This window comes from Eleutherodactylus coqui, chromosome 1 (genome assembly GCF_035609145.1).
Source record: "Eleutherodactylus coqui strain aEleCoq1 chromosome 1, aEleCoq1.hap1, whole genome shotgun sequence".
NCBI classification, from domain to species: Eukaryota; Metazoa; Chordata; class Amphibia; order Anura; family Eleutherodactylidae; genus Eleutherodactylus; species Eleutherodactylus coqui.
In genome coordinates this window covers 477,985,844-478,254,996 of record NC_089837.1, presented here as the reverse complement: position 1 = coordinate 478,254,996, position 269,153 = coordinate 477,985,844, and the positions used below count along the sequence as shown (strand labels likewise).

At 44.9% G+C, this 269,153-nt stretch overlaps 4 protein-coding genes across 7 annotated transcripts; 2 read left to right on the top strand and 2 right to left on the bottom strand.

Moving 5' to 3' along the window:
• Window positions 1–48,736: 48,736 nt before the first annotated feature.
• On the bottom strand, window positions 48,737–119,616 carry SARNP (SAP domain containing ribonucleoprotein). Of its 2 annotated transcripts, XM_066584916.1 has the most exons (12): window positions 119,335–119,616; window positions 104,774–104,873; window positions 100,988–101,034; window positions 98,132–98,199; window positions 88,305–88,397; window positions 86,338–86,392; window positions 83,086–83,159; window positions 82,940–82,968; window positions 82,761–82,786; window positions 81,990–82,058; window positions 51,449–51,532; window positions 48,737–48,875 (listed from the first exon to the last, which is right to left on the bottom strand). In XM_066584916.1, the coding sequence occupies exons 1-12, from the start codon at window positions 119,365–119,367 to the stop codon at window positions 48,834–48,836; spliced, it is 720 nt and encodes a 239-aa protein (XP_066441013.1). In that variant the 5' UTR covers window positions 119,368–119,616; the 3' UTR covers window positions 48,737–48,833. The 2 variants fall into 2 exon arrangements, with proteins under 2 accessions (XP_066441013.1, XP_066441022.1); XM_066584925.1 differs by lacking the exon at window positions 88,305–88,397 and having other exon boundaries at window positions 119,335–119,612.
• Window positions 119,617–119,702: 86 nt separating this feature from the next.
• On the top strand, window positions 119,703–130,935 carry ORMDL2 (ORMDL sphingolipid biosynthesis regulator 2). The gene is made up of 4 exons (XM_066584937.1): window positions 119,703–119,848; window positions 125,647–125,821; window positions 127,289–127,440; window positions 130,308–130,935. Exons 2-4 carry the CDS (start codon window positions 125,648–125,650, stop codon window positions 130,441–130,443), a joined length of 462 nt encoding a protein of 153 aa, XP_066441034.1. The 5' UTR covers window positions 119,703–119,848; window position 125,647; the 3' UTR covers window positions 130,444–130,935.
• Window positions 130,936–137,745: 6,810 nt separating this feature from the next.
• DNAJC14 (DnaJ heat shock protein family (Hsp40) member C14) lies at window positions 137,746–170,505 on the bottom strand. Its single transcript, XM_066584903.1, has 7 exons — window positions 170,344–170,505; window positions 160,050–161,526; window positions 150,448–150,554; window positions 147,830–147,949; window positions 146,640–146,800; window positions 146,375–146,477; window positions 137,746–142,808 (listed from the first exon to the last, which is right to left on the bottom strand). The coding sequence occupies exons 2-7, from the start codon at window positions 161,457–161,459 to the stop codon at window positions 142,577–142,579; spliced, it is 2,133 nt and encodes a 710-aa protein (XP_066441000.1). The 5' UTR covers window positions 161,460–161,526; window positions 170,344–170,505; the 3' UTR covers window positions 137,746–142,576.
• Window positions 170,506–224,735: 54,230 nt separating this feature from the next.
• Window positions 224,736–256,789, top strand: LOC136586700 (transmembrane protein 198). Of its 3 annotated transcripts, none has more exons than XM_066584875.1 (5): window positions 224,736–224,855; window positions 245,585–245,824; window positions 248,218–248,793; window positions 252,345–252,493; window positions 254,222–256,789. In XM_066584875.1, exons 2-5 carry the CDS (start codon window positions 245,635–245,637, stop codon window positions 254,369–254,371), a joined length of 1,065 nt encoding a protein of 354 aa, XP_066440972.1. In that variant the 5' UTR covers window positions 224,736–224,855; window positions 245,585–245,634; the 3' UTR covers window positions 254,372–256,789. The 3 variants fall into 3 exon arrangements, with proteins under 3 accessions (XP_066440972.1, XP_066440978.1, XP_066440987.1); XM_066584881.1 differs by having other exon boundaries at window positions 224,850–224,985; XM_066584890.1 differs by lacking the exon at window positions 224,736–224,855 and adding an exon at window positions 237,982–238,060.
• The last annotated feature ends 12,364 nt before the right edge of the window (window positions 256,790–269,153 follow it).

Below are 269,153 nucleotides of genomic sequence, written 5' to 3'. Positions count from 1 at the left end.
ACGTTGGATGATATTGCTGTGTTTTGTGAGTGCAGTGATGACAAATAAAGGCTGGCAGGAGCCAGATAAAGAAATCCACATCTCCTGAGCAGTTTCTACACGTGTGGTGTGCCATTTTCATGTGCAAGAGGTCGGCGATCCATAGGCAAGTGTACCCCAACTTGCTGCAACTACTATATGGGCATTTCTTTTCTATATATGGAAGCATAATGGGATTTGAGAGAATAGGTTTTGATATACCAAGATTGATATAAGGATGTTGAATTGTCTAATGTCTGTGTGGTATAGCAGAACTACTCTGAAATATCTGTAGTGGCTGTATGACATCCATGGAGATGATGAGCTAGAGGCTTCCCTGATGATGTTGCTAGGTGACAACCGATACATATATAATAATATATATATAATGTGTGAACTCCCAGTGTCCTGCACATGCGCGGATTGGAGTGCGGGACTAATATCTGACACGCATGGCCTCTAGGGTTACATCATAAGTGGCTGCTATATATTTGTGTGGCGGTCCCCGATGACGTTGCTAGGTGACACCCAATACATATATGTGAACTCCCGATGCTCTGCGCATGCGCAGACGGGAATCTGGGACGGGAATCTGGGACTGATATCTGACGCACACTGTTTCCGCGGTAATGTCATGAGAGGCTGATTGATTGCTGTGCGGCGATCCGTATATCTCTGCGCTTGCACAATAGATATAATGGGAGGTACATGTTACAGCTAGCCTGTCCACTTCCGGACATGCGCAGACGAGTCTATTGGACGCTGACACACAGAGAGGCATATAACGATATCTGGCAATCCGCATCGGAGGAAGAATGAGAGACCCATACAGCTGTTTTATGTTTTGTACCAATGTTTTTTGTGTAATTTGATTGGTGCATTTTATTATATAATGGTGTCTGTGTTAAATGTCTATTAAGCTCGACAAAGACTGCGGTGAAGCAGTCAAAACGTCGCCTTCTTATCCGATTGTGAGGAAATAAAGACACATCCCTGGGATGTTTTGAGCTTCTTTCACCATAATCCTGCTGTACTGCACCTTTTTTCTCGTACAATGTTGTGGGGGCTTTCTGTGACCTCCTTGTGTCTGCGGCCGAGCATTATCCTGCTGCCTCTTGGAAGCCGCCATGAGGGGAACACATGTGGCTGTAGGATGTCCTGAACATATGCTGAGCTGTCATTGTCCCTCCTACCACTACTAGGGGTGACTGACTGTTGTATGTGATGGCCCCCAGACCATCACACCAGCAGGGGGCAGTGTGCTGCTCTACCGCAAAGGCAGGATTGGGGCGATCACCCCGAGGTCTCCAAACATTAACACAGCTATCATCATTGCCCAAACTAACCAGTATTTGTTGCTGAAAACAACTTGGTTTCACTCTGTAGCGTCCAGTTTGGTCATTTACGACACCATTGCAAACAGAGGCAACAGTGGGTGGGTGTCAAAGACAGTACATGTAATGGGCGCCGTGAGACCAAATGTCCTTCAGCCAAGCGTCTGTAAATGGTTCCGACAGACATAGGCCTGTAACGATGGCGCCACCTGTCTCGGACAACAAAACTGTTAAAGCTGCTCCTGCTTGTGATATGGTCAAAAAATCCTCTCTACTAATGGTCTGTCAGGGGCATCCTGAGCCCGGTCACCTTTTGTACCCTCATGCATCCACTGGCTCAAACACCAGGCAGTACCTGTAATGGGCACTGTGAGACCAAATGTCTTACAGCCAAGCCGGAAATGGTTCGACAGACACAGGGTCCTTTAACGATGGTGCCACCTGTCTCTGGATGGTGGACAATGAAACAGTTGGAGCTGCTTGTGCTTGTCGGACAATCTTCTCAACTGGTGGTCTGTTGAGGATATCCTCAGCCCGTTGGCCTTGTGTGTGTGTCCTCACGCATCCACTCTTGGTTGCAGTCTGTGGTAACTCCTGTGTTAGGCTTTCTTCCCACAAGCATATATCGGCCCGCCGTTTTCATGGTCGGCAGATATACACTGTATTCTGATGTATTGGATTCCAATGCATCAGATCACATGGCCGTATTCCCGCGACATAAAAGCGCCCGGCCGGCCAATATAGCGCCGAGTGTTTTTACGTCAGGCCCAAAAGATAGTCCTGGAACTATCTTTTGGGCCAGAATACGTCGGCCGCACATGGGCTCCTATGGGAAGGGAGGTGGGAGGGAGTTTAGCAACGTGACTGCTAAACCTCCTCCCTCTTCTCACCTCCCCTCTGGCTGTTTGCAATGGGTGTGGGCGGATCTAAGCTCCCGCCTCCTCCCTGCCCCTTGTCCATAGCCAGTAATGGGAGGCAGCGGAATGGGGGGGGCGGTGCTTAGCTCCGCCCTCCCATTGCAACCAGACGGAGGGGAGGAGAGAGCAGGTGAGTCAGCGAGGAGCGCACAAACGTTAGATTTGTGCGCCTGTTCACGAGGTTTTACAGCACGCATCGTAGCATATATTGTCCGGCCATGAAACCGGCTCATGGGAACAAAGCCGCAGACTGTAAATATCTGTTCTCTGGCTTGTCCCGGTATACAGCTATAGAGTTTGTCACCTGTGGTTGAACAGACCAGTCTTAGAGTTCTTCTATATGGAGTGAGAAATCATTGGGATGATGACAGTGTCATTTGTTTTAAAGTGGCTTCAGTTTACACATGCAGATAATCATTTACATTTTTCGCCATTCACTGAATTATTGGTCTTTCAGGGGATTGTGCCAGTCAATGGGAACAATTGATCAATCACTTTTTACATGTAATGACTTGCAACTGACTAAACAAAGATTTTTAGGGCTGTAAAAAATGAAAGACGAATGAAACGTGAATGAATTATGGCCCGTCATTCAATTGTTGACAGTGTTTACACTCAAAGATGATCGTTCAGTTTTGCAGGATCGAACAATTTTTTGAACAAATCCTTCTATGTATAACATGGCACTAGTGCAATAAAATCTTGCATACATTGATATTTTAAGTAACTGTGAAGATGTAGATAGCATCTACAGGAAATTACCGTCATCATCTGGTTCAGTGCTGTTGCTGATGGGGTTTATGCTAGGTAAGCAATTTATCTACAGTAATGTTCTGTCAAGATTATTTGCAGCCATGCCACATACAGTAAATTGAGCATAGAATTTATGGATCCCTCGGGGGTGAGGGCACTGATATTTACAGTTCAGCCCTACACTAAAATGTCAGCTGTTGTGACCTGGAAAAGTGACAAAGGTATTTCTTACTCCAGTAGGTTGTACATTAGCTCGAAATATTTCTTAAGTCTCGTGCAGTGAAAATCGCAGCATGGCCTATTTCAATGTGGTTTCCGTGCGGGCGGTTTCCATTGACGTCAATGGGAGCCATTTAGAGATGAGCGAGCATACTCGCTCGGAAGAAAAGGTTCGGCTGCTGGCGCGGGGGAGCGGTGAGTTGCGGCAGTGAGAAGGGGGGAGCGGGGGGGAGAGGGAGAGAGAGATTTCCCCTCCGTTCCTCCCCGCTCTCCCCTGCCGCTCCCCGCCCACCGCCGGCAGCCGAACCTTTTCTTCCGAGCGGGCAGGTACTCGCTAAGGGCAATGCTCGATCAAGCAATTGCCCTTAGTGAGTATGCTCGCTCATCTCTAAAGCCATTCTGATCCTTGACCCTTCCACAATGACATTGCGGAAGGGTCACGGATTCTACGCCATCGCCTAGAGACAGCATGGCATCTTCTGTACTGCGCATGTGCGCCGGCTGGCACATCCGCTATGCAGAAGAGTCGACTACGGACAGGTACGCAGGGGGCGCCGCCGGGCACAGGGTCGGATTCCGCTGCGGGATCTCCCATGCAGAATCTGACCTGCTCGTATACATTCGGCCTAAATGATGTTTAATCAGGACGCAATAGTATAGTTGTAGGTACAAAGTCAAATTAAGAAAAAGGTGCAAATACTAAAAGTACATGTTATTGAGAAGTGTCGTGTGATTCCATCATTCTGTAATAGATGAGAAATAGGAGCTTGACCTTTATAAGGTGGCGATCCTTTATCCATCAGGCTGGAGTATTCATACAGTACACGTTTATTTTTCACTAAATACATAAAATAAAGAATTATTCTAAACACCTAAAGATTTAAGTTAATTTGCTTCTGTACAGCGGTAAAGAAAACTAATTACAGGACTGGGTAGGTTAATACAAATGATGGCTTAATGCAAAGATCTATAACAGTACAAGGCGGTGAGATGATCATCAGCAGATTTAGAAATCACTGAGGAGACATAATAGAGGAGATGAGATCTTCTTGGCACAGAAGGAGTTACTTAGGCTCTTTAGAACCTGAACGCTGTAGCAGAACTCTACAGTGCGGCCTCTGCCATCCTCCCTTTGTCTTCTCGGCGTTCACGCTTACAGTAGAGCAGGACGTGTATTTCTTCTGAAAGACACTGTATGAAATTAAAATTACATTGTGAAATCCAATGAAAAGAAATAAAAGGGTCTCAGCAACCGCCCTCCATTCCAAGTGATAAAGTACCAACCGGGGGAGAGGGAGAAACAGAGAAGGAAGGAGAGCGAGAGAAATAAGTGGAGAAGAGGGGTGGGAGGGGGGGGCTGTAATTTTGCTGAACATGTGTGGGTATTTCTTTGTCACACAAGGGCGCACACTCCCCCTTCTCTCACATTGTGTCACTGGCTATTCTCTGTGATTCTTGTCTTGTTCTCTCTCTCTCCCAGCTCTCTGACCCTATGCCGGCCCTTTGCAATGCGTCCCCAAGAAGTCAAGTCATGCCAAATTTGTGCTCTCGGCAGTGGAACCAACTCTCACACACCGCAGGGCACAGCTTGCCTTTTCTCCCTGGCCCTTTCCCACACTTTCCTATGCTCTTTGTCAGCCCTTAGATTTTTTTTCTGCTTCTATTCAGTCCAAATTAGTCACGAATGGCCCCAGCCTAGAGACAAAAATAAATTAGGTGGAGTTTTTTTTTTCTTTTCTCTAAATCCCGTTTACCCTTGTTACCATTACGTACCCTTCCTTCACCTCCCCCTTTGCCCCCATAGTGAAGGATAGCTGTGGTTAACTCCTGATAGGGGACTATATTTGTGATATAGACACTGTAAAGAAAAAAAAAAAATAGATGACCTCATTTGACCTAAGGAAATATTCCTGCATTTTCATGTCATAGTAACAAAATTGATTGCAGTCATAGCTGAAGTAGTTGACCGATATAGATTTAAGATTAGGATTTTTTTGCAATTATGGCATAAAAAAAAATTGGATTTTTACAATGTAGTAATGCTATGTATACATCTTAAAGGCCTTTGTTTCCTATTATTATTATTATTGGGATGATAGTAACACTGTTCATAGCTAGTAGATAATCACTCTCACAAATCTGTAATACTGATTCGTAGAGGCAAGAAGGATAATTTGCCATGAGATGTGCAAATATTGCCCAATGTCACTACAAATATTCTCCAGAATAAGGTCAATAGTGATAATGACGTGGTCACAGAGTAAATGACTGCCGGTTTTTAAAATAGAAAACCTAATTTTTATTATTATACCCTTAAAACAGCACTCATAAAAATCATCATCATACACCTATTAAACACTATACTGAAATATGGAGCACCAGTTCCGAAAGGGGCGACCCTTTGTGGGAACCTGGCCTTGGTGTGCCCCGTTACACCCTCAAGACTGATACGAGGTTAGTAACAAATCTTCGTTAGTCAAGAAAGATTTGATGAACAAGTCTTAAGATAGTCTACATATCCAGTAGATCGAATTTTCAGCAATTATGAGGCATTGTTATTAATACAGCCTAAAATTTAGACACTGCAAACTTAGACTAGACAGTCTTAAAATGCTCCAGATTTATCATAGTGGCTCTGCTGAATGATAAATGTGTCAATTTTCAAGACTGCTTAGTTTAAGTTTAGACTGCCTATTAGTTTAAGCCAAAAATTGCACCAAAAATGTTAAGCATTTCACAGCAATTTGGCAGTTTAGGCCCCGCCCCCTTTTTAAAAAAAAAGTAGGAAAAACATCCAAAAGTGTCTTTAAAAAAACATGGCAAATGTAGTGCATAGCATGTAAGACAATTTTCTGGCATAATGTGGGCCAGCAAATGGCATTATTTGATTAGTAAATAAGCTCCTATCTCCTGCAGAAGGACTTCAACACCTAGTGGAATCAATGCCATGACAAATTGCTGTAGTTCTGAAGTCCAAAAGGAGGCCCAGAGAGCTACAGGTGGGTGTCTTTAATAAAGTGGCCTTTCAGCATATATGCTCCCTTTAGATGCTACTGTCAATTAAATGGGGCACCCTTTCTCTCCTGAATGGTCAATCTGCAATGTGATCACAGGGTGCCGTTTGGGTGTCATAGCAGCCTTAGGCCTTGTAAAGAGCTCCCAGGGCTGCCATGTATTTCTGCCTATTAAGACATGCCTGTGGCGCGTCTTAATAACATGCTTGCAGATATACAATATACTGCAATACTGAAGTATTGCAGTATATTCTATATACGATCAAAAAAAAGTTGAAAAAAATAAAAAGTGAAAAAGTTTTATTATGCAGAATAATGTTAAGATTTTTTTACACCCTTTCTTAAAATAAAAAACAAAGATATATGGTATTGCCATATCTGGAAAAGTTTGATTTATTGAGCAAATTATTCACATTATTTATCCTGCACGGATAAATAAATAAATAGAAAGTTATCGAAAAGTCACATTTACCTCAAATTGGGATGAATGTCGGGCAAATGATGCCCGACACTTGTCCCTGTGTTTCCTCGCTCCCATGCTCCTGCGTGGGAGCTAGCAGAGCTGTCTCGCTCATGGAGCAGCCAGCGGGGGGAGGGGGGGCAGTGCAGATTTCTCTCTTCTCGCTCCCCCGCCCCCCTCTATTCAGATAACACAGCAGCCGTTCACTACTGAACTGCCGCTGTTTAAACTGAACAATGAGCTTATCGCTGATCGAGTTATGGCAGTCAGGAAATGACAACTTAAAAGAAAAAAAAAGTTGCTGCGCATTATCATTGGCTGGGCACAGCAGGTTTATGGGAGGTCATAGCTGCCTGTAAACAGACAGCGGAGACCGGAGTCAGCAGCAGAGGATGAACGGGGGAGTGTGGAGAGGTGATAAACTGCTGATTTGTTTTTTTTCATATCATGGTGGACCCAGTGACAGGGTTTTTCCCTAACTTAGACAACCCCTTTAAGGGAATACAAATTCATTGAAGACAGTCACATGACATGCTATGACTAAGAGTTCAAGCAGCCTGAAACATATATAAATGTGACTGTCTGCTGCAGATTTGTATTCTATCTGGATTCCTAATATAGCCTTTAACCCTTTCTAATCTACTGTCTGACGTCTTAAGATATTATGATTTAAGGCTGTACAGCTCAGATGTTGAAAAACATCAGTCGGGGTTCTCTTACTGTATATTGCCAGCCTCTCTGCTGTCGGAGCCTATCCAACGTGTCACCTCATGTAGTACTGGCTTTAGCCAGTATATAGCATCATTGTATAACAGCAGAAAAAGAGTAAGACCCGCCAGGAAAACCAGGATACAAATTGGTTTGGAAAGGGTTAATCGTATGGATGCTGGATCCTTCTGTTGCTTTCCTCATTACCGTGTTCCCTACACATCAGTGCATCCTCATTACTAGGTTAGCGGATTTCAGTGTTTTTACAATAGAGCAATGTGGATATCATTGGCTGACGCATGTACATGGCTTCAATACTAAATTACCTCGATACTACGAAATCCAATAGCAAGAAAGTCTTTTTTCTGCAAAGTGCATGGCACCTGCTCTGGATCAACAACCTTTTCTTGTCTCTAATGCATTGATTTCCATAGTGGTAGATGCGAGGATAAGGTGGGTTGTAATATTAGATCATCCACTGTATATCTCAAAAATCGTCTATTACAATAAAGAGAAAGTTCCATATACTGTACATGGATAAATTATATATATATACACACACTCATACAATACATGGCATGGGGAAAGTCGGGGGGGGGGGGGGAGCAGACACATATTTTCTGTTTTTACCATGTGGATTGACTGCTGTGAGATAGCAAACAAGATGTGATAGCCCTTGGTAAACCTTGAGTGTTCAGGCTTCTGCACACTGTGCTTGGTGGAGTAGGCACAGCTCTATTCACTGCACTGAATTGGGCGGAAGTAGCTCTGTTAGGGCGGAAGTGGTAAGCACAGCAAGGAGACTTGGGAGATGACCTTCAAGCAGGAGGGGCTGAAGATGTGAACAAAGCATGGAGGCGAAAATTGGAGCCTAGGTAAGTACTACCGTACTTCTGAAAAAAACATTTTGTATATGTTGTTGACAACAGCCTATGCCGGCAGGGCAGATTTATCTTAGTTTGGCAGCAGTTTAGCTTAAATTGGGGAATGCAACAAGGATGTCTACTATCATCACTACTATCTAATTTCCCCACTGAACAACTTATGATATTGTTCACGGTTTACATATATGAAAAGGTATAGAAAAAGGTGGGAAGGAAATACAACTTTTTGCAGATGACTTGGTATTTTTTGTTCATGATGTATGGGGATCAACATTTTTGAAACCAATAGGAGATTTTGAGAAAAGTGTTATTTATTTTATATCCCACTAAGGGTTTTTCTTATATGGGAGAACTGTCAGGCGCTTAAGTACCCGACAATCGTGCCAGTGAATGGAGATGGAGCGAGCCAGTGATTTCTTCTGCCCACCCACCTCCATTCACCGTTAACAGGTTGTCATTCACAGATCAATGACTACCTGTTCACACAGGCCGACTGTCGTTTGAGTTTTATGCCTGCACAAAAGACAAACGATAAGCATAGGAAAGGGGTGTGTGACAGGTGCGGCCTGGGTGCTATCAATGAAGAGGGTGACAGGGTGTTAGCAGGGAAGCCCATTTTGTGCCGTCTTGTATCGCCCTCACGCCGCTCCGTAGCAGGCACAGAGTGAAGATTCCTCGGGGTAGGGCCTGTGCTGGTGTGGAAGATGGAGGGAGGGGAGGCTGTGACTGGGGGGAATCCTAGGAAGCTGTTAGAGGGCTGCTGTGTGACAACAAGGAGCAAGGACAGATCCCAGTCGGACCCCCCAGTGCCTTCAGCTATGGGAGCTTCTGTGTAGTCCCTTATATACTGGCTGACTAGTGTGCTGGTAATTAGTCACTGGCTGCTAATTACTGCTGTGTGGTAACGTGGCGCCTGTACGGTTGGGACATATGTGCTTGTTGACTTGCCTTGGCTATCTGGTCACCGTCCACCTCTCATCCCATCGCCAGTTGTCCCAGCAGACCGCCTGGTACTTCTGGTGATCCAAGGCTGGTAAAACAGCAGTGGTTACACAATGTGCTCGCATTTTGGCCATTTTCAGGTATCTTGGGACCCCGGGTCAAACTAACAGGACCCCCAAGTGGACATGGCTTGTAGTTCATTACAATACAAAGTTGTCCCATCAAGGCAGATCCTATATCACCCAGCGCTCACCGGAATGCCTTGTCTTGTCCTCCAGTGCTGGTTACCGCAGCATGCAGTGATGACACATCCCATGGCCACGTCACTAGTGGTGAAGGCTCATTAACATATGCATTAGGGCTTTCCATCCGTCTGGTCTGTTTTTGGAACAGAAAAATGGAATTAAGGGTGGATTCACATTTTGTGCTGGGGGTACTGCTTTCCTTCTCTGGGGAGCAGAAAAGGGGAAGCTCTGCAGCCAAATGGTTCAGTCTTTAAAAGAAGTCGAACAGTGCTGGTCAACTTCCATTCAATGTAGTGGGGTCCCCACAGCTGCCTAGTTTTTGGAAAGAAAAAAAAGCCCTGCCTATAGCACTTTTTCGTCCGGTATTTTGAGCCGGAGCTGCAGCAGAACCTCAGACCAGCAGTTCCAACGCAGATGTGACATCATCCTTAATGTTTGTTTTTCAGCATTGATTTTAATGGTTTAAAAAAAAAAAAACAGCTGTCAGTGTGGTTCAGTTCTATTATGTTTCAGTTTTTTAACGGAATAAGTAGCATTTTAGACTGCGCTATTCTGTAAAAAAAAAAAAAACACATGGGAAAACCCTATGAAGTCAATGGGGAAATAAATGAAAAAGGAATTAAAAAACCTAATGCAGATGGAAACAAGACACTCTTCATTAGAGATGAGCGAACGTACTCGGCCACGCCCCTTTTTCACCTGAATACCGCAATTTTTCGAGTACTTCCGTACTCGGGCGAAAAAATTTGGGGGGCGCCGTGGGTGAGTGGGGGGTTGCAGCGGGGAGTGGGGGGGGGGGGGAGAGGGAGAGAGAGAGGGCTCCCCCCCGTTTCCCGCTGCTACCCCCCGCGCCACCACACCTTCCCCCGGCCTCTGGCGCCCCCCGAATCTTTTCACCCGAGTAGTGAAGTACTCGAAAATCGCGGTGCTCGATCGGGTAATTACTCGAAACGAGTACGTTCGCTCATCTCTACTCTTCATGCTGCATGAACCTGGGACAAATCCGCCCATTTAGCTCATGTATGTTTTGGTCTGTAACACTGCTGTGTTTCAGAAAAAAACATACTTAGAAGTCTGACTTGGAACTGAGCTCTAGTATCACAAAAGGTATAGAACTTGCAAGACACCACAAACCTACTGAACAAACTATTAACCATAGGCCCCCTCCCCGATAGCATTATCCTGGCCTCTATGGATGTGGAATCCATATATTCTAACATCCCACACAAAGATGGACTGACCGCCTGCCTGGCACACCTTGAGGTCAATGGGGTTGCCTCTGAATCCGTGTTACAACTCACAAGATTCATCCTCGCACACAATTATTTTTCCTTTGGCAAAGAGATTTTCCTGGAACTACCATGGGCAGTAAAATGGCACCACAATATGCCAACCTCTTCATTGCAAAACTTGAGTGACTTTCTGGCCTCCTGCTCCAGAAAACCATTGGCCTATTTCCACTACATTGATGACATCATAATCATCTGGACAAACACCGAACAAGAACTAATAAAATTCCATAAGAGATTCAAAGTATTCCACCCCACCATAAACCTGACATTAAGCTACTCGTATACTGAAATCAACTTTTTGGACACCACCATAAAAATTTCAGACATCCTTATACCAAAAAATTATTGCTGGGCCCACATACCTCAGATAGGACTGTTCCCATCCTAAACTCTTTAAAAATCCCATCATCTACAGCCAGGCCATCAGATACAACCAGATCTGCTCCAACCCAACAGAGAAGAACATTTATACCATCTTAAAAGGACATTTTTAAATCAGGGCTACCATCCCACCTCAATTGATGACCAAATCACCAGTGCCACCAGGATACCCAGGAATCAACTACTCCAATACGCAGAGAAGGAAAGAAACAATCGTGTAGCTCTAGTAGTGACCTACAATCCGCAACTAGAGGTACTAGGGAAAACCGCAAAAAAACTCCATCATGCCCTACACAATATTCCCGGACCCTCCACTTCTGTGTTACAGGCAACCTCCAAATTTGAGAAACTTTATAATGAGGAGTGCATTGCCCTCTGACACACAAAAAGGAACTTATCCCTGTAATGTAAGGAGCTGTAAGACCTGCTCACATGTACTGACTGCGGACAGGATACAGATCCCCAACACACAGCAGGACTATAAGATCCCGGGGACATTCACATGTTCAATGTCTGATTTTGTGTACCTGATCATGTGTAGCAAATGTCCTGTTGGGGGCCTTTATGTTGGAGAAACAGGGTAAAAACTGAAAGCGAGGATTAGATCTCACCGCCATACAATTAAACAGAGGAAGACAGAATTACCTGTGGCCGAGCACTTCTCTAACCATGGACATGACATATGGGATAGGAGAGTTTTGATATTAAAGGATGGTTTCAAGTCACAAAACCACAGAAGAATTTGGAAATATAAATTTATAACAACTTTTGACATGATGAATAGTAGGTTAAATTATTCACGAGGATTTATGGGTGAATGGGAGGTATGAGACATCTATAACACAGATATGACTGCTGGCCAGGTTAAAAAACCCCACCAACAGTAATTCAGGGACCATAAACTTTCACTCTCTTATTAGTGTCTAGTTAAAAAGGTTTATATCCCTGTTGCAGAATTCCTTTTAAGTGCAAACCAATCACATCCATATCTGTGCCTCGTCGTAAGTATGTATGTCATAAGTGTGTATAAACATTCATGCCTCTTCGGATCCATTCCATTTTAGCCTGAAAAAGAACCTGAGTGGTTCGCAAGCTCGCTATTACATCATGTATTTTTGTTAGCCATTAAAAAGGTATCATATCTACAAGATTACTTGGTTTCTCTTTCTGGGAACAGTCACATTTGTCCCTATACACAAGCATGGAGAGGGCGATCACTCTTATTGCTGCCTGTTCAACCCCCGAGAGCTGAGCTCCAAATCAAGCTACTAAATATGAAATGCAGCAGCATTTCAGAATAAAACCTACATATGCCAAATAGGCATATCTGTCCCGGGTTCATGCCGCCCATGGTTCAGGCAGCGGACACCTGGTGACAGGGTCCCGTCAAGAGGTTATGTTGCATTTTGGGGAAGCTTTAGCATATTTTCCATTTGATTGGGAAGCCTCCTTAAAGATCAGAAACATTAGTGAATTCTGTGTCTCACATATAGGATTGGGGAAATCTCTAGACTTGACAAGATGTGGTTGAAGGCCGGTGCAGAATCCCCTCGGTGACTTGTTTCAGAATAAGTGGAAGGTTTCTTGGATAGGCTTGATGGCTCGAATAAGGCTAAGTGATGCTTCTTATGTAGCTAAGAAATCTAGATTGAGAGTTGGGGAGGAAGTTATTATTAGACTAAACTTTAGGACCAAAACAGCAGGGAATTCTGTAGTGCCATGTCCAAGCCCCTCAACATGGTTTCAGGTTCCACATGCACTACTTTTGGTATTTTTGGTTGTTTCTGTCAATTTGGCAAAGGTGGACTACTGTGTGCCATTTTAGATCCCTCCCGCTTTGGGATCTCGGGTGTATATATGATGCAGAATAGAATTGCACCACAAGCGGTCATTTGATGCAAGTAAAGGCTTGTTACATTTTATTTCATAAGCGTTTCACAAATAATTTCACTGTAGCAAGTAAGGAACCCTTCACAAATTTGTGTATGTCTAAGGCTGGTTTCATATTTGTGTTGGAACTTTTGATCGGAGGTTCCATCACAGATCCAGTACAAATTACCGGGGGAAAAGAGTGCTGCATATGTCACTGATGACGTTGGCGGTCCCAGGACCACAAGATTGACCCCACCGTGAATGCAAACACAGGCACCTCTGTTGAATTTTGTGGAGGTGCCTGCATGTTTGAGCTAATTTATATGCAAACAGACAACATACGGACGTGTAAAATCGCCCTTAGGGCTCTTTCACTCAAGGGTTGTTTCATTGCGTTTAATGCTCATTTGAATCACAGCATTAAGCCCCCATGTATTTCAATGAGGCCTCTCACACTAGCGTTTTTTCAGAATCTCTTATGTGCGCAAAATCGAATGCTGCGCGTCCTATTTTCTGCATTTTGCATTTGTTTTTCATGCAAAAATCACTATAGGAATGAATGTGGTGCATAAAAAAACTGCAGTAAAATGCAATTCTGTACCAAATCTAACTTTAGCCTTAAGATTCTTGTTAGCGTTATATGCTTCAGTAGCATCGTGTGAGAGGAGTTTTTCAAAACTAAAATTCATCAAATGTGATCTTAGGTCCACTGAGTCAGGCTCGGCTCTCTGGCTTAGCCAACTGGTCATCTGAAAACAAAGAATTGATTTTGATGATAAGATTTCAAAATTTGCATAGAAGAAAGTTAGGAGACAAAGGTTTTAAGTATTTATGCTCACAATTTTTTTTTAAGTAAATAAACCAAAAAAATTACACTTGCAACTGTAAGTATTCTTGTTTTTCCTTTTTTAAATAATTTCGAAATTGGGGAGGCAGAGGGAAAAGTGACAATTGATCCATTATACTAATTGATTGACTATTATTTATAACTCTCAATGCCATTTGTTACTGGATAAGCATCGAGTCCTTTATTAAAGGCTGACATATCTGCTATTCCTACCTCTTAAGGGTCATTTACACAGGATGATTGACTGGTAAACAGCATTGTTGTTACAAAGAATGTGAATGGTGTTCTTAGCCAAGTCATGAGTGCGGAATCCGAAAGTGAAATCAGTTTTTGCCCATCGGGCTCAGTTTTCTTGTGACATGCTACTCTTTTTATAGATATGCTTGAAAAAGCTGCATTTTGGCATTCTGCTGGGGCTTAACCCCTTGAGTGGCACGGCCGGAAATTTTCCGGGATGAGCTCCACTGCCCATAGCGATATAGCCCGGAAGATTTCCGGGCTATGTATCACTGTGGGAGCTGCAGAGCACAATGCCACAAGCTGTGACAGTGTGCTCTGCCTGCACAGACCCACAGAGAACAAAGCAAGGGCTTTGAAAAACCAGCAGAAGATATTGCCGATCTGCCAGCAATCTCCTGCTTCTAAGTCCTGCTTTGTTTATAGGTTGCCATAGAGACCGTCGGCTTGTCAGAAGCAAGCCGATGGTCTCTGTGGCAGGGAGAGCTAGTGCTTGGCGGTCAGAGGACAGCTAGGTACTAGCTCTTACAGCAGTGATCAGAGAAAACCTCCGATCTCTGCTGTGTTAACCCGTTACATGCTGCAGTCTATCTGACTGCAGCATGTAAAGGGCTGTCACCATCGGACCCCCGGAATGTGATCAGGGGGTCCTGATGGGTCCCTGTGGAAGTCCCCTAAAGGGACAAAAAAAAAAAAGTAAAAAAATTATTTAAAAAAATTATAAAAACACTTGTCTCCCTTTACTTGGTAAAAAATCAAAAATAAAATAACACATGTGGTATCCGTGTGCGTCGTAATGACCCAGAGAAGGAAGTTAATACATTATTTAACCCCTTAATGACATGGCCTCTTTTTTTCTTTTTTCCCCATTTCTTTTTTTCTTCCCCCCTGTTTAAAAAATCACAACTTGTCCCGCAAAAAACAAGCCCTTATATGGCCATGTCAATGGAAAAATGAAAAAGTTATGGCTCTTGAGACGCAACTGCAAAATTAGTTGAAATTCGATGATTAGACCATTTTAAAAAAACCTGCCCTGGTGGGCACGACAGGGTGGTAGGAAACCCGCCACTCAAGGGGTTAATTTAATTCAACAGTTGTAATTGTTGAAAAACAAAACATACTAGGAATTACAATACAAAACCCTTAGTTTAGAAAGCCACCACCAGGAAATAAGGGAGGTTTGGCAACATTGCGCATTAGTCATGCTCGAACATGTACAAACATGTTCAGTTGCGTTAGTTGCCACCTGTATCTCAGCATTGAGAGTTCAGTCAACAATTGCTGTTGGAAGTGACCGCTTGTAGTTCTAGGTTTGTCTTTTGTGTCAATTCAGAAGAAATGCCTCGTACCTGAGCAAATAGCCCAAATTCTTTTTGTTATATCTGTGAAGAGTTTACTCTGAAATCACAAAAGCGAAAACTTAATCCTCTTGTAAAAAAGTACTACTAACTATATTTCGGGTGTAAGGTTGGTGAACAGGACCGCACATGGGCTCCCCACATTTGCTGTTTGATATGTGTTACACTCCCGACAGGCTGGTTATAAGGAACACGTCACATGCCCTTTGCTGTTCCCATGATTTGGAGGAAACCATGCTGGTAGTCTGGTGCAGGTTTTGCAGGTGGTTATCTATCTTCTGGCCCTGGTGGATGTGGTATTAGGTGATTTATCATTTGCCTGCTGCATCTCAAAGCTAAGTTAGTGTTTCTAATGTTATTTCCCAGGCCCATGTTATTCCCCGGGCCATGATTTTTCCCTTTCCCAACCTAAGGGTAGCTCCACCTACCCAGTCTTTCCTTTTCAGTGAAGTTTTCTTGTTTTTTGGTGGGACAAAAGGAATTATTTTAAAAAACACCTTTTCTTCAAGAAGGGACTTCTTTTCATCAGAGGCCTTTTATAAAATTGTTGTCTAGTGGTTGTCCAAAGACATAACTTCTTTCAAGTGGGGTTGAAAAGATGCTGCATTTAGCCTATGTCCTGACCACATCTTCAACCACAGTCATTCTAGCTGTATTTAAAATCGCAGATATACCGTAGCTGCTACTTGCACAGCTTCAGCAGTAAGCATCCGCCACAAATCATTTTCAGAAGTGGAACCAATGATATTTGAACTCAAAGACTTCTCCTTTATATGGCCTTTTAGCTGGTCAATACAGGCACTTGGATCTAGACCAACAGGTTGCTGATATGTTGGTTCTTAACCAGGCTTAAAAGGTTTCTTATGCCTTTTGAGAAGATTTTCAGATTTCCCATGTATGGAATTCTTAAATTGAAACGAATCCTTAAACAAATGAGTACCTTTTAGAGATGAGCGAACGTACTCGGTAAGGCCGATTTCGCAATCGAGCACCACGATTTTCGAGTACTTCACTACTCGGGTGAAAAGATTCGGGGGTCGCCGGGGGGCGGGGCGTAGCAGCGCGGAACAGGTGGGAGCTCTCTCTCTCTCGCTCTCCCCCCACTCCCCTCTGCAACCCCCCGCTCACCCACGGCGCCCCCCGAATCTTTTCACCCGAGTAGTGAAGTGCTCGAAAATCGCGGTGCTCGATTGTGAAATCGGCCTTACCGAGTACGTTTGCTCATCTCTAGTACCTTTCCTTGCAACATTCACAATCAGTGTATCAATTTTTGAATATCTTCCTAGATCCTGAGCTCATCCTCATTACACTTAAAACACTCACTAATTTCGACAAAAATTAAGTCTCCTCTTTGAATATTTCTACTCATCTATTAGAAGCTCTTGAATGGTTTCATATATAGAGAATACCAAATTCTTTCTTGTTCTAAGTCCTTCAAATAAATATCTCATCTTGAAGAGTATTCTGCTTCTTCGGTCTCCTCAATATTCACGGTATTTAGCAGTCTCCCTAGGACATCCGCATAACCTTCTATTGTTATATTACCATTGTTTAGAAGGTTAGAATATGGACAAATTTAGCAGTTAATTTTTTTGGGTGCCAATTTCAGATCTGACTTTAGAAACAGTTTTGATACTGGGCATTAAATCTATCTACTGTCTTTAAAAATTAGGAACATCTCACGATCATAAAGGAAGGTGTGTAGTTACAAATTCATTTGAGGTTAGCTTCAACGCTGTCGTCCTGTGCAACCGAAACTAAAAGCCTTCCTTTCCAGAAGCACAAACTGTAAGAATGAAGGACACGTACGTAAGAATGAAACAAATTCCAGCTGCAATGCAATATGCCCACCTTAAAGTGATACAACTCTTAAATTGGGCTTAAAAGCGTCTTCACCAAATTTTTGGGTTTTATTTGTATGTGGGATAGTAAGGTTACAGAAAAGCACTATAAAAGGAAAGATTAGCTTTAAAAAGATATTTTCATTCTTGGAAAGAGTAACATTCATCACAAGCTTCTAGTTAATCCCTCTGATGTTGTGCTTCTAACTAGAGATGAGCGAACGTACTCGGGGGGTGCATGGGGTGAGAGGGGGGTTGCAGAGGGGAGTGGGGGAGAGAGGGAGAGAGAGAGAGCTCCCTCCTGTTCCCCACTGCTACCCCCCGCTCCACCACGCCGCCCCCCGAATCTTTTCATCCGAGTAGTCAGGTACTCAAAAATAGCGATGCTCGATTGCGAAATCGCCCTTAACGAGTACGTTCGCTCATCTCTACTTCTAACACTTCATATCAAACTGAGGCTTATGAAAAATGTTGTAAAGGTTATGGACAAATCTAGTCCAGGTATCTTGAACTTAGAGGAAAAAAATCAAAAAATAAGTGAATATAAGGAATCTTTGTTGGTCTTGAGATAAGGAAACTACTGGCGATTCTTTTTTTTTTTTTACAGAAAAGCTAAAACAGCAGGGAGCTTGCCACATGGAAATGATTCACATCTGTGGTCAAAGGATTTCTGGCGAACCACAAAGAGGAAAACTACCAACAGCTCATTCAAGGCCTTCTCAAGACCTATAAAGACCTCGGGAGCCAAATGTCCTTAAAAATACATTTTCTAGAGTCTCATCTGGATTTCTTTCCTGACAACCTAGGAGTAGTCCGTGGTTAACAAGGAGAAAGGTTCCACCAAAATCTCAGAGCTATAGAAGAGAGGTACTACTACTTTTTTGCAGGATGACAACAGAACACATAAGAGAAAAAGTGCACAACCTTTTTTTTTTTCTTTGCTGTCTTATAAGCAGTAATATATGAATATGGTATTTATAATGTAAACCCGGATTCTTAAGGCTAACAGGATTAATAAATGCTGCAATAAATTACAATTTGAGGCTCACTTCCAAGATGTTTAAATATTGCATTGTGTATATGTATATTAAAATAAAGCAACTGTTAATGCACAAAAATCTGAAAAAGGAGTTAATTTTAAAACCAATCATATTTGAATTCAGTGCTCCAAAGAAAAAAAAACCAAAAACTTTTCACCCATGTTATGAAAGTTTAAACTTGTTGACTAGTGTTATCATTTGTATTCGTTACACCTACAGTAGACACTTATTTTTCTTTTTTTAAAACCGAAGTAGCAGGTGATAAATGCAGTAAAAGAGGTTTGGATCTCTTCCTGAATCACACTTAAATCTTCCACAAGTAATCGCTGTTCCCCCAAGCAGTTGCAGTGCACCCATAGTATAATGGCCACTTACATTGTTGTGGAAGATAATTTCTTGGAGCAAAGAGCACACTTCAGATCCCTGAATTTTAGCTTTTTGGGAAGGTACCATGTCTCCCTAGCAATAAAACAGAAGCAAGTATAACATAGAAATACAAATCTACCTTCACATAGTATCACATACCAGAGAGATACACTGGGCTGGACGTAGCGGCAACGACAGGCTTTATACATACTAATTAGACGGACTATTTTGACAACTTTACACGCGAATAGCAAACAAAAAAGAAAAAAAGGAAGGGGGGGGGGCGGTACCATATCATCTGCAAGAACAAGTATCCGGACATCCCCGAATGAATGTAGTGATGGTCCTGTTAATGGGATTGTCAGTGATAGAGTGCTTGAACTCCCGTTATCTTTGGCGCTCCTACTGAAATAAAAAAAGTGGTGGTCGTGCGTAAGTGTGACTATCGCTCCACTCATTTGTGTACACTCAGAACCCTAGTTCAATAGTTAAGATTCCCAATGATCAGTAAGTTATCCCCTATCCTGTGTAATTTAGTGGACAAACATTTTAGGGTGAACCCGTCACCAGCAGCTTCAAGCCGTCTAAAACATGAACAGCATGAATCATAGAATCGTTCTGTTGGAAGGAACCTCCAGAGCCATCTAGTCCCGTACTAATTTTTCCAGATCTTTTTGAATCTTCTCTCTTTTTCTGTGTTAGCCATCTCTTCTAGCTTTGTGTCATCGCCAAACTTGATGTCACGTCCACCCAGGATGTGCTGGAACCATAACCCGCAGATCTTGCATAAAAACACAGAAACTGCATCCAAAAAAATAATCAACCAAAAGACGGGAACTCTTTCCCTATCTAAATAACCTCAGGGACAGAGACGTGCCTAAACACAGGCAATTCGCCCAAACAAGGACGTAACTGACCTTGTACCTTGGTCCTTAGTAAACCCTACACGGGACTGGGGAATAACATTAGAAACACAAAAGAAAAGAAACACCAACAGCAATCCCAGAACCACCGCAACAGTAACTCCCATTTTAGAAGGGGCCCCAGGACCCTTAGGACCAGGTTGATTCAGATTCAGTCTGTTAAAATTTTTCACAAGCCGATCCGCATGGACATCAGCAGCTGGTAACCATGTCATCTCCTCAGGACAAGAACCACGCCAATGTACTAAATACTGTAGGGATCTCCTAACTGGAGGAGAGTCCACTATGCAACTTATCCGAAATTGAATACCTCCATCCACCAGAACCGAGGCTGGTAGAGATGAATAGAGATGAGCAAGCATGCTCTTCCGAGCTTGATACTCATTAGAGTAGTAGCATACTCAATGGTGCTCGTTACTTGAGCAAGTACCATGTAGTGTTTGACCCCACCCCGTTTTGAACCCTCCCTGCATTACCATTTCCTGCTGTGACGTGTCTGCGTGCCCATGTCCTCAGCAGTATGTGGTGTGGCTGGGAGAGGGAGAGGGGGAGAGAGAGAGAAGGAGAGAAAGAGGAAAAAAATAAAGCTCGGCACCCAGTGGGTTCAATGCAAAAATGCTCGGGTCTCCCATTCACTTCAATGGGGTTCGTTACTTGTATAGAGCTCTCGAATATTATGAAAAGCTCGACTCGAATAACGAGCACCTGAGCATTTTGGTGCTCGCTCATCTTTAGAGATAAACCATTTCCTGAATCAACAAACCTCTTTAAAGAGAGATCTGTGAAACACATTAGTTATTCTCATAGAACTTAGAATCTCCAAACAAAACGATACAGGATTAATTTTTTCAATGATTTTTAAAGGGCTGATAAATTGTGGGCCCTACTTGAAGGACTATTTGAGTTTTAAGTTCTTAGTTGACAGCCACACCAAGTCTCCCACCAAGAAATTAGTCTCCTCAGAACGCCTATTATCCGTTACCCGCTTGAAATTTTGAACTGTCCTCTCTAGGTTCTTCTAAATAACCTTTCACACCACCTTAATATTAGAGGAAATCTCATTCTCATCTGGTACGTCTGACACATTCTTGGAAAAGCGATCAAAACATGGATGAAACCCATAATTAAAAAAAGAAAGGTGATGTCCCCCTAAGATTCCAATTATCTATTGTTAAGTGCAAATTCAACCAACGCCAAAAACCCCCGACCAATCTCCCTGCTTCTCTGAGACATACCACCGCAAGTACTGTTCCAGACTCTAGTTATATCTCTCAGTTTGTCTATTAGTCTCTGAGTGATTTGCCAAGGAAAAAGAGAGCTGAATTCCCAACAGAGCAAACAAAACGCCAGAACCTGAAACAAACTGGACCCCATGATCAGAGATGATATTTGCTGGTAACCCGTGCAATTGATCAATATGAGTAATGAACAATCTAGACAAGGTTTTAGCATGGGGAAGAACGGGTAGAGCCACAAAATGACACCTCTTGGTAAAATGATCTACCACAACCCAGATGACAGTATTACCTTCAGAAAGCAGCAAATCTGTAATAAAGTCCATAGACAAATCAGTCCAAAGTCTCACTGGTATTGGCAAAGGCATCAACCTCCTGACAGGGGCATTACAAGGCAATTTTGTTCTGGCATAAATCTCACAAGAGAAGAAACCTGCTCTCCCAAATCTTGTGAAACTGCTGACAGTACAACCCCCTCAAAACGAATGGGTGCAGGGGGTTCCTCAGAAACTATCGGGACAAAGCTCCTGGAAAGTGCATTGACCTTAACATTTTTACTGCCAGGACGATATGTAACCATAAAGTCAAAACACGGAAAAAACAGTGACCAATGCGCCTTTCTTGGGTTAAGTCTTTTGGCTGACTCCAAGTAGATCAGTTTCCTGGGGTCCGTAAAAACAGTCACCCTATGCTGAGTCCCCTCGAGATGACGCCACTCCTCAAAAGCCCACTTAATTGCCAACAGCTCTCTGTCACCAGTATCGTAATTTTGCTCAGCAGTAAAAAAATTTACTTTAGAAAAATGCACAAGGACAAGATCTTGCAACATACCAGTTCCCCGAGACAGCACAGCCCCAACCCCAACTTATGAGGCATCAACCTTAATCACGAAAGGTCTGGAGGAGTCTGGTTGCACTAGAACCGGAGCAGTTGCAAAACATCTCTTCAAGGAATGAAAAGATTGTAATGCTCTTGAGGACCATTTAGAAGGGAAGCTACCTTTCTTAGTCATATTAGTCAAAGGTTTGGCTACCATCGAAAATCCCGTAATAAACATCCGATAATTGGCAAACCCCTGAAACCTCTGAAGCGCCTTCACATTCCTTGGTAGCACCCAGTCTCGTACCGCCCGGACCTTCTCTGGATCAATCTTGAACCTTCTTGGGGTAATAATTAGAGATGAGCGAGCACCAAAATACTCGGGTGCTCGTTACTCGGGACGAAATTTTCGCGATGCTCGAGGGTTCGTTTCGAGTAACGAACCCCATTGAAGTCAATGGGCGACCCGAGCATTTTTGTATTTCGCCGATGCTCGCTAAGGTTTCCTTGTGTGAAAATCTGGGCAATTCAAGAAAGTGATGGGAACGACACAGCAACGGATAGGGCAGGCGAGGGGCTACATGTTGGGCTGCATCTCAAGTTCACAGGTCCCACTATTAAGCCACAATAGCGGCAAGAGTGGGCCCCCCCCCTCCCAAAAACTTTTACTTCTGAAAAGCCCTCATTAGCATGGCATACCTTAGCTAAGCACCACACTACCTCCAACAAAGCACAATCACTGCCTGCATGACACTCCACTGCCACTTCTCCTGGGTTACATGCTGCCCAACCCCCCCCTCCCCCCCACAGCGCACACCAAAGTGTCCCTGCGCAGCCTTCAGCTGCCCTCATGCCACACCACCCTCATGTCTATTTAGAAGTGCGTCTGCCATGACGAGGAACCGCAGGCACAAACTGCAGAGGGTTGGCACGGCTAGGCAGCGACCCTCTTTAAAAGGGGCAGGGCGATAGCCCACAATGCTGTACAGAACAATGAGAAATAGAATCCTGTGCCACCGCCATCAGGAGCTGCACACGTGGGCATAGCAATGGGGAACCTATGTGCCACACACTATTCATTCTGTCAAGGTGTCTGCATGCCCCAGTCAGACCGCGGTTTTTAATTCATAGACACAGGCAGGTACAACTCCCTATTGTGAAGTCCCTGTGGACCCACAGCATGGGTGGCTCCCTGGAACCCACCGGCGGTACATAAAAATATCCCATTGCATTGCCCAACACAGCTGAGGTAGTAATGTCGTGCTTAATGCAGGTGGGCTTCGGCCCACACTGCATGCCCCAGTCAGACTGGGGTTCTTTACAAGTGGAAACAGATGCATTTATAATTCCCTGTGGACCCACAGCATGGGTGGGTGCCAGGAAGCCACCGGCGGTACATAGAAATATCCCATTGCATTGCCCAACACAGCTGAGGTAGTAATGTCGTGCTTAATGCAGGTGGGCTTCGGCCCACACTGCATGCCCCACTCAGACTGGGGTTCTTTACAAGTGGACACATGTAGGTTAAACTCTGTGTGCACCTACAGCATGGGTGGCTCCCTGGAACCCACCGGCGATACACAAAAATATCCCATTGCATTGCCCAACACAGCGGATGTAACGTCAGCTGTAATGCAGGTGGGCTAAAAATTCATTTGATTACACTGTAGGCGAGGGCCCACAAAAATTGCTGTATCAACAGTACTAATGTACATCCAAAAAATTGGCCATGCCCAACCAAGATGGCAGGTGAAACCCATTAATCGCTTTGGTTAATGTGGCTTAAGTGGTAACTAGGCCTGGAGGCAGCCCAGTTTAACGAAAAATTGGTTCAAGTTAAAGTTTCAACGCTTTTAAGAGCATTGAAACATATAAAAATTGTTTAGAAAAATTATGAGTGAGCCTTGTGGCCCTAAGAAAAATTGCCCGTTCAGCGTGATTACGTCAGGTTTCAGGAGGAGGAGCAGGAGGAGGAGGAGGAATATTAGACACAGGTTGATGAAGCAGAAATGTCCCCGTTTTGGATGGTGAGAGAGAACGTAGCTTCCATCCGCGGGTGCAGCCTACGTATTGCTTAGGTATCGCTGCTGTCCGCTGGTGGAGAAGAGAAGTCTGGGGAAATCCAGGCTTTGTTCATCTTGATGAGTGTAAGCCTGTCGGCACTGTCGGTTGACAGGTGGGTACGCTTATCCGTGATGATTCCCCCAGCCACACTAAACACACTCTCTGACAAGACGCTAGCCGCAGGACAAGCAAGCACCTCCAGGGCATACAGCGCGAGTTCAGGCCACGTGTCCAGCTTCGACACCCAGTAGTTGTAGGGGGCAGAGGCGTCACGGAGGACGGTCGTGCGATCGGCTACGTACTCCCTCACCATCCTTTTACAGTGCTCCCGCCGACTCAGCCTTGACTGGGGAGCGGTGACACAGTCTTGCTGGGGAGCCATAAAGCTGGCAAAGGCCTTGGAGAATGTTCCCCTGCCTGCGCTGTACATGCTGCCTGATCTCTGCGCCTCCCCTGCTACCTGGCCCTCGGAACTGCGCCTTCTGCCACTAGCGCTGTCGGATGGGAAGTTTACCATCAGTTTGTCCACCAGCGCCCTGTGGTATAGCAACACTCTCGAACCCCTTTCCTCTTCGGGAATGAGAGTGGGAAGGTTCTCCTTATAGCGTGGGTCGAGCAGTGTGTACACCCAGTAATCCGTAGTGGCCAGAATGCGTGTAACGCGAGGGTCACGAGAAAGGCATCCTAACATGAAGTCAGCCATGTGTGCCAGGGTACCTGTACGCAACACATGGCTGTCTTCACTAGGAAGATCACTTTCAGGATCCTCCTCCTCCTCCTCTTCCTCCTCCTCAGGCCATACACGCTGAAATGATGACAGCCCAGCAGCATGTGTACCCTCACCAGTGGGCCAAGCTGTCTCTTCCCCCTCCTCCTCATCCTCCTCATGCTCCTCCTCCTCCTCCTCAACGCGCTGAGATATAGACAGGCGGGTGCTCTGACTATCCAGCGACATACTGTCTTCCCCCGGCTCTGTTTCCGAGCGCAAAGCGTCTGCCTTTATGCTTTGCAGGGAACTTCTCAAGATGCATAGCAGAGGAATGGTGACGCTAATGATTGCAGCATCGCCGCTCACCACCTGGGTAGACTCCTCAAATTTTCCAAGGACCTGGCAGATGGCTGCCAACCAGGGCCACTCTTCTGTAAATAATTGAGGAGGCTGACTCCCACTGCGCCGCGCAAGTTGGAGTTGGTATTCCACTATAGCTCTACGCTGCTCATAGAGTCTGGCCAACATGTGGAGCGTAGCGTTCCACTGTGTGGGCACGTCGCACAGCAGTCGGTGCACTGGCAGATTAAACCTATGTTGCAGTGTCCGCAGGGTGGCAGCGTGCGTGTGGGATTTGCGGAAATGTGCGCAGAGCTGGCGCACCTTTCCGAGCAGGTATGACAAGTGGGGGTAGCTTTTCAGAAAGCGCTGAACCACCAAATTAAAGACATGGGCCAGGCATGGCACGTGCGTGAGGCTGCCGAGCTGCAGAGCCGCCACCAGCTTACGGCCGTTGTCACACACGACCATGCCCGGGTTGGAGGCTCAGCGGCGCAAGCCAGTGGTCGGTCTGCTCTGTCAGACCCTGCAGCAGTTCGTGGGCCGTGTGCCTCTTCTCTCCTAAGCTGAGTAGTTTCAGCACGGCCTGCTGACGCTTGCCCACCGCTGTGCTGCCACGCCGCATGACACCGACTGCTGGCGACGTGCTGCTGACACATCTTGATTGCGAGACAGAGGTTGCGTTGGAGGAGGAGGAGGAGGAAGGTGCTTTAGTGGAGGAAGCATACACCGCCGCAGATACCACCACCGAGCTGTGGCCCGCAATTCTGGGGGTCGGTAGGACGTGAGCGGTCCCAGGCTCTGACTCTGTCCCAGCCTCCACTAAATTCACCCAATGTGCCGTCAGGGAGATATAGTGGCCCTGCCCGCCTGTGCTTGTCCACGTGTCCGTTGTTAAGTGGACCTTGGCAGTAACCGCGTTGGTGAGGGCGCGTACAATGTTGCGGGAGACGTGGTCGTGCAGGGCTGGGACGGCACATCGGGAAAAGTAGTGGCGACTGGGAACCGAGTAGCGCGGGGCAGCCGCCGCCATCATGCTTTTGAAAGCCTCCGTTTCCACAAGCCTATACGGCAGCATCTCTAGGCTGATCAATTTTGCAATGTGCACGTTTAACGCTTGAGCGTGCGGGTGCGTGGCGTCGTAGTTGCGCTTGCGCTCAAACTGTGGCACTAGCGACGTCTGGACGCTGCGCTGAGAGACATTGCTGGATGGGGCCGAGGACAGCGGAGGTGAGGGTGTGGGTGCAGGCCAGGAGACGGTAGTGCCTGTGTCCTCAGAGGGGGGTTGGATCTCAGTGGCAGGTTGGGGCACAGGGGGAGAGGCAGTGGTGCAAACCGGAGGTGGTGAACGGGCATCGTCCCACCTTGTGGGGTGCTTGGCCATCATATGCCTGCGCATGCTGTTGGTGGTGCCTCCCCAGCTGATCTTGGCGCGACAAAGGTTGCACACCACTGTTCGTCGGTCGTCAGGCGTCTCTGTGAAAAACTGCCACACCGTAGAGCACCTTGACCTGTGCAGGGTGGCATGGCGCGAGGGGGCGCTTTGGGAAACAGTTGGTGGATTATTCGGTCTGGCCCTGCCTCTACCCCTGGCCACCGCACTGGCTCGGCCTGTGCCCACACCCTCACTTGGCCCTCCGCGTCCTCGGCCGCGTCCACATCCTCTAGGCCTACCCTTACCCCTCAGCATGCTGTATTACCAGTGATTTGATTTCCCAGGCAGGAAAGAAATTGGCGCAAGCCTGCAGTAAACCGTAGCTGGTTGCGTCTGATTTTTGTACGTTGTCCACGCAGCACACACGTACACGGAGACCTTAGGACTGACACAGGCAGGCCAAATATAATTTCTTTTCCTTTTTTGCAAAGGGAAGCACCCACTGCGTATATTCAATGAACAAGAAGTTTAATATCTGTGGTGTGGCCCTTAAAAAGTGTCACACAACTATAGTGTAGCAGAGTTATTAACTCTAGCAGAGCAGGTATTTGCCAGTCAGGAAAGACAATGGCGCAAGCCTGCAGTAAACCGTAGCTGGTTGCGTCTGATTTTTGTACGTTGTCCACGCAGCACACACGTACACGGAGACCTCAGGACTGACACAGGCTGGCCAAATATAATTTTTTGTCCTTTTTAGCAAAGGGAAGGACCCACTGCGTATATTCAATGAACAATAACTTTTAGAACTGTAGTGTGGCCCTGAAAAAGTGACACACAACTTTAGTGTAGCAGAGTTATTAACTCTAGCAGAGCAGGTATTTGCCAGTCAGGAAAGACAATGGCGCAAGCCTGCAGTAAACCGTAGCTGGTTGCGTCTGATTTTTGTACGTTCTCCACGCAGCACACACGTACACGGAGACCTTAGGACTGACACAGGCTGGCCAAATATAATTTTTTGTCCTTTTTAGCAAAGGGAAGGACCCACTGCGTATATTCAATGAACAATAACTGTGTTGTGGCCCTGCCTACACAATTCTGTCCCTGTAGTATCAATGGAGGGTGCAATGCTCTGCACAGACGATTTTTAGAAAAAAAAAAATGCAACACTGCTAACAGCAGCCAGCACAGTACTGCACACGCTTAAATTTGGCCCTAGAAAGGACCGTTGAGGTTCTTGAAGGCTACACTCACTCCTAACACTCTCCCTGCCTATACACCACTTCTGTCCCTAATGCCGGGTGCAATGCTCTGCACTGCCGATTTTGAGAAAAAAAACAAACAAAAAACACTGCTAGCAGCAGCCTGCACACAGGTAGATGTGGCCCTGAGAAGGACCGTTGGGGTTCTTGAAGCCTACACTGACTCCTAACGCTCTCCCTACAGCAGCACCAGCACGATAGTACTTTCCCTCAGCTAACTCACAAGGCATGTGTGGCGAGCCGTGGGAGGGGCCGACTTTTATACTCGGGTGACATCTGATCGCCCCAGCCACTCACAGCAGGGGGGTGGTATAGGGCTTGAACGTCACAGGGGGAAGTTGTAATGCCTTCCCTGTCTTTCAATTGGCCAGAAAAGCGCGCTAACGTCTCAGAGAGGAAACTGAAAGTAACCAGAACACCGCGTGGTACTCGTTAAGAGTAACGAGCATCCCGAACACCCTAATATTCGCACGAATATCAAGCTCGGACGAGTACGTTCGCTCATCTCTAGTAATAATGTGTCCCAGAAATGTGATCTCTTGTACGGAAAAAAACCCACACTTTTCCTTTTGTGCAAACAAATTATCGCGCAATACATAGGAGGTCCTGACGAACATGAGAAATATGTGAAATCAAAATCCGACAAAAATGTAAGAATATCATTGAGGTATATCAGAACAAAGTAGACAATAAATTTATAGAGGACCTCATTGATAAAGGACTGGTAAACTGCAGGAGTGTTTGTTAAACCAAACAGCATCACCAAGTTCTCGTAATGCACTTCAGGGGTGTTAAAAGCTTCCTCCTCAATATGAATAAAATTATATGCACACGTAAATCCAACTTTGAAAAACACTTAGCGCCATTCAACTGTGAAAACAGATTGGGAATGAGAGGCAATGGGACTTCTGTTCTCCAGGAATTTTCAAAGATCACGGCAAGTGGTTCAGCAATTACATCTGCTGCTTCCTTCAGTATCCTAGGATGCAATTCATCTGGACCTTGAGACTTGAATTCATTTAAGTTACCTAAGTGTTCTTTCATCATCTCTCTGCTTACAGATAGCCTGCTTTTTTTATTCCTTCAATAGCATAGGGAAGATCAGTTGATGTTACATTTACTTTCCGAGAGAAACCAGATACAAAATAACTTTTAACAAATTCACCAGGATATTTTCACACATTGAAGGCCTACATGTTTCAGAAAAACATTTTCGAGCAGAATGAACCTGATGACTGGTTCCCTTTTAGGCAGGAGACTTCAGAGCAGGGCAATTATGCTTGTGCCGAGAAGTGTGCATTTACTCATGCCAACATGTTTGCATGCAGGACACAGCTCATATTCCCCAGGTACCATGGCCCAAGGACTGCACCAAATTTGGATCTGGAAGTAGTGGCCAGTGGTGGAAGGTAGACTGAAGTTGACCGAATGGGGAAAGCCTACTGCAGATATCAAGATCCCCTATGTCTCTTGCTAGTAGTTGCAGGAAAACAAAAGGTGAAGTCAGCATGAGGAGGAGCTTATAACCCCACTTGTTTCCTGGTGCCATCAGATCCAATAGGCAATTTCATTCTGTGGTGCAATCATAGAGAATATGTTGGCTTTGGGGGGGAATAAGCGTAGTAATCATGATGTACCCCAATATGTAGACATGAGAATACATATTTGTATTATTACATTATTGATCCATTTAATTAAGATATCTTGAAAGTTCTAAGAAAATAGTCAGGGCGGGACCACGGCCGAAAGGACCCCATGACCAAAGGTCAGGCCCTCGTCCGTCTGAATGTTCACCCTATAGTGTTTAACAAACGTATGGGGTCTCTTCCATATTTGCTCCACCGATGCCCAAGCGTGTTCGGCCCAGGAAGTGGATACTGCTCTTGTGGAATGCGCTTTGAGCCTAGTAGGGGGCTCCTTATCAATTGCCGTACATTCCTACAGGCGAATCCACCTGGCTATAGACCTTATTGTTGCTTTTTTGCCTCTGTTGGGCCCAAAAAACTGAATAAATAAAATTCTCATCCAGCCTCCACTGGCTCATGGTGTTGATGTATTGCAGGACTGCTCGCCTAATGTCCAAGCAACTAAACTCCCTTTCTTGGCTATTTTTAGGTTTGTCAAAAAACGAGGGAATTATTATTATGTCCTGTGCCCTATGGAATGGTGACACTACCTTGGGCATGAAGGGTGGGTCAAGTTGGATTATTATTTTAGTTCCTATATCCTGGAAGAAGGGCCGGCGTATAGATAAGGCCTGTAGCTCACTAATCCACCTGGCTGAGGTAATCGCCACTAGCAAGATTGTTTTTAAAAGTCAGGACTCTAATACAGAGAGACTCTATTGGCTCAAATGGTTCTCAAGACAGTGCCTTAAGGACCCAATTCAGGTTCCAATTCGGGACTAGATTTGTGATTTTTGGTTTTAGTCTGTCTACTGCCTTAAAAAATCTATTCACTCAGAGTCTGATGTCAAAGCAGGTACTGAGGGCCGATATCTGGACCCTCAGTGTATTCGGAGAGAGGCCTTTATCAAGGCCCTCCTGCAGGAACTCAATAATTGTCGGGATGTCCGGGGAGGAGACCGAAAGCCCTTTCCCCTGGCTCCATGAGTGATATTTTTTCCATATCTTTAGATAAATTGTGTTGGTGATTACTTTCCTACTCGCTAGCAAGGTTTGTGCTACCTTCTCGGAAAAGCATCTTCCTAGCAGCATGGATTTTTCAGTATCCATGCTGTAAGTCGACGGCCCGCTATGTCTGGATGTCTCAAGGCACCCTGTGTCAGAAGGTCTGGCTGATTGGGCAGGAGGATTGGGTCTTGTAGGCTTAGGTTTTTTATAATCCTGAACCAATTCCTTCTTGGCCAGTATGAAGCTACCAGGATGAGAGCTTACTCTTGGGAGTGGAATTTCTGGAGGACTCTGGGGATTAGTGGATTGGGGGGAATGCATAGCCTTTCGCCCCAGTCCTGGCCAGAGCATCTACCACTACTGGGTGGTCCCCTGGTCTGAGGGAGAAAAATTTCTCCACCTTGTGATTTCCCCTCGATGCGATGAGGTTTAACTGTGGAATTCCAAATTTGTTGGTTAGGAATTTGAAGGCTTCCTGGAAAAGTGATCACTCTCCCGGATTTATGTGATTTCAGCTGATAGTCCGCTTTGTGATTTAGGGTGCCCTTCAGGTGGGTTGCTGATAACGATAGGGCCCGCTCCTCCTCCCAGTAGAAAATCTTTTGGGAGAGGTCCTGCGAGGATGGGAATTTTGTTCCCCTTGGTGTCGGATGTAGGCAACTGCCATGATATTGTCTGAAAGGATTCTCAGATGTTGACCCTGCAAAGAGTTCCCTAATTGATAAAGGGTTTCCCAGATCGCTCAGAGCTCCTTGTAATTTGAGGACCGGTTTCGGAACTGTGGAGCCCAGGTCCTCTGAAGAAACGAGTTCCGATATGGGCCCCAAGCCGTGGGCACTTGCGTCTGTTGTGATGTATATGGTTGGGTCCTGAATCCAATAGACTCCTCTTGATAGATTTGGGATTGACAGCCACCAACGCAGGGAATCGCCGCTGAGAGGCCAAATCCTCATCTACCCGCATGTCTACCCTGTAATGCTTAATGAAAGTATGCGGCCTTTTCCATACTGCAGCCTTACAAATTTGTTCTACGGACGCTGAACTATGCTCAGCCCAAGAAGCGGCTACTGCCCTTGTGGAGTGGACTTTAAAGGGGTTGTCCCGCGCCGAAACGTTTTTTTTTTTTTTTTTTTTCAACCCCCCCTCCCCCGTTCGGCGCGAGACAACCCCGATGCAGGGGTTAAAAAAGAACACCGGAGAGTGCTTACCTGAACCCCCGCGCTCCGGTGACTTCTTACTTACCTGCTGAAGATGGCCGCCGGGATCTTCTTCCTCGGTGGACCGCAGAGCTTCTGTGCGGTCCATTGCCGATTCCAGCCTCCTGATTGGCTGGAATCGGCACGTGACGGGGCGGAGCCGGCATCCAGCACGAGCGGCCCCATTGAGGAAAGAAGAAGACCCGGACTGCGCAAGCGCGTCTAATTTGGCCATTAGACGCCGAAAATTAGACGGGCTCCATGGAAACGAGGACGCTAGCAACGGAGCAGGTAAGTGAAAAACTTCTTATAACTTCTGTATGGCTCATAATTAATGCACAATGTACATTACAAAGTGCATTAATATGGCCATACAGAAGTGTATAGACCCACTTGCTGCCGCGGGACAACCCCTTTAAGTTCCGAGGGGACCTCTTATCTAATACTTTATAAGCTTCTGTAATAGCCAGGCGGATCCATCTGGCTATGGAGCTCTTTGCTGCTTTTCTACCCTTATTTGGGCCAAAAAATTGGCTGAACAAATTGTCGTCCTGTCTCCACTAACTCGTGGCATCGGTATATTGCAGGACTGCTCTTCTAACATCCAGACAGTTAAATTCTCTTTCCTGAGTGTCTCTAGGTTTATCAAAAAACGAGGGAATCACTACGTCCTGTGTCCTATGAAAAGGTGACACTACCTTGGGCAGAGAAGCTGGATCTGATTAAACACTATTTTAGTATTGGTGATTTTAAGAAAGGGATGGTGGATAGATAGAGCCTGTATGTAGTTCACTAACCTGCCTGGCCGAAGTAATAGCCACTAAGACGACTTTTTGTTGTTAGTATTCTTATTGGGAGCGATTCTATTGGCTCAAATGGGTCTGAAGACAGAGACCTGAGGACCCAATTTAGGTTCCAGTCAGGAAATAGATTTGTGGTTCTTGGCTTCAAGCGGTCTGCCGCTGTCCAGAACCTACTGACCCACATGACTTCTGATAATTTGGTGTCGAACAGGACACTAAGGGCCGCTATCTGGACCCTCAATGTGCTTGGGGAGAGGCCCATATCCAGGCCTTTCTGCAGAAATTCCAAAATTGTGGGGATGTCCGGAGAAGAAACCTGTAATTTCCTCTACCGACCCCAAAGAATATACTTCTTCCAGACCTTCTGGTAGATACTGTTAATTGTTGCTTTCGTGCTAGACAGTAGGGATTCTTGGAGAATCCCTTTCCTAACCGTATGGATTCTTTGAAATTCATGCTGCCAAGCGGACCCGGTCTATGTTTGGGTGGTTTAGAGGGTCCTGTGTTGTTAGGTCCGCTTGGGTAGGAAGGAAAACTGGATCCTGTAAGCTTACGTTTTTTAGGGGGCCGAACCAGCTCCTCCTCGGCCAGAAGAGAGCCACTAAAATTAGTGAACATCTCTGGGAACGGAAGTGCTAGAGTACTCTCAGGATTAGAGGGATTGGCGGAAATGCATAGACCAATCCCCTGCCCCAGTTCCAATTTAGGGCATCTACTGCTGTCGGTTGATCCCCTGGCTTGAGGGAGAAGTTCTTTACTATGCGGTTTTCTTTTGCCGCGAACAGGTCGATCTGTGGGGACCCCTATCTGCCCGTCAGAATCTTGAAGGCTTCCTTTAATAGGGACCACTCTCCAAGGTCTATACGAGTTCTGCCCTCTGGTTCAATGCACCCTTTAGGTGTGTTTCTGAAATTGACAGTACTCGAGCTTCAGCCCAGTGGAAGATTTTCTGTGAGACCTCCTGTAAGGCTGGAAACGTTGTTCCTCCTGGATGCCAAATATGGGCTACTGTCATGGTATTGTCTGATAAGATTTTTAGATGCAGGTTGTGTATGGTTTCTCCTAGAAGCTGAAGGGTCTCCGAAATCGCCCGGAGTTCCCTGTAATTTGATGATTGGTCCTTCACCCCTGAGGGCCATGACCTCTACAGAAACTGGTCTCCTATATGAGCACCCCCAGCCCCAGGCACTTGCATCCGTTGTGACACAAATAGCCAGATTCTGAATCCAGTGAACTCCCTCAACACGTTCGCAGATGACATCCACCAGCGCAGGGACACCTTCACCGAATTCCCTAAGCTCATCCTGGTCCCTAGAGAGGGCTGCCTCCTGTCCCAGGCTGAAAGTATTGCGTTTTCAAGAGATCTGGTGTGTGCCTGAGCCCAGGCTTCCCCTGGAATGCAAGAGGTCAGGCTCCTCAAAAGGGACATGGCTTCTTGGATTGTACATGTTTTTTTTCCTAAAAATTTCCTGACCAGTAGCTTCAGTCCCTGGACCTTTGACTCCGGAAGGATAGAGCATTGGCTCTCTGAATTGAGCATGATGCCTAGGAACAATTTTTCTCTGCTGGGATTCAGGCTGGATTTCTCCCAATTTTTTATCTAACCCAAGAATTGGAGCAGGGTCGTTGCCAGATGTTCCGCTAGGAGTTCCTTGGATTCTGCTATGACCAGGATGTCGTCTAGGTAGAGCACGATCGAGATCGATTTCTGTCTCAAGTAGGCCGCTAGCTCTGTTATAATCTTCGTGAAGACTCGGGGGGCTGATGAAATCCCGAAGGGAAGGCATCTGAATTGAAAGTGTTGTGTTCCTCTTCCCATGTTTAGTGCGAATCTGAGGAATCTTTGGGAATCTGCATGGATTGGTACATGGAAAAACTCAAAAATTTTGAATCTCCGATACTTGATGTATGTGTTCAAGGGTTTTAGGTTGATAATCATGCACGACTTACTGCAAGGTTTCTTTATCAGAAAAAGCCTGGAGTAATGGACCTCTAGATTCCCCTTTTTGTGGTACTGAAGATAATTTTAAATGTAGCAGGTCTCGAACCCCTTGCTGAAGTAAGCGCAATTGAGATGTTGAGCCCCCCATAGTTAGAAATTTTCTCTTGTGATGGGATACCAGCTCTATTCGGTATCTGTGTTGTAGAATTTCGGGGATCCAAGAGCTCTTGCAGATTGGGTCCCATCGATCTGCGAAGCTCCCCAGTCTCGCCCCGACTGGGATGGTGTCAGGGTTTTTGCTTGGCTGGGTTCCCCTGGTGAGGGTTAGAGAGGAAGTTTCTCCCTTTACCCTCTTTAGTAAGTAACTCCATATGCCCATCTTGCCCTTTCCCTTGTAGGGCTCAGAGTGTTGCACTGGGGTCCAAAAAAAGGTTTGCCTCTATCGCTGCTTTTCCTCTGGAAACCCTTTTTTCCTATCCACCACTTTTTGTAGGATTTTGTTCAAATCTGAACTGAAAAAAAAATTGCCCATGGAAAGAGAGAGAGAGCATAGTTTGCTTTTAGAAGCTAGGTCACCTGACCACGATTTTAACCACAGCACCATTCTGGTGGAGTTGGATAGTGCCGTTATTCATGATGAGAGCTTCACCGTTTCTACTGATGCGTCTACCAAAACGTTTGTAGCCATCTTTAGGATTGGCAGTGAATCCAGGATTTCTTCGCTTGGCGGTTTTTTTTGGACAAATAAAGAGCTCCAATTGCTCCAACCATACGCCTAGGCTTCTAGCCACACAAGTGGCCGCTACCCCAGGCCTGAGCAGACTAGCGGCTGCTTCCCAGGTCCTCCGTTTTGCAGGCCATAGGGTCCCTCAATTGTGTGGCATCCTCGAACGGGAGTGTTATGCGCTTCGCCACTTTGGCTACGGGGACATCCACCCTGGGTATTTCCTCCCAGTTTGCACACACCTCCTCCTCGAACGGACAGCGCTTTTTGATGACCCAAGTGGAAAAGGACCCTACGTCGGGTTTGTTCCATTCCTTCTGGATTAGCTTTGATATATTTCCATAGACTGTATATCTAATAATATTCTGCCTATGCTGGCACTAGTCTGCAGGAGCCCGCGCCCCGAACAGAGGAGGAAGCCATGGCCCCCACTTTGAACCCTCTATGGGCCGCCGTGGGAGGAATCTGGCCTGGGGAGACTACCCTATGCGGCGTCCCAGGAGTCGATCCTCAGGAAGGGGGGACGACAGGCTGACAACCACTGGCCCCCGATCCATTGTAGGTCTTCTTTCTTTTTTTTTTTGCTGGTGTCTCCACCAGCACCTCTTTCTGATCCTACCTCCTGGTAGGACAGGATTAACACTGAGGAAAGTGGGAGAGGGTGGAGCTTTAAACTTCTCAGTGTGTTCCTGTCCTAGCAGGAGGAGGCTATCTTAGGTGGTGCTGTCGTGTAGATGACTGGGAAACATAATTTATTTTTGGAGGCTAAATCGCCTGACCAAGATTTCAACCAATGCACCCTTCTAGTGGTATTTAACTTAACCGTTTCGGCTGATGCGTCGGCCAAGAAATTTCTGGCTATTTTTAAGACCGGGAGGGAATCCAGAATTTGCTCTCTGGGGTTTTATTAGATATGTAGATTTCCCACTGTTCCAACCACACACTTAGGTTTCGGGCCACACAGGTGGCTGCTACACCAGGTTTGAGTAGACTGGCTGCTGCCGCCCAAGTTTTTCTCAATAGACCCTCTGCCTGGATGTTCTCATGGACTGTAAAGATGTGTCTATGCATTTCCCCCAGCCCCCCGAAAACCTAATCCGGGATGGTACGGGGTTGTTTGGGTTCTTCCAATTTAAGGGTAACTCTGACTGCCTTAATAAGCTCCAAGAAATCTTCTTGATTGAGGCTGCTCCTCTAGGTCCGAGAACGTGATAATCCTTTCGGAGTTCGAGTACTCAGCTGAGCTACAGGGCTTCCTTAAGCGCCTTGATGCGGATAGTGTAGCTGACTGCATGGATTGGGATACCAGGGCAGAGCACACCTCTTCCCTGATTAACTGCCTTATATTCTCCATAAATCCACTTGATTCCTCCTTAATTACTTTGGCTATACAAAGTTTGTGTAGCGCTTTGCTGTATGCAGAGGGCAAGCTCTTGCGCACTGAGCACACTTTTTTGGTCTAGCTTTTGGTGGGTCTATTTTCTTCTCCCCTAACGAACAACATGAGAAATGCAAGCAACGTATAAATAATATGCTAGACATAACATACAATTTCAGAGTGCTTTTCACCCAACAGGCTACTTACGCCACCCATAGTAGTAGCCGGTTCGGGAATGCCCAGTGCGCATATTAGCCATTTACTCCACACTTCTACACGAGCCAACCTAAACAACCAATCACTGTGAATCAGCCAACTCAAATAACCAATCACCGGGAATGAGTAAATCCAAACAACCAATCAGGTTGCGAATGGTGTGGATTTGGGAAGTAATATAGATATATGCGTCCAGTGCTGGAGTACATTTTACTGCAGTACTGCAGCCAAATATGGACGGGAAGCGTGTTTTGCAGCCGCCTTAGTATTCACGGTCTATCTTCTCTCAGATTCCTTTTTAAAAAATTTTTGCGCCCTCCGTGCCTAACCCCGCCCCAGACGCGTCAAAATGCCAGTCACATGATGCCACAGGCTCCACCCCCTGAGGGGAGCTCAGGAGTGCCACGCCCGCTACTATGCGGGCCCGCGGGATCCACGTGGACCAGCCGCGCCGGTAGACTGAGAGGAGGACATGGTCACCTTGTTAAATCCCTGATAGCCCGCGGTGGGAGGAACCCGGCCTGGGTTTACCACCCGATGCAGTGTCCCAGGAGACGATCTTTGGGAAGGGAGGACCAACTTCCTGGCCTCTGATCCCAGTAAGTATCCTGCTAGAAAAATCCCAGCACCTCTCTGCGATCCTGCCTCCTCGCAGGACAGGAAAACACTGAGGAAGGTGGGAGAGGGAGGAGCTTTTAAACCTCTCTGTGTTCCTGTACTACCAGGAAGAGGCGATCTCTCAGCTGGTGCTGATGGAGATGACTGGGGAAAAAACCCCGCCGTGTGTTCAGTAAGGCCTAGGTCACACGAGTGTAGTTTCATTGCGTATTACGCACACAAAATATGCGCGTATAACACGTGCTGAATGGAGTCAATGACAGTACATTGATTTTCATTGATCCATTCACACTTGCAGCATGTTCTATTTTACTGCGTATTACTCATGATAGAGCCTTATTGTTCTCTAAGAGTGCGTAATAAACATTGCACATATGCAATTGTATTGTGTAGTGCTGTGGAATATGTTGGTGCTATACAAATAAAGATTATTATTATAAGCTGCATTCATACACAATGTTGCTAAGCGACATGATGGGAAATTAAAAACAAACAGTGGAACAAGGAAGACTGCCAATGACAGCATGCGATTCGCTGGCTCACGCGTTTTACCACACGCTTGTGTGAGCCTGGCATTATGCAACCATCAGCAAGGTTATAGATTATATCTAAATAAATACACTTTATTTGTCCCTTGCTCTGTGCGTCAGAAAAGCTTTTTCCAGTCATTTGCAGCCATGAGAATTTTGGCTTTTAAGCAGGGCTTCTAAGCGACTTCATGACTCCACCTTAGCTTGCCTAACATTTCTCATTCACTGTAGCCCCACCCAAATCATATCTAAAAGGGTACATATTAGGGATGCCCATTTTAAGCTTATCCCCATTTGCTTAAGCCATGGACAACTTCCTGAGGCCATCTAATCTCATGCCGATACACTGGGTATTTTTGTGGTAGGTAAAATATATCCATCTACTGCAGTCTAATATGTTACAATATTGATCCAGGAGGCAAAAACCCCTGATGAGAAAGAAGCCATTTTTCCTCATCCCAGCAAAAATTATTTTCCAAATGTGCCAGTCACAATAAATAATCACTGGATGAACAACTCTTCTGAAGTGATTTCATGACTATAATTTCTAATAATGTTCTCCTCAAGTAAGGCATCCCGGACCCTTTTGAACGCTTTCAAATAAGTTCAACAAAGTAAAAACATTTTTCAATGGAACTTTCAAATGTTAAAAATCGCATCGCACAAAAATCACAAGTTTGTGCAATGCGATTTTAACATTAGAAAGTCCCATTGATATTTGCATTAAAAAAAACGCTAGTGGGTAAGAGCCTTAATTCTAGCACAGCCTTCACCTTACTGCTGTGTACACACTGTATGAGACTCCTTCTCTGGGACACCGTGGGTACCGGTTGAACTCAGAAGGCGTGCAGTGGGCTTCACTTGAGACCTGTGCTTGACCTTCCAACAACAAGTGTTGCAGTAAATCCCATACACCTCAAAATGATACCAAGGAAAACTACATTTTGCCACACAAAAACAAGCCCTAACATGGCCATGTGGATGGAGGAAAAAAAAAAAAGAAAAAATTATGGCCGCCTGCAGACGGGCAGGTCGGATCCGGCGGTGAGGATTCTCACCATGGGACCCGACCCAAGCACCTGCAGGGACCAGCGCGTACTCACCCGCGCCTTCGGCTGTTTGATGTGCCGGCTTGCCGGCGCATGCGCAGACCGAAGCCGGCGGCGGGTAGGCGATGTTTCTGTGCGGGGCTCTGTATAGGATTGCGTTTGAATTTCCACTCGTGTGCAGGCGCCCTATGGCTCTCTGAATGCGACAACCCACAAGATGTACCATTATTGTTCAAAAGTGGTAAAACATAAAAACACATACAGATAGTCCCCGACTTGCGAACATTCGAGTTACGAATTTCGCTAGATACGAACTATCTGTACAGCACAGTATGATGTAATGCTATGGCATTACATCATGCTGTGCAGGGACCGGACAAGCTTCTCTCAAGCCTGATAGAAGCCTGTCCGATCACATCGCGGTTGCTGGGCAGCCGGGGGCCTCTGAAAGTCCCTAGCGCTGTCTATGCAGAGCGCCTATCAAGCCGTGCGCTTGATAGGCACTCTGCATAGGCAGCCCTGGGGCCTTTCAGGAGGTCCCCGGCTGCCTAGCAACCACACAGCGTCCCGCGATCTCATCATGGGACGCTGTACAGGCCCCCTGAACGTCGGGTGCAGGCTGTTTCTTACAGCGGGCACCCGGCGGCAGCAGTTCCGACGAGCCGCGCCGCTCGTCAGAACTGTTAACACTTTAAATGCCGCTGTCAGAGCGGTATTTAAAGTGTTAACAGTTCCGACAAGCGGGCGGCTCGTCGGAACTGCTGCCGCCGGGTGCCCGCTGTAAGAACAGCCGGCACCCGACGTTGTATGGAGCAGGATCCACCCGCGATCCCGCTCCATACTACCATTTGTTCGACTTGCGAACAAAACGGACTTGCGAACGGGCTCCCGGAACGGAACCTGTTCGCAAGTCGGGGAGCACCTGTATTTGGTACTGCTGTAATTCTACTGACCCATAGAATTAAAGTATGATGATAGTCTTATGCTCTTCACCCAAGCAGCATGACTAAAAGGTACAAAAAAGAATGGCAGAATTGATTTTATCTTTCTGTTTACTTCACCAAAACTACTAGGAAAAGTTAAACAATGCTTCTACTAATGGTTTTGCAAAAGACACAACGGTGCATGGGCAGACAACTAAAGTTATAACTTTCTGAATGAAGACAAAAAACCCCAAAAACTTAGTTGTTCCATGACATAAAACTTGTTTCTTCTGCTATGAGTTGTATTTTTTTTTAATAGCATCACTTTGATGGATTGCGATATCGCTGCGTTTTTTGCTTTTTTTTTTAAAAAAAACGTAAATGGCAATAGTACTTCCTAATGTTATAAATGCATCGCACAAAAATCGCAGGTTTGTGCTAGGCGATTTTTGTGAGATGCGTTTTTAACATTAGAAAGTCCTATTGACATTGATATCACAATAACTAGTGTGCAGGAGCCCCAAGTATCAAGATACTTAATTTACCAGTTTCTTTTGTGAGGAGTTTACAATTTCTTAAGGATGTGGCCCTTCTCCCCCGCCCCATTTTCATTTTTTTCTTCACACTTTCCAAAAAATTACAACCCTTACTTATCCATCAACCTAGCTGTCAGAGAGCTTGTTTTTTGCAGGACGAGTTGTATTTTTTAATGCCACTATATAATGTACCATAAAATGTACTGAAAAATTCACACCACATTTCTTCTGGTCCAAATGCCACAGAACGAGATAACCTAACACACATGCAGCAGAATACAGTCCTAAGCTCTCACTCACAACCGGAAGGTTGCGGTTTCAATCTCCGCTTGGTTCAGATAGCTGACTCAAGGTTCACTCCGCCTCCCGCATGTGTCTTGTCACTAATGGCACCTATATCGAACATCTGTAAGATGCATTAAATACCTGAAGGATTCTCGTGGCTCTTCAGGTCATTCTGATTATTGTATGTCAATTCACGTATGACTAAAACCGCTTTATTTTTGCACCATACTTTTTGAATCACCCTGTATACTGTGTACTACTTAGTTAACTAAGGACAGCAGCCTATTATACCCCGAGGAACAGTCCAATAAGGTGGCTTATATGGCAGATATAGATGTTTTTGACAGGTCTTCAGCTGTCACAGGACCCCCATTGGCAACCACAATTGCATCGTCGGGTGCCGACTGGGTGAGAAGAGGAACTTTCTTCCCAAGGCAACTGCTTACATGCTGTGGTCAGTGGATAGCAAAGTCTCAACTCTTCCTGACACAGGACACTCATGCCCTAAACCTGCAACCTTGTTAAAAAAAAAGGGGTGTATGTGCAAATTAAGTCTTTTTTAATCATAGTAACATAGTATGTAAGGCCGAATGAAGACATTGTCCATCTAGTCCAGCCTGTCTATCCTACTGTGTTGATCCAGAGGAAGGCACAAAAAAAAACCCCAAGGCCAGAAGCCAATTAGCCCTTTTGGGGGAAAAATTCCTTCCCGACTCCCTAATGGCAAATCAGACTGTTCCCTGGATCAACCCCTAATAGTTCCTACCTGCCTATATACCAGGATTGGCACTTAACCTAATATTTATATCCTGTAATATCCTTCTCCAGAAAGACATCAAGTTCCCTTCTAAACTCCTCTCTGGATTTTGCCATCACCACTTCCTCCGGTAGAGAGTTCCACAGTCTAACTGCTCTTACAGTAAAGAACCCCTTTCTGTGTTGGTGATGAAACCTACTTTCCTCTAATCGTAGCGGATGTCCTCTTGTTACCTTCGTGGTCCTGGGTGTAAACAGATCGCGGGAGAGATCCATGTGTTGTCCCCTCATGTACTTATACATGGTTATTTGGTCGCCTCTTAACCTTCTTTTTTCTAGAGTAAATAGTCCCAATATTGATAACCTCTCTGGGTATTCCAATCCCTTCATTCCATGTATTAGTTTAGTCGCTCTTCTTTGAACCCCCTCAAGCACTGTGACATCTTTCCTGAGCACCGGTGTCCAGAATTGTACGCAGTATTCCATGTGAGGTCTGACAAGTGCCTTATATAATGGAAGGATAATGTTCTCGTCCTTCGCCCCTATACCTCTTTTGGTGCACCCCAAGACTTTATTTGCCTTTGCAGCGGCTGCCTGGCATTGGTTACTCCAGTTTAGTCTATTATCCACTAATACCCCCAGATCCTTTTCCATATCACTTTTCCCTAGTGGTACCCCATTAAGTGAGTATTTGTGACATCCGTTCCTCCTGCCCGTGTGCATAGTCTTACATTTCTCAACATTGAACTTCATTTGCCATTTTTCTGCCCAAGCCCCCAGCTTATCCAGGTCTGTTTGTAGCCGCACATTGTCTTCCGTTGCATTAATTATATTGTATAATTTTGTGTCATCTGCAAATATTGATATTTTGCTGTGCAGCCCCTCTATCAGGTCATTAATAAATATGTTGAACAGAGTGGGGCCTAATACTGAACCCTGTGGCACCCCGCTAGCGACTGTGGTCCAATCAGAGTACGAACCATTTATTACCACCCTCTGCTTTCTATCGTTGAGCCAATTTTTTACCCACTTACACACGTTTTCGCCCAGTCCGAGCTGCCTCATTTTGTATATTAGCCTATTATGTGGCACGGTGTCAAAGGCTTTAGAGAAGTCCAGATATACAAGATCAATAGATTCTCCCTGGTCCAGCTTAGAGCTTACTTCATCGTAGAAACTGATCAGATTTGTCTGACATGAGCGACCCTTCATGAATCCATGCTGGTGAGGAGTTATTCCCTTAATCTCCTTGAGGTACTCATCGATGGCGTCTCTCAGAATCCCCTCGAAAATTTTTCCCGCTACTGAAGTGAGACTTACTGGCCTGTAGTTACCAGGCTCACTTTTGCTCCCTTTTTTGTAAATTGGAACCACGTTGGCAATGCGCCAGTCCAATGGTACTACTCCGGTCTTGATAGTGTCTAGAAATATTAGGTATAGCGGCCTAGCTATCTCGTCACTTAGTTCCTTTAGTATCCTTGGGTGTAATCCATCTGGGCCCGGTGATTTATCAATTTTAGTTTTCTTTAGACGCTTCCGCACCTCCTCCTGCGTTAGGTATGAGATATTTTGTGAGGGGTTTGTTTTATTCCCCTGCATCTCGTGTGGCATTTCCTTTTCTTTGGTGAACACACTTGAGAAGAAACTGTTTAGTAGATTTGCTTTCCCTTCGTCATCATCAATGATTTCTCCTGCATTGTTTTTTAAAGGGCCAGCGCTCTCCCTGCAAATCCTTTTGCTGTTTATGTAGTTGAAAAATAGCTTCGGGTTGTTTCTGCTCTCTTTTGCGATCCGTCTTTCTGCTTCCTCCTTGGCAGTTTTGATCGTATCTTTGCATATTTTGTTTTTTTCCCTGTATGATTTTAGCGCTTCTTCGCTGCCTTGTTGCTTTAGTAGTTTGAACGCTTTCTTCTTTTCGTTTATTGCCCCTCGTACCGTCTTGTCGAGCCACATTGGTTTCCTTTTAGCTGAGTTTCTTTTATTTTTAAAGGGAATGAACTGCTCACATGAGGCGATTAGGATCCTTTTGAACTTTTCCCATTTTTCCTCCGTACTGATATTTTTGAGGATGTTGTCCCAATTAATGTTACCGATAGTAGTTCTAAGCTCATCAAATTTTGCTTTACTAAAGTTTAGTTTCTTTGTCTCTCCCTGATAAGGCTTCCTATTGATTGACAGCTGGAAGTTGATTATATTGTGGTCGCTGTTCCCCAAGTGCCCCTCAACCTGCACCCCCCTTATACGTTCCGGTTTGTTAGTTAGTACTAGGTCCAGAATGGCTCTCCCTCTTGTTGGTTCCTGCACAAGTTGGTTCAGGTAATTGTCTTTAATTACTCTCAAGAACTTATCACCCCTGTGAGATTTGCAGGTTTCGTTCTCCCATGTTATATCTGGGTAATTAAAGTCCCCCATGATAATTACTTCGTTTCGTTTTGACACCTCCTCTATCTGCCTTAGTAGTTAGTCTTCAGTTTCTTCTGTTGCTTTTGGTGGTCGATAGAAGACCCCTATCAGGATTTTGTTATTTTTCCCTCCCTGTATTTCTACCCACAGAGATTCCATCTGTTCGTCTCCTACCCCTATATCCTCCCGTAGCCTCGGCTTCAAGTTCGATTTGACGTACAGACATACCCCTCCCCCTTTCTGGTTCCTTCGGTCTCTTCTGAAGAGATTGTACCCCTGCAAATTCACCGCCCAATCGCACTTATCATCAAGCCATGTTTCAGTAATTCCGACTATATCATAACTTTCATCAGTCATTCTCGCTTCAAGCTCACCCACTTTACCGATCAGACTTCGTGCATTCGTGATCATACAATTTATATCATTTTTTTTGTTTTTTAAATTTGTTTTGTTGCTATTCGTACTTATGGCTGATCTATCAGTTCTAACTGTACTAACCCCACCCCCTGCTCGTCCCCCATTCCCTTTGCTTGGACCCAGATCGCTAATTACACTGGCTACCCCACTATTTCTCATTTTGCCCTCCCCCCCAGTCCCTAGTTTAAACACTCCTCCAGCCTTCTAGCCATCTTTTCCCCCAGCACAGCTGCACCCTCCCCATTTAGATGCAGCCCGTCCCTACGGTAGAGCCTGTAGCCGACCGCAAAGTCAGCCCAGTTCTCCAGGAACCCAAATCCTTCCTTCTTACACCAACTCCGGAGCCACTTGTTTACCTCCCTAAGGTCCTGCTGCCTTTCTAGTGTGGCTTTAGGTACAGGTGGTATTTCCGAGAAAACTACCCTGGAGGTCCTCGCCCTGAGCTTGGACCCTAAGTCCCTGAAATCATTTTTGAGGGCCCTCCATTGACCTCTAACTTGTTCATTGGTGCCAACGTGCACCATGACTGCTGGATCCTCACCAGCCCCTCCCAGTAATCTGTCAATCCGATCCGCGATGTGTCGAACTCGAGCGCCAGGAAGACAACACACTGTTCGACGATCCCGGTCTTTATGGCAGATTGCCCTCTCTGTCCCCCTAATAATTGAGTCCCCCACCACTAGAACCTGTCTAGCCTGCCCTGCGCTCCCCGTCCCCGTCTCACTGGAGCAGTCATCCCCCTGGCGTTCAGAGGGCGTGTCGTGCTGCAGCGGTGCTGGCTCTGTAATGGCATCCCCCTCATCTGCCAATCTTGCAAATTTGTTGGGTTGTGCCAGTTCAGGACTAGCCTCCCTGGTTCTCTTCCCTCTATCCCTCCTTCTTTCTGTCACCCAGCTGACTGCCTGCTCCCCCTGCTCTTCCGTACTACCATCCGCCCCCGCCTCTACCCCAGCGAGTGCCTGCTCAGTGAGCACCAAACTCCTTTCCATGATGTCAATGGCTCTCAGTGTTGCCAGTTGCCCATTTAGATCCAGAATTTGGGCTTCTAAATGTGTGACGTGCATGCATCTTGCACAACAGTATGCACCCTCGATCGGCTGATCAAGGACCGCATACATTGCACAAGTAGCACACTGGATGACATTGCCAGGCATGGAGCTCATCCTAATGGGGATCTACAATTTACTTGTTGAAGTAGTGAAGATAGACTTGCTCACACTCCACTCACACGCTGCCGCAACCGCTGACCCGCTGCCGCTGTCCCGCTGCCGCAACCGCTGTGCCGCTGCCCCTCTCGCGCAACCTCTTACTCGCTGACACTTATGCGCAACCAGTCAAAAAATTTTTTTTTTAATTTTTTTTATTCCCCCCTTAAACACTTAGACCCCCAGACACACACACACACACACACACACACACACACACACACACACACACAGAAGACACAACTAACCAGATACACAGAAGACACACAGCTCACAAACACACACAGAGGTAGATACTTGTCACCAGGAGGAGCGGAGGAGTGGAGGAGCTGATGTCACCCGCTGTCCCGGCGGCCGCTCACTCTGCCCTCCTGTCTCAGCTGCTCCGCTGAACTCCTGGTGGCCTCTTGGCGCCGGCTGCTGCGCTCCGGTCACACTGGTCACTCCTGCCCCCGCACCTGCTTCGGCTGCCGCTGCCCCCGCACCTGCTTCGGCTGCTGAGCTGCTCCGCTGTCCCCTTCAGCTCCCCGCTCGTGCCTCCGTCTCGTGCCGCTGCTCCTGGCGTCAGTGCCGCTGCTCCTGGCGCACAAGTTTTCTTTTACGTAGCTATATAGCTGCGTTTTCACGCCATCCAAAAATTGCGACCATCTGAGGCATTGGATTCCAATACATTTGTTCACATGGGCGATCTTGTGGTGCGTAAAAAAAAGTCTTGCTAGGGGGTGGGGGTGGGGGGTGGGGTTTGGGGAAGCACATATGCGACCGGCCGCGTGAATAGATGAAAAAAACGCAAATTAATAGAGATGAGCGAGCACACTCGGTTAAGGCAGATACTCGAGCGAGCATCGCTCTTCTCGAGTAACTGCATACTCGTCTGAGCAAATGTGGTGGTGGTGGTGGTGGGGGGAGGGGGCGAGAGATCTCTCACTCTACCCCCCCGCATTTGCTCGGATGAGAATGCAGTTACTTGAGAAGAGCGATGCTCGCTCATCTCTACTAATTAACCTTGGGACTTGATTGCGTCTTTTCTTAATTTGCATAATTTAACAGCGCGTGCAGGCGACCGTCAAAATGCATACTATGGCGTGAAGGACCCCTAAAGCCCATAAGCAACTGTTGCAAAAAGGCATGCTGGTGGTTACTAAGTTACTAATGAGTGAATATGGCTGAATAAGTTTAGAAAAAAAAGGATGGCTGCTACCAACTATATAGCAGCTCAGTCCCATGCATGTGAATGAACAAGACCAGCACCGTTTCATCACACAATCCTAAGAATCTAATGGTATTAGTCCAACATTATAAAGTAATAGTAGAATCAGAGGTCATATGTACTTCTATGCAGAGACTTGCCACTATAAACATAACGGGATTCATTAATCTAGAAAGATGTAGGTTTGTGTAACCAGTTTACGGGTTCAGTTCGTCCAATAATGTTGTGCTGCAAAAACAGACCAGCTTTACAGGTTTCATTTAATGAATTCAATTTAAATGAAAAAGACAATATTGAATGAGCAGAATGAAAGAATTTATAGGGAAAAAAATCCCCAAACAGGTAGGGGGCCTAACAGCAAGTGGCATGAGATGGAATGGAAGAATACGTATTGGTTTTAGCAAGGCATACAAGTATTGAAAAGACGACACTGAGCATTACCATTCCAGCACTCCGTCTTGATTAATGTGTGTCGCTGACCCTTTAATGGCATCTTGGTGCGCTGTCATTTGTCTTTTATGCTTTCATATGTTAAACGGATATAACTAACACCATGCAAAGATGTCTTACAACTGTCAACAGTCCTCAATCTAAAGGGAAATTACACAAAGTCAATTCCTAAAACAGAAGCCAACAATTTGAGCTAAGTATCAGACATTACCAGCCCCATCGGGATCTAATGGGAATGTCACAAGTATGCATAATGGAGCGCAGGTTTGTAGAGGATTCCATAGTAGGTATAATGTTCACATTTATGTCCTAGTATAGTCAACCAAAACACAAAACTAATGCAAATACTATAAATATAAATTGAAAGCAAATAATTTCACTGATTAAATGGTTAACCCCTTAAAGGCCAAGCACGGTGAATAAGTGGCACTTGGCTTTAATCTTGGCCGATAGAAATACGGCGCTGCTGTCGCCGGCACCAGTGAAAACAATGGGTGATCTTGCAGGAAGATAGGATCGTGCTGCGATAGGTTTCCCCAATTAGCATCGTGGTGCCATACAGGGAAAACATCGCTAATGTACCCCATCAAAAGAAAGGGTTTCATATTTGTGCGGCCTGCAACTCACAGATCTCGTGCGATTTTCATGTCAGTGTGAAGGAGCCCTTAAAGAGTTAAACTAAACTAGCTATGAACATTTTGAAATTTTCTACCAACGTTTATCTGTAATCTACCTGCAATACAGATTGGATATTAGACAATTTTCATCTAATGGATACGACGACCTTAAATGTGGCCTATACACTGCTTCTGTTGCCTGAAGGAACTAACAGAGTATAGATCATACATACTGTAGATAATTTTATATATATATATATATATATATATATATATATATATATATATATATATATATATATATATATATATATATATACACACACATATATATATATATATATATATATACACATACATACATACATACATACACACACAGACATTATATGACACAAATAAGTATAAACGCATGTAGGCACTTTTTTTCTATAAAAGGTGAAAAAAAAAAGTCTTAAAAACTTTCTGATTATATTGTACAATCTGTACCCATAGACTCCAGCCCTATTCTCATTTAACAAGGAAGCATGTGCTTTATTTGAATATTCATCTTTTCTTTCCCATAAGTCGTAAAGTTAGCCTTGCAAGTTTTTTTTCTAGGCTGGGAGATATCGATATTGTAATGCATTAGCAATAAATATCTCCCATTTTTGGTAACAGAATAGCCTATCCCATGTTATCTGAAATCCACAGTAGCACACTTCACATGTAGGGAGGAAGGGGGGCAGAAAGAAAAGAAAATAATGCAGTACTTTCTAGAACCACTGCAAAAAAATGCAGCAGAAAAGACCTACTGGCGAGTCCCATATTTCTATGTGAAGATCTATCCCTAGATGGGCTGAGATCATAATCCAATTTATGGGCTGCATTATATTTACGAAGAAAAATGTGAAAGACCTTGAGGAGAAAGAACCCCGTAGTTGTGACAAACTGGAGTTAAAGCAATAAAGCATTCCGCATTAAGCCTAGGGGTGTGTGTGGATGAAGGGGAAGAATGTGGGATAAAAAGCTTGAATGAGGTCAGTGTTGTAAAGTAATGAATTCCCAGATGTATAAAAAGTCCATTTGTAATTAGTGCCAGCCTACTTTCAACACTGAAATAGGAAAGCATTGTTAACATCCTCCCATTGAATTCCATCATATACTCAAAAGACGGAATAGCAACAAAGTGCCTGACCCACTCCGTACAGAGATAGTCATTGAATGGACAAAACATACAAGTTTAGGCTTAATTTAATAGTGATCGAGAGAACTTGTTCTGGCCAAAAAGACTGACCCATATCAATAAACACTAACGTATAATACCTGCAAACCGTCGCTCAAAGAAATACGCCACATTTTAGAACCGGCTTGTATTTTGTTTATTAAATTCTCCATCCCCCCCCCCCCCCCCATCCTAAAAAGTTTAAAAAAAAAAAAAAGCAAATGAAAGCGATTCCTTATAACACTTTCTAACAGAGACAAACACATCTGTGGACGTACGAGGTTGGGCTAGACAATGCCGAACCGTTCTGATCTCTTCCTCTTCTTTGCCTGGAATGAAAAGCAAAAAGGAGAAAATGAGAAATAGGGGCAAAAAATCCCAGGAAGTACAACTGCTGCCTGTCCACCTTGCTTTTAACTTGGACCTCTAGAGCTTGCAGAATAAGTGCCGTTATCTGTGTTCTCCTCTTCATTAACGCACCCCACAGACCATTTGAAAGCAGCAGTAAAGTAGTTGAAGGAGGTAATACACAGCTGGCATACAGCGCTTTATGGACACTGCTTCCTGTTCTCACATCCCCCACCTTTAGCAGCTCCTACTACGGTGCCCTTTGACCCACGATAATGGCTAATTGGCCAGCTTTTCCCCCACCTGAGGCTGTTAGGAGGCACATGGTCTATGTGGCACAGAGTTCACACTTCTGACAGAAGCCCTCGCATTTTTGTGCAAGGTAACCGGGAGCCATCCAATGTGCATATTTGACCCCACATTCCAAAAAGTTTTACAAGCCAATGCGTGAGTTACATTGCCAACACATACTCTACTTCCAGCTGTGTTGTGTTGCAAATGAAAAAGCTACAAATCGAAGAGGTAAATACATAATAGATTTCTAATCGTGCTGAGAGCCCAGTAAGTATTTACACAAGGACTTGCTAAAGGTTCATACAACACATATATTACCTTTGCTTACATCAATTACACTGTAACAATTAAACTTAAAGGTTTGCCTAAAACTAGAAGCAAACTTTATTTGCAACGTTAGAAGAAAAAAAAAAAAGTTAGAATAAGTTAAAGGATGTATTTTAATCCCATTTTCTTGGGGGGAAAAAATGATCTTCATTCTCATTTTTATAATAATGAAAAGCATTAAAAAAATTCTGCTTTGTCATAATGTTGGTCAAGTATTCCAAGGCCTGTAATTCTTAAATGGACCTTGGTGGTCACTGTAAGATAACTATACTCCTCATTTCCATGAGCCACATGGTGGCAGGCTCATCAGCCCCTCCAACTCATAAACGGGGGTCCCAAATGCCATGAGACTGACTGGGGTGGTGTGAAGGCAGCACTCGACACTACAGGCAATACTGAATTTTCTGTTTTGGCCTTAGTAACTCCAGCTTTCTAGTAACAAGGACGCCAGTTGCAAATAATGAGATGTACACCCTTGGATTACTTCTAGAATAATCTGAGAATAATCAGCTGGTCACGATTCGCTCTACGGAGTGCAGAGTGCTCATGCTCCATCAGATGTAATGGTGAACAAATTGAGCACCAGGAGCCAGATGACACATCATGTGACCAGAAGTGTGAAGCAGATGGAAGTAACCTAGTTATTGTGAACATTAATGACCGCTTGTAAAGTTAAGAAATCTGCCGCGAAACAACAAAATACTTAAACTTCTCCATTAGAGATGAGCGAGCATACTCGCTAGGGACAATTACTCGATTGAGCATTGTCCGCGCCGGCAGCCGAACCTTTTCTTCCGAGCGGGCAGGTACTCACTAAGGACAATGCTCGATCGAGTAATTGTCCTTAGCGAGTGTGCTCGCTCATCTCTATTCTCCATGCTTCTATCATCAGTCTATACATGCTTCAAGGTCATCATCAGACAGATAAATGGCTTCTGACTATACACGATCGAAACAGTATACCTTTGGTATCCACGACAGTTTTTGGAAAAATCCCTGGCAGTAAGAGGGTTAATGCAATTAGTTTTTTTTCTTGCTCAAACAGTTAACGAGGACAGAAGTTTTGTCCTCACTGTGGAACCTACAATAGATTTTATAAGCTGCAGGTCAGTAAATCAGGTACGGTACTCGTTGGACGCTGGTATTTTCAGGCTTATGAAAACCAGGGCCATCATTTTAGCTAGGGAAAGAAGAAAAGAAAAAAAAAAAAAAAAGACAGAAAGGAATTGCACTGCACTATTCTCCCCATCAAATCCATTAGGCACCTCTACAACACATTTCATTAAAAATTGCAGAATTATGCCACATGCTGCGCTATCTTTTCCTGTAAAATAGCAGACATGACAAAAAGCCAAAAAAGCCAATTATAATGGGGTACGTTGAGTGCTGTTAGACCCCATTTACACTGACAGATGATTGCTCAAAAGTCGCTCAAACGACAGTTTGAATGACAGTTTTGAGCGATCATCTTTGCGTAGTCTATAGTAGCTACTTAAGAGCTATGCAGGTGGAGCAGGACACCGCCGCTATCGCTCGGCGAACAATACAGCTGTTTTGCATAAGCAAACCGCTGTATTCTCCGCAATTACAGCTCGCGTCCCGCTGTAAACTACCAGTGGGACATGAGCTGAAAGAATCTTATCAGTGCTGCCTACTGCAATTACAGCCTGAACCACTAATAAGAGTTCAAGAAAATGACAAATGAGCGAGGAACAACTCGTGCACGAAACCAGCATGATGTCCGTGCATTTAGATGTAACGGTTATCGCTCAAAAAGACGGCTTTGAGCGAATTTTGAGTGCGAAAAGTTTGGTCTAAATGGGGCTTTAGTATTTGTTGGTGTCAGGGATCCATAATAAAAATGCACATGTGAACAAGGCCTAATGTAGTCCGAAGACATACAAAATGGTTGAAATCCGTATAGCAAGCATACCTCAAGATCATCAGTTAGAGAAGCGGAGCTGGTAACTATGCCAAAACGCTCTTTTCTCTTCTTAAGTTTCTCATCATCTTCAGTCTGTTGGACAGAAAAATGACAACATGGATTACAATACTAAAGGCAAGTAATTGTGTAATACGAGAGTGGATGACATAACCGTTGTAAACAAAAATGTATCAGTAGTACCATGAGGGTGCCATTAATATACCTTGTGTCACCAAGATACGGCTATGCTGGCCTAAATCTAATATACCATGTCGGAGAGCATTCACAGTCACCTTTTCCACAGAAGTTCAAGTTCTTTAAACAGACATAGAAATTGCTCCAAGTATGGAATTAATTCAATGATGCGAAAAATTAGTTGTATCCAAAAGGTAAAAACAGCACATCCCTAAAAGGACTGTAACTCTGAGATCAGTCAAGAAAGCATCTAGATGTTAGTCTATAACAAAATGAGTGAAAAGGCTACATACATAATGTTTTAGTTTGTGGTATTTTTTGTATTAGTATATACCTTTAAAACACAACATTGCTTTATACAAAACTTTTAACTTGACAACTTTCCCAAAAACCCACCAACATACTTTTTTCCTCTTAAATAGCAAAAAAAAAATTCATTCCCTTTCTTACAAGTGTTTAAAAAACACAAAGTGTGTGTGAATTAGCCCCAGAGTCCGTCAGTTTGGCACACGAGAAATCAGCGGGGTTTTAATTTTTGTTTCCAGAGGGAGTATATGTGGAATACTGAATTACACTAATTAAAGGGGTTATCCAGGCATTAAAAATTGATGACCTATGCTTCTCAGGATAGGTCATCAATATCAGAGTGGTGGGGGTCCGCCGCTCAGGACCCCTGACAATTAGCTGATTGAAGGGGCGACAGCACTTGTACGAGCAATGAAGCTTCTTGAATGTTCACATCAGAGCACAAATCTATCAGTTCTCAGAACACTGTATTATCCTGTATCTATAATGACCATTCTGAGTACTATAGGCTTATAACCATTGGGAACTTAAGTTGCTTTCATCACTTCTACAATGTACTACACTACTGCAGTTTTTATGTTGGCCCATTAAGTACATTACAGCCCTCCACAAGGCCTAGGGCTGCTAAGGCAAGCATCAGAACCCCGCAATCACATTTGGGACGGGGAATTCGATGGAGAGCCAGAAGGCGACATTCCCATACCTCTCCCCCCCCCCCCCCCTCCCACGGTCAGCACTGACTATGCACATAAGTGGTTAAACAGCTACAACTGCAGCTGGGTCCAATCGTGGCCGTTTGGGGCGGGTATCAGCCCGCTTCATACCCAACCTGCACTTTTGCGACAGACAGGTAGACATCACAGAGGACAAACTGGTTAAGAAAATGGTCACAACACGACCTCTTAGGGTTCCTTGAGGACTGAAGTTAGGAATCACCGCGTGAAATAGGAGTACTGAACATAAAGTTACTTTGTATTACAAATGGATGCAATTAAAAAAACGAGACGAACTTAGCCCAGTCAGTAAGAGTACAGAGCTAGCAGCGACAAGGTCGTGGGTTTGATCCCCATACTTGCCAGTTAGATATAAAAAAAATAACAGTCAAACTAAAGTTTCTTTTTTTTTTTTTTTTTTTTTTACATGGAGCAATTTGCTCCAGTAGACAAGCACTAATAGGATCAGAACTCGTCTACTGGGCCTATACAATGGCCAATTGAGGCTCTATTAGGGAACGAACAATCATTCGCCCCCGTAGAGCCATCCCTGATCAACTGCACATCTTCCCGTTTACATGGCGAAATGTACATCTGGCTAGCAAGCATGTTGATTTTTAAGCGGATCAGCTGACGATTGAGAGTTTGTGCTTTTAAACGGCCCGATGACTAGGCAAGAGAACGCTTTGGCAAATGTTCCTGCCTAATCGGGACGTGTAAAAGGCTCTATATACCCAGAGTTAGAGCCCTAACATTTTCTATGCGGCAGCAGAATGCACAGAGCCCAGCGGTATGCTTTTATTTTATCGTTTTTTCAGAACATACAAATCTACGGGCAGCATGTAGCACACATCAGAGCCTTCCGCTAGAAGTGTACTTCCGGGGAAAAAAACTAAATTTTTTTGTGCTTAACAAGTGTCTAGAAGAACCCATAAACAGCCTTGCAATATTGAGGGTAATCAAGTTAAACTGGTATTACAAAGAATACTACAAAAAAGGAAAAAACAAAAAAAAAACAAAAAAACACAGAACTCCTTTACAATCTTTAAAGACAGAATTCTTCACTAATGAAGGGGTTAACAGAAGAGGACACACACACACACACACACACACACACACACTACATCTATATGCTGTATTTTTGATGAGTATGAACACGCCTCTTCTAAGGCTTCCCTCCACCTTCCAGCATGCACTCCACTAAATCAACTATTCTGAACTATCAAGCCACTTGACCTCTAGGCCAGCTGGGGTCACAGAAAGGCACACTTACAATGCTCCTCACTCCATCTTTAGCCTTATACTGACAGCTTTTGATTCATGGGCTGCTGGAGCCCATCTGAGCCAAATTACGCCTAACCAAAAGCCAGCAGGCCGTGCATTTATCAAATCTCTCCCCCCCATACTCCTCCCTATTCTTGCTTCTGCCCCAGGCCATGCTCAAGTGCACCCATGGGCACCATGCAGCTGCTGAGAACAGTGACCTCCTCCAAAGAAGTGTCATATGGCCTTTTCTTTTTAGTGCCTTCACCGTTTTCTATTCCTCTGGCCGGTAGCATCCATTTTCATGTGAACACTGCTCCCTTTTCCTGTAGGGTACATATTTGCTCACCAAAACCTTTTGTTTTGAAAAGTAATCTAGCAAGTATATATGAATCAACGGCTCAGTCCTGGCCATGGAAAACCTTTATTGCAGAGGGAGGTAGAAGGGAAATCAGTACTGCAATACCTTGGTAGAGGAGCGTCAAAAAAATAAAATTAAAAACCCACTTGGTTTTAGGGTGAATAGCAGCTCCCATAGACAATAGTAGTTATGTGTAAAAGGTTGTATATAATAATAAGAAAGCCCAACTCATAGGAGTGGCATTGTTCTCTATCTGTTCATCACATGGGAAAAACAAAAATAACGCTGCAATGTTCAGTTGCCAAAACTCTACATCAGTGACCGGGGTTTGTTCAACAAAAAAAAAATTACCAAACCAGAGGGACCGTTTCTATTGTTCAAGTCATGTCATGACGGTTCTCAAAAGGTGGGGGAAAAGAAAGAAGATACTTACGACGTGGATCTTTATGATATTTAGATGACAACCGCCAAGATAGAATCCAACATGTATGAGAAGAGGATGGCATTCTTACAAATCTAAACGATTGTTTTCAAGATTCATTTATCATACAATATAAAGAAGGCCAAACTATCAACAAACTTTTAAAAAAAGGGCCACTGGGGTGAATAAAAAAAAAATTAAAAAAAATTATGGAACTGATCCTCCATTATATAGAAGTCGACTAGTATTACTTTGTTTAGTTATTCCTTTCTATTTGAAACTCCCGGAGTGCCTCTCCTCATGTGGGTCATATAAACTCAACTAGCTCAGATTTACTTGGGTTTGTTTGTTCTCAAATTAGTCATTTTTTTAGTCAGTAGTGGACACTATCACACAAACTCCTATCACAGTTACTGCTGCTGATTAGACGCTCCTGTCACATAGTTCAGCTGCCTGACTGCATTCTTATGGTCTGTAGCTTATTTAGGTCAATGCAGATAGTAAAGGCACTGTCCTCTATGCAGGCAGAGATGGTACAGTCTCTAGCTGGTCATGCGACGCTGTGCTGGTAAATCATGGAAACGATAGCACACAATAGCAAGACAAAGCAAGGAGAAATCGCAGCATCAAATGCGATCCATTACCTGTATAATTCCATTGAAAACCAAACTGAAATCTTTTTGGGTAAACAAAAAAAAACAAAACAAATAAATATGCACACCCTAAAACTAATACTTTGTTGATGTACCCTTTGACTTGATGTCAGCAATCAGTCTTTTTGAGTAGGTGTCTATCAGCATGGCACATCTTGACTTGGCCATCTTTGCCCACTCTTCCTTGCAAAAGTGCTCTCAATCTGTCAGATTGCGAGGGAATCTCGTGTATAGCGCCTTCTTCTGGTCAACCAACAGATTTTCAATAGGATTCAAGTCTGGGCCATTCCAAAACTCTGATGTTCTTCTGGCAAAGCCATTTTTTGTTGATTCGGATGTGTTATGCTTTAGGCGATTATCGTGATGAAAGGTGAAATTCCTCTTATTGTTCAGCTATTTAGCAGAGGCCTGAAAGTTTTGTGCCAAAATAGACTGATATTTGGAACGGTTCACAATCATCTTCCACCTTGACTTAAGCCCAGTAGCAGAAAAACAGCCCTGAAGCATAATGCTGCCTCCTCCATCATCACTGTGGGTATAGGGTTCTTTTGATGCTGCACAGTGTTGGCTTTGCACCAAATATACCTTTTGGAATTATGGCCAAAAAGTTCAACCTTGGTCTCATCAGACCAGAACACGTTCTCCCACATACCTTTGGCAGAACGGATGTAGATTTTTGGCAAAACACAGCTGGGCTTGGATGTGTTCCTTAGTTGGAAAAGGCTTTTGTCTGCCCACCCTACCCCACAGCCCAGACATATGAAGAATATGGGAGAATTATTGTCACATACACTACACAACCAGTAGTTACCAGAAACTCCTGCAGCTCCTTTAGTGTTGCTGTAGACCTCTCAGCAGTCCCCTGGGCCAATTTTCTATTGGACTTTCATTAATTTTTGAGGGACGTCCAGTTCTTGGTAATGTCACTGTTGTGCCAAATTTAATCCACTTCTTGTTGGCCGTCTTCACCCTGTTTCATGTTGACCGTTCTCACTGTGTTCCTTAGTATATGTGATACCTTGGAAATGGTTTGGTCTCCTCCTGACTGATACCTTCCAACAATCAGATCCCTTTGATGTGCTGTAAGGTTTTTATGGACCAACTAAGAAAATGTCAGGATAATCCTTCTAGAAGAGCTGAACTTTACATGGGATGAATCAAAATCGCTGCCATTATTTACAGCGGAGTACTGACTACTATTTAACATGAGTTTAAATGTAATTAGCCGATTCTGAACACAACCACATCCCCAAATATAAGAGGGTGTTCACACTTATACAACCACATTATGTCAGGTTTGGTATTTTTATTTTTTTACCCTAAAAGATTTCAGTTTTTTTTTCAGTGGAATTATACAGATAACGGGTCACACTGAGGGGGAAATAAATCCGAAATGATTCATCTTGGCCCATTTTTTAACATAATACAAACATTTCATTTTAACGGGGGTGTGTAGACTTGTTATATCTACTGTAAATAAGAGTCATCCAGAGTGCAACAGATCAGGTGAGGGGTGCACAGTTACAATGCCTCCTAATATTGCGTTGGTTCGAATTCATGTGTTACTTTGCATAAAACAAGATGTTGGCATCACATTCCAAAATTTTTCAGTCTCTTAGGACTCTTGTAATTTTTTGCAAATTCCTAGCAAAATAGCCCTAAAAATGGTTTCACACACATCCGCAGTCATGTGCAGTACTTCCTGGCACCATTGCGGAGGCCAGTTATTGTCATGTTTTGCTATAACGTCACTTTTCAGTGTGCAAACCGAGACAGGCGAAAGATGACTAGAGAGTCAGTATTGGGGATTTAAGTGGCGGGTACTTTTAAACTTCATTAAAAAAAAAGTCTCAGACATCTGCTTCAGCGCTCGGTCAGACGAGCATTTTTTTTTGCGCACTAAATCGCAGAAAGGTTAGCCACTTGCGTGTGTAGAAAGCGCATGAACAGACAATGTTTCATACACAAAAGACCTGAGCTTCACGTGCATGAAAATCGCCCATTTACTGGAGAGAGAAGCCCCCCCACAGGGCTTCGGGATTTCCCCATAGCAGGGAGAGACAGCGGAGCTATGGTAGATTAACCCATAGCAGGGAGAGACGGAGCAGGGCTATGGGTTAATCCCCCATAGCTCCGCTCTTTCTTTCTGCTATTTGGAAATACCCCATGGCTCCGCTCCCTCTCCCTGCTATGGGGGATTAATCCATAATCCTGTTCTCTCTCTCTCTCTCCCTGCTCTGGGGACCACCGAGGGATATCCCCATAGCGCAGAGAGTTGGCGGGGCTATAGGGCTTCTCAAAGAGATTCGCCATTGCAAATAGTGGAGGCGGGGCTAGAGAGTAGATCACTCTAGCCCCGCCCCCTCCTCACACACCTTTAGGAAAAGGCCTTGGGGAAAGTCCATAACCCTGCTCCCCTCTTTCACCCCGCTTTAGGGAAATGCCTCAGCAAGGGGGTTGGAGGAATACCCCGCTGTCTACAGCAGTGAATCTTTTTTTCCTTCACAGGAGTTTCCATAACCTCCTGCTCCCATGGCAGTCAATGGAAACTCCTGCACATCGTGCACCAAAGATAGGACAGGTCCTATCTTTGGTGTGCACCATGGAGCTACATGTGACCCACAGCATGTCCTTTTTGCTAGGTGCGCGCCGTTTCACAGCCTAACATTCTCTCATGTGAGCGCTTCTATTGGAACCTATTGGTTTCCAATTAAAAGCACGTTCTGTGCGCTGCTGGCAGCGCAAAAAAAACAAATAAAACGCTCGTCTGACCGGAGGCCTTAAAGTGCATTGTAGAATATAGCAACATTTCCTCGAAAACAACAAAGCAGCATACTAGTGTACATTTATTTAGATTTGTCTATCACTGAGGGGTATGCCAATCTTAAGTGGGGGTCAGGAAATGCTATCATTTCTCCTTAGGGAGTGCACCTAGACTATGAGTGAGGAGACTCAAAAGGCCATTCATGCTCCTCTGGGTAATATGCAAATAAGGGAGCTGGAATAATACCTCCACAGTGCCACCTATTAAAAGGCAGCATTCCTTCAAGCCAAAGTTAGACTCTTTACACGAGCCTTGTAACAATGACCAGGAATTAAAAGCAAAGCCAGACTCCATGCACAGACAGCTGTTTCAGGGTATTTGCCCTTCATCAGTGTGCAGTAGGAGTCTGGCTTTGCTAGTGAGAGGCCTGGGATGGTCATTGTTACAAGGGTTGTATAAAGAGTTTAACTTTGGCTTGAAGGAATGCTACCTTCCAGTAGATGGCACTGTGGAGGTATTATTCCATCTCCCTTATTTGCCACCCTTAAGTATCATGCACTGTACTCCCAACCACTGCCAAAGTAGTAGTATAGTATAGTAAATCAGTTACACTCTGTGCAGTTGGGAAGCCATACCCACATTTCCAAACACAAACCACATTGTTGCTTTGGAAAAGTAGCATAAAGACATCAATAAATCTTTCGAGTTTTTCTTTGGATTCTGTAAGACGGCATAAAAAGAACGACACTACCCCGACACTAAATAAATGCATACTGCTCGGATTTTGTAATGTACACTGCTGCAGAGAGCAGATCTGTGGCGTTGTGTACATTTATTTACACATATTTCATGTACAGCCCCTGCAGAAGAAAAATACGCTTACATAGAACCAAGTTGCAAAAAAAGTTTTGGGAGTTTCATAGAAGCACAAGTGTATATTGATCTCGATCACAATCTACATTACAGGTATAAATAAAGCAAATACCTCAATAATTAAAAGTATAACGGATTTCATTTTGCATGACTTCATAGGGGTTAAATGCTGGATAAAGAGGGTTTTTTTTAAATCACCATCGATAAATCATGTGCCAAAAGCATGCTTATCATAAGGTCCAGTGGGAACAAGGACATCTACACAGTACCCTGGGAGTAATTAGAAAACAATTATGTCTATTAAGAGCCGAACACTGGTCATATGGCATACTGCGGTATTGCAGAACAGCTCATCAGTTACAGGCAGGACTTCACAGACAGCTGAACCATCTTTTTGACCTACTCAACAGGGAGCAGCAACATCTTGGCCCAAGGCGTATGTAGGATGGCAGAGATTCAAATCCCCATTGCTTTCCTTCCTCTGACGAGGTGTATACCAAGTCAGTAACTCTGCACCACCAACCATGAGCCTTGTCGAATTAAGGAAGTCTCACTGTGGTCGGATTAGACTCATTCGGATTGCTTTGTTTACACTTCTACACAAAGGCCCCCCCATGCTTCTCAGTATTAAAAAAAAAAAAAAAAAAGTTTTGTTACTCCTTAACCACTTTTTGCCCCCATAAATCAATAGCATAAGCAAAAAAGAAACTTTGTAATATATCCTATTGTCCAAAAAAAAATAAATACTTTCTCCACTTATCAGACTCTGGTCCTGCAAAAATCACTTTAGGTTTACTGGTCAAATCCACGAAAGAACTCTGTACATAGAAAAATCAGATCACAGGCGAACAATTATCGTTCAAACCGTTGGATCGTTTGGATGATCGCCGTTCAAGCGTAAACACAACCAATGACGCGCGATCGTACGTTCGGTAATTGTTAATGTCATGCAAGTATGAAAATCATTGTTGAATCGTTCGCTAATCGCTTGGTTTAAATACCGATCGTTCAGTCGTTCTCATTCACTGCTGCACTGAATGTAAATGACTGAGCAAGCAAACGACATACCTGTCTGTATAAACAGACTGCACGAGCCAACTCTCTGATCAGTCGCTCGTGCGAATGATAAATCGGTTGTGTAAAAGCACCTATTTTAAGCGTGTAAAAACATAATGTACGGCGATACGATGCGTTTTTCCTCACGAAACGCATTGCAAAAAAAATAAAAATGAAAAAATTTACAATCGCTGAAAAATTGCATGTGTTGCTAGGAGATATCAGCCCGGTTTTCGTGAACTAATTCCACTTGCCCGTATAAATACAGCCTTATATGGAGCTTTAACGTCCAGCAAATTACCCGTCCGGGAAAATGAAAAACTTCATTTTATTTCGATAAAGTGTTTTTAGCGCAATATTTTGCATTTTCGCAATGAATTTAATAGCAAAAGCACTCCGCAATACGTTCACCATTTCTCATGAGTACAGCAATACCCCATTTGTGGCTATAAAGTGCTGTTTGGACATACGGCGGGGCTTAGAAGCAAAGGAGTGCCTTTTGGTGAGCAGTAGGGATGAGCGAGCACCCAAATGCTCGGGTCCATGTTATTCGAGTCTAGCTTTTCGTAAAATTCGAGAGCTCTACTCGAGTAACGAACCCCATTGACTACAATGGGAGACGAGCACCATCGAGTACTCGAACGAGCATCAAGCTCGGCAGAGTATGTTCGCTCAACTCTAGTGAGCAGATTTTGGGGTGAATGGTTGCATTTGTAGAGCAATGAGGTACCGGTCTAGTTGAAACCTCCTAGAAGTGACCCAATTTTCGAAAACTGCACCAAAGTGTTTAGGGAACATTAGAAGCCACAGGGTTTTTTCAGAAGGAGGTAGAGTGTGAAAATTCAGATTTTTCCTCAGATATGCCATTTCAGTGCCCAGCTCATGCCACCAAAGACAGACCCCACAAAATATGTCACATTGCTTTTCCCAGGTTTGACAATCCTCTATAGGTGGTGACAAGTGTATAACCTCCTCTAGCCATAGGGCAGCTCTGCTCACGTTTGCTGAACAGAAGGAGTTGGGCAGAATGGCTTCTGATACTCTGAAGTGGCGCAAAGTTCTTTGATGGGCAAGCCAGTTGAGCGTGACAAATCACATCACCGCCGATAGGGGATTGTGGCCATTGGTGGTTGGCAGTGATTAGTGCAGCACCAACCACCACCGTGTCACTGTGTCCTGCAACATAGCGATCGGTATAACCACGGACGAGTTTTTAAGTGCTCACTCAGTAACCGTTGCTATAAGAAGGCCACAACCAAGAGTACTGATGGCCCGGCGGTGAGGATGGATATCACGGTCAGTGGTCACATGGCCTGACAGCAGCACAGCATGGCCTGACACAGCATCAAGCTGCAATACCGGGCAAGGCTGCTAGGATAGGTCATCAATAGTTTAGTGATGGAACATTTTTATGGTCGTAAGTCATACATGACTGTTACCATCGATAATGCAAATCGCATGTGACTGCAACTTATGACATGAAGGCCACTTTGAAGATTAATAGCAAATTTGCAACTCTAAAATATTTGTGTGACAGGAAGTTACAGACAAATTGCATACTTTATTTGGTCACATGACTAGCTCTCGTCTAGGAGTGTGCTCCCACTGGGGGTAAGTGCTGCAGATTTTCAGCATTTACAATAACAGTATAATAGTAGCATAATGGATAAGATTCAACCTCTTCATGCCCCATGATGTACATTTATGTCATTGGGGGAGGGGGTTAACGGGGGGATGGTAGATACTTTCTGCATACATGAATGGCATGTAGATGGCGCAGGCTCAGGCTAGTGCAATGATCACAGAGAGCAGATCCCTGCCATTAGTCCCTTACATGCCACGATCGATAAATGCAGCTTGTATAGAATTAACAGAGTGTCTATGACATCACTGGCCCTCAGCTATCAAATTGCAGAGGGTCGATGGTTTGCATGACAACTAAGCACCAGATTATGGCCTATGGGGGGGGGGGGGGGGTGTCATGGCTCATTATAGGCAAGCCTACAGATAATAAACTACAGTACAGTTCCTAGGGTCGCAGAATCACCACATCCGCAATGAAAATCTATGGGGAAGGGGGAGGGTGATCTTTTTTCTTTTTATTTAGAAGTCGGATCAAAAAATAATGTTAATAAAAACTACAGCTCATCACAAAAAAAAATAAAAAAATGAAATACAAGCGCTTAAACAGCTCTGTCTCCATCCATGCAAAAATAAAGTTATCAGTCTTTGAATGCAGTGATGCCCAAAAGAAAAAAATAAAGTTTTGCGCAAAAAAATCTAAAAAAAAAAAAAGATCTGCCTATGGGTACGTACGCCAACTGTCCGCAACAATCCGCTACACTAAAAGTACATTACAATTAAATGCTACGGACATTGGTCTGCAAGGAAATATCAGCAGAGTATTTTCACATAAAAATCATATTTGCGGTTGGCTATTAAAAAATGTAACGTCTAATTTCCATGTTTCAATCTGCTCCAATACACTGCATTGTTAGAGGACCGAGAGCCTTATGGGAAGACTGAAACTAATGACTGGGGGTTTACAGCGTTGCCATGTTATAACAGGTGAAGGGGGACAGCAGTGTTACAGCAGAGGGGAGGAAGGATGTGTAGTGACACACATGAGCTACATTACTTACTCTACATTACCTGCTAGCGCTCGTTTCTTGACAATAACTAGGCTGAACTGCAAGGCAAGTGCAACTCAGCAAATAGCGCTATTACACGAGCTTTAAAGGGGTTGTCCCGCGCCGAAACGGGTTTTTTTTTTTTCAACCCCCCCCCCCCCCCCCGGTTCGGCGCGAGACAACCCCGATGCAGGGACGTTAAAAAAAAAAAACGCTCAGCGCTTACCTTAATCCCCGCGCTCCGGTGACTTCTATACTTACCGGCTGAAGATGGCCGCCGGGATCCTCTTCCTCCGTGGACCGCAGCTCTTCTGTGCGGTCCATTGCCGATTCCAGCCTCCTGATTGGCTGGAATCGGCACGTGACGGGGCGGAGCTACACGGAGCCCCATTGAAGAAAGCAGAAGACCCGGACTGCGCAAGCGCATCTAATTTGGCCATTCGACCATTTTAGACGGCGAAAATTAGGCGGGCTCCATGGAGACGAGGACGCCAGCAGCGGAGCAGGTAAGTGAAAAACTTTTTATAACTTCTGTATGGCTCATAATTAATGCACAATGTACATTACAAAGTGCATTATTATGGCCATACAGAAGTGTATAGACCCACTTGCTGCCGCGGGACAACCCCTTTAACTGTGCCCATGTAATAGCAGCCTACCCAATTATAAGTGGCAGCTGCTCATTTTCGTTTTTTCCTCCCCCTTTTTAAAAAATCGTAACTCTTATTTATCCATCGACGTCGCTGTATGAGGGCTTGTTTTTTGCGGGACGAGTTGTATTTTTCAATGGTGCTATTTAATATACCATATAATGTACTGAAAAACATTTTGAAAATTCCAAGTGGAGTAAAATGGAAAAATGAAATCGCACCATCTTTCGTTGCGTCTGGTTTCTACGGCGCACAAACGCCAACAAAAATGACCTGATAACTTTATTCTCTGGGTCAGTACGAATACTACAATACCAAATTTATAGTTTTTTTTTTTTCTTTTACTGTACTACTGTGTATTTTTTTTACAAAGATAATTTAATTTTTTTTAATTATCTTTTCGGCGCAATAGTTTTTTTTATTTTTCCGGTGACCTAGTTGTGTGAGGGCTCATTTTTTGCAGGACGTCCTGTAGTTTCCGTTGGTACCTTTTTGGATTACAAACGACTTTGCGATTGTTTTTATTGCATTTTTTTCTTGGAGACACTGACGAAAAATGCGCATTTTTGGAGTTCTTTATTTTTTTTTGGGACGGCATTCACCGTGCGGGGTAAATAATGTGTTACTTTGATAACTCAGACTTTTACAGGCGCAGCGATACCAAATATGTATTTTTCTTTTGTTAAAAAAAAAAGTGCATCACCGGGCATGTAGGGGTTAAATAGAGGAAGTGGTTCGTAACTTGAAAGGGAGACGTGCTACCTGCTTTTCAAATTTGACCAGTGTAATTAGCAGATTTTAATTTTACAGAAATCAATTACTTTGTTATGAATATAAAATAAAAATTGTTGCAATGGAATCGTTCAGTCTGAATGCAAGCCAACAACTTAACGACGAACGATAATCGTTTGCTTTTCGTTAATTTTATGTAGGCATAAAATCCATTGCTGGCCCTTTCACTTAAAACAGCGCTCGTTCAGTCCTTCTCACTTATACAGCGAATGTGAGAGACAGAATGATCCTTGTTTGAAGGAGCCAACGATCTGCCTGTCTTAATAGGCTGCACGAACGACCAATGAGGTCATTCGATAATCGGCTGGTCTAAAAAGGCCCCTTAGCCCTGAACGGTCCGTTGAATCATCATTAGTCTATTATATAACGCATGGAGGAGCTGGTGAGGGTTAAGCACCGGCCTTCCCGTGAGGCAATCTTCTCAGCACAAGATTTACAGAAATGAAGTGGCTCAACAGGAGGAATCCGCATTTTTCTCAGAAACAAATTACTTGGCCATAAGGATCTTGCAGAGAAACATGTTTTGCTGAGGATGTTTATGAAAAAATAAATGAAGGAAACTCATCCGTTTCCCCATCACAAAAACTAACAACAAATATCAATGGGGGTCATATTTATAAGTTTCAGTCACATTCCTTTTTAATGAATGGAGATACTGGCACAGAAAAAGCACTAAGCTCGACAAAAAGTAAGCTGGTACCCAAACTACCGTCCACGGCATTAACCTATTCAACATGGAGGTCTGCGAGTCCTGGGCAGAAGACAGCTGAAAGTCTCAGTGCCGAGGTATATTCTTGTGGTTTGTAAAGGAGAGGTACGATATTAAAGACAATTAATTGTATAGCATGGTTTTGACAATACTAGTAGGTGCTCCCACAATGACACTAATATAAGGGAAAGGGGTTGTCCAGGGTTTGAAAACCAAGTCTGCTTTCTTCCCAACACATTGCCACCCTTGTTCGTGGGTTATGTCTGGTATTGCAGCTTAGCTCCCATTCACTTCAATTGAGCGGCGCTTCAATACCACACAAAGCCAATGGAAAAGGGTGGCGCTGTGATTAGAAGAAAGCAGTCATGGTTTTTCAACCCCTTTAAACATAAAGCTGATACAATTTAAATGAGCATGGGACTACGCATGTTCCAAATTAAAGTCAGCTTGTCAGGGGGAGTTTAATGCTGAGCGAGAAGCCCGGGATCCAGCGGTGAAATCTGTCAGTGCAAAGGCTCTGCATGAGCGCCAAGTTCCTTGGCGGTGACGTCAGTGCTCGAGCAGTCGTTTAGACCAGTGGTTCTCAACGTTGGCGTTATTGCCCCCTGGTGAGCAGTTTTTACTTTGCAAGAGAGCGGTGAAATGAAAAGGGGTGGCAGGGGGCGTTCTGTGTTTGCTTTGTTGATTTTTTTTTTTTTGTCTAGTAACTACATTTTTCTAAAAATTAGCAGTGATACCTCGGTTTTCGTCGATAAAGCGTCCGAAAACAAAATCTGTGAAATCCAAAACCGATGAAAACCGAGGCAATTATTTCCATATGAATCTCTTACATGTAATGGGAGTTGTGCAGCCTGCACGCCTCTATAATATAATGTATGACTTTTATAACTCCATGACTCCGCTACAGATCAATCACACTTCATAACACTGGATATCCTACAGCACAACCTAACCTGCTGTATTCCACAAGGCCACTGATTGGCTGGAACTGCTTCAAACTTTCACTTGTGTGGGTCTCTGGGAGTTGTAGTGTCTTTCCAGAACTCTGATATAAACTACAACTCCCAGAGACCCACACAAATGAAAGTTCCAGCCAATCAGCGGCATTATGGAATACAGCAGGTTAGGTTGTTCTTTAGGTTATCCAGTGTGACTGTCCTGTAGCAGAGTCATGGAGTTATAAAAGTCATACATCAATATATGATAGAGCAACATAAGCAGTGCATTCTTGAAGCATACTTTAAAAAATGGCTGAGAAGAAATGCCGACAATATTCAAATGAATACTTGAAATACGGATTCATCCCTTCTCCTACAACTGGACAGCTTCCCTTGTGCCTCATTTGTGAAAAGGCATTTTCAAATGAAGCTATTTAGCCTTTGAGACTGAGTGATCACCTTGCAAAAAGGCATTCAGACAAAGTGAGTAAGCTTATTTCATTTTTCCAGGGTTTAAAGTCAAAGTTTGAGAACCGCAGCACTGTAGGCAAGCTATTTGGAAAATCTGCTCTCAATGCTGGCAAAGGCCTCCTTGCTTCCTATAAAGTCTCTTTGTTAATAGTACAATGTGGCAAATCACATACTATTGGGGAAACACTTGTGTTACCTGCAGTTAAAGAGATTGTCAGTACTATGCTGGGGCCTGACACGTGTGCCATGGTGAAATCGATCCCTTTGAGTAATGACACAGTTTCAAGCAGAATTGACGAGATGGCCAAAAAACCCAAAAAAACCACAGAATTTGTAATGCAAATTGACGAATCAACGGCCAGAGGCAATGAAGTATCGCTGTTAGCTTACGTTCGTTTCATTAATCGGAATGAAGGAGTAGTGGAGGATCAGTTGTTTACCAGAAATTTAACCACCGACACGAAAGGCTCCTCTATATACATAAGAGTGGAACAATTTTTCCAAGAAAAAAAAACTTCCCTTTAACAAATGTACTTGCTTGTGCACCCGACGGAGCTGCGTCCATGATTGGCCGATATCGCAGATTTATAGCCCATTTAAAGTCTGCTATACCTGGCATAATGGCAGTCCACTGTATGATCCATCGGCAGCACCATGTTGCTAAACATTTGTGAGAGATTGCAGTTAACAAGATAAAAGCGCACTCTTTCAACAAATGTCTTTTCCGCAAGCTCTGTCAAGACCATGACAAAGAATTTGAATGTCTTCTACACATCAAAGTGAGGTGGCCATCAAAAGAAAAGTGCTTACGACGCTTCTACGAACTTTTTGACACATTAGTCGAGTTTCTTCGGCTGATTGACCTAAGTCTTTATGATGCAATCGAACTACGATGTCTTGACATTGCCTATCTCGCAGACATATTTGACAAACTCATCCAGGTCAACACAAAGCTACAAGGAGACAAAATGAATTTCATTAAGTCTAAAGGTATAATCTCTTCCTTCATTGCCAAACTGGACCTTCATACCAATACCCTGAGTCGACGCAAGCTCTTTCAGTTTCCGAGTCTTCAAGAAATTGCACGCGAAAACGGAGGCAAACTTTAAGATGCATGCTCACACCTCAAGCAAGCCAAAGAAGACATGCAAAGTAGGTTTCATGATCTATGTACCCTTAAAATACCAATGTGGGTCCTCAATCCATTTTCAGCAGGTGCAGGAGAATTTTATCCCAGATTACAAGAGCAGTTGATCGACTTGAAACACGATAGCGAAGCCCAAGCACTTTTCCAACAAATGTGGCTAAGAATGTTTTTGGATGAAAGTGAAGAATTCCTATGCTATCCTGTGGCAGGAAGTTAAGTTGCTCGTGTTAGCTTTTCCCATCTATGTACTTCGTGGAGAGGGGCTTTAGTGAGAAACAAACTTCAGATATGTGTAAGGGGTGACTTGAGACTGCGGTTGATGAAGATAGAACCAGATATCGTGAAATTTGCATCCGCTCATCAGGCCCAAGGCAGCCATTAATGACACAGATTGATTATGGGAAACCTTATTATTCTTAGTCGAGCTTCATTGTTCTTGCATTTTAATTAGCCTTCTGACCATTAAGGATTAAGGTGTATCTTGCATTTTCTTTATATGTTGTACGTTTCTATTGAATGATAATTAAAGATGGTATTATTGCTCGCTTCTCCTGCAATAAATCCTATTTATTATTGTATCCACAATTAACCTGTTTTTAAATATTTAGCACCTACATTTTAGCAGCTACATTTAGCTGACAAAGACTTCTTTGGTAACTTTTAGAGACCCGTTTTCACAATTTATGCTAATCTGTTAAACACCATCAAGCTTTGAAGAAAAAAAAAAGTATTCTGCATTTTAATTTGCACTTTTAACTTTGTAAAAAAAAGGTTAACTTTGACTGGGTTTAAACTAGTAAGGCTTGGAGGGCGCTGACCAGCATCCCAAGACCTATAGGGGGCGCTGGGCTGAAAAAGGTTGAGAACCACTGGTTTAGACGACTTTCGTCCTGTCTAAATAGGACATCAGAATGCTGTCTGATGATGCAACCACTACTGTAAAGATTTGGCTACAGAACACAAGGATGCAAAGGGAATCAGACAGCACATCCAAGTGCAATCATACTATTGTTATGAATGCGAAAGTAACTCTGGCTCTTGCCTTTTCACGGCTAAACCACTGAAGCGCTTTTGATGGAATTTGGGCGGGGAGCTAGCTTGCGTCTTGAGGAAGGACACAGGCTACGTTTTATCCCAAAAATGTATAGAGTTCTCAAGGGAGCGCGACAAGAGATTCATTTGGTGATGAGCAGGCGAACCTCCGCACATCATAAGCTAGGCCTATACGAACAGGCAGACACGTGAAGGCAGACGTTGCTGCCGCACGTATATGGTTATTAAGCTAGCAGGGATACCCGGCGTTGCTTGGGATTAAAACTTGAACCAAACACACACTGACATGGATCGAGAGAAGAAAATTTGTGTTGCCCATAGCAACCAATCACAGCGCAGCTTTTATCTTACCTCAGCTGTGTAAGAAATGGTTTCCTTTGATAATCTTATTTCCTAACCATTTTTTGGTCTTTTAATATGCCGTGCCAGTCAGATCTTTCACGATTCCAACTTTTTACATTTCAATAAAAACAGCTAAACAGATTAAATTAAAAAAAATATACAAATTCCACGCAGATGAAGTCACAGGTAACAAGCTAGTTTATATACACATATATAATCTTTTTAATGTATAGGTTTTTATTTTATTCTGTAATTTTTTTTACCATCTATGTTCCCCATGACGTCATATAAGACCACTGTGGGAAAGTCACATGTTTTTTTTTTATTACACACTTTTCCAATATAGCTGGGGCATCCATAGGAGCCCCTGTTATAGGGGAAAATATCCCCCTGCAGTGACAATAGTCACTGATCGAGTTGTAAGAAGAGATCCCGGCGGTCATGTGACCGCCAGCTCGCGTAGTGGAACAAACACTTCCACTTCTTAGTACATAGTGCTCATTGAGCACTATGCACCATGGAAAGGAGAAGGCAGAAGTGGTTAAAAACCGCTCCTCCCTTCTTCTCCGGGTTCTCAGCTGTGACTAAGATTGCATAAGCAGGCGTTTTAAAACTGCGCCATATTTCTGCGATCAGGCTGGATTGATGCCCACGACCAAGCGCCGTACGTTTAGAGCGCTTGGTCCTTATGAGGTTATTTGACTGACAGCAAATAGAAAGCCTATATAAAGAGTAACAGCACGCTAAAAGCACCACGGAATATGCAGACATAGAATACACGAATTTCAACTTCAATATTGCTAAATGTAGTACGTATATTATTGAGCTTCTTGCCACACATTTTTATCCAATCGTAAGAGCCCACCTGCCATTACACACGACCCTAACACTTAGGCTCACCTCTCTTTGGGCCTACGGTCTCCAAGTTTACTAGGGCATACAGTATATACAGGCTAGTTTATACGCCTTGGATAGATGGGGCAGAGCGCACATCCAATAAAGGGAGCAGCCACAAACAGCAAACGTTCAATGCATAGGAACGCAGGCAGAACATCCAAAATGGGGAAAAAAAAGTTATTTTTTTATTATACATCTTGGGCTGATGTGGTGTGGTTTGTTATTAAAACAACTCTGCCCTCATGTGTACGTATTATGTAACTACACTCTATGCCTCACACTCCCTCATTACCACAACAATTACAAGGTGGGCCACATCCAAGTAGCCCGAGACCCCACTTTTATGAAAGCAGTCCGAGAGAAAATCTGTCTGACACCTATACTAACCAATCACAGTTTCCATTCCTTATACTGCTGCACTGTGATTGGTTGTGATGGGCAACCAAAATTCTCTTAAGGCCAGCTTCACACAGACATGCCTTAGAGTAACAGTTTTCCTTGTATCAGTATTTTTGTGCCCGCAGGGCATGTATTTTTGCGCACGGGACTCAAAGACGCTCTTATTGAAATGGCCAATTCATCTGCGGAGTTCCACACGTCTTGTTTTTCCACTATTCACTGTGAATTGCAGGCGCCAATAAGTCTGTGTGAAGCTGGCCTAAGAGTGCGGTGCTGGGCTAACTTTCCACAACAAACTTCATTTGCATGTGGTTTACTGGGAAATATTTTAATTATATGAGCCAATTGGGCAACACATAAAAAGACCTCCATGTTGGTTTGCTTTACGTATTTTGCGCATTTGAAATAGTGGTTAGGATGCAAAGACTTCAGCTATTTCCAATTCCACTGAATTTCCTGAGCCTGGAGATTACATGTATGCTGTCCTGGGGCAGGCTTTATATTAGTCTATATATAGGGGTCAGCTTTCATTATCTGGTGATGAGACAACTACTGAGAAGTTCTGTGGCTACAGGAGAGTCATACTAATGAGAGAAAAGAAAATCCCCAAACAGGTTTACCATAAATACCTTTAATTTATAGAATAGATTAAACTGAATGTGCCATGAGAAAACAATGTGAAGATGACAACGCAGTGACTGTATTTTCTTTATGCCCCAGACAAGCAGCCTTTCTGGATTACACTTCTGCATGTAGGAGCATCTCTGATGTTAAACACCCCTGAATAAAGAAGACACGGTTATTATAGAGGTGAAACCAGAAACGTAATATGTGCAAGCCTTCGGAGCACTAAGGTCCTTCATCAGGCAGGCTGACAAATGAACTCTGCTCAGAAAACTTGCAGATAGAATAATGTCTCTGGTTAGCCAATAAAAGGTTTCACCTCTACAATACTTTTTTTGTCGTTATCTACAAGAGATTCTTCAGGCCAACGCGGTGCCACGCTACTTTTGCTGTACAGCATGTAGGAGAAAAGAGGCAACGGAGCGTGGACTGAGAGCCATTTGAAAGCCACATTAGACCCTGCGATTAGAGCAGCAGAGATGCCTAGTCGACCGAAAGATATCTGCCTTTGTTGGTAGGGTGGGCAGAAAATTTGCATTTATATAAATTACTTTCACCCTGGCAAGGGCATCCCCCCCCCCCAAATCAGAATTATGACAACCAATGACACAGATAGGACTACTACAGGTACTTTAGCTTTGACCAAACCGGCTCTTTAAACATAGTGGATTCATTAGTAACCGTAAAAACCACACATTAGCGATGCTTAACACAATATGTTGGCAGACAACAGAAACTAAATGAAGATTTAGCAGGAACGTCTGTGTAATTAGTGTAGCAAAGCTGTATGTGTCAATTAGGTCAACTTATTGTGAGCACTGCAGGTATACATACTGAATTACCCCAAACATAAGCAACGTTAAAAAACAGCTAAAATGCCAAATTAAGCGAAAAGTAACAATTATGACGGAATAGGACTAGTTAAACTAAAAGAAATTCACAGTTTTCTGAAATTCCCGTGAATACCCTTTTTGATTTATACCTACAGAAAACAGTATTGCAGAAACAACCTGTAATGGTATCAGGGTGTTGATAGGATTTACCCACGGACGGCAGAGGTGTCCCAATTCACCTTAGTTGCTCTTCCCATTTGATATGCGTCATGCATGACTGCTCCTGCGCGGCATTGTTCTACGCACGGCACGGCATATGCTGGACACATGTCACTAGATGACAGTAATGACTGATCTTAAGGGGAGTAAGCTTTAAAGGAAGCAAGCTCTGGATTGTTTCCATGGTGGTGGTATAAAAGAGCTTGGAAGAACATAGCTAGCACATGTAATGCTGAGCACCTCTGCGGTTTATTTACACCACTATGCACTGACGAGCAGGGATGGTGGCTGGAGAATAGGCTGAATGGCTCATCAAAACGCTCAATGAACCAGAATAGAGGGGGGAGGTTGATGAGATAAGATGTATGTGTGCCAGCCACAAAGGCAAGTTTTGTCTCACAGCAGGGATAGATAAAGAACCAGGTGACCTTTTAGAATGAGGTCAGTCTCCCCACGCCAAGATTTTGGGGTAAATGATTAAATAAAAATCTAAATCAAATTTGTTTAACCCTCAAAAAAAAATTTTTTTTTCTAAATTATATTATATATCCTATCAAATTAACCATGTGCACAAATTCATTTAAAAGTTGGAAATGCAGAAAAGAAGTTAAAATAAAACACAAGTAATGTAGATGTAAGCTGCCGCACCCGCAGAAGATTCCACTGAGGTGAGGACCCTAGTACGATAACCTATTTAGTTATACTAGTGGGTACAGTTATACACACTAAGCAACCCCCCCACAAAATGTCAAATGGGAGTCCTAATTGCACCATGTGACCCCCCTTTAGCTGAGCGGCTGGGAGGAAATCATGTGATACATTGCGGAATCAACAAAGTGCTTGCAGTTCGGAGCAAATTCACACATTGGTACACATCCTCTTCATGATCCAACATAAAATACTGAGGGGGGTTTCAACCGTTTGCTGCTCATCGCAACCAATCGCTAAATTACCTTTCCGTTTCAATTGATTCCAGTTCAGTGCACCATCAACAAGGCAAAGAGCCAGTCAATCCAGTGCTGTGGTATTAACTTAAGAGTCACCATGTTTTTTTCCACGGGTAGTTCTACATAAAAGTGTACTCAAGAGTAGGCTGCCCAAATCATTCATCCGTGCCCCAGGTGAAATGACACCTTTTATGTGCAGCAGGCTTATATACAGTCAATATGGGGTTCTTTTGATAATGCGCAGTGTTGGCTTTGCATCTAAGATACCTTTTGGAATTATGGCCGAAACATTCCCCCTTGGTCTTATCAGACCAGAACACGTTCTGCCACAAACTTTTGACACAGTTGATATAGGTTTTGCCCAACATAGCCGGGCTTGATATTTTTCTTTGTTACAAAAGGCTTCCATCTTACCCCCCCTACCCCACAGGTCCGACATATGAAGAATACTAGAGATTGTGTAGTGCATGTGACAACAACCAGTAGCTACCCGAAATTCCTGCAGCTCCTTTAGTGTTGCTGTAGGCCTCCTAGAAGCCACCGGGACCAATTTTCTTCTGATCTTTTCATCAATTTTTGAGGGATGTCCAGTTCTTGGTAAGGGCACTGTTGTGCCAAATTTAATCTACTTCTTGATCATCGCCTTCACTGCGTTCCATGGAATTTTTTTGTACCCTTCTCCTAGCTGATACTTATTTACAGATCATTGCTTGGCTGAAAAATGCAACTAAGAAAATGTGCGGAAAATCCTACTAGAAGAGCTGAACTTTATATGGGGGGGGGGGGGGGGTAAATAATGGCAGTGGAGTGCTGACTGCTACTTAAAATAGGAGTTTAAATGTGATTGGCTGATTCTGAACACAACCACACCCCAAATATAAGAGGGGGTTCACACTTATCCAACAACATTTCAGTTGTGTTTTTATTTTTCTACCCTAAAAGATTTCAGTTTGTTTCTCAGTGGAATTATACAGATAACGGGTCACACTGAGGGGGAAATAAATCTGAAATGACTCATCTTTGCTGGATTTTATAGTATGACAAAAACATGGTATTTTAACAGGGGTGTGTAGATTTTTATATCCACTGTATATAAGCCAGTTACATATAAGAGGTGTCATAAATTTAGCACAATCTCTGTATTAACCCCGCAGCGAGTTGCTGTAATGGACAAGATTTTTCCAACATCACATTCCAAGAATCATGAAACTACTTTTGCACAGACGTTGCCAAGGGCTTCATTTCTCAGGGATGAGTTGCATTTGCTAATGGTACCTTTTGGGGGTACATATAACATTAAACTTGTATTAATTCTTTCTGATGGGAAAAAAAATAGCAATTGTGGGATTGTATTTTTACATTTCAATTTTTTTGCCATCCAACGTGTGGCATAAATAATATACACTGTCAAAAAAAAAAAATCAAGCACCTAGGAGGAGCTGTCAGAACGGAATGAGACTTTCTATGTGATTGTAACGTTGATATAAGTGATTACAGTATCAGAGCACAGGATATATTATTGCAGGCTCTAGTACCCTGTTGTACCGCCTCCAGCTTGGATACAAGATGCGATACAGGCGGGCATGGCGGCTCTAGTACCCTGTTGTACCGCCTCCAGCTTGGATACAAGATGCGATACAGGCGGGCATGGCGGCTCTAGTACCCTGTTGTACAACCCTAGCTTGGATACAAGATGTGATACATGCGGGCATGGAGGCTCTAGCAATCTGTTGTACCACCCTAGCTTGGATACAAGATTTGACAGAGGCGGGCATGGAGGCTCTAGCAATCTGTTGTACCGCCTCTAGCTTGTATACAAGATGTGATACAGCTGGGCATGGAGGTTCTAGTACCCTGTTGTACCGCCCTAGCTTGGATACAAGATGTGATACTGGCAGGCATGGAGGCTATAGTACCCTGTTGTACCACCTCTAGCTTGGATACAAGATGTGATATGGGCAGGCATGGATGCTCTAGTACACTGTTGTACCACCCTAGCTTGGATACAAGATGTGATACAGGCAGGCATGGAGGCTCTAGTACCCTGTTGTACAGCCTGTAGCTTGGATAGAAGATGTGATATGTGCATTCATGGAGGCTCTAGTACCCTGTTGTACCACGTCTAGCTTGGATAGAAGATGTGATATGTGCATTCATGGAGGCTCTAGTACCCTGTTGTATCACTCTAGCTTGGATACAAGATGTGATCCGTGCGTGCATGGAGGCATACTCGTTCTGTATGGTATCCTGCAGCACATCGGTCCATATTTGCTGTAACAGCCTTAAGGTCGTACAAACTCGTAGGCTGTGGAGGTTGGCATCCCAGATGGTCCCATACATGTACTATTGGCAATAAATATTGCTGAGCTGTCATTGTCCCTTGTACCACTACTAGTGGTGACCAACTGTCAAATGCGGTGGCCCTTCAGACGCTTCATCGCATATTGGCACAATTTTGAAAGCATCCTTTTGTTCATTTTATATTTAAGAAAGCGTCTAATTATAGCAGCAAGTTTTCTAATTTTGATGAAATTACAAAAATATATTTTTAAAAAAAGGGACCAATTCAGTTTTGAAGTGACTTTGTAAGGTTTAAAAAATAAAAAAAAAACAAAATCACCCTATTTGTTTTCTTTTTAGAAGTGCACCCCTCAAAGTTTTCAAAATTGCATTTACAAATGGTTAACTCTTTAGGCGTTTCATGGGAACTAAAGCAAAATTTTAATTTTTCTGCAGATTTTCTCTGTAACACAACAGAAATTAGCTGATAAACATAACTCCATATTACCCTGAATCAGTATCCAATTTTTCGTTGTCCTATCCAGAGAATCATACCTTTATTATTTTTCCAACTGTGACGCTGTGTGAGGCCTTGTTTTTTTTTGCAAGATACGCTTACATTTTTAATGGAGCAATTTTTGCGTGCAGACCAAATTTTAGATCGCTTTTTATTGCGTTTTAGGGAGACAACATGTAAAAAAGAAGAAAAAAAAAAGTAATTCTGACTTTTTTATGCTTTTTTTTGCATGGGATTGAAAGTGTGGTATAAATGATTATATATCAATCTGTCCATCTATCAATATTTAGTAACTTATGTGGGTAAAACTGTCCAGCTTGACTATTACACAGTTCTCAGTATCAATGAGCCGTCTTTGTAAAGTCAGGAATGACCAAAGGCCCACTATCATTAAGTTTCTGCAATGCGTCATACATGTACGACTCATGCTGAGCATTTGTGTATGAAGCAAGTTTGGAAACCAAACCCACTCCATACATGGCGGGTGTCAGCCATATGACAACCAACACCCACCCGCAAGAGCCTCAGAGATAAATGGTTAACAGCCATTATCACAAGTTCAAATCCCCTATGGGGACCAAAAAGAAAACCAAAAGAGTAAATGCTTTTTAATTACTAGAACATCTAAAAGAATTTAACCTCTCCCCTTTTTTTTAGTCATTCCAGCTAAATAAAAAAATTGGTATGGCCACAACTATTAAAGCCCAACCTATTAAAAGATCAAATTTTTAACCCTTTCCAATCCAATTTGTATCCCGGTTTTCCTAGCGGGCTTACTCTTATACAATGACGCTACATGCTGGCTAAAGCTAGTACTGCATGCGGTGACACATTGGATAGAGTCCGACAGCAGAGAGGCTGGCAATATACAGTAAGAGAACCCCGACGGACGTCTTCCAACATCGGAGCTGTACAGCCTTAAAAGGGGTTGTCTCACGAAAGCAAGTGGGGTTCAGCACTTCTGTATGGCCATATTAATGCACTTTGTAATATATATCGTGCATTAAATATGAGCCATACAGAAGTTATTGACTTACCTGCTCCGTTGCTGGCGTCCCCGTCTCCATGGCTCCGTCTAATTTCAGCGTCTAATCGCCCGATTAGACGCGCTTGTACTGTGCGGTCTTCTCCCTTCTGCTCGGTCCGGGCACGAGCGGCGTTCTGGCTCCGCCCCCTTCTACGCGTCATCGCGTAGCTCCGCCCCGTCACGTGTGCCGATTCCAGCCAATCAGGAGGCTGGAATCGGCAATGGAACGCACAGAGCCTATGGTGCACCATGGGAGAAGACCTGCGGTGCACCATGGGAGAAAACCGCAGTGCATCCCTGGGAAAGGACCGGCGGCCATCTTGGGAGAAGAATTTTATAAGTTCATCTTTCATCACATCGGTGAGTAGCAAGCGGTTTAAAAACTGCTTTAAAATGCTATTTTATGCCGGGGGGGGGGGGGGGGGGGGGGGGGGGAGGGGGTGACAGGGGGAATGGGCTAATGTAAAATTTTGATGTTTGCCTCGGGACAACCCCTTTAAATCATAATGTCTTCAGAGGTCAGACAGTGGATTGGAAAGCGTTAAAACAGGTACAGTGAATGCAGTCAAAATAAAAAGCAATGCTAGAATTGTGCTTTTTTGGTCACACAAACTGTAAAAAAAACGGAATAAAAAGCGATTAAAAAAAGTTAAACAGGATTTTGCCTCAAGGCAGACTTAGCGGTGAATTTAGAGTGTTTGAAAAGTTTAAATTGTGAAAGCAAGCCCTGTAAGTGGATTTTTCCCCCTCTGATGAGATATATTACAAAGTTTCTTATATTTTCCTGTACCATTAGAATACAAGGTCTAGGGTTTTTTTTTTAGATGCACGTTTGGCTAGCTTTTGTGCTGCATTTTTTTTCTGCTACGGTATAGATGGCAAACACCAGAATAACACACTAGCACACTAACACACCCTATTACCAAGGAGCAATGTATTGTGCAGACAGGTATTTAGAACTGTCACATGAATGCCCGCGGAGTGTGTACTAACCACATACAGATTTCATTCAGCACAGGTGAAGTAAAGGAAAGACGTTACTGAATGGTTTCTGTAGAGAATTTGGACATGTTCAGAAGGAGTTAGTCTTCAATATTTCGTTTTCCATCAGACGACATACATGGATTGATGCTTATACCGTATTAACATCCTTACCTCTGCCGAATCATAGCCGACTACTGTCAGAAGCTTTCCCAATTTATAGCCTTTACATATACTTACACACATTGTAGATATAATCACCAAGCCATTAAGAATAAAATAAAGAATTGTTTTTCCTTATGCATTTGGGACAAAATATTACAGTTGCTACTAAAGGCTAATGGAAATATTACAAAAGTGCATTATATGCCTACAACACCTGGTTCTAAGAATTATTATCTAACTGGAATGGCGTAACACACTAGCAGATCGAAAATCTTAATTTCCTAGTGCTGCAGAAATGAAGCAGGTAAAAAAATAATCATAAAAATGAGAATTAAGCACGTATGTGAACCTGAAACAATCATACCCATTCTTCTCTATCCCCCACCCGCTTCTGTAGATATTTTGTACACACACATTATCCCCGCAGGACTGCTGACCTCTGCCTCTCGCCTGCCACAAAAAAACGTCATCAAATATTTTGCCTGCCAGCTTGGAGCAGCTAATCTTCCGCAATGAGTGACCACAATTCCGCAGGGACCACACTTAAAATATGCCCTCATTAAGAAGAATTAAAAAGGGGGAGAGATTGAGGAGTGATGAGATTGGAGCCTTTCAGGTTAGAAAGGGCTACGCCAAACCAGATTTCTAGGTATGCAGCAGGGCACTGCACTGATAACGAAAAAGCACGATCTTATACTGTGGTGGGTACCGTTGGCGTTCATGGGCTTAAATAAGGCTTTGCGTTATCTCCAAAGCACAGCCTGTTAATACACTGGTTTGATGTTCGATATATAAAGGCCTGCTAAAACACCAATTATGCTTTAAAATAAGCTGCTAAGCAACAGAATTACCACAAACATTTATGACATTTAAAATGTATACACAATAAATGTCTTATTGGTGAGATCCCCACCAATCTCAAGAAGAACTCCAAGTCTTTGTACTTTTCTACTCTATCAATATCTATGGGAGAGATACTAAAGTGGCCGGGTAGTCGTAATTCACCCGGACGAGAAAATCGTGCGAGATTTGTGCGTTGTAAGATGCATTTATTTGAATGGGGTCGTACACATGAGCGATTTTTACCTGCCTGGCACCGCGAACAAATTGTGGCATGTTCTATCTGACTGCCTGATCTCACATCGTAGCCCTGGTAACAGCTGCAGCCCCGTTGAAAACAATGGGAGACCGCCACGATCCTCTGCCGCGACAGCCTCGCCGGAGGACCCTTGCATCCCTGAAGTGATGAGGCATTTTCAGATGAAACCGCCCTGCATCCCCGGGGCTTTCACATGGAGGGCAGGGACGATATCTGGCCGTGTGAAGTTAGCCAGAGGCATGGGTGAGATAGTTAGTAACAGGTACAACCTACCACTGTTCAGCTGTGTGCGCCAAGTCTTCTGTCAGGAGTGTGACTTAGACGAAGTGCAGGTATGTGAGACTTATGAAATCTCATGATTATATTTGATAACGGACACTTGACACCTACATTTGGGGGGGGGGGGGGGGGGAGCGATTGCTTAGTATTATACTTGCACATAGGGCATACAAAAGGTACCAGTTCCCATTTAAACATGTAGTGCACCATGAAGTTTTACAACCTATTGATGAAGCTACATACGATTCAGCTCAGTGGGTTGCCCTGCACTTCAAAGTGACCCACACTTCAGACACCAATACCTCAGACTATACCCATTAATGGGACCTGGCACCATTTGTATGCATTAAAGGGGTTGTCTCGAGGAAGCAGTGAAATTTTTTTTTTGCCCAGTCCCCCTAATTAAGCATACATTACTAAGCCCCCCTGTGAATGACTTTTTTAGCTGGTTTGTACTTCCAGTTCCAGCGTTTCAGCAACTTATAAAAAGTTTCCCCAAGATGGCCGCCGGCTCTTTTCTCATCGCTTGCTGTAGCCCGACGTGCGCTCCCGAGACGCTACCAGCTGTGTCTCCCTGACAACCAGACGCCCCGCAGCCGCCGACCGGACCCCGGGATTGAAACGCGGCCGACCAGTAACCCACCGCCAGGCAGCAGGTAACCGGCGCTAGGCCCCGGGGCCCCAGCGCTAGGCCCCGGGGCCCCAGCGCTAGGCCCCGGCTCCCCAGCGCTAGGCCCCGGGGCCCCGGCGGCAGGCCCCGGGGCCCCAGCGGCAGGCCCCGGGGCCCCAGCGGCAGTCAGTCACGCGTCACCCCCGTCAGTCCGTCACCCATCACTTACCTGGGCGGCTGGGCGGCTCGGCTGGGCTGCTGGGCTGGGCGGCTCCAGTTTCTGCACCTTCCTCTAACAGAGGATGGTAGCAGAATGGCCGCTCCAGCGCGCTCCCGAGAAGATACAGCTCGTCTGCGCATGCGCAGAAGAGCTGTAGCGGCGAGCACACTGAAGCGGCTCGTGCTCAGAGCAGAAGACCAGACTGCGCAAGCGCGTCTAAAAAAGCAAGCCGCCAGCGAATTTAGACGGAACCATGGAGACAAGGACGCTAGCAACGGAGCAGGTAAGTGAATAACTTCTGTATGGCTCATATTTAATGCACGATGTACATTACAAAGTGCATTAATATGGCCATACAGAAGTGTATACCCCCACTTGGTTTTGCGAGACAACCCCCTTAACTATGTGAAAGTATAATACTAAGCAGCCACACTCCTCAATATGCAACAGCCGTGCGAGTTGTTCACTAGTATCTTGCACTTATGCAATGCTCCTCCATATAGCAATCTGCCCTTCAGCAATGTGCTGGGAAGGGGAGTTATTACCTGCGCTTGTGGATCTTCGTATTAGTATATTTATAAGTATTCAGCTTGCAAACAAGCCAGAGAAATTCTCTCTCTGAAGTATGTATGGTGCATAGGGTGTACTTACTTACAATACTAACCATACCCATTATCTTTCTATTAATATATCCGGGAAACTAAAGGGGTACACTGAGATTCGCATTACATGTCACATGAAAAAGTGATGTAATAATTTGCTAAAGCACCCATTTTTTTGTCAAAAAAGGTCAGCTGATTGAAGATTGTGCATATAGTAAAATCTCTACAGGACATTCTGAAAAAGGACTGCTCAAAATACGTAGATTTAGTTTGGAAGTAAATAGAAGGCTGAAAAAAAAGCCGCAATTAAAAGGGGGGAGGGCTTCCCTACATTTATTAAAAAGCAGCAATAACCTTTCCAACAGGGAGGTGTGAATATACCATACACACTGCAGGACAAAAGCAGTTAAAGACCCTCATAAATACTGCTTATTGCAGGCTAGCACTTCGGTGCGAAGTTTACTTTGCTTGAGGTGGAATTGTTTGTGCTGGCGATCAGATGAATGCATGACAGATGAGCGCGCACCTGGGAGGGCCAGATATATATACCTCAGTGATTGCTCAAAGCGGAGGACTGTTTGATTAAATAAAAAAAGAAGAAGCCCTTCACTAAAGAAACCAAGTAAACATCATATTTACATGACGTTATTTTATGCTACATGAAATGGGAGTACCGTGGTGCTATTAAGTTGTAAATGCCCTGAGGCAGTGTTCCCCTTCCGTCCATGTAACAATATGGTTTACCACGGTAAGGAAGAGGGGCAAACAGTGTATCAATAGACTCTATAGGTCACAAATCATCTTTTTCTGTATTGCTAGTAAAGGCAGGAATAATAAAAGTCAATACGAAAATTGTTCAACAGCAATCACCAATAGTCATGTACACCGTTGGCAAGCAGAATCTTCTATCCTAGTGTGATTCATTATCTAATCTTCCCACTGTGGAGACTAATGTATGGCAAATATTTGCAAGATGTATCTGTTTTGTATCATTTTCCTTCATGTATACCAGAACATTACAGCCTGTAAAGAGGGGAACGCAATGCTGAATAAGGGGTCGTTCATATGGGTGTATGCATACAACGGGTCTCCTGCAGCGTTGTACACATTACACCGCATACAATCTGCCGGTAGAAAGCCAGCAGAGACTGCGTATGGAGTTGTGCATGACCGCGGATGACGCAATCATAAACATGAGCAGTGTAATTTTTTTTTTTTATGCATATGGAGAAGTATCCTGCATCGCCTATACTAGGGCTGCATATAATACGCAGAGAAATAAAGCATGCTGTGATTTATTTCTCCTTCATATTGATACGCAGTGCCCGCACACAGATGTGCGTGGCTCAGTGAAAGTCCACTGACTTTCTTTGACTCCATTTACTGCGTGTTACACATAGGGAATACGTGTGTGTGATACAGGATGACAATACTCTTGTGTGAATGAGCCCTTTTAGTAACCAAACAAACCGTTTATAGGTCCAGATGCTTTTCAACAAGTGCAAAGGACTTACCTTTTTTGTGACAGGAGACACACTGAGGCCAAATCTTTGAGCTCTCTCTTTCAGCTTATCCAAGTTCACCTAGATGAAAATATCCATATTAAGCATTAAGGATACAATTCTGTGGATTTTTTCAGATGGAACATTATAGTAAAAAAAAAAGCAATGTAATAAATGTCTTCTGCTTGGAAATCTCCCACCAAATACTTAAATGTGCACATTATTGTGACTGTAGGTCCACAAATTGTGCGACTTATCAATTTAATTTTAATTATTTCTTCTTCTTCCAGACTCCTGACAGAAGTCTGAAGTGATAGCAGGCATGAATGGCAATACTACCACCTTCGATCACTACAAACTTTGGCGGGAGACATAAAGATTAATTATTGATCAATTGGTTTTCCAGGGACATTGTGTCATTTCAAAAGTTAGTCAGCTTGCAGTATCAACAGAAAAGATATACTCAGCTTCCAAGTCCCAGTCTCTGCTGGTCTTCACCTTGGGGTGGAGGGCGATGACGTCACGACATTAACACACGTAACTACTGCAGCTAATCACCGAGGGACATGAGCTGGTGATTGGCTGCAGTGGTCACATAACCCTGGTGTTGTGAGGTCACCACTAGCTCCCTGAGAATGAGGCGTGGGAAGAACAGGGGCAGCGGGGAAGCAGGGTATGTCTTCTTTAATATGTTATGGCCTCCGATAACCCCTTTAACCATGTTACCAATATTTTATTCTAGAAGTAAAGCTTTGAAAAAGAAAAGAAGAAGCAAAAACTTACTGTGGTTTTCACTGCTGTGATCTGGCCTAAAAAATACCATGGATACAGTTAGTGTTTATTTAATATTTATTCCAATTCTCTAAGGATCAACAATGAAAAAGACTTCACTAGTTAAGTATTACTGCATCTACAAGTTTCATCACGGTCATGGTACTATAAGCTTACTGAGTATCACTTACCTTTCTCCTCTGTATCTGGGAGTCCAAACCTTAAAACAGAAGACGAGGAAAGTGTTAACATGAAAGTAGTGCAATACTGAATCTTCATTCACCTGAAAATCCCTTCACCTATGGGAGACGAGGAAACAAATCAAAGTATTATTTACCGTATGGCACGTGCTGCTCTCTTACTGTCTACACTAGCGGGAACACTGAACCTCTCAGCTCTTTTCTGAAGTCTCTGTAACAGAAATAACACAATATCATCAGCCGATAAATTAGAAACTGCTGAAAAATAACTTCTACTGCTGTTCAGCTCTGATATTTAAAAGGGTCCTTCCAGCTCTAAAATTAAGAAATACAATTAAAAAAATCAAAAAAAAAAAAAATCTATTGCATATCCACTTTTCCCCAGCCACTATCATGGTTTACACAGCAGAAAGTAGATAGTGCCGTACATTGTGTAGAGGTCTGGCATGGTACTGCAGGCACGGCGTCCACTTGAAAGGAATGGAAGCTGTGCTTGTAGTACCATGCCAGGCCACTGCAAAATCTACTTCTTGCTCCAATCAATATTACAGCTGCCTGGTGAATAGCTAATCAGCAGTGATCCAGAGCAGAGGAACCCTGCCAATGGGCTATGGAGAACTTATACTAAAGGATGGGTCATCAATTGTCTAGGGCTGGAAACCACCTTTCAGCTTTTTCATTTAGGGTTATTGGAAATATATAATTCTTTAATGAACCAGGGAAGCTACCAAACCACTGTCATCAATAAATTGGGATTCTAAACACCCTGCAAGTCAATAAAACTTCCAAGAAAAAAAAAAAAAAAGGTGCTCTGTGTAGCTGGTCATCTTGGCCATGAGGACAACGATTTCTTGGGGATTTTCATTTGCACATTTCAAAAGCCATAACCTTTTTTTTATTTTCCCGCAAACATGACCGTATGAGGGCTTGTGGTTTGCGTGGCGAACTGTAGTTTTTATTGATACCATTTTTTTTGGGGGGGGGGGGGGGGGGGGGGGGGGGTATTGTAAATCTTATTTATTTACTTTTTAGAGCAGGGAGGGAAAACACATCAAGTCCACCACTGTTTTTCTTCTTTACAGCATTAACCATGCAGCATAAATGACATGATACATTTTTTCTGCGGGTTGGTGCAATTATGAGAATGCCAATAAACCCCCCCCCCCCCCCCCCCCCCCCCGCCTTTTTTTTTTTTAAATTCTCATTATTTTTGCATCACCTCATTGAAAGTTCCATAATTTTTATTTTTTCATGGACAGAGCTCTGTGAGGGCTTCAGATTTGCAGTTTTCATTTGTACTGCTTTTTTGATCACTTTATTGCTTTTTTCGAAGGCGAAATGAACAAAAAAGGCAGTTTTTAATGTTTTTTTGCCGTGCAGGATAAATAGTGTGTTCAATTTATTGTACAGGTCTTTACTGATACGACGATACCAAATATGTGGGATTTTTTTGCATTTTCCCTTATTTGTATTTAAAAAAAAGCAATTTTTAACGCTATTTTTTTTCTATTTAACCTTTTATATACCTGTAAAAGGACTTGTACCATAGCAGCTATGATCATGCACTGCAGGACTTCTGTTCTGCAATGCTTTATCGCTCACAATAGCGATTAGAGATGAGCGAACGTACTCGTAATGAGTACTTACGCACCCGAAGTACCGCCATTTTCGAGTACTTCAGTACTCGCGCGTAAAGATTCGGGGGGGGGGGGGGGTATTGTAAATCTTATTTATTTACTTTTTAGAGCAGGGAGGGAAAACACATCAAGTCCACCACTGTTTTTCTTCTTTACAGCATTAACCATGCAGCATAAATGACATGATACATTTTTTCTGCGGGTTGGTGCAATTATGAGAATGCCAATAAACCCCCCCCCCCCCCCGCCTTTTTTTTTTTTTAAATTCTCATTATTTTTGCATCACCTCATTCGAAAGTTCCATAATTTTTATTTTTTCATGGACAGAGCTCTGTGAGGGCTTCAGATTTGCAGTTTTCATTTGTACTGCTTTTTTGATCACTTTTATTGCTTTTTTCGAAGGCGAAATGAACAAAAAAGGCAGTTTTTAATGTTTTTTTGCCGTGCAGGATAAATAGTGTGTTCAATTTATTGTACAGGTCTTTACTGATACGACGATACCAAATATGTGGGATTTTTTTGCATTTTCCCTTATTTGTATTTAAAAAAAGCAATTTTTAACGCTATTTTTTTTCTATTTAACCTTTTATATACCTGTAAAAGGACTTGTACCATAGCAGCTATGATCATGCACTGCAGGACTTCTGTTCTGCAATGCTTTATCGCTCACAATAGCGATAGAGATGAGCGAACGTACTCGTAATGAGTAACTTACGCACACCGAAGTACCGCCATTTTCGAGTACTTCAGTACTCGCGCGTAAAGATTCGGGGGGGGGGGGGGGTAGCAGCGGGGAACAGGGGGGAGCCCTCTCTCTCTCCCTCTCCCCCCCACTCCCCGCCGCAACCCCCCGCGCCGCCCCCGAATTTTTTCGCCCGAGTACGGAAGTACTCGAAAATCGCGGTACTCGGGCGAAAAAGGGGCGGGGCCGAGCACGTTCGCTCATCTCTAATAGCGATCATGGGCAATGGCAATCTGGGATGCCAGTATCTGCAGTCCTATTGCCATGGCAACCCATCGCCACTCTGCGACTACATCGCAGGGGTCCGATGATGTCACAGAGGGAGCGCGCTTCCTCTGTAAACCCTTTACATGCCGCAATCTACATAGATCTTGGCATGTAGGGATTAACAGCGAGGATCGCTGTTCCATCTGTAAGAGTCATCTCCTGCGGCAGGATGGGGCGGGTTCTGATCTTGCGTCATCCACATCACACATGTTTACGTCCTGTTGCGTTAATTACCCCGCAACCAGGACATAAACTTATGTCCTGTGGCATTAAGGGTTAAAGGGTATTCCCATCTCAGATCTATTGAACAGTCATAGTCTAATAGATGCAGGTCCCAACTCTAAAACCCACACAAATCTGTGCACCGCAGCCCCTAGCACGATTGTATACAGCAGATGGGAATATGAAAAACAGGTGATCAGGCAGACTTAAAGTTTCCATATTTTCCATTCACTTCTATGGAAGTTAAAGAAACAGCGTAACGTGGGTACTTCCAACTTTGCCATGACTGCCGGAGATGGGAATACACCTTTATTCAATTAAAAACACACACACAATTATATTTTTATATAATATATATATATATATATATATATATATATTACACACACACACACATTATATATATATATATATATATACACACACACACACACACACACACATATATACATACACACACAATTATATATACACACAATTACGAAACCATAAACAGCTTACAAATGACATAAAAATCTTACATCAGCCTGAGAAACCGGAGCAGTAATTTTCACCAATTTCTTCTCTGTTTCACTTCTGTGGAAAAAAAGCACAACAATTATAATATGTGCAGTGATTTACAGATCTAAATATCACTTTTATAACGATCAGTAAAAATATATGAATATGGACAAACATGAGCAAAAGAGGTGCAGTAGTTACTAAGGTAGCCATTGATACAAGACACGCACGTGACTTTCCGATTAAAGCGGACTATAGACTGCACATATAAAGCCATCATCTTAATGGTTGCAATATTTACTTTTATGTATTGAAGAAGAATGAAGCATTACTTGTTGAGACTCTGTTCACATCAGCATTTTGCTTTCCATTCTTCTGTTCCATCATAAGAATACAAAGTTCGATTCGACCTACGGTGGAACCAAGCAGCCTCCACTACTATGGGGGTCCTCCCATTTTCTGTCATGCCCTCTAGCATGACAGAAGCGCGTGTTTTGTGCACTGCGAGATGCACAAGTTTTGCACGAATATGAACCCATGAACCCGTTCTACATGTGAGCGATTCTTCACCGCAATGTGATGCGTGTTAGGTGCATGTGAGTGCGATGTTTCCCACTGAAAACAATGGGAAACACTCTGCGATCCACCACTGCGGTGGAAGATCACTACTTTCCAGAGTGTTGGTGAGCGCATTATCAGGCCGAGTTTCACGCCCCGATATCGCACTTGATCGTTAATCTAATGCTAGCAAGAAGAAAAACTACTTAATCTGATGCGCCCCATGTTACCAATACACAGAGGCTACACATATACATCTGAAGATTTCAGTCGCTGACCTACCATTACTTTTCAGCCATCATCCATGTTAGTGAGCGTATTTAATAAAGATGATTCTGTTTGTGAATACAGACATTAGCCATCTTCAATTGGGCCCATTTTAGAAGATTGGTGTGGAGAGGGGAGGGGGGGGGGGGGGGGGTTGTACCCAGCAATCACATTTCACCTGTCACTTAGAAATTGAAAGCCACGATCTGTTCTGTTAGTAATGGACAATTCCGCTTCCTTTTCATAAATAAACGGCATTGTGTTTCCCAGAGGAAACATGTTTAATCTGCAATAACTATTTATAGAAAGGCGATGAAAGCGTCACACTTGTCCCGATGGCCGTGGCACGAAAACATTTTTTTCCTTCTAGGAAGTTCCCAGGCTTGAAAGGGAAAAGAAAGTCAAGTGGTGTCAGCCCCTTAAAAAGCTTTCTCCCATAAAGTGTGGATCTTAAGAGCCCCATAAAGACAGAGGTGCTCGCTCAGGGGGAACGCTGCAATGCTTTTGTTCCCAAATCCTGGAAAAGGTTTTCCCATGGGGCAGTAAAAGGTTTAACAACTTTCACAGGAAGCACAGTGGGGTCAGAGGACAGGACGTGCCATTCCACACACCCCAGAGAAGTCAATACTTGCTATATGTTTTAGGGCTCATCAAAAGGCGTAAACATGCAGGTTTTCTTTATATCCCTAGTTTAGTCAATGTAACATGAGGTCACTGAATAATATGCCCGCTCCAAACAATTCTACAATGAGACCACCATGCATGTCCTTTTAAAGACCTGCTAATTTAGAAAGACGCGTTGTCCATGACCTTCTCAGCTCATCACCTGCAGAAAGCCTGGATTCAAGTAGCATTGCCTGCACAGTGAGAAGTGCATAGGATGAAAGCAGTTTGTTAAGACCATAGCAGCCCCCCTCATTTCCCCCAAATACGCTTAGAATTTGTAAAAACTAGCCTTTAAAATTACCCAAAATGTGTTTTTCTTTCAGCATTAGTTTCCCACAACGCAGCAGCAACAGGCCATTGATTACTAGGTGGCATTAGTTAGTGGACAGGAACACAAGGCAGCTCTGTTATGGTAGATTACCTTTAAAGACAAGCTTGTACACGATAAGTCTCAAAACACTAAGCTTACCCCCATAGAGCAGCAACAATATTTTACCTTTCCATAGAAGCAAATGGTACAAGAGACTGTTGGGACAGAGATTCTTCACCTCTGCCCCTGGAAGGAGAGTTACACATTTGTTGATGAGACCTAAAGGACAGTTTTGAAAAGCAGCAATTTATAAAGAACGTTTGAAAGGAAGAAGGCATTTAAATGAGAATAGTTTATTCGGTAGATTTGCAAAACGCAGGCGACCGACTGCTGGCAAGGCTCTGACAAACCGACAAGACTTACCAGCGATATTGTAGAAATGGAACTTAATACAGAAAAGTGTGCAACTATATAAAATGTAGTTCTTCTTCTAGAATTACAAATCTAGTGAAGGTACTCTGTCTGGTCTACCGGATTACAAAAAAAAAAAGCAAAAAAAACAAAAAACACAATTTTTAGATCATTCGCAGAGATAAATATAATTACCATCATTATCTGCACACAGCGGCCCAAAAGTTCCTGCTTACCTAGCACATGAAAGGTTGAAAAGACGAATGTGCAGAAAAGCAGCATATCTGTAAGTGGCATTCATCAATTAAAAGAGTGAGTGTATACTGCCATCTGCTGGAGGTAAGAAAGAACCTAGGGCACACAAAGCCTGGAACCGTACAGAGCTATTTCAGAAAAAAAATAGGGGAGATTGCCAATTTTTAATTGCCCCAAGGGTGGTTTCACACATAGCTCAGGATTAAAAACTGCAATTTTCATATTTTGTAATATATATAAAACTTTTTGGGGGCATTTTCTCTCCTTTTGCTGCACTTTTTTCTTCAGGTGTTTTTCCCTAAACTTTTTCTATAGGATGGAAAACAAAAACACATGTGCTTGGAAATACAAAAAAAACAAAAAGCCAGATGGAAATTTTAGGATAAAACATGAGTAGAGATGAGCAAGCATACTCGTTAAGGACAAATACTCGTGCGAGTATCGTCCTTTTCGAGTACCTGCCTGCTCATCAGAAAAGATTTGGATGCCGGGAGCAGGCTGCAAATGGGAGTATCAGGGGCTCAAAAAAAATGAAGGCACGAATCCTGCAGCCTAAATCTCAGTCCAACTTTTGTTTTTAATGAAAAGTAACCTCGAACATGCAAACATCATCCCCCCCCCCCACGTCAAAAGCGTCCTAAAGTTTCTCACATGTTTGGGGCATGACTTATTTGCCTAGTGACATCTATGCTAGTAAAGGCTGCTAGACAATTGCCAGCCTAATGTAAAACCCTCAGTATGGCTTCCTACATTCAGACCCATTTATATGTATTGTAAATGTGTAGGTTTTACAGTTTGCAACAAGTCTGCTGCATTGGCTTTACTATAGTATTCCTCAATGACGTCAGCAGTCCCCAGGGACGGATCAGTGACGTCATCCATGACATCTATAAAATCCCACAGAACCTTTGAGAAAATTTACAAATCTACATCCATCCTTTTGTGGGAATGATATTAGCTAATCTTTCATTAAAGCTGCCCTGCAATTAGCGACAGACATTTCATGGTGTAGGAAAACATGTTCATCATGGAGATAATAGCGGACCGATGTTACAATGTACAACCACAGCAGTAAAAAACCCATCATTTCTGATGAAAGCTTTCCATTGAGGTAGGAGGTTTAAAGTGGCCCGAAAATCTTTATAAAAAGGCTTAACCTTTCTATGCAACTGATGCTACAAATAGTGACCATCACGCATTTTGGTAGTGGGACTGCTGAAACAATGGCAACGACTGGGGGCCTTTTCTATCCGGACAGAACAGCTTAAGACCCAGTGGTGCCACGGCACAGATGTTAAACCCATCTCTGGGCGGCTTGTGCATGCACACAGCTAGAAGCATCTGCTCATTTAAGCACATCTGTACTGTGTAGATTTCCGTCTTGTGTGGCAAAAAACATCCCCTTCAACTGGTTTCTATTCTTTTTTGAATTTAATCTAATTCTACAGCAAAATCCTGAAAGATTCACGGACCCCTCCAGTGAAATATTTAACAGTGCGATGCGCGTCTTCATTTATCTGTATACAACTCACATTACAAACCAGTACTTTACTCCTACATATAAAAAAAAAGCACAAAAACATGAATTTACATGTCAGCTAATCCTTCCTTAGTGACATCAGAATACACATTCGAGAAGATTACGATGAAAGTTTATCTGAAAAGATCCTTTGTAATCTGCATGGGAAACGGTCCCATGAAAGGGGAAGAATAAAGGGTAAAAAGAATGGTTAGGTAGATACCCTGCTGCAGGAGCTAAGCCCTTTTCATACAAGTAAAACAAAGAAAGACAGGGCAAACATCTATAGCTTAAGCCACAAGTTTATCTGAGGACGAATAGGGAAAAAAAGTGCAACTTTGAAATAGACTCTAGGGCTAAAAAAAAAAAAAAAAGTTGTATTATCTGCACAGTGATAATATAACATAGTAACTAATGGAACGATGTGGATTAGACAGAAAAGACTTTTCCCCCCGAATCGCAAGCTTGAATTAATTTTTTAATGCACAGAAAAGGCGATTTTAAGCATTTTTGCATTAGGTTTTATCAGCCCCACAGCATACCCGCTCCCCGCTGAGCCCTACTGCACTGTTAGAGTGTAAGTGCAACGGGTGTACATTAGTGTGTGTCACAAACCGATGCACCGACACCCCAACAGAGCAATCGGGTGCGGCAGGGAGCAGGTGTACAGGGAGGAAGAGAAGCCATCTACAGAATAGTACAGCCTCTCCTGACACAGAGCGCAGCCAGCAGCATGAGCAGGACAGATTGAGGATAGAGAAGAATTGAAATGCTGAGATTTATTAAGAAAATGGAACTGTATATGGAAACAGTGTGTATGCAGCTGTTCTAGAACAACACTAGCAGCTGGAGCTTCCTCTTCTGTTATGCAGCAGGGTGAAGACTGATTTCTCAGCCACATCTTCACCTAGTTGCATAGCTGCAAAAAAAGGGGGTTTACTAAGTAAAATTTACAAAATAGGCTGATGTAACAGACTGCAAAAATGTAGCTACTCTTTAGGTTGGGTTCTTACTCAGCGGATTCCCAGCGGAAATCTCGCGGTTTTTCGTGTGGCCAAACCGCGAGATTTCCGCCGGGAATCCGCTGCTTCAAAACTAACGGCACTTAACCGTGAGTTTTGAAGCAGCCTGACCACACGCTTTTCCGCTGCGGCCGGAGCTCCCTTAGAGGAGAGCGCGGCCGCAGTGGAAGAGGGAGAGAAAAAAATAACGTGCTGCAGCCGGCGAATCTGCACCGCAGCGCCGACTTCGCTGTCCCGTGTGGAAGAGATTTCTGAGAAATCTCATCCACATGCCTGGCTAATCATGGGATTAGCGGCTGCAGGCAGATTTGCAACGGCGAAGTTTCGGACAGAATTTCAACGGCAAATCCGCCCAGTGTAGACCCAGCCTTAGTATTCTGTATATAATTACTCTGTTAAGCTGAACAGAAGAATTGCATTCAGTTTCAATACCAAATATAAAATAAATGATATTAGAAATCGCAGAGCCAACATTACAGAAAAGACTGGCCCATATGAGAAAAAGCTGCAGCACTTAAAGAATACTTGCACTTTCACCTATGGAGCGCTCCTGCTCAGTTGGAAGTTTTCAACTTTTTTGCAGCTAAAGGCAGCCCTATATGATGCAATCTTCAGATGCTGGAAATAGCTGAAGGAGCAGCAGCGCTCCAAAGGTGAAAGTGCAGGTATATTTTACATTTCTTTTCTTATTCAGTAACCAGACTGCATGACTACATAAGGTGAAACACTATAAAGACACCCGGCTGCTGATAACGTGCACGGTTATTTATGTCCCTTTACTCGGAACGACAGTCGGGTAAATGGCTGCATGAGCGCTGACATCACTGCAAGGTGGTTAGCGCTCATGCAGAGCATTTATATTGACCGCCTTCACCACTGGATTGGGGGCTTCTCGCTCAGCACATCACCTTCTATGTGAAGTGTTGAGCAGGGAACGATGAGCCCGCGATCCAGCGATAGTTTTCATGCTGACTGAAAGTCAACTATAGTGAATAGTGAACAAATAGTAAACAATGTTTTTGCATTTACAATGGATTATCATTCAATTTCATTAATTTGAATGAATTTTGAGTGATAATCGTCCATTAGTCACTGATTGAGTTTATATTTATCTTCTTTCAAAGCGTGTAGGAGTTGTCAGCCTGTTTAACACCAATATCCTGTGCCTAGTAAACACTGACAAGTTGGTATTTCCCAAGAATATGCCATCAGCTATTTTAAGAAAGGAGAAAGCATAATCTGCTAGTTGCAAAACTTTGCATAGGCCATGAGTTGTAGTCGCACAAAAGAATAAAAAACACTAAGACCGGTCTCACACAGGCAGATTTGAATTGAGGATTACGCGATTGACGTCCGCATGTATGATCCACGATGATACGCGGGTGTTCAACTGCATTGACAGTCGCAGTGTCGCTCGCATTTGCGGGTAGGAATTGTGGATTCCGTGAGCAGAAGAAAATTTGCTGCATGCTCTATTTTACAGCGCACTGGACGCGGATTTGTACGCACGTTGCTAGGGGACCAGATAACAAATGGTATAAAGAAAGCAGGAATTTGTGGGCAGACAATGCAGGACAGAGTCTAAGCAGCAAAACACCATCCAGTCTGCTGTCTGCATCCTCCGCTTATTCTTCTGGGATCTTCCTCCAGACAAAAGTGTAATTTTTGTTTATATTACTTTAAAAAAAAAGTTGCATCAATCAACAAGTGTTTCTAGGGGGTTGGGCAACTTTCTGATGTCATTCCCTGTTTGCGTTCGTTCTTCTGCGTGGACGATACGCTGTACATGCGTGTGAAAAAAATAAATAAAAAAAATATATACGCATATGCGACCATACGCAGTTTGCTTCGGCAGTCAGACGCAGGTCTTCCACTACGTATATACACTAACAGAATCCGACCCGTTCATGTGAGCTTGGCATTAACGTACACAAAATATTTAAAAAAAAAAAAAGAAAAAAAGATAAAGATACATGAAATACATACAGCAAAAATGTTATATTTATAGATCTTGCACTGTAAAGTGAGAACAAATATTTTTTGCCTGCATGAGGAGCGCCCCACCTTACTGCAGTTTGTGGGTTTTATGGGTGTTCCATCATTTAAAAAAGGTACAACTAATAATCATTTATTCTCCAGAGGACCTTTTAGCCATGTAAACATGTTGCCACATATAATAAAGACTAGATTTATGTTACTGACATGCAGGACAGTGGATGGCCATGGAATAAGAAGATGGAACAGGATTCTAGAGGTGAACAACTGGCTACGTTGATGGTGCCGTCAGCAAAGATTTGGATTCCTAGACCATGGAGCCAATTACCTATACGATGGACTGCTTGCACCTTACTAAAACAGGTAAGCATATATTTGGCAGGTAGCTTGTCACACTCATTAGGAGAGCTTTAAACTAGAACAATATGGGAAGGGAAGTGAAAGTCCAGGTAAAAATATACAGCTAATTAATACATTTGAGAACCTTTCTATTAGAAATGAAAAGAAAGAACAAAAGACAAAAAATTCTGAAGGAAATCACAAATTGAAAGGTTTCTACACAAATGCACAGAGAATGGGAAACAAACAAGGAGAATTGGACCTCCTAAAACCCCATTTAGATCCATAGGTTATCGTCCAAATTTCGCTATAACGATTAAAAGGGAGTAATGGCTTTGCTTTTAAAGACGGACATTTTAACCTAACAAAAATCGTTGGAAAATGGACGTAGCGGCCGGGCTTTTCAGTCATTGTATTATTATTATTGTGTAGTGTTTGCATTGAACCAAAAATAAACGATAATTGAGCGATAGTTTGGTTGAGAACCAGGTGGGCGTGTTAAAAACAAAGCTTTGTCCTCCTGTCAGCCAATCGCTGGGCCTGTAGTCTGTTGAATGTACGCCCGCCAAACGATTAAAAACTCTGAATCGCTGAACGACGTCATTTTAACCAAACGAGAAGCAAACACCCGAACGATGGATTTTAAGCAGACTGAAAGACAACGCTGAGTGAATCGTTAATGAAAACTGCACAACGGGTGCAAGATAGACACAACTATTATCGCTAAGATGGAGGCTTTTTACCAAATTTTGAGAAAGCATCGTCGTTGTGTCTAAATCAACTATAACACAGGAAGTGAAATATGAGGTCATAGGCATCACGGAAACTTGGTGGAATGATACACATGATTGTAATACAAGGCTTGAAGGATACAAATTATTTATAAGAAACAGCTTTAAAAAAAAAAAGGGGGGGGGGGGGGGAGGTGGTATGTTAGGAAAACATTAATCTCCAGTGAGATTTAAGCTTCAGAGCATGGTAGTTCTGTAGAAATTGTTTGGGTAAGAATACAAGGAGAGAACCACAGAAAGGACACCATTGTAGGCATTTACTATAGGCTGCCTGGACAAGCAGAAGATATGGATGAACTCTTTCTACATCAGATGGCCAAGCTCTCATAAAAGCATGACATAGTGATTATGTGAGATTTTACCTATCCAGACATTGGTTGGGAATCTCTCTCAGGTAAAAGTTATGTATCCAACAAATTCTTATCCGCTCTTGCTGACAACTTTATCTTCCAAAAGGTTGAAGAGAAAACACGGGGATCTGCTATCTTGGGCCTAATTCTTACCAACAGGGAGGAAATGGTTGAGGAAGTAAGGGTGGCTGGGACCTTAGGAGGCAGTGATCATGCTATCCTTGAATTTTAGATAAAAAAAGGAGGAAGACCTGAGAAGACTCAGACCTCAAGGTTGGATTTCAGAAAGGCAGATTTTAATGAACTCAGAAAGAGGATAGGAAGGATCCAATGGCTGGATGTTCTTAAGGACAGAAATGTCCAAGAAGGTTGGAAAATATTGCAAAATGAGATTCTCAAAGCACAATCGTTAACAATCCCTAAAAGAAGGAAGAATGGGAAGCATTTAAAGAGGCCAGAATGGATGAACACAGAACTTGCACAAATGTTAAAAAGGAAGAAAAATATGTTTATCAAATGGAAAGATGGGGGAATATCTAAAGAAGAATATAATGTGGTCTGTAGAAACTGTAGGGCAAGTGTCAGAAAAGCTAAAGCTAATAATGAATTGAGGTTTGCAACAGAGGCCAAAAGCAATAAAAAAGGATTTGGGGGGTATGTCAAAAGCAAAAGAAAAGTCAAAGATGCTATTGGGTGCTTACAAGATGAAAATGGTGAATTTGTTAAGAATGATGTTGAGAAGGCGAACTTTTAAATTCCTATTATGTATCTGTTTTCTCTCAGAAAGTAGATGGAACATCAGCCGATCTTCCCTGTACTATTGGGGGAATAAAAGAATGCAGGCTATCTATAAGCAGAGAGATGGTGAGGGAACACTTAGCTAACTTAAATGAATTGTGGTGGATATAGTATATCTTGACTTTAGTAAAGCATTTGACAAAATAGCTCATACCATACTTATTGAAAAAAATGACCAAATATGGGATTGACAAAGCAACTGTTAGGTGGATTCACAACTGGCTGAGTGATCGTACTCAAAGAGTGGTCATAAATGGCTGCACATCCAAGTGGAAGAATGTATCAAGTGGGGTACCACAAGGCTCTGTCCTAGGCCCGGTGCTGTTCAACATTTTTATAATTGATCTGGAGGAGGGAATTGAGGGGAAACTAATCAAATTTGCCGACAACACAAAGCTAGGAGAGATAGCTAACACAAGGGAAGAGAGGGAGAGTAGTCAATAAGATCTAGAAAAGCTTGCACAGTGAGCGGCAACTAACAGAACAGTATTTAACAAGGAGAAATGCAAAGTCCTACATCTGGGCAAGAAAAATGAAAAAAAGCACATACAGAATGGGAGGAATTGGGCTACGCAGCAGCACATGTGAAAAAGACTTGGGTATACTAATAGATCATAGACTGAACAGAAGTCAATAATGTGATGCAGCAGCCAAAAAGGCAAACACAATTCTGGAATGTATTAAGAGAAGCAAAGAGTCTAGATCACGTGAGGTCATTATCCCCCTTAACTCTTCCTCAGTCAGACCTCATCTGGAATATTGTGTCCAGTTCTGGGCACCCCACTTTAAAAAAGACAGACAAACTGGAGCAAGTTCAGAGAAGAGTTAGCAAGTTGGTGAGCGGTCTACTAATCATGTCCTATGATGAACGGTTAAAGGATCTAGGAATGTTTAGCTTGCAAAAATAGAAGGCCGAGAGGAGACTTAATATCTGTCTACAAATATCTGAAGAGCTGTCACAGTGCAGAGGGTTCAGCCCTATTCTCATTTGTACAAGAAAAGACTAGAAGCAATGGGATGAAACTGAAAGTGAGGAGACACAAATTAGATAGGAGGGGGGAAAAAAAAACCAAAAACTTTCCGACAGTGAAGGTGATCAATGAGTGGAAGAGGTTACCACAGGAGGTAGGGAGTTCTCCTTCAATGGAAGTGTTCAAACAAACGCTAGACGGACATCTGTCTGGGATGAATTAGTGAAGTTGGACCAGATGACCCTGGAGGTCACTACCATTCTATAACCCGCCCCCCCCCCCCCATGCTCATCATGAGGGGAAGTCAACAGTTCAACTCAATAGCTGCAGTCTTCACCTCCCGTTATGACGGTTGCAGAAGAATGGCTTGTTTCGGTATGTAGCAAGGTTGGCTCTGTGTCCTCCTGCTGCAACTAAGGAGTGGATATTTACTGGCGATAAGTAATGTCTTTTGCATGTAATATTACACATCAGAATGCTCCTCCAGTAATTAATTTGCCTGGAGACACTCTGGGTGGCCAGAATTAAAAGTAACACATGGAGCCCAAGAAGCAAAGAAAATCGGCCATATTTACGATAGTAGCTATACAGTGATAAATCCTTATGGCTATGTGTATGCTTTCTACAGACTGTGCAAAGGAGCTGAGCCATCATGACAGTCCTTCTGTTGTCTCAAGTCACGGAATATAGTCAATGCTTATGTCACCTGTATTCTGCTGATGGAACAAGCAAATATGACTTGGTTGTTCTTGTATCATTCAAATACACCTCGGTTGTGAAGGGAGTAATTTAGCATAGCAAATAATGGAACTGCCTAACATTAATGTTTCATGAAAGGTGAACATTTGTCAAATAATTTTTGATAAAATTGAAATCATAATATGGGTTTAGATTGTTGATACGTAGTTTATAAGATAGTTTTGTACAAATGGACTTTAAAAGTTTTAGTTTTTTTTAAGACTATGAAGCTAAGCCAGGTCTTACAAGGGCGTTCCAGATTCGGGATGCGGCAATCCGCAGCAGAATCCAGGTCTGACTCTAGCCGGCGACCCTGCGTACCTGTAATTTCTTTACTATGGATGACCGCGGACACTCGCCGTCGGTAATGTGCAGTAGAGATTTTTCATATATTTTAAAAAATATTTGTATTTCTGCACCGTCGCTAGGCGATCATGTGGGTACCCATGGCCTATCCACAGTGTCAATTATGGACAGCCTGCAGGACGGACGGCCTACATTAACCTCAACGGAAGCCGTCCGCTGAAAAATACAGCATGCTGCGATTTTTCCTTTGCTCACGTTTGCTGCGGATCATCTGTGCGGACGCTGGCCATGGATTCCGCAATGGAAATCCGGTCGTGCGAGACCAGCCAGAGAGAAGCTCTGCTGTAAAGTAAAAAAGCATTAGCAACTTTCTACACCAGCATGACAAAGGTGAAATACATATGCAACACTGCGTCCAATATACGGATCACATCACATTTTACTAACAAAAGGAGATAGTTTGTGCCATGTTTGACAAAAACATGCATTTCCTAAAAGGAAGCTTATTGACAACTTACGTTTCTTCTGTTTTCTTAGAAGGTTCTTCCACCTTAATTGGAGCTTCAATCGGCTTCTGTTCTTCTTCCTACAAAAGAGAAAACATTTACATTTTAGTTTTTTCTTTACTTTCAATAATTGAAAACTACATAATCTTTGACAAATACGCAATAAATTGGTACAGAACATACATTTCAATGAAGCACATGGAAATTAATGGCCTTTTCAGTGCTTCAAGAGCACACAAATTCAAGATAACCTAAATATATTTCTAGTGGGATACATCTGCATGCAAATATAATGACATTCACTGCCAAACAGTAATGTTTTACGTGATTTTTATCTGGAAGTCTAAGAAAGAAAAAAAAGCAAATACCCCCCACTACAACATCTATTGTCTCATGCAAAAAAACCGGGGTAGAATAAGTGCCCGTTTAGCTGATGGGCATCTGCAGAAAACACACACATCTCAATATCTCAAATATACTGTATATCGTGCTACTAGTTGTACTCCTCTGTGGTTTTTCAAAGTTGGAAACCAGAGTGATTTGGATGTGCAGCCAAAAACCTCTGCAAGTAATTGATGATCAAAATAAGAAAAAAATTGTAAATTATGTTTTGGATTTAATATAACAATCGCCTGGCACGTAACAAGTGCACCGTTGGAATCCAGTAACAATTAAGTTGAGTTTAGTAAACATTTCCCTATCGGGGGATATAATTTTGAGTATGGCTGTGTAAGCATGATTTTGCACAACTATGTGCCAATACTTTATTAAACCTTTTGACCTTCCTAAAAAAGTGGTTTCTGAATTGGACAAACAGGAATGCAAGGTTAGTGTTTAAGTGTAAAAGTTATTAACACAGCCTCTGCGTGGTGTGGTCTCCAGGGCTTTTTATATTTCAACTTAGTTTCCCCAATACAGTTTTAAAGGAGTATCTAGTTTTAATTATAGCGGTTGTGCCAAGTTATGCCCTTTCCACAAGACAGGGCTAACTTTATCATCAGTGGAGGTCTGACCGCTGGGATCCCCACACGTCCCAAAAACAGGGGCTTCAAAAGGTCCCTGCATCAATAGTGCAGAGGTTATGCATGCAGGCTGCCACTCCATTTATTTCAATGGGTGCACCGAAGAGTGCTCACATTGAAATGAATGGAGCAGCAGCAAATGTGTGCAACCGCTGCATGAGGTACTCTTCTCTAGAGAAGCCATACCTCCATACACACAACACTCAGCAGCACATGGAGGTAACCTGGCTCTGTACTTGGTCTCTGCTGTACAACCTGCATAGTGACTTATGCTTCAATTGAAAAAGAACAGGGCAATATAGATTTACAAGCAAAAAGCAGAGATATTAAATATGGCGGAGGAATTATGGCCCTAGTAGAAATTTGTATAACCGTTGTATTTACAGTGAACACGTCAATTAAAAAGAAAACACAAACATAACAGCGTTCCTCATCTTTAAAATGACCTTTCAGAATAAATTGTCGTGGGTAGTAAGGAATAATGCTATTTATGACCACTATTGACTTGTGACCTGCATTTTTTTCACCAGTCAATTATTCCACTCTAAGGCTGCGGTCACACGGATCCTGCTCCCTTATCACTCTCTGGAGTAAAATAAAACACTCAATACAGCCTTCAGCAACAGCCTCTGTCTTTCACTCTGCAGCTACTTCCTCCTCTCATCTCCATAGACTTTTATAGCTTATCAGTGAATGCACAGAGTGATCAGGAGGCAGGGGAAGAAGTGGCTGGTAAGGGAATGGGGGGGGGGGGGGGGGTCATTTTTCTGTAATGAGATCTATTACACAGTTTTCTTCCCTTGTACTATTTGATTTATGGAAAAAAGTTCATGTACGCTTTAAATTTTAGCTACTATTCTAAATCCTTTATATGATGCTGATGATCCGGCACAAAAATCAGTATTCCTGTGGAGATCCACTGTTGTATCTCACTACTAATAAGGCCCTGGAGGAACATACTGTATTAATAGTCCCCAGCACTTACAGACACCAGAAGATTCAAAACACTGGAACCTTAATTCCTACAAAATTATTTTTAAATTCATTGCAGATCAGTGACATAAATTAAGTTACTGCTGTTTTAGAAGAGGTAAGTGAAAAGATCATGATGATGTTAATAAAAGGGTTTTTAAAGGTGTTTTCCAGGGAAATACTATAGATTACGTATCCTCAGGATAGTTAATAGTTGATTGGCTGGAGTCATTCCCGCTACACACAGTGGACGGTGCTTGTAACTGCAGGTGCAGGGGGGTGCAGTGAGGAGGATACAGGGACATCGGACAACTATTCTTAGGATCAATTATACTTATCTATACGGTGTATAGGTGATAATTTTCGATTTTGCAATAACCCAAAGAGCATTCTCCCTAGGAAATAATTGAGAGCTCAATGGCCAGAGTAAAAACTAAAAAGAAAAATTTTTATAAATATATATCACATATAAAACACTAGGAATTTATATTGACACTGTAATAAGCCTAGGTTCACACTACATTTTAGCATCCCATTTTCTTTTATACGCTAACGCTCCCAAGTGAAATAATTACTTTTCCCATTTTTTTTAGTGGCCTAAATTTTACCACTTTTCTTAAAAACAAAATTTGGCCTTTTTTTTTTTTAAATCGGCCTGTAAAAGGTTAAGGAAGATTTTCCTGTTGCGCCAACGTCTCGAGCTTTATAAACGAATGGTACAATAGCATGCCTATCATATAGCATTCTGCTACCAAATGAACGGTTCTAGGACAGTCCCAATTTAAAAAAAAAACTCATAGATCTATTTTGGCTTTGTTTTTTTACCCCAAAACGGAAGCAAAGGCCGCCAAATATGGTGTAAAAAGAGCTTTACCTCAGTTTCATCTCCTAGGACATCTTCTTCATTGGCATCCTCTTCAGCTGTGGTACAATACATTAAAAAGCAAAAGTTAGAAAAGGCAAATGAAATATTTTACAAATGGACTTGGCAAACACACCATTTCAGACTGCTGACACATTTCCTACATCATTCACTAGTAGACCCCGGGCACGTAGACAAACTCACGGCATCCTGCTACTTATCGCGAGATCTCACAGGTACCAATACAGTTTATCCCACCAGGGATTATGGAAAGAGGAAGTAGACAGCATGTCAGCAATCCGAGAACAGGCACTTACTGACATAAAAGGTGTGCTCAGCAATGCCAGGCTCACACAGCCGTAAACATAAAATGCCACGGAGCTCCCGCAGCGGTTTACAGTTGTGAACCCAGCCATGGCCCTGCATGGCCGTACATGGCAGTGAGATTGTACTGCGCATGACTGCATACTCATGCTCGAGCTTATGCAAAGAGAATCCGTTTTTTCTTTGTTTATATTTCGCATGCCGTCGCTTAGCCATGACACATATACAATGTAATTGTAGAGCATACACAATGTAATTTTGAATGGGTGCGTGTGTATATTCGCGACAATAGAGAACGATCTGTTCTATCCCGTGTATATACATGGCAAAGTAGAACATGCTGCATTCTATTTTGTGCTGACGGATTACGCAATTCCGGCACGCTAATGTAAGCGAAACTGCATAAGGCAATGTAATTGATTACCTGCGAGCTACTGCATATCATGCGGGCGTACAGAGTCTGCGTAATACGCAATTCCAATATGGTCATGCAAGACAGGCCTAAGGGCTTTTACCTACTGGCTTTTTTTTTTTTTTAAACGCTGCGATATCGCTGCATTTTTTTCAATGGGACTTTCTAATGTTAAAAATTGCACTGCACAAAAATCGCAAGTTTGTGCTTTTGCAATTTTTTCATTAGAAAGCAGCGATATCGCAGCGTTAAAAAAAAACAAAAAAACAGGCTAGTGGGTAAAAGATAATAAATTACTCATATTTATAAAATAAAGCTGCATTTAAGCGTAGCATTTGCACTGCTGTTTGCAGCAGTTTTAAAACTTTTGATTTGCATGTTAAGTGCACTAAACGCAGTCTGATAATTAGACGTGCTTTAATGTGAAATGCGGCAGTTTCGCAAAGCAATTTTGAGCTTTTACGGAATGCGCTTCACCTGTGGACGCCACTTGAATGAAAACACATAGCAAAGCTGCAGTGATTTGTGGTAAAATACATGCGGTTTCAGACTATGTTTGAGTGCAGTTAACTCCTTGGAGACACGTCCAATTTTTGTGTTTTCATTTTAGTTTTCTCCTCCCCACATTTAAAAAATAATTTAAAAAAAAATACCTATTTTACTGTCAACATAGCTGTCTGAGGGCTTGTTTGTTGAAGGAAGAATTGTATTTTTCAATGGCACCATTTAAACCCTTTACATTCCAGGGTATACACTTATGTGTTGGGCGCACAGGGATTGTAATACACAGTGGGTGCCAGCAGTCTTTTGAATAGCCGATATCCACCCTCAACAGCCGCAATCAGCACGAATGCTGATTGCTGCTATTAGCCCTTTAAATGCCCTAATAAGTATTCGTGGGCCCAGAATGCCACCCGCGATGAGATCACGAGGTGCCATTCCGTTGCTATGACAATCTGGAGTATTTTGAAAGCCCCCCGGGCTGCTATGACTGACAGCTTGAGGATAGACTGCCTATCCGAACACACTATAACGCTATAATGCACGGTATTGCATTATATGTATGAGCAATCAAATGATTGAGGGGAAAAAAAAAAGTTTCATTAGAAAAAATAAAAAAGGTAGCTAAGAAGAGACAACACTCCACCCCCAAATACACAGGACTTTTTCCATATTTATACTTCAAAAAAATTATATATATTTGGCATCACTGCATCCATAAAAATATGGTCTATCAAAGCAGTGCATTATTTATCTTGCAGTGAACGTTTATGGGAAAAAATGCACAGAATTGCACTGATTGGACCACTCTGTCTCCAAGAATTTTTTTTTAATAAAAGGCAATCAAAAAGTTAAAATACCACGAATAGAAACTACAGGACATACTGCAAAAACCGTGCCCTCACACAACTATAGCGACAGAAAGAAAAAAAATTATCTTTAGAAAAAAAGTCAAATTATTTTTAAAAAGCAGTATAGCAAAAGACTATATGAATCTGATGTAGTTGTAATCATACTGACCCACAGAATAAAGTTGCATTACGCATGCTATAAAACAATCCCCACCGCACCCCCCAAGATGGCGGGATTGCATTATTTTCCTCAACATAGAAATTTTTAATTTTTTTCAGTACATTACATTGAATAATTGGTACTTTGAATAGTACTTTTGGAAAATACAACTCGTCTCGCAAAGCAAACACGCCCTCAGAGAGTGCAGTCAATTAATAAATTTAAAAAAGTTATGATTTTTGAAAGTGGGGAGGAAAAAACAAAAATGAAAATTTGTCGACCTCTTCTGAGCACCATCCTTTTTTTTTGTTGTTACTTATCCGTTGATCGGGTTGTTTAAGGCCTCCCTCACACAAGCGCTTTTTACCGTAATTAACGCGGCATTTTGAACGCCACGTTAACCGCGGTATAACGCTCCCATTGAAATCAATGGAGCCTTGCAGACATGCGTTCGATTGCGGCACTAGACAGCACTTTCCAGCGCCGCGATTTTCGAGTGCTGTCTGCTCTAGCTTTGTCCGTTTATGACACCTCATCAGCCATCACAATGATAGGGTGCGCTAAAACACGCTGTCGAACGCAAGGAGCTGCAGCCGCAAGCTAAAGAAAAACAGTGGCAAATAGTCGCGTTTGAAATCGCAGCGCTTTGCCATGATTATGTGTGAGGAAGGCCAAAATGCTGCTGTAAGAGTTGAGAGAGCCTCAGCACCATTATAGCAGTAATTAATACACCATCATACATAAATAAATATACAGCAGTGTCAGGATTGTCCAGATACAATGGATGAGTATGGCAATAGCCCTAGATCTCGTAATACCTTGGCCCTTTTCTTAATCAGTGGAAAAACTATAGGTCTGACCCCCAAAAGGGGGAATATTGAACAGATGGACATGTGGCTTCCAACTTTACTGATTATGCAACTTTATCATACAAAGACCACACTGACACAAAGAGTACATTCCAAAAGTTGGAACCTCCGGTCGGAGATTCCGTCACAGATCCAGCTTAAAATGTCAGAAGAAAAAGCGCTGCAGCTGTCCAAAGGCAGAGCAGCTACCGAGTGAACCCGATTATAGTCAATGGGGTCCGTTTGGTGCTGTTCGTGCTCCGCCCCGAGACAGAGCCGTTTGGCCGCAAGGATTCCCCTTTCCTGCTCCCCGAATGGAGCAGGAAAGCGGAATCCCGGGTGCAGGTGTGAAACCACTCTAAGAACCATTGTTAAATTATAAACAACTTTGGAACCCATTTTGTTTTTATTGTTACAATCTACCTAAAATAAACTTTGCAAAAAGTCAATCCCACCAATTTGAGCATAGTGTTACTAAGCAGACCTATACGTCTTCCGAGTTAAAGATTACATGCAACTCACAGACACAATAAGGTAAAACATTATTAAAATGAAGAATATTTGCATCATATTTTTTGAACGGGGCATAAAAAGGTCTTTAACCTTTAACAATGGTTGGTGTAAAAACAGTAATGTAGTTTCACTTTAAAAAAAAAAAAGTTATAAAATTAGTAAAGAATTAAATTTTGAGCTTTAGCCAACCGTGTTCTTCTATGTATGCCTGGAGTCTGTTCACGAGGTCACTCTTGTTACCCTTCACATCCAAACCACGGGCCACGCATTCCTGCTTCAGTTCTGCTAGCTGCAAAGAGAACAAGAACGGTCAAAAGCGAAGCTGTGTAATACGAATCAGTAGAAATATACCAGCTCCAACTTAAAAATATAGTAGATTAAGCCTAATTTTACAATTTTACTATAGAAAGTTCGTCATTACTAATTTCTATACATTAACCCTTCATGAAGGAGGTAGTACTGCAGTCAAAGTTTGGAAAAAGTCAGAGCTGAAAATTTGGCTTGCCAACAACAAAGCCCCGATTAAAACCGAATAAAATATAATTTCATCTGGATTGGTAAAGTAGAATGGTCAAACTAAATCTCAGGTACAAGGTGACAAATTTTACTAATGGGGTCTAACTATCCGGGTTGTCTTCTAATATTCATGACAAAGATGGCTGGGGATTTATTATTTTTTTTTCCCACAGTTCATTGAGCTTTTTCCAATGTGTATAATTGTATTCAGTACTACTTATTATCCTATAACAATGTCAGAAAAGGACTGGAGAAGTCTTCACAATCATTATACACTGCAGCCCTGTTACATGACAGCTGGTGATCAGCTGGACCAATAGTGTTCCCATATATACTCACTGACAAAAAACACAATGCATGAAGGAGGGGTTGCTGGAATTGGAGGAAAGTTTATATGTGAGAACGTCATGATGATATATGTGATTACCACATTAGAGTGAAAGGAAGTTTATTGGGGAAAGCTGTATAATTCAGAGGAGGCTCTAGTGCTCTGTTGGACTGCCTCTGGTCTGGATACATGAAGAGATACAGGCGCTATATGTTATCCTGCGGTACATTTGCCCACAGATGTTACACCTGGGCCTCTAGATCCTGCAAACTTGTACGCGGCCAAAGCTGGCATCCCAGCTGGTTTCCTAAATGCCCGATCAGTAATGATTCTGCTGATTGGGCAGGCCAAGGAAGCATGGCAACCTGGTGGAGGTATTCCAGGGAAAGGCTTGCTATGCGGCTGAGTATTATCCTGCTGCAAAATGCGTGTTGGAAGCCGCCATGAGAGGCAACACATGTGGGCACAGGATTTCCAGCAAATCTCGCCGAGCTGTTAGTTTCTCTGGATCACTACTAGGGGTGACCGACTGTTGTAGGCGATGGCTCCCTAGATCCTCACACCAGCGGTTGGGGCAGTGAGCCGCTCTACAGCAAAGGCTGGATGTACATGGCTACATGCATTCTGTGCCCAAGAAACCCGGCCGCAACTCGCATCGGACAGTGTATATGCTCATCCATGTGCTGCCCAATCTCCACTGACTCTGCACATTGCATGTACTACAATGGGTCGTGAAAACATATTGTGGGCATTTAAAATTTAAAGCAAGATAAAAATCTTTTTAAAAGACTAACAACCACCTGTCCGTGAGTGACTGTGTGAATTACATGCTCCGCCCCTGATCGTGATGGCGATTACATCAAAGGTCCTCAAACATAAAACATGTAGAGCCTGACAGCAGCTGTGTGCTTACAGGACCTGTGATCATGTCACCAGCATGCAATCAGTCACGTGGGCTCTGTGTCTGTGAGTGAGTTACATGCTCCACCCCTGATCCTGACGGTGTCATCATCACAGGTCCTTCATCCCCTACAAACCACCGCGGCCTCAGTTGCTATGGAATAGTAAAGACCACATGTCTGCAAGTGAGTTACATGTGAAGATGCTCTGTCAGGGGATCAGTCACCGGTTCAGAACTTACAAGAGCTACAGAGGTCTTGTGGGTCATCTAGCCACGTGACCATTGTAGCTCACAGAAGGCCCAACAGGTCCGTCAAAGAGGACGTCCCATAAACCTGCTGTGGGCTTCTATACTAGAAGCCTACGTGACAGAATAAGGGATGTCAGCAGGCCTTCTGGCTGATGTCACCTGTAAGATGCTGCTGCACTGCAGCACTGAAATAGTGGTCCACTGCTACAGTATGGACATAGAAAGTAACTCAGAAACTCCCTTTAATGAAATAGAAGGTCTCTGTTCATTTCTGTCATTTTAGCAGAACAGAATACTGTAATCGACTACGCTATTATGTCCGCATAAAATGCTGGAAACAAACAGAATGCTTTCATCTTGGAAAGTTTAATCAAGCCAAGCATCCCTTCAATCCCGTAGTTGTGGTACTCCTGTGGAAACAACTCTGAAATGGTTTGTGGTCACACAAGTATTAAGGGGGCCCTCTGGTGATTTTTTTTTTTTAATTCATTCATTCATTACGTAGCTATCCCCCTGCATATTTAAGTGAGCTAGAGGTACCTGGTTTAGTTATTCCTGTCTGAAACCCCTGACCTCTTTCTCCTCAGATAGTCATGTGATCTTAGTTTTGGCCGGCTCAGATTTACTTGGGGTTATGCCGTCTGAAACGAGTCAATTTCTCAGTCTGTGTTATGCTATTCATGAACCCTGCTACAGAAACTGCCTAGAGGGGAACACTGACACTCTTGTCACAGTTACTAATGACGATCACATAGCTCCCGTCACACAGTTATAATAGAGGAGATCACAGCCCAGCCTCCTAACTGTATATTTATGGGCTTTAGCTTATATAGTTGACTATAGAAGGTAATGATAATTAAATTGCCCACTCAGCAGACAAAAATGGCATAGCCTCTAGCTAATGCTGTGCTGATGCATAACGGCATTAATGTGAAAGTGAAACTAAGAAACATTTCACCATCAATGCCTGATAAGCATCAGACAGGGGTCTGCACTGCATGGAAGTGACTGCAATACACAGGAGACCTCCAAGTGTGAGAGGCGCAGGGATGAAAAAAAGTGCATTTTCGCAGGAGTGGCCCTTTAAATATATAGATAAATGTGAGAACAGTTAACCCTACGCTTTACCGAAAAAATGAAGAGTAATTAAACTAAGCAAAAAGGAATTTAGTTGCACATTTATTTCTAATTTTATCCCATAAAACTTAGCATTACACTTTATAAATAAAATGACCGGAATATTTTACAGAGTGTCGTCATGTGGTGGGGCGGGCCGTAACACTTGATCCACATAAATCAAGTGTCTAATTTTGGCTACACCACGAACAAAATGAAATACATATGTCACCCCCCCCCCCCTCCTTAACAATTCAGAATATATTTAGAAGCCTGCCCATATGGCAGCTGCACCAACTGCAAGAGTACTAAAAACAACTGGCCTGCATATGTTGGATACTTTCTATCTAATGGAGACAAAAGAAAAAATAATAATAATACTTCAGTTTTTATCCACCAAGCACTGCTATAACGACAAGCAAGATGAACGCAACACAGGAATCTTTCATGAAACAGAGTACTACAGTAACAATTCTTAGGCTAGGTATACACTTGCGTTAAAAAAAAAATCGTCTGACAGATGCAAAAAAAAAAGTAGTGTCTGGCCCCCGTATGTGGACTGAATGTCCATTTCAGTGTGATGTAGCATAGACGCTTCAACAAGGAAGAGGCAAGTACAGATAGTCCCCAAGTTCGAGCTACAAACGTCGCAAGTTACGAACAATCTGTCCTGCACAGTATGATGTAATGCTCTGGGTGGATCCTGCTCCATACATCGTCGGGTGCAGGCTTTTCTTACAGCTGGCACCAGGCAGCACCAGCGGTATTTAAAGCGTTAACAGTTCCAACCAGCGGCGCGGTGTCGGAACTGATGCCGGCTGTAAGAAGAGCCTGCACCCGACGTTGTATGGAGCGGGATCCACCCGCGATCCTGCTGCATACAAACATTTGTTCGTACATACAAACAAATGACCTCTGTGAAGTCAGCACCCCATCTTTCAAAAAAGTTAATTTTTTTTATAAATTCTGGATGCACCCCAAAGAGTTCTAGAGTTCCCAATTAATTTTAAAGATAGTTCTAGCGAATTAGGCAAAAAAAAAAAAAGCAACAAATGTATCTCTGCGGTGCTAACTTCCAAAAATGATATTACTAAATCAGCGAGAACTTTGTAAATATGGGTTCTAGAGCCTCGAGCATTAAAAGTTTTCTTCAGAACTCTTGAGGTGCTACCCAGAACTCTTATAAAATCGCGGGATTTCCCCCCAAATTATTTACACATAACTAAAATTTTTTGATCCGGCATCTAAAAATCAGCAGGAGCTTTGTACATTTTGGTTCTAGAGCTTTGAGCATTAAGAGTTTTCTTCAGAACTCTTGAGGTGCTACCCAGAACTCTTATAAAATCGCGGGATTTCCCTAAAAATTATTTACACGTAATAACTGAAAAAAATTTCAAAGTTACGTGTAAATACTTTTTGGGGAAATTCTGCGATTTTGTTCTGGGTAGCACCTCAAGAGTTCTGAAGAAAACTCTTAATGCTCAAAGCTCTAGAACCAAAATGTACAAAGCTCCTGCTGATTTTTAGATGCCAGATCAAAAAATTTTAGTTATGTGTAAATAATTTTGGGGGAAATCCCGCGATTTTATACGAGTTCTGGGTAGCACCTCAAGAGTTCTGAAGAAAACTTTTAATGCTCGAGGCTCTAGAACCCATATTTACAAAGTTCTCGCTGATTTAGTAATATTTTTGGAAGTTAGCACCGCAGAGATACATTTGTTGCTTTTTTTGCTTAATTCGCTAGAACTATTTTTAAAATTAATTGGGAACTCTAGAACTCTTTGGGGCGCATCCAGAACTTATGAAAAAATTAACTTTTTTGAAAGATGGGGTGCTGACTTCACAGAGGTAAACAAATGTACTTGCGAACAGGTTCCTGGAACAGAACCTGTTCGCAAGTAGGGGAGCATCTGTATATGGATCTCAGGGGGGCCCCATTACTATTGGGGCTACTGTGCGGGGTCACTATTACTACTGATGCCAAGCTACATGTGGCAGCATACCTCAAGCTAACTTAGGGTATGTTTACACGTGGCGGAAATGCTGCGGCGTGTTCAGAGCAAATTACACAGCATTTCTGTCTCCAAAAAAAGTCAAAATCTGCACCAATTTTGACCGGAAATCAGCCGCGTACCCATAGCTGATTATAATACTCTGCGGCACTCCCCCTCACCTCCTCCGAAGGTTTACCGCTGTCAGCGCTCCCGTTCCTAGCGATTAAATGAGTGAGGGGGAACGCCGCCGAGTATGAAATCAGCTGCGGGCACACAGCTCATTTCAAATCAAAATCTGCACCAATGGTATTGCAGTGCTCATACAATGTGATAAGCCCTGCCCCGTGACATGTTGGCACTTTGCAATAGACAAGTGGGTTTTCGGGTGCAGTTTGGGCACTCGATCTCTAAAACATTCGCCATCACTGGATTAAAACATGTGGCAGCAGGGTGTGTATATTTATTAAGCTTGTACTTTTCTATTATGACTTATGCTTGACAGAGGCTGCTCACAGTTGAAACGCTGCATTTATACCATGTTAATCTAATTAAAGTGGAAACTGGAGATGCAGACATTAATTTCTTTCTTTTTGATATGGAATATGGGGCTGAGATGAACTGACTTCGTGGGATGGACTGCTACATAGCCACTTCCATCGTATTACAAAGCACTATTAGTGCTGTTCTCATTTTCAAAATATCCAGCAGGCTAGTTCACCCATATCAGATCTGTGTCGGCTGACTCCCATCGCACCCTTCGATCATTTGTTTGAAAGAGCTGCAACATTCAAGTGCATACTGCGGCATCTTCAAACATAGTGCTGTACATTTTGTAGTGGAGCTGCCTGGTATTGCAGCTCAACACCATTCACTTGCATGGCACAGTTGCATATAGGCCAGGTGACTGCTGGATGTGACATTGCAGGCCCTTCAACCAGCTCATCAGCATTGGTGCTGAAAGTAGGACCCCCACCAATCTGATGGCGATGACTTATCCTGAGAATCCATCATCAATATTTTAGTTCCAGAAAACCCCTTTAGGGTTCACACGTAGTGCATTTTCTACAACGGAAAATCTGATCCAAAATCCACATCACAATCAGCGCCACTGTTGTGGATTTCGATGCTGATCTGCAGCAGACTTTACCCCTTCCATAGAAAGGATGAAATATGCTGCAGATACCCACCAAACGATGTGGATTTTGATGCGGATTCTGGTGCCCAACAGCACCAAAATCTATGCTGTTGTTTAAAAGCTCCCACCGTCCTCAGTGATTTCTAACGAACCGCCAGGGGTAGGAGCTTAAATAAGTATTACCTAAACTGGTGTAAATAACAAAAAAAATATTAAATATTATATTTTAAAAAAATTGGGGGGGGGGGGGGTAGATTGGTATGTACGGGTGCTGTCGTGTGGAGATTCCTGAAAACCCGTTTTTCGGATAGGTATAATCACCTTTTCCCAGTCATCTCCACGACACCACAAGCTGAGAAGTACCAACTAAATCGTCACGGCGGGACCACGGTCGAAAGGACCCCATGAGCGAAGGTCAGGTCCTCGTCCGTCTGAATGTCCACCCTAGTGTTTAACAAACGTATGGAGTCTCTTCCCTACTGCCGCTTTGCTCCACCGATGCCAAAGCGTGTTCGGCCCAGGAAGTGGATACTGCTATGGTGGAATGTGCTTTGAGCCTAGCAGAGGCCTCCTTATTAATTGCCCTATATGCCTCGGCAATAGCCAGACGAATCCACCTGGCTATAGAACATTGGGCTGCTTTTTTGCTCCTGTTAGGCTCAAAAAACTGAATAAAGTCATCCTGTCTCCACTGGTTCATGGCGTTGATATATTGCAGGACTGCTCTCCTAACGTCCAAGCAACTAAACTCCCTTTCATGGCTGTTTTTAGGTTTGTCAAAAAACAAGGGAATGATTATGTCCTATGCCCTATGGAATGGTGACACTACCTTGGGCATGAAGGATGGGTCTAGTTGGATTATTATTTTAGTTCCTGTATCCCTGAAGAAGGGCCGGCGTATAGATAAGGCCTGTAGCTCACTAATCTGTCTGGCTGAGGTAATCGCCACTAGGAAGATTGTTTTTAAAGTCAGGACTCTAATAGAGAGGGACTATTGGCTCAAATGGTTCTGACGACAGTGCCTTAAGGGCCCAATTCAGGTTCCAATTCAGGAATAGAGTTGTGATTTTTGGTTATAGTCTATCTGTCCACCTCACTTCAGAGAGTCTGATGTCAAAGCAGGCACTGAGGGCCGATATCTGGACCCTTAGTGTATTCGGAGAGCGGCCTTTATCAAGGCCCTCCTACAGGAACTCAAGAATTCTCGGGATGTCCGGGGAGGAGACTGAAAGTCCTTTCCCCTGACTCCATGAGAGATATTTTTTCCATATCTTTAGATAAATTTTGTTGGCGATTACTTTCCTACTCGCTAACAAGGTTTGTGCTACCTTCTCGGAAAAGCCTCTTCCTAGCAGCATGGATTTTTCAGTATCCATGCTGCAAGTCAAATGCCCGCTATGTCTGGATGGCTAAGGGCACCCTGTGCCAGAAGGACCAGCCGACCGGGCAGGAGGATTGGGTCTTAAAGGCTTAGGTTTTTCAAGAGCCCGAACCAACTCCTTCTTGGCCAGTATGGAGCTACCAGGATGAGAGCACACTTCTGGGAGTGGAATTTCTGTAAGACTCCAGAAGATTAGTGGGATTGGAGTGCCGCGTCCGCTGTTATGCAGGTCCCGGCATCCACGTGGACCAGTCGCGCCAGGTGACCGAGAGGAGGACATGGCCCCCACATAAAAAACCCTGATGGACCGCGGTGGGAGGAATCCGGCCTGGGTTTACCACCCGATGCAACGTCCCAGGAGAGGATCTTTGGGAAGGGAGGACCAACTTCCTGACCTCCGATCCCAGCAAGTATCCTACTGGAAAAATCCCAGCACCTCTCTGCGATCCTCTGCGACAGGAAAACACTGAAGAAGGTGGGAGAGGTGGGAGCTTTTAAACCTCTCTGTGTGGTCTTGTCCTATCAGGAGGAAGCAATCTCAGCTGGTGCTGGAGATGACCAGAAAAGCTAAAATACCTCTGAGCAAACAATAAGCTTATTTAACCCTTTAGTGACCAAGGCTTTTTTCGTTTTTTTTCCTCCCCCATTTTAAAAAATCGTAACCCCTTTATCCAACGACATAGCTGTATGTGGGCTCATTTTTTGCAGGATGAGTTGTATTTTTCACAGGTATTATTTAATGTACCATTTGATAATCTTTACAGTGCCAACATATTCCGCAGCAGTTACAAAAACAGGAGGCTACAGAATGACAAAAGTACAAAAACCACGGTTACATGAAGTAATTGATTGATGGAGACAGTAGGGGTGAGGGTCCTGCTCCAACGAGCTTACATATTCAGATAATGGGGTGATACAGAAGGTAAAGGGGCTGGAGATATACACGGTATGGTGAGGTGAGGAGTGTGGGATGCTATACACATTGACAATGGTCAGACTTAAGCCGTGTGATGGCTGAATCGGTATGGTGCCGGTTGACTGCGGCTAGCAGGTATTGCAGTCAGTAGGGCAGGGAGCATGTTATCAGGTGGGGTACAGAGGGGTTTGGTTTAGGGGATATGGTATGCCTCCTTGAAGAGGTGCGTTTTTAGAGCATGCCTGAAGTTTTGTGTCAGGGATTGCCCGGATAGTTTTGGGTAGCACGTTCCAGAGGACTGGTGCTGCTCTGGAGAAGTCTTAGAGGCAGGAATAAGAGGTTCTTATTAAGGGGGCACTTAATCTGCTTTTGTTAGTAGAGCGGAGAGCCCGGACTGGGTGGTGGATTGAGAGGAGGGATACAATATTGGGCGGCGCGGTGCTGGGGAGGGCTTTGTGGATGAGGGTAATGAGTTTAAATTGAATTCTGTATTTGACGGGCAGCCAGTGCAGTGACTGGCACACAACAGAGGCATCTGAGTAGTGGCTGGACAGGAAGATGAGCCTGGCTGCTGCATTCAGGATGGATTGGAGAGGGTAGAGTTAGGAGCAGGGGAGGCCGATCAGCAGCGAGTTGTAGTAAATCGAGCCGAGAGTGGATGAGGGCAACAGTGAGTGTTTTTATGGTGCCCACAGTAATCAAGGGGCGGATTCTTGCAATGTTCTTGAGGTGCAGCTGATCCAGTCAGAACAGAGATTGGATGTAGGGGGTAAAGGATAGATCGCAGTCAAATATACCCCCAAGGCAGCGGGCGTGCTGTCACTCACTGAGATGGAGATGTCAGGATGAGGTCGGTAAGTGGAGGGCCGAAACACCAGTAGGTCAGTTTTTGAGAGGTTCAGTTTTAGATAGAGAAAGGACATAGCGTTAGAGACAGCGGACAGACAGTCGGTGGCGTTCTGGGGGAACGTTGCTGTGAAGTCACGGGAAGAGGTGTATAACTGGGTGTCATCAGCATAGAGATGTTACTGAAAGCCAAATCTCCTGATGGTTTGTCCAACTGGAGCTTTGTAGATGGAGAAGAGGAGGGGGCCAAGGATCGAGCCCTGGGGGACCCCAACAGCAAGGGGGAAAGGAGAGGAGGTAGAGCCAGCAAAGAAGACCCTGAATGAGTGTCCTTTAGTCAGATGAAGTGAAGCATACTGAGGAGGACTTTGTGGTCAACAGTGTCAAATGCTGCAAAGAACCGAGGAAGATCAGTAGGGAGTAGTTGCCCCTCGACTTGGCCATTAAGAGATCTATGACACTTTAGTCAGGGCGGTTTCTGTCGAGTAGAGGGTTGAAAAGAGTTTTCTGAGAGATAGCTTATAAGGTGGGAGTAAACCAGGCATTCTAATAGTTTGGAGACAAAGGGGAGGGAGGTTTGAGATGGGTCGGTAGTTGGCAGCATAGGACGAGTCAAGGGTCAGTTTCTTTAGCAGTGGGGATATGATGGCATGTTTGAAAGAGGAAGGAAAAATGCCAGAGGTCAGAGAAAGATTGAATATAGTGGTGAGGTGGAAGATAACCACCGGGGAGAGGGTCGCTAGTGCAGGTGGTGGGGCGAGCAGAGGAGAGCAATCTGGAGACTTCTTCCCCTGTCGTTTGTCTCAGTATAGAGACTGAACAGGAGCTAGATGCAGTAATGACGAGACTAGGGTTGGGACTAGTCTGGGATTGGGAGGTTATTTCCTGCTGGATGTCGTGATTTTTTTTAAAACATTTTTTAAAGTAAGCAGCCAGCTCTTCAGCACTGAGATCTATCACAGGATGTCCGGGTTGCAGTTTAGGGCTGAAAAGGGAGTGAAAAGTATCAAAGAGCCGTTTAGGGTTGTGAGATAGTGAGGAGACAAAAGGTGAAGTAGACTTATTTGGTATGGTGGAGGGCGAGACTGTAGGTTCTGAGCATGAATTTATAGTGCAGAAAGTCTGTGGATGTTTGAGACTTTCTCTACAGCCGTTCAAGCACACCTAGAGCACAGTCAATAGAAGCGCCTTTGGGGTGTTTGAGAGTGGTGTTGTAGTGTGCGGCAGCCAGGTTGGGTCAGGAGAGGAGAGAGAAGACTGTAGAGACTCGGCAAAGTTTTCGGTGTGAACGGCCTGAAGGTTCCTGTATGTACGTTAGGTAGGAGGGTCTGGGGAGATAGTAGGGAGCTTGATAGAAAGAGGAGGTTATGGTCTGAGAGCGGGAGAGGGGAGTTAGTGAAGTGGAAAGCAGAGCAGAGAGAGGAAGACCAGATCCAGAGTATTGCCATCTCTCTGAGTGGGAGAGGTTGTGAGTTGTGAGAGACCAAGGAAGGAGGTGAGCGATAGAAGCTGAGAGGCAGATGGGGAGATAGGGTCATTGGTGGGGATGTTAAAATCACCTAAGGTGAGGGTTGGAATTTCGCAGAATAGGAAGTGGGAAGATAGGCGGCAAAGTGATCCAGAAACAGGCAGGGAGCACCAGGGGTAAGGGGTGGGGGGGAATAGATGACTACTACTTGCATGGACAGTGGACGGAAATGTACTGAAAAACGTTTTAAAAAATTTTAAGTGGTGACAAATGCAAAAAAATTAAAAATGTAATGAAATTCCGCCATCTTTTGTTGCGTCCTGTTTCTACGGCGCACAAATTGCAGCAAAAATGACATGATAACTTTATTCTATGGGTCAGTATGATTACTACGATACCAAACTTATAAATATATTTATTTTTTTTTGCTGTACTACTTGCATTTTTTTCAAAGATATTTACATTTTTTAAATTATTTTCTGCCACCATCTTCTGCACACAATAGCTTTTTGTTTTATTTTTCCATCGACAGTTGTGCGAGGGCTCATTTTTTGCGGGACGTCTTGTAGTTTGCGTTAGTACCACTTTGGAATACATACGACTTTTTTTAAGCTTCTTATTGAAATTATTTCTTAGAGACCAAAAGAAGCGCATTTCTGGCGACGTTTATCGTACGGGGTAAATAATGCGTTGGATAGATCTGACTTTTACGGACGCAACAATAACAAATATGTATTTTTCTTTTACTATTTAGATTCTTTTATTATAAATATGGCAAGAGTTTTTTTCTTTTTTAACTATTACTAATTAAAAAAAAAAAAAAAAAGTAGAACTTTAGGCCGACTTCTCACGGCCGTGACAGGCTCCGCTACGGAAGAGCCCGTCACGGCGTCCCCCAGAGACCCCAATACTTACCTCCGGATTCGGCGTCTTCCGTCCCGCATGACGCTTCGGCGCGCATGTGCAATAGAGCGCGTGATGCTCCGGTAGCGTCATATGACACGCCCACATATGATGTGGCTGGCGGTGGGCGGGGAAGCACAGCGGAAGATAGCGTGATGGGCGGCTTCCATTGACTGCAATGGAAGCCGTCCGCGTGTACACCCGCGGCAAATAGAGCATGCCGCGGGTGAGGACGGGAGATTTCACGGTGCGGAATTCCGCACCATGAGTATTGAGCTATTAGGTTCAATAGAACCTAGTAGCTGTGGGCAACGCGGTGGAAATCCGTCCGTGGGAAGGAGCCCTTATTGTTTTTATTTTTACTTTTTTTTAACTTTTACATTACATCATACTGCTATTGGGCAGGCAATCTATCAAGCCACCCCACGGGCATGGCTTGATAGGCATTCTACCAAGATAGCCCTGGGGCCTTTCAGAAAGTCTCCGGCTGCCATGACACCCACACAGCTCCCTGTGATCTCATTGAGGGGGGCCGTAGGAGACCCCAAAACATTGTTCAGGGATTTAAATGCTGCTATCATAATTGACAGCGGCATTTAAAGGGTTATAAAGGACATTTAAAGGTTATCTTGTTCTTATATTTCTGATTGTGAAATTGCTGTTTTTATTCTTCGTTTTGCACGATCTCTGTGTAATACGGTTATGTTTTATATAAGCAGTGATTACTGAAAATAGTTAATTACGGGATGGATTTCAGAATTCTGTTAGTTTGCTTTTAAAATTATCCGTTTTTAAAAAATAGGGGGTGAGTGGACCTAAAAATAAGAGCTCTTTAAATATGGATACTTGTTTTTCCACTAGACCTACAAAATTAGTCTGGACAAGTCCGGCATTATATTTTTTATTAAAATAACCACTTATATGTATAGAAAATGATCCTGTCATTTATTTTTGCTGATGCTTACATAATACCGAGTTATAATATACTTTCTCCGATAATGAGGAGCGTTCAAATGTCCCAAATAATGTCCCAAATGCGTATTTGTCTACGCCGCGCAGTACTGAACAGTAAGCATTGAAGTCAATGGAAGCCAACCGACACGTGGGCCTTTCACGAATGACTTTGTGGAAAGGTCGCGAATTCTGCCTCATCGTGGGGGCAGAATACGCACGGAGGTCTGCTGTGGTCAGGTCTGGCTCCCGCAAGAGGAATTAGACTTGTTTCTGTGCAGCCGGCCTCAGTGTGTCGTGCAGCAGGCCTATTCTGTAGCTGCTCCTGCCTGGGGGGCAAATTTCATTGCGTTCCCCGCGGCGATAATCCAGTGAATGCTTTCCATAGTGTTGCTATGGAACGCGCAGCCCCCCTGCCCATGAGTGGATAATTATAGCGATTCTCCGCTCGTGGTCGGCAAATCGCAGCATGCTGCGAATTACCATGATTCTCCGCGGTGAGCCTGTCAGATATAGGCTCACCGCGGAGATCTGTCAGCTGGCTCCTGCTTGCCAGCGGCTACCGCGGTGGAGATCCGCCGCAGGATATCGCACGTCGGTTGCGTGCCGCGCGCATGCGCCGTCCCGAAGAAAAAAGATCTGGCCACGACGGAGAGAAGATGGAGGCGCGGCAAAGTGAAGATCCGGAGCAGGTGAGTAAATTCCTATTTTGGTCTCCTGCGGATCCGGACGGCTTCCATAGAAGCCTGCGGGAGCCGTCCCCGCGGGAGACCCGCACGAAAATGGAGCATGGTCCAGATTTTTTCATGCTCTTTTTTTTTTTAAATCATTTTTATTGACCATCCGCGGGTATTTATCTACCCGCGGGTGGTCAATGCATCCCTATGGGGTGCGGATCCGCGGGCAGGAGAAGAGTTAAAATCCGCTGCGGATTTTAATTCTTCTTTTGCCCGTGGACATGAGCCCTTAGCGTGTATTACGCACCGTAGAACCCCACTAACCTCAATGTGTGCACGTACATGCACGGGACACCTGCGCATTCGCTTCGTATTTACTCAAAACCAATTTGATTTTGCGCGCTTTTTTTTTGCATGCTCAAATACGCAGTATTTTGGCACACAAAAAAACGTGCCAGAGAAGGCGAAATACAAGGGTGTACGCGCATTTAACGCACATAACTACACAGCATATGTACACGGCCGAAACACACTAACCCCCGTATGAAGGAGGCCGGCTTCACACAGACATATTTGTGAGCACAATACGCAGCAAATAGAGCCCAACTGGTTCGTTCACACGCGCATATTTTGCGTTCACATTTGCGGCCACTCATACACAAAAAAAGATAGCACACGCTCTTCCTTTCTGCGTACCAAAAGGTCCCCATAGAAGTCAACGGACGTATCTGCGCACGCAATACACAAAGATGCGTGAAACACCGCACAATTCCGGTGGGGGAGGGGACAGGTGGAACTAATAGTACAAAGGTACAGTGCAATACGCCGACACTCGCACAAAAAAGACGCACTAAGGCATGCGCAATGGCGCTTCTGCTCGTGTAAGCGCGGCCGTAGGGCGGGTTTATAGGAAACAACCAGCAACGGAATGGTCGGTCAGAGCAAATATGACTGCTGCTTCGTGTAAACGGCGCCACCAACAGCGAGAGTACATGCGCCAGTCTTCTCGGATTATGTGAAAATAGTCCCGACTGATCGGTTATCAGCGTGTGGCGCCGGAGAGTCCTTTGGCAACCGGCTCATAACTTCGCAGGAAGGTTTACGGTTCAGCAGCCGCCAAAACAAAGACGCAAACGGCGATCGCTTTGTGGAAAAGTGCATAAATAACGGTTGTTTATGCGCCAACGACTCACTATAGCAACTAATTACTGACTCAGCCGCTGCCCAGCTAAAGCTCCTCAGTCTCCATATTACTACTACAAAGAAGCTCTTTCTGGCCCCCATCTTTCCCGCCCAGCCCGTGTGCCTCAGGACTCCCCACACGTCTATGAAGATTGCAGCCGAATATCTACCGCAGTTTCATTTTTACCTTCAGCTTGTGAATCTCTACGATGTCCGCCATGTTTTTTACCTCACACTTGGTTGAGGATTTTTCCTATGCAAGGCAAGCTCCTATTGGTCCGGCGCACGTGTGACGTCACGCCAGCGACAAAGCGCGGGAATCTTGATTAGCGGGCCCCGGCTCTCTCTCAGGACGACGGGACGCGGAGCGGTAACGTAGCCGGTTTCTACACCCGCTGGAGAGAACACACAGGACACCACGCTGGACTGCGAACTGTAAGCCAGCTAAGGTGATAGGCCAGTTCCGTTGTAACGTTCACCAATCAGCAAGCTGCAGCGTGGTGACGTCATGAACGTAACGACGAATCGCAGGTGAGGCGCGGGTGAGGACGTCAGTTTTCCGGCGCTGGCAAAATACGTCACTAGGCACTTCGCCTTCGTGTGGAGTGTAGTCACCAGGTTGGCTCCGCCCTGGGCTGATTCCCTTCCGGAAGTGCTGGCGTTTCCTGGAGACCAGTGACTGGCGGAGGTCCTAGCTACAGGTGATGGCCGCTGGGGTGTGTTGTGTGCAGGGATGTTGGGGGGGATTCGTTCAGACCGTCGGGAAGGTCCAGTGAGCCACATAGCTGCTCCCTGCTGCATTGTACTAAGTGTATTAGTTGCATCTCTCATCATCTACGAGCAAGCTGTTGTTCTCTGGAAGCAGCCATACTGGGGTGATGTTGTGTGTGTGTGTGCCCCCCCCCCCCCCGCATTGTCGTATGGCCGTCCGTGAAACGCACTTTTTTTTTTTACTTGAAAATAAAACGGATGATAATGTTACATTTCAGCGGACTTGTAGGTTGTAGTCGGTGAACCGTCGTCCATGTATACGTTGTGTCCGTGCAGTGCGGCGCACATTCTATTGCGCTTTGTTTTTGCATGATTGCAAAAAAGCGTAGCCTACTACTCCCTTCCGTCGCGCATAAAAACGTATGATAGTAAGGTTGTGCGTGGTATTGCACCTCGGCTCCATCAAAGTGAATGGCGGCTGAGCTGCAATACCAGACTCAACCCTACAAACAAGGGTGGCGCTCTGTTTATAATTAAGCAGCTGTGTTTTTCTAATTTCTGCGATGTCCGTATTGTTTGTGTTCCCCATATTCCACATTGCTTTTAAGGCACAAGTTGGGCCCATACAAATGTGTCGTTTACAGCGCAAGATGAGCGATCACCTTGAGCTGCCAGCGGAGGATGCAGAAGACAAGCGGGGTGCCACCACTTGTCTTCTGCATCCATCTGTTCCCCGCAGGCCCCCTCTGCGTGTTACGCCGCTACACGGGGCGCAGGCTCCCCCCCCCTCTGCGCGGTGCTCCGCTACACGGGGCGCAGGCTCCCCCCCTCTGCGCGGTACGCCGCTACACGGGGCGCAGGCTCCCCCCCTCTGCGCGGTACGCCGCTACACGGGGCGCAGGCTCCCCCCCCCCCCTCTGCGCGGTACGCCGCTACACGGGGCGCAGGCTCCCCCCCCCCCTCTGCGCGGTACGCCGCTACACGGGGCGCAGGCTCCCCCCCTCTGTGCGGTACGCCGCTACACGGGGCGCAGGCTCCCCTCCCCCTCTGCGCGGTACGCCGCTACACGGGGCGCAGGCTCCCCCTCTGCGCGGTACGCCGCTACACGGGGCGCAGGCTCCCCTCCCCCTCTGCGCGGTACGCCGCTACGCGGGGCGCAGGCTCCCCTCCCCCTCTGCGCGGTACGCCGCTACGCGGGGCGCAGGCTCCCCTCCCCCTCTGCGCGGTACGCCGCTACGCGGGGCGCAGGCTCCCCTCCCCCGCTACGCGGGGCGCAGGCTCCCCTCCCCCGCTACGCGGGGCGCAGGCTCCCCTCCCCCTCTGCGCGGTACGCCGCTACGCGGGGCGCAGGCTCCCCTCCCCCTCTGCGCGCTACACCGCTACGCGGGGCGCAGGCTCCCCTCCCCCTCTGCGCGCTACGCCGGGCGCAGGCTCCCCCCCCCCCCCCCCTCTGCGCGGTACGCCGCTACGCCGGGCGCAGGCTCCCCCCCCCCCCCTCTGCGCGGTACGCCGCTACGCGGGGCGCAGGCTCCCCCCCCCCCTCTGCGCGGTACGCCGCTACGCGGGGCGCAGGCTCCCCCACCCTCTGCGCGGTACGCAGGCTCCCCCCCCCCTCTGCGCGGTACGCCGCTACGCGGGGCGCAGGCTCCCCCCCCCCCCCCCCCCCTCTGCGCGGTACGCCACTACGCGGGGCGCAGGCTCCCCCCGCCGCTACGCGGGGCGCAGGCTCCCCCCCCCCCTCTGCGCGGTACGCCGCTACACGGGGCGCAGGCTCCCCCCCCCCCCTCTGCGCGGTACGCCGCTACACGGGGCGCAGGCTCCCCCCCCCCCCCCTCTGCGCGGTACGCCGCTACACGGGGCGCAGGCTCCCCCCCCCCTCTGCGCGGTACGCCGCTACACGGGGCGCAGGCTCCCCCCTCTGCGCGGTACGCCGCTACACGGGGCGCAGGCTCCCCCCCCCCCCCCTCTGCGCGGTACGCCACTACGCGGGGCGCAGGCTCCCCCCGCCGCTACGCGGGGCGCAGGCTCCCCCCCCCCCCCCCTCTGCGCGGTACGCCGCTGCGCGGGGCGCAGGCTCCCCCCCCCCTCTGCGCGGTACGCCGCTGCGCGGGGCGCAGGCTCCCCCCCCCCTCTGCGCGGTACGCCGCTACACGGGGCGCAGGCTCCCCCCCCCCCCCCCCCCTCTGCGCGGTACGCCGCTACACGGGGCGCAGGCTCCCCCCCCCCTCTGCGCGGTACGCCGCTACACGGGGCGCAGGCTCCCCCCTCTGCGCGGTACGCCGCTACACGGGGCGCAGGCCCCCCCCCCCTGTGTGGTACGCCGTAAATCAAACCGCCTATAGGGATACATGGGCGTGCGCAAATAAAATAAAGCATGCAGATTTGATTTGCAAACCTTTTATTGCGGATTCCACTGCACGTGTGCGGCAGCGTGCCGGACGGCGCTTCCGCACACAATTGTAGCGAATAAGGTAGAAGGGCGGGACAGGTAATTAGAAGACACGCAGTGTCTTCGGCCGGGGGCAGGGCTGAATCCTGTATGCAGAATCCAATCCCTCTGTGAGGCCTCAGGGCTCATACCCACGACTGTTGCATGGACGCATGATACACGGTGGACGCATGATACACGGTGGACGCATGATACACGGTGAAGGGAGTCAATGTAAGTCAGTGGACTTGCATTGATCTGTGCACATGTGCGTGTAGATTCATCGATACGCATGAGAAATGGATGGCAGCATGATCTATTTCTCTACGTACCATACAGCGTGAGCCCTATACATTTGTACAGGCAGCATATGACATGTGGTCTATATGCAATACATTACATATTGGCACCGGTTTCATACGTTAGGAATTTAAAAAAAAAAGTCGCACTGCGCATGACCGTGTGCATGTGATACGTGGGGAGTGTAATGGTTAAGACGCTGCAGGGAGACCCACAGCCTCTGATGCATACGCCCCTGGGCACGAGCCCTTTGGCTCCGTGTGTGGCTTCTGTTCTCTGCCTGCTGTATCGGTGGGTAGCAGCCAGACTGATGGATGTTTTCTGCAGTTTATCTCATTGTATTCTGGATTCCACTCAGATATTTCAGTTAACTGTAGCTGAACTGTAGCCCACCCAGACGTGTTGCGGAGCAGCGGTGCGCGAGCCTTCTTGGTCCAAGGACCGCTCTGTCATATTAAATTACTCTTAAAACTAAAAGCGGTTGTCCAGTTGTAAGTATTGATGGCCTAGCCGCAGGATACTGTCTGCGTAAACCGGAGATAACACCCCGATAGGTATAGCGCTACCTAGAGCGGTTGCGTAGCAGCACAAAATACCGATGAGCCTGTTGGTGAGCAGCGGTAACCTCCATGATCAAGTCATCAGAGCATTGGATTCTCCACTAGTATGTCTTTTTGCTATCCTCCAGATACGTCCTCAATAGTAGATTGATAGGGATCCATCAGCCAGGACCTCACCAATAAGCTATTCATCAAACCAGTGCACTCATTGAAGTGAATGGGAGCTTGTCCTGCAATACCAAGCTTGGCCACTACAGTAAGAGCGGTGCTGTCTGCTTCCTGCAGAAATCAGCTCTGTTAACAACAGCGCTGACCTAGCAAACAGCTGATTGGCGGGGGTCCCAGGCAACGAATTCCTGCGGCTCTACAATTGGTAATCTCTTAATACAAAGCTATACAGAAACATAGGTGTGATGGTTTGTCCTGATTGCACATTCCAGTCACACCAGGTGAGCCCCCAACCTCTCATTTTATTTTATGGTCTGCTAGCTCTGGATATTGCATTTGGCTGTCGGGCGTTGTCCTCCTCTTAAATCTTGTTTTAGGGCTCCTTCACGCGGGCGCATTTGTGCATGCAATACACAAAGACTAGAACCCGTTGATTTCAATGAGTTTGTTCAAATTTCCATATTTTTCAGGCATTTTTGACATGCAAAAAAAAAAAACGAAACTAAAAAAACTCAGCATGCTTTACTTTTCTGCGCAACAAAGGTCCCCATAGAAGTCAATCGGGGTGCGCACATGACCGTGCAATACGCAAGGGGACGCATAATGCGATGGAAAAAAACACAATTAGGCCTCATGTCCACGGGCAAAAGAAGAATTAAAATCCGCAGCGGATTTTAACTCCTCTCCCGCACACGGATCCGCATCCCATAGGGATGCATTGACCACCCGCGGGGTAGATAAATACCCACGGATGGTCAATAAAAGGGATTTTAAAAAAAATGGAGCATGAAAAAATCTGGACCATGCTCCATTTTCGTGCGGGTCTCCCACGGGGACGGCTCCCGCGGGCTTCTATTGAGGCCTATGGAAGCCGTCCGGATCCGCGGGAGACCTAAAATAGGAATTTAAAAGAATTTACTCATCCGGAGCGGGCGGGGAAGGTCTTCTCTTCCTCACGGCCGCATCTTTCTTGCTTCGGCTCGGCGGATGTGCCCGGCGCATGCGCGCGGCACATCGGCGACGTGCCGCCGGCGTGACGAGTTCATCCGCCGGCCGAAAAAGATCCGGCCGTGAGGAAGAGAAGACTTTCCCCGCCCGCTCCGGATGAGTAAATTCTTTTAAATTCCTATTTTCAGCGCTCATGTCCGCGGGGCAGGAGGGACCCGCTGCAGATTCTCCATGTCGAATCCGTAGCGGGCCTGATTTTCCCCGTGGACATGAGGCCTTAGCCAATTCAAATGGTGCGTCTTGAGTGCCGTGCGAAAATGAACTCCGCAGATGGGAAAAATACAGTTAAATACAGCACCGAGGTGCGCACACGTGTGAAGGCGCCCTAAAGGGTGTTTCCAAGAATACACGTTCATGGCCGATCCTTGGGATATCTGAATGTCCTTCTTTTAAACGTGGTTTTCCAGGAACTTCTGACCCTCAGCGATGCTCATTTTGGTTCCATTCCATCGGCTCTCCAATTTGAAATTTTTCATACTTATTTATTTCTTTTACAAAAAATGGCGCGGACTACAAAGCTTTTTTTTTCTTCACGAAAGTGAATGGAAGGGCCTTTTTTGGTTTTTTTTTTCTCCTTCTTTTTACATTCTAATCAACGAGTGACGGAACTGAAAGGTTTTTGTTTGGTTCCGCTTCTGTTGGCCGTTTAACGCATCCGTTTTTGAAGGCGTACGTGCGGGAGGGAAGGAAGATAAAACGGGTCCTTTAAAACCAGATGAAAACAGAAAAAGCAACAAAATGATAGAAATGGTCCTTTTTTGACGGAGTGGTCTGCCAGATCTGATAAAGTGACGAAAACTAAGTTTCCGTTCTGTTCTGTGTTTGTTTTGTTTTGCTCTCCGTTTGATTTAGGGGGAAAAGCAGAACTTTTTAGAAAGGGGAAAGTGCAACGCCAGTGTGAGCCCCCGGCTCCATTCACTTAAAGACTATAACTTTGTGTTTGGGACAGCAGTAAAGGTGCTAACGAGCTGCTCGTTGTGCGTTCTCCTCATTGGTAGAGGTCGGACCTACAGATAGACAATCAACATAAAATCAGAGAGGGGACCTACTGGCCAGAAATTGTCCTACGGTGATAACAGATGATCTTTTGCGGTTCCAGCAGCCAAACCCACTTTGATCTACTCGCCAACCAAGAGCTGCCCCACTTCACAAGGCTTTCCTCATGAGGGCGCCATCTATAATGTCAAACTCCCACTTGGGCACACTTGAGTACTTCTTGCTTTTTTCCTGTGATGGTTGCTCCTTATCTTGTTTTTTAGTACAGCTTTTTTACATTTGTTTTCATTGACACACGTCATGTTAAATTGTATCTTTTGCCTTCTAGGATGAATGTTGGGGTGGCACATAGTGAGGTGAACCCCAATACACGGGTGTTGAACAGTCGAGGAATATGGCTGGCCTACATTATCCTAGTAGGTTTTCTTCACATCATCCTCTTGAGCTTTCCCTTCTTCAGCGTTCCTGTTGTCTGGACCTTGACTAACGTCATTCACAATCTTGTAAGTAATGTATTTTCTTATTGTAGTCCATACAGTTTCAAAAACCATTAAAGGGGTTTTCAGAGCCCCCCCCCCCCCCCCCCCACCACCAATGTAATGAAAGTCAGAGATCATTTTAAAATAATGAAGGCAACATAACTCACTTGCCGCCCCCCTACCACCACCACCACCAGTCATTGTTTTCTGGCACTGCAGCACTAGCGTCACCAACTACCTATAAGATCGCTGGGTTAGTGATTGGCTTAGCAGTCACATGTGTAGTCAGTGATGTCACTGCTGGAAACAAAGACCAGCAGGGAGCAGCGGAGGATCATTGGAATAGCGGCAGAATGAACAGGTGCACGATGTTATTTTATAGTGATCCGGAGAACAACCCCTTATGGGTAAGTGGAAAATGGTGCGGATTTCTGCAGAGGAAAATCTGCACCAAAATCCACATCACATTGGTTTCAAAAGCCGCGTCAAAATCCGCAACAATGGTGCAGATCCACAGCTTTTAATAGAAGGGGTGAAGTTTGCTGCAGACTTGCGCCAAACTCCGCACCATTGGAAATGATGTGGATTTTGGTGCAGGTTTTCGGCTGTGAAAAATGAACCTACCCAAATAGATTAATACAGTAGGTGGGGCATGCAGAAATATTAGCATACAGAATGCCTATAAGGGGCTCATTCACATCAACGCGTTTTGTACAAATCCTTTTATTTATTTTTTTAATTATGGAAGAAATGGCAAACTTTAATCCAAATGGAAACCAACAGAAACCATCATTTCCATTTCTCTACAGATCTGGTATACGGATCAATAGAAGAAGAAAAAAGTTTCCATCGGTTTATTCCCGTTTGTTTGCATTTACACCCGTTTTTTAACAGATCTGTTTTGTATGCTTCCATTTTTTAACATTCCGTGCACGCTCAGTTAGGAATGGATCTGTTGACCGGACATCAAAAATGGAACCAAACGAAATCCTTTCCGTTCAGTTTCATCACCCATTGACTGTAATGGTAACAAAAAAAAACATGGTCCTTTCCATTTGATTTCTATTTTTTTCCCCGGAAACAATAGTGCAGCGACCCGCTCTATGAGCGCTGTTTAAAAAGTCGAAATCAAACGGATCGGAGGAAAACTAAGCTGCACCGAAGCGCTTCATTTCCTATTGAAATCAATGGGAACTTAAATGGAAGCGGTGTTTTTCATCTGGCTGCTTTTCAGACAGAACAGCTAAAGTGAAAACGAGTGCAGATGTGAACGAGCCCTAAAACTCATTTATATTTTGTTGCTTTCTGCGCGTCTCCATCCTACCCGTCTACACGGTAAATCCTGATGAAATATCTGTGGTGTTCAGACATGCGTGCTTGCTGGGACGAACCAAGTTACAGAACATCTGGGATGATGATAATGAAGTAGTTGTGTTTTAAGTGTGCATGAAATGCCAGATCTAACCCCCACTTCTGTCCCTTCCACCTCAGGTAATGTACCTGTTCCTGCATACAGTGAAGGGCACTCCATTTGAGACCCCTGACCAGGGTAAAGCACGACTCCTTACTCATTGGGAGCAGATGGACTATGGCATCCAGTTCACTTCCTCTCGCAAGTTCCTCACCATAACACCAATTGTTTTGTAAGTAATGTGCAAAACACAGTTTCTCTTTTTTTTTTTTTTCTTCAACAATCATTATAAAATCACAATTGTTTGACCATTCTGAATAATGTTTTGGACGTCACTAGAGACGGTCTAAAATTGGTAATTTAATGTGTGTATGTGTATGTGTGTGTGTGTATGTGTGTGTGTATATATATATATATATATATATATATATATATATATATATATTATCTTTATTACAATGTTATGAACTCAATGACATGTACGTAATATCAACCCATCGCATGACTGCAGTGGGGAATTGCTTTTTATAAAAAGTTTTTGTATACTTCTTAGGGAAGCTTTAGACTTTCAGATTTTAATCTGAGCAACAATTACACAGTTTGAATATACTTAAAGGGGTTGTCCAGTTTTAAACTATTGAGATCTAGCCTCAGGATAGGCCACCAATATTAGATCGGTCAGTGTCTGCTGCCCGGAAACCCCACTGATCAGCTGTTCACCATGCTGGTGCGCTTAGATCAGGGGTCCCCAACTCCAGTCCTCAAGGACCACCAACAGGTCATGTTTTTAGGATATCCTATAGTAAGAACACCTGTCAGGCTACAAAACATCTCTCCTATGAAAGAACCCACTGGAAACCATGAGCTTCACATACATGCGTTTCGTAGCGATGTCACATGGCTCCAAAATCATGCAATTTTTGTAGCCCGTGTGAAACTGGCCTAAAGGGAATGTCGTAAGAAAGTGACCAGACGTTGTGGGCTTTGACTAGTCACGTGGGATAATGGGGCGCCAGAGCCAAAAACTCATCAATAGAGCAATTGGTAAGTATATTTTCCGCCCTAGGGTGTCTGTGTGCAGATAGCTTTTTTGGGGGGGCCTTCCTGTCTACATTTCAGGCATTCAAACTATAGTTTTGCCATTTGAGAGCTTCTAAAAGACACAAGGGTTGATGGGATTCATGGCTGGACTCTGGCCTGTACATGTCTGACTGCCATTGCTGGGGTTGTTTTCTCAGCACTTTTATTAAGGTCTCCTACATTGATTTTCATTAACATTGCTTTAAACAAGGAGCCGCCTTCTGTGGCCACCTGCACAATCCTTGTATTGGTCACAGCGGGTTGGAGGGCCTGCCGTGGTCGGACGCACATGTAACTCAGGTTGCCATGGGTTTGATCGCTAAATCTTTCTGCTGTGTGTGAATACGGCCTAAGGGGTTTAGTCTTTAATTCTTTGCTAAGTTTCACAAAGCAATTATTTGTTGTTAAACCCATTAATATTCTAAATCCTGACTGCATATTACACTTAGTGTAGTCCTCCTCCTCCTCCTCCTCCTCCCCGGAGTGCAGTAGGTGCTATGCTGGTACGCCTGGCTCCACGTCCTAGGTCGGGCAGGTTCTACAGGTTACGCCACTTTGATAATTACCATTATATAACAGGTTTTTACCAGCTTATACTGCATACTTTTGGCTGAGGAAAATTGTTAATATGTTTTCATTAACGAAGCGTTTCCAAAATTAATGGAGGATAGTGCCGTAAGCCTTCATAATCCAAAAACGTGTGGTTTAGGGCTCCTCACACAGGCATATGGACAGACCTCGCACTGGAAAAGAACTGTCATATGAATGGGTGCATGCATATCAGATAGATGGAGATATATATTATAATTCATTTCTTCTTCCGTCGCTGCATGTCCTATTCTTGTGCGAGTCTCTTACATGAGAACAGGACTTGTAATGTGCGACGTCCCGCCCCTCGGCCAGCACATGAATGCGGGGTCCATGTACTGTCCGATGCTACAGCCTTACTAGCTTCAGGAGTAACTACAGACTGAACTGCTAGTAGAACGGGTGAAGGGTTCACTGACGGGTATGAACAAACATAACATCCGGTCTGTGGAAAGGACCTAAAATGGTTGTTTAATTGTGTAACTTCATTATTATCGGCAATTACTACTGAATGTCCCAGAATGCTGCTTTTATTTTTGTGCCCTCTTATTAATTTTTCCTTGACTTGATTTTGCCTAAATCTGTGATTGCTGTTCTCAATGGTAGTTTCCTCATTTGGGACTTTTGTACATAGTGTGTGATGCCTCTATTCATTGCCAAAAAAGCCTCAATCGGCACCATATGGGCAGAGAGATTCTCCATTGGAAGCTCAAGTATTGTGTTTCCTTGAAAAGAAGACCCAACCCTAAAATAAGCCCTACCTTGATTTTCAGGGGGTGCTTGAAATATAAGCCCTACCCTGAAAAAAAAACGTAGCTACATAACATGGGGGGCGGGGGATACTTAGCTAGCAGTCCGGTTCCCTCCCGCTGATCTCTGCAGTTCTGGCAGGCTTCCTTGCAATTCTTAGTGCCGATAGAAGATCGCTTGCTTGTAACTGGGTTTGTATTCAATGCGATGGCTGTGATTGGTTCATCGAGCGTTGCAGTGAATGGCTGAGCTGTGGCGCTCGAGAACCGATCAGAGCAAGCGCTTGCTGGTGGTGGAGCTTACAAATCCTGTTACCAGCAAGCGATCTTCTATCGGCACTAAGAACTGCAAGGAAGCCTGCCAGAACTGCAGAGATCAGCGGGAGGGACCCAGACGGCACCTGCTAGGTAACTATAACGCATCCCCCTAAAATAAGACCCTGTGCCTCTTTTGGGGCAAAAATTAATATAAGAAAGGGTCTTATTCTCAGCAAAACATGGTAGGTGTGAATTAATCCTGAACGTTTCTGAATGTATCACAAGAACTAAAGGACAAGTCTTCAAAAGTTTTTAGTACTTTTTTATACTTTGAATGTATAGATTGTCTTATTGCTACCTGTCGGCTCTACCAGTACTCCATGAATCAGTAAAGTAATCCCTGCTTGTGTTGTCTCTCCTGCAGATACATCCTTGCCAGCTTTTACACCAAATATGATGCTGTCCATTTCCTCATCAACACGCTGTCGCTGCTCAGTGTCCTCCTTCCCAAGCTCCCCCAGTTCCACGGAGTACGGATATTTGGCATTAACAAGTACTGAAGCTTGTAGCGGAGGATGTCGTCTGCTGCCTGTCACACGATTCATGTTCTGCATGGTCAATATGTTGGGACCTTCCTTCTCATTATGGAGCTGAGGTTGTTGTATCATATTGTGTAAAGGCTTCCCCTCCTCCAGATGTTTTATACTGTGATGCTGCCAGACTCCGAAGGATAATCACACGATTATACATGCAACTCATTACTGCAAAAAAAGGACATTTTGGACGTAACGGGGATGGGCATTTAATTGGTTTAATTTAATGTGCTGACAAATACAGGGGTGCGCGATGTGCTGCACACGGGCGGCACGGAAGAAAGAGGTGGAGCAGCAGCCCCTTATGTTAAGTATTAAAGTCAGTCTCGTCTCTTTTAATTTTCATTAAAGTTGAGCTACTCTTGCCAGTCCTGTGCGGCACAAGGCCGTGCGGCTGGAATTACAGGAATGGAACAAAACGGGGAAAATGGTAATAATAAACGTACATTCCTACAACCAGCATGGGCTTTTATTTTATGGTCCTACACCATCTCCGCTATTAGAGTGCGTTCACACATCGCTGACTTGCTGCAGATCTGCAGTAAATTAGCAACACGTGAACACAACCTGAGGGCTCCTCAACAATTTTGTTTTCAAACGCTTATGATAAAAGAAAATTCAAAAGTTTTTCTTTGTTTGTTTCCCAACACTTTTAAACAATTCTTAATGGTGGTTTGTTTAATTTGTAAAATTTAAAACTTTTTTTTTTTACTTTTTTTCCCCAAAGAAAAGTCTGCGGGGAAATTGCCAGAAATATGCAGCATTTTGAAGGGGGAAGGGGAACAAATACACTGTGTATGTAGTCTTTTCAATAATTTACTATAGACTTCAAGGTAAGATGTGGCCACCGGTTTTGGAGGCGTTTCTTGCTGGAAACAGCGACTTCGGGCAATAGTTGTCCCGTGTACGCATGGCCACTGACAGAGCACTAAGTGAGAACTCGCTCACCTGTTGGAGTTGCTTGCTTTTTAGCAAAGCTAAAAACAAGGCGACTGTCAGGCCGTGTAAGCAGGAACTGCTCAATGTTTGTGCGACTCCGGTTTACTGTAAATGGAGGCCGGTGGCCCGAATCATCCTGGGCCGCTCTGCCTCCATTCACTGGAACTACTATCACTCTTGTGTAAGCAGGGGAGTAATAATCTATGGCAGACTGCGGGATGGCTGTTAGGCAACTCACAGTCCTTTGGGCCTCTTTCACACGGACGACAGTGATATCACATCTGTGAGATATCACTGCATTTTCTCACAGCAATATCACAATTTTGTAGCGCTCTTTTGACAGGCCTTATTTTCAGGGGAAGGGCTTATATTTCAAGCCCCCTCAAAAATTCCACCAAGATAGCAAGACTTATACAAGATGGGATATGGATGGCATAGGGGCTTTAATACCCTGTTGAGCCGCCTCTAGCTTGAATACAAGATGTGATATGAGTGGGCATGGAGGCTCAAGTATCCTATTGGGCCGCCTCTAGCTTGGATACAAGTTGTGATTCGGACGTGCATGGCGATATATTGGTCCTTATGTGCTGTAACTAAGCATCTAGATTGTACAAAAGCAGAGGCTGTCGAAAGTTGGCGTCCTAGATGCTCCCATACATGTTCTATTGGTGATGCAGGCCACAGAAGTGTGACAATGTTGTGGGGGCTCCTGTAACCCCTTTGTGTGCGTGGCCGAGCATTATCCTGCTGGCAGCTGCCATGAGAGGAACACATGTGGCTGCAGGATGTGCTGAACATATCGTTGAGCTGTCGTTGTTCCTCATATTACTACTAGGGATGACCGACTGTCCTATGCGATGGCCCCCAGACCATCACACCAGCAGTGGGGGCAGTGTGCTCCACAGCAGGATTGAGACTCTCGCCGCTAGGTATCCAGTCACGAATGCGGCTGCTGTCAGTGCCCAAACTAAACCTAGATTTGTGGGTGAAGAAAGCCCTGTTGCACTCCAGTTTCCTCATTCACGACAGTACTGCAAGCAGAGGCGATGGTGGGTGTCAAGGGCAGTACATGTAATAAGCACCATGAGACTAAATGTCCTTCAGCCACGCGACTGGAAACGGTTCCGGCAGATACAGGAACCTGTAACGATGGTGTCACCTGGCTGGAAGGCGAACAAAGAAATAGTTGGAGCAGCTTGTGTTTGTCAGATGGTGAGATGCTCCTCTCTACTGGTGGTCTGTTGGGGGTGTCCTGAGCCCGGTCACCTTGTATGCATGCCCTCACATATCTACTGGTCCCAACACCACCTAACAGTCTAGTCAGAACAGGCCAGGTTCACTAGACACAAGTAGCTTCTGAGAGCCTTTCTCTAGGCCAAGGGTTTGCTAGACTGATCATCTAATCACACCACAACTCTAATTATTTGCTTGAGATGGAACTGCATGCTGCGTTTGGCAGCCAAATGCCAACTCCTTTTAGGTGTTTTATTTTATTTATTTTTTTGACAATGGGTGTACCTGGTTACTGACTAGGACAGCTATGCACACAACAGCAGCGCAATGTTGGATCAGATTATTCAACTTCTATGAACTTGTATTTTGGGGGGGGGGGAGGAAGGGCAGAGTGTGGGAGCCAAGCAAATCTACATGGGTAAATAAAATATAAGTGGCTTTAGGCATTTACTAACCTGTCCATCTGGATCATCGACAACAGCATCCAGACAGAACCATAAGCTTTCATTAAGTGGAAACCAATAAGGTCTCCAATTGACCAGGTTTCTGTATATTTCTGCTGGACAGCATAGCAGAGCCTCTGTAAACGGATGAAACTTTATAGCTTTGGATCGTTGCCTGTCTTGGCTTAGAAATACTGCCGTCTGAATTTTGGGCACGTTATAAGTTGGGCTGCCACTTGGACCCTCGCAGTTCTACTGCACCAAACTTAGATCACCATGGAATCCCATGTTGCCAGCATATTCATGGCAAGGCGAGGTGAATCATCAGAGTTCAAATGAGGCATGATAGTTATGTAGGCATTTAACATTCCTGAATCCACAGTGTCAAGTATGTACTGGGAAAACATAATTGAAGGCATTACCACCCACAGTGGACATCTCAGAGGTGGCCCATGGGTGCTTAATAATCATCACGACCAGCAGTGTCTAACTAGAATTATCTATGCTACCAGACAAGCAACTCCAGGAATAATCACATTAATGCAGGAGGCCACACGCGTATCCCGCAAGCCAATGCACCCGTCTTTAGCGTCCATGGGATATTGGAGCAGAAGTGACTCGGTTGACCCCACGATACACAACACAGGACCTTACCTGGACTAGTGAGGTTTCTAACTGGGCCCTAGAGAACTGGCAATATGCTACAAGTTTCGATAAGTCACTGTACCAATTGTTACGGGCTGATGGTAGGGTTTGCGTGTGGTACAGACCCCATGAAGCCTTGAATCTGTGGTATCCACAGGGTATTTTGCAGGCTAGTGGTGGTTCCATACTGGTGTGGGATGTATTCTCATGGGTTGGGTCCACTAAACTCATCATTGATCAGTGCTCGCTATGTTGGCTTGGTGACCATTTGCAGCTCTTCGTGTACCTCCACAATGATACCATGTTTCCCTAAAAATAAGAGGCTCTTTTATATAAATTTTTGCCCCAAAAGAGGCACGGGGTCTTATTTTCAGGGTATGCCTTATCATACTTACCCAGCAGGTGCCGTCTAGTCTCTACAGTTCTGGCAGGCTTCCTTGCACTTCTCAGCGCAGACAGATCACTTGCTGGTAACAGGGTTTGTAAACCCAGCTTCCAGCGAGCGATTGCTCTGATTGGTTCTTCAGTGCTGCAGCACAGCCAATGGCTGTGATGGGTTCATCAAGCGCCGCAGTGATTGGCTGAGCCACGGCGCTCAAGAACCAGTCAGAGCAATTGCTCACTGGAAGCTGGGTTTACAAACCCTGCTACCAGCCAGTGATCTGTCAGTGCTGAGACGTGGAAGGAAGCCTGCTAGAACTGCGGGGACCAGTGGGAGGGACCCGGACTGTGCCTGCTAGGTAAGTATTGCTTTTTGTTTTTCATGTAGTGGAGCTAGGACTCATTTTCAGGGTAGGGCTTATATTTCAAGCTCCCCCTAAAATTAGGGTAGGGCTTATTTTCAGGGAAGCACGGTAGGATATTCCACCAGGGTCATGCACATTCACCCAACCTGAGCCCAATCAAGCATTTGTGGGATATGGTGGAGTGGTCCATTTGCACCGGAGATCCTGCACCTACATGTATCACAGAGCTGTGGGTAGCTATGCAAACAACTTGGCTCAACATCGCTCTAGTCATCTTCAGCCCACTTGTAGAATTGCTGAACTTGGTAGTAGGGGTAATGCACGATATTAGTTACTGTCCCATGAGTTTTGTCATGTCAGCATACACTATTCTACCAAAAGTGTTTGAACACCCCTATCAGTAGAATGTATTGTGTCTTATTAGCATGTAATGTGCCCTAAATGATACTACATAAGGTGCAGACTCTTTTGGGTGTCAGTCATAGTTTGTGACAGGAACTGCATGCTATTGGATATATGGATTATACAACTGCATACAAAGCGCAATACATCGGTCCGTCTACAGTGATGCAACAAACGTGGCCATTGGACAGTTGACCAATGGAAGAACCTTCTATGGAGTGATAAATCGTGTTGCTCCACCTTCAAATCAGATGGACTTACCTGGGTGCGGTGGATGTCTGGGGAACACCTTTTGCCGAAGTATGTTGTGCCAACAGTTAAGTACGGCAAAGGGTCCGTTATGGTCTGCGGAGGTTTTACGTGGCATGTTCTCGATCCATTGGTTGTAGTGGTCAGGAACCATGAACACGGAGGTGTACCTTGATATTCTAGACGACAATGTGATAATACTCTGGAAACGGTCAGCAATACTTCCAATGTGCCTTGTCACAAATTCCATACCGTTTTACATTGGTTTGAGGATATGGATGTTCTACAATTGGACTGGCTACACGGAGTCCGAACATGAATCCAACTGAACATCTTTGGCCAAACTGCAACGTTGGGACAGAAAATGGGAACAGCGTCCACCTACTTTGAGAGAACTCGGCAGACGTTTTCAGGATGGAGGGAAATGCCAGCTCAAGTGTATCAGATGCTAGTAAGAGGTATGCCACGGAGAGTATCCGATATCATTAGGGCCAAAGGACCCCACTAAGTGTTAACATATGGAAGTAAACACCACTGCTGATTCTTGCTCAATGACTTTTGGTAGGATGGTGTATATAAAGATCTAATTTATTTATTACTTATTCCAGATCTGCATTTAGATGGCTGTTGGTTGACATACATTCCTAACAGCTTAGCGGAGCTCATACTGCAGTGGGATGGTCAGTTTGTCCTACTTCAGATTACAATTCCCAGTGTAAATAGGTCACCTGTAGGATACAAATCATGTGAGAAGACACCATAAAAGGGGTTTACCAGAATTTTACATTTTTTTCCTATCCACAGGATATGACATAACTTGCTGATCGCTGAATGATCGAGAATGGGACTCCCATGTTCTGCTATGTGGTTGCTGCTCCGCCCGTAGTGACATCACTCTGAATGGAGTGCTGTCTGCACACGCGCAGTCAGCGCTTCATTCATTTAAATGGGACTAACAGAAACAGTACTTCATTCAGTCTCCTCCTCATTGGCGGGGGTGCAGTAACCCTGTATTGAGGATGACGGGTGGAACCCCTGTTCTTGAGGTAGTCAGGAGTCTCACAGATTGCTATATGAGGCTTTAGGGTTCACTTACATTGACCAAAATAAGACATGCTGCGTATTTACATGAATGAGAGAAATGCAGGTCTGAAAGGCCTAATGTGAATAACTGGCTTTTAGCGCTATGTATTAGGTGCGTAATAGGCAGCACCTGTGTGAGTGAACCCTTACATTAGTTCCACACGAGCTGAAAAATTGTGCCTTTCTTCTCGCGATTTAAGCAACAGCGCTTTTTCTTGCTAAAACATCCTGCCGCTCGCGATTTTTTTCACACACATTTTTTGTGAAAGTCAGTAGGACTTTCTAATGTTAACCCCTTAGTGACCACGCTATAGTCTTTTTACGTACTGCCGTTGCAGGACATGTATGGAGGGAGATAGCGGTGCTATCTCCTTCCATACATCGCAGGTGTCAGCTGTTTATTACACAGCTGACACCTGTGGTCAATAGCCCCGTTCCGCCGCGCAGGACTGTTAACTCTTTAAACGGCGCTGTCAAATCTGACAGCGGCATTTAAATCCGCCGAATGATGTTCGGGGGCCCTGTACGGCTCACCCTGCAGTGAGATCGGGGGAGCCGTGCAGGTGTCATGGCAGCCGGGGTCCTTCTGAAAGGCCCCAGGGCTGTCATGGCAGAATGCCTATCAAGCCATCCACATGGCTTGAGCCCTCACAAGACTATATCGGCGGAAAAATAAAAAAGTTATTGTGTGCAGAAGATGGAGACAGAAAATAATTTTAAAAAATTTTAAATATCTTACAAAAATATATAAGTATTACAGCAAAAAAAAAAAAAACCTATACAAGTTTGGTATCGTAGTAATCGTACCGACGCATAGAATAAAGTTATCATGTCAGTTTTGTTGCCGATTGTGTGCCGTAGAAACAAGACGCACTGAAAGATGGTGGAATGTCGTTTTTTCCCATTTCTCTCCACTTAGAATTTTTTACAAGTTTTTCAGTACATTATATGGTACATTAAATAGCACCATTGAAAAACACAACTCATCCCGCAAAAAACAAGCCCTCATACAGCGACGTCGATGGATAAATAAAGGAGTTATGATTTTTTTAAAAGGGGAAGGAAAAAACGAAAATGGAAAAAAGCAAAAAAAGTGTGCTCACTAGAGGGTTAAAAATCGCATCACAAGTGTGTTGCGTTTCGATAAAACGTTGGCTCCATAGGGAAACATCGCATGAGTAAAAACATCGCTAATGGAAAGAAAACTATTGCAAATCATTGGTTTCATAATCTGCTTTTTTTACTGACTCTCACATCACGCAAAAATGGCGCTTTTCTCGCTCGTGTGAAACCACCCTTAGGTTGCATTAAATCCACCACTCGCAATTCAAGTGACCCAATATGCATATCCCATGATATCTGTATGTGCGCTGGCCCATTAACTTCTAAAACACCAAAAGTAAATATTTACCAAAACTGGGCATACCGCGTATTTTTTCATGCGACGGTACAATCGTCTACATAAATTGTCGTTTCCAGCTTGCAATCACCATTTCACCTTCAGAGAACTCAAGAAATGACGCCAAAACTTCATCAAAGCATAAAAGTTTTAATTTAACAAAATAACAAAATATTATACAAGACCATTTTAACCCCTCAACCCTGAAGGTCAGCCCATACTGTAAGTCTTTCATGCACGCCTTTTAGCTGTGTCTTCACTGTGATGCCGTCTAGAGTTCTACGTAAACACATAGGGGGACTTGAAATGTAGTTTAAAAGGAATCTGTCAGCATCGTTCTGCAGCTCCGAGCATAAGACTGTGACAGTCACACTGTTTACAGTGATATGTCTACTATATGCAAACGTGCAGTAGTTTGAGAGAAACTTGCATCTTACTAGTAGTTCCCAGACACAGTGGAATACAGGAAGTAGTCCTCGATATTCATGAGCTGTAGATAGCCACATTCATCCACCCTCCAGTCACTGATTGACAGTTATCTGCCTATGTACAGTAATAAGCAGACAAATTTCAATCAGTCCCCGGAGAATGGCATTGGGCATGGGTAACTGCAGCTTATGAATATCGAGGACTATTTCCTATAGTCCTCTGTGCCTGGCTGCTACTAATAAAGTGCACGTTTCTTCCAAAGTACTGCACAGATACATACAGCAGACATATCACTATAATCAGCGTGTCTATGGTGACAGTTTGGAACAGGAAACCTGCACTAAATTTATCACAGTAGTGCAGGCGGTATGATACATTTGGTGCATCTTGCTAGACGCTTTTCTTTACACCACGTCTTGGTTGGCTTACGTTCCACCAATATTTTGTACATTTTCCATTCCTCTTAGCCACACCCTTTTTCTACACACTGTTAAAACAGAGGTGTAAAACCATCTAAAATCGCACAATACATCTGGCGCATGGCAAGAGCACCGGTTATCTTGGTAGGCTTCCCCCATCGTGAACAAGCTGCATTGTAAGGATTGGATTTATCATAAAAAGCAAGTTTTTTTTAGAGGTATTAAAAGAGGTACTCAGACTAAATATTTTCTCTCACCGAATGATTAGTGCAGCAGAGGTAAAGAAAGTTTTGCCAAGGTTCTTTTCCACTTCTGCGCCCTCACGTGAGAAGATCAGAGTGGAGTGAAAAAGGTTGTTAGAGACCCACTAGCTGACAATCTCACTGAAAGAACTGTAGTTAAGCCGTGTGTCGCTAGCAACTAGCTGGATGGGCAGATTGTGCTGACAGCCAAGTAGTGGAAAAGTAGACTGACAGCACTCGGATTGTTTTAGTGCCCGTCGCAAATTGAGGGGCAAGGTCAATCAGCAACTGGACTTGAGGAGCTCTAGAAGATTGGCTGGCTCCCATGTCAAGCCTGGTTTTATTTTTTAATTTGCCTTAAGTTTCAAAGCAAACAGAAAAGGATGAGGAAATGGCTGAACTTCTACAGGTATGTGTATTCAATGTGCGAGGGGGATCAAAAATGATACAAAGGAACAGTAAATTAGTTGCCCATAGTATCTATTAAAGCGACCCTCCAGTCTTGGACAAACAAAGATGGCCGCACCAGCTTCTCCGACTACGCATAATTATGTATCCTTAGTCTAAAGGTCCATTTAGACACAATGATTATCACTGAAAAGTTGTCTTTTGAGCAATAATCGTTGTGTCGATTTACAGGGCACGGTGATCGCTCAAACGTTGAGCAATCACTTTGCACTCCGAGGAAGGGGGGGAATGCAGAAGACAAACGGGGCCGCTTGTCTTCTGCATCCAACTGTTCCCCGCTCAGAGCACCCAGCTGTTCTACAGCCGAGCGCTCCGAGCAGTGGTTGCGGAAGACAAGTGGGGTGGCTCCGATTGTCTTCTGCATCCAGCTGTTCTCTGCAGAGCGCCCGGCTGTTATACAGCTGAGCACTCTGAGCAGAGGATGCAGAAGACAAGTGGGGCAGCTTGTCTTTTGCATCCAGCTGTTCCCTGCTTAGAACGCCCGGCTGTTATACAGCTGAGTGCTCCGAGCAGAGGATGCAGAAGACAAGCAGGGTGGCCTCACTTGTCTTCTGCATCCAGCTGTTCTCTGCTTGGAATGCCCGACTGTTATACAGCCGAGCGCTTCGAGCGGGCTATGGAGAACACAGCTGGACAGCTCTGTTCTTCATATCAAGCCGGTAATCATAGAGCGGGATACAGCTGAAATAATAGTATCAGCTGTATTCCACTGTGAATCCCTGATAAGGCTCATCATTGTCTTTCAGCATGCTGAAAGACAACGATGAGCGACGGCTTAACGAAAATTGCACGATGTCAGTGCAGTTTGACACGACGATTATCGCTCAAAAGACGGTCTAGTATCGCAATGTGGCCCTCAGATCAGAAAAAATTTTGCACCCCTGCTTTGATCCTCTCATTTGTAAAAGTGTAATCTTGTTGCTACGGACAACTGCACCATTTCTGATAAATCACAAAATTGTTTCCTGCTGGAAATGTTCACACATAAAAAATGAATGCAAATCCATATCCCATGTTCTATATGCTCTATACCGCTGACGTCCTGTGCGTTACATACAGTACCTCTAATATATGTATTTTTAACTGTTCCATCAACATTCCCCCGTGTTGGACAATGCCTATGCACGATTTAACAGCAGCAGCAGGTAAACAAAAGGTCGTCTATACGTCGGTATTCGAATTCCTTCGGACCCGTACAGTATGAGGATGATCCTCGGGCTGAGAGTTATCACACTTGTACAATCAGAAAATAGAAAATATTCAGAAACAAAACAAATCCTCTTAAATTTGATTGTCCTAGAAACCATTCCTGCAGAAACTTGCTATACAGTGGGATCCATATACGAATGGCTATCCCGGGCAGAGAATTAAAAGACAGAGCAGCCACAAACTTTATCCCTAATATTAAATACTGTTACAAAGAAGCTTGGGGACGGCTTTCTTAATTGATTTGTCTTAAGAATGAAACAAAAGCAGATGGTCTAATTAAAAATAGGACTTAAAACAAGAGCTTAGAGCGGACGAATCAGAGCCAAGCTGCCAATCTCACACTTCTGCCTTCTTATTCTGCGTAAAATAGAAAGAGTTCTCAAAATACTCTTAAATTACGGTTTCTTTCCAGCAAAATCCTGATAGGATATTCTATGTTGTGCTGGACAAGGAGTCTTGACTTATGTTTCCTTTTAAATAGGGTTTAAAGGGCTTCTCCAAGATAAAAGGATCTGCGTTTTCCCACTATTGCCCACAGGCTGTTTTGGTAGCCGAGCTTTAATACCAGACACTAGCCATGGACAAAGGTCCACCGTCAGTCTGGGAATGGAGATCGGACAGCTGCTGCAGCACCTCTTAGCATTCCAATTGATTAGAGCCACAAGAAGCTCTGCATAAGCTCATGGGTTTCTGTAATTCCATCCAATTTTGACTAAGGCTGTATTTACACAGGCGATTTTTCCATGCGAGTTCCGCCCGACTGCGATATGGACAGAACTTGCATGGGAAAAGAACCACTAATTTCAATGGGTTTATACACGAGTAATTTTTTTCTCAGACCGATAGTCCGAGATGAAAAAAAATCACAGCATGTTCTATTTTTGGTCGATTCTTATTCAAGAATCGACTAATATTTCCTATGGGAAAGTAAAAAAAACGCATTGCACTAGCTTGCCATGGAATTTGTGATACATTCAGTCATTCTCAGTCACTTATACAGTGAATGTGAACGACTGAACGATTTCTCGGTTGAACGAGCCAACGATGTATCTACCTGTATAAACAGGCTGCCCAAGCGAATGAGTTAACGCTGACGTCATTCGCTCATTCAAACGAGAAAGCGGCTCGTCTAAACGGACCCTGTTTTTTTTTACAGGACAGAGGCCTACACACCTAACAAACTGTGAATGGTAAACCCTTGTTCTAAGGGTGCAATCAAAAAAGGACAGAATCACTGCATATTTTCCCGCAACAAAATCCGCACGTGTTAAATGCGTATTTCTAACAGTAACGAGATGCATATTTTCCATACGCAAATCTGCGGCAGAAAATAGGCAGCATATTTGCCTCATGCGAACATAACTCTAAAAAACCAACAGACCTTTAATTTGAAGCAGCCCATAGTTTTGACTTCTGACAGGTAAAAAAAGCCTTTCTTTTCCCCCAGAAACCCCCGTCAAGTGCTCTGATCCCATCCGACCTGTATGGTGATACTATCGTAATGCAGCGCTCGGATGAATGCACTGGTTACACAGTAACAAGCGGAAAAACTATCAGAAGAGAAACAGAAAACAAAAATTGAGAAATTGGCGGCATGTCTGTAACCCCATGTATAATGTAAAGGTCAGAACAAAACCAAAGAGCGTGTCCGTTGCTTTGCATTCATGGAGTCTGCTATCATTCACAGCAATTTCTATAACATGGCAAAAGGGTAACCAAAGCAAAACCATTGCAGCGTCCCGCTTCCTCTGTATAAACCTAGGAGAGAAGAATTCTTGTGCGGATGCACGTCCATACATTCTACTGGAGGCCATATTCCCCCCATAGATTACATGACAGCCGGGTCCTCTTCGCCAGAAAGATATCTACACCAGGTATCTTTGGTATGATGAGTATAGATAGTGTTTCTGTTATTTAAAAAAAAGTCAGTGATGTCTTGAAGGTACTTTGCAAGGGAATTCTCCTCCGGTCCCCACTGCAATCAGAGAATAATGAGAATCCTAGAATAAAAATTAAAAGACAATATTTTAATTTGAATGATGTTTAAAGCCCTTGACAGCTCGGTTCGCATCAGTGGACAGCAGTCTGACTCGAAACCACTAGACACTTAAGAGTTTGAAGAAAGTTGTGCATCGGATGTCTCTGCCCCCTTTTTTCAGTTTTCATATTTAGAGATTGGATGGATGGAAGTTACTCATCTCTGTACGGGGCGCCTCATTTTCTTCTTTCGCTTTGACTTGGTTTCACTCTTGGGTGCCGCGTCAGGTTTAGAGGGAGCAGGAGGAGACTGAGCTCCATGCGGTGGTGGCTGCTGGGGAGGGGTGAAGAGGTTCCCGTTGGGCATCTGACCAGGAGAGCCTTGGAATATCCTGTTCAGGAGATTCTGTAAATCGGCGACAGAAGTCGGATTGCTTTCGGATGGCGCTCTAAAGTGAAAGAAAAAAAAAAAGGTCATAAATGGCTGCTGTACTGCAAGGTATTAAGAAGGTGCAGACGGTCATCAGCATCTACGCTTATCTAGGTTATGGAAGTAAGCCCTCCAAATAGCAGTGATGGGTACATTACCTCTGTAGCTGAAATGTTACAGGAGTCACAATTCAGCTGATCTTAGGGGTGTCGGGACTTATTTTTTATTTATTTATTTTTTAAATAGGCTACCTATGTTAAAAAAATACAACCTATACGCGCCCATCCCGGATACCTGCACTACTGGCAGCCTTGGAAAACTCCTTTAAATGAATATGGTACAGTAAATTGTGATAATCCTGTATTCCCAGGACCTTCAGCATGCTGGATACTCTGAAATTCCAAACTACTGGACATACTTAGTAGTTGCACAGAGTCCGACCTGTCTGTTGGTATAATGAGGCCAGAAAGGTTTCAATGTGGTGACTGATAAATAAAAGGGCACTAACTTTTCAGACAATGTATGCCCATCTAATAGCCTGTGTGTCTCATCAATCTGGTAATATACTGGTCTCCTTCCCTCTGCAATACACTGTGTGTTGTTAGGTACTGAGCTTCTGTAGTGAAGCTGGGATGCGGGGAAGGGACTATCTTCACAGGTTATTCCCATGCACTCACAGGCTGATAAATCTCCACTGCTACAGCACACATGCGTGCCTGTGTGTACATTATAGTGGATTTACTAAGCCATTTTGCCACAATGTCTCCGAATACCTGAATTGTCCTGGGAAAGCAGAGGGGAAGGCTTTCAGATATTGCCTCCCTGCTAATTAAACCAGAGACAGAGCAAAGCAGCACGGAAAGTGAGGGAAAGGAAGTACAGGACAGTGAACTATTGGCAGAATAGTAGGCTTGTTGCGTACTCCCTGCCGGAAAGTATCTTGTAAACAGCAGGGTGGCAGAAAAAAAATGTTTATGGACTAATGGAGATAATCAAGCGCTGTACTTGGCTTTTCTGGCAGACCCATAGACCGTGAATGAAGTGGTACTGCTACACATGATCAAAGCTCTACTCAAGAGAGGAACTCGGGACACCCTATGTCCTGATCAAAGGCATCCCAGAGTTGGGACTTCCAGCAATCAAACACTTACCACCTACTACATGTGGGCACACCATCACGAATACTACCTATTAATACAGTATTAGCATCAACCCTTTGAAGCTCAGAAAGATAACTATTCCCCTAAAACAACTACAAATGGTGCCCATGAGTTCCTGCAAGGGCTTCCAGTGCCGGAATACCAGGTAAATTACTGTAAATTCTGTTTTATACTGGATTTTCAGATAATCATGTACTGGGTTAAAGCTATTGTATTTAGAAAGCTATGTATCACAATCCTGTGTAGTTTGGGGGAAAATAACTATTTTAAATAGAAGCCAGCTGATCGCTTATATGACCCCTGGTGATCAGGTGCTTTTGCAGGGGTAAGCCACGTCAGGCTAATCACTTACCCTGAAAGACCTCCTCTTACATATTTAAAGCGTACCTGAGTTTTCAACAAGTTTTCTAGAATATACCAGGCTCTCCTTATCCGCTCATTTGCTGTAGTTTGCACTGCTTTTCATGTCTGTAAGTTCTGATTTTCAGGTGGTCTTCCCCATTTTTCTGTTGCTGCTGTTTACAATCCACTTTCAGGGAAGGGGTGTGTAGCAAACCTAGAATTCCGCCAGTAGTTCAATGTCCTGACTTCCTTACTCTTACTTCCCATGCGGCACTGCATTGTCTCTGGTGCAATCAGGAGGGAGGCAGTATCTGAGTGCCCACCCCTCAGCTTTCCCAGGAAAGGCATTTAGAGACATAATGTCCAATGGTAAGTAAACCCACTATAATATGTTTGTGTACTGTGTGCACACAGATAGACACACACCCTGCATGCTATAACAGCAGGAGGCAGAGATTATGGAGACTGCTATCACAGTATCTGCAAATCTGTCAGCCTACAGCCTCTGAGTGCACACAAGCTCCCTGTAAAAAATAGACCCTCCCTTGTTGCTATGGAAACGTCCTTGTTACTAAGGAAGCTTAGCAGTGGATTGCAGAGAAGCTGGAAGGGCGACCGCTAGTAGCAGGCACTTCAAACATGATTTACAGTGGTAAAGCAACAACATTTTTAATTTTACCGGCGGGCTCTCCTAGGTACCACAATGCTCCTTGTTTTGAACAGTATGTGATGACATAACTACCGTGTGATACTGAAGGTCAATAACTGCCATGAATAATGTTGTCATTATGGGTGAAACATTGCAGCGACTAAACAAACATCAAGTGGAGAAGGAGGGGGAGCAAACTCAAGTGCTTGCCAGAGGTAGGAGATGTAGCTAGGAATGAAACGGAGGTGCTGCCAACCAGGTGAAACGCCTCACCCGGAGGGGGCATGAGCAGCAATGTAAAACACCAGATAAAAGCCAGGGACATGGTGTAAACCTCCAAAGAAGCGTTCTTATAACACATAGGTGAAGTCCGTTTTTATTTCACTAAAGCCAGCAATAAGATGCGTTTCAAGGCAAAGATCCTCTTCATCAGTTACTCTTGATAGCAGACAGCATATTTGTGGGGGGGGGGGGGGAGAGGAGTATGTGCTGGATAAATCCTCAGGTTCCGTCATGAGTAGCCGGTGCCAGCATCATAATGGCATCCACAGTGCATACACGCCGCACCCGCTATTCATGCCGGTGCCTGAGAATTTATCCACAGCTGTCTGCTATCCAGTGTAATGCCCCTTTTACACAGGCCAAGAATCTCATGATTCTCATTTACCCAACGGAACGAGCTGGCGTCGTTAGCACCAACTCATTCACACTCGACTCGGGCAGCCTGTTTAGACTGCATGATTCTCGTTGAGAATGGTGCAGTTCTCAGGGACTTATTGTTTAGTATTTCACATTCCTATGTGAAACACTGAACGAGAAGTGCCTAAATGGCACGATAAGTGCACGAGCCGGCGTTGGTTTTTATGCCAGCCCTTCCTGGTCAGGGGTTCAAAAACTCTGCCTCCAGGAAGCACTGGCTCTGATTGGTTCAGCAAGCACTGCAGTGATTGGCTGAGCCGCAGCGCAGCGGTGCAGACAGCGCCTGTTACAAAACCTTGCAAATCGCCGCTGTATAGAGTATGCCGCGATTTTGTAATCTTGCAATGTAGCAGCCTACAAAACATTGCTAATATGAAAGAACCCAGTGGAAAGCATGGGCTTCACATACATGCGATTTGTAGCACAGTTGCATTGCGAGAAAATCGTGCGATTTTGACGCCCGTGTGAAAGCGGCCTTATTGAAATAAAAACCAACTTCACCTGTTATAAGAAGGTTTCTTTGGCGGTTTGCGCCGTGTACCAGGCTTTTACTGGTGTTTTACATTATTCTAAACCTAACATCGTCTTTGGTATAAAGATGACTACTTTACGTAATTCTGAAATAATTAAAAATATCTCATTTTAAAACAGCGAGAATGTTTTAGGGACAAAGACCTCCGGAATTTTTTTAATTAAACTTCTCCCCATGACATTAAAAGAAAAAGTGATCCAAACCTTTGTCGCCCTGCGTTTGTAGGATTTCTTGAGCCAAATGAAATGTGATATGGAACCCGGTGAGTGTCTGGGGAGATTCCCACACGCTGGCATCCCGCCCACTCTAAATGAGGAGAAAAGGAGTGATGTTAACAGGTGAGAGCTACAAGAATCACTTCACTACCGCTGCTGCTTGTGTCATATAGAACGGAAGAAGGGACTGAGAAACCAGACTGACACTGACTATGCAATATATCTCAATGGCCTCAAGTCTGTATCTCATTACCTGTTATATCAAACACTTTGCCCTGCATCATCGCGAAATAGGTGATCTTGAGTCCCAGCATACTTGATTCGGCCCAGAAGTCTCCCTCTTCTGCTGGGTGCATTTTTCCACATTCGGCACAATAACGGGCGTTGGTAGGATCCCGATCCATCTCAAACCTCCTGCGTAAGAAGGAAACACCATGAGGGATTCTAAGATTTCTCAGCTTGATCCTAAGAAGCTCAACCCGCTGAGTCCTCAAACACAAGCAGCGTCATCTATACCAAGTCTTTATCACAAAATCAGAGAGAAAAGTTAAACACTTTTACTCATTTGAAAAGCTTCAGAAAAAAAGTTTTAGATTTAGGTATTTTATTACTACTCTATCCTCTCTACAGACTATGCAGACCTTTGCACTTTTTTTAAATCAATGTTTTTGGAAATTCTTTTTTGTAATTGGTTTTCACTACAAAATTTCCGATTGCTTGGTTTCTGTGCTTGTATTGTTTCCCAAGGTATTGCAGAGTGAAATCATAGCAACCTCTGTCAGCCTGCTCCCTTGTTGTGAATGTGCATTTACTGCCTGTCCACTGGGCTATTAGGGGGCTATATGACAGTGCTGGGGGATGGTGGAGTAGATCAGGAGGACAGAGAGCAGACAAAAAGCTGTGTAGTATTGAGCGGGCGTGGTTATGCTACTCAGCCTCTGAAAGAGGAGAGGTGAAGGGGGGATGAGCTTGTATGCATTCATGAGAGGCCAGCTTATCAGTGATGGGAATCCCCCCCAGCCAGAAACTTCAATGTAGGAGACCCCACAAACCAAGTATGCTGCTTTCTAAATGCTTGAGAAGAAAAACTTAATGCAAAAAATAAAATAAAAATAAAAACAGGTGAGTGCATTTTTTTTTCTCTGCAGGATGGATATGCGTTGATTTTTCATGCACAAATGAGCTCTCAACAATTGTCCATTTCTTAATACTTAAATGAAATAAAGGAAAACCTTTATGTTGGCATTTGCAACACACTCTGGGATCACTTTACAAGCTTATTTTTTGGCTAGAACACAAGTCAATTCATCATTTGCAAAATTTCAGACAAGCGTAATAAGAGCACATGTCTGTGTCAATATTATGCCAGGAAATATCAGCTCGACCATGGAAGTTTGCCCATATTACGCTGGTGTGAAACTCTTAGAAAGAAAGGAATTGTACCTGTGCTTTCCCTGACACTTGCTGCACATCATGCTGTTCATTGCCTCTTTTAAATCATCTTGCAGCTTGGTGAGAAATTCATTCATGGACTTGGCCAACTCCGTTTCAGACATTCGTTTCCTTGAAAAAAAACATAAGACACAGATATAAAGACTGAAATAAACCGTTTCATAGCCATGTATCAGGTTAAATCTAAAAAGAACAACTTTTCAAAAGATTTGATTTCTTTGTTCCAGCACCACCACTGCCAACAATATTTGCTGCTTCTTGTGTCGCCCCTTCTGACAAACAGGAACTATTACACGGTGGTGGGAATCACAAGAGATGGAACGAAGAAGACTTCATACATTATACATACGCACAGTACATTGGAAAATGTACTTTTTTATTGCCCCTCATCAGACTTCTCATCTATTAGCCGGAGCAAAGCGCACTCTAGGAGGACCCAGGGCATCTATGGTTTACAATGGGCACCATGTGATAATACATTCTCCTTTACGATTTCAGATTACAGCTGACTATTAGGTGACAGTGGGTTAAAGCAACAGAAACAACCCATGAATACGTATTTTCAGGGATAACTTCTTATACAATGGGACTATAAAAACAACCAGCCACTATAATAGCCATTATAAGTCCCATACAGTGGGACTATAAAAACAACCAGCCACTCCAAAAATAAGCCCTAGCTGCATAAAAAAACCCACACACATACATCACATAAGAACCCCAAGAAGCGCTGTCAGCTCTGCAGCGTCTTCTCCCCGCTCCCCAGCAGTTGTCTTCAGGCATCTCATCTGTTCACGGATTGGAAAGTCTCCGATTGGCTGAGTGCATTCATTGAATGGCTGTGATTGGTTCATCAAGTGCTGACTCTGATTGGCTGAGCCACGGCGCTCGAGAACCAATCCCAGCCAGGTGGGGATTTTGATCCTCCAATCCAGGAAGGGCTGACAGAAGACTAAAGACAAGTCCCGAAGGTGAAGAGGAGAGGACAACGACTTTTAGGTGATGTATTATTTTTTTTTATGCAGATAGGGCTTAGTTTAGGGCTTTTGCAGTAGGATTTCCTACTGTAAAAGTTGCACCGCGCCTCATGATGTGATGCAACAGAAAGGAAGGCTCCATAGGAAAACATGGGCTATGTTAAAAAAAAGAATTAAAAAACAAATTGCGGCTGTTTAGAGCATGCTGTGATTTCGTAGTCTCGCAATGTCACAGGCTACAAAATATTGGTCGTGTGGAAGAACCCATAGGAAACCATGAGCTCTACATACGTGTGATTTGTAGCACTGTCGCATCGCAACAAAATCATGCGATAAAGTCGCTCGTGTGGAAGCCACCTAAAAATCATGATAAAAAGCCATGGCTAAGGCTTCCCACGCACGGCCGAGCATGATATTGGATCGTGAAACTCGGCCCGATATCCAGAAGTAGGCACCCGTAGATGCCAGAAGTTTTTTTTGTAAAAAAAAATGCCTACCATCACTTCGGTGAGGTTGCGATCCTCCAGCATGGCTTTAAGCCACAATGGAGGTTTCGGCAAGCTTTTTCCATGGTTTTCAATGGGAAACCTCTCATCGCAATCACATGCGAATTGCATGCCGTTTGATGTGTTTTCCTGTCCCATTGACAACAATGGGCAATGCGGTCTGAGGGAACGCCCAAAGATAGGACATGGGGTTCAGATCCATGCACGATTTTCACGCCCATGTGAATGCAGACACAGATTTCTACAGTGACTATGAACATGTATATCTGTGGATCCGTGTCTGGATTTAGCCTTTTTTCAGTCTGCAAATCCTCATGTGGAATTCCCAGTGGGACATACATGTCAAGGAGTGATATGGCATATGTTGAAAAAACGAGCCTTAGGCCACCTGCACACGAGCGGAAATCCCGTGGCGGGATTTCCCATGGGATTTCCGCCGCTGGAAGCCTGCATAGGATTGCGTTAACGAAATCTCGCACGGCAAACAAACCGCAGCATGCTCTATTTCTGTGCGGGGCTCGCAGAAACGTCACTCATCCGTCGCCGACTCCGGTCTGCGCATGCGCCGGCTGCCCGGCAAGCCGACACATCAAACAGCCGGAGCCGCGGGTGCGAGTGAGTACGCGCTGGTCCCTGCAGGCGCTCGGGTTGGGTCCCGCGGCGAGAATCCTCGGCGCCAGATCCGCCCCCCCTTCTGCAGGCGGCCTTATATATTCGGCACAGACTCCCAGTGAAAGTAATGAACCGTAGATTTGCTGCGGATTCTATGGCAAATTTTTCACCACCCTTATGGTTAAGCAAACGCATTATTTTCACGTTTCTGCAGAGTTAACATCCCCTTTTCTTCAAAGGAGTATTCAGAATGATATAAAATAGTGTTAGGATACGCCATCAAGGACAACGAAGAGTGAGCTCAGATTGTGAACCCCAATAGAGACATTGAGTGATGTACAAAGCTGCGGAAAAAGTATTAATGTATAAAAGTATACGTTTAATGAGTTAAAGTTTGTGGGTCATGTGACACCATCATTCCCTATGTGTAGGGCAGATTTCACTCAAAAAAACATTCCCACCAAAGTCCTTGCCATTTCCATAAAGGTCTTGTAATAATCCTCTGTGCACTTACAGTTCATACTCTTTTCGCTTATCCGGGTTACTAACAGTATCCCATGCCGCACGTAAAACCTTGAAAGCTTCTTCTGCGCGAGGGTGATTATTCTTGTCTGGGTGAACCTGTCGCAGAAAAAATGTGATAAATGAAAGACGACAGGAAAGGTTATTCCATACTAGTGGATCACCTACACAAGGGGTTAAACAGCTGAATCAATATCATGACTAAGGCCCCCTGTCCACGGCAGTGATTTCGCCGGAGATTTACCATTGCTATGGAAAGCGCCAGCCCCGATTCTCTGCGGTCAGCCTGTCAGATTAGGCTGACAGCGGAGATCCGTCTGCGGCTCCTGCTCCCGGGGCCGTGGACGCCGTGGACAGGGGGCCTTAAATATCCCAGTTGGTAAGCGCTTCCACTAAGGCTGCGGCTTCCTCGACCATTTTAAGCCTTGCTAGCGATGCTGCTGCAGTATTGACAGGGGGCCGTAACAAATGCGGTTGCACCACACAACGCTATGTTAAATTACATTGTGGAACATTTAAAGCGACCCTTCGGTTTCGGGTCAAAACCCTGTCCCAGGTCTATATTATCTGTAACTGTTTTTCTCGGTTGTCCCTCCGATATGCCAGTTTCAGTTTGGTTTTCACCCGTCCAAGATGGCTGCAGCAATATTTTGGTTACCTAATGCACACTGTGCACTGCTTTCTGACTGGCCACTGCTGGTCACATGAGAACAGAGCACAGATATAGTGCATTAGTAGTCTAACAATACCAATGCACTGTGGAAATAAGGTAGTCTGAAGATTGCATTGGCCATCTTGGATGTCCAAAAACTGTGGATCAGCATGGAAGAACAACTGCCGGTAATATACATCCCCCCTCCACCCCCTCCTCCTCCTCCGGGAACAGAATTTTGTCTTGAAACTGGAGAGTCGCTTTAATACTCTTGATTGAAGGGGAGCTCTGATGTAGATAAACCAAGACATCACACGACCAGATCTCGTCCATCACCAAAACAACAAAAAATATTCTATGAGCAAAATAAGCCGTCATTGCCCACTTCTACAAGTTGTTCCGGATGAGAAACCCGTGAAGGAGGACAATTGTAGAAGCATCAAATGTTCTGGAGAGTCATGCTGGACCCAACAGGCTCTATGAATAGACAAATACTTGTGTGAGCTCCGTTCGGCTCCTTTTGCTACTCACCACATTAGCATGGAGGATCGTCACCAGCTGTGCCTACCCCACTCCATTTGCACGCGCCAGCGTAGTCTCAGACTACCACATCCCCCATATTTGCCACTGGATGGAAACAATAGTCCGGAACTCACGGTAACATCAGTCTCCATGGATACCGCAATGCAAATGGACAGGATATGGAGGCAGAATACAGTTTGTCATCCCAGACCGGATATCCCGTGCGACTGCCCGACTGAATAGTTACTCTAATATAGAACATACTAGAAATACTGCGCAACTGGGTTGGTCAAAGCCCAAGAGCCAATGAGTCTACAAATGTGCTGCTGGAGCCTCAGGGCCCTTTAACACTGAACAATTATCTTTCAGCTTATCGCTGGATCGAGCAAAACTGAGCGATAATCATTCAGTGTAAACACTGCCAGCGAATGAACGATAAACGATTATTAATTCACTTATCGTTCAGTTTAGGCAGGCATAAAAGTCAAATGACGATCAGCCCGTGTAAATAGGCAGTCACTCGTCTACAAACGACTGCCTATTTACTGTGAATGGAGGCAAGCGTCCGGAAGCGATCACCAGAGCGCTCTGCCTCCATCCACTGAATGATTACCACAACTGCGTGAAAGCATAGCCGCGATAATTGTTGGGAGAGCGGTCAGGCATTAAGGCCGCTCTCACACGTGAACGTGGCAAAGCGCCACGATTTCAAACTGTTACCATGAGGCCAGTCAGGGACCCTGGGTGGCAGTGGTGCGGTTTGCCGTGGCATCCTGGGATGACGTTGCGCCCTCATTCGGGTCGGCGAGCGGCGGTGTCGTGCTCCGGTGTGCGGGCACGGCATGTGGCAGGCACGGCCGTGCACGCGCGCGTGAGAGGCGCTCTATCTCCGTGAGTTATAGTGGCTGGCTGGGAGCTCCGGTCAGCAGGCTTGAATAGCCAGCTAATAGCAGTTGCCAGTTATTGGTTCTGTCCTCTGTGTGTTTGACCTCGGTCCTGCCCCAGCTCTGCCTGTGTTCTGTGGTTTTCTTTCCTGTTGGTTATTCCATCTGCCTAGCCTGTCAGTACTAGCGAGTAGTCACCTGCATAGGTACGGCGGTTCCTTCCTGTCCTGCCACTAGGCAGCGTAGGGTCAGAGTTGGCGGCCTCGACGTGTCCACCATTTGGCCTATTTCCAGGAAGGGACATTTGCGTGGGTGAGAGACAGGGAGCCCCGCGCCGTGCGTACCTATGCACCCCACTAGTACTGTAACATAATAACTGGGCCAAAAAAATATATTTTCCTGCGGGTTTTTTTGGTAGGATTCACTGTGTGAATGGAGTCCTACAATGCAATTACCGATCAGATTCGTGACCTGGCCGGGATGGTGCAGGACCTGTCGGGGCGTCTCAGCCATCATGAGGAGCGGTTGTTTGTGCCCGCTGATCAAGTAGAACCTAAATGCTCATTACCCGAGGTGTTTTGGGGGGACCGGAAAAAATTCTGTGTCTTCTGGGAGGCTTGTAAGTTGTTTTTCTGCTTGCGGCCTCGTTCCTCTGGGTCTGAGTCCCAACGAGTGGGGATTGTTATGTCTCTGCTCAGAGAAGGGCCTCAGGCATGGGCCTATTCTTTAACGTCTGATTCCGCTTGTCTGCAATCGGTAGATTCTTTTTTTCTTGAGCTCCGGAATATTTTTGATAAACCTGATCGTGCGGGTTATGCAATCAGGAAGTTGTTGGCCCTACGCCAGGGGCGCCAGTCGGCAGAAGAATATTGCTGTAGTTTCAGGCAGTATTCTGGCAAATCTGCATGGAACGACTGTGCGCTCAAAGATTTTTTTTTTGGTAGGCCTGTCTGACGCAGTAAAAGACCTATTGCTGTCCCATCTGTCACCATCCACCTTGAATCAGGCTATGGAATTGGCAGTCAGATCAGATCGTAGACTCAGGTCTAGAAGGAGATGATGGTATGGAAGTGGACCGATTGAGTCCTGGAGAGCGGAGGCGCTTCTGGGTTTCTAACCAACTCTGCTTTTACTGCGGCAAGGCTGGTCATCGCATCGCATCTTGCCAGAAAAGGCAGCTACGGAAGCAGCAGGTAAACTTCAGCTCCTAGGTGACTGTCGGGAGGGTCATCTAGGAGGTCAGGTACTCCCTAAATTACTGGTGCCTTGTAGTGTGTCTTACAAGGCTTTTCACAGGGTGGGACAGGCATTTATTGATTCTGGGTCGGCCGCGAACTTTATCCATTTGCAGTTCGTAAGACCACTGTTGTCAAGTTTTACCACGTTAGGTTTGCCGATCCACTTTACCACCGATGCAACCCCTCTGTCCTCTGGGGTAGTGCGTTGGAGGACACCAGAACTTCGGTTCATGGTGGGCGCATTACATTCGGAGGTTATTTCATTTCTGGTCATGGAGAAGATGTCTGTGGATATCGTTCTGGGATTGCCGTGTCTAAGGACACACAATCCTCAGTTCGATTGTACTACGCTGGAGCTAGTTCGGTGGGGAGGGTTCTGTCAAAATCATCTAGTGCCTATTACATTGTGTTTTACCGATACTATTAGTATTCCAGACTATTTACGGGATTTTCAAGATGTGTTCTCTAAGAAGCTTTCTGAGGTATTACCCCCACACTGCGAATGGGATTGTAGGATTGATCTTGACCCGGATAGTCCCATCCCTAAGGGCGCCATATTTAATCTGTTGGGTCGGGAGCATGAGGCTCTTAAATCCTATCTTTCAGAGACCTTAGCCAAGGAACATATCAGACCATCAAAGTCACCAGCTGGAGCAGACCTATTTTTTATTGAAAAGAAAGATGGGTCTTTGCGGCCTTGTGTTGACTATCGGGCCTTAAACAAGATCACCATAAAAAACCAGTGCTCGCTCCCTCTGATCCCTGATCTGTTGAATCAGGTGGTGGGAGCACGCTGGTTCTCTAAGATTGACCTTCGGGGGGCTTATAATCTCATACTATTATTATTAAGTCTGGTGACGAGTGGAAAACCGTGTTTAAACACCCCGTTGGGGCACTTCGAGTGTCTGGTTATGCCCTTCAGGATATGCAACGCCCCGGCGGTTTTTCAGGGGTTTATGAATGCGGTCTTCCACGATAACCTAGGTGTTTTTACGGTTGTCTATTTGGACAACATTTTGGTGTACTCGTCGGATTGGGATACGCATGTCAGACATCTCCATTTGGTGTTAGAGCGGCTACGGGAGTACCAATTGTATGTTAAATTGGAGAAATGCTCATTCGGGGTTAAACGCGTGTCATTCCTTGGATATATCATCACTCCAACTGATGTGTGTATGGAGTCAGACAAGGTTGCTGCAATCACACAATGGGTTAAACCAAATAATTTGAAGGCTCTTCAGCGCTTTATTGGGTTTGCCAACTTTTATAGAAAATTTATCAGTAATTTTTCAGTGATTGCACAACCGCTGACTGATCTCACTAAAAAAGGAATTGATGTGACATCGTAGTTTCCGGAAGTTTCAGAGGCATTTGAGCAACTTAAGAGGGCTTTTTCCACCGTGCCAGTGCTTGCTCAGCCGGACCCTCAGAAGCCCTTTTTCGTGGAGGTAGACGCTTCTGAAGTTGGAGTCAGTGCAGTCCTCTCCCAGGAAGTGGAGGGCCGCTTAGGGTATAGTCCGTGTGCCTTCTTTTCCCATAAATTCAGTAGCGCTGAGCGCAACTACGATGTTGGGAACAGGGAATTGTTGGCAATAAAATGGGCATTTGAGGAATGGTGACATCTTCTGGAGGGGGCCCGACGCCAGGTGACAGTCTTCACTTATCACAAGAACTTAGTGTATCTTAAGAATGCTAAGTGGCTCAATGCGCAGCAAGCCAGGTGGGCGCTTTTCTTCTCGAGATTCAATTTTACAGTCACGTACCTGCTGGGAGATAAAAATGTGAAAACTGGCACCCTCTCCCGCAGTTTTGGGACTCTTCTTCGGAAGGCATCCTCCCTCCCGCTGTCATAGTGGCAGCCCTGACACGGAACCTTCCGGCTCAGCTTCAGGAATATCAGCTAGAAGCTCCGGAGGGGGTTCTGGCAGGGAAATTATTTGTACCTATGTCTCTGCGGTTGTTGGTTCTGGAGGAGTCTCATTCCTCCGCTTTTGCAGGGCATCTGGGGGTCAGGGGACTCTTGATCTATGTTCCTGATTCTACTGGTGGCCCGGCATGGCACGAGAGTTAGTAAATCGATGTTCAGCTTGTGCACGTGGCAAGAGTCGCCGCAAGAGCCCTGAGGAGCCGTTAAGGCAGTTGCCAGTACCTGCTAGGCCATGGTCGCGTGTGTCCATGGATTTTGGCACTGACCTGCCTCTGTCACAAGGTTGTTCCACCATTTTGGTAGTTCTCGAAAATGGCCCATTTTGTTGCTCTGAAAAAAATACCGTCTGCTGCTGAATTAGTGAGGATTTTCATTAAAGAGATTATAAGTTTGCACTGAATACTGGTCAATATAGTTTCGGATCGGGGGGTGCAATTCGTGGCCCAATTTTGGAGGACCTTCTGTAAAAACTTGGGAGCATCTCTGTCTTTCTCATCAGATTTTCATCCGCAGACGAATGGGCAAACGGAAAGAAAAAATCAAGACCTAGTACAATACTTGCGTCTTTTTGTGGGCGAGAGCATCAGTCGGTGGGTAGTTTTTACCCTTGGCCGAATTTGCCATAAAACAATCACAGAAAATGGCCGTTACTTACTGAGTGAGGAGTGCATATAGATGCATCCTCTCACCATGCAGGGACCCACTACAACGCAAGGAACTGTGAAGTGGTTAGTGGGCTCATGTATCTTGGCCAACATTCAACTAATGCCTTGCATTTATTATCTATCATTCACATGCAGCGTGGCATTAAGACTCCAGGGGGAGCCCAGGGTGGCAGTACCGATGTGGTTCACTGATGGAAATGCAGGGCAACCCGCCGAATTATCATGGCGTCATTAATAGGGCTTATTCAGACGACCGTATATCGGCTCGGTTTTCACGCCGAGCCGATATACGGTGTCCTTGTCTGAGGGGGGGGGGGGGTGGAAGAGCCAGGAGCAGGAACTGAGCTCCCGCCCCTTGCCACTATTTGCAATGGGAGGGGCGGGGCAGGGTGGAGCTAAGCACCGTGACTTAGCTCCACCCCCATCTCACCCCCTCCTATTAGTGGCAAATAGTGGCAAGGGGCGGGAGCTCAGTTCCGGCTTCTAGCTCTTCCATCTCCCCCCCCCCTGCAGATAAGGACACCGTATATCGACTCGGCATGAAAGCCGAGCCGATATACGGTCGTCTAAATAAACCCATAGGTTGCTGGTCTGCATGGTAAACTACATATATCAGAATGGTCTGGCACCCTGTATCCACTATGTGTGGGAGTGTACGCCAAGCAGCCACCCCCCTCATTATCAAGAGGCAGTGTGAGTGGTTGTCTTATCGGTGTCTTATCGGCCATTTTCTGTTATTGTTTTTAATTTTTCATTTCCCCTTTTGTGATGAATTTGCCATAAATAATCGTATAAGTTCGGCGACGGGGGTGTCGCCTTTCTTCTGTGTGTTCGGTCGGCATCCCCGGTTCCTGACTTCCATTCCAGTACCTATAGTTTGTCATGCGGTGGATGTTGTTACTAGTCAGTTGCGGGAGGGCTGGAATGGTGTACACAAGAACTTGGAGGAAGCAAATGGTCGTATGCAACTACCGGTATGTAGTTGTAAAAGGTCCACTGTGTCGGAGCCATGTGAGGTCGGGCAGAAGGTCTATCTGTCCACGAAGAAATTAAAATTGAAGCTCCCCTCGGTAAAGCTTGTGCCGCGTTTTATTGGTCCCTCTGCCATAATGCGAGTATTAATCCTCTTGCCTATGAGTTGGATTCACGAGGTTCTTGGAGGGTACATAGGGTGTTCCATAAGTTGCTTATCCCTCCGGGCCCCCTCCACCCACCCTGGTGCAGGGTGAATACGAGTATGAGGTTGAAGATATTATGGATTCTCGGCTGGTGCGGGGGTCCCTGCAGTACTTGGTTGCGTGGGAGGGCTTTGGTCCTGAGGAACATTCCTGGGTGCCCGCGCGAGAGGTCCATGCGCCCATTCTCGTTTGGCACTTTCACTGTCTCAATCCTGATAAGCCAGCCTCTGGGTCCAGGGGCCAGTAGTTTCCCCGTCAGAGGTGGTGGGGGGGGGGGGGGGCCCGGAGGGATAAGCAACTTATGGAACACCCTATGTACCCTCCGTGGCGTCCTGGGATGACGTTGCACCCTAGTTCTGGTTTGGTGAGCGGCGGCGCCGTGCTCTGGTGTGCGGCCACGGCATGTGCAGCAGTGTGCGCATGTGCCTGCTATGAGAGCCGTGCGTGCTCTATCTCTGTGAGTTATAGTGGCTGGCTGGGAGCTCTGATCTTCCGGCTTGATTGGTCTCCGCCCTAGGGGCGGAGACTCCTGAATACAGTCTGGCAGCTGCTGACAGCAGTTGCCAGTTATTGGTTCTGTCCTCTGTGTGTTTGACCTAGTTTCTGCGCCAGTGGAAGTTACCCTGTCCAGATCCAGCTCTGCCTGTGTTCTGTGGTTTTCTTTCCTGTTGGTTATTCCATCTGCCTAGCCTGTCAGTACTAGCGAGTAGTCACCTGCATAGTTACAGCAGTCCCTTCCTATCCTGCCACTAGGCAGCGTAGGGTCAGAGTTGGTGGCCTGCACTTGTACACCTTCGGGGCTATCTCCAGGAAGGGACATTGGCGTGGGTGAGAGTCAGGCAGCCCCGCGCCGTGCGTACCTATGCACCCCACTAGTACTGTAACACAAACTTTTTGTATGGCCGTAATATGGACGGCATACAACACTGCTGATTTGATTGGTGTACTGAAACGTATGGTTTCTTTTATATGCATAAAAATAAAGAAGAATTACAGCATGTCGAATTTAGGTCTATATCACAGACCAAAATCACTCATTTATGGGATCGCGTATAAACGCAGCAAATACACAGTTATATGTGTATTCACTGAGTGTTTTACGCATGGTGCCAGGAGATAGTGAGAAATAAAGGACATCAAATGGGTCTCCTTGCACTTTTTCACGCTCGTGAAAAATGCAGTGAATATGGGAGCAACATGGACATAAAAAAACGTGCATATGCACAAAATAATCATATACAAACGCAATGGAAATTGCACTTTTCACAGACCAAAAATGCATATGCCCATGGGAGTGAAGAGTTATGATTTTTTAAAAGGAAGGGGGCGGTGGTGGTGGGGGGGGGGGGGGGGAGAATCGAAAATGGCAAAAAAAATGTAAGGGGTTAAAATACAGCATCTGAAAGTAGTTTTAAAATTTTGGGGGGGAAATACTATTGGATTATCTATCCTCAGGAAAGAGCATCAATAGTTGGTCGGTTGGGACCCTGGGCGATCAGCCGAGTGGGCGCCAGCTGTCAGCACTGCGATACACAGGGGTACGGAGCAGAAGGTTTTGCTACGACCCTTGTGTAGAGGCCAGCACTTATAACTACAAGCGCAGCTCCCATTGATTTAAATGAGAACTGCACCTGCAATTACCAGTGCCGGCCTCCAACGTAAGCACAGACTGCCGCGTTGCCACAAGACCATCTGGAGCGGTAAGGTGTAAAAGTGAGTAAGGGCACATTAATAATTTTAGCCATTTTTTTTTTTTCAAGCTAAAACAGCTCTTAATAGTATGTCCACTCGTAGCGGATTTTGGTGGGGATCCGCACCAAAATCCGCAGAATATTTTTTGCTGCAGATTTTGGTACAGATCCACACAAAACGATTTTGACACAGATCTAAGGCAGATATCCCCCCTTCAACTAAAGAAGTGGAGTCTGCTGCGGATCCGAGTCAAAATCCCACAGCGATGACGCCGTATATGACGCAGTATTTGATATGAATTTTGGTGCAAATTTTCCGCCACAGAAAATCTCCACCAATTCCACTAAATGTGAACATACCCTTAACGAGGACTTCTCAAGCCCTCTGAAAAGCGGAATGGGCGACTTACCTTTAAAGCTGCGTTCCTGACGATTCCTCTGGTGTCTTTAGGTTATTAGTCCCCTCCCATCTCGGTAACCCACAATGGCTCCTGTAACTTTCAGGGCTAAATAGTACTCTACTGTCAAGTGGGCGGTCTAGACCGTCTAGTGTCAATGGCAGACATAATGTTTAATGTAAACACATGGAGACCATCTACTTGACAGTGGACTAGTATCAGGCTCCAAAAGTAGCCGGAGCTATTGCAGACAAACAGGGAGGGACTAGAGAAAAAATAAAGACACTGGAGGAGTCAGTAGGGAAGCAACTGTAAAAGTATGCGGTCCGTCCTGCTGGTCAGTGACATGACATATCTTTAACAAAATGCTCCTAAATTATGTTTTGGGGTTTTTTTTGTAAGTATTTTCATACGCCGAGGAATCGACAACTATACTCACCAATACAGCTAGTTGCCGGTAAGCTTTTTTAAGCTCTACATCACTAGCGTCCATCTCCACTCCCAACACTTGAAATGGATTTAAATCCTCCTCTGGAATATCAACCATAGAAAGCAATCGTTCCACTTCATGTCTGGGCTGGAAGCGACCTGCTGTACTAGGTGACCCCACTGAGCTCCAGGTAGACTCTTTCGGTGTAGTTAACTTAGAAGGCCATAATTTCCCCGTCCATTTTCTCAGCAGACTGACTAAACGTTTACTGGTCCTATTTTGTGTAACTAAGGCCCAGATTGTACGCAATCTAGTAGAAATCCAGGATCTCCAGCTGCTATCTTCTCCAACTCTGTCCACCGCTTTCTTAAAGTACTGCCAATAAAGTCGGGCGCAGCGCACCGAAACCATAAGCAACAGGAAGAGCAGGGCACACAACATCTTAAGTACATGTAAAATCCACGATCCACAACAGCAAATAAGGACCCAAAAATCCTTCGCACGGTGTTTTACCCATATTCCAAAGGTCAATAGTTGACTTTTTAAACTGCCCAAGTCGCGAGCAGGTTGCCAAACCCTGATATACAACAGCAAGCCGAGTGACTCCACACATTCACCGATCAACAGCACCAAATCGATGAGCACCTGAATACAATAATTGGAAAACAGAAGCAATGGCTGAGGAACGAGGGATCTCAGCTGATGCTTTCCATCGCCGTGACTTTTCTTGCGACCTAGTTTGTGCTTGCCGCTAGAAGGAGCTTGTCGACCATCTTTTTTGGACTCATCCCTTGAATTGTTCCGGGGTTTCCCTCTTCGACCTCTTCTTCCACCTATTCCTTTGCACGGATCATCCTCGGGTAGTCTCACGGAAAATTCGTCTTCACCTCCTTCCTCGTCCAATGACTGCTGCTGGTAGAAAGAAAAGTGCTGGCAGTCCTGGCTACAGTTATGGTCACCGATATCAGAGTACGTACCACCAACTGATCCAGTACTATCGCTAATACACCCACAACTAGCGTTGGCAAGCGCTGGCGATTCTTGACCTTCACAAGTTGGCGTTTCTTTTTGCTGTTTTGATTCTTCAGGATATTCGGTTGTAATTTTATACCCGGAAGCTTTGCCAGAAAGGAATTCTTTAGTCCACAAGTCTCCGGCCGCGTCACAATGTTGTGGAGTTCGGTCAGACTCACAGAAGCAACTGTGCTTAGGCACATGAAACTGGTGGTTTGCGAACACCCCCGATACGGAGTCTGGTGAGCCGTCATCGCTGTTTTCAACTAGATGTCTTATGTTTCCACAAGCAGAAAGGCCACAGTTGTTTCCTGGTCTAGATAGGTGTGCGCCGTTCCTTTCATGAGAGTTATTGCAATATGGGGGGGCAAGTCCACGACTCTCTGTACTTATATGCTTCTCCATCTTCTTTTGTCCCACCAATGGGACACAACAGACGCTAGGTTACTGCATTCATTGTTCTCCCTGTATCCTGCAAGGCAAATAAGAACCAATAGTTATCATCAGCAAGTTACGGCACCGAATTATGAACAATCCTTTAAGTAGGTTCATTCCACAAGGACCAGCCTAGCTTTACATGAAGAACCATTTTTTTTCCATCAACAATACTTGATTTTTGCGGGACTAGTTGTTTTTAATCGGCATCACTTTGAGACAATTATTTTTTGCACCAAGCACCCTCCGGTTTCAGAAAAACAATTCTGTCCTGGGATGAAGGGATTTCTACAGTTGTTTCTCTCTGTCACCCCGCCAATCCGTTGGCTGCAGCAATTTTCCAACTACCTAATGTACACTGTTCAGTACTCTTTGATTTGCCAGTGCTGATCACATGAGGAGCTTTGGCCAATCAGAGAGCAGGTACACTGCAGTGTTCGTGTGAGGATACCAAGTACTGTGGGGATTAGGTAGTCTGAAGACCGTGTCAGCCATCTTGGATAGCCGAAAATGGGACTTGAGGGGATTATCGAGTCCCAGTTAAGAACTTTGTTTAGACTCTGGAGGGTTGCCTTAACTTTATTCTGCAGGTTGGTACACTTATATATACATTCACAGAATATATGTTTATACTTCGGTACGTTTGCTGCATAATAGCATGTTTTATGAAAAAAAATAATAAAATGTTTGTGTCACCACATTACGAGACCCAAAACACTTTTCATTTTTACGTCAAATTAGTCATAGGAGGGCTTGTTTTTTGTGGGATGAGTCGTATTCTTTTATCGCCCCCTTTGGGATAGATAAAACTTATTGACTGACTGGTTACTGTTTTATGCCGGGAAAATAGGAATCAAAAACAGCAATTCCACCAAACTCCACACACAGTACATAATGTCAGCTTTAACCCTTTCCAATCCACTGTCTGACCTCTGAAGACATTATGATTTAAGGCTGTACAGCTCCGATGTTGGAAGACATCCATCTGGTTTCTCTTACTGTATATTGCCAGCCTCTCTGCTGTCGGAACCTATCCAACGTGTCACCTCATGCAGTACTGGCTTCAGCCAGCATATAGCGCCGTTGTATAATTGCAGAAAAAGAGTAAGCCCCCTAGGAAAACTGGGATATAAATTGCATTGGAAAGGGTTAATCTCCGTGTCGTTTCTATCGCTGCAGCACCAAATATCTGGGGCTTCTGGTCACCATTTGAAAAAATAGATTTTTAATGAAAAAATGGCTTTGCATTCACTTCATTGATCTTAGTTCGGCTTCGTTTGTCCGACTTGCAAACTTGAAGCTGTGATTACTGGAATAGTATACGTTTTTGCCACAAGGGGTTAATTGCGCGTGCAATAGCATTGTATCTGAAGTCCTCTGCTCATCTGTAGATCCTTTACCGGCCGTGGCTGGATTACTTTCCTAGATCTAGCACACTGTAAAGGAAATGCATACTCCTCAGGATGAAAATACTTATTCATGCCCGGGCTGTGCGCCAGAGGGATAGTAATAGGTATATTTTCGCTTACACGGGAGTTTTATTTTTTGATCTGTTACACTGAACACCGACTCATTTGGCTCTTACAAACTGAAGTCCGGGTCAGCATAAAGTGCTTCACTACGCTAACCAGAAATAGGGCTTTAATGTGTCTGGCCAAGCCGGCCGGCCTCCAGTCCAAGGTTTACTGACAGATTTGGAGACTGATTCCAGAAAATAGCTAATGTATTCTAACTCAAGCCTCGGTCACATTACGCTATTGGAAATAGTACAAGTGTTCTGATGATCGGCTTGGCAATCCTGCAGTTCTCTCTCTATTGTAAAGACTTTGTGAAGAACTCGTGACAAGTCAAACTATTAAGATTCACCCATTACAGAACAGTATTCCCCCAATGCAGACTACATTAACCCTTTACTGACTTTTAGGATATTTCCAACATGCTACTGCTGCGATGCAGATTGTATGCTGCAGCAAATCCGCAGCCGATTCTGGTGAGGAAACTCTGCAGATTTGGTGCCGATTTTGTCAGGGGATATGGATAAGCTTTTAAAAAATAAAAAAAAAATAAAAAATAAAAAAATTTAAAAAAAAAAAATCGCATCCACTTTGCTGCTACTGTAAGGCCAGTTTCACATCTGTGTTGGGACCTCTGGTCGGAGGTTCTGTCGCAGATCTGGCTCCAAAAGCCAAGCAGAAGCTGAATGGACCCCATTATAGTCAGTGGGGTCAGCACCACCCTGAGACGGAGGCGTTCAGCCATGGGGATTCCCCTTTCCTGCTCCCTGAACGCAGCAGGAAAACGGAAACCTGGCGCAGGTGTGTAACGGCCCTTTAGCTGCTTTCACACGGCCGAGACAAAAAAAAAATGGCATAAGATTTCTGCGTTGCAGGACGCACAAATCTCACACAAATATGACCCCCTTTCTTTTGAATGGGGTCATATCCACGATCAAATTTTTTCCCCGCAGCGCATCGTGAGGGGAGGGGGGGGGGGGTTATGAGGGAGCGGCTTGTCTGATCTTTGAGCGTTCTCTCAAAATACTCGCATCATATTGCCATTGTCTTTAATAGGCCTGGCAAAGCATCTTACGGCATGCAAGTGCGATGTTTCCCGGTGAAAACAATGGGAGGATCGCTACTTTCTCGAAGTTATGTGAGGTGGCTATAACACAAACGGCTCATATCCGCGGGGACACTGCATGTTGGCAGGCGTGATATCAGAGCATTTCACGGTGCAATATGGCGCTCGCCCGTGTGAAATTAGCCTTTATGCTGTGGATTTTGAGTGTAATCCTTAGTAAATCCACCCCATGTGAACATGGCGTCGGGGTATATTCACACTCTATTGATCCACTACAGATTTTCTACAGCATAAAATCCCCTGTGGTGAATCCACGTTCGGTTCTGAGGCTGAAATGCTGTAGATGCGCCAAAAATTTCACCGTTTGATTCACACTGAAAGTTCACAGCTAGAGATGAGCAAGCATGCTCATTTAAGCCTGATGCTCGATCGAGCATTGATTTTTTTCGACCTAGCGCCATTCGGTGGTGTGGGGGTTCGGGAGAGAGAGAGACAGAGTGAGAACTCTCTCTCTCCCTACCCTCCCCCGCATGGCGCTAGGTCTGTCCAGCCAGGACATCCGCGGAGCAGAAAGACGACTTCAAGATAGGTATGCGGGGTCAATGCCAGAGCACAGTGTCTGATTTTGCAGTCGGAATCCGACCTGACCGTGGGCATTTGGCCTTACTGATGAGAAAAATGTCCATTTTTTATATCTAATAATGACATCATACCAGGAAATGTCCATCTATGCAGAGTTCCCGCTGTAAGCAATAAAGGCTCCAAACGGAGATTGGTTTCTTAAAATTCCTTAATTTTTTTTGTTAATAAAGCTGCTTGCCCGCTGTTTTGCAGTCTTCTGTCGGGGGATGAAGGCTTTCCCACAGTCCGCCTCTGACAGACGCCACTGTATAGCATACTGCGATGCAAACAAGATACGACCACTGAAGCCCGTTCTATCTCGGTTCTCTTGTTCATTTCAAGAGAAAAATCCTTGGGAATAATGGCACCAAGACTGCAGCGTGCGAGCCTCATATAGCGGGGTTTTCCAAATCCCCAGAACACGTTAGGCCGGCTTCACATCTGCGACAGAATCTCCGACCAGAAGTTCCGTCACAGAGTCCCAGAAGAGAAAGCGTTGCATGCAGCACTTTATCTTCTGTCCAACAGCGGATGATACCCATTATAGTCAATGGATTCGTGCAGCACTGCTCAGCTCTGTCCAAAGACAGCGCCGTTCGGCCATCGGGATCCCCCTTACCTGCTCCCTGAACGCATCAGGAAAGTGGAACCCCTTCTAGAATACTGGTAAGCTATGGTACATAACTAAAGTATCAATCACCCGATTCCTTCGTGACATTACCGGAACATACAACTGCCATGGAAAAGCCACAATTCTAGCACATTCAGAATGTATCCAATGATGCTGATTAAAGATGAGCGAGCACGCTCGGATAAGGCAGTTACTCGAGGGAGCATCGCTCTTCTCGAGTAACTGCATTCTCGTCCGAGCAGGCTGGGGGGGGGGGGGGGGGCACAGGGGTAGCGAGGAGGAGAGGGATAGAGATCTCTCTTACCCCCCCTCCCCCCCCCCCCGCAGCCCCCCACGAGCACACCCGGACAAGGATGCAGTTATTCGAGAAGAGCGATGCTCACTCGAGTAACTGCCTTATCGCTCATCTCTAATGCTGATAAATGTATCTATGTAACTATATAGCTGCCATTGGCAACAAAAACACAACTGCGGCGACCGGGAAACATCCGGAAGATGTCGCATAAAGCTTATGAGCTGGTAAGAACATATCCAAACCCAGGAACATAAAAGACAACTTCCAGAAGTATAGAAAAGATATATACAGTGATACCTTGGGTTAAGAGTGCCTCAGTTTACAAGCTTTTTGACTTGAGAGTAGGCTCTCTCCGAATTTTGACTTAAGAGCAAAAACTTGGGTTACAAGCCTTGCTCTCAATGAGGCTGCTGCTGCTGCTGCTGGTGGCCCCATTGAAAGCAATGGCCGGCCAGCAACCCCTGCAGTGATTTTCGGGGAGGGCTTTAAATATCAGCCCTGCCCTGAAAATCATCCCTAGCTGTAGTAAAAAAATATATACTCACCTGTCCGCCGCTGCCAGGGCTCAGGCGCGAGCCGCCGCTTGTTCTCCCTGCATTTTTAATCCCCACCTGCTGAAAAGCTTCAGAGCAGTGCAGGGAGCACAAGCAGCTGCTAGAGGCAACTGAGCCCCGGCAGACAGGTGAGTATATTTTTTAACTACAGCTATGAATGATTTTCAGGGAAGGGCTTATATTTAAAGCCCTTCCCCAAAAATCACTCCTGGGGTGCCGGAGTCCTATTGGTTTCAATGGGGCAACGCTATCCCCCATTGAAATCAGTGGGAGAGCTTCGCGATCTGGAACAGATTAATGGCTTTTCCATTCATTTCAATGGGGAAAATTGATTTGACTTACGAGTGTTTTGGGTTAAGAGCTCCGTCACAGAACTAATTAAACTCTTAACTAGAGATGAGCGAGCGTACTCGCTAAGGCAAATTACTGGAGCGAGTATCGCCATTTTCGAGTACATGCCTGGTTGCCCGAAAAGATTTGGGGGCCGGCGGGGTATAGTCTCATGGCAAAGCTCTGTATAGGGTCTCATTCACACGAGTTTATGCCATTTTCAATGCATGTGTATTTTTGATGCACGTGTTTTTTACGTGAGTTGCACCTACATTTACAGATGACCCAATTGATGTCACTTTTTTTTACCGCTGTCTCCTTGCAACATATATAAAAACGCAGTGAATATGCATGTAACATCCGTTTTCAGTGCGTTTGCTTTTTTTTTACGCTCCTGTAGACTTTCATGGGCAATTCTGATCTGTGATAGGGCCCAAATATGACCACTTTGATTCAAGGATCCCGTATTCAGTCAGTAAGGCCTCTTTCACATGAGCTATAAAATCTCGCTACAAAACATCTCTCATGTGAAAGAACCTGTTGGAAACCGCGGCCTTCAGGCTGCATCCGCGCGGGCTACAAATCATCGCTACAATGTGAAGCTGATGGTTTCCAACGGGTTCTTTCACATGAGTCAGATTTTAGAGCCCGTGCGGATGCAGCCTCACAGACATACGTTTTGTAGCGGGATTTTGAAGCCCGCGTGAAAGAGGCCTAAAGGATACGGACCAAATACGGACAGAAGATACACCCGAGTGAATGGGCCCTAAGAGCCACCTTTAGGGCTGTGGACATTTAAAACATAGCATGTACCTTAGTGAAGCCTTATAAGGCCTCCTTTATAATGGCGACACGGCATCACCGCGAGAAAAATCACAGCGATATAGCATCGTTGGTCCATGCGATATCGCTGCATTTTCTCGCGGCGATTATGTAGTGATACAAAGTCGCGTGACTTTGTAGCACCACTTGCGAGTATTTTCAGGCAAGGGGGGGTGCTTGAAATATAAGCCCTACCCAAAAAAATAAGCCCTAGCTGTAAGGGGGGGGGGAGTAAACATCATTCAATGAACCAATCACAGCCATTCATCATGTGCTGCCTCTGATTGGCAGTCAGATAGCCAATCAGAGGCAGCTCTACCAAGAGGCGGGGATTTTTCAACTCCCAGCCAGAAGAGATGAACAGTGCCGCAGGCATATCGCGCAACCAGCGAGGTTTTGGACTAGTAATGTCACATGCTACAAAATATTGCAAATGTGAAGGAACCCATAGGAAAGCATGGGCTTCACATACAGGCGATTTGTAGCATTGTCGCATCGGAAGAGAATCGCTTGTCACTGTCGCCCGTGTGAAGGAGGCCTAAGACGGTATTCACATGTGCAAGTGTGGTTGTGCTCAGTGAAAAATGGACCATTTTCCGTGCGATTTTTCATGCATTTGCAATGAAACAGGTAAATTACATGTATTTTCTCTGCTCTGCGCTCTACGTGGTTCCCATAGTAACATACATTAAAAATGCATGGCGTGTTATTGCAATCTGTTTTTTTATGTTCCCCTAGAAAATAATGGCGATTCTTGAACAAGAAGTACACAAAAAAAGGAACATGCAGAGGCTTTTCAAACTTGGACCGTCAATCCGAGGGGAAGATTGTTGGAGTGAATTTTCCCATGAGGCCTCTGTCCATCTCGGAATCAGACAGAACTCCGATGGGAGAATCACCTGTGTGATACCAGCGCGGGCCTCCGGCACACCAGCGCGGGCCTCCGGCACACCAACGGTTCTTCCACAGACCCATATCATTCTAAGGTGCAACACACGTAGACACGGACCGCGTGGAAACCGCACCGCATGCACTACTCTGATCCGATTTACATACAAGTCAATGGGGAGAGAGAAGCAGGCGGCACACAGATGCCATCCGTCTGCAGTCAGCATGATGCCCGTTCTAAAAGATGCCGAAAAAAAGATTCGGGCTCGTTTCAGTTTTTGCGAACGTGAAAAACTCATGGCAAACAGAGAAAAAAAAAACTAATACACAAAGCAAATACGGAGCGAACATGGGGGCTACACGGAGCTGCACACGTATGAAAAAAAACAAACCTTTTTTGCGAATGTAACACAGCCTTTTGTTTCTTATGCAAGTATGCACCTAGCCTAAGGCCGCGTTCACACGACCGGGACAATCGTGCGCTGCGAGACGCATGAATATGAACCCCGTTCTTTTGAATGGGGTCATATACATGATGCGATGTGGGGGAAAAATCGTGGCATGTTCTAGTTTTTTTGCGGAACACGTTGCCTAGGCGAAAGAGGCACGCGGGAGTGCGATGCGAGGTCTCCCATTGAAAACAATGGAAAACACCTGCCGATCTGCCACCGCGGGTGAAAAAACCGCTCGCCTGAGTATAGGAAGCGTCAGGGTGGATTTACACGGGTGATATTCTCATGTGCGTTCCGTCCAACTATGATACGAATGGAACTCGCACGAGAAACGAAAGCACGCGTTTCAATTGGTTAATCGCCACAAGCGATTTGTCTCCTAGACTGATGGTCGTATTTTTGTGTGAGTCTGGCATGAGAACACAGGTAATGTCTGTCGTCCTGCACATTGCCACGTGAGTCTGGCGCAACTCGCATCACCGCCGTGCGAGAGCTCAATCACACCGACATATGCCGTTTCAGTCCGTGAAAATCAAATCCCAGCGTTTACACAGTCCGAAACTGCGCAAATTTACCGAGTATTCGGTCCGCACGGTTTTTTGTGTGCATACCCACCTTCATGCACAAACACGCGAATTTACGCAATTCCATTAATTTGAATGGCCAATAATACAAAATAACATAGAAGACGCTTCTAAAACGCACGTTTGAATACCTCAATGGAGATTATGCCGTCCGTAATACAAAGCCGCCCGCGTGAACGAAGCCTCAGGGGCTTTTTATACGGGGCGATGAATCGTTCTAGCGGGAATCCGAACAGCTGTCAGCCAGCGTAAACACTCCGACTGAGCCCTGAATGAGAATTCATTCGCTTCTCATTTGTCATTCAGTTTCTGCATGCATAAAACTGAACTACGGATCGGCTGCCGTCTACTATGAATGGAGGCGGGCAGGAAGGATCCCCGCTGCTCCTCATACAAGCCCAGGAAGGACTAGCGCTGGGCCGAGGATGCGTTGCCCGATGGATCGCCCCACGCACGAGGGTCTGAGCGACGCTTCCTGGGGGCTCCGCTCCCGGATTCCCAGCGTCTGATTGACCGTTTCTTGGTTTTTAAGTGTTTTTAACGTTATTGGCCCTCTTTTTCCCTCTCTGTTCGTGTATTCCGCGATCAACTTGTGATACTTTGCGGCATGGGTGCGCTCGCCGTTTCACGGACGCTTTCCTTGTTAGTCCACGACCCGCTTTGTGAACCCATTAGTCAGAGACTCGGCACCCTTGTTTCCCATTTTGCGCGGCGCCCACAAAATACGCAGTAAAGAAGCGCAGGCGAGTCACCCGCGAGAAACATTACACGGCGACTCTGGTTGCTATGGGAAACGATGACAACCGCGTTCGCCGATACATATTTGGGGAGATATTTAGGAAAAACTGAAATAATGCCGTGAGCGGCGGCTCCATATGGAGATCTATAGGGTCACGCCGGGTCCTGCATGAGTGGGCAGGCCCCTTCATCCTCTGACTAAGCCATGACTCACTGAGGAGGAGGCGGCAGCAACTGTTATCTCCGTCCTGGGCTCTAGCAGCGCCTACAGGTCATGTGTGACGGCTCAGGCCGCTGTATGTCACATAGGGTGACTTCATGGGTGGGTCACCCGGATAGTGCGCACGTGACACCCTTACCCAGCCGGGCGGCTCCGGAGTTAGGGCGGGGACAGCGCCCCTACTGGCTGCACTCTGCACGGGTCACCGGTAACAGCTGGCCCGCTCACCCCGAGTGGTTCCGAGCCGCCGCTACTAGCAGACACACTCTTCACAACATCACTTCCGGGACTGACGTGAAGGATAACGTCAGCGTGACGTACGACGCCGTCACGTGACACCGACTCTGCGAGAGCGGCGGTGGTGGAGAGTCTACAGCCAGTGGCTTTCTCCTCAGCTTTAGATGGGTCCACGTGACAAGACTGACCAATGAACGGGCGGGGTTGCCCATTGCAACCAATCAGATGTCAGCTTTCAGTTTTTCAGGGCAGGTTGGCCTATGCAGGAAGTGATGTGATTGGTTGCTATGGGAAACTGACCTGGTCTTTCTTTGTCTTAAAGGGATATATTGGTTTTATGTAAATAAAGGCTGTTTATTATATAGTGAGACGTTCTGCAGTTTTTTTTTTGTGTATATATATATATATATATATATATATATATATATATACACACAAACACACATACTTTGTGTATTTGTTTACTGATAATCAGGTTGCCACCCACCCAGTCAGTTGACTCCAAAGGCCGGTGTTGATTTTTATTTTTTTACCGCCCATATTAAAGCAACCCTCCGGGGCTCGAAGGAATAAAGATGGCTGCACCAGCTTCACTGGCTGATACACACTGTGCTTAAGACCCCAGGACACGGGGAATCCCGCACAGAATCCGCCCGTGCCCCCTGCCGGCGACCCCGCACTCCTGTCTTCTGTGCTACGGATGGGCCGCCGATGCACATGCACAGTACAGATTTCCCCGCGCCATCACTAGACGATGACGGGGATCCCACGGCCTTTCTGCAATGATGATTGCGGAAGGGCCGCAGATCGGACGGCTTCGATTAACTGAAGTGGAAGCCGTCTGCGCCGAAAACGCTCTGAAATAGAGCATGCTGCGATTTTTCGTCTGTAAGCGGAAACTGCAACTGGTTTTCGCTCGCGTGCATGAAACATCACTTTTCCATTGTATGCTATGGATGGACATTGCTGCGGAATCTGCGGGCAGACGCCCACCGCAGATTCCGCAGCAAAAATCCGCCCGAGTGCATGAGCCCTTAGGCCTCATGTCCACGGGGAAAATCAGGCCCGCTACGGATTCTCCATGGAGAATCCGCAGCGGGTCCCTCCTGCCCCGCCGACATGAGGGATGAAAATAGCAATTACCTCTCGCACGCTCGCATGCGCCTGGCCCAAAGAAAAAAGATCCGGCCGCGACGGAGAGAGGATGAAGCCGCGAAGAAGGGAAGATCCGGAGCAGGTGACTATATTCTGATTTTGGTCTCCCGCGCATCCGGACGGCTTCCATAGGCTTCAATAGAAGCCTGCGGGAGACCCGCACGAAAATGGAGCATGGTCCGGATTTTTTCATGCTCCATTTTTTTTTTTAAATCACTTTTATTGACCATCCGCGGGTATTTATCTACCTGCGGGTGGTCAATGCATCCCTATGGGATGCGGATCCCCATGCGGGTGATCCGCTGCGGATTTAAAATAATCTTTTGCCCGTGGACATGAGGCCTCAGTATGCATTAATATTCTAAGGCTACTTGTATACAGATAATATGGATGTACGATTGTCAGACTGAAAAATAGGTCCGAAAATCGGACAGAAAGAGCGCCCATTCAGTGGGTGAACGCACATGGGCGCAATAAAACACACAAGCATGCTCCCATTGAAACAGGCAATTAAGTTAATTAGTTCAATATGTGCTATTTTCATGCACAGGAAAATAGAGCGTGCTGTGTATTTTTTTACGCGAACGAAATGCACACGCAAAACACACAAATTTGAAGAAACCCATTGAAATCAGTGCGTTCTATTCACTGGTTTCTATGACTGCTTTGATTGACCAGCGCTGCCCATATTCTGCATCAGGTAGTCAGAGAAGCCGTTCAGCCATCTTTGTTTCTCCAGGCCCAGAGTGTCGATCTAATGGCTAATAAAATATAATTGTTAGCTGTGAGCATGATCGGACGGCAACTACACGGTGGAGTACTTTAACGCATCTTCTAGCTTCTGTCAGGCCGCCGCTGATGTAATCAGACACTATGACCCCTTCCCCCAGTGTCTGCGTTCCTGCTCATGCTGTATTCAGCGCAGACCCTGGGATCTGTGGTCAAAGCCTCCGATTATATCAGTGGCGGCCGAACTGGGTATAGAGAGTGAGTTAAAGTACTTCATGATGTGGTAGCTGCCAATCCGCAGGCACTTTTACTACAGAAGGCCACTAAAGAGGGCATGATTACTACTGGGGCCACTAAAGGGGGCATGATTACTACTGGGGCCACTAAAGGGGGCATGATTACTACTGGGGCCACTAAAGGGGGCATGATTACTACTGAGGCCACTAAAGGGGACATGATTACTACTAGGGCCACAAAAGGGGGCATGATTACTACTGGGGCCACTAAAGGGGGCATGATTACTACTGGGGGCACTAAAGGGGGCATGATTACTACTGGGGCCACTAAAAGGTATATGATTACTACTAGGGCCACTAAAGGGGACATGATTACTACTGGGGCCACTAAAGGGGGCATGATTACTACTGGGGCCACTAAAGGGGACATGATTACTACTGGGGGCCACTTAAAAAGGGCATTAAAAATCGCATCAGGAAAATCCAATGTGCATCTGCCACATAATCCTCTGCAGGCTGAACCTCGGATTTCTGTTGTGGATTTGCACTTACAGATGCTATGGATCTATAAAGAGATTAGATATATTCAGTTGGGCTAATCTGCGTGTGGATATCCTGGAACGAATTCTGCATCAAGTCTTTTTATTCCCATGACGCAAATTTCAAATCCACACACAGAAGAAATCCATGCTGTATAGGCAAGATCATGGAACTGAATGAATGGAATGTCAAATCCACATCAAGTTTTTTTCTGTGTGAAAGCTGTGTGAAAGGGAGAACTGATACACTAGGTGAAAGCAATTCATAGTGTCTATGGCCCTGACAATGTGTGGAAGCACGTGAAATTGACACCCATAGGCTTGTTCTCATACTGTGACTTCAACTTCAATAGACTTATTGCTGGGGGGGGGGGGGGGGGGGGTGATGTGCCTTCTGTTCATCTTTGGATCCTCCTTAGGGTATGAGCGCACTTTGCGGCGTAAGACTGCATCAAAATACATGTAAGGATCTTGTTATGAATTTTCACGTAGGAACTGACTCATTGCAGTGCGATTGAATGAATTCTGCTGTGAAAATCAGTGGAATTTCCACAAGAAATAGGACATGCTGTGGATTTGAACAACCGCAGCATGACTATTTTCCACCACAATTTTTTTTTCTGCGGTCAGGGTATGTTCACATGTAGTGGAAATGCTGCAGATTTTGCGGATCAGTGCAGATTTTGACTTATAATAATCATTTCTATAGCGCCCAAATATTCTGTAGCGCTTACAGGACAGAGGGCACAGAAACAAAACCACGGTTACATGTAGTAATCAATTGATGGAAACAGTAGGGGTGAGGGTCCTGCGCCAACGAGCTTACATACTACAGATAATGGGGTGATAAAGAAGGTAAAGGGGCTGGAGATGTGCATGGTATGGAGAGGTGGAGAGTGTGGGATGCTATACTCATAGACAATGGTCAGACTTAAGTGGTATAGTGGCCGAATCGGTGTGACTGCAGAGGGCAGTTCATTGTGACCAGCAGGGATTGCAGTCAGTAGGTCAGAGAGCATGTTATCAGTCAGAGTAAAGAGGGGTTTGGTTTAGGAGATATGGTATGCTTTCCTGAAGAGGTGCATTTTTAGAGCGCGCCTGAAGTTGTGTGAGTCAGAGATTGCCCGGATAGTTTTGGGTAGTGCGTTCCAGAGGGCTAGTGCTGCTCTGGAGAAGTCTTGGAGGTGGAGCTGATTTCAGCAGCTACAGCACTCCCCTTCGCCTTGCAATGTCAACGCATCGAGCTGTTTTTAGTAAGCACCATATGAATACATGAGGACTAATACAATTTCTGGCCATTATGTGACATGCATCCTGCACCACCAGCTTTCCTTTCTGCATATCTGATTCGCATTTGTCTCACAACTGCTGGGAGGAGCCTGCTGTGATGTCTTCTACACACTGGAGCACAGATAACTGCACCTTATGCTCCTGTAACACAAACAGAGATATAACATTATCATACAGTACAGTGTACAGCAGTACTGAGCAGTGGAGATCTAAATAAATAACAGTAAATCACTCACCATTAGCTTAAAGGGGTTGTCCCGCGCCGAAACGGGTTTTTTTTTATTCAATAGGCCCCCTGTTCGGCGCGAGACAAACCCAATGCATGTGTTAAAAAAAAACGTTTAGTACTTACCCGAATCCCCGCGCTGCGGCGACTTCTTCCTTACCTTAGCAAGATGGCCGCCAGGATCTTCACCCACGATGCACCGCGGGTCTTCTCCCATGGTGCAGCGTGGGCTCTGTGCAGTCCATTGCCGATTCCAGCCTCCTGATTGGCTGGAATCGGCACACGTGACGGGGCGGAGCTACGAGGACCAGCTCTCCGGCACGAGCGGCCCCATTCACCAGGGAGAAGACCGGACTGCGCAAGCGCGTCTAATCGGGCGATTAGATGCTGAAATTAGACGGCACCATGGAGACGAGGACGCTAGCAACGAAACAGGTAAGTGAATAACTTCTGTATGGCTCATAATTAATGCACGATGTACATTATAAAGTGCATTAATATGGCCATACAGAAGTGTATAACCCCACTTGCTTTTGCGGGACAACCCCTTTAACCCCTTAGTGACCGAGCCTGTTTGCGCCTTAATGACCAGGCCAAATTTTGGAAATCTGACGTGTACTTTAACATAGAATAGCTCCGTAAAGGTTTTGTGATTCTGACATTGTTTTTTTCGCCACATGTTGTACTTCATTTAGGTGGCGAAAATAGTCCAATATAATTTGTGTATATTTATTAAAAGTGCCAATATTGGGAAAATTGTGAAAAAAATATCGTTTTTTCACATTTTCAATTGTAATATATCAAATATGTGCAAACATACTGTACAAACTTTTGCTAAGATATATATATTTCCATCTATTTACTTTATTCTGGATGCACATTTGAAAAACTTTTATGTTTTTTTAACCATTTAGGAGACGTACAAATTTGACATTACTTTTCAGCATTTTGAGGAACACTTTTTTTTCCTGCACCAAGCCAAGTTTGCAAAGGGTCATGAGTGTCAGAATAATAGATACCCCCACAAATGACCCTATTTTAAAAACTACACCCCTTAATGTACCCACTGAGGGGTGTCATGAGTATTTTGACCCCACAGTTTTTTTTCAGGAATTAATTCAATTTAGAGGAGAAAAATTAAAATTTCATATTTTTGCAAATATGTCATTTTAAAGACATATTTTTTTTCTATAGTTTACATGAAAATGAGGATTTACACCCCAAAATGGACCCCCCTGTTTGTCCTGTGTTCAAAAATATACCCAATGTGGCCCTAGTCTTATACCTGAGTGCACAACAGGGCCCAAAATGAAAGGAGTAGTCAGTGTCTTTCAGAACAGAAATTTTGCTTGAAGGCGTTTTAGACCCCATAGCACACATGTAGAGTTCTTGAGCGCCCAAAACCATAGAAAACTACCACAAATGACCCCATTTGGAAAACTAGACCCCTTAACAAATTTATCTAGGGGTGTACTGCCCATTTTGACCCCACGGTTGTTGAATGAATTCAAGCAAAGCAAAAGGCAAAAATTGTGATTTTCGTTTTTTTGGCAATTCTGTCATTTTAAAAACAGCTTTTTTTTGTACAGCACACATATAAATGAAGAGTTGCACCCCAAAATGGATACCCCTGTTTGTGCTGTTTTCAGAAATATACCCATTGTGACTCTAATCTTATGTCCGCATGCACAACAGGTCCCAAAATGAAAGGAGTAATCGGTGGTTTTCAGAACATAGATTTTGCTTGAAGGCCTTTTATGCCCCATAGCACACTTGTAGAGTTCTTGAGCACCCAAAACAATAGAGAACCCCCACAAATGACCTCATTTTGAAAATTAGACCCCTTAACGAATTTATCTAGGGGTGTACTATGTATTTTTACCGTACAATTTTTGAATAGATCTAAGCAAAGCAGTAGGAAAAAATTACGATTTTCATTTTTGGGGCAATTGCGTCAATTTAAAAACAGTTTTTTTTGTACAGCACACATATAAATGAAGACCTTCACCCCAAAATGGATACCCCTGTTTGTCCCGTGTTTAGAAACATACCCATTGTGGCCCTAATCTACTTACAGGACACATGGCTAGGCCTATAATGAAAGGAACACCCGTTGGATTTCAGGGTACAACTGAATAAATTCCAGGTCCCATCGCCCACTTATAGAGCCATTGAGCTGCTAAAACGATAAGGAACCCCCTCAAATGACCCCATTTTGAAAACTAGACCCCTTAACAAATTCATCTAGGGGTGTACTGCATATTTTTACCCCACAGTATTTGAATAAATCTAAGCAAAGCAGAAGAAAAAAATAACGATTTTCAATTTTTTTGAGAATTTTTTCAATTTAAAAACAGTTTTTTTTGTACAGCGTACATAGGAATGAAGACCTTCACCCCAAAATGGATACCCCCGTTTGTCCCGTGTTCAGAACCATACCTATTGTGGCCCTAATCTACTTGCAGGGCCCATGGCAAGGCCTAAAATGGAAGGAGCACCCGTTGGATTGCAGGGCACAACTGAATAAATTCCAGGCCCCATTGCTTTCCCCAAATCGTAGATAAAAGTAATAATGTGAACTGTGTAGTATTTCTGAAGACAGGGGTTATTACGGAGGCTGGTTGGAATGGGCACATGGGGCAATAAAACCGGTATCCCCCCTCCTCTCATGCTTTTTGGGGGTCATTTCTTGACCTCAGTGGCGGGTATGGGGTGTAAAAAGTAGCGTTCCGTGAGTCTTCGTAAGCTTGCGGAGGTGCGGCAGTCTCACACAGAAGACGCTCAACAAGCTGCTTCTGGAACTGCATGAAGGCAAGCATTCCCGGGGCTTCTTGTAAAATACGTATTACAGGTAGCGGTCTGAATAACGCCGGGCTCACGCAGCCGTAGGCGGAATCCGCTTGCGGATGCCCGCAGCGGATCCCATCTGTGAGCCCGGCTGTGACCCTGTGTACGGCCACGTAATGTACTGCGCATAACTGCCTACTCACACAGGCGGTCATTCGCAATACAATTTTTTTTTTTTTGTATTTCCCGCACCATCGCTTAGCGATGACGCGGGTACCCGCAGCCCATATACAAGGTAGTTGCATATGGGCTGCGGGTATATCCACGATCATGGAGCACAATAGGCTCTATGCTGCGGATAGCCGCGGTAAAATAGAACCTGTTGCGTTCTCTTTTCTGCGAGTGGATTACACAATTCCAACCCACTAATGTGAGCGGAATTGTGTAATCCAATACGATTGATCTGCGTATTACCGCGGATCAGACGCATGCGGAATCCGTAATTCCTATCCGGTCATGTGAGACCGACCTATGTTAGATCGCTACTTTTTTATTACATGACCGGGGACCGCTCAACGAGGCCACCCGTCACTGCTCCATGCTCTCGGCGAGAGCAAGGAGATTTTAAGTTTCCTGGGCTCCCCGACTCCTGCGCATGTGTCCTGTGTTTTGCCAGCGGTCGCATGTGCAGAATCCGGGTAAGTTCACGTATGAGGATTGCGTCGGGGTGCAAATATGGAGGCCTCCGGTAAAAAGTTTCATCTTATCTCACCGATCGCATCGGTGAGGGGAGATTAAACTAACTTTTTAAAAAAACTTTTACGTGATCGGGAACCGCTCACCGCGGCCCCCCGTGAAATCTCCAGGCTCTTGACTAAGTTTTGTAGCCAAGAGCAGGAGATTTTAAGTTATCCTGGCCATCCACGGCTTTTGCGCATGCGTCTGCTGCTTTGGCGACGGCAGCATGTGCAGAAGCTGTGGTAAGGTCCGCGGATAAGTCCGGGGGCCTTAGGTACGTAATTTCATCCTCCTCTCATATCCGTGAGGGGAGATGAAATGTAAGCTTTTTTAAAACTTTTTTGCACTTTTTTTTTATTACTTCCTTTTTACTTTAAATGATCACTGTTATCCATTGGATAACAGTGATCATCTCTGCAGGGACATCCCGCTGCTCCTGGCTACACATGGCAGCCAGGAGCAGAGGGATTTTAAATTTCCCGGGTCCTGAGCCCCTCTGTGCACGCGCCCAATGTCAATCATCGGGCGCCCATGTGCAGAAGGGGACCGCTGAGGACCGGGGGGTGAGTATTTTCACCTCCCCTCATGGATCGGATCCATGAGGGGAGGTGAAATTAGCTTTATTTTTACTTTTTGTAAAACCTTTTCGCGATCGCCGCTATCCACTGGATAGCGGTGATCGTGGGCCTGAGGACATCTCCTGGTTCCCGGCTACCTTCAGGAGCCGGGAAACAGGAGATTTCAAAGTCCCCGGGGTTCCCAGTCTTCTGCGCATGTGCGTGACGTCATTCGTCTGGCGCGCATGCGCAGAAGAGCCGTGCCGGGTCCCGGAGGACCCATTCTCCGCGGCAGACATCAGGGAAGCCGGGTGAGTACTTTCAGCTGCCCTGATGGATCGGATCCATCAGGGCAGCTGAATCTTTAACTTTTTAAACTTTTTCTTAAACTTTATTGTGATCGGCGCTATCCATTGGATAGCGCCGATCGCAATGCCCGGGAGAGTGCCCGCAGCCCGGGATGACAGCTCCATGCTGTCGGCTACCTGCGGGCACCGACAGCATGGAGCTGTCACGTCCAGAGCCCACGGGGCTTTATTCTCTGTAGGACGCACTTGGGCAGGACATAAAAAGGCTATGGGCTTGTCGTTAAGGGGTTAACAGCACATTTGTATGTGTGTCTTTCCCTCTTCCTCCTTCTTCCCCCTGTCATAGTTTTCAGTGAGCAGGATGACATCCCGTTCTTCCCTCTTGGTGAACCAAGTCATAGAGATAACTTCACTTGACAACAGGTTGTAGAGAGCAAATTAACCCTTTCCAATCCACTGTCTGAAGTCTTCCTACATTCTGATTGAAGCTTGTACAGCACCAATGTTAGAAGACGTCCAACAGGGTATTGCCGTCTATTGCCAGCCACTCCGCTGTCGGAGCCTCTCTGGCGCACACACACTGGCTTTAGCCAACAGATGGCACTGTTGTATAACAGCAAAAAGAGAAAGCCTTTTACAAAACCCTGAATCCAAAATTGGATTGGAAAGGATTAAGAGGAAGAGAGACTACTACTGGCCAACACTTTAGAGGGATTTTTCAGCACAAAAAAGTGTAATTTTAGGTAAATAATGTGAATTGCTCTTTTGCTAGTTATTACGCTGGCTATCATATAAGCACAAGTTTAAAAAATTAACGCTTGTTTAATGTGTGTTGTGTAAAACCCCTTTACATTAAAGTCAGTCAATGGAGAGCCACCAACAAATCTTCGGAGTGTTTGAAGTTGATTGCTGGGTGCTAAGATGGAGTGAGTACCCTGAGTACAATCATTGAGTAGAAACACATACTCTTCTAACTTATACTTTCACGACTTATACACTGCTGTCCAAATACTCAGTGCAATAACATGCACAACTCCTAAATCATGGAGGCAGACGTTTCATGATTACTGCGGCTTGTTGCTTCATGACACACTCCCTGTCTAAAAAAATTGAAATATACTCGTATATCGGTATTTGTGTTCACTTGCATGTAACTGGTTTTACCAGTAGAGGGAGCCAAATAATTTATTATCTCTGTTGAATTCAAAATGTATTAAACCAGCGAGTTTCTAGCAGTCAGAGTTGTAACTTAGCGCTCCTGCACTCCTATGCAAAATCTGTAGCTGGATCCTCACCTACCATGTGGCATTTATAGTAGTGGTGGACTCTTTTGTGGCAGAGGAGCATTTTTGGTCCCCCCTGGCGGGATCATGATGAGGGGTAGATGGAATATACAGATGCCGGGGGTGTCAAGGGAGGTGTTGCAATTTATCTATCATATTTATCACTGCAGTTACCTAATTGTGTTAAAAAAGATAGCGTTCAGGCTGAGCAGCGTAATTTATGAAGCCCCATCTACTTTTTTTACATGAATTTTCTAAGCTTTCCATCACTTTTCTGCGCAGAATATTGATACAATCTGGCATAGCACAGTATCATGAGACGTATTTTTTATTTTTGGGCAGTACTCCACCAGTAGGGAAAAAATGTGCCATTTTATAGAATGGCCCATATAATTGGAGCGGAGTGTAAATAAGAAATGGATTGAATTTTAAGAAATCATATGTTAGAAAGTTGAAGCAGTTTAGCTCTTAAAGGGGTTGTCCCGCGCCGAAACGTTTTTTTTTTTTTTTCAATAGCCCCCCGTTCGGCGCGAGACAAACCCGATGCAGGGATAAAAAAAACAAACAGATAGTACTTACCCGAATCCCCGCGGTCCGGCGTCTTCATACTTACCTTGTGAAGATGGCCGCCGGGATCTTCACCCTCGGTGGACCGCAGGGCTTCTGTGCGGTCCATTGCCGATACCAGCCTCCTGATTGGCTGGAATCGGCACACGTGACGGGGCGGAGCTACGAGGAGCCGCTCTCCGGCACGAGCGGCCCCATTCAGCAAAGGAGAAGACCGGACTACGCAAGCGTGTCTAATCGGGCGATTAGACGCTGAAGATTAGACGGCACCATGGAGACGAGGACGCTAGCAACGGAACAGGTAAGTGAATAACTTCTGTATGGCTCATAATTAATGCACGATGTATATTACAAAGTGCATTAATATGGCCATACAGAAGTGCTTACCCCCACTTTGTTTCGCGGGACAACCCCTTTAAAGGGGGTTTTCCAGGGAAATACTATTGATGACCTATCCTCAGGGTAGGTCATCAATAGTTGATCGGCTGTGGTCCGTCACTCTGGACGCAAACCGATTAGCTGAGCGGGCGTATGCTGTCAGTGCCGCAAATACACAGAGGTCAGAGCAAAAGATTCCGTGCCAACCTTCCATGTAGTGGACGGCGCTTGTAACTGCAGGCACGGCTCCCATTGATTTAAACTAGAACTGTACCTGCAGTTACAAGTGCAGGCCACTACACAGAGGTCGGCACAGAGTCTTCCGCACTGAGCTCTGTGTATTTGCAGCACTGACAGCATGTGCCCACTCAGCTGATCGGTCGGAGTCCCGAGCGGCAGAACCCAGCCGATCAACTATTGATGACCTATCTTGATGATCCTTTAATTATGTGAGATTAATTTACTCAGTCCCAGAAAACCCATTAAAAGGGGTATTTGCCATGAGACTTTAATGGCATAGCCTCACTTCTGGAACCCACACCTATCTCTAGATCTGGCGTTCCTAAATGTAGTGGTTAGGATTTACAAAATGAGTCAATCAGGCATCAATATTCTGTTTCTGGGATTGGTCTCAGTAAGACAAACCAAGTAATCCTGGAGATGTGATACCTTTTAATGGCTAACGAAATACATGATGTTATTGCGAGCTTTCAAACCTACACGGGGTTCGTCCTCAGGCTTAAGTGGAATAGATCAGAAGATATATATATATATATATATATATATATACAGTGGGGGGAAAAAGTATTTAGTCAGATACCATTTGTACAAGTTCACCCACCTAAAAAGATGAGTGAGGCCTGTAATTGACATCATAGGTAGACCTCAACTATGAGAGACAACATGAGAAAACACATCCAGAAAATCACATGGTCTGATTTTGTAACAAATTTATTTGCAAATTATGGTGGAAAATAAGTATTTTGTCAATAACAAAAGTTCATCTCAATACTTTCTTATATATCCTTTATTGGCAATGACAGAGGTCAAACGTTTTCTGTAACTCCTCACAAGGTTGGCAGACACTGTTGCTGGTATGTTGGCCCATTCCTCCATGCAGATCTCCTCAAGAGCAGTGATGTTTTGGGGCTGTCGCTGGGCAACACGGACTTTCAACTTCCTCCAAAGGTTTTCTATAGGGTTGAGATCTGGAGACTGGCTAGGCCACTCCAGGACCTTGAAATGCTTCTTACGAAGCCACTCCTTCATTGCCCTGGCAGTGTGCTTGGGATCATTGTCATGCTGAAAGACCCAGCCACGTTTCATCTTCAGTGCCCTTGCTGATGGAAGGAGGTTTGCACTCAAAATCTCACAATACATGGCCCTATTCATTCTTTCATGTATACGGATCAGTCGTCCTGGTCCATTTGCAAAGAAACAACCCCAAAGCATGATGTTGGCACCCCCATGCTTCACAGTAGGTATGGTGTTCTTTGGATACAACTCAGCATTCTTTCTTCTCCAAACACGACGAGTTGTGTTTCTACCAAACAGTTCTACTTTGGTTTCATCTGACCATATGACATTCTCCCAATACTCTTCTGGATCATCCAAATGCTCTCTAGCAAACTTCAGTTGGCCCCGGACATGTACTGGCTTAAGTAGGGGGAGACGTCTGGCACTGCAGGATCTGAGTCCCTGGCGGCATAGTGTGTTACTGATGGTAGCCTTTGTTACGTTGGTCCCAGATCTTTGCAGGTCATTCACTAGGTTCCTCCGTGTGGTTCTGGGATTTTTGCTCACAGTTGATTTCTTCATACTAAGCTGCTTGCCTATTGCAGATTCAGTCTTCCCAGTCTGGTGCGGAGATACAATTTTGTTTCTGGTGTCCTTCGACAGCTCTTTGGTCTTCACCATAGTGGAGTTTGGAGTGTGACTGCTTGTGGTTGTGGACAGGTGTCTTTTATACTGATAACAAGGTCAAACAGGTGCCATTACTACAGAGTGACTCATTACTAATGAGTGGAGGAAGAGGAGCCTCTTAAAGAAGAAGTTACAGGTCCATGAGACTCAGAAAATCTTACTTGTTTGTAGGTGACCAAATACTTATTTTCCACCATAATTTACAAATAAATTCGTTAAAAATCCGACGATCTGATTTTCTGGATGTGTTTTCTCATGTTGTCTCTCATAGTTGAGATCTACCTATGATGTCAATTACAGGCCTCTCTCATCTTTTTAAGTGGGTGAACTTGTACAATTGGTATCTGACTAAATACTTTTTCCCCCCCACTGTATGTGTATATATATATATATATATATATACATATACATATGTATAAAAAGGCACAGGTGTGATTAATTTGTATTTAAAACAATACCAGAACAGAATAAGTAATGACGTAAATATTAAATTAGTCCACTGATAAGGGAAGTAAAAATTTTTATGGTCACTAAATTGGTGTTAGGGGGTCACCAAGCCATGTTATCTCTGCTCCAGATTTCTCATATTCTCCACTGATGCAAGAAGCTCCCTCCGAGGTTCATGCTAAGGTATGTAGGGGAACTTGTCCAAAGGCCTGCATGGCTCAACTGGGAGAGCCGCCGACCTGAGAGCAGGAGGTCCCGCGTTCAAATCCTGCTAGGAATTCTGCATGTGGATTTTGCCCATTTACTAGGATAAATATGTGTGCGGATCTACGCCAAAGCCGTGGATTTTACAGATTTTAAGAGGCAGAATTCACATGGAAAATTCTGCAGTGAATTCCACCAGGTGAACGTACGCTTGAAAGTCAATGAGAGTTATGGAAACAGTGGTAGGTGCAGGTCCCCAAAGTGTGACTTGCATCTATTGAACTCTCATGGTATATTCTGTGAATATGCTATAAAAATCTGAGGCAGGATTATCCCTTTATTGATGTAAGAAGGGTGATCCCTTCTAAGAATGATCTATGAGCATAAATGTTCAACAGATGATTATACTTCTTTTCACAATAGTGGTACAAACGCTTAATGGTTACAAGTCCCACTGTGTGGCACAATACGCTTGGTGGTTGCAAGTCACAAGCAAACGTGCATGTAGCCCCATATTCTGCATAAGATATTGCAGTTCTAGACAACAGAGTGTTATACTCACACAGACCAACTTTAGTTAAATAGGTAAACGTTAGCCTGTAACAAAGAAGAGTACCAGTTGCTGCTTCATTGTATGAAAAGGGAGGGTTTATTTTCTATCACTTGCTTCCCTTGCAAGGGCTCTTTTGGATTGTCACTTCTATCCCTGTCAGGCCACTCACTTGTGAGAACTAACTTCACAGGCCTCTTGTTCAGGCTTCAGATCATCAGTCTCTCACTATCCAGGGGTTTATTCACACTGACCCCCTTTTATTACACCAGTCTAGTTGCTTCACAGTGCTGCAATAAATAGGCCACTTGTCAGGCCACAGAGTAGCCAATCTTCCACTAGATGCTCACTCTCTCTCTCTTAGGTCTGTAGCCTTAAAAACTTCTCACTGACCCAGCTATGGCTTTTCTCATGGCATTGATACTGGCCCAGGAAAACTGTAACAATCGTGTGGGTAAACTAAGCACAGGGCCCACATGATCGTGACCAAGAGACGGATACACAGGTTTCAGGAAACTGACCCTGAACTACAGGGAGGATGACCTGGCCCTACCTAAGCGGGGACATCGCCCCAATAAAGGGCGGCCCAGCGGTCTTCGGATCTGGGCCATAGCTGCCCCTAGGAACCACGCACCAGAACAGGATACATACACATGACAGGGGCAGAACAACAGGACACACAGAGCCAGAAAACACAGCATACAGCAGACAAAATGCAACCACTAGTAACAGATAATAAGCTATATATAAATACCAGGTATTAGTTGACATTTTGATCAAAACGTGGAAACTAGCGGGCCACTTCATGGCTCCTGGCTATACCACTAGTCCCTACACTAACCAAGAGTCCAGAGACACCGGACACGGGTCACACAGCAAGCTGCAACAGAACAGGGACAGAACTCGGGTCACACAGCAAGCTGCAATAGGACAGGGACAGAACTCAGGTCACAGAGCAAGCTGCAACAGGACAGGGACAGAACTCAGGTCACAGAGCAAGCTGCAACAGGACAGGGACAGAACTCAGGTCCCAGAGCAAGCTGCAACAGGACAGGGACAGAACTCAGGTCACAGAGCAAGCTGCAATAGGACAGGGACAGAACTCAGGTCACAGAGCAAGCTGCAACAGGACAAGGACAGAACTCAGGTCACAGAGCAAGCTGCAACAGGGCAGGGACAGAACTCAGGTCAAAGAGCAAGCTGCAACAGGGTAGGGACAGAACGCAGGTCACAGAGCAAGCTGCAACAGGACAGGGACAGAACTCAGGTCACAGAGCAAATTGCAACAGGACAGGGACAGAACTCAGGTCACAGAGCAAGCTGCAACAGGACAGGAACAGAACGCAGGTCACAGAGCAAGCTGCAACAGGACAGGGACAGAACGCAGGTCACAGAGCAAGCTGCAACAGGACAGGGACAGAACTCAGGTCACACAGTAAGCTGCAACAGGACAGAACAGAACACAGATCACACAGTAGGCTGCACCAGAACAGAACACAGATCACACAGCAAGCTGCACCAGGACCGAACATAACACAGATCACATAGCAAGCTGCAACAGGACAGGAACAGAACACAGATCCCACAGCAAGTCTAAAGTGTTCTAATATCAGGGGGATAGACAGGCAGCCACCGAGCTGACATAGGGAACTGTGTCAGGGATCCACCAACTGACACACAGAACAAGATATAAGACGTTTGGAGGCTGCTCCTGTCAGGGGAAGGAAATAGGGGAGCTGCATGTGCTGCAGGCTAGGACTACAGGTGTCCAAACTGTCTTTAGGGAAGCAGAGAGACACAACAGACCTACTTGCAAATACAGATCTGAGTGGGAACAAGACAGATACATACAAACAGTGCAAGACCAGCCCCAACTACTGAGAGATGCTGGTTCTTATGTGCTGCAGACTAAAGGGGATTGGCTGCTGGAGAATACCACACCCAGGCAGCTCAATTAACCCTCACCTGTGAGATGTGCTGCTAGGAACCTTAGTACTACAGATCCCAGCAGCACACCCTGACAAAAACAGCTGATTCTCAGGGTTCCCAGGTGGTGGACCTTCTGATCTTTTATTGATGACCTATCCTGAGGATCATCAGTATTTTAGAGCAATGCCTAACTTAGCACAGAAAGCCCTCTAAAACCTGGATGCAAAATGAAACTCTAATCAAACCCAGTGTTCTTAGGTATATCATGGATTCTTTCCACATGCTGGACAAAGAAAGTAGCCAACATGTCAGCAGAGGGCAAGCCAGATAAGGGTATGAAGTGTGCCATCTTAAGGCCCATTTACATGTTACTATTATTGCTCAAAATTTGTTCAAATGACCGAAAATGATCGATAATCGTTACATGTAAACGAGGGCATCGTGCAGTTTTCACTTGAACAATGATTTTAAAAATCTGCAGCGTGCTCTATTTTCCTGCACATTTGTACAGGAAAAGAACACATCTGGCACTCATTAACCCATTAAGGACCAGGCGCGGTAAATATACGCGCCTGGTCCTGAGCTTAAAATCCCGCCAATAGTAAAATTACGGCGCTTTAAGCCTTCTGCCTCTGCAATCAATTAGAGGCAGGATGGGTTATCAGCTGTTAGTGACAGCTGATAACCCGGAGGAGAAGGCAGGAGGGGTACTTAACCCTTCCTGCCTTTTCCTTCCCCGTGTACACAGCGGTCAATGAGCACTGTGTACGTGAAAGTGGAAGGGTGTCTTCCACTGCAGGAGTCGGGGTCATGTGACCGCCGGGGTTCCCTGCTACAGCAGAACTGGAGGGTCGTACTAGGCCCTGGCCAGCTCTTCCAGTGATTGGCTGGGTGTTCCGATGCAGATGTGAAGCCGGCCCTACTGAATGTCTGTGCTTTTGTAACTTCCCGGACTCAACACCCAGAAGTATGCATACAGCCTCAGCCAAGGCACCGCTAGGCCTCTTCCAGGCAACATTGGGACAGCGATTACCTGTATAGATGTGTAGTGGACTGAAGAAGTTGTCACTCGTGACGCCACTGTTCCTTCACACCGTTAGTTGTCCAGAAGAGTCCACACACAATGAGCATTGGATACCTCAATCCCTGGAAATGGGCAGTGACTGGAACTTTACTTCTTTAAAGATAACTTTGACACACCAGTGCAGGAATAACACTTGAGCAAGGTCAGGGAGTAGAACACAGGATGACAGCGGGCCTACAGTCCTAGTTATCTGCATGACTCAACTCCTGGACAGACACATACACTCTGGGACACAGGATGACACCAGGCCTACAGGCTGAGTTATCTGTAAGGCTCCATTCCTGGACAGATACACCGGCGGTGGGAAGAACACTCCAGGCTCCTTACTTCAACTCACTCAAGGTAGTGGTCCTGGGATGGGGACATCAGGATACCTCTCGTCAGCTTCCATTATTCACAACATGAGGGTTGAAGGTACCCTTGTGTGGCTGGCACTCTCTCTCAAAGAAACCAGAAGAACAGACAGCCAGAACAGAAGCCCATTGCACACCTCTTGCAAACACATATATAGGGCAATATCACATGACAAGACAATTTGTTACATTTTCTAGATATAACCCAGACATTTAATAATAATATATAATAATCTTTATTTGTATAGTGCCAACTTATTCTGCAGCGCTATTTACATTTACAGACATTAACCTCTTACATGCTGCAGCTGTGCAATACAAATAACTAGAGACAAGGCAATTTGCACAGTGCATCCACACTGAAGACATGACATGTATGACTATTATGGAGGGGCCAGATCTATAGAATTCAGGCTATTACACTTTTTAATCTATCCATCAGCAATGTATCTGGGATGGTTTTTGACTCCTTTTTTAAGTTAGAACTATAATGGAGGCTACTATATATTAAAAAGATCTAATAAAGCTCTTATAGTAGATGGCAGAAATCTCTGCACAGCCAATGAGTGCTTTCATGCTGCAGTACTTGCAGAAGGACCGTCGCATAGCCCACATCAAAATATTCTCCCTACAAGGCCAAAATGATAAATCTCATTCCAGTAGTGGAGAGCGACCTCCAAATGCAGCACTATCAGGACAGACTCTTAAGCAGGTTGAGCAGAGCATTTTAGCATGGCCGCAGCAATGCATTCCCAATGTATCGCAGCTTTGTGGTTCATGGCGGATGAACAGGAAGCCACCACAGCAGTGATTACCATCGTGGCTGGGAAAGTCTAACAGAGGCGTAGCATAGTGTTTTCACCCTGTTGCAGCCTGCCTCAAAAGCACAGGGTAGAACTGACAGTCACAGGCAGCGCTTATCTACGATGGTCCAAGAGCATTTAAGCTCCCATATGGATGTACTCAGACATATCATTTGCCCTTTTGTTTTTTGGGTGTCTAAGCTAGATGAGCTTGCAAAACATGCTTTAGAGGTGCTTGCCTGCCCCGCTGCGGAAAGGGTGTTCAGCACATCTGGTGGCGTAATAACTGACAGATACAGCTGCCTGTCCACAATGTCGATCACCTGGCGTTTATAAAAATGAACCAGACATGGATTTCACCTGACTTCTGCAACCCCATGGCAGACTCTACTGATTACAACAGCAATTTAGTGCGCAAACAGGTGAAAGAAGCGAGTTGTAATCAAAAGTAACACTGCTAGTCCAAAACCTAGGAGAATATAATAAATGCCACATTCAATATGCATAAGCATCCATTACAACGATGCCATAGTAGCGTAAAAAGTGCCCTGGTATAATGGATGCTTATGCATATTGAATGTGGCATTTATTATATTCTCCTAAGTTTTGGACTAGCAGTGTTACTGTTGATTACAACTCGCTTCTTTCACCTGTTTGTGCATTGAATCGCTGTTGTAATTGATATTTTTAAGTTGTGATCAGTTTTTCACATGTTAATGGCTAGGTAGAAGCCATTATTCAGCTGCAGGGTAAGTGGTGTCTTGGCATGGATACCTTTATGATTATTTTATTTATGTAGATTCTACTGATTAGTTAGCACACTGACCATTTTTACTCACAAATGACTGAGCAAAGATTTAATATCAAAGACCACACTGTTTCCCCAAATGCTGTGGCTGCTGGTAGTTGTGGTACTGCAGCTACTGCTCTCCTGCTTCTCCATGTCTCTTCCTCCCATATGAAAAATGTCAATATGGAAATACGGGAGCTATAGCTAATGTTTCCATGAGGAGCACAGTCTGCATTCAAAGTGCTGTTGTTGCTGGTGGTGGAACTTTGCTGCTCTCCTTCTCCTGCTTCCGCCATGTTTCCTCCTCCTCATCCTCCTCCAAAAACGAAATTTTCCAAAGCACAAGAAACATCTGTAGCTCTACAGTTTTTCCTTCGAGAAGGTCCTTGCTTCACTGTTCTGTTCACCTGGTAGAATTTGTCCTTTGCAAACTTTATGACATTGCTTTTAGAACAAGCACCACACATGCTGTCTCTCTTGGAGCAATCTTTAATGTAGGAAACCCTATATGGGAGTTCTTTTGTTTTCAGTGACCTGCCCTGTGCTACGATTGACCTCTATACAACTGTACACTGTTTTAACCAATTTTTTGGAGGAGCACAGTGTTCCCCGGAAGTGTAGCCATATTCCCATGCAATTTGGGGAATTTGGTTGCATTGTAAACCTTCTGGAGGGCAAAATAGTGAAGCCAGATTTTACTCCCATTGACTTTAATGGGAGTCGAAATCGGGCCATCCCGTTCTACGATGATTTTGGTGAAATTGGGCCAATCATGAACTGAACCAATTATTCTACTAATTGCTTATCAATACATACAACCACCACAAGACGCAGTAGGATTGCACGTGCATTTTAGGAATAACTTCTAGCTAGATGATAACTAAGTATTAATAACACTGGACGACAAAAATACACACTGGACCTAAAAATGCAGTTTTGGGTCGAGAAACACGAATATGACATTAGATTTTGTTTTTTAAGATATACCAATCTCAAATCAAAATATTAAAAATACACTTTGAAGTTTTCTCTAAATAACTAAAATACCCTAATTTTGGGTCGAGGAAAATGTATGTGACATTATATTTGGTTTAGAAAACCTAACTCTGGCTTTATAAATCCACTAACTTCAAATCAAAGGGCTTAATCCCGTGAACGGATTCTCTTTGTTAGTCGCTTGTACTCCTTTGCTGGGTCTCTTGTGACTGTCCAGCAGTAGACCACAAGTAGAGAAGCTTCCATTTTAGATATATCCTGATGGAATCGCTCTCCATGTTCGTCACTCACGGCCCCGCAGTTGTCAGGGAAGAAGTCTGGGTGAGAATGTAGGAAAGGGACTTTGAGTGACATTTTGCCACCTAATTGATGGTACTTCTCTAGAAGTTTACTCACAATCTCCACGTCGTTGTCAATTCTTCGATTTCCCAGGAAGCCATGCACAACATCTTTAAATGCCTCCCATGCTGCTTTCTCAGGACCCTGAAGAACTTGCTCAAAGTTTTTACCTTTAAGATGACAAATCTGCTGGCCAATGAAGATGCCTTCTTTAACTTTAGTATCACTGAGCTGTGGAAATTGTCTTCTGAGGTCCTGAAAAGCTTCTCCACCCCGGTTCATCCCCTTTCTTCAAGTTCTTCATGAGTCCAAGTTTTATGTGTAGAGCGGGCAAAAGAATTTAGTTTCTTTCTACCAAAGGATTATGCTGGACATTTCTCTCTCCGGCGCAGATAATTTCCTTGAGGCCAGAGTCATCTTGTAGTGAGAAGACCTATCCCGACTGCCCCACTGTCACTGATCTAACCTTGTGGATCTGAATAAAGGTACATATATTTAACCTAAATGGGCTACATCTCAGAGCCGAGAGCAAACTCAAAGTTTTCAATGTCATTTTTGTTTCTTTCATGAAGAAATACCTTTTTTCAAGATTATCACCAGTGTAATCATTCTGTATTCAAGGAAACTACTAAATGGATTTATCTTGCAGTTCGCAGACCTCTTTAACACACTAAAGGTTCCAACTAACTGCTCATTTGACAAAGTAGTACAGTGCAAGTAGGAAAATCCCCCATAATCCTCTGCATAAGAAAGTCTACAGTATGTGCAGCTGAGGAATAGAGAGAGGGCGTGATAGGGATAATAAAGCTGAAATGTTTGTGTCATTACCCTCTCTCCCTCTTCATTGGGTCTAGGACAGAGGAACAGTGGGTGCTTTGTGTTTCCCTTTGGAGCTGAGGCAGCCAAGCACATGATAAGTAGTAGTCAGACAGTGACAATACTCGAATGGCATGTTAGCTAGGCCAATTCTGACACAGACACCACTCATTTTTTTTTCATTTAATACCAGAAGTCACTGATTGTATCCTCTCAAGTATGGCCACCAATCGTGTTTTAAAAGTTAGAAGATAATGTTCACACAAAGAATACAATGCAGTTCTTTATTCAGTATTTATGATGTTTAATGGGTAAGACTGGCAGAAGGGTGAAGGTCAGTGTGAATAACAAAAGTGAACTTTTACTGTAAACAAAGTTTTTCTTATTGTACCCTTGAAAATTAATAATCTCTCCTAGTGTGTTAAGGACATGTGGTATCTATAGACTTATGTGGGGTCCTACTGATATCTCTATAACATAGCACCATAAAGAGTACTGTACCACACAGTGTCCGCAGCTCCGTAGTATAGAGCCACAAGCAGGGGTGTAACTATAGGGGATGCAGTTGCACCCGGGCCCAGGAGCCTTAGGGGGCCCATAAGGCCTCTCTTCTCCATATAGGGAGCCAAGTACTGTGAATAAAGCATTATAGTTGGGGGCCCTGTTACAGATTTTGCATCGGGGCCCAGGAGCTTCAAGTTACGCCTCTGGCCACAAGGTCTTCCTGTGTCTGCGTCCATAGAGCTTCTGCATGTGCATTTGGTCACACATTCAGCCTAACATCAAGGCTGATCGGCTATGTCAGATCGGGACGGAGAGTGACATCACAGCGTCATCCCCGGTCCATGTGATCTACATGCCGGTGCATGCTCAATGTCATTTTGGAGTTGGACATCGACATGAGCACTTCTCTTCTGGGGTGAGGATGGAATGGTTAGCTGGGAGGTGTGTGTTGCAACCAGCCAATAAAGAAAACAGAACAATACCTATTGGAAGGCAGCATTCCTGCAAGCCAATGTTAGACTCTTTATACAAGACTTATAACATTGACTGGACATTGACTAGGAATTCAAAGCCAAGCCAGAATCCATATACAGACAGCTGTTTCAGGATTTTTGCCCCTCTTCAGTAGGTTTCTGCCTTGGCCAGTGAGATGTCTATGACATTATTGTTATAAGGCTTGTATGAAGAGTCTACATTGCAGGAATGCTGCTTTTCAATAAGTGGCGCCGCGGAAGTATTGTTCCATCTCCCTTATTAGCATATTACCCAGAGGAACATGGATGGTCTTATAAGTCTCCTCACTTACCTTCTAAGTGTCTCCTCACACACTTTCTAGGTGCTATCCTTAAGGAGAAATGATACCCTTTCCAACCAGCCAATCAACCCTTGCCTGTACACATTTATTTTGACTCCTAGTCACAGGAAATATGGTTACATTCTTAGTTTGAAGGTGCTTCTGGTCACAGCGGTGGTTCAGATTAGTCTGTTTGGCTTTTAGTGTATCTGGGGTTTTGTAACATCTACCACCTGAAAGTTGCTATTAATGCATTTGTCATTGCATTTATCCTCTGGTTCATTGTGTGCTCTAACATTTGATTCTGTATATACGGTTGTACATTCTTACCAATCTTTATCCCTGTTTCCAAGTAAGGAGAGTCAGGGTCACCCCAGATTCCTACAGTAGGGTTACTCTCATCAAGGCAGGTGCTCTGCTTTTAATAGGATCTCCTGGCATTAGTAGGTTAGCGTCAGATTGCTCTCTTCCCCACTTTTTGATGAGATGTTTTGCGTCCACAATTCATTTTTAGTTCAATTGCCTGAGCTGGCCGTTTACACACAGACATGGTTCTGTTTGCCCGAAAACAATTCTTACAGAAAATATCGAATCCATCATAATTAATAAGAAATAAAACACTGTAATCATCTGTAATATCTCCGTATACAGACTAAAATACCAGCAATAACGGTGAATATGACCCACCTGATCATCTGAAAAATAAATCTTTACTGGTAACAACCAATCTTTTCGCTGTTGCATTGATACAACCATGTCAGTTCACTTCCAATAAAGTATTAATTTCTGGAAACTGCTGAGTCTGTTTATACAAGAAATTACGAAGAGTGAACTCAGCTCGTGCTTGGAAACTCATTAAAAATAAATATGTTGTAGGATAATAATAGCAAGTCTAGTTATTTACTTCCATCTATCTAATGTACCTTTTCTTTAGAGAATGGAAAAGCCATAAAAACAATTGCTTAGCTCTCATAATTACAGGTTCTCCTGCGTCAATGTTTGCAAAACCTCCCCAACAACAATTACATTCAATAATCCCTGTCATTATCATACAGAATGGATTATTTATGTGACTGGTGAGAAACGCTCAGTGAAATCTATTAGCTTATGTTCCCTCCTTGTAATTTTTAGAATGAACATGGTGAAAAAAACCAGCAGCCATTGAGCAAAAAGAATAGCCAGGGTAAGGGCTCATTCGCATCAGCGCTTTTGGGTTCCATTTCTGAGCTCAGTTATGGGAGCCAGAAATCGGCACCCAGTAGAACCATCATATGATGGAGCCGAATGGTGCAGAATGGACTCCGTTGGCTATAATGGGATCAACTAGGTTTCTGTCCAGGCGTTTTGCATTTTGCAGGACTAAATAGCGCAGCATACTGTTTTTTAATGGAATTTATTGACGATTGTTCTGAACAGAACTCCTATGGAAGCTGGAAAAAAAGACGGGGGGGGGGGGTTGGGCAGCGTTCAATGCAGGCAATGCAGGGAAAAGCTCACTGGTGCCTCTATTTAGGCATTTGAAGGGACGAGAAAATGCTAATTAAGCTCAGGACTTGACAGCGTCTTTTCTTCATTCACTCAATGTTATTGCGCGTGACCATAAAAACGCATACGCTCGTGTGAAGGAGCCCTTAGATTAACTTTTTCTTGATCTCAGACCAGAAATTTGGTGCAACTGGCCCTTCATCCATTGGAATCTTCATTACAGGAAAAAAAAATCAAAAAAAGTGACAAGAGTAGTGCTGTATCTGGATGAAGAAGCCACATTTTTTCTAACAACCCATTAAATTACCATATTTTAGATATCATCCTTCATTTCATTCTATTAAGAGTTTAATGCCAATTTAGGGCACAGAGACTATTCAGATGAATCCCAGGGTGGGTTACAACCGCTTTTATACAAATGTCCATCTGGAATTTTTTTCATTTCACAATTTGTATTCTCTGTGAACAATCTGAATGACAGATTCCAGTGTGCAAACAGCGGGTATCAGCGAAAGGGTCAAACAAACAGTTTATGGATGGGAAGGAAAACTAATAAAGCATGCAAACTGCTTGTCCGCCACAAAACACTTGTCCAACATTGAATGCAAACTGACAGCCAAAACAGACGCTAAAACTTGTGTGTGAAGGGGCGTTCACTCGTGGCTGATTTGCTGCAGATTTGCTTCTAGTCTCATCCTCTCAGTTGAGTTCAAATTGAAGCAATGCAATCTGCAGCAGATCTGCATCAAAATGTACAGCAAATCAGCCACGTGGGAACGCACCCTTTGTCCCCCCCCCAAAAAAAACAGGTAAATGGGGGTGAGGGGGGTTAGGGGCATGGCTTATCACAATGTATGTTTTTACCTAAGTTATTCTAGTGCCTGCAATTAGTGATAGTGGCCTCAGTATTAACTGTACACCTAATATTCGTCCCAATAGTAATAATGCCCCCAGTAGTGGCCCCAATAGCAACAGTGCCCCCATAGGAGGCTCGAGTAGTAACAGTACCCCCCAGTAGTGGCCCCAATAGCAACAGTGCCCCCATAGGAGGCTCGAGTAGTAACAGTACCCCCCAGTAGTGGTCCCAATAGTAACAGTGTCCCCAATAGTGGCCCCTGTAGTAATAGTGCCTCCAGTAAGTACTGGCTCCAATAGTAATGGTGCCCCTATTAGTGGCCCAATAGTATTAGTAAGCCCCATTAGTAATAGGGCCTCTTTTTATGCCCTCCATACGCTGAACCCATGGCTTGGCAGCAATCAAGTATTTCACTCAGTCTCTCTCTAGCGTCTGTCTGGCCACTGCTGTAAACAGACAATGAGACCGCTGACCTCTCCTCCCGTTGTCTGCTTTCCTGCCTGTTTTGTATGCAGCGCAGACGCCGGGAGGAGAGATCAGAAGTCACAGTGTTTGTTTACAATACCTGGAGAGAGAGTAAAGACCCATTTACACGGAGCGATGATCGCTCAAATATCGCTAAAAAGTGATCATTGCGTCTAAACATGCGGCCATCGTGCATTGCTAGTTGATCGTTAAAGTCACCCTAAAAATCATTGTGTGGTCTTATCAGCATTGTGTGGTCTTATCAGCACCGCATGCTGAGTTCTCCGCGGATAGTGCTGATAGCATTGTTTCAGCTATTTAACCCGTTGGAGAACAAAGGAGCTGAATGCAGATAAGAACCCTTGGGCTATTAACTGCTTTCAGCTAAGGCTTCATTTGCACGCTAATAAGCTATTAAGTAGTTGAGTAGCTACTTAATAGTTTATGAAAAATGATCACTCAAAGCTGTCACTCGAACTGTCGTTTGAACGATTTGTGAGCGATCATCGCTCTGTGTAAATGGGCCTAAAGAGAAATACTTGATGGCGTGGGGTTGTTGCACGGCTACAGGTGCTCTTAGCTGACAATTAATTTTTATGGCTGGTAAAAAAATAAATACCAGCACCAGCTTTTGGAGTTGACTACCGGTCGGGTGGTAACCCTAGGTACACACCCTGTACCAGAAATATAACATTCAGCCATCCTCATCTTGTGTCCAAAAGGGGCAGCTCATCCTGGTACAAGTGAAGGACAGTGCAGGACATGTAATACCAGACTATACTGTAGAGAGGCGCTACTAAACAGCCAATCAGTGCAGGCACTTCAGTGATACGGGTGTGTTACTAGTATAATATCCATGCTGATCGGCTGGACTTTTCAGCAAAGAGCATGCGCCACAGATCCGGACTGTTTGGGACATTGTATATTCAATCTGGTTTCAAGTTAAATGGAAAGATCATTGTAGTTTGAAAATATTGTATCCTGAGGCCATTGTAGCAGGGAAAGGAGGTGATTATGAAGCAGATGGTGGTATTATGTATGGCGCGGCGGGGACAGATGGAATATTTTATAAAACCCAACCTTTACTAAACAAATTGGGATTGTGCTTCACTGCATGGCAGGGTACAAATGCATTTAATGTTACATATAATTAACTGGAATTTCACACTTATAACAAATGTCTATATAGAACAGTCTATATAAAACAGTCTATATTAGCGATGAGCGAGCACGCTCGGTTAAGGCAATTACTGGAGTGAGCATTAGTCTTTTCAAGTAACTGCATACTCGTCCGAGAAAATTCGGGGGGGGGGGGGCGGCTGGGGGGGAACAGGGGGTTGTGGGGAGGAGAGAGATCTCTCTCACTCTCCCCCCGCTGCACCCCGAATTTTCTCGGACGAGTATGCAGTTACTCCAAAAAACCAATGCTCGCTTGAGTAATTGCCTTAACCGAGCGTGCTCGCTCATGTCTAGTCTATATAGAACAGTCTCCATACTCTGCACATGCAGGATCAATGCACCATAGTTGCAGGATACATCTCCTCTACTTCCCTTGGTGTCTCTTACCGCCATGTCCATTACATATAATGGGGATTACTTCGGTGGGCAGGGCACTTATATCCAACATCACCAACCACTGAAGTCCTGCTACTGAAGCTCTGTATTACCAAAGGTCTGCAGCAGGATGCAGGGGATGCGGTTGCACCTGGGCCCTTAGGGGGCTCATAAGGCCTCTCTTCTCTATATAGTGAGCCTAGTAGTATGAATAAAGCATTATAATTGGGGGACTCTGTTACAACTATAATGGGCACTCTGTTACAACTATAATGGGGCCCCGAATCTTCAAGTTACGCCTCTGGTATGGGTACAGATGGAGGAAGGGGGGCCCAGCTGAACTTTTGCACCTGGGCCCCTGAGCCTTTAGTTACGCCCATGGTTTGCATCATGTCAACGTTGCAGCCTAATGTACTGTAGCTTCCAGAGTGCATACTAAATTCAGATCTCCACATCACTGCAGCATCACGCAGGTATCATCACTGGCCAATCAGAGAGCATTGCACACTGTGCATTGGGTGGTTAGAAAATTAAGATTTGGCTGTGGTGTGTGTTTTTTGTTTTTTTTGCAAGAAAAAAAACATAAAAAATACCCCTAAAACATGGTTTCTCACACAGCATTTATAGGAAAAAGGCAGCTTTTTTAAAGCTAAAACTAAAAGTGGATCAAGCAGGAAGGAGAAGAATAAGTCCTTCCCTTATATTTACTTTTTAATTCACTTCTGGCTTTCGATCAAAAACCCAAAGTTTTACAAACTACGCTTACACCTGCGCCATATTCTTCAATAGAATAAGCACTTTGTCGAAAGTGATTTAGTAAGTAGAAATAGATCTTTAAATGTCCGTATTAGAAATTGCCGTATAAGAATAATTCCATAAGAAGATGCACAAGAACTGGTTTGCGTCCTCCCTTCCCGTCATCTGGTAGACAGTACAGCACACTGCAGCACGTGATAGTGGGGCCTCTTTGAGCAGATAAAACTTTTCTGCTTTGTGTTGTGGTTCCTGTCCTTCTCCAGCAGTGTGGCGGAAGTAGTCGTTGTGTTTGATGTGTGACTATGAATAGGGATAGCCATGCTTTGCCTCTCCTTAGCAAACAGCAAAACACATGAAACGATAGAGAGCAGGATATGGACTCCCATGGGAAGTCCTATGTTAAGTGTTCTCACTTCCTGCTCTGTTTTTCTTTCCTTCTCTATCTTGTTTTTGGCTGTTTCTATTACCTCATCCTGCAGTTTGTGGTAGAGGAGCAAGTTCAGATATAATTTAACTCATTCAGAGTATGAACGTGAGAGAAATCAAGGCTTAAAGGGATCGTCCGAGTTCTGGGTTTTAAATATAACGGCCTTCCCATGCAATAAAACAATAAGGAGTGATATACTAAATTCTTCCACTGTGTCCAAACGGCGCTGCTCCCGACCTCCCCTGTGACGTCACATTTACATGTCACAGGTGCTGCAGCCAATAACAGAACTCAGCACTCGATCGCTGAGCTCTGTTATTGGCTGCAGTGCTTGTGATGTCTCGTAAACCAGGCGAGACTGCAGTCTCTAAGTAAACACAGGAAGGTGTGCGGGAGCCAACATCGGCGCGGGACACAGTGGGAGCCGGGACAGGTGAGTATATTCCTGTTAGTTATGTTGCTCCATGGGAAAACCATTAAAACCCAGACAATCCCTTTAACCACCATTTTCTTTTTGTATTTTGCCCAATGCGGATCACACAAGTACCTCATCATCTCTAGGGGATTGAGGGTCAGATAAGACTTTTGTTTTTGCAGCATTAGATTGGAGCAATTACATTTTTCATTTTGTCAGCTTTATCTGAGATTAATAGACTATTTTCTTTGTTTTGGGTCATGCGATGAATCATATGTCTCCTGCATATAGTAGTATCAAATGTGTATTTTCTAACATCTGATGATAGCAGTAATAAGAACAAAGCCCCCTTTATAAAGTTAAAGGGTCTATCCAGGGATTTGAGTTACTCACTGGCACTTGCTGAGTGGGACCAGCCACTTCTGGCTCAGTCCCAACAAGGAGTCACGTGATATTGCCACCCTCCGTAGTCGGTGACATCAGAGGTGAGGCATGGGTTGTTGGCTTATTATAATAATTAAGCAAGCCCCGCTTTCTATCACTGTATCCCTCACCTATGATGTCAGCAACACCAGAGGGCCACAGTACAATGTGACTCTTTGGGGGAACTCAGCCAAGGGTGGCTGGTCTAACACACCAAGTGCCCGTAATTCAGATCCCCAGATAGCCCCTTTAACCCCTTAACGACCAGCCCATAGTGTTTTTACGTCCTCCTGAAGTGGGCTCTATTCTCTGAGGACGTAAAAACATGCTTCCTGCAGAGAATAGTGCCCCTCGGGCTGTGGACGTCACAGCTCCATGCTGTCGGTGTCCGCAGGTAGCTGACAGCATGGAGCTGTCATCCCGGGCTGTTCGGAGCCCCCCCGGCATTGCGATCGGCGCTATGCAATGGATAGCGCCGATCGCAAAAAAAGTAAATAAAAGTACACAAAAGTTAAAGATTCAGCTGCTCTGATGGATCGGATCCATCGGAGCAGCTGAAATTACTCACCCAGGTCCGGCACGCTGCTCCCCGCTCTCCTGCCGCTCCGGGGCCCGAAGCCGGTCTTCTGCGCATGCGCGCCAGGCGGCATTACGTCAGCCGCATGCGCAGAAGGCCCGGCGGCGCGGGAGATTTAAAATCTCCTGGCTCCCGGCTCCTGTAGGTAGCCGGGAGGCAGGAAATGTCAGCGGCGACTGCGGTGAGCGGTCCCCGGTACCGCGATCGCCGTTATCCAATGGTTAGCGGCGATCGCGAAAAAGTTAAAAAAAAGTTTTAAAAAAGTCAGTTTCACCTCCCCTCATGGATCGGATCCATGAGGGGAGGTGAAAATACTCACCCCCAGTCCTCAGCAGTGTCCCGATGTCCCGGGACCCGAATCCCCGTCTGCGCATGCGCGCCCGATGATTGACATCGGGCGCGTGCACAGACGGGCTCGAGCCCCGGGGAATTTAAAATCCCTCTGCTTCTGGCTGCCATGTGTAGCTAGGAGCAGAGAGATTATACCGGGGACATGATCACTGTCATCCAATGGATGACAGTGATCATGTAAAGTGAAAAAAAAGTGTAAAAAAGTTTAAAAAAAAAAAAGTAAAAAAAAGTTTTTAAAAGTTTAAAAAGCGTACGTTTCATCTCCCCTCATGGATCATATCCGTGAGGGAGGATGAAAGTACGTACCTAAGGCCCCCAGATTTATCCGCGGACCTTACCACAGCTTCTGCACACGCGCCCGTCGCCAAAATGGCGGGCGCATGCGCAAAAGCTGTGGATTGCCAGGATAATTTAAATTCTCCCTGCTCCTGGCTACAAAACGTAGCCAAGAGCATGGAGATTTAATGGGGGTCCGCGGTGAGCGGTTCCTGGTCACGTGTTCGCCATTATCCAATAATGGCGATCACGTAAAAGTTAAAAAAAAATTTGAAGTTTCATCTCCCCTCACTGATGCGATCGGTGAGAGGAGATGAATCTTTTTACCGGAGGCCTGCGTATTTGAATCCCGACGCGATCTTCCTCTGTGGACCTTCCAGGATTCTGCACATGCGATTGCCGGCAAAAAGCCGGACACATGCGCAGGAGTCGGGGAGCCCAGGAAACTTAAAATCTCCTTGCTCCCAGCGACCAACGGTCACAGAGAGCCTGGAGCAGTGACGGATGGCCTCGTTGAGCGGTCCCCGGTCACGTGATAAAAAGGTAGCGATCTACCTTAGGCCGGTCTCACATGACCGGATAGGAATTACGGATTCCGCATGCGTCTGATCCGTGGTAATACGCAGATCAATCGCATTGGATTACACAATTCCGCTCACATTAGCGGGTCAGAATTGCGTAATCCACTCGCAGAAAAGAGAACGCAGCAGGTTCTATTTTACTGCGGATATCGGCAACATAGAGCCCATTGTGCTCCATGGTCGCGGATATACCCGCAGCCCATACGCAACTACATTGTATACGGGTTGCGGGTACCCGCGTCATCGCTAAGCGATGGTGCGGGAAATACAAACAAAGGTGTACTGTGCATGACCGCCTGTGTGAGTAGGCAGTTATGCGCAGTACATTACGCAGCCGTACGCAGGGTCACAGCCGGGCTCACAGATGGGATCCGCTGTGGGCCTCCGCAAGCGGATTCCGCCTGCACCCGCGTGAGCCTGATGTTATTCAGACCGCTACCTGTGATACGTATTTTACAAGAAGCCCCGGGAACGCTCGCTTTCCTGCAGTTCCAGGAGCACCTTGTTGAGCGCCTTCTGTGTGAGACCGCCGCACCTCATCGAGCTTACGGAGACTCACGGAACGCCACTTTTTACACCCCATACCCGCCACTGAGGTCATGAAATACCCCCAAAAAGCATGAGAGGAGGGGGGGGGGGATACCCAGTTTTATTGCCCCATGGGCCCATTCCAACCAGCCTCCGTAATTACCCCTGTCTTCGGAAATACTACACAGTTCACATTTTTACTTTTATCTAAGATTTGCGAACGCCAAAAAGGGTGCGGAGGGGGAGGGGGGGAATTTTTAGGGAGTCAATCTTTATTCTGTACAAATAAGCAATGGGGCCTGGAATTTATTCAGTTGTGCCCTAAAATCCAACAGGTGTTCCGTCCTTTATAGGCCTTGCCATGCGTCCTGTAAGTAGATTAGGGCCACAATGGGTATGTTTCTGAACTCGGGACAAACGGGGGTATCCATTTTGGGGTGAACGTCTTCATTCCTATGTGCACTGTACAAAAAAACTGTTTTTAAATTGAAAAAATTGCCAAAAAAATTGAAAATCGTAACTTTTTCCTTCTGCTTTGCTTAGATTCATTCAAATACTGTGGGGTCAAAATACGCAGTACACCCCTAGATGAATTCGTTAAGGGGTCTAGTTTTCAAAATGGGGTCATTTGAGGGGGTTCTTTATAGTTTTGGCCGCTCAATGGCTCTATAAGTGGGCAATGGGGCCTGAAATTTATTCAGTGGTACCCTGAAATCCAACGGGTATTCCTTTCATTGTAGGCCTAGCCATGGGTCCTGTAAGTCTATTAGGGCCACAATGGGTATGTTTCTGAACACGGGACAAACAGGGGTATCCATTTTGGGGTGAAAGCCTTCATTTATATGTGTGCTGTACAAAAAAAACTGTTTTTAAATTGACACAATAGCGCAAAAAATGAAAATCCTATTTTTTTCCTTTTGCTTTGCTTGAATTTATTCAAAAACTGTGGGGTCAAAATATGCAGTACATCCCTAGATAAATTCGTTAAGGGGTCTAGTTTTCAAAATGGGGTCATTTGTGGGGGTTCTATATGGTTTTGGGCGCTCAAGAACTCTACAAGTGGGCAATGGGGCCTAAAAGGACTTCAAGCAAAATCTATGTTCTGAAAGCCACCGATTACTCCTTTTATTTTGGGCCCCGTTGTGCATGCGGACATAAGACTAGGGCCACAATGGGTATTTCTGAAAACAGCACAAACAGGGGTATCCATTGTGCGGTGCAAGTCTTCATTTATATGTGTGCTGTACAAAAAAAGCTGTTTTTAAAATGACAGAATTGCCAAAAAAACAAAAATCCAAATTTTTTCCTTTTGCTTTGCTTGAATTTATTCAAAAACTGTGGGGTCAAAATACGCAGTACACCCCTAGATAAATTCGTTAAGGAGTCTAGTTTTCAAAATGGGGTCATTTGTGGGGGTTCTCTATAGTTTTGGGCGCTCAAGAACTCTACAAGTGGGCAATGGGGCCTAAAAGGACTTCAAGCAAAATTTGTGTTCCGAAAGCCACCGGTCGCTCCTTTCATTTTGGGCTCCGTTGTGTATCCAGACATAAGATTAGGGCCACAATGGGTATGTCTCTGAACACGGGACAAACAGGGGTATCCATTTTTGGGTGCAAGTCTTCCTTCATATGTGTGCTGTACAAAAAAAGCTGTTTTTAAAATGACAGAATTGCCGAAAAAACGAAAATCACAATTTTTTCCTTTTGCTTGGTTTGAATTCATTCAAAAACTGTGGGGTCAAAATATGCAGTACACCCCTAGATAAATTCCTTAAGGGGTCGTTTTCAAAATGGGGTCATTTGTGGGGGTTTTCTATGGTTTTGGGCGCTCAAGAACTCTACATGTGTGCTATGGGGCCTAAAAGGACTTCAAGCAAAATTTCTGTTTTGAAAGACACTGACTACTCCTTTCATTTTGGGCCCCGTTGTGGACTCAGATATAACAATAGGGCCACAATGGGTATATTTCTGAACACGAGAGAAATAGGAACACAAGTAAATTATATTATAAGGAGGCGCACTTGATGCTTTGCTAGATCATGTTATATTCTCTTAACATGAAATCAAAAACAAGGTAGAGTGTTTAAACTCACCTGGTGTCTAGCGAGAATACCTTGCAAAAGGTATCTCGCTGACACCGCAATCCAGGTCCACTTGTAAAATAGGTCTTTAATCCATCCAACCTCCGTCGGAGAGCAGCCGGACAATCCAGGTAAGCTACACCGGGTAACCGGGGCTTAATTACGGCAAACCACAGGGAAGAAAAAACGGCTGTCCGCGCTCCTAGGGATACCAGACTCTGATCCAGGCTAATCAATTCCTTCTTTTTATTGGGAACACATACAGGGATCTTAGAGCAACGCGTTTCAGTAGATACAACTGATGAGTTGTATCTACTGAAACGCGTTGCTCTAAGATCCCTGTATGTGTTCCCAATAAAAAGAAGGAATTGATTAGCCTGGATCAGAGTCTGGTATCCCTAGGAGCGCGGACAGCCGTTTTTTCTTCCCTGTGGTTTACGGGAGAAATAGGGGTATCCATTTTGGGGTGTAAATCCTTATTTTCATGTAAACTATAGGAAAAAAATATGTCTTTAAAATGACAGATTTGCAAAAATATGAAATTTTACTTTTTCTCCTCTAAATTGAATTAATTCCTGAAAAAAAACTGTGGGGTCAAAATACTCATGACACCCCTCAGTGAATACATTAAGGGGTGTAGTTTTTAAAATGAGGTCATTTGGGGGGGTATCTATTATTCTGACACTCATGAGCCTTTCCAATCTCGGCTTGGTATAGGAAAACAAAGTGTTCCTCAAAATGCTAAAAAGTAATGTTAAATTTGTACGTCTCCTAAATAGTTAAGAAAAAACGAAAGTTTTTCCAATGTGCGCCCAAAATAAAGTAAACGGGTGGAAATATAAATCTTAGCAAAAATTTCTATATTATGTTTGCACATATTTAAGATATTGCAGTTGGAAATGTGAAAAAATGACGATTTTTTCAAAATTTTCCCAATTTTGGCGCTTTTAATAAATAAACACAATTTCTATCGGTCTATTTTTTCCGCCTAAATGAAGCACAACATGTGGCGAAAAAACAATGTCAGAATCGCTTGGATATGCAAAACCTTTCTGGTGTTTTTCCATGTTAAAGTGACACATGTCAGATTTGCAAAATTTGGCCTGGTCATTAAGGCGCAAACAGGCTTGGTCACTAAGGGGTTAAGGATATTTTTCATGGGCTGGAAATGCTTAGGATTTTCTGCAGTGCGGAAAATCCACAGCATTTACAGTTATAAGCACCATGGATGGGAATTTAAGAAATCCTATCCATACTGTTAAGGTTGTGCATCTGGGATCTGTGATTCTACAAGTGTCCTTGTGCACACCTTCACAAGTAGGGGTTAATAGAACTGGTTGGATGTGGTATTCTCCACCAGCCAAACCCCCTCATCTGTGGCAGATAAATACCAGCAAGCTCCTGTCCCTGAAGACAGTCTGGACGACGGTGTTATTGTACCTTGACGCCACCAGGAAGCTAGGGGTTTGACAGGGCATGGATGCAGGAATGCCTCAGTCACCCCCCTAGCTCTTGATTGGCTACATTCGTCAAGGTGCTGGAAGGTCCTTTACCAGCGTCTGGATACAGCCCCCTTGCAGATCCTCACCCCTCTGTCCCTGGAGGGCACTAGTGGAAGTCTTCTGTGCCCGCTGTTGTCGCATGTTTGCCTGTCGGCTGGGCCCAGACACCGCTGCTTTAACTCTCCCGTCCCCGCAGTTGTGCCCTGTGCCTTGCGGGTGTGACGAGACCCCGGACTCCCGTCCGCAGTGTACAGCTAAGTGCGGCTGTCGGCACTCCCTGGACACCGTAGCTGTAACTGTGTGCTCGCTGCCGTACTGGCATGTGTGGCCGTGGGCTGTCATGTGCTGTCCACACACCCCTTCTCACGATCAACCCTGCACCTCTGCCATTTTCGTCCGCACTACCTTTGCTGGGGAAGGGGGCGCTGTGAGAGAGTGGAGGCAGAAGGTCGCTGGCAGGGGAGCTGCAAGTAGCTGTAAGGGAGCGGAGGCAGAGGGCCGCTGGCAGGGGAGCTGGACTGTATCCAGACACTGGTAAAGGACCTTCCAGCACCTTGACGAATGCAGCCAGTTGGGAGCTAGGGCTGTGACTGGGGCGTTCCTGCATCCATGCCCCATCAAACCCCTAGCTTCCGGTAGCGTCAAGGTCCAATAATACCCTGCACACCTGTAGTCCTTGTCTGTATCATATGCAGACCACCTCTTCCCTTCCCTTTGACAGGTGTGGCTCTAGACGTCTTATGTCTTTTGTGTGTCAAATGTGTGATGCCTGACACTGTTCCCTATGTCAACACGGTGGCTGACTTTCTATTCCCCTGGTGTGAGGACACTTGGACTGGCTGTAGTTTACCATCTGTATGGATGTGAGCTCTAGATGGAGTTCCTGTTATATGTTGTATGCACAACCTGGTATGTAGGTGTGAACAGTGATGTGTGTGGTATGCCTGTGCAAGTGGCCAGACATGTGCTTTATGTGCAGTCCTGTTCTGTGTACAGTGCATGTGAGCAGTGTCGTGCTCCGTGTTTAGTGCATCTTCTCCAGGTCCCGTATCAGGGATAGCCAGGTCACGAGAAGAAGACAGTGGGGCTGTCCTTATCAGGATGATCACCCTGCTTTTAGGCAGGGGTGCCCCACCTTTCCTGGTTAGTAAGGGACAGGGGTCCTACTATCTCATCTGGAGAGGTTCTATTGGTTCTTGCAAATTACTATAAGTGTGTTTGTGGTTTTCTTTGTACACCATCATGTGTCCGTACGGAAGTGTGGCGCTTTAATGCGCTGAGCGGACGTAATGCATAGGGTGTGGAAAAAATCTGCATCATAAATTGAACTGCACTGCATATTTTAAATCTGCAGCAAATCCAATAATGCTGTGGATTTCACTCCTTCAAATGGGCTGAAATTTGCATCACAATCTAGACTATTTGGTTCAGATTTGCATCGGATTTTCTACTGCTGAAGATTTGCAACACATTTTCACCATGTGAATATAGCCTTAAAGTGTTCATCTCACTAAGGGCTCCTACCTACTTGGGTTTTTTTAACGCTGCGTTTGTTTTAGCGTGAATGTCAATGGGACTTTCTGATGTTAAAAACGCATCGCTCAAAAACCGCATAGCACCAACTTGCGATGTGTTTTTAACATTAGAAAGTCTCATTGACATTCGTGTTAAATAAAAACACAGCGTTAATGAAGCGTTAAAAAAACTCAAGTGGGTAGGAGCCCTTCTGGTTGTAAGGAATACATTATCAGTGTCTCCTCTGCATTGTTAAAGAGATTGTCTGAGTTATTGGGGGCAGTGGGAGGATGCAGTGGAGTAATTAAAACACCACAATACTCACCTGCCACGATGCTCCCCCGCCACCACTCACAACTGCTCCGGTCTTCTGATTACAAGTGTTGATGAGGTTTTTCTACATTAGAAGCCCACATGACAAGTTCATGGGACATCACCGGGTCTTCTGTGCCATATATCAACACAATCCAGAAATGCCGGCATCTTCTCTGGGCCAAAGCTCATTTTATATGGACTGAGGAAAAATGGTCAGATGAATCAAAATTTGAAGTTCTTTTTGAAAACCCAGGATGCTGTGTCCTGCTGGCTTAAAGGGAGAGGGACCATCCAGCTTGTTATCAGTGCACGGTTCAAACGCCTGCATCTCTGATTGTATGAGGTCTTATTAGCCCTATGGCATGGACAGCTCACACAACTTGAAAGGCACTATTAATGCTGAGCAGTATGTAGAAGTCTTAGAACGACATATGTTCCCATCCAGACAATGTCTCTTTCAGGGAAGGCCTTGCATATTTCAGCAAGACAGTGCTAAACCACATATTGCATCCATCACAACAGCACGCAGTCCAGACCTTTCAACAGCAAAAAACATTTGGCGCATTATGAAACGAAAAATCCAGCGAAGAAGAGCCAGAACTGTTGAGCAGCTAGAATTCGACATCAGGCAAGAATGGAACAACATTCCTCTCCCAAAACTCCAGCAATTAGTCTTCGCACTTCCAAGATGTTTGCAGACTGTTGTAAAAAGAAAAGGGGATGCTACACAATAGTAGACAGGGCCTTGGCCCAGCATTTTATTTTTTTTTTAAATATGTTAATGTCATCAATTTCTAAAGGAGTTAAATCATTTAAGCTTAATGCAAAGGAAAAATGTCTTGCTTTCCCCTTCTGATATGTGTTCTATGTTCTGTTGTGAATAAAATAGGGTTAGATGATATCTCCAAATCATTGCATTCTATTTTTCTTTACATTTTACACAACATTCCAACTTTTTGGAATCCGGGTTGTAACATTACGGAGGAAAAAAAGGAAACAGTAAGCCATGTTCCATTTTTTTAAAAAAGGCCTGAAAAAATCTGGCCATGTAAATACATACATAGATTATTTGTCTTCGCTTACTGAGAACAATCACATTTAGATACATAGATTCCCAGTAACTTTGTATTACGATCTGCAAATCATGGACCAAATACAGGTTTAAAATTCGCTTGTCTGAAAGCTGGCTTACTCTTTGTAAAGGAGAACATGGCAAATGGCCCAATATTTCTTTGCACTATTTATCCCAGTAAGGATCCTGAATATTGTTTTCTAATATCCATCCCGCATTTAATACTGACCTCCGTTCTAATATCTCTTCTGAATTATTGTTGTGATGTGTCAAAACTTAAAATAATTTTGACTGTTGGTGGATAAAGTAAAAACAAAAAATGGTGATCATCCCGCAGTGCAATACATTATATCTAACCAAGGTCTGACATCCTGGAAAGAAAGAATCAGTTCCTACCAAACAGGAAGTGGCAGAGCAAAGTCCTGGAGATAGTTTGTTCTAAGTAAAAATACAGCTGAACATCCATTCATTCTCCTTGTGATCAGAAGATGCAGTTTCTGATAGAAGCTATTAGTGTTAACGTAGAATCATGTCTGTATGTAAACATAGTAGTAAGGGGGAACCCGCTATTTACATTGGGAAAATGCATTAAGATTTTTATTTTAAATACGCTGGTCTTAAAATTTTGGCTGGCGCACGATGCAACTGAGACATGGAAAGGTGCACATCTCTTCATATATTAGGGTTTATTCAGACTGCCGAAGATGCAACTATGCTTGGCAGCACGGAACATAGTTCCACCTGGACGAGGGGAATCCCTTCCCCTTCTCTGGCAGTTCAAACTCTGCGCCAGAGCGCAGGAGTTTGAAAATTACCGCGGGAAGAGAAGGGCTGCCCGATCTTCCCCACACGTAGTTTAACTACATGTGGGAAAGATGGGGCAGGTCCTATCTTTTCACAGCCGTATAAATCTTGGCCGGGAAAAGAAGTGGTGAAAACTAAACCACTGAAATCCCATAGAGATCAGTGGTTTTGTTTTGTCCTGTTATACAGCTGTGGTTATCATGGCTGTATAAGGGGACAAAACCACGCTCATTTTGATTCCTCTATGTGCCTACACAGAAATGTGTGGCAGGTCTGATCTGATGTACATTTTTGGTATATACTACGCCAGATTGTGGTGTACATTATACACAAATGTGTCAGTTCGGGGTGGCCAACTGTTACGTGTGCTGCTGGGATCTGTGGTTCTAAGGTTCCTAGCAGCACAGCCCTCACTGGGTTAATTGATTGCTCACCCTGAACACCATACAGAGACTGACCAGGAGCTGGGTTTATATGTGAGCACAAACCTAGGGGATTGGCTAGCAGGAAATACCACACCCAGCCAGCTCAATCAATTAACCCTGTGAGGGCTGTGCTGCTAGGAAGTTTAGAACTACAGATCCCAGCAGCACATGTAACACCAACCCCTCTCCCAACAAGCCAAACCCATTTTTGGGAAAGCAGTGGACAGCGGTGCAGACAGTTAAATTGGTGCAAAAACCTTTATGAATTTCTCCCATTGTCCCTTTAGTTGATTAATTACCACCGCATCACAAGGGACACCTATTTATTACCACTGTTTACTGTGAGCTGTAAAATGATGATAATTACATTTATAGTTACTTACTCAAGTATCACCAGCTTCAAAAAAATAATTGTTTTTACGGACACCGTATAAAAGTGCTCTGTTTTTACAGGCTGTCCAGGAATTTTTGGACAGTTGTCAATCCGGGGGCCCTTTTACATGTAACAAGTACATTCAGTTAAACACTGGATCTTGTGAAACTGAACAATAATTGTTAATAATTGTAAATACAGTCAACAACAAATGATAATTCGTTTGCTTATTGTTCGTCGTTTAGTTTATGTAGGTATAAAAAGTCGCCAATACATCGGCCCATGTAATGACAGCCTGTTTACTGTGAATGGAGGTGGGTGGCCAGAAGAGATCTCTGGTGCGCTATGCCTCCATTCAGTGAGTGATTATCGCTCCTGTGTATGACGCTTAGGCGCCTGACAGTCGTCCCGTGTAAAAGAATCCATAGGAAACGTTTCCATTTAAAGAAATATTGGGACATTTCCTTTAATGTATCAAAACTTTTAAGCAGGCATGAAGATTACCTTTATAGACAATTTTCAGTGTAATCAGTACCTTTCAGATAATCATCCAGGGATCAGTGTAGTAAAAGTAACTGGACCTGTCACAGGGACATTCTCATTATGGAAAAAATTATATACTCTGCTCAGCCATAACATTAAAGCCTAATAATGTGCAGGTACCCCCCCCCCCCCCCACTGCCTCCCCCTTGTGCCACCAAAGTTGTTCTGACCAGTTGAGGCACCAAGACTTCTGAAGATGTTATATGGTGTCTGACACCAAGACATCATCAAATTGTTTAAGTCCCGGAAGTTGTGAGGTGAGGCTTTAAGGTAAAGGATTGGACATATTTTTTCGGCATGTCCCACAAATACTTTTTCGAATTAAGATCTGAGGAGTTTGGCAGCCAAGTCAACACCTTGAGCTTTGTTGAGTTCCTCAAACCATCCATAAACATTGTGCAGTGGCCCAGCACATCATCCTGGTCCCCTCCATAAACGTCATACATGTTTGTCTTATGTGGATGCACGGTGCAAAATCTGTCTTGTCATTTTCAGTGTGTGTTGCTCAGCTGTGGCGCTTGAGAGGTTAACTTTAATAAAATCATTACCTGCATGTAGATGTATCAGTCTGTCATGTCATGTGGTATAAGTGAAGGTATAAATAGGAGTGCATGAGAGCGGGAAAAGGAGTTCGGTCTTCGTCTTCAATCTGTGTTCAGAGGAGTTCCATCTTGCCTGCTACCTAATACAGAGCCACATGGAAGCACCTTCAGCTTCCTTGTGGTGAAGATGGAAGTGGAGGAGAGATATCCCGTGATGATTGAATTCTGGATGTGAGTGGAGTGAGCCCCAATAAGAGAGTGAGCAGTCATAAGTAATTCTTCAGACAAGGCCAGTGCAGAGGTACTAATGAATCTTCACGTTTTCCTACGTGGCCGTCCAGAGCCAGGATCACTGCATAGAAGTACACCCTTTAATAGTCACACCCATGCTTCTCCAAGGCTGTGTGGAAGTACTTCCAGTTAATAATTGCTGACAGAGTGTCAGTGGAGTGATCCTACCCCTTTTTCCTCCTCCGGAGTGTTCCCCTTCCATGAGCGGTTCCTGGCAGATAATGTAGACTGCAGGACAGGTGTCATTCTGAGTTTCCTCCCTGACCTCAAATCTCTTGTCTTGCCTGCACTTTAAAGACTTTATTGAAACTGCCTTGTAATAATCGTTTTCAAGTTTGCTAAAGTACAGTTTATACCGGGCCCTAACTGTTCCTAGGGACCCATGGTACTCTAAGACTGTCTGTGTCTGTAATTATTCTCCACTGAGGATCATACCGGTGTGTAGGAATGGTGGCGTCACCGGTGACAACTACAACCCCCATTTTCCTGTTTATTGGCATTCCCTATCCTAAGGGTGTCTTTGGTGGCCTGCAGTTATACTCTGGCCTTGGCTGCGTGTTATCCCTCAGGGAAAGGAGTATGGTAAGTGCCACCATGACAAGCCATCACTTAACCATCCCAGCTCCCCACGTATGTCAGGTGTCCAAGGTCTCCCTATGAGATGCTGCAATTGTCTTCAGTGTGGCAGGACACATTATCCTGCTGAAAGAAGCAACTATCATAAGGGGATACTGTTGCCATGAACTTGATCTGCAACAATGTGTCAAAGTAACATCCACATAAATGTCAACACCCAAAGTTTCCCAACACAACCTAGTCCAAAGCATCGGACCAGACAGGTTAGCTTTCATTCCCACATGCAGCAGTGCGCTTTGGGCTTCCATGTCCCCATCACCGGCTCACTTATTGACCTTCCTTGAACCACTTTTAGTAGACAATAACCACTGCATATCAGAGACGCCCAACAAGACCTGCCAATTTGGTGATCTGGCCCTCACAAGTTGACCCTTGTGAAAATCGCTAATATTCTTACACTTGCCTATTTTTCCTGCTTCCAGCACATTAACTTTAAGAACAGACTGTTTACTTGCTGGCTAATAAATCCCATTCCTTGATGCCATTGTACAGAGATGCTTTTTAGTTCACCTGTCAGTGAGTTTAATGTTATGGCTGTTCGGTATAGAATGGGTCCGTTTGTTCAGCGCCAAATAATTCTGCGGATTCAACTTTCCAATCCACTGTCTGACGTCTGAAGACATTATGATTTAAGGCTGTACAGCTCCGATGTTGGAAGACGTCCGTTGGGGTTCTCTTACTGTATATTGCCAGCCTCTCTGCTGTCAGAGACTATCCAACGTGTCACCTCATGCAGTACTGGCTTAAGCCAGCATATAGCGCCATTGTTTAATGGCAGAAAAAGAGTAACACCCCTAGGAAAACAAGGGTACAAATTGGATTGGAAAGGGTTAATTTCATCCCTAGGCAAATTACAACCCAAGAGATATAGTATATATTATAATACTCCCGAATCAGGCTCTTAATAATGAGCACTGTCCTGTGTAAGTATATGACATTGCTACTAGCATAACAACCCACGTATTCTCTGAATAGTGCAGAGTGGCTCAGACAGTGTCTTAACATAGTAATGTCTCCTGTCTCCCTTCTATTACTGGGAGGGAAAGAATCTCAGGAGTTCCTAGACCTGAGAATATAGCACTTCCTAAATAACTGCTTGGCATGTAAAAGCAAATCCACTTATGTTCGCCCCTTCATGAAAATCACTGTCCTTGTGAAGAACTATCCTCTCCCGAAGGTTGTCTGAGCACCACAGGGCATATTGTGCTGCACACCAACCATATCATTTAACAAAAACTTTGATAGTTTGACAATTTCAACTATTCTCTATGGTGAAAGTCATAGTAATCATTAGGAATAACTCCTGTACTTTTAAAGCTAAGGTCTTCTCATATATCCTATCTGGCCTTCCCCTATTAGCAAAGATCTTGGGTACTGCTGGCATCTAATGACAACAATGGACACATTAACTTTAATAGCCAGCATGTAATGCTGCTATATGTTTTTGGGGAGAGGTTCCAAGTAAGGAGAGCAATTACCCTGTGGTGGTAGCAACTAACTACTCCCAACAGCATGACCCCCATGCGTGCTGGTCTTGAGAAGCGAAGGTTGGGATTAGTTTCCCTACTTCTTGCCCATGGCCAAGGGATGGGCTATTTAGGATTATACAACCCCAATTCCAAAAAAGTTGGGACGTTGTGTAAAAACGTTGTGCATAAGCAGTGGGTATGAGTATGTATATGGCATAGACCATCACCCTAGTAATAGTTGACATTCCACATACTTTTTTTAAATACATATACCAAACTGACACCATCATGGTGTCTATTCTATATGCATACTCATATAAAGTGACTAATTGGGTTAATGATATAACGCCTGTGGATTCAGTGTGGGGGCTGCCGCACCCCCTCACAATAGTAAGTTCCTTTTTGCCTAAGTTTCTTGATATAAACGCACCATTGTTTCTTCACTACCACTGACTGAGCGCTGTTGTTTCTAATTTTGTTTCCACACTATTGTGACTGGCCATTGTCTGCGGGTTAGGAGCACTCGGATGTAAATTCCAGGATGGGAGTTCCAGTGAGTAGGAACTTGAAGAGCAATCTGAGCTTGTGGTGTTGAGGTTGTGTCGCGGCTTGTCAGTCGTAAAGGCACCGTGGCATGTTGGCCACGATGCAGGGACAGACCAGTCACTCTGCAGGTCACTAGTTGACACATGTTGTGTTGGGGTTGCTGGGTATTATCAGTACCTGTATGCTGCATGCTGGTATTCTCTCTGAGAGTCTTATCTTTGGGAGAGGGTTTGGGGTGTGGTTCCTTCTATGTGCCACCCCCTCCCCTAGTCCATTGCTGTTTATTCAGTTGGGTGAAAGCTATCTACTTACAGATAAGTTCTGGTTTACTTTCCTCTCTCTGTGTTGGTGTTTGCATAGTTGCGTTGCTGCATTTATGTATTCCTCCTGGTGTTTTCATAGGGATAGTCAGGTCCTAGAAGATGATAGTGGGGCCGTCCTAGACAGGACGCTAACTCTGTGTTTACATAGGGGTTCCCCATCTTCCTGAGCAGTAAGGGCAAGTTAATTCCATCTTCTATGGTCTGGTGTAGTGTAGTCCTTCCCAGAATTATACTGTGAGTGCTTTTGTGGTTCAGTGTGGAAGCCGCCTTGTGTCTGTGCTGGCCGTAGTGCTCTAGCGCCCAGCGGACATGACAGGTTGGATCCTTATGGGATCCACCCCCAAAACCAGGTGAGTGCCTCTTTATATTAGTATAACCTGTTGTTCCGGGGTGTTGTCCTCCAGTTTGGACTTAAACTATAATATTAAAAAGATATACTGTATATACTTGAGTATAAGCCTAGTTTTTCAGAACATTTTTTTGTGCTGAAAAAGCCCCCCTCGGCTTATACTCAAGTCAGGGAAAGCTTAAAAAAAAAAAACCCTCCATACTCACCTCCCAGTCGGTGTCTGTGTCTCCGGCGGCGGTGCGGCAGGCTGCTTTAATTCTCTCCGCTGTCATCCCCCACCGTCCTCTTTGCTCGGCTCTGTCATCCCCCGCCATCAGCGCTTTGTAAGTAAGAGCTGTGATTGGATCGAGCATCAGCCAATCACAGCCGGTGTTCGATCATTCACAGCGAATCAAGCTGCTTTAGAGTTCTCCCTGCTGTCATCTTCCTGCTCGGCTTTCAAATCCCCTGCTGTCAGTGCCGTGTAAGTAAGCGCTGTGATTGGATTGAGCGCGAGCTGTGATTGGCTGGAGTTCAATCCAATCACAGCGCTTACTTACACAGCACTGACAGAGTCAAGCAGAGAGGACGGTGGGGGATAACAGCGTGGAGAATTCAAGCAACTTGTCGCACAGACACAGACGCCGGCTGGGAGGTGAGTATGGAGGGTTTTTTTTTTTACCTAGTAAATACTTGAGTCTAGCTCGGCTTATACTCGAGTCAATAAGTTTTCCCAGTTTTTTGTGGTGAAACTTATTGTCTCGGCTTATACTCGGGTCGGCTAATACTCGAGTATATACGGTATATTAAATTATAATCTCAAAAGATTCAGAGAATATAAAGAAATTCATGTGCACAAGGGAAAAGACCGACGGTCAATACTGAATGCTTAAGATCTACGGGCCCTCGAGCATCACTGCATTAAAAACAGTCGTGATTCTATAATGCAAATCACTGCATGGCTTCAGGAATACTTCCAATGAAGCTGAACACAGATGGCCGTGCAATCTACAAATGCAAGAAAAAGCTGTATCATGCAAAGAAGAAGCCATATCACAATCCTTCTCTGGGCCAAAGCCCATTTAACACGGACTGAGGCAAAATGGAAAACTGTTCTGTTGTCAGATGAATCAAAATTTGAAATTCTTTTCGGAAACCACGGATGCCGTGTTCTGCGGATTCGAAAGGAGAGGGACCATCCAGCTTTTTATAAGCACTCAGTTCAACAGCCTGTATCTCTGATAATATGGGCGGCATCAGTTCCTATGGCATGGGCAGCTTACACATCTTGAAAGGCACTATTATTGCTCAGCAATATAAAGCCGTTTTAAAACAACATATACTGCGATTCAGACAGCGTCACCTTCAGGGAAAGGCTTGCATAATTTAGCAAGACAATGCAGAAAACAGTCAGGGTGCTGAAGTGGCCGCCTGCAGTCCAGACCTTTCAGCTATAGAGAACATGCGGTGTATTATGAAACGAAAAATCCAGCAAAGACAACCCAGGACTGTGGAGCAGCTAGACCTACATTAGAGAAGAATGGGATAACATTCCTCTCCCAAAGCTCAAGTAATTGGTCTCCTCACTTCCCAGAGATTTAGAGACTGTTGTAAAAAGAAGAGTGGATGCTACACAATGGTAGAGATGGCCCTGCCCAAACTTTTTGAAGATGTGTCGCTGCCATCAATTTCTAAAGGAGTTATTTTTTTTCTAATGAAATGCAAAATGTTTCACTTTCAACTTCTAAAATGTGTTCTGTTGTGAATAAAATATGGTTATATAAGATTTCCAAATCACTGAATTCTTTTTTTTTTCCATTTTACACAGTGTCCCAACTTTTTTTTTGGAATTGGGGTTGTTCGTGTATGAGTAAACATTCTTATCTTCCACTGATCTGCCACCAATAGAGGCAGACCACATGACTGCCATGGTGTCGGTAGCCAAATGGCCCCATTCCCAGTGCTCCATTTGCTGGACCTTTATCCCCAAACCACAGTAAAAAATCTTCTGACAAACTTAGTTGCACTGATGCTGAGCACTGACTCCTCCCTTTCCTGTTGCCAGGTTAAACTGTATCTCAGCTCACCATATTATAAATCTTGTATAATATAATATATACAGTATATATATTTTTTCAAATTTGGAAGTGGGAACTGGAGGACCTAATTCTGAATTTCACTACGGGACTACATGAGTTATTTTTGCGCCCCTATTACCTCCCATTCTGCTTGAGAGCTTAGTGCAAATTTCAAAGTTGAATCATATATGGTGCCTTTGAGTTTATTAAAAAATATAGCACCCAATTAATCCCATTCAGACTTCTATTGATCTGATTTATTGACTCTCAATATATATTTGTGTAGCAGGTAGAATCATAGAATCTTAAAGTTGGAAGGGACCTCAAGGGTCATCGGGTCCAACCCCCGCTCAATGTAGGATTTACTAAATCATCCCAGACAGATATTTGTCCAGTCTTTGTTTGAAGACATCCACTGAAGGAGAACTCACCACCTCCCATGGTAACCTGTTTCACTCATTGATCACCCTCACTGTCAGTAGCCAGGAGATTTCAAATTTATCGGGCCTCCCAGCTTCTGCGCATGCGGCTGACGTAATGACGTCTGGCGCACTTGCACAGGTCGGCGTCAGGTCCTGAAGGACCAGATCGCCAAGGGACATCGCGGAGTATGGGGGTGAGTATTTTCAGCTGCCCTCACGGATCTGTTCCATGAGGGCAGTTGAATCTTTAACTTTTTTTAAACTTTATGTTTACTTTAATGCAATCGCCAGTATCCACAGCCTGCAGGGCTTTAATCCCCAGAGGCAACATATTTTTACAGCCCTGGGGATTAAAGCCCACTAAAACAGGATCTAAAAACACTATGGGATGGTCACTAAGGGGTTAAATACCATTCTGGTTAGTTGCCAACCAATGTTTAAGCTTGTGTAGATCTTTTTGAATCCTCTCTCTCGTGTCAGCCATTCCTCCTAGCTTTGTGTCATCAGGAAATTTGATCAGTTTCCCATCAATTCCCTCCTCCAGATCATTTATAAAAATGTTGAACAACACTGGGCCTAGGACAGAGCCTTGTGGTACCCCACGTGATACATTCTTTCAATTGGATGTGCTGCCATCTATGACTACTCTTTGAGTACGATCACTCAGCCAGTTGTGAATCCACCTAACAGTTGCCTTGTCAGTACCATATTTGTTAATTTTTTAAAATAAGGACGGCATGAGATACTTTGTCAAATGCTTTACTAAAGTCAAGTTATACTATATCCACTGCATTTTCTTGATCAACCCATTCGGTGATTCTGTCATAGGAAGAAATGTGATTAGTCGTGCATGACTTGTTTGCTACAAACCTATGCTGGTTCCGATAAATTATTCCATTCTCATCCAAGTACTTGCATACATGCTGTTTAATAATTTGGTCAAAGATCTTTTCCAGTATAGAAGTCAGGCTCACAGGTCAGTAGTTTCCTGGGTCAATCTTATTCCCTTTTTTTGAAGATAGGGACATTTGCTCTTCTCCAATCTTCAGCTTTTCTGACACTTACCCTACAGTTTCTGCAAACAGCAGTATATTCTTCTTCAGATATCCCCCCCTCTTTCCATTTGATAAACTTTTCTTCCTTTTTAACATGTGTGCAAGTTCTGTGTTCATCAATCCTGGTCTCTTTAAATGCTTCCCATTGTTTCTTTTTTTAGGGATTGTTAACAATTGTGCTTTGACCAGGTGTTTGTCCAGGTGGCCTATAGTAAATGCCTACAATGGTGTCCTTTCTGTTGTTCTCTCCTTGTATTCTTAGCTTATGAATACTGAATGAAGTATTTCTAGTCTATAAAAGTACAGAGATAGATATAACTGGGGCACATTTGAAATAAGTGACATTTTGGAGCAAACTAAATCAGCTGTGGCATCTGTGCCACTTTGGACCTTTAGATAAGAACTGATGGTGTAGAGAATGCTGCATTCACTTTTTATACTCTGTATGGCCAAATTCCTTGCACTCAAGCGGACAGCAATTGGCCAAGAGAACATGAAAACTTTGACATATAGATTTGCTGTACATGAAGCACAACTTGATAATAATGGGAGCACTCTGCAGTTTTTGAAATCCCTATTTATTTCAGTGAAGAGGGACCATATATCTGTGGCCTATTCTTAGCCATGAGTTGAAATGCGCAGCATAAATAGGTATACTGTGATTTTTCGAAAATGCTATGTATTCAGGGCTTATTCACAGGAGCGTATATCAGCCACCGTTTTCACGGCTGGCTGATATATGCTACCTTCTGAGCTGTCTTCTCCTTCCCCCCGTGCTTCACCTCCTCTCTCCTCCCCTCCAGCTGTTTGCAATGGGAGGGGCAGGATGGGGGCGGAGCTAAGCTCCACCCATCCCTTCCATGGCTGGCTACGGACAATGGGCGTGAGCTTAGCTCCGCCCCCTCCCATTGCAAACAGCTGGAGAGGAGGAGAGAGGAGGTGACCCGGGAGGGGGAGAGAAGGGGAAGACAGCTCAGATGGTACTGTATATCGGCCTGCCGTGAAAACAGCGGCCGATATACGCTTCTGTGAATAAGCCCTCAGAGCGGAAATTTTCCACTCCGTGTGAAGGAGATTTTTGAATGCTCCTCCAGATAGTTTGTAATGTAAATGCTGCAGATTTCCACGGCATTTACAGCATGTGTGAAGACGGCCTTACAGCGCAACTCTTGCATCATTCTAGTAGAAAATGATGGAATAGAAAAATAAAAGCTGTATCTCATCACAGCGGCTGACATAATAGAGATGCTGGACACGTCTTCTTGCATATGACCTAAAGCACATACTAGACAATAATACCGCTGATATTTAATTAAGTCAAGAACAGTTTTTGCTCAGGAGAAAAAGCATTAGATGAGACAGAATGGAGCTCTGGACTACTTCACATATGGATGAATGGGCACTTCTCTGCATTCTGTTCCGTCTCTTTTTAGAAGTGTATTGTGCCTAGTGCATTCCAATTACAGAGCTACTGCCTTTCCTCATTTGAACTCTATTCAGATGTCAGCTTCCAGATCCACATAAAGAAATACAGCCCAATTCGTAAAGGACTTCCCTTATATACAGACACTTAGCACATAATAAAAGGCCCTTTAAAGCAGCCCCCCTGGGCCTGGCCAAACAAAGATGGTTGCACCAGCTTCTCTTACTACCTGATGAACGCTGTGCATTAATATGCATAATAAGTCTAAGATGCTACACCTGCTTAGATTAGCCTGTGCTGTCCACATGAGTAGTGCTGGCCAGTCAGAGCAGCCTGTAGTGTCATAGACTGCTATTGCATACTAATACACCATCTTTGTTCAGGAGTGGAAGGTCGCTTTAAATACACAAGTGTTGGAGAGGGTAGGAGGTCCCCATCTACTGCAAAACTTTTTGCAATGCTTACATAAGTCAGAAAAAATTATGGCATCGCCAAGACAGGGCTCTCCCCTTATTGGTTGACGGAGCATAATATTTAAAAAAGTGTTTGAGCCCCTTTTAAACCATTAAAGACCTAGGGTCAAATATATACAGCTTTAATTCCATCCGATAGTAAATATACAGCGTGGGATTTAAACTCCTGCAATCTACAGGAGCAGGTCGGTTTCTCAGGTTTAAGACACACTGAAGGAGAGACAGACATGTTTTTTAACAGTTTCTGCCCACTTTTTTACAGGCTACATAGCGCTCAGTCAGCACTACGTAAAGTGCTGCCATTTCCTGCATGGGATTCGGCGATCATGTAATCACTGGCAGCCCGCTGCATCTCAGAGCTGCAGGGTCTTAGCAGACCCAGATCAGCTACTGTCACACCAGAGGGATGTTTTCCCCTGTAGTTGTGGCTCCTGTGAATGCTCCAGTTAAGCCGGTCTCACATGGGCGATCCGGATTGCGTATGCAGGAGCCCGCAGCAGAATCCAGCTCTGACCCTGCCCGGTGACCCTGAGTGCCTTTGCTTTTTTGTATTTTGGATAACTCGCTGTCGGTCATGTGCAGTACAGATTTTTTTTTTCTTCCCACGCTGTCACTAGGCGATGACGCGGGTGCCGGCGGCCTATCCATAATGTCAACTGCAAGTTGGACGGCTTATATTGACTTCAACAGAAGCTGTCCATGCTGCAAATTTAAATCCGCTCATGAAAATCACAATCGCTATCCACTCATCTGAGCGGACATGCAAATGTTCTATTATTACAATGTATGCAGAATACCGCGGATCGCCCGAGCAGGTGATGATTGCAAATTCCGGAACTGAAATCTGTTTGTGCGAGACCGGCCTTAGGGCTTATTTACACGAGCGTATATCGACAAGCATTTTCACGGCCAGACGATATACACTTCCATGTAAGCAGTTCCCCCTTCCTTCCTCCTCACCAGCTCTCTGCGTCTCTCCTTCACTCTGGCGTTTGCAATGGGAGGGGGTGGAGCTAAGCTCCACTCTGTCCCGCCCACTCCCATTGCTGGCTGCGGAGAAGGGGCAGGGAGGGGGTGAGAGCTTAGCTCTGCCCCGTCCCGCCCACTCCCATTGCAAACAGCCGGAGGGGAGGAGAGAGGCGGTGAAGGGGAGGATTGCTCAGATGGAAGCGTATATCATCCGGCCGTGAAAACACCGGCCGATATACGCTTGTGTAAATAAGCCCTTACAGTGGAAAAGTGTGAGATAAAAAACAGAAAAAAAACCTGTGTAAATGTGCCCCAGAGGTCTTATATGATGTCAAGGGGGACATGGGTGTTAAAAAAAGTTACAAAAATAAGTTTAAAAAAATTACAGAATTATATATACAATTATACATGAAACAAGATGGCGACCCCATTCCCATAATTTAATGTAAACAGATTTTTAAAAAGGAAAATATAAATTTAAAAAATATATATAGTTTCTTTCTTTTAGTACATATTACCCATAATAAAATGGAAAAAAAACCTGAAAAATAAATTCAGTAAAAAAAGAAATTACAAACTAGACTTTCATGTGACAAAAAAAAAAAAGTACAGCAAAAATAATTTTGGCAAGCTAGAAAAAAGCATAAGGCCGTAAAACAGCCAGAAAGGTAAAATCAATTAAAAAGTATCTGGTCCTTTAGGAATGCACCACTCTGGTCTTTAAGGGGTTAAACATGAAAAAACTAGTACGTGCTTTTCTTATAAAATATAAATCTAGTCTGTGTTCACGCTGCGCCCCATGCACTTCTGCCTAGTTACCTAAAATACGGTCTATTCACCTCAGACAAGGGCGGCTTCAGGGAAGCGTGTTTGCGCACGGGTGAATCCCGCTCGCAAAACGCGTAGAATAGAACTCATTGATTTCAATAGCTTCATTCTCACTCCTTTGAATCTTTGCACCGGCCGCGGGCGGAAAAAAAAAGTAGGTGCTGACCTATCTTGTGAGTATTTGCGCACCAAAGAGCCCCATCGAGGTCTATGGGAGGTTGGGAGGTGAACATGTGGGTACGCGCAAAACGCTGCACATACCCCTGATCACCCGCACCTCGTTGGGCTTATTGGCTAAGGGCTCCTTCAGACAACCAGATTTTATTGTGTTTTTGTCCGCACACAATATGTGGAGAAAAGAATCCATTGACTTCAAAGGGTTTATTCTCATTTCTTTTTAAGCACTGCTCTATTTTCTGCGCTTTTGTGCACCAAAGATCTCCATAGAGGTTTATGGGAGGTGCGCAAATTGGGCGCCCTTGCGAACTAGCTGTGCCTGCGCTGATACACACAGGGACGTGCACAAAGTACCCTAATTGACTGCGTAAAAAAGATGCGCAGGAGCATACGTATTTTGCAATATGCCAGTGTGAAGCCGCCCCAGGTCCCATTTAAGCCATATTCACACGGGCAAGCGTGATTTTTCAGCCGGATATCTCGCTTGCCAACGTACGATTCTCATACATACAGTAGTGCCTGTACAAAGTCCCAGACACACAGCCCTGCAGTCCCTGTACAAAGTCCCATACACACAGCCCTGCGGTCCCTGTAGAGAAGTCCCATACACACAGCCCTGCGGTCCATGTACATACATCCCATACACACAGCCCTGCAGTCCCTCTACATATGTCCCATACACACAGCCTTGCAGTCCCTGTAAAGAAGTCCCATACACACAGCCCTGCGGTCCATGTACATACATCCCATACACACAGCCCTGCAGTCCCTCTACATATGTCCCATACACACAGCCTTGCAGTCCCTGTAAAGAAGTCCCATACACACAGCCCTGCGGTCCCTGTACAAAAGTCCCATACATACAGCCCTGAGGTCCCTGTACAAAAGTCCCATACACACAGCCCTGAGGTCCCTGTACAGACTTCCCATACACACAGCCCTACGGTCTCTGTACAGAGGTCCCATACACACAGCCCTGCGGTCCCTGTACAGACTTCCCATACACACAGCCCTGCGGTCCCTGTACATAAGTCCCATAAACACACTCCTGCGGTCCCTCTATATAAGTCCCATAAACACAGTCCTGCGGTCCCTGTACATAAGTCCCATACACACAGCCCCGCGGTCCCTGTACAGAGGTCCCATACACACAGCCCCGCGGTCCCTGTACAGAGGTCCCATACACACAGCCCTGCGGTCCCTGTACAGAGGTCCCATACACACAGCCCTGCGGTCCCTGTACATAAGTCCCATACACACAGCCCTGCGGTCCCTGTACAGAGGTCCCATACACACAGCCCCGCGGTCCCTGTACATAAGTCCCATACACACAGCCCTGCGGTCCCTCTACATAAGTCCCATACACACAGTCCTGCGGTCCCTGTACATAAGTCCCATACACACAGCCCTGCGGTCCCTCTACATAAGTCCCATACACACAGCCCCGCAGTCCCTGTACAGAGGTCCCATACACACAGCCCTGCGGTCCCTCTACATAAGTCCCATACACACAGCCCTGCGGTCCCTGTACATAAGTCCCATACACACAGTCCTGCGGTCCCTGTACAGAGGTCCCATACACACAGCCCTGCGGTCCCTCTACATAAGTCCCATACACACAGTCCTGCGGTCCCTGTACATAAGTCCCATACACACAGCCCTGCGGTCCCTCTACATAAGTCCCATACACACAGCCCCGCAGTCCCTGTACAGAGGCCCCATACACACAGCCCTGCGGTCCCTCTACATAAGTCCCATACACACAGCCCTGCGGTCCCTCTACATAAGTCCCATACACACAGCCCTGCGGTCCCTGTACATAAGTCCCATACACACAGTCCTGCGGTCCCTGTACAGAGGTCCCATACACACAGCCCTGCGGTCCCTGTACATAAGTCCCATACACACAGTCCTGCGGTCCCTGTACATAAGTCCCATGCACACAGCCCTGCGGTCCCTCTACATAAGTCCCATACACACAGCCCTGCGGTCCCTCTACATAAGTCCCATACACACAGTCCTGCGGTCCCTGTACAGAGGTCCCATACACACAGCCCTGCGGTCCCTGTACAGAAGTCCCATACACACAGCCCCGCAGTCCCTGTACAGAGGTCCCATACACACAGCCCCGCGGTCCCTGTACATAAGTCCCATACACACAGCCCTGCGGTCCCTGTACAAAAGTCCCATACACACAGCCCTGCGGTCCCTGTACAAAAGTCCCATACACACAGCCCCGCGGTCCCTGTACAGAAGTCCCATACACACAGCCCCGCGGTCCCTGTACAGAAGTCCCATACACACAGCCCCGCGGTCCCTGTACAGAAGTCCCATACACACAGCCCCGGGGTCCCTGTACAGAAGTCCCATACACACAGCCCCGCGGTCCCTGTACATACTTCCCATACAGTCCTGCGGTCCCTGTACAGACTTCCCATACACACAGCCCTGCGGTCTCTGTACATAAGTCCCATACACACAGTCCTGCGGTCCCTCTACATAAGTCCCATACACACAGTCCTGCGGTCCCTGTACATACTTCCCATACAGTCCTGCGGTCCCTGTACATAAGTTTCATACACACAGTCTGGCGGTCCCTGTACATAAGTCCCATACACACAGCCCTGCGGTCCCTCTACATAAGTCCCATACACACAGCCCTGCGGTCCCTGTACATACTTCCCATACAGTCCTGCGGTCCCTGTACATAAGTCTCATACACACAGTCCTGCGGTCCCTGTACAGAGGTCCCTGCGGTCTCCATACATTCATCCCCACACACATTCACACCCGCATCCTCAGTCCCGGACTTCAGTCCCTCATTCTCCCACCACGTTATTCAACTGTAGACCCGTCCATTTACCTATTTAGTAGGGGGGGAGGGCGTCATTTTATTTCACTGTAAACACGAACATTTTGTTACACCGTACGTGAACCCGTTACCGCCATCCTCTAGCGTTACCCTCACAGCCGCCTTCTTCGCTACATCTAAGTAAAACTATCAAAGAATTGTTAACACCCCCCCCTCCTCGGCCAGTAGAATGGTGCGGTCGGGATGGATGACGTCACCTTTCAGCTGTTCTGAGGAGAAAGGCTTGCAACGAGTGTGACTGCGGTCTCGTGCAGCGGGAGATGGACGGCGCGCGGCTGGAGCCGACCGGAGCCTGCAACCGCCGATAACAACCGCCGGGTCTCAGCGCTGAGAAGGTACAAGAACCCCCCAGCTGCAGCAGCATCCCCCCACCCCTCCCCTGCAGGGGCGCCTGTTGCTGCTGCTGGCGGAGGAAGTGACAACTTTGTGCCTGGAGATCATCTTCCACAGTCCTGCAGGGATCTGGTAAAGGAATCTGGAATCTCCACTAAATCCTCTGGATTTCGCTATTTAACCCTTTGGGCTTTGCGGTGTTAACTCTTCAGTTTTCTAAAAACTGGTGTTGCCCATAGCAACCAATCGGATTCCGGTTTTGATATTTACTTAAAGTGCCTGCTTGATTGGTTGCTATGGGCAACTGATTCGCTTTTTATTCTGCAGCAGTTTTGATACATCTCTCCTTAATAAGGGGTTGTTCAGCCCAAGGTGTAAGCAGACGTAGATGGGGTATGGTGGGATGTTTATTTTTATTTTTTATTTTTTACTTTAAATTTGTCAAATAGTTCAACAATGCAAATTTTTGACTGTCTGACCTCCCATAATTTTTATTTTTTTATTTTTTTTTATTTTTTAAACCTATGGCTATATGTTTCAATGCATTTAACATGTTTTTATCAAATGTCATTAAAGGGGGGGAAAAAGTGTTCAACTGCAAAACTTTACTACTGCAAGATGTGGGGGGGGGGGGGGCGTTTGCAGTGAAAAAGTAAACTTTTATTTTTTTTATTTTTTTAATATATACTGTAAAAACACAGAGAGAGAGAAACCTATGGCTCTCCGTTTTATTGTACACGTATGCTTAAAACGGCGTGTTTTGTATATGTTCTTCCCTTTATGGTATGCGTTAAGCGTATGTGAGAGTCGTAATGTGAACAGCCCCTCAGTATATACTTACTATAAAGGTGCATTTATACGGTTGAGTGCGATACGAGTCCAAATATTGTGCAACGCGAGTGTGATTTGCGAGGAAAGAAAATGCAGCGCTGAACTCGCCATTTTCACACGTGACCCCCCCCCCCCCCCCAATTATTTCTTATGGGAATAAAAAAAAACGCATTGCACTCACATGTATGAAAATTGTAAAAACAATGGATTCTTATTGTGCAAATTCCGTGCGTCCATTGCGCAACATTCGTGCATGAAAGCCGCCGGTGTAGATGCACCATAAGTGTCACTGGGGTTGTGAATGGAGTTGGGGTGGTGTGAACCCAAGTCCTGAAGTGTTAGTGTGATGGTACATGCAGTCAATGGAAGCCGTCCATTCACGCTATCTTCCTGTAGCACAGCGGAAGATAGCGTGAAAACGCTTCCCAGCCAACCGCTGCCGCGTCATATGATCCAGCCGGCGTGTCACATGACGCGGCGGCGGTGGGCGGGGAAGCGTCATGCGGGAGCGAGGACGCCGGATCCGCTGGTAAGTATGGGGTCTCTGGGGGGCGCCGTGACGGGCTTCGCCGCGGAATATTCCGCGGCGGAGCCCGTCACGGCCGTGTGCAGCCGGTCTTAGGCTGGGTTCATACGGGGCGAATTTCCAGCGGACGTTCTGTTTCAGATCAGCCACGAAATGCCTGCCTCTAAACGCACCATTTGGTGCTGGTTTTGAAGGGGGCTTCGTCGCAAATTCCTGTGCATAATTCACCCTCTCATTGGGATCAACAGCGGAAACGGCAACATAACTTGATGTGATGTGGATTCCGTGCCGCAAGGAAGTTTCCGCACGTGTTTTGTGCAAGTTATTTCCGCAGAACGTGGATGAGATTTTCAAAACCCCATCCACTATTCTACTACTGTAAATGCAGCGGAATTTCCACGCGGATGAGAATCTTTATTCCCCTTAAATGGAGAAAATTGGTTTTACACCCCCTTTTAAAATTTTTTTTTTTTTTTTGCCTTCCGGTGAATCAACATTGGGGGGTGAGGTGGCTAATGGGCTGAACTGGATGGTCATATGTCTTTTTTCGGCCTTACATACTATGTTACCATGTCAACTGGAACTTATGATCGAAACTACAGGCATTAGATATTTGCCCCTGAGACTCCTAGTAGCCACTCGGATTGGACAGCACCCGGGCATCCTGTCTGTATGCTGTCCGATGTGCGGGGCACTACACATTGATATGGACTGTTTTTGTCTACGGGCAAGAATAGAATATGCTGGAACTTTTTTTTTTTTTAAATACTTGGACTATTCATCCTAACTTGTATTTCAGTCGCTTATATCTCGCTCATTCTGAGCTGAACAGTCCAATGGGCAGAGCTATTAGTGATTGACCTCTATCTGTGTATAATGATACATACTGAGGTAGCTGTCAATCACTGATAGCTCCGCCCATTGGACTGATCAGGTCAGGATGAGCAGAGATATAAATGAATAAAACACAAGTTCTACTGAATCTTTCCCCATAAAACTATATATCCGTCTGCTCAGCTCCTCCGGCTCTATAACATCAGGCCTGCAGTTTGGACAGTGTTTCAGCTGACAGACTTTCTTTAAGGCACTTGCCAACAAAAACCATATACTTAAACCTATGGAAACAAATTGTCGTACATTTCCATATGAATTCTATGGATTGTAATGTTAAAGTATACGCTTCCATGTTTTGTGGGGTAGAAAAGCATAGCAGGTTATATAGCAGGTTATGCTTTTTCAGTCTCTCAAAAAAAAAGTTCTCACAAGTATGCCTTTTTGAACTATGCTTGATCCATTCTAGCCTCTGGATACATGAAACTACAGGGTTTTTATGTTAACAAAAAGATATATATATGATAAGCCCCCCCCTCCTAGACACTAGGAGAATGATCTCGTGTAGACCTCTCTGCTGGGAGCCCTGGGATTGATGGGGTTCCTAGTGGACCAACCATTTATTACATCCCCTGATGATCTGCCAGCATCTCTTGTGAGATAAGTACCCAGTAACATATTCCAATGCCAAAAAAGTGCCCATAGATGTTATCTGTCACACTTGATGCAACTTGTACCCCTTATTACAGACTCAAAAAGTGATACTTTATGACAGCAAAAGAAAACTTCACAAAGTCTTTTTTTCTTTTTTTTTCAATACCATTACATCAGTAAGTTGTTCTGAAGTGAACGTGTCGGATTCTGTGAGCGCCATATACTAAGCTTCTGGACTCCTAGGATGGGGGCTGCCGAGTCTAGGGGGTCGCTGGGGTTTTATCTCTGTTTTGCTTTTGGAGCAGAGAAATGGCAATAAAAGCGTTTTTCTTATTGACTTATTCAGTGTGTTTTCAAAAAAAAAAAAACAAAAAAAAAACTTTCAACTTGTTTCCATTTCTTAAATTTTTCTTAAATGGAACAAATAGCACTGTGGACTGCATTATTTGTTGCCTAAAAGAAAAATGAAGCAACCTGGAAGCTTTTTGAAGAACCATTTAAATCAATGGGGGGGAAAAATGAAAACGTTCAATTCCATTTCGCTGCAAACAGTGAAAAGCGCTAATGTGAGCACCGCCTTAGCCGGCTCCCAGTTCTTTCACTGCATGGCCAGGAAGCCGCTGCTTGTCCGCGCATTGGACTCCTCTACATTCAGTGCGCGCATGTAAAGAACAATGTGTATATGCACACACGCGTGTGTACTGAATGTAGAGTCTGGTGCACGGACTGAGCGGTTTCCCAGGTGAACGGTGAAAAAAATGGAGACGGGTAAGCTGCAAATAGCACTCCATGACTTCTGTCCTAGGAGCTTATAAACTTGGGGTACTTTTACACGGGGCGACTGTCGCTCCTGAGCTTTCATCACAGCGATCGCTCAGTGTATCAACCTGTTAGATCATGTGAGCACCAGAAATTCAATGGGTAGGTTTTGCCCCAAAATGTATATGACCCATAATGATTGGCATGCTATGTGTCAGAAGGGTCTCCTAATGCGTTGACAGAGGCCAGTATGTATCTTGGCGGACACGGCCAATGGTGTTTGGTGTATCTATGCAGTGTGCTCACATTTGGGTGATTTTTCACAAAATCATGGCGCTTACCCTTGGCAAAGTTGCAGTTTGTGAGCAGCACCATGTCTATAGACCCCTGAAGCCCATAGATACAATGAGCGCATGTGATGACGCTTATGTTCCTGGTGCTAAAACATCAGAAGTGGCTATTATCTATATCGTTCGGCAGTCTAATGAGGTGTGGACACATAACGGTCGGTTGCAGAGTTACAACATTCTGACAATTACTTGTTTATGGGACACTCTATTTTTTTACCAACCGTCCACTGCTGATCCATGGATTGTCACCTTAGAGGAACTTATTGTCTCCAGCCACTCCGGGAAGTCCAGAAGTATCTGTGACCTGCGTGCCGTTTGCATATTTGCAAATCTTGAATCTACTTTGCATTGACCGAAGCGAATCAGCCGCCTTCTAAGAACTGATCTTGGTAGAAGGGACACAACAGACGTTGTTTTGCATGGATGGCAATCTTCTCTTCTGCTAAATCTTAGCCACTCCAGATGTATATGTATATTGGCAGTAGCCTCTCTGGCTTTGTACACGGATCTCTGGGGGCTTCGAGGACGCATGCTCCAACATAAAGTTACTTACTCTATTCTTTACCTTTATGAGAGAACCTTAGTAGGGTGGGTCAGTACTTTGCAGCGGGGGGGGGGGGGGCAGTGCTCTGCAGCAGGGGGGGGGGGCAGTGCTCTGCAGCGGTGGGTCAGTACTCTGCAGCGGGGGGGGGGGGGGGGCAGTGCTCTGCAGCGGTGGGTCAGTACTCTGCAGCGGGGGGGGGCAGTGCTCTGCAGCGGGGGGGGGGGGGGCAGTGCTCTGCAGCGGGGGGGGGGGCAGTGCTCTGCAGCGGGGGGGGGGCAGTGCTCTGCAGCGGGGGGGGCAGTGCTCTGCAGCGGGGGGGGGGCAGTGCTCTGCAGCGGGGGGGGGGCAGTGCTCTGCAGCGGGGGGGGGCAGTGCTCTGCAGCGGGGGGGGGGCAGTGCTCTGCAGCGGGGGGGGGCAGTGCTCTGCAGCGGGGGGGGCAGTGCTCTGCAGCGGGGGGGGGGGCAGTGCTCTGCAGCGGGGGGGGGCAGTGCTCTGCAGCGGGGGGGGCAGTGCTCTGCAGCGGGGGGGGGGGCAGTGCTCTGCAGCGGTGGGTCAGTACTCTGCAGCGGGGGGGGGCAGTGCTCTGCAGCGGTGGGTCAGTACTCTGCAGCGGGGGGGCAGTGCTCTGCAGCGGTGGGTCAGTACTCTGCAGTGGGGGGGTCAGTGCTCTGCAGCGGTGGGCTCCAACATGCAAGTATCATCATAAAATCAATAAATATTTAATATGGGATTGTAGATCTGCACAGAGTAGTTTCTCAAAAGGATGCAAATAATGCCTTATAAGGGTCTTGTATGCAGGAATTTTTTGTTGTGACACTTTTGTATAAACCAAGGCAGTTCTGCTGTGGTTACGAAATTGCACGAAAAAACACCTTTTTACATTCCTGTAATGATGGCTATAAGTGTGGTGACCAGGTGGCCACTCAGGACCTGAGGCCCGCACTGATGAGTTGGGAGGGTAGAGTTGGCACTTGTCACAGTGGCTCTGACCACACTCCCTCCCCGGAGGGACGCATGCCACCTCAGCCCAAGTACCACTAGGCCTCTTCCGGACACCCCTGGGACAGGGATGGCCTATAAACATGTGGTGGACTGTAAATATGTCACATGTGACACTACCGTTCCTTACCGTAATGCCCCTCGACAGAGAAATAAAGGAAGTCCACGCACACAACTAACTCCTAGTACCTCAGTCCCTGAGAACGGTCAGGGCCTGGCAAAACTTTACTTACATCTTGACAGATTACAGCTTAATTACGCACCAGTGCAGGCAGGACAGTAAACTTGAGGTGAGGGAGGAAACTCAGGATGATATCGGTCCTGCAGTCCACGTTATCTGTCAGGTACCGCTCCTGGAAGGAGAAACTCTCCAGAGGAGGACGGGGTAGGATCTCTTCTCCATCACTCTTCACCACATGAGGGTTGAAGGTACCCCCATGTGGCCGGCACTCCACTCACTACCGTTGAGGATGATGAAAGGACCCAGACATGTCTCACTTATATTTATAGTGTCTGGCATACCACATGACAGGACATAAGTTGATACTTTTCCAGACATCTCCCAGTCACATTCAGACATTAACCTCTCATATGCTACAGCTGTGCAATATACATAACAAGAGACTAGACATTTTGCACAGTGCATCCATACCTAAGACATGACATTTATGGAGGGGCCAGAAATATAGACTTCGGGCCACTACACAAGGACTTAAAAAAAAAAACCCGGTGAGACCAAAGGGGCTTGCCTTATCAAAGAAAACTCCTTTCGGAGGGCAACATCCAGCTGATTGCCCCTGGTCTCCCTCTTGGCAAGGCTAATTTTTGTCGTGAAAACCATTCCCAACCAGGGAGAGGCAAAATGTAGGGTAAGAATCCTTTTACACAGGCTGATAAATCGTTCAGATTCCGCTCCTTGCCCAAAGGAGCAACAAACAAGAATTCATTTGCTTCTTGTTCATCTTTCAGTTTATGCCTGCAGAAAACTGACCGATGGATCGACCCGTGTAAACGGGCAGTCGCTCACTTATGAATGACTGCCTGCTTAATGTCAATGGAGGAGGGCGGGTGGGCTGGAACACTCCCCATCCCGCTCCACCTCCATTGACTAGTGATACTCGTTCCTCTGTAAAAGTACGACAAGTTGTCTCATATAAAGGGGGCCCTTATGTGGCGACCATTCAGATGATTGGCCATCCATGTAAGGTAAGGCTCAAATTTTCTGGAATGAGAGAGATTCACACGGGGCAGTTCGCCTTTGTGGCTTCTAGATGTGTTATGATGCCACATCTTTAATTACAGCCAAGTGTCAACCATTATCATTTGAAATCCTTGCCAATGGACATTCGTACACGGTGCCAGTCTTGAAGGCGTTTTTCAAGACAAAATTATCAATGGCCAGCAATATCTGATCAGTGAGGTCAATCACTCAGGGCTTCCATTAATGAGAGGTTTGAAGTGACCGTGGTGCTTGGGTGAGCCTCAAGATGACTTCTATGAATAGCAGACGCAGTGCCATACAACGTATAGTGGCTGTGCGTGGTATAGCAGCTCAGTTCCTTTCATTTGAACAGGCCATGTGATGAATGTGGCGTCGTATGCCTGAAAAGAGCCAGTGGCACTTATGGAAGTGCCATCGCCTCTTCAATCAGCTGATTGGGTCCTAAATGCAGACTACCACCAATTGGATATTGATTTATCTTGAGAATAAATCACAGAAAACCCCTTTAATTACACCTTTAATCACAGTGACTTCAATAGGTTGTGCCCCCTTTTTTTTTTCTTCTTCTTAATCATATGAAACTTAAATTTGTGTGAACTCCTAGCAACTTTATACTTTTTTTTTTTTTTTTTCTTTCTATTATTATTCATGGAAGAGAGTCAACTGAATCCCCTTTGTGTGTAGTCCCAGCTTCCGGGTTCTCGTCTGGACATGTTATAAGTGGACTTCCCACATATGCAGATGCTGTGTGATACTGTCTTTAGCATACTGAGTAATCTATAGAGGACTGGCTTGGTCAGGTCATTGAGGGAAGGGCTTTCTACTCCCCATGTGTCTTATGTGAAGCTGCATTATTATGTCTGGATATGTTAAACCATGTAGACTGGCTCTTGTAAAGCATGACTCTAGCTTTTCGCAGGATTGAGCTGGACAGCAAAAAGTTTTTAAAAAAAATGTCAAAGGTTTTTTCGGGGACTTTTATTAATGAACTATCCCGGGAATAGTCATCAAGAGTCTTCTGCGGCTTGGGAACCCCCAAAGATTATTTCTTTGCCGGACATGCTATCCTTACAAACAGAGCTGGAAGTACACAGATCTGTTCATATTGCAATAGCCTGGGTTGGTATTGCAGATGCAGCTCCCAATTCAATGGGAAATGGTCCTGCAATACCAACCTGGGCCACCGCAATACGGATAGAGCTGTCTGCAATGACAGCAGGGCTGAGAACATCTTATTGCTAGGGGTCCCGAGTGGTGCATTCCTGCTAATCAACTAGGATTTCTTCTTCTCTTCATGCCTTGGCGCAGACTAAGCAACGTATTCACTATAGTTGTGTTCCCGCCACCATTTACTGAGGAAGAGGGTAGTGCCTCAAAACGACAGAATTCATGCGTAATGAATGCAATCAGGTTACTTTGTCCTGTCTGTGAATCATTCTCTATGTGAATGTTAGCTCTGTGCACCAGTTTCCCATTTCTGTCAAGCCCACTACTTGACCACAACCCGGCTTTTGTCCCATACCACCCTCAATCAATTGTTAGTGAACTACTACACTCCTTACAGGACAGTCACATATATCCAGGGGAGTGCCTTGTCTGGTTTTCTTCACACCTGTTTTGGCCATGTGATGGACACCTGAGGTGCTTCGCTTGTTCCAGTAGAGCTGTGCCTTATACAGAGCCGTGCACCTGGGTGTCCATCACATGACCGCGGCAAGCTTCTATTCGCCGAAAGTAAACAAGGAAGACTCCTATTGAATGACATCAAACAATCTTTGAAAACCACCAAACAAACAGTTTATTAATTGTAAACTGCAATACCCAGGTAATGCGCTGTAACCACACTGGCAGCACCAACCCCCCCCCCCCCCCCCTCACCACCACCACCAATCCTTACAATATAGATGCCACAGCGCTGAATTTCCCTACATACGGATACTATTGGCAATCTGCTGACTAGGGTAACTGTTCATTTGCATAGAGCTGCATGCCCAGGGGGTGGTTGGGAGTGCTGCTGAAAGAGACCTCTGTCTTTGGTTTAATGAGGGTTCCTGAGGTCAGACCACCAGTGATCTTAGTGTTATGGCATATCATAACTAAAAGATCGGGATACCTCTTTAACCCTTTCCAATCCAATTTGTATCCTGGTTTTCCTAGGGGGCTTACTCTTTTTCTGGCATTATACAACAGCGCTATCTGCTGGCTAAAGCCAGTACTGCATGAGGTGACACGTTGGATAGTCTCCAACAGCAGAGAGGCTGGCAATATACAGTAAGAGAACCCCGACGGATGTCTTCCAACATAGAACCTTAAATCATAATGTCTTCAGAGGTCAGACAGTGGATTGAAAAGGGTTAATGTGGTGTAAATGGAGCCTTAGGGCTCTTTTATTTGGGACAACCTTTACGCTTGACAGTCATCCCATCCATGATCGTTCCTATACTTTCATACAGGAACCATCATCGCTCAGTGAATGGAGGCAGAGCGGCCTGGATATCATTCCATCTACCCACCTCCATTCAAAGTAAACAGGCAGTGGTTCTTAGATGAAAGGCTGCCTGTTTACACGGGCCGATCGTCGTTCAGCTTCTATGCCTCAATGAACGATAAGTGAACAAATTATCATTGGCCGTGCAGGCAATCGCAATTACCGATAATCGGTCATTAGAACGTTTATAATCGTTCAAATTCTCATTAGATCGCGTGAATCTGAATGATTAAAGCCCTTAGAGATGCCGCCATTAAGATAAACTAATGACGACCTCCCGAGTAGCAGCGGCAGCTTTCTCCGGAGACGAGCGCTCCCCTCATATATCTTTAAGGGATTCCTAATGAATAATTCTCGACTACACAGAATACATAATTAGAGCGATAACAAATCGCACTATGCATGGCGGATTTCATTAACCGTTTCACGTCCTGGAATAGGTGAGATGTCTATCAGAGACCGTTGCAGATACATGTGAGAATACTTGCCTTTATTGCAATTATGTAACCACAGAAGCTCTATGTCTAGCCAACGGGGTTAAGTCTCTCGGCATCCTAATAGTAGCAGGGGATCCTGTCCCACCTGGCACACAAATGCGTTTCCCATGTCAGGCTGGTAATTTTTTGGCTATGAAATCAGTAAGTTGTGCCAGACTTGGTTTTGGCTTCCTCTAATCCCCATGTTAGCGTGGGAATGCCAGCAGCTGGTGGGGAGGCTTGGCTTCTCCTAGTGAGGACTCGCATTACTTTGTCCATTCTGCCCTGTCTGTATCCCACCTTAACGACACATTGCGACGCCACTTCTGCATTGCTATCATATTTGGAGCTTCTGTCTACCCCGCTTCTCCACTTGAGCTGTCTGTCGGTGCATGCAGCTAGGATGATGTTCTGTATCTCATTGCTTGTCAGCTATGTCATTCATCCTCCCTCGCCACCCTTTCCTGTTACTAGTCGGTCACAATTGGCAGCAGATCAGTTTCCATCAGAAATCTTCCTCTATCCCTATATTGACCTCCCACGCCTACAGCGCTTTAGTTCTGCGCCCCCTCAAGCCCACGCTCTAATGCTTCAAGGGGCTAGATAGATATTCAGACGATGGCTTCCAAGAATTCCAAGAATATATTGGCCAGCGATGGAAAGTGACCTCAAATACTTCTTGCGTACCCGACTATTGCCTCCGACCCACAATGCAACATCTGTTAATTAATAGATATTTATGCTTGGTAGCGTGTTTAATAGAAAATGCCCCATTATAATAAACAGCAGAAGTCAGTGCGAGCCTGTTCGTCCCGTTTTGTTGGTTGGCAATGTCCGCAGCTTCTGGGTCCTTCTACACTTGAAGATAAATTTGTAAAAATCTGCATCAAATATAGTAAGTTTTATTTATTTTTTTTTTTTAAGCGTTCAGAACACTTTTATGTTTGCTTGTCTTCCCGTCTGTCTGGTTACCTGCCTATATATCAGGGATTCTAACACTCACTATCACTTTTACGTCACCCTAAAAGGTACACTCACACTTGAGTTAGGCCGCTTGCAGATGGGCGGGTTGGATCTGGCTGTGAGGATTCTCGCCGCGGGACCAGAGCGCCTGCAGAGAGCAGCGCGTATTCGCCCGCGGCTCCGGGTGTTTGATGTGCCGGCTTGCCGGGCAACCAGCGCATGCGCAGACCGGAGCCGGCACTGACGGTTCTGTGCGGGGCTCTGAGAAATGGGACATGCTGCGGTTTGTTTGCCACGCGAGACGTCGCGCGGACAAACCGTGGCTGTCTGCCTAGGATTGCGTTTGCTATGGCAGCTTCCAAGGGCGGAAATTCCGCGGGAAATCTTGACGCGGAATTTCCGCCTGTCTGCAGGTGGCCCCTAGGGCTTCCAGTGTCAGGCAGCTGCTGCCAAGGCATATCGGATCATGGGGTGCATCAGAAAAAATCAATGGGTACATGATGAGAACATTGTTCTTCCTCTTTATAAGTCACTGGTCCGATCACACATGGGATATTGGGGGACATTTAACAATGCTTTATGCCAATTTTCTGGTGTAGAAAAGTTATTTTTAATTTATATTTATTTTTTATATTCTGTGCCATCCCCAGCAGTTTTGAAAAGTGGGCAGGGTTGTCATGAGGAGGCGTGGCCACCCAGACTGACAGATTTAGGTCTAATTTATGCCAGAAAGGCACACTTGGTTCGGACCGGCTGTATATTTCTGGGAAGGCGCACGGAGCTGCACAATACGTGAAGAGGCTCACTAGTTGCTTAGTTTCAGTGAGCTGGAATGCGCCATTTCTCGCTGAGTGCCCTGATGCTGGCTGTGTACACGGCACGACTATTGCTGAAAATAATTGGTTTCAAGCGGTTATTCATCAATCACCCCTTGTTCAGGTACCTTTTTTAGGCCGCTCACACATGAACGCGGCAATTCATCGAGATTTCAAATGCCCCCCCCCCCCCGCTTTCCGCCGTAGGTCCCTGCGGGGTAGAGAACCTCATGATGATGTGGTAGCGCCTCTGAGGAGAGACGACTGCTTGGTCTGTCTGTAGTTCTCAGGAACTTTAAAGGAGTTCCCTGGGATGTTTGCAATTAAATATAGACCATCGATAGTTGATTGGAAAGATCCCCCACCAGTCAAGGGATCACCAGGCCTGCTGTCAGTGTGGACAGAACTGGAAGCAGATTGCTGTCTATTGCAGTGGCCTGGTTTGGTACTGCAGGCACAGCTCCTATTGAATTCAATGTCAGCAGTCACTGTAGTACCAAACCAGGCCACTGCAATACAGACAGCGCTATCTGCTTGCAGCATTGTCCACACGGACAGAAGGCCCTGGCAATCCAAGTCTTGGAAACCCCTTTTAATTGAGTAAAGTCATAAATGACAAACTTATTAGGCCGGTCACACATGGACAAGTTGGATTCCGCATGCGGTAGCCCCCAGCGGAATCCGTGCCTGTCCCCAGCTGGCGTCCGTGCGTACCTTGTATATTCTGTATTGCAGAGGGCTGCAGCGAGCCGCTGTCGGACATCCGCAGTACAGATTTTTTTTTTCTTCTTCTTCCGCGCCGTCACTAAGCGATGCTGCGAGTGCCTGCAGCCAATCCGCGATGTCAATTGCTGATGGGACGTGGGTCGGACGGTTTCCATAGACTTCAATGGAAGCTGTCCGTGTAGAATCTGCACTAAAATAGAACATGCTGCTTTTTATTTACCTTGAGGGGAAATCATGTGAGCAGCCGTGAATGTTCTAATGTCTGAATGTGCGTGGAATGCCACGGATCGTCCTTGCGGGTGATTATCCCGGATTCCGCAATTCAAACCTGGTGGTGTGACAGCAGCCTTAGTGAAAATGTGCGCCATTCATCTGGATGGACTTGTATCAGGGACAAGCAAATGGATTTCCAGAACCGCATACAGATGAACGGGTCGGATGCAAAGATCTGCCACGTGCAAACTCACTTTTCAGCCCACTTAAATCCATATTTTTAGCTGACCGTCTGACTCCTTTATTTACTAGCTTAGTTGTGTAGCAGTTCATCCTGGCAGAATTCACCTCATTAGTCTATTTTTTTTGTCTTCTCGGCACTGATTAACATGTCAATGTAAACAGCCAAACTACTAACAGCCGTCTGAAAGCAGATGAGACGGTTAAACGTACAAAACAATAGCAGATTGTGAGGAGCGCACGCTGGGGGGACAGGCGCTGCCATTGGACCACCACAGTTTGAAAGATGCGGCTGTTGTATCCAGTCCTGTGTTGCTCCAAACTCTTGTCTGACCTCCCATTAGAGCGATGGCCGGCATGGGGTTAACTGTCATCCCTGCTAAGGCTTCTCCATGTGAATAGCTAATGGAGCTGCTGGCGTCCTCTGCACAATTCTGACATTCAGCCAGGGCTAGCAGGTCAGCGCTAAGCACTTGTAGGCGGACGGAGGCAAAGAGTTGGGGTTCGGAGGGGGAGTAGAGGCGGCTGAGGGGACACAATAGCCCTCTCTCTGTTCTGGAATGTAAGGGGTGAGTATGACGCTCTTATGAATATACATGACTGTCTTTTCGCATGCTCTGACTCTTCAGTCTTGGCCCCATTAGCTCTCCTCTATTCTTCAATACTATTGCAGTGGAATAAGAATTTCTTCACAACTTTCACATTTTAGGAGGGTTGTGCTGCCTCTCCGATGGGTTATATTGTATGTGTGACGCTCCTTACTGTAGGTCACTGACATTACAGGCCGCCAGGAGGCTTCTATAATGGCAGGTAGTCTTTAAGATAGTTTATTACCCCACCACCAAGCTGGGTACTCATTTTATCAACCTTGGAATGAGGGAAGGCTGAGTCAACCTTAAGCCGGCTAGCTGAATCAAGCGGGGGTTAAACTCACAACCTTCAGGTTGTGAGCGGGAGCTTAGGACTGCATACTTCTGCCTTCACACTCTGCGCCACACAAGGCTCTATAGATGAGGAAATATGAGGGTCGTACTGAAAGTAATTCAAAAGTGGTCATAACTTTATTAACTGATGTAGATCGTTCACATTGCACATGTAGTTGGAGGGACTCTTCCTCTAGACGGGTGTTTCAGAATCTTTTTCTTCCTTCCTGGTGAATAATAATGGATTCCAAGGCTTGAAGTCTGCTCTGATCTGTTTGAAGTGTTCGAAACCAATTTTTTTTTTTTCCCGATCTGGTGACAGGGCATGAAATGTGGGCAGATCTTTAGGATCCGGAAACGAAGAATCATGGTGACTGTATTTTTTTCTTTTTTTTGGGGGGGGGGGGGGGGGGGAGATAAAAAGGGCGTCCTTCTCCTTGATCTTTCTGGAACAAAGCCGTACCATCAACAGCAAGTGGAACGTGACGCAAATGCATCACTTTTAACGGAGACTATATTGAGTAGCAAACTTGTATAGGGGAAGAGTCGCTCCAACTACATGTGCAATTTGAATGGTCTACATCTACAGAAGTTATGACCACTTTTGCATCACTTTTCAGTACGACCCTCATATATTGTCTTATACATAATTACAAAGCCTAAAGGATGGAAATTAGTAACATGGTATGTAAGGCCCATGTGCATAAAGAAAACCCATACTGGTGCTCAGTTATAACCAAAAACAGTAATGGTCCAAAACCCCAAGGAGAGTAAACTCTCACTCACTTGAGTGAATCGCCCTCTCCCAAGTAAGCGAGTCTACTTTTTGGTCTTCTCAACCATTGTTGTGTTTGGTTATACCCCTGAGCGCCGGTATAGGTTTTCTTTATATACTGGGATCTATTTGATCTCTGGGACAAGACCAGTCAGCTTTCCTGTTTGGATGTTCATCCAGAACAATTTTTAAAATCTGTGAGCAGAATGTTCATCACTCAGTCATTCGGGGTTTTCTCTTTGAGCCCTTGTTGTTGTTTGCACTGTAACTTCAATTTAGTACTTTTTAAAGGCTCTCCTGCAATCCAAGCACACCATATATGATCCCGTAGCCCTCCTTAGGATCACGTAGCCCTCCTTATGAACTATCGGTCCTTTGTTTGCAGGCAGTTGTGTGATTCCTGGCTCTGGAATATGAGAACAGGTTAGAAATGTCCCGATCTGTGGTTTAGTGAAGTGTTCATCTGTTTTCTCATCAGCTTTTGTTTGCACATGCGATGCCAGATGTTCTGGAGGAGAACAAGATACTTTCCATGTAGACGGCTTGGATAGACTTGTCATTTTTTCCACCATCCAGAGTTTGAAGAACTGTTTCACTGCTGGAGCTTATTTTGGTGTGTAATGCATTATATTGGTTGTGTTGAGGTGGTAGTAATGCAGCTGGATGGGAAGCGGACGGACCCCATTATAGTCTAGGGGATCTGTCCGGCCCTATTTGGTTCCGTCGGGGTGACGGAATTGTTCTGCTGTAGGGATTTCCCTTTCTGGCTTCCCAATTGGAACAGGGAAGCAAAACAGGGCAGGTGTGAAGCCACACGAATCTTCAAATATCTTAATATGATAGTATTGTAGAATTACTATGAATTGTATTAATTCTCTTGTATAAAAGACAAAAGTATTAGAGGGGATGCCTTTTAGGCTGGGTTCACCAGGGCGGATTTGCCGCGGAAATTCCGTCCAGAATTTCACCGCGGCAAATCCGTCTGCGGCCGCTGATCCCGGGATTAGCCAGCAATGTAGACAAGATTTCTCGGAAATGTTGTCCACACAGGATGGCGACTCTATCGGAGCGCCGGCCACAGCAGAAAAGCGAAAAGCTAAGTGCCGCGGGTTTTGAAGCAGTGCTTTTTCCATCGGAAATCTCGTTTTTTCACGGCGGCCAAACCGCTAGATTTCCGTCGGGATTCCGGCATGTGTGAACCCAGACTTATTGGCTAACCAGAAAGTGTTACATATGTGAGCTTTTGAGGCTATTTAATGTCAGATTTAGGCCCAATGCACAGAATCGGGAGTGGGCATCCGCCTCTGGGTTCTGCAGCAATAATCCTCCATAGAATCATATGGAAAAACGATTTTTCATACACTCGAGCGGAAACCAATTGCGATTTTTGACTCGTAGATGAAAAATCGCAGCATGCTCCATTTTACTGTGGATTCCATAGGAAAAGTGTGTGTGTGTGTGTGTGTGTGTGTGTGTGTGTTTTAAATCTGCACATCGCCGGCGTAACGGCTGGTATGTCCGCACACACCTGCGGTACAGAAGAAAGACACTGACGGGTACGCAGGGTCGCTGGGCACGGGGAGGATTCCGTGCGGGATTCTGTGTGTGTGCGCCCGTGTGCATTTGGCCTTAAACTGAGAGAACCTGTTTATACAGAACACAGACTGTGATTTAATTTACATTTAAAACAGGCTGCATAATTGAAGGAAGAACACGGCATTTACATAATGATAAACTAAAGTTCTACAACTGAGGGTTGTGATGAAAGGATAACTGAGGATGTCGCCAATTAGGCTAATGGAAGAGAAGTGGCCATATTCCTTGAGGCAATGTTGAGGCCATGTGTAAACGATGTTGGGAAGTCCTCGTTAGTCTTAATTCCCATATTTTTCTGTAAATGTCATTTCTTAAAAAAAAAACTTTGAGTACCAAAACTTTTAGATCCCTTAAACTGTGATCCGGTCTGGAGATGGTTCCCTACGGATGTATCCAGCTACTTTGTATGTCTCTGTAGATTCATTCTGGTCTCTCCTTGCTTAAGGCATGTTGCACATGGCTGGATTTGAATTGTGGAATCTGTGATCGCCATCCGCACGGCCGATTTTGCATTATTCCGCACCCGGTGGAAGAATATAACATTTGCATGACCGCGAATAAGGATTGCGCGTTCTATTGCGTTTTTTTTTTTTTTAATCGCAGCATGTTCTATTTTCGTCGTCAGGATTCGCACGGACGGCTTCTATTGAAGTTAATGGAAGCAGTCCAACCCGCAGCCCATCCACAGTTGACATTGTGGATAGGTTGCGGGTACCCGCATCCTTGCCTAGTGACGGCACAGGAAATACATTTTTTTTCATGTTTTTTTCTCTGTACTGCGCATAACCAACGGCAAGCATCTGCGGTCATCCGCATTACAGAAAAGACAAGGTATGCGGGGTACAGGGAGTTAAAAAATTAAAAATTGGCAGCACTCAAAACCTTATCCCAATATGCCTGCTTATTTTATGACTATGGAACAATAAAACCCTGCTATAATTTTTAACATTTATGCTGCCACAACCTGATTTATTTTTCACTAAGGTATGCGGGGTCGTCGGCCGGGGTCAGAGCCGGATTCCTCTGCGTAATCCTGATCGCCCGTGTTCAGACGGCCTAACGCGGTACCATACTATTTCTGTTTTACAAATGGTGATACAGTAAGCAAAAGTGACTCAAGCCATCTGATATGGAAAATTAGAGAAGACACAGCGCTGCATGAGCTAGTCTTCTCCCGTGCGAAGGTGGCCTTAAGGTGTGTTGGGGTGTAGAGATATTGCTGAATGGAGGCCTAATTCCCACAGCTGGATTTTCGCCGCGTTTCACTGCAGCTATTAGGTTCTATTGAACTAAAAAGCTCAATGTACATGCTGCGGAATTCCACCGTGTAATTCCGCAGCATGTCCTATTTGCCGCGGGAGTACGCGCAGACAGCTTCCATTGTGGTCAATGGAAGCTGCCCGTCATGCTATACTTCCGCTGTAGCACAGCAGAGGTATAGCGTGAATACGCACCCCGCCAGCCGCGTCATGTGCTGTACTGTGCACGCATGTTTTGAGAAATATAGAAGGGTGTGTTAAAAGGAAAGTTGGGCTTAAGTAACAGGAGTGAAATCAGGGAAGCAGTTGGGAGTTTTTGACAGTCTTCATAGTGAGTAAGAGCGGATATTGGAGTGTTCTTGAGGTAGATCTGTCCTTTACTCCCTGTATTCAATCACTTCTGAGTTGAACATAACCCTAAAAGACAAAGGTCATGCTGCCTAGGAGTTGAGTACTGGTGCATCTTGTCTCCACCGGAAGTATGGGTGGAGTCATGGGTTTGTCCTGGTTGGAGTTATACAGAACGCCCACAGCTGCTAATTTGGCTGAGCTGAAGACGGCGCCTGACACACGGCAGGGGATGGGGGGGGACACAGAGTGGGGCCGCCTTCAGGGGCGATTGCCTACCTTGCACCGGCTGAAGACAGCGCCTGACACCCGTTGGGGAGATGGAGAGCGGGTCCAGCTTCAGCGGAGGCACAGGGGGATGGGAGGAGACATTGCAGCGCCGATGGGAGTCCAACGGGGGAAGGGAGCGAAGCTGATCCGCCGCTTACCTACATGCAGGTTATTTTGGTGCCGGCTTCAGCAGCAGAGCTTCCATCCATGGGGGAAGGAGGTGAGACTGACAGCACCGGACGTGGGAAGGTAAAAGGGAGAACTGGGAGAGTGACGGGAGCCAGGAGGGGAGATCACGGTAGATCATGGAAAGGGACATCCGGCTCTGATGCGGTGATAGTAGGCTGCTGGTGAAAGAATGACAGGAGCAGAGATGGGAGGCTGGCACAGCCAAAATGAAGCTAGCCAATCGGCAGCTGCGGGTGTTCCCTATAACTCCATCAGAACAAACCCATGCACCAGTACCGTATATAATTTAGTGTTATTGAAGAGATGATACTGCAAGTCGAATCTGCTATTTGTCCAGGAGGAGAGGACCTGGGACCGACCCGAACCCTGCGGAACATTGGTCCAAAAAAAAAAAACACATCTGAATACACCAATTTACTTTAATGGGTCTATTTACTATTTGTAAAAAGAGGAGAAAAAAAAAACAACCAGTATTCCTATGTGAATGGGCCCTTATTAGAAGTGCTTCGCTCTGCTTCAATCTCTTGCCTACTATAGAGCCATAGGTTCCCATTGTGCAACTAATACCATGCTTTGTAATATGCCATCTGATGCGTATGGTTCCATATGGAAACTGCGGCACATGTAAGTACAGCAGAGCCCGTTGACTTTATGGGTGCTATGTACAGCTTTGCCAAGCTTTAATGGGACTGCCCAGTTACCAGACAATATTGACCCATACAAACTGTCTTAAAGTAACACAAAGCAAAACTTGCCCGTCCTCTGCCATAGGAACCCAGCGCTGTAGCCCCGCTGACCTCCCAGTGTTTGTTATGGAACTTCTGGCCAGGACTACTTATGCCAGGACAGGCGCTAGGTCTCTGCGGCAGAGGAGGAGGTACTGCTCTTTATTTTTATTTTAAAGGAACGTTTATTGGGCATATCCTACAGAACAAGGGAGAGTCCTCAATAATTCTCAAAATTAAAACCTTACCGTTTTCTCACTCCCTTCAGAGTTTAGAATACCCCACTGCTCTTTATTATAACAGTTGGTGGTATACGGGGCATTTTTTATTAAGTAACTAGACAACCCCTTTAAGACACTATTGCTCATGCGGCCTTACTTCCTGGATTGAGTTGCTACCTGACCCAGTCCATCTTTTGCAGCACGGACTGTCCATAATCTCACACCACTGCCCTAGTGCTGACTACTCTCCTGTGGTCCCGTTGATGCTTCAACATGGTGAGCGCTGCAGCACTGATGCTCTTCCAGTCATGGCTTCCTCGTGATGTCATGGCTTCAAGGATGATCTTGAACAAGCCTACCGTTCTCTCATCGCCTGCCCTTACAAATGTACTTTGTGTTGGCTTTTCCCCCTGTCTCGTATCTTATATCTTCCAGCTAGTGACTTGACGTCTCTGTTTGCCATTTGATATATAGTTTCCTGTTCTTGATTTAAGCTCTGGGATGACCTAAATCTGGTTTCAATTTTATATGTAGAATTGAGAACACTTTTGTCAAAAGATTAAAAAAAAAAAGTTTTTATTGTCTCTTTGGTTATTTTCAGCTGTGGATAACTAATGCACATATACGCACTGGGTTGCGGGAAGCGCTACTCTCTCTAGGACGGGTATAAGGTTTCAGAGCCGTCTAATGTTTCATGCTGGGGGGAAGCCCAATAGTTCAGTGCATTCACCAGATGTTGGGCTAGGAAGGGCTCACAAATGATTGGGATTCCCAGCTGTTACCTTGTTCTCCTATTTCATGTCTAGTACAGCCATGGACTTCTGATTTTCGACAGGGTGTGTTTCCTACTAATGGAGATTCCTGCTGTGTGCCTTTTGTTATGCAAGAGGAACATTTGATGCATCCACATTGGATGTTTCTATATGGAAAGAATGTGAGATGTTTGGATGTCCCCTTTTTCCATTTTCACTCCTTAGTAAGCTGGCTGTTCTGATGATGGTCTTCTACGGCTACATGTGTACTGTGGACAACCAGCTGATCGGTCTACACAGTGAACCCCAACCAGTAGCCCGGGAGCCACATGTGGTTCTCCCAGGGAGTCCTGAATTATAATCCTATGCACTGACCATTACTGCAGACATATCCTAACCATCAGACCATGCCAATTCGGATGGCATACTAGACGTAACCCTCTTTCCTCACGTATGCTAAGTCTACATGGAGGCTTTCAGCCCAACGTGTTATATGGCCAAAGTTTGCACTAGTGACCTGTTATATTGCATCTTGATGCAAGTAAATGCAGTCATCTGATTTAGATTTCTTGTGATTTGTCAGTCACAACATAACTACATATACTTACATCGGGTTGCGATATATCAGGGCCGTGGTGCAATCTGTGACTGCGTAACAAGGGTCGTACCTGAAGAAGCCATGTAGCCTTAGCCCAAGACTTTCTCCATCTTTGACTGATCGTCAAAAGCCACATTCAAGTCAAAGTTGAATATGGCTCACAAAATATACAAGGTTGGCACCTCCTGCCCTAGGGCATCACATTGTCATACAGTATGAAGTTAGTTTCTGGTACCCCACATGATCAAGTATGAGAGTTTACTCATTTTCGGGAGCTAGAAGTGGCCATAAAGCCTCCCGTGTCTTAGATGTGTGAAGTTGTCGTACGTTTGTCTTAAAGGGTTATATAAGAAAAGACTAAATGCAAAGTTTGGTCTTTCCTGCTTACTTTCATTTTCAAAAACTGGAAATGTGATACATATGTTTCTATCTTGCAGGTTGGTCATTAATGGGCGCCCTTACCTAGGCTTGTGCACTGCGTTCAGCAATGGCATTTCAGTCGTCGCCTTTTGTTCTGCCCGGCGTTTCGCAGCACTTCAACATTCAGGATGTTGACACCGGGCAAGAGGATCCTTTTGAGAACTTATGTAGCCTGGAGAATGGACGGCATTATGATGTGGTTCCAACGGTGGTGTGTTCCTTGTGCTGCCTCTTTGGACTTGTATATATTTTTTTTGGTAAGTAAGGGAAATGTCTGATTTGCATTTTATAATGAACTTCTTGGCACAAGCTATGCATCACTCCTCTCAGAATTGTAACGTGAACCACAACAAACCATATTCTGTTGAATTGTGAGGTACCCCACGGCACAGTGTCTTATTTTTGGGGGTGTCTTATACTTACCCAGACGCCGGCGTCTGTGTTCTTCGCGCTGGCACTCCTTCAGTTCTCAGTGCTGACAGGATTCTCTTCTCCTGTTAACTGGGGTTTGAGTACCCCCCCCCCCCCCCCCCCCCCCCCCTCCATTAAGCGCTGTAATTGGATCGACCGCAGCCAATCAGAGCCGGTGCTCGATGAACCAATCGCAGCCATTCAGTGATGTCACTCACTGAATGGCTGTGAATGATCGAGCGTCGGCTTTGATTGACTGGCACTCGATCCAATCACAGAGCTCTCTTACCAGAGCGGGGTATTCAAAGCCCCGTCACCAGAAGAGAATCCTGTCAGCGCTGAGGACTGCAGTCTGACACAGCGCCGGAGAGCAGCGCGAGGGACACAGACGCTGGCATAGGGCTTATTATATGGGAAAAACTACAGTTTTTCCAGACAGTTTTGGGTTTTTCTAAATTTTATAAATCAAATTTGATAACTTGTAATACGGGATGTGTGAAAGTCCACTTTTATTAGTAGACTATGCATAGTTTTATTATCCTATAGACATATAACACAAGAATGAGAAAAGAGTATTTTACCATGTTCCATATTTTTAAAAATATATATATATATATATATATATAATATTTTTTTTTTTTTTTTCCCCTTATTGTGACTTTTGCATTGTCTCTGTTAGAGTTGCTAAAGGAGTTTTCCAAGCAATTTTTATTGATTGTGTATCCTCAGGAAAGATCAACCATGGTTGGTTCTGGGGTCTGCCGCTTGAGACCCTGACCGATCAGCTCTTTGGGCTTCCACTGTCACTGGCAGATGGCTCCAACCTCTGTTTAGAGGCTGGTAATTGCAGGTGCAGCTCCCATTAAAATGAATGAGATCTGCATTTGCAATTACCAGTACTGTCCACTGCACAAGGGCCAGAGCTATCTGCTTCCACATTGTGCCCTTCTGACAGCAGACACCTGAACAGTTTATCCCTCAGGGTCCCAAGTGGTGAATACCCAAGCCAATCAATAAAAATAGCCTGGAAAAACTCCTTTAAGCCGGAGAGAAGTTGTTCCAGCCCTCCGATTTTCCTTCGAATGGGAATCTCCTGACTGTCCTCGATGGTAGATATCTAGTAATGATTTAAATCCAGGTTAGCGTTGTGCTAATATAAGGTCCAGAAGGGTCGGCGAACACCCTCATAGATGGTCATGGAGAGCGTAAACTGCAGGAGAGGGGGGATTAACTTAAGAAGAGCAACGTTAATCGTCCATCATTGGGAGGGAGTCTAAGGCCTGTTTCAGTCCCCCAGGAGCAGTCTCTTAATGCCAGTAATATTGGCCACTTGGGAACAGTCATTAAGTGCACATGATAGCCGTATTTACAGCTTTAGCTGCCTTGGTCACGAAGTCTGAGTGCACCCCCCCCCCCCCATTAACCCTTTGCAATCAAATTATGGATTCAGGGTTTTCTAGGGAGTTTTCTCTTTCTGCCATTATACAATCGTGCCACCTGCTGGCTAGAGCCAGTACTGAGGTATGGGACATGCTGGAGAGGCCCCCGACAACCAGGCCCCCCCCCCCCCCCCCCCCATCTGACCTTTAGCTCCTATGGATAAGTGATGAGGTCAATTTTGGTGCAACCCGTTTAATAAAGGAGAAGATCAATGATAAAACTATTTATCCTTGATCAACAATTGGGATGCTATTAAAAATTGTTGGCGTTCTGATCAATAGCTGTAAATGTAAAATGCTTCCTAGTACATAGCTGGGTCCTATTACCATACCGGAAATGTGTAATTAAGGTAGCCTTACGTACTGTGACTTTTAACCCTTTCCAATCCACTGTCTGACATCTGAAGGCATTCTGATTGAAGGCTGTACAGCTCCGATGTCGGAAGACGTCCGTCAGGGTATTCTTCCTGTATATTACTGACCGCTCTGTTGTCGGGGGGCCTCTCCAGCATGCTCCATAGCGTAGTACTGGCTCTAGCCAGCAGATGGCGCCATTTTATAATAGCAGAAAGAGAAGATCCCTTAGGAAACCCTGAATGTAAAATCGGATTACAAAGGGTTAAACAAACTTTTTTTTTCTTTCTTTTTTTTTGTTGCAACATTTCTACACTGTTTTTTTTTTCCTTTTTTCTTTGAGAGGTAAAACTTTTTTCTTAAAAAACGTGTAAAACGTCAGGTTTGTGCTAGAAGGCTCGTCATTATAAGCTAATGTATATAGTTTCTGCCGTCTGTCTCTGCAGGTTACAGGTGCTTCAAAGCCATCATGTTCCTCTCAGGGCTGCTGGCTGGTTCAGCGGTCATTTTTTTACTTTGTTACAAAGAGCGAATCTTGGAAACTCAGCTGAGCCTGGAGTTAAGTGCGGGGATCGCCCTGGGCATCGGCCTGCTTTGTGGACTGGTCACTATGCTTGTGCACAGTGTGGGCCTATTTATGACGGGCCTGATTCTTGGACTTCTGCTGGCCACGGCTTGTCTTGTTGGCTTGGAGCAGTTCTACCATCCACCTACAGCCTGGATCCCTATAGGAGTAATGATGGGCTCCGCCATGCTCTTCGCTGTATTGACTCTGCAGTGGCAGAAGCTTTTCACTGTGATTTCCACCGCCACGTTTGGAGCTGCTCTATTGACTGTGTGCACAGATTACTTCATTGAAATGCTGCTGCTGGTCCAGTACGTCTACAACCTCCTCCGCCTTGAAGTATCGCATCCCCTCTGCTGGTTCAGTTGGGTGGTTCTTGGCATCTGGCCAGTGTTAAGCATTCTGGGAGTTGTAGTCCAGTGGAAGCTCACAGCCGAAGGCTTCTCGCATACTAATGGTGAGTACAGTTTAGTATGTGTTCAGTGTTTTGGGGTGAATTTGTGGGAGTGTTGTAAAATATATATATAATTTATTTATTTTTTTAAAGGAGTTGTCCGGTTACTGGACAACATTGCCCCCTCTAGATTAATCTGTGTTAAAATGACAAGTTACTTACTCCTCCTCTGCTACGGCGATCCGTCGATCCAGGGCTGCAGCCCCGCATCCTCCTGGTATTTGTTGCTGATGATGTCATCTGAACTCTCCTGACCACTGCAGCATCAGCGCTCACATCCTGTAGTTTAGAACTCTGACACTGCAGCCTCTGATTGGTTGCAGCAGTCAGGAGACTTCCGATGACCTCATTGGCAACCAGCATTCAGACAGATGACGGCGCTTACAGTTTTGGATTCCTCCCCCAGCAGAGAAGGGGTAAGTACTGCTCTTAACACAGATGGGACTATAAGGGCAATGTTATCCGGTAACTGGACAACCTATCTGAACTTGGACTAAAGGAAAAAAAAATTAGTAGTATCTGTTCTTTAAGAATGCTTATTCTTTTTCTATCAGGATCTTGAGCACATGTAAGTGCCTAACAACCTGCAGTAAGGCCGGTCTCACACGACTATTCACAGTATTCCACATGCATTTGCGCAAACTTGCAGCATGTTCTGTTTTAGTGCGGATTCTGCACGGATGGCTTCCATTGAAGGCAATGGAAGCCGTCCAACCTGCGGCCCATCCACAATTGACATTGCGGATAGGCCGTGGGTACCCATGTCATTGCCTGGTGACGGTGCGGAAAAAAGAGCTGTACCGCAGATGTCCAGTGGCTCACCGCAGCCATCCGATATACCAGATACGTGTGGTCACTGGCCAGGAACAAGTGAGACTGGCCTAAGTTTGTATAAAGGGGGGGGAGAGTCTACAGAAGTAAAGGCTTGTTTTAAACGGTTTCCCATTATTTACCCCAAAAAAGGGGTGGGCGGGCAAAGCAGATGTCAGTCGAGGGAACTCTGTTGGGGAAAAATAGCATAGAAGGGATCTTGGAACATGGTGGATCTCATAATAGCCTCAAGTATGGAACTAGGTTTGTTCTGGAGGGTGAATTGATATTGAGCGTTTCAAAATGTCAGAATCAAAATTGTATTAAAGGGGTTGACCCACTTCAAGCTGTTTTGCTGCTGGAAGCAGGTGGCTCTATACATTGTGCAGTGGTCCAAGTTAGTAGTGTAGGCGGAGTCCTATGAAGTGAATGGGACTTGGCCTGCAGTACCAACCCAGGCCACTGTGCAGTGTACAGAGCTGTGAGGGAATGCCATCAGTTTTTAAAGTCCGGAAAATCCTTTTTGAAGTACCACATGTTCCATGTAAAAGGACCCTTAGACGATTATCGTACTGGATCATGTGAAACGAAGGGATATTTGTTTATTGTAAACACTGCCAGCGACTGAACAAATGAGCGAAAAAAAATTAATGTTGTTCCAGTTTTGTGCAGGCATAAAAATCAAATAAGACTAAGAACAAAGTGAAGGATGACTTCTTGTGCTACCCATAGAAGTCTATGTAGGAGGGAGACAAAAGAAGAGACTCGCACAGACGTGCTGCAGCAGCCATCAAATTAGTTATTTACTGTGATACAGCTACTGGAATTGCATCTATACTGCTCAGTCCTGCTGTAAACTGTACTCCATGCTGAAGTTGGGGAACAGAATCTGCTGTTTTTCATAGGAAAATGGGTAGGCCAACCATTGTAGTCAGTTTCCAGTCCTAGAACCCGTCTGGATGGCTACCATCTGTGTTATGCTCAGGAGTATGTGTTCAGGCTAATAAGGGGTAGAGGTTAACGTGGAAGGTTGAAAATCTATTTCACTTCCTGCACTAAGGCTACTGCTGACTGAAGACCTCACAAGCTCTGTCTGCAACGATCCCCGCTGCGAACAAACTGCAGCTGCTGCTTGAAGGACATTAGAAGTGGGAGGTTTGCGCTTTGCTTGCCAATACTGAGTCCATGTTTATATAGCTTCAAGTTCAGAGTAGTCTTAAACTCCTGTGTCCCCTCCAGTAGACCTGACCCCTTCACAGTGTTAAAGCAGATCGTGTATCATCTCTTATTTAGTTATTTAGAGTGTGTTTCCTGGATTAGGATATGGATGACCTAGCCTTGTGGCGGTAGATGGTGGGTGACTAGGGTAACCGGATATGAAGTGGGCGCAGGAGCTTCAAAAATTGTTTTAACCGATGAACTGGGAAAGAGTTAGTTGATGGTGGGAAGGGAAGGGGGTGGGGGAGGCGCGGGTTCAGATGCAAATCATTGGTAACTGTCCAGGAAATAAACCGGACTACCTCGAACCTATCAACCAGTTCTTAGACATGTATCATAGATACGAAACATGGTTATTCTCGTAGAGAACAATAACTGCTTTAACTTCACACAGTAGCGCTAAACTGAGTGACACTTCAACTCGAAATAATGAACAGTCAATGTTGGACTGTCTCACAGAGTTCGGGAATGATGCACACTGAGAATTTCAGGGGTGATGGGCAGAAATTGCCGTGTGACTCGGGACTATCAGGCTCAAGGAGGTAGGAAGTTTGTTAGCATGTGTCTGAGCCCCACGCCACTCCAAATTTCTCCAGTGACTAGCGTGACTGCAAGCCTGCTAACGCTCTCTCTGATGGTCTCTGAGTTCGCACTTGGGCGGCTTTTTTTGAGGCCGACCTCACTTACGATTCCTGACAAAGCGTTTACAGGTCAGATTCTAATATCAATCTGTGATCTCCTCTATCATTTGATAGGTTGAGTTACATGGTGAGTATTGATGCCTTTGTTATGTTTCTGGCTGCTATGGGAACCCATTGATATCTTGCAATCCCAGTGTGGGATGCCAATGGGTGACAGAAGGATCCCCCTGTCGTTTGCTTACCTGCTACAGTTACTATTGATTGTGGCCTGAAAGGGATTAAACTGCCAGGAACTGAGGTTTCTCTGTTACCGGCGGTTAGAGCAGGAGCCTGGCTGTCAGTCAGTTAAGCCACCACCTTAAAAAGATGTATATGCCAGTTTTAAGCCCATTAGTGAGGCCAGTAAAAAGGCGTATTGTCCGTCACGAAGAGGTTAAATTCAAAGCATGTTAATGCTGCCGATTTCATGCACTCAAATGAGGAGTAAAATACGTATGTAATATATGCAGATGTGGTGATATGCCCATTTTATATGGTTCATGAAAAACGCAACTTGTCCAGTAAACATTGAGCCCTCGGACAGCTATGTCGGCAGAAAAAAATAGTTTTTTTTTTTGTTTTTTGTTTTTTTTTTTTGAAGTGGAGAGAAACTAAAAATGGCCTCTTCCTTCAAGGAGTTAAGCTTATGTTAAAGCTTCTGGTAACATATAATGTAATAAGTAATGTTCTTGTATTATCAGATAAGATCGGTCTTATTACATGCCTAGCTCGGTAATGTGTGTTGTGTGCCGGCCCTGGTGGGGACGTCTTCTCGCTGCCTCGTCTGTTTTATGTTTTACCTTTCCGAACTCGCTCACATAATGTGGTTCCTACTTAAATTGGCAGTGATTATAAGCAGACGGCAGAAGCGCCTCCAGCTGCTGAGGATCCGACAGAAAGAGGCCAAAAAACGTCAGAGCATCACGGCTCAAGAAGGGACGTATCGGCGGAAGGCCAACCCTATGAAGAGATACACGGGGGACATTCTTGCACCGGTGAGCCTAATTCTTCTGAGTCTTGAAGGTCCTACAGCCAACACTTACCTCTGAATATCTGGTGCTCGCCTCTGCTTTGAGTTGAAAGTAAATCTCGTTAAGTGTACGCAGCTTTACCCGCTCTCACATTACATTTTGCCCTGGACACTGGCAATAAAATGGGATTTGGGTTCTGCTATCCTGTCTGACTGAAAGCAGGGTATTTCCATATAAAGTTTTGTATGAGGTTGCTGAGCCTGTAGAGCTCTAAAAGCACCAATAGCTATATGAATTAATTAAAGGGGTTGTCTGGGCGTTCCTTTTTTTTTCCCTTATATCCCTGTAGGGAGCTTGTACCATAACACCTATAAGGCATTGCAGGACTTACAACCCATCGGCTCTCCGTGATTACATCGTGGGGGTCCAATGACGTCACAGAGGGAGCGCCCTCCCTCTGTGAACCCTTTTCACGCCGCGATCTATATAGATCCCAGCATGTAAGGGGTTAATAGCGGGGGTCGCTGTCCCTGATGCACCCCTGCTGTTGCTGCGGGAGGCTGACTATCAGTAATGTTCAGATGCCGTGAGAGCCACATGACATAAGGTTACGTCATGTTGCTTTAAGTACCAGCCTGCCATGACGTAACCTTACATCCTGTGGCAGGATGGGGTTAAAATAAATAATACTTACGTGTCCATCCTTGCAATAATCCAGTGCAGCAGCCCCACAGTCGTACTGGTCTTTGTTTTGGAACGGCTGTCACCTGGCCACAGCGCCAGTGTCACTCAGATGCTGGTAGCCATGATGCCAGAAGAACTGTGAGCTCGAATTGGCGGTCAGGTGGTTGCCGTTCCAAAACAAGGAACTTGAGTATTTCGGGCCTACTGCGGTGGATCGTCAGGGCAAAGGAAGGGTAAGTACTGCTGTGTGTAGCCTAAGGGTCCTTGAACATCAAACGACTTTCAGATTACTGCTGGTTTGGGCGAATCGGACTGATGATCATTCTGTGTAAGCGCTGCCAGCGACTGAATAAGCAATGATAATTTGTTTGCTTATTGTTAGCCGTTCAGTTGGCAGGCATAAATATCAAACAGCGATTGGTCTGTATAAACTAGAAGTTTTTCCTCTATGAACGTCTGCCTGTTTACTGTAAATGGAGACGGGCGGCCAGAAGAGATCTCCGACTCCTCCGTTCCATTCACTGAACGAATAATTGCTTCTGTGTGAAGGCACAGGAGCAATAATCGCTGGGACGACGGTCCGGTGCTTAAACTCCCAACAATTGTCCCATCTAAAAGGACCCTTCTGCTGTGTCTTGAGACAAGTGAATACAGACACATTGCTTTTGTATTAGGAATAATCCGCATAGCTGTCGAAGATGAGGGTGATCAATGAGTGGAACAGGCTACCACGGGCGGTGGTGAGTTCTTCTTCGGTGGAAGCCTTCAAACGAAGGCTGGACAGACATCTGTCTGGGTGATCCAACATTGAGCTGGGGGTTGGACTAGATGACCCAGAAGGTCCCTTCTAGCTTAACAATTCTAAGATAGTGTTGTAAAAAGACTCCTTTTCTTGCAACACTAGAATCTTGAGAGCCGTTCATTATTATATAGCACTTCTTCACTTCTAAACAATTGCTATTACCCTAGTAAGTGCCTGGCATGCCGCTCATAGAAGACTGATGACATTGCAAGCATTCAGATAGTAGACGCCTAGAACTTCTCATTGTTTATTGATTTGTCTTGCAGAGTTACTTGCAGAGCCTAAGAGAGCGACAGACCGGCACGGGCACATCCATGAGCAGCCTGAACACCAACATGCAGACTATTGTGGATATGGACTACGAATGTGGCTCTACTGTGCCCCTTACCGCCACTACTCCTGTAATTCGTGTCTGATGTGTCCCCCACCCTGCTCAAGATGACGGGCCAAGTTGTTGTGCCTTATGTATGGCTCTCGGTATATCTCTCCCTCTCACTTGCCAGAGCCGCTCATCTCATCTCCTTGATTGTTTGGACTCCATAAAAGGAGGGAACAGATTTGTAGACCGTCTTTCCCTAAGCCTGTTTTGTACGGTGTATGCTTAGTCAGCACATATTGGGTGAATATCATGTGCTAGATGACTTAAATTTAACTCTGCTCAATGGATGAGCAAACATGAGTGTCTTCACGAGCTCGCAGGATACCGCCTAGCTGTAAAGTACTAGTGCTCGCAGGACACTGCCTAGCTGTAAAGTACTAGTGCAGACAGAAGTTTAAACATCTGCACGTAACACAACGCTGCCAACTGAAGTAACCTTTAATGCTAGTGATGAATTGTGTGCCTTTATTTTTTTTTCCAATTTTGCATAATATACCAGATCCACCCACTTTGTAAGTATGTCTGCCCTGTCTATTGCAAAAGTACATGTTCTAGCCTAATGGATCCGGAAGATGTCACATCAATCTCACTAAAGGATAGGAAGAGGTTTAAAAACTAGTGCAAATGAAAACTGGTGCAGTTGGCTTTCACCAATCACGTCTCTGGTTACACTTTTTAATGTGCCTTAGAAAAATGAGAGCTGATTGGCTGCAGTGGGTTAACTGCTTGAGGTTTTTTTTTTCTTTGCACTTCTTTGGTGGGAAGGTATTTTGAAGTAGGCGCACAGCTGTGGGTGATGGGGCAGGCAGGGGCATGTGCCCTGGGCGCAAGTAGGATGGAGCGCAGGAGGATGCTGGCCTATAATTGCATCACAGTACCAAAAACAGCCGCTTGCTGTGGCAGCCTTCGACACACAGAGCACCTTAATCAGCTGAGTGAAGAACTCTGATTGTCGGGAGCGGGCAACTCTGTCTGGCAGTTGCAGCAAACACTAATACACTGATTGGGTGAATGGGATATACTTTTACACTTTTTTTTTTTTCCCCCCTCTTTAATTGTCATTGTAAAGTAGCAGGGGGCTCAGGGTGTTATTGGCCAGGCACCTCCAAGGTTTACCGCTCCCCTCTTCTTTTGATAGTTTGTGCCGGGTAGCAGGTTTGCAGAAGACTAGAAGAGCTTTCAGAAGTGCAGACAAGCAGGCAGTGGAGCAGAGACAGTCCACCATCACCTCTTGTTCACACGGTCTCCAAAAAAACTAAGCAGTGATCAAAGCCTATCCACCCCAGAAAGGTACCAATGAAAATCAACTTGTCCCACAACAAAACAAGCCCTCGCAGAGGTACACCGCTGGGAAAAAAAGTTATGGTCACAGTAAAACAGAACTTTATAAAAAAAAAAAAAAAAAGGGAACCTGTCCCCAACTACAAGCACTAAGGCCGACTCACATGGGCGGACTAGATTCCACAAGCTTTAGGCCCGCAGAGGATTCCGCAGTCAGCCCTGCATACCTGAATTTTCCGTAATGCAGATGGAGGCCGTCCGTGACAAAGTAGAGCGTGCTGCGACGTTTCTTCCGCTCACAGAATACACAATTATATCCGCAAGTGTCAATAAAAAAAAAGCGACGGTTCATGTTTTTCCATGGCTACTGATTCCGCAATTGGAATCTACCTGTGTGAGCCCGGCAAAGTTGGGGTGCTTTTAGTTTCGGTGACATGCAGTTGGCAGAGCCTCTCTTCATATTTTGCTGGCTGCCCCGTTCCTGCGGTGTTCCTAAGTTAGTGTGTGCGCAGCCAGCTTGCAGCCTCCCGAAGGCTGTGCACATGCACTCTTCATTTTTATGGCAGTGCCTGGTCTCCATATCGCCTCACTTATAAGTACAATGCCTTAGTTTAGGGTGCTTCTAGTGACAGGTTCCCTTTTAAAAGTGTGATAATTGTGTACAATTACTTAAAAAAAAAAAACCCACATTTGCTGTGGCCGTAATCCTATATATACCTGCACAATCAAGGGAATGTCCTTTATACCGCCCTGTAACCAAAACCCTCAAATATGGAATTGCATTTTTTTCCCCCAATCACCCCTATAAAAAGTTATGTTTTGCAGTATATTATATAGACCTCAAGTTGGGTCTGTTAGTGAATAACGTCTCCTGCAAACAATCCCACATCCAGCTATATTAACGGAAACATTACAAGGCTATGGCTCTCGGAACAGAAGAAATTGCTTGCAACGGCCCAAAATGGCCTGCGTTCAGAAAATGACATTAAATGGTTAGGGGATGCGGCAAATCCTTAAGCTTTGAGGGGGGTGCAAGCTTAATCTTTTCCCAAGATACAAGAAAAGTCTCGAGTTTTATCTCTGATGCATTTGCAGCCCAGTTTAATACAATCTAGTATTTTCCCCTATAAGATCACTACTTGACGATGCATATCTGCAGAAGCCCTGACTGCACAACTTGCGTATGATGTTAGCCGCGCGCTGTTCATAGGCCTTTACGTTTTGGCCTTCGATAACTTATGGGGTTCAAAGGTGAGGAAACGGGGAAGCCACGAAGCTGCTGTTTGTACTCAGCGGGTCCCCCGTTCCAGTGCTGTGCCCACAGCACGACCCTTTTCCGAGGGCTATGCGCACATTCTTTTATTGACCTCTATGGGAGAGCGTTGCAGAGGGTCATCTGAAAAGAGTTGCGCTGCGTGCACATTCTGATTTCTCGGGGGCACAGCTCTGGAATAGGGGATCCAGTGAGTACAAAAAGCAGCACCCCCCCCCCCCCCCCACCCACTTCCTCAACCTTCTGAGCTCCATAACTTAGTTTATAGGTCTCATTGGGGCGGATAGGTTTCCTATTAAAGGGAGTCTGTCAATGAAAAGCTGCTGACAGCACTATATATACTTGGCTTTTATTAACAGTTGTATTAGTAACAAGACTTTTTTGGGGGAAAAAACTTAATCCCCTGCATGCAGTTCCAAGAAGTGCCACAAGGGGGCAGGTCTTTCCCCTGAAGTGCTTCTCATTTTTTTTAAAGGGCTTGTTCAAGAAGACTACAAAAGAGCTGATGTCAATGCTGCCTGTGGAAACCCATCCTAGGACAGGAGAATGCAAGAGCGGAGGGGGAAAGGGGTGGAGGGCATTGCCCAATACTACATGGTTCTGAGCAGTCTAGTGGCAGGCTCCACCCAGCCTCCTTTCCTTACTGGCCTGCACTTGCCGCCACCTGCCCTAGAATAGGTTTCCAGCATCTGCATCCACGCACAGCTCTAACTGGCAGTTGTAGAATCCACCAGGAGACTGCAACAGCCATCCCAATGGGTAGAGCCGACAGCCCTTTAGGGACCAGTTCCACCCTCAAGGCAATTCCTGGAGCGGGACGTACGGGATTGAAAGTTCGTTTTCTGAGTCCTGTTTGATACAGCTGTTGAGAAAGGCAAGTATAGCCATCTTCCCTCTGCTCCTATGTAGTGCTGGCTGCAGTTCTGCATTGGCAAAATGGCAGACAAACTCCCTTTTAAAGGGGTTGCCCCACTTAAAGCGGTTTTGTTGTAGGAAGTTGACAGCCCTGTACACCGCACAGTGGTCAGGGTTGGTTCTGCAGGCTGACTCCTAATTTGAAGTGCAGTACAGACCATGGCCATTGCACAAGGTATAACACTGTCATATTCCTGCTGTACCACTGCTAGAAGTGGAGCAACCCTTTAAAGGGACTGTCCAGTTGTAAATTAACGCTGGACTGTACCTCACGATAGGTAATGGTAAAGCAGCAGCAGTCCATCACCTGGGACCCCTGCCTATCAGCTGTTCACTAGACCAGAGTGCTCATGCACAGAGCAGATTTCTGCAGGAAGCAGACAGCTCCGTTCCCACTTCAGTGGCCAAGTTTGCCTGCAATATTATTGAAATGAATGCGAAGTTCCTAAGTCTGGCTATGGTAGTGTGAACGGCGCTGCCTGCTTACTGCAGCAATCTGCTCAGTACTCGAGCACATTGACATACAAAGCAGCTTTAATAGGCAGGGGTCCCAGGTGACAGGCCATCAATAATAGATCAGCAGGGGTCTATCAATAACTTGCAACTGGACAACCCTATTAAGCTTGGTGCTCCTTTTTGGATAATGTTTGGTCATACATTTCAGGGGTTGACTCCTATGATAACAAATGTGACTATATAGGGTAGCTCTGATACTTTTATGTGAGATTTAGATGTAGAACATATTTTAGCTAGGGCAAAAATGAAACCACTGCAATGTATTACACTGTTTTATAGCACTTTAATATGTGAAGAGCTCTGTACAAAATGTATGTATATGTAACATAATGAACCTACTATATCCACCACACCTTTACTGTATGTATTTTCAACCATCTGACTCCTGCACCCAATAATTTAAGTACTGTATAGTGCATTCATACAGTAATAAAGTACAACACAATTCTACATGGAGGAAGCACGGAAGTCATTAACTTGCCTTATTGTGATGGGGCTGCCGGAGAATTATGTGTATGATCCTAGTCACTGAAGGAACATGAAAGCAACTCCTTCAGCTCCTTTACATCTGTATAGGTGAAGATTATTCTGTACTGTTCTAGCTCTCATGTATTCATAGTCTACTTACATTGTAGATAGAACATGACTACAAAAGGCCCCGTTTTTGTCCCTTGATGTTCTTATTAAGTTACTACTTCACACATTAATTTTTCAAGGTTTTTTTTTTTTTTTTTTTGCTTAAACTTAAATTTTTTTTAATGGAAGGTTAAGTTTACCCAAGTTTTTCTAAAATACGCCAAGTTCTCTTTACTCTCATTTGCTGCTGCTTGCACCCCTTGTCAGTTTGTAAGCTCAGATTTTGCTGAAGCTCTGCTGTTTGCATCCCACTTCATGCAGGGTAAGTGTAGCAAGCCTAACATTCTACCAGTAGTTTACTGCTCTGCACTTCCTTGCCTAGACTTCCCATGCTGCATTGCAGTCTGTGGTCCAGTTAGCAGGAAGGCAGACTCATACCCACCTCGAGGAGAGGCAGAGCTTGTGAAGATGGTTATCACAGTGTCTGCAGATCTGTCAGCCTGCAGCCTCCGAGTGCATGGGAGCTCCTTTCCCCCATTGCTAAGGAAAACATCCCTCTTATTACAGAAGCTCTGTACCTAACCACAGTGTGGATTATAGAACTGCTTTAAGGGAGACCCCTAGTGGCAGCCACTTCAAAGGTGCTAAAGCAACAACATTTTTAATGCAAGTATATTACAGAAATGATGAGACTAACACACGCCTAAGTTGTCTGAAAAGTTGATGCCTCTTTAATTTCCTGTAGCAAACCCTTTGAGAGACATGGCAAAAAAACACCCTACCCAGAGCATGCGTTGCAATTTTGAAAAAAAAAATATATATATATATATATATATATATGTATGATATGAATTTCTGTTGTCTGTTCATAGGCAAACGACTGGCCCAATCTGCACCAAATTTGCCATGTAGGTAAATCCGATGCTCCAGACCTACCTTGTTTGTGATTGTTGATGGGGGTCCTCTCCAGTCCGATGCTTATTCCTTATCCTGAAACCGACAGAAAGAGGGAAGATAGGCTCGGGATCCAATGTGGTCCAGTCCTATTATAATTAAAATCAAAAACCCTCTTGCAATAAGCAATAATATAGGAATTGGATCCCTTTGTGCTATTTAATAAAAATTATATTTCAAAGGTTGCACATAGAAATGAAAACCTTTAGAAGCCCAGTATATGCTGCAGCCCTATATATTTAGCTCCTATATACCCCTGGAGACACCACTTAAGTGGTAAACAGGTTGGGGGAGCTTCGTTTCATCTTTTAATATCACTAGTAGGCAGCAGGCATTGCTTTCCCGCGCTATTAAGTTTTTGGGGTATTGTGATCACTCAGGATATAGCTAGACAGTCATGCAGTTTTCCTCCATGGTAAATGCTGGAGGAGGGAGTAGCGGAGTCTGATGATCAGATCATATAGGCCAATGCTATAGACAATGGAGGCTTACCTGTACCTCCAGCTAGAAGAACTTACTTGGTGATATTGGTCTCTGTGCGCCCCGTTCATTATTTTTGACTATTTTATCATCCCCTCCAGTACTGACCTGCTGAATTACAAATATAACCCTTTCCATAGACAGAGCTATCAGAATATGGGATGGCGTCAACAAAGGGGTTAGTGATAAACCACAATCATATAATGTCTGCAGCATATACTGGGCTGTTAAATCTTTTCGTTTCTATGTGTAATCTTTGTGTTATTTAATACAAGTTATATTTCCAAGGGATCCAATTCCGAGGTATTGCCTATGGCAACAGCATTTTTGACTATTCCTTTATCCTGTGCAGATCAAATATTTGATGCCCATGTGATATTTGTGCTCTAGACCAAGTGTACACTGATACATTGTAGACATATTTTTCTAAATCGTCCGATTGCTCCGACTTCTCTTTTTGTAGATTGTTTCCATCTTTCCTTGTTTGGTAGTTTAGTACATAAGCTCTGTCTGGCTTTTTTTATTTTACTCCATGTTTTCTAACATTTGCACAGATTTCAACTTTTTGAGAACGACACTTGATAAAATGAGAATTTGGCCTTCAAATTTTCTACCAGAAAGAAAGATCATAGATCCTAGTTAATAGGAGGATTCCCAATGGACCAGGACTCATGATTTTTAATTGTACAGTCAAAGATTAACCCCTTCCCAACCATATAACATAAATATGTCACATGATCGGGAAGGGTGTATGGACCGCATGTTTTTGATAGTTGACTGATCCTGGAATTGCCAGTGGCTGAGTTAGCACTGATTATGGTAGGTAACGGTTTAGTTGACCATGCATCTAAATAGGCAGCGACAGGGTAAAGCTCTTCCTGCACCCCATGCAACTCAGGGGTAGCAGGTGGGCTAGCATGGCAACTAGAAAGGGCTATTTGCCCATGAAGTGTTGTGGTATATAGTACAAGCGATTAAATGCTCACAAGTAAAAGTTCCCTGACGAGACTAAATAAAAACTGTTTTTATCCCACATACTGAAGTCCATAAAATAAAAAAAATGCCAGAATTGCAGGGTTTTTCATTTTAACCACTGCTCCCAAAAAATTTCAATAAGTTAGCAAAGGCGTAAATTTCCCAGAATGATACTAATAAAAACTACAGCTCACCCCACAAAAAAAAATAAAAATACCTCAAACGATGAACGTTTTTTTTTCAAAAAAAAAATTACAGGTCTGAGAATATAGTGATAGAAAGGAATTTTTGCTTGAGGGGAAAAAAATTACTTTTTAAAGGTAGAAAAACATTAAAATAGATAAATTTGGTCTCCCCATAATCGTACTGACTCATAGAACAAAGTTCATGTCATTTTTACTGCACTGTGAATGCTGCAAAAACTCACCCTTCTCCCAAAATGGCGCAATTGCATTTTTTCCATTTCTCCCCACTTATAAAATTTTTATGTACATTATATATAGTACCATTAAAAATACAACTCGTCCCACAAAAAGCAAGCCCTCATACTGTTCTGTCAATGGAAAAATAACAATGTTACGGCTCTTGGTAGGTTGAGGCAAAAAAAAAAAAAAAAAGCTGTGGTCCTGAAGGGGTTAAGAGGTGTCATTAGTCATTGAACATATCCATGCTTGTCATTAGCAATCCAGAGCCTACCCTTCCTTCTGCTCTTGCGTATTCATGCTATTTGTAGGCTATTAGCTCTACATGGAATGGCTGCAGGGTGAAGTCACGTAGTCGCTCTACTGAGCTCCTCCAGCTTGGTGACAGATCGATGTGAACAGAGGGAACTACTTGTAATTTAGCACTAAATCCATTATAGGCAGCGGCCATCTGCAATGAAGTTGTGTTCTGCTCTTTCTTTTAAGTTCCCCACATTATATTACAGCATTCATCTATCATTATCTTTGTGCTTATTACAGCAGACGTTTGGCAGGGTGACTACATGTCCCTGCCAGTAACCCCTGCCAACATAGCCGGCATATTAAAACAAATGGCAAAAAGAAGCCAAGTTCGTGCTGGGGCACTGCGGTCATCTTCTCTTCTCAGGGGCCGACGTAATACTAACATATCTGCTTAACGGGAGTTAGAGCAACTATGTCTGAGGTCGAGAACCATGAGGATTCAGGTGTGTGACCCTATGATGGATATCGGTACCTGGCAGCAGTAATCCAGCATCTGTAGGGATAACAGCGACTGGGTATGGCTAGAAATAAAAAGGGAGCAAACAAAAAAGTTGGGTTGTTCTGAAGTGAGATTTATTCATAATATCCTCTTTTTAAAGGGAAAATTAATGCCAGCATATGAAAGCGACGCCAGTGACCTGCTGTTGGTATTTGCCCTGGCAGCTCTACTTTTATATCTTTTCTGATAATGGGATGTCCCAAGGCTTTGTTGCCTGAGGCCAAGTATGAAATAATGCCCCCCTCCAACTAATTTTACCATAACTGGTATCTTCTGTTTTAGCGCTTTCAAACACATTTGAACCAGTGGGACTTGGCTGAAGTGACAGGGTAATAATGTCGCAAGTAGTGGCTGCAATAATATAAGAGGCCCCATAAGCAAGTATCCCCAGTAGTAATGGTGACCCATTTAGCCACCCTGGTAGTAATACTGATCCCCTTAGTGGACTTCCCGCCAGGTAGCAACCCGAAAAGCATTTAAGTCGCTTTGGTTGTGCAGCCACTGCTGTACTCATTCCGTGCCCTCTGACCCCTCCCCCTGGCATGTGCACTGGCATGTACAAAATGCCGCCTGTACAAAATGCCACCTGTATGCACAAACGCAGACAGAGTACAGCTGCGGTAGCTATTGAACTGGAGCTTTGGATTGAGCAAGTGAAATGCTTGGGTTGCTACCTAGCCAGCTCACAGCTGGCAATTCTTTTTTTTTTACCAGCCGTTTAAATGGCAGGTAAAAAATTCCAGCGGAGCACCAACCCTTATCACTGCACCTCAGAAGTAGGGGTGTCCCTGTCTGTCACAAAAGATAAATTCACCCTTTCCTGCTCCCTACATCAGGGATGTGTCACGTCTAAACTAGACGCACTGGATCCGTAACCTGAAACAAGGAAACCTCAGCCTACCCAGGGAGGGACCTGCCTATATACAGGTAACCTGCCCTGAGAAGGGCAAACCTGACCATGTTCCTAGAGCACTAGCTGAACCTATGTAGGATAGAAGAATACCACAGCAAACAAGTAGAAGATAATAACCACTGTACTTACTTTGAGAATACTCAGGTAAACAGTAGATCCAGGTCCAAGCTCTGACTTCCACCACAGCCAGAGGGAGACTGAAATTAAACAGCACTGAAGCCAAACACAAGGCCAGGTTAAATGGTCTTGACAAATTACCCATGGGTGAAGCCAAGCATGTCTCACCTAATACCACTCCCACCCGAGCCAGAATATAGAGAAACACACACAAAACCTGCACCAGATTACTTAGAAAGGAAGCGATCCCAGAACCGCCGCAGCAAGATGTGTATGAATGGGGCTGGCAGTCAGGCTCATATCAATATGTAAGATGGCTCCGTTCTCCGTCATGACCATTCAGAGAAATAAAGGGAGGGGAAGAAATGCAAAAATAATACTGTCAGGATTAATGCTGACAGCCGGACATCAGTGTTGCTTTTATACTGCCAGTGTATTGGTAAGTGACAGTCAAACACATTTTTTTTCTCCAGATAAGGCCTTAAAGTATAAGAAGTCTGTTTTTACTCCCCAGAAATTGTGACTTTTATCTGTGACTACCCTACTAGATGATACCAGATGCAGCCCATGAACATGAATCATACAGTTTCTGGAAAACAGACCTTTTCTTAAATCTCAGACAAGCTCTTTTCAAGAATAGCTGCACTTCTTACACACTTGTGACATGTCAAAAGTTTGGATCAGTGAGGGTCCTGCTGCTGAGAGACACTGATTGCAGAAACAAGGGGGTTCCAACACTCACCCAAGTGCTGTACCCCTTGTTTAGTCTTCACTGCCGGCAGAAGCCCGTAAGCACCAAAGACAGGCGAAGGGGCGCAGCGCTCAAGTTTCACATGAAGACGCCTCGCAGCCACGGGGCTTTCACATGTACGGGGTTTTATTGTGGAAGACCATAACTGAGTCAACTATGCTCCAGTGTACTGCCATGTAACCTACCGGACTTTTCGTTTTATAAGACGCACTGGATGATAAAACGCACCCCTGTCTTGGGGGCAAATAGGGAAAAAATATTTTTAACTCACTCAGAGATAGTGCCGGGTGACAGAACAGAAGGAGCAGCAGAGGTCTGAAATATCGGGGCTCCGTGTCACAGCAGCGCTTGTTCAGCAGGAGGAAGGGAAGCAGCAGCAGTTCCCGCCGGCGCTCACCACCAATCAGCGGCATGTATGGGCGGCAGTGGGGAGGAGAGAAAACTGCTAACTGATCGCACAGTTGTTGGCGCGTCCACGATTCAGTTAGCACGATCGCGCGAACAAATGGCGATGCAACGAATTTCGGTACACTCGCTTTATAAGATGCAGCAAGTCCCCCCACACACTTTCTTAACAGCATAAAACCGTGTATGTTTAGTGTACACATAAAATGCAGTGTGAACGCTGCCCTAGAACTCATTCACAGAGACTGAACCGTTCGCCCGCGGGGATTCCCCTATCCTGCTCCCCGAATGGATCATGGAAAGCAGAACCCCCAGCACAGATGTGTTAAAACCCTTAGACTGGGACGGAAATCTGGCGGAATGTCTGCAGTGGGACCACACGGATATTCCATGAGATTTCCACAGCAGAAAGGTTGCTTCAAAACCCGCGCCATGGACAAGGGGGATGCTGCGCATGGAGGAAAGAGGTCATTTTTTTTCTAAACCCAGACACCCTCTTAAAAGTAGTTGTCTTGTACTAGAGGAAATGGATCTAGTGTTTTGTAGAAACATCACCTCGTCTGGCCACGGACTGCATCTGGTATTGCAGTTCAGATGCCTTCACCCGAATGGGGATGAGCTGCTATACCAGTCACAATCCATGGACGAGAGTGGCGCTGTTTCTGGAGAAAAAAAATAAACTGTAGGGACATTTTTTTCTAGTTCTAGCTTTATCTCCAAACGGTCCTGATCATTTCTGAATGTGATTTCCAATAGCCCTGCATATTACAGTAGTACTGTGCGCTCTAATAAAGTCTCTACTACAAACCACTAAATTAAGTATGTGTTACTAATGTATGAGAACAAATACTGATACACAATGACTGCATCTTCTTTCTGTCTTGTGGTTTAATTATTTGTCCATGTTTATTCCAAGGCTGTGTGGTTGGTATGTTGTAGCAGATGCCCAGCCTGGGTTATTCACAGTGGCTATGTCTCCCCCTGGTGTTCATAATGGAATATAGCAACAGAACTGTTAATTCATGATGCTTTCAGTTTTCGCTGCGGATACCAAAATCATTACACAGTAATTTTGCTGGTTATGACAAATTGTCAAAAAGCTAGTGGACAGACACACAGTTAAAGGGATTCTGTCACCAGGATCATGAAGTTTGACGTGGAGCTGAGCTTTGGGTCACAGAGGTGACCAGCACTGGCCTCTCCTTGCCCGCAGTATGCCGAGTGCAGGCCCCTTTACACGAGCATATATGCAAAAACACTTGCATGAGCGGAACGCATTTGCACTGTGAATGATACATTTTTGCACGCATTTTGGTACATATTATTATACTTTTTGCATTCGTAGGGCCCCCCCCCAGGGCCCCCCCCCCCCCCCCCCCCATGATCGTAAAGGCTAATGAGTTCCAGATGTGTTCTTTTTCATGCAGAATTGAGCAGCATTTTGTGCATTTGCACATGTATTGAGTACACATTTGTGCATTTCCCATAGACTTCTATGCGGACCTTTGGTATGCAAATGTGCAAAAAAATAGAGCATACTGTGTTTTTTGTGTGTGTGCAAAATATAGTAATGAGAGTGGACCCACAGAAATCACTGGGTTCTATTCTATGCATATTGCGCACAAATACAGTCGTGTGAAGGGACAGCTCTCTCTCCCTATGCACAAAAAGAAAGAAAGCTGTCAGTCTCCATCACACTGAAGGGGAGAAGCTGGCACGGCCCACCTCTGTGACTCGGAGCTCAGCTGTGAGTCAAACTTTATGAACCTTTTAAGGGTACGACCACACTAGACACAAAGGCTGCAGATTTTCTATTTGGAATGTCAACATGGAAAATCCAAAGTATTTCCAGGAGTAGCAAAGGGGATTATTCACATTAATGTTACGGGATTTCAACAAGCGGAGGGCGGCCGGAGGTAGCGGGGTGGGGAGAGAGAGATCTCTCTCACTCCCCCCCCCCCCCCCCGCCGGCTCCCCTTCGCTCTCCCCCGCCGCCCCCCCCCCCCCCCGAGCACGCTCGGACGAGAAGGCAGTTACTCGAGAAGAGCGATGCTCGCTCATCTCTAGTAATGATACAAAAAATGTGACGTTATTTAGATATTTTTTGGAAGCAGTGGAGTTCTTCTGTCAGAGCTGAAGTACCCATTTGTTTCTAGCCATAGAAGGCCTGCGTTGGCACAAGCACTTACCCCCACAGTCATGGCAGTGCCACATCTACAAAAGTAAATGGACTGAGATGAGTCTAGATCTTGTGATGAAAGTACAGTCGAGTGTAGCGATAAATAACTATCATTGTCTCTGTCCCTTCAGAAGGGTTTCTGTACTCTGAGCTGACATGATCAGAGGCTTCTATTGATCAGATTACCGCCACAGACCTTGTTTTACCGTCATTTCCTGAACATGAAGAATATGATGTTATCATTGTAAATGTTTCATGTTCCATTACGATGCCTCCTGTTATTTATGGGAAGGCATCATGGATACGGATGATGGATAACGCCGCACTGCTTTATGCTTGTATCATATTATCTCATATCAGCCGCCTCAATTGTCCTCCAATTGTTATTTCTTTAATTTCAGTTATAGGGATGACAGAGCTGAGAACAGGAATTGGTGTATATTGATTGCGGGTATTTATTTAGTGAGGGTGCTCAAACACTGGGGGAAATTCACAGGCTCTTTTTAGTTTTCTGGGGCAAAAAAGTTTCACATTTTAGCACAAATCCAACTTTTGTGCTTTCCCCTCCCACTAATCACTTTATGAAAAGGGGGCGTGGCTTCTAAGGCCCCTCAGAATTACTATGATTGATGGCGGAAACAAGCATATATTAGAACTATTTCTGTACGGGGCACTCAGAGGAGCACTGTTACCACCTACTGTTACCAGCTAGAGCACTATGGATGGTGAGATTTTTAGCAGTTGGGAAAAAGGTAGACAAGCCAGAAAAGCAAAGAAACAAAACTTCTGCAAAGTAGTGTCATGGCTGACAGGAATCCTAATGGGAGACAGGCCCGGATGGAGAAGAAAAGTGAAAGTGAAAGACTACATCCAGAGATCACGACACCTGCAAGTCACTCAGTTCAATTGTACTATAAGGTCTGCAGATACATACTAGTATTTTTTGTGGGTGTATATATATCTTTATATACCCTGCCAATGCCACTGGGATCTGTGTGTCCAGTTAATAAACTGGGGTAGAGGTGGGGTAAACAGGTATGAAATTTGTCCTGGGACCCCTAGGATTTTAGTTATGTCCCTGGTATGGTATTACCATAGCTTGTAGGCAGCACACCTGATGTCTTAATGTTGTGTTTAAGTGGGATCTGCCTCTCACTCCCTATGTTCAGTTACTTCCACACTCATGTCATCTGTACCTCCCTCTTCCATTTCCAAGATTTTTCTTGCGCTGCACCAGCTCCCTGGAATGTGCTATCTCACCAAATCAATAAAATTCCTAGAATACAGTTTAAAGTGTGCCCCACACTCCTTGCACCCTAATGCACTCCATGCTCAACTTTTCCATCAACTTTAGCTATGCCTCTGCTTATCAGCTTTATATATGCTTCCCTAATTTCTACTTTTTGCCTTTTGTGTCATCCCTACTTCCCACATGGATTTTTAGCTGCTGTGAATACCTTGGCTGCTGAGTTCCATGTCATCCACAGAGCACTTTGATCTTGTATGCATGCACCCGTAGTTTGCAGACTGGCATATGCACAGATCAAGGTCCTGTTGTGGGTAGATTTGTCTTTTCCACCTACGCATACATTGGTCCACAAACTTCCAGTGTGACAGTGGCCTAAGGCTTATAAAGCCATGTGACCGTGTTTCTTGCTTTTTTTGTCGTATTATTAATTTAAAGAGAACCTATCACGTTGAACATGCATTCCTATTTGTGGTCAGCATGTTATAGAGCCGGAGGAGCGGAGCTGATGAATATTTAGTTTTATGGGGAAAGATTCAGTATAACTTGTATTTTTTTTTATTTAAAGGGATTTTCTGTCACTACCTTAATGATGACTCCTCCTCAGTTGATCGGTGGGGGTCCATCACTCATGATAACCGCCAATAAGCTGATTGAAGTGACAGCGGCACTTGAGTGAACGCTGCTGTTACTTCAGTCCATACCAGGCACATCACCATTCATTGTATAGCAGCTGTGCCTGGTATCACAGCTTTGTCCCATTCCCTTAAATGGAATGGAGTTCTTCTTAGGCCACATGACGCCACTGGCCTGAGAAGAAGTCTGGCGCACCATGGCCTCTTCAATCAGCTGATCATCAGGGATCCCTAGCGGTGAGCCTCCACTGATCAACTATTGATGACCCATCTTGAGTATCGGTCAGAAATAGTTTAGTTCCAGAAAACCCCTTTAAATCCCTGCTTTTTCTAGACTTAGGAGTCCGGTGGGCAGTCCTGCTTGGTGATTGACAGCTAT

What these genes read in the sequence shown, in the direction of transcription:
- SARNP (XM_066584916.1), bottom strand. Translation starts at nt 119,367, where the DNA reads ATGGCGGACATCGTAGAGATTCACAAGCTGAAG. An exon ending in AGAGCAGCACGTGCCATACG is followed by an intron (nt 82,969 to 83,085) that starts GTAAATAATACT and finishes TTCTGTTTTAAG; the next exon opens with GTTTGGACTCCCAGATACAG. An exon ending in TCACAGCAGTGAAAACCACA is followed by an intron (nt 82,059 to 82,760) that starts GTAAGTTTTTGC and finishes ATTTTCATCTAG; the next exon opens with GTGAACTTGGATAAGCTGAA.
- ORMDL2 (XM_066584937.1), top strand. Translation starts at nt 125,648, where the DNA reads ATGAATGTTGGGGTGGCACATAGTGAGGTGAACCCCAATACACGGGTG. An exon ending in CTAACGTCATTCACAATCTT is followed by an intron (nt 125,822 to 127,288) that starts GTAAGTAATGTA and finishes CTTCCACCTCAG; the next exon opens with GTAATGTACCTGTTCCTGCA. An exon ending in ACCATAACACCAATTGTTTT is followed by an intron (nt 127,441 to 130,307) that starts GTAAGTAATGTG and finishes TCTCTCCTGCAG; the next exon opens with ATACATCCTTGCCAGCTTTT.
- DNAJC14 (XM_066584903.1), bottom strand. Translation starts at nt 161,459, where the DNA reads ATGGAGAAGCATATAAGTACAGAGAGTCGTGGACTTGCCCCCCCATAT. An exon ending in AAGTGTCAGGGAAAGCACAG is followed by an intron (nt 146,801 to 147,829) that starts GTACAATTCCTT and finishes CTTCTTACGCAG; the next exon opens with GAGGTTTGAGATGGATCGGG. An exon ending in ACAAACGCAGGGCGACAAAG is followed by an intron (nt 142,809 to 146,374) that starts GTTTGGATCACT and finishes CTTTCACTTTAG; the next exon opens with AGCGCCATCCGAAAGCAATC.
- LOC136586700 (XM_066584875.1), top strand. Translation starts at nt 245,635, where the DNA reads ATGGCATTTCAGTCGTCGCCTTTTGTTCTGCCCGGCGTTTCGCAGCAC. An exon ending in AGGCTTCTCGCATACTAATG is followed by an intron (nt 248,794 to 252,344) that starts GTGAGTACAGTT and finishes TTAAATTGGCAG; the next exon opens with TGATTATAAGCAGACGGCAG. An exon ending in CGGGGGACATTCTTGCACCG is followed by an intron (nt 252,494 to 254,221) that starts GTGAGCCTAATT and finishes TTTGTCTTGCAG; the next exon opens with AGTTACTTGCAGAGCCTAAG.